General features: G+C 45.3%; 4 protein-coding genes across 12 annotated transcripts; 3 read left to right on the plus strand and 1 right to left on the minus strand.

Annotated features, from left to right (window-relative positions):
• The first annotated feature begins 449 nt into the window (after positions 1-449).
• On the plus strand, positions 450-59,008 carry wt1a (WT1 transcription factor a). 8 transcript variants are annotated; one of them, XM_056281542.1, is made up of 9 exons: positions 450-936; positions 8,003-8,125; positions 9,368-9,470; positions 42,236-42,319; positions 51,902-52,004; positions 56,872-57,016; positions 57,572-57,661; positions 58,159-58,251; positions 58,887-59,008. In XM_056281542.1, exons 1-9 carry the CDS (start codon positions 450-452, stop codon positions 59,006-59,008), a joined length of 1,350 nt encoding a protein of 449 aa, XP_056137517.1. The 8 variants fall into 8 exon arrangements, with proteins under 8 accessions (XP_056137517.1, XP_056137520.1, XP_056137519.1 ...); XM_056281545.1 differs by having other exon boundaries at positions 58,159-58,242; XM_056281544.1 differs by having other exon boundaries at positions 51,905-52,004.
• Positions 59,009-70,515: 11,507 nt separating this feature from the next.
• Positions 70,516-113,983, plus strand: herc56.1 (HECT and RLD domain containing E3 ubiquitin protein ligase 56.1). Of its 2 annotated transcripts, XM_056281464.1 has the most exons (23): positions 70,516-71,035; positions 71,246-71,357; positions 73,602-73,672; positions 73,757-73,978; positions 86,250-86,341; positions 86,612-86,742; positions 87,506-87,630; positions 87,728-87,804; positions 88,927-89,045; positions 89,210-89,269; positions 89,369-89,474; positions 103,141-103,339; positions 105,581-105,729; positions 106,973-107,095; positions 107,394-107,492; positions 108,777-108,881; positions 109,032-109,172; positions 109,381-109,547; positions 109,816-109,882; positions 109,989-110,059; positions 110,328-110,511; positions 110,624-110,726; positions 112,298-113,983. In XM_056281464.1, exons 1-23 carry the CDS (start codon positions 70,810-70,812, stop codon positions 112,504-112,506), a joined length of 2,958 nt encoding a protein of 985 aa, XP_056137439.1. In that variant the 5' UTR covers positions 70,516-70,809; the 3' UTR covers positions 112,507-113,983. The 2 variants fall into 2 exon arrangements, with proteins under 2 accessions (XP_056137439.1, XP_056137440.1); XM_056281465.1 differs by lacking the exon at positions 89,210-89,269.
• A 29,564-nt stretch (positions 113,984-143,547) lies between these two features.
• On the plus strand, positions 143,548-163,640 carry snrkb (SNF related kinase b). Its single transcript, XM_056281339.1, has 5 exons — positions 143,548-143,808; positions 145,357-145,770; positions 146,145-146,539; positions 157,927-158,068; positions 159,224-163,640. The coding sequence occupies exons 2-5, from the start codon at positions 145,529-145,531 to the stop codon at positions 160,386-160,388; spliced, it is 1,944 nt and encodes a 647-aa protein (XP_056137314.1). The 5' UTR covers positions 143,548-143,808; positions 145,357-145,528; the 3' UTR covers positions 160,389-163,640.
• Positions 163,641-171,819: 8,179 nt separating this feature from the next.
• Positions 171,820-239,447, minus strand: ano10b (anoctamin 10b). Its single transcript, XM_056282132.1, has 15 exons — positions 239,272-239,447; positions 219,077-219,338; positions 217,995-218,168; positions 215,788-215,925; positions 183,137-183,253; positions 182,686-182,802; positions 181,619-181,948; positions 181,081-181,263; positions 180,586-180,641; positions 180,357-180,431; positions 179,975-180,139; positions 178,539-178,730; positions 177,816-177,953; positions 172,302-172,418; positions 171,820-172,122 (listed from the first exon to the last, which is right to left on the minus strand). Exons 2-15 carry the CDS (start codon positions 219,327-219,329, stop codon positions 172,114-172,116), a joined length of 2,064 nt encoding a protein of 687 aa, XP_056138107.1. The 5' UTR covers positions 219,330-219,338; positions 239,272-239,447; the 3' UTR covers positions 171,820-172,113.
• Positions 239,448-246,005: the final 6,558 nt, after the last annotated feature.

A 246,005-nucleotide genomic window follows, 5' to 3' on the forward strand; every position in this document is an offset into this window, starting at 1 on the left:
CAGTGGGACAGCCAGTCACACAGGGGGACAGTCAGACAGGGAGACAGTCAGACAGAGACAGTGAGACAGGGAGAGAGTCAGTCAGTCAGTCAGTCAGACAGTTAGGCGGAGACAGTCAAACAGTGAGACAGTGATACAGTCGGACAGGGAGAGAGTCAGTCAGTCAGTCAGACAGTCAGACGGAGACAGTGAGACAGTCAAACAGTGAGACAGCCAGTCAGACAGGGAGACAGTCAGACAGTGGGACAGCCAGTCAGACAGTCAGACAGGGAGACAGGGAGACAGTGAGACAGTGAGACAGTCGGTCAGACAGTGAGACAGGGGGACAATCAGACAGTGAGACAGTGAGACAGTCAGTCAGACGGTGAGACAGTCAGACAGCCAGACAGACAGTGATTATTGTGGTCTAGGTGCACCTTCCTCCTTGTTGCAGCCAAACCTAGAGTACGATGGGTTCAGATGTGCGTGACTTGAACACGTTGATCCCTCCGGTCCCAGCTCTGTCCTCAGCCCCGGCGGGCCCCAGCCCCGGCTGCCCAGCACTGCCCGTCAGCACAGCCCCTCAGTGGGCTCCCGTCTTGGACTTTCATACCTCGGCCTCGCCTTACTCCTCCCTGGGGCCCCCTCACACTTCTCTGGGGCACCACTCTTTCATCAAGCAGGAGCCGAGCTGGGGGGCTCCTGGGGACCCCCACCACCATGAGACGGATCCCCACTGTGGCCTGAGTGCCTTCACTGTGCATTTCTCGGGGCAGTTCACAGGGACAGGGGCCTGTCGGTATGGGGCGGCATTCGGAGCTCCTCCACCTCCACCGCCCAGCCAGCCCCCCACAGTGACCAACCCGCATCATCATCAACCCCCGTCCAGGATGTTCAGCAACCCACCGTACCTGACCAACTGCATGGACACCCAGCCTGCCGCCAGGACTCAACCAGGTATAATAATAATAATAATAATAACATTTATATAGCGCTTTTCTAGACTCCCAAAGCGCTTCACATTCAAGTAAGGTAGGGATGGATAGGGCTAGCCTGTGTGTGTGTGTGTGTGTGTGTGTGTGTGTGTGTGCGCGTGCGCGTGCGCGTGCGCGCGTGCGTGCGTGTGTGTGTGAGTGAATGTGTTTATGTGTACAAACACAAGTGCATTTTGCATATGCGTGCGTGTGTGTGTGTGCGTGCGTGCGTGCATCGGTGTGTATGTGATCTGGTGTTTGCATGTGTGTGTGTGTGTGTGTGTGTGTGTGATGTGGGTTTGGGTGAATTAAAGAGTGGATCAGAAAACGCCTGATGGCAGCAGTAACCTCTCGTCTCGGTGCTGGAGGACTGTGCAACACCCTCACTGCACAAAAGAGATGTGGACATTGGTTATAATGACCCGAGCTGGCCTGTCCTGTGTGTCACGTGAGCTGTGTGTGTTATTTTGGTATTTAAAACCACACATCAGGGGACGGAAACACATCAACAAACCGTTTAGAAAACCAACTCATAGTTAACAAAGTATCTGCAATATGACGACAAGCATCCAAGTCCAACACACTCTTCTTCATACCGAAGGGAATCGAACACTTAATGAGTTAAACAGACTGTAAAATATTTATAAAAGGATGCAGTATATTTTTAATAATGCAGTAATATTTGTAGTGTTTCTGGATTTGAAAGGGAAAGTCAGACGGCTAAGTGCAGGTATATTACTCGTGTCGCTTTATGTGTGATAGCAGTTTAAATTAGTGACTAATTATAACTGCCGAGGAAGACGTCAGGTTCGAATCAGAGTCGCTCGTTACAGCAGCAGCAGCAGCAGAAGAAGAGCGTGATGTACTGCTGTCTTCATTCACATAAACGAGTATTTTGTAGTCACGTCTTTTATTGTGCCTGTGATGTCTCTCCTCTGCTGTACAGGCCCTGTTTTACTGTAAATAATGTAAAGTACTTTACATTTAGATAATGTAAAATACTCTACATTGTAAAACACGGTTTAACATCACACGCTTCGTAAGGAAACATGACTACTTTGATGAAAATGAGCAAATATACTCGTTTTATTTGTTACATGACAATGAGCGGGACTGAAGTGTTTTAACAACAATTAATAAAACAAGAAAGATTGGTTGAAAATAAAAAAAACGTTTACCTCATAGAATCAAGATTCATCTGTTTTAGTCACTTGTTGTATTCTGTTCATGTAATGCATTTCATTAACTGAATTTAGTTAAATACATTACATGCTTCCCCCTCAACCAATGATGATTTATATCATCTCCTAACATGAAGAAGTTACAAACAGCCGAGTTTCCTCTAAAATGATTATTCTGTGCCTGAAGCGGCTGGTGGTGAATACGTTGTGAGAGTGTTTTAGGCTGAACATGACAGTACATGAACATGATAGTACATGGACGCGACAGTATATGTACATGACAGTACATGGACATGACAGTACATGAGAGGAGTACAGTGAGACACAGGTCAGGAAGTGAATTCACACACCGACCAGGTCTGGACTCACTCCTCTAACTCCACCCCCATCCACCCCCACTAGTTCATCTCATCTCATCTCATCTCATCTCATCTCATCTCATCTCATCTCATCTCATCTCATCTCATCTCATCTCATCTCACCTCACCTCACCTCACCTCAACCTCACCTCAACCTCATCTCACCTCACCTCACTTCATCTCATCTCATCTCATCTCATCTCATCTCATCTCACTTCACTTCACCTCACCTCAATCTCATCTCATCCAGCTTTTCCATGTTGGAACCATGTGACCATGCTTATCACACTGATGAGTTACAGACGAGATGGTCATTAAAACACTTAACAACCTCTAACCTTCTACTATTAATTATCCCCCTACCACACACACACATACAAAAGGCAGTATCTGCTGTATTCATAGGGAGTGTGTGGTGTGGTGTTGATTAGAAGCAGTCATTCAGACTGTTCTGACTTTAAACTGTTTTTATCACACCACAGTTACAATGAAAGTGTGCTGAAGGTCATTTATATAAATGTGTTCCTTTATGAGACTAGAATGCCTTGCCAAGCATCTTGACGTTCAAAAGACTTTGTAGAGCGAGTTTCACTATGAATGTTCATGTTCTTAATAGCTTTCATTTTAGCTTCACTTTAATAGCCTCTGCATTTCCTTCACAACCCTAACCCAGTACACACCCACTTCCAGTACATTACCAATACGTTACCAGTACATTACCCATACATTACCAGTACATTACCAATACATTACCAGTACATTAACAATACACTACCAATACATTACCAATACACTACCAGTACATTACCAGTACATGACCAATACATTACCAGTACATTACCAATACATTACCAGTACATTACCAATACATTACCAATACACTACCAATACATTACCAACACATTACTAGTACATTACCAATACACTACCAATACATTACCAGTACATTACCAGTACATTACCAGTACACTACCAATACATCACCAGTACATTACCATCAACTGCCATGTGACCTGTTAACATCAACAATGTCCACATGTTAAGTAATAGCAAATAATTGTAATAGCACATAATAGTAATAGCACATAATAATAATAATAATAATAATAATAATAGGACACAAAAACATGCAGTGAACAGCAGGACACCATGCAGCATTGTTATGTGCACAACTCCCCTCTACCAAAAACACACACACACACACACACACACACACACACACACACACACACACACACACACACACACACACACACACAACTGAAAGGTTGAGAAAGTGGAAACTTGTCCAGTTGAACTGAAATAAAACCAAATCTGTTGTCACCTCACATCTCAACACATCACAAGAACAATATCCCACTAAACACACACACACACACACACACACACACACACACACACACACACACACACACACACACACACACACACACACACACACACACACACACACACACACACACACACACACACAAACACGACAGCAGTCAGACAAGGGTGAGTGGAAGATGAATGGAGAGCTTTAATGAGGTTTTTTCTCCACACCACCCACTAGTGAAGTCACAGAGTGGCACATTGAAATTAATGAAGCATGCACGTGTGAGTGCATGTTATGTGTGTGTGTGTGTGTGTGTGTGTGTGTGTGTGTGTGTGTGTGTGTGTTTGTGTGCGCGCACGCAAGCCTTTGGTTGCCCTCATACTTTGTGTTTGTGTGTCTGTGAGTGTGTCTGTCTGTATTTGTGTGTGTGTGTGATAAATGAGAGTGTGTTCTACCCTAGGTCAGTCACAGTCATGACTCAGGCCTGGTCTGGAGTGTTGGGCACAAATCCAGCCTGCCCCTAACAACACCACTTCATTTTCTTTTGCATCCCTGTGGGCATGTGTGGTTGCGTTTGTTTTTATGCGTGAGCTCATACCATGTGTGGATTTATCCACATGTGTGTGTCTCTGCATGTGTGTTTGAGAGTCTGTGTGTATTCGCACTGTGTACATGTGCACGTGTATTTGTGCACACTGTGTTTGCATGCATGTGTGTAACAGTGAAAAGCAGAACCATGTTATCCCTATGTCATGTCATGCAGCCCTCTGAAGCCCATACACAGACTTCTAGCTATGGGTGTAAAGTCGGTTCCTGCTGTCTGTGTCCGTGTCCGTGTCTGTGTCTGGGGCGTCTTCTCTGCACCTCACATTGCTAATTCTGTATATTCAAGTCTCTTTGTCTGAGGCTGTTACAAAATCCCTTCAGACCAATTGATGTTCATGTAGATTTATTTTAAGAGACGTGAAACCTACAGTAACTGAAAGATTGAAGCAAAATTATTAAAACAAATACTACTTTTATAATACTAAAAGTTACCTTGGATAATAAAGTGTTCACTTTTTTACAGACTTGATTGTTCAAATTTCTTTTTTTTTAGAAACTGCAATTTGTGATATTGATGTCTGTTGTAAATGTGGTAGTATATATGGCTTATTGATGGATGAAGTTGATGGATTACATGGTGAGAAGCAACGATACGTTGCTCAAAACCACATTTCAGAGATTTTCGGGGATTTTCTGGAATAACGTTTAGCAGACCTGCTTAAACGACAAAGAAAGGCCATTGTCGTGTGGCAGCCCTGAATTGACTGTCTCACTCCAAACAATTGGTGAATAATGAGGTTTTAATTATTGGCCGCAGTAATGTCCATATTTCTATCTAGTACCATGTTTAGAATATGCTCAGAAATTTGTTTTATACTTTTTATACTTTTGCAAAACAACTGCTTTCCTTCAGATATTTAACCATGGTTAAGCTTCATGAACCGTCGCCATCCGGTCTCTGCAGGCTGCTGAGGGTTGCTCTGCCTCTGCAGACTGCTGAGGGTTGCTCGGCAGGCTGCCACTCATGAGCAATCACATATTACACAGTTTATGACGGCATCACATAAATCCAAATAAAATAAACGAAGTAGAACAAGCTAGGACAAAAACACTATTTCAAAATTCAATCATTAGTGTTTGTAAACGTTAACATATGTTTTCGCGTTTGCAGAGGCCTCACCCAGTACTGGTGTGGGAAGACGGCGGCGCGAATTCACGTTTACGGCGGCCTCACCCAGCACCGTCCATGCAGTGTTTTTGTCCACGTCTGCGTTTAAGTGTGTCTTCGCAACGTATTCTCATGAAACGGTTCGTGTGATATCGTATGAAAAGTTATACACGATTTTTCGTGGATAATCCTACGAATGTCCCACGACACGAGCGATTCAGAGCGCCTGCGCAATCCTCTGCAGTGCAGAACAGCTTCCCTCCACTACAGGTGAGGCTACGTGTTGGGTTAGGGTTAGGGTTCTCGGACGGCAGCATAGTCATACACTTAACAGCTCCACCCAGTGACTTTTTGACGACTCAACATCTGGTCTACCTTTTCGAATTACTGGTGGTAGAAGAAAATGATTGTTCATTTGCAAAATCAGAGAAAATGACGAAAGGGATTTCCACAAACTTAGATTTGTAGTGTTTGCCAGCCTGACTCCCATTTACCCTGTTTAAAGAATAAAATATTTGATCTACCCCATTAAATCAACATGAATGAGTTGGACGGACACCCAAGAAAAATACTTCGCGATAACAGCGTCCACAGCAACCGCCATAGCAACGATGGAAACCGTAGGCTTCGCAATAACTTCGTAATAACTAATAAGCTAAAGATCGTACACATTCAATGAACCAATATCATGGCAACAAAATGCATATTTTTCGTTAGAAATGTTGTCAAACCAGGAGTCCGCGGCGGTGTAGCGGTCTAAGCATCGGCTTTGTGTTGATGCAGTTGCCCACTGGAGACCGGGGTTCGCGCCCCGGTCTCGTCAGATCCGACTATGGCCGGATTCGATGAAGCACCAATCATTGGCAACGCTGTCTTCGGGAGGGGGGCGGAGTTGGCTTATGTTCGTCACGTGAATGCGTCTCCGTGTGTGTCGGAAAAAACAGTGGTTCGGCCTGGAGTCGCCTTGTCACGAAAGTGGGGAGGCGCCTCCTTCAAAACTGCCGGCCGGAGAGATGCAGTTGGCGAACGCATGCAGTACGAGGGTGGGTGTTTGAATTAAAATAGGGATCGATTGGCCACTAAATTGGGAGAAAAAAGGGAAAAATCAGAAAAAAATCTATTTAGAAATGTTATCAAACCGCATTTTAATGGCCAAACTATCTTAAAATGTTGCATTGTCCACTGAGAATAAAAGAAACGTCCGCCATTTTTTGGTTTTCGCGACAGCCAGCGCCTAGATCACGTGATCACAGCCTGTCTCACGATTACGTGGGTTATACACGAATTTTACTGCATTAGTTTTCGTACGTTTTACTACGACCGGGGAATGAGAACAGCCCGGTCTTCGTTTGATGGCTGGGAGAGCTGGTGCTGGATCGGCTGGGAGAGCTTGGTCTGCCACGTCCTGTGGGCCCAGTGACCACGGTCATGCCTGGAGCTGCGCCCGAAGCAGAAAAACCGAGGGCGGTCTGTCAGGATGCTGAAGCGGGGCAGGCTAAGCTAACTGCTAGCCCATGGAGACTGGCAGTTCCGATAACACCGAGGGCGGTCTGGCGGAGGCCTCAACTCGCCTTGACTGTGTGTCGTCGTGTGGAGTGCGGGGAAGTGGTTCGAAAGTGTCTGGCTGGAGGAGCTAGCGTTGGCTCGGCTGAGGGAGCTTGGCTAGCTAACTGCTAGTCCATGCAGACCGGCAGTCATCCTGTGTGGCGTTCGTTCTCCTGGACAGGGTTTTTTCTTTTCTTTTCCTTTTTTTTGTGTGTGTGTAGATATGTGTTAGTTTGGTTATATGTGTTCTTGTAGTTTTCGGACGTGTTTTTGTCTTTGTGTTGCACTGCTGTGGGCTGGGGTAAAGGATGTTTCGTTTTAGTTTTTGCCTTTGAGTTGCACTGCTGTGGGCTGGGGGAAAAGACGTTTCGTTTTATTTCATGTGCGCAAGTGCATGAAATGAAAAGACAAATAAACTGATTCTGATGATGATTACAATAACATTATGAAATATACAAAAAACCAACTCAAAACCAGTTTGACTCCATTGTAGAGCCGAAGTAACGGAGAAGACCGTAGGTTCACACTTTAGCCGTGTAGGCAACTTTCTTTAATCCACGGTAAATCAGCGAGACAAACAAAACCCACAGCTCGACTGAGCGGAGGTGGCAAGAATAACCAGAAAACTGGCTGGACAACCATAACTTAACCCTGCGTTAACCTGCCAGGGCAACCATGACTTAACCCTTAGTTCCTGGGTTGAATTCTGTCCCCAATACGTGTCCACCACACCATAGGACTTAGAGGTGTGCTATTTCAAAAAGTAGAAAATTATTTGACAGAAGCTGAGGCAATCCATCGTCACACACGGATTTGCTTTGGACGGTTCCCAGTTCTCGCTCTGACCCTGTGTGTGTGTGTGTGTGTGTGTGTGTGTGTGTGTGTGTGTGTGTGTGTGTGTGTGTGTGTTGCTGTATTGTGTTGTGTTGCAGGTTACGGCACGGTTGCGTTCGACGGGGCTGGAAACTACAGTCACACGCCTACACACCACAGCTCCCAGTTCTCCAACCACTCTTTCAAACACGAAGACGCCTTATCTCAGCAGACCACTATGGGTAAATAACAGGTTTACTTTAATTTTGTTTTTTCGTATTAGTCTCCAACTATGGGTAAAGTGTGCACCTTGTGCATTCTGCATGTGTGAGTGTGAATGTGTCTGGGTTTATAAATGGAGGGGGGTTCCCATTTTTGTATATTTTAATGACACACATTGTTCCATCAAAAACTACAATTTTAAGTATAACGTTTTCAGAAAGAGTTTTATGCACAGGTTTTACATTGAAACACCTCTTCAGTCTCAGCGTTGTGAGTCCCTTACCTGGATTGTTAAGCATGCATCAAGACATTTTGACTCATAGATTCATTCAAACACGTACTCTTGAAAATGGTTTCAACTTATTTTAAAAGTCCTTCAGGGCCGTACTTTGCCATGCTTAATTTCAAAATTAATTTGACAAAAGGTCATGCAAACTTTCTCCCACTAACAACCCACGAGTGTTTCACATTGTTAAACTTATACTGCACACGCTTACTGAATTATTTGAATTTCCATTCTGACCTTGGAGACACCTCTTCTGAATCCTGTCCACACGTTAGAGAAATATGGGACTATGGTTCTACACGAGCTAGATGTGTGTTTTAAAGTATGAGTACGCGTACACGGTCCCATCTGTGTGTCAGCTCGGGGCCCTCACCTCAGGACGGCTGCTCCGTTCATCTGCAGTCAGCGCAGTGACCTTGCTCATTAGCGATATAAATCAACCACATCCTGGGTCACGACTCCTTCGCCTCTTCCTCTCATCCATCCTTTCATCCACCCATCTACCCCTTTAATCCCTCTTCTGCTCTTGCTATTAGGCAATATTTAGATGTGCATGTAGCAGATCTTGCTACAGCACCACTCTCAGTTTCTGGATGTTTTTACAGCAAAGATAACTGAAGGCCATAGAGCTGAAGGCGTTTAGGAATGTTGTTACACATCCAGGAAATGGTGGTGGGGGGAGTCTAGGTTTAGTTCTTTATTTGTGGTAGAATCTGTGGAGGGAGAAAATAAGAGAAAGAGGAGGAAAAAAGAATAAGACTTACAGGAAGATATTTCCTAACAACCTTGAACACATCCATCCTAATGATTAACGGCTTGTTTTTTAAACTTCTTTTTTTTTTAAATCTCAGAATCATTTGTGCATAAACTGACTCAATGTAAATGCATATACAAAAGCCTTTGTGTATTGGGGCATACTGTGCCTGTCTGTGTGAGTATGCATGTGAAGGAGTTGTGTTTGTGTGGCTTCATGTAGGTGAGCAGCAGTATCCTGTCCCTCCTCCTGTCTATGGATGCCACACACCGTCAGACAGCTGCACAGGCAGTCAAGCTCTGCTGCTAAGAAACCCTTACAACAGGTACTAGGTACACACACACACACACGCACACACACACACACACACGCACGCACGCATGCACGCACGCACACACACACACGCACCCACATACACACGCACGCGCACAAACCAAACACTCACAGGTGAAACAAAGGTAATTAAAGAGGGTCCCTCTCAAATATAACCCCTCACACAGACACCAAGTGTGGAAAATTACCCTTTTATCAAACATTTTGAATAAGATACAACCGATTTCTCCAATATTCCCATGTTGTACACATCAAAATACTTATGAGTGGTGTCCGGGTAGCGTAGCGGTCTATTTCGTTGCATACCAACATTGGGATCGCCGGTTTGAATCCCCGCGTTACCTCCGGCTTGTCTGTGGGTGGGGAGTCGGATGTGGGTATGTGTCCTGGTCGCTGCATTAGCGCCTCCTCTGGTCGGTTGGGGCGCCTGTTGGGGGGGGGGGATTGGGGGGAATAGCGTGATCCTCCCATATGCTACACCCCCCTGGCGAAACTCCTTATTATCAGGTGAAAAGAAGTGGCTGGCGACTCCACGTGTATCAGAGGAGACATGTGGTAGTCTGCAGCCCTCCCTGAAACGGCAAAGGGGGTAAAGCAGTGACCGAGATGGCTCAGAAGAGTGGGGTAATTGGACGAGTACAACTGGGGAGAAAACTCAAAAAATCAAAACTTATGAGTACACAGTCAGTCCATGCAAAGCCTACTGTTATGAAAATATCAAAAATTATTTCTGAAATCGGATTGAAATCCGATTCGAGTTACCTGTATATAGATAACACAAAGGAAAAACAAAAAAGGGACTATATGACAACATTCCGAGAGACTTGATGTAGTAGCTAGAAACAATAGCAGCAAATGGCAGTAATGGTAGTAACAAAACCTATCCAGGTAGGAAGGATACTGCTACTGAGTCGATTTAAACATTTTCAAGTCTTTGTTTCAGGAAGGATATGTTACACCAGAGATGGCATGGTGGCACAGCGGTTAGCGCTGTTGCCTCACAGCAAGAAGGTCCTGGGTTCGAACCCTGGGGTTGTCCAATCTTGGGGGTCATCCCGGATCGTCCTCTGCGTGGAGTTTACATGTACTCCCCGTGTCTGTGTGGGTTTCCTGCGGGTGCTCCGGTTTCCTCCCATAGTCCGAAGACATGTAGGTCAGGTGAATTGGCCGTACTAAAAAAAAAAAATTGTTGCAAGGTGTGACTGTGTCTGCCCTGAGATGGACTGGTGACCTGTCCAGGGTGTTTCCCTGCCGTCTGCCCAATGAATGCTGGGATAGGCTCCAGCGTCCCGCGACCTAAGCAGCTTGGAAAATGGATGGATGGGATGGATAGATTAAAAGCCATTGTTGATGGTTTCTTTTCAAATGCAGCTCCACATCATTCAAGAGTTTCTTTGTAAAATAGTTCTGTGAAAGGTAGCCAGGATATAATTATGAACAGGATGTTCACCTACAGGACAGGTCTGTCTGCCTTTTTGGCTTCCTTTCTGCTTCGTACCCCTTCCTCTCCATGATTGGACAATAGTGACTTTACAAAGGCACAATTATGGAGCATAATTGTTTTCCTGTTCACTAAATTCACATCACTGCCTTAAATAGATTAAAAAAATACGTACAATTTCTGTTTGTTCTGATGTTACAACATTTTAAAAAGTCAAGGTGCCACTGAGCACGCCCAGTGGCTCCAGGAAGTCAGAGTTAACGATAACATTAGCAGGAAGTTCTCTAGAAGGAACATTTGATGATTTACTGGGAGGACATTTGGGGAAAAAAAAGAAGCCAACCTGTACTGATTCCACTTCCAGCTTGGCCTCCTACATTACACTGCTGGCCAATCATGATTTCATTACTATTTCTCATATCAGTGCTATTCCCTTTGGTCTTTGGTATGATATAACTGATTATATATTATATAGTAAGCCTGTCTCGTGCGCCGTGCATGGCGCAGAAAACAGGCTTGTACTACTATGAATTAAAGTTTTTTTCCCTACATCTATCTTAATATTCAACCCCTCATTTGTTGAACACTCTTACCAACTTATGTTATGGACTAGTCGGGTCTAGGGGTTAAGGGTTAAACATGCAATACTAATACTAAGCTGGAGTGTGTAGAAAAGATGGAAACGAGGGCAAAAAAAGAAGAAGGACTGATTTCCAAGACGAGAGAAATAGCAGAGGTGGGCTAGCTTACCGAGGTAGCAGGCAAGCAGTTAGCAGGTCCCTCCGACAAGGTCTCGGCCGTGTGGGTCTTGGCTTCCGTAAGCGGTGGACACTGTCTTGGTAGTTTAGTTCAGTTTAGGTTGCTAGTGGATGGATCCTCAAAAATAAAAGAATCTTGGTTTTCTTCAAAGTCCTTCAAAGCTGGAATGGTGTGAACCTGTATCGCATTTTCAAAGGCATTTATGCAACCTCCCACCATTAACAAACTCTAGGAGATGCACATGCACCTCACAGTGTCGTCCTCTTATAAACCCTGCTTAACCACACCTCCAGTCATTTCTCAATGAAAACCAGTCCAAGTAAGTAAGAAAAGAGGAGGGAAAAAGCCAGCTATAACCCCTATCACTTCTAACATTCTTCCCCTCTTACAACCCCCCCCCCAAAGAAAACCCATCTGGTTTCAACCTATTTGTTTTTTTTCTTTTTGTTTTATCCTTTTTATATGAATTATTTTCTCGTTTCTCAAAACAACAAGACTAGGTACAGTTATAATATAATTCGTTTTTTTTTAAAAACTCCACTGATTCAAGTGCATTACTATCAGCAATGCACTCCCAAACTTTTCAAAAATACCCAAACCATATGTTCATCCCCTTGACAGGGTGTCCGCAATAACATTTTCTCTGTCTGGTAAATAAACTACCGTCAGGTTATATGGTTGAAAAATTAAACTCCAACGGAACACTCTGACTGGATGTTGTGAACTTTGACAGGAACGTAAGTGGGTTGTGATCAGTGAGGACTACCACATCAGCCCCAGCACTAGAGACGTACACCTCAAAGTGTTGGACTGCTAGGACAAGAGCCAGGGCCTCCTTCTCGATGGTGGAATATCGCCTCTGATGGCGATTGAGTTCCTTAGAGAAATATGCAACAGGCCTGTCTATTCCTGACCCATCAGTCTGTAGCGGCACCACCCGACTCCAACATCACAAGCATCAACTGCAAGCTTGAATGGGACAGAGAAGTCTGGGGCAACCAGCACTGGTTCACTATCTAGAATAGCTTTAACCATTTCCAGCGCTGTCTGACAATCCGCTGACCACCTAAAATTAACTCCCTTCTTCAACAGGTTTGTGAGTGATGTTGTCACAGCTGCAAAGTTGGGAACAAACCGCCTATAAAAACCACACATGCCCAAAAGGCGCATTAGCTGGCGTTTTTTTTTCCGGAACAGGCAGGACTAAAATTGCTTGCACCTTGGCAGTCCTTGGTCTCACTGAACCTTGACCCACCTGGTGCCCCAAATATGTGACTTGCCCCTTTCCAATCTCACATTTGGACAAGTTGATTACCAACCCCGCTTGTATAAGACGCTCAAACAGCTGTCTCATGTGGTCGATGTGATCAGACCATGAAGTGCTATAGCAAACCACATCATCCAGATATGTGACAGTGTTCTGCAGTCTGGAGGTTACCAAATTCATTAACCTCTGAAAGGTTGCCGGCGCGTTTTTCATGTCAAACGGGAGAACCTGACAGTGATACAAACTCTCCTGTGTCACAAATGCAGACACACCTTTTGCCCTTTCCATCAATGGGACTTGCCAGTAGCCCTTTAACAAGTCAAATTTCGACACATACTGTGCATTGCCGATCTTATCAATACAGTCCTCCAGCCTGGGTATAGGATATGCATCTGTTTTAGTTACATTATTTACCTTTTGGTAATCAATGCAAGGACACACAGTTACATCGGGCTTGAGAACAGGGACTAAGGGAGAACTCCATTCATTTGAGCCTTGCTCGATCACACCAATTTCTTCCATGTAGAGCAACTCTGGTTTCACCCGAGCCCATTTTTGTGGGTTAATCCGGTATGGATGTTGTTTAATGGGGGTTGCCTCACCAGTGTCTACATCATGAGTTATTAAATTTGTTAAGCCAGGGGTATCGCTAAACAGAGGACTATACTGATTCACTAGATGTAATACATCCTCTTTCTGCTCGGTGGTGAGAAGACTCAATGACTCTCTGAAATTGGCCAGGGCATTGGAATTCTGAAGCCTAGCTGTTACTGGTTCAACTGACCCAACCCCATCATCCTCACTCTCCTCCTCTTCCACAGTAAACTGAGATGTGATACACACAGTGGATGGAGTGTCACGAGTATAATAAGGTTTCAAGAGATTGATGTGACATAGTCGTGATTTCTGTCTCTGGTCGGGTGTCTCAACAACATAATTGCAATCACCCACCTTCTTGATAACCTTATATGGACCATAGACTTTCACCCCCAGCTTACCTCCACCCATGGGCAACAACACTAGAACATGGTCTCCTGCTTTGAAGGTACGCGTCACTGCCTTTTTGTCATAGTGAGCCTTCATCTTTCCCTTAGCTGCTTCCAAGTTACTCCTGGCCAAGTCACAAGCTGCATGCAGCCGGTCCTTGAAGGATGCTGCGTACTGCAAAACCCCACCAGGAGCACCTTTCTGCAAAGCTGACTGCAACAGCTGTTCTTTCACCATCTTCAGTGGCCCTCTCACTTGATGTCCATAAACCAGCTCAAAAGGGCTAAAACCTGTAGCGTCACTCAAAGAGTCTCTGACAGCAAACGATAAAAATGGTATGGCTACATCCCAAGTATTGAGCAACCAACACAATAGGGCTTAATCATAGACTTTAAAGTCTGATGGTACCTCTTGATTGCACCTTGGGACTGAAGATGATAGGCAGATGACGTAATTTGTCCCAGCTCGTGCATCACTTCCTGGAATACACCAGAAGTGAAGTTGGACCCACAATCATGTTGGACTTCTAGTGGTAAACCTCCCCGAGAAAATAAATGGAGCAGAGCCTCCACTATGACCTTGGTCTTAATTGATTTCAATGGCACCACCTCTGAAATCGGGTGGCCACATCCATAATAGTCAGGAGATACTCATTCACTTTTAGTTTTTGGCAAAGGGCCAACACAATCAATAAGTACTCTTGAGAAAGGTTCCTCCATAACAGGTAGAGGGCAAAGAGGAGCAACTGGAATTGTCTGGTTGGGCTTGCCCACAACCTGACAAGCATGACAGCTACGACAGTACGAAACCACGTCTTTATGCATTTTGGGCCAGTAGAAATGTCTACTGATTTTCTCTTGCGTTTTACAGATGCCTAAATGACCTGCCAAGGATATTTCATGGGCTAAATGCAGGACTTCCTTCCCGAAACTCTCAGGCAACACGGTTTGAGTCATAACGGTCCACGGTTCATCTGCAGGACAATCACGAGGCCGCCATTTCCTCAACAAGACCCCATCTTGGAGAAAGAAACCTTCAGCCACAGCCTTCATGTCCTCAGCATTATCAGCCGTCTGTCTTAATGGAACTACAGAAAGATCTTTTCCTTGCTCTCATATAACGGCTTCCCGAGAAAACTGGGAGGAGGGGGGTACCTCAGCTAGTCTAGCAAAAACGGTATCAGCCAAACCACCAGACAGTTCATTCTGCACACTGAAATTTCCCTTTTCAGCAGCCAGAGCCTGAGTACGTGTCACCACATATGCTGTAAACACCTCCTGATGTTCTTTCTCCAAAGCCATGGTCTCAGGGACCTCACAAGGTGTCTCACTCACAACAGGTGTCTCACAAACATGAGTACCAGCGAAATCATTGGCCAACACAAAGGCAACTCCTTCAATCGTCAAGGAAGGAACAATACCCACCACTACCGGTCCATTTACAATGTTAGATGCCAGAAATACTTTGTACAGAGGGGCACTAACAAAACCACCTCCTACCCCCTTCACTGGGGTAGAAGCTTTTAAATAGGTGGCGGGCGGTAGGTCTATGACACCTTGAACCATTAAGGACTGTGTGGCACCTGTGTCCCTCAAAATTGATATAGGGACCATTTCGTCATCAGGTGCACCGGTAAACTGCTCCTTTTGACACAAAACCTTCAAACCCCTTCACTATTGGGCAGGAAGGCAGGTTCAAACTGTCCACTTCATAGGAACTGATCTGAGTCTGGGCTCTAATTAGTCCCACAATTTTCCCATTTCCATTTTTCCTATTTAGACCGGGACAACGACTTTATATGGCCAGGTTTTCTGAAATAATGGCAGATGACATCTTTGTGGAAAAAATCAGGCTTCTCATATCTTTTCCCTGGCCCTGGAGACTGAACAGAGGTGGGAGTAGATTCTGTCGTGACAGCCTCACCAGGCCTGTCAGTTGCAGCCTGCCTCCTGTCCTGTCTGCCAAACTTTCCTTTCCATGACATTTCTCTGTGAGTTAACTCATAAGAATCTGCTGCCATAGCAGCTTTTCTTAACTCAGTAATGCCCATCTCATTTAGATGTATCTCTATATGCTGGGGTAAACTGGTTTTGAACTGCTCCACCAGCATAAATTGCCACAACTCTTGAAAGGTGTGAGTGTTAGTTCTTGCTAACCACCTGTCAAACACAACCTCCTGTTGCCTAGCCAAATCAAAGAAAGTTTCACTTGATTTACACTGCAGAGACCTGAACTTCTGTCGATAGGCTTCTGGTATCACCTCATAGGCTGCCAGAACCACCTTCCGCACAGTATCATAGTCTTTGCTGTCAGAAGCATCTAACGTAGCATACGCTTCCTGGGCTCTGCCCTCAAGCACACTCTGGACAAGCAACGTCCACCTATTCTCAGGCCATTCTATCTCTTTGGCAATTTTCTCAAAAGTGTCAAAGAAAGCCCACATCATCTCGGTTAAATTTTGGCATGAGTCTCAAACAGCTAGAAACATCAAAACAAGCTTCATGTTTACGTTGTAAGTCAATGTTATTCACTTTAACCTTCTCTTGCTCTAATGTCAGCTTTGCTAACTCAAGCTGAGACAGCCCCTTCCCCCCGCTCTGCTCGTTCATGAACATGATCTTTTAGGTGTAACACTGAAGTCAGGGCCTCCACAATCTCTGGCTTTTTAGTCTCTGGAGTGACATCTACCTCACAATATTGAGCTACTGCAAGCAAATGTTTTTAAGCTTATGCAACTCCTTGCGCCCAAAATCACTCCCACAAAACTCCTCTACATTGAACGTTGCTATGGTTATCATTATCAAATTCTCTCAAAAAGTTAGGCTAACCAAACGAGATAAGACTCTCACAAAATTACCTCTAAGGTAACTATTACCAAATAGCCTTACCGACAAAACATATAACCTGCAACAAGAGGTAGCTCATAAATCAAAATATTCCCAGAAATTGATATGAACAGACCGCACACAGAGCGCTCACGACGTTACTCGAAGACCCAAAGCCGATACACTGCAGTACACACCAGCAGAACACCTACCACCATTAGCCACGTAGCTATCAGCTAACAAGCCAAACCAACCCGTTATCAACCTGTAGACCTATATCCCCGTTTTTAACCTCAACACACACGATAAATGCATTCACTAACTTAGTTTTACATACATATGCAACCATCTGTTTCCGCTGTGTGTGTGTTTGTGTGTGTGTGTGTGTGTGTGTGTGTGACATTTAAAATTCGGCAATAGAATTAAACATGGAAAAAAAAGGGGGTCCACTGACAGAGAATTTTTCATGCCCATTACCCATACCCAGATTGCATTTGGAGTTACTTAATTCTTGATGGCAGGGTGACCATTCCCTTTACCAGAGGACCCAGATTTAAGCCCTTGTATTCTCAAACATCCATTTTGCTTAAAGGAATAGTTTGGATTTTTTTTTAAGTCCATCTCTATTTTATCCTCACTGCTCATGTAGCAGATAGGTAGATTTCATTTCCCGGTCATCTGGCCATCACCACTGACAACACCATGGTGACGCCAACTCGGACTACGAGGAATCCGACGACCAACTGTCATTTGCTACAAATGTTGCATTGGTTGCTAGCTCCTGCAGATTTCTCCTCTATGACATCAGGAGGATTCGCCCATTCCTCACCGACGAGACGGCACAGATGCTTATCCAGGCTCTGGTCATCTCCCGGCTGGACTACAGCAACTCCCTCCTTGCTGGCGCCCCAGCGTCGGCCATCAGACCTCTGGAGCTTGTTCAGAAAGCTGCAGCTTGTCTGGTGTTCAACCGCCCTAAGTTCTCCCACACAACTCCCCTTCTCATGTCCCTACACTGGCTCCCAGTAGCTGCTCGCCTCCAGTTTAAGACTGGTGCTAGCCTACAGGGCAGTGAAAGGAACAGCTCCTTCCTATCTCCAGGCCATGGTCAAGCCCTACACCCTCGCCCGACCACTTCGCTCTGCTGCCTCAGGACGCCTGGTTGCCCCGTCGCTCAGAGGCCCCTGCTGCCAATCGACCCGGTCACGGCTCTTTTCTGTCCTGGCCCCACAGTGAGGGAATGAGCTCCCCACTGATGTCAGGACAGCGGAGTTGCTGCCCATCTTTCGTTGCAGGTTGAAAACACACCTCTTCAAGAACAACTGCCCTGTTACTTGCTCTTGACACTTATTGTATTCACTCATTTAAAAAAAAAATCTCTTTCTTGTGTTTTTACATTAGCACTGGTTTTGCTCTTAGATGCAGGTTTAGAGAGAAGATGCCCTTAGTATGACCTCTGATGACTAGTAGTTCTCCTGATTTCCTACGTTAAATGCACTTATTGTAAGTCGCTTTGGATAAAAGTGTCGGCTAAATGACTGTAATGTAATGCAATGTAATATAATCTATCCTCTTCTTCATACTTGAAACACTGATCCCCTTGCCATCTACAGTTCAATGCAATTGATGGAAGACAAATCCAGTCCTGAGTCTTTGCAAAAAAGCACCAGCTAAGGCTAATATGATACTCCGGCATTCTGTCATAACGAATTCCAGTGGTTATTTTAAAAATGTACATTAATTTTATTGCTAAAGTCCAATTTAGTGGTGTAGGTTGTTGCTTTCTAGGAGGTAACATGGTAAGAAACGGCTGTGACCAATCATAAAGAATGACTGAATCACTGGATGTCACTATGACGGACTGCTGTAGCATCATGCTAGCTTTGGTTACACCGTGGAGTGTTTTTGTTGCAGTGAATGAGGACTGTGCATTGTAATTGCACTCCAGTATGACAAAACATGGATTAGTGTGAAAAGGAATCTTATCTATATACCACATGAACAGCGAGTGTAAAATACTGATCAAGTTCAAAAAGTCTAGTCTGACTCACCGGATGTACACTGTTGGTATAAACCTGCCATTGGCCGAGTATATCGGTCCAAGTTCTCCTCCCCTTACACTATCTGCCTGTCACCTTTTTCAAAGTCCCCGGCACTACGTGAAACAAAAACAACTTCTGAGCTAGCAACCTGCACGCTGAAAACTACAAGTTCCCCCTCGACACTATTTTGCAAGGGCACCATCGCTGCATCATGGGCTTAACGCCTCTCAAGACGACTGTGATTGGTTTAAGGAAATACAAAGAACCCAGAGCATTTTTCCCCCTATACATGAATGCATGCTAAAATGAAGGGTGGAGTTCGGTGTGACTGCGAGACTACAAAAAAGTCTTAACTATTCCTTTAAAGCATATTTGATGGAGACAAACTGTGTGTCCTCGAGCGGAGGGGTAGATAAGAACATCACAAAAAAACAAAAACAAAAATCAATGAGGCTATATTTCGTCCTTAAGTTGTTAGTTTGGCCAGTTGGAGTGACATTGAATAACATTCTGTGGTTTTATCGAGAGAGAGAGAGAGAGCGAGAGAGAGAGAGAGAGTTTTTGATTTTTAAAAATCTTTATTAAAAAAAACGTATAAAAATCCAAACATTTTCCATGAAAAAAATAGTACTGTACAGTAAAGTTAAGACCACAACAATTTCATCACATATTCAATTCAATATTCAATCATTATAACACCACTTTTGGATAAAATCACCCATGTTACTCATCCCTTTAAAGAATTTAAAATCAACAGGCGAAAGCCAGCCAATGAGATGAAAACAGGAAGTACTTACTGTCCTGTCCTGTTCTCTACTCTACTCTGTTCTTCCTGCTACTGTAGATTGAACGTTTGGTATGTCCTACTACCAGATTTAATAGTTGCCACTTAGAGGCATCAGATTTTTTGTAGCAAACTGCCAAGATGAAGACAGACCACCTCTCACTAAACTGTCTAAAACATTCTTCAGTTCATTGAAAATGTTAGTCTTTTCATCTGTAAAAACAATGAAAAACGGTCTCTACTTCTCTACAAGTTGGACATTCACTTCTCAGAGATAAAAGTATTTACTGCAATGGCACCACTGTAAATCACCTGTCCCTTTCTTTAGAGGTGGTTTATATAAAACCATCCATACTGGTTCATCCCACCGCCCACATCTAGTTGTTGTCTCCACACCGTGTAAACTCTCCCACCCAATTTACATTTGTTCAGTGCTTTCATACAACAATTATACACAGTTTTTCCTTTAACTGTGTACAAGTCAACTATAAGTACAACTTACAAGTAAAACTGTACAAGTACAAGTACAACTGTGTACACATATTTACAATATATCACATTTAAAAAGGGTCCTGAGATTCAATCCAGATTTGGAAAAAAGCCCAGCTCTGGAAATGGATCATTTTCATCAGCAGTATGCACTCCACCACTATACTCCTGCAGCATTATAACCTCCTCCTCCGTCAGTCAAATATCTCCAAAGAACATATTTTATACCTATAAGATGTCTCTGTACAAACTAATCTGAATGTAGCTATTCTGCATTCTATGTGTACTAGACCCCCCCCCTTCCCAATTGGTAAGAGCAACACACTCTGGGGGACCAAATGTAAGTTGTCCCAGAAACATTCCGCTTAGATGGCTTGTATTTTTTGTGTTGGTTTTGTGTTAGGCCTTTAGGTGGTTCTATGCAGGCCAACCTATGCCACGGAGCAGAAGCTATGAGGCTGTTAATGACTAGTGTCCTGCCTCTAAAGGACATTTGTGGCTTCAGCCATTTCCATTTATTTAACCTTCCTTCTACTGTCTCTACCACACCCTCCCAGTTCTTCTGGACTATGGTGTCATTGCCAAGGTACACTCCCAAGATATTTGAAACCATCCTTCTTCCAGGTCAAGCCCCTGGTAGACTGGGTAGACCCCCCCCCCCAACTCCCCACTACCAGTGCTTCACTGTCTTTCCAGTTGATATTTGCAGCTGATATGATTCAAAATCTTTAATAATTCCCTAGAGTTTTTTTTTAATCTCTTCTAGGTTTTTTTTTGGACAAAAACAATGATATCATCTGCATAGGCTAACAAATGTGTTTTGTTAAAGTACTTTAAGAACAGACCTTCAATGCTACCCCTTACTTTACATAACATGGGTTCAATAGACAATGAATACATCATCCCTGAGAGTGAACAGCCCTGTCTCACCCTGTACACACTTTGAAAGTGGCACTCAGATCTCCATTAATTTTCAGCACACTCTCGATGTCCTGATACAAAACATTGATCATAGCTATAAGACCTGGGCTGAGACCAAATTCTCCAAAGTCTTCCTTAGGTAAAGGTCCTCAACCCAGTCAAAAGGTTTTCCTGGGGGCGTCCGGGTAGCATAGCGGTCTATTCCGTTGCCTACCAACACAGCGATCTCCAGTTCAAATCCCCATGTTACATCCGGCTTGGTTGGGTGTCTCTACAGACACAATTGGCCGTGTCTGCGGGAAGGGAAGCCGGATGTGGGTACGTGTCCTGGTCGCTGCACATGGACCAGGACACACACTTTGGTCAGTTAGGGCGCCTGTTCAGGGGGGAGGGGGAACTGGGGGGAATAGCGTAATCCTCCCACATGCTACGTCTCCCTGGTAAAACTCCTCACTGTCAGGTGAAAAGAAGTGGCTGGCGACTCCACATGTATTGGAGGAGATATTTGGTAGTCTGCAGCCCTCCCCGGATCGGCAGTGGGGTCGAAGCAGCGACTGGAAAGGCTCGTAAGAGTGGGGTAATTGGCCGGATACAATTGGGGAGAAATAGGGGGAAATATCCACACAAAAAAACCCCAAAAAACAAAAAAAAAAACTTTTTCTGGTCTAGAGAAATGTGACCAATTTCAAAGCCCAAAGAACTAGAGATGTCCAAGATATCTCCAATTAAGGACTCAATGTCCAGAATGGCCATACTAGGCACACAGTATATCTGATCTTGGTGAATTACTGAGTCCGTCACCTCTCTCAATCTGTTGGACAGGATTTTATAGTTCATACAGAGAAGAGAAGAAAGAAGAAGAAAGCCACTTTATTTCATCATTGTATCGTTACGATGAATTTCTATTTTTACAGCGAATTTGGCTTTTGCATTTAACCCACCCTATTGTATAGGAGCAGTAGGCAGCTACAGTGCCCAGGGAGCAACTCCACATGATGCCAGTTTTTGATCTCTTGTAGATCTCCTTTCTTTGGTAAGAGAGTTATTACTGCTCTCCTGCAGCCTAGCAGTAGCAATATGTCTTTCAAACTCTCATTAAAAACTGTTAAAAGATCTTCACCCATCTCCCTCCAGAACTCTTCATAAATCTCTACTGGAATCCCATCAGTGCCAGGGGCCTTTCCCCCTTCCATGCCCTGCAGGGCTGTGAAACGTTCTTGTAGCATCAGTGGCTCTCCTAGCTTAGCATTAATTTCTTCAGGGACTTGGGGCAAATTTTCACAGAAGGATTCAAGCAGTTTTTGTCTTCTCTATATAGTCAATGCGTTACAGCATTGAGTATAGGAAACTTCTATACAAATTGTTCTTTGGCTTAGAGAAGCCAAAGAACAACTTGGACAGTGCATCCATCAGCGCTGCCCTCTGAAAACATGACCGCACCAACACCCCCTGAGCCTTAGTGCATAGTAGGTCTGTAAGAGCAGATCTTTTAGACTTGAGCTCTACAATATGTCCTTGATTTTGGGTGGATTCTGCTAAACTCTGCAGTTCCAGATTTTCAGTTTGTAGATCTCCCATAGATCTGATAATTCCACATGTGACATTGAGTGTACTGCTGATGGAGTTGTTTCTCTTTACTTTCCCACAATCCCATCACTGTCTCAACGATTTAAATTCTTAATTTCTGCTATTAAAACCTCTGCCAAAAAAAGAAAAGTTAAATACATCCTTAAAATTAGCATCACATCATAAAGCTGTGGTGAAATGCCGATAGCTTTAAATTAGTGATTAAAATGTCAAAAATGACCAGAAAGTGATCAGTAAAATCAACAGGTAACATTCTGCACCTTTCAAAAATTTAAAAATGATGTTTAAAACAATAAAACAGGTCTAACCTAGCCAGGGATATTACATTTTTTCTCGTGTGTGCCCCAGTATATTGTCTTATATCACCATTCACCCTTCTCCACACATCTACTAAATCATGTTTCCAGTAGTTGTGTCAGTGCATGCTGTGATGCACTATGAGGTTCTAAGTGATTTCTGTCTATAAAATCATTTTCAGAACAATTAAAATCTCCTAAAAATAATAATAATAAAAAAAAATCCTCAACATTAACTTTACTGTTGCTCAGTTTCCCCTCTTCCAGCAGGTGTGTTGTGAGAATCAGTCTGTCCTGATGTAAAGTTTTTTCTCTGGACATGCTCTGAGATGTCCCTCTCTACCACAATTAAAACATCTCATATTGTCGGATGTTACAAAAATAGCATAATCAGTCATCTACTCTCAGTTTGAAGATTAAGTTCAGCTCCTCACTCCTGTTGTTCAGGATCATGTGTAGCTGCCTGCTGTGTGACAGTACATGTTGTAACTGAGGAGACTTACAACCCGAGAAGACTTTCCTTATTTTGGAGACCATTTTTCCACATCAAGAAAATGCCTGTGTCAACATTTCATCTCTAATGAACGGAGGAACATGGCGAGAGGTAGAACAGATATGAACGTATAGTTCACTACAATCCCGTTCACCACCATGTTTGCCTTTTCAATGCTATAACCCACAACCTGCCCCACGTCCAGAGAGAAGTCCTCCACTGAACAAGGGAAAGCCGGCATGATCCTCATACCGTGCTTCCTGGTCAGTTTGGTCAGATCCATACTGGTGACTGACAAAAAAAAAACAAAAAAAAAAACAAACACAAAACGTAGCCCATACCTGTGGAGGGGGGTCTGGGGAAATCCTCCCCCGGACATTTTTAAGCAAGTTCTTCTCTCTGTCTCAATCATCTGCTGTTGTCTCTCCTCTCTCTCTCCATCATCTGCTGCTGTCTCTCTTTTCTCCCTCTCCATCATCTCCTGCTGTCTCTCTTTTTTACCCCTCTCCATCATCTGCTGCTATCTCTCTATTTTCTCTCTCCATCATTTGCTGCTGTCTCTCTTTTCTCCCTCTCCATCATCTGCTGCTGTCTATCTTTTCTCCCTCTCCATCATCTGCTGCTGTCTCCCTCTTCTCTCTCTCCAACATTTGCTGCTGTGTCTCTCTCTCCATCATCTGCTGCTCCCGCTCTCTCTTTTCTCTCTCCATCATCTGATGTTGTCTCTCTTCTATCACTCTCTCTCTCTATCATCTGTTGGTGTCTCTCTCTTCTCTCTTTCCATCATCTGCTGCTGTCTCTCTCCTCTCTCACCGTCATTTATCTGCTGCTGTCTCTCACCTCCCTCTCTCTCCATCATCTGCTGCCGTTTCTCTCTTTTCTCCCTCTCCATCATCTGCTACCATCTCATTTCTCCCTCTCCATCATCTATTGCTGTCTCCCTCTTCTCTGTCTTCATCTGCTGCTGTCTCTATTTTCTCTCTCAATCATCTGCTCTCCCTTGCTCTCTTCTCTCTCTCTCCATCATCTGATGTCATCTCTCTTCTATCTCTCTCCATCATCTGCTGCTGTGTCTCTCTTCTCTCCCTCTCCATCACCTGCTGCTGTCTCGCTCATTTCTCTCTCCATCATCTGCTGCTCCTTCTCTTTCTCTTCTCTCTCGCCATCATCTGATGTTGTTTCTCTTCTATCAATTCAATTCAGTTCAATTCAATTCAATTCAATAATGCTTTATTGGCATGACTGCATTCATTTCAATGTTGCCAAAGCAAGTGACAGTGAAACAGGTCAATAGAGTATTAATAAAAAAAAAAAACCAAAATAAATGGGAAAAGGAATACATAGATCTGGCAGAAATATAGAGCAGCACTTGAACAGCAACTGACCGTGTTTTGGTCACTCATGGAACCTTAGGCTATGGCATTCTGACACATATTGTTCCGCAAGGTGTGCCCTTGGGCCCTCTTCTAAAATAAGTGGTCATTGCTCTTTCTCATCCACGGGGAGAAAATTTGGACTATGGTTTTAGAATTTCCCTTGGTATTTTTCTCTTATGTTTTAGAATTTCTCACAATTTAGAAGGGAGTGCATCTCTGTCTCGACTTCACCTGTCAGTGGCGCCCCCAGAAATTTTTCATAGGGGTGGCCAAATGGGGCCACTGAAAATCTTGGGGTGGCGCACCAAAACCAAAAGCCATGACTGAATTTCCGGAATTCTATGATGCTGTTGTAGTATACTTTATAGCCTAGTGGAAAACTGTCAATATGAGAGTTAAGAAAAATATACATTATTGATTTAAATGAACAGCACCTAATGCAAAATATCAGATAGAAGCACATTATGCATAATCAGAAGCATATTCTGCATATGCGACTCGTGGCTGGGGGGGCCAGCGGGGGGGGGCAGGGATAGTATCAGGGTGGCCGTGGCCACCCCTAGCCACCCCTTGGGGGCGCCACTGCATACAGTGACCACATATTCTTTGCTCTTTTGGTAGCCAAGATTTTTGTGTCTGCCCTTTTCATTGGCTACTGTGGTCATTGAGCCTGTACTTGGTAAGGATCTGTCTCTGTTTACTATCACTGACAGTGGAGAGATAGTCAGCCAATTTGTATTCTCTTTTTAGGGCCAGATAATGTTCTAATTTGTGTTATAATTTGGTTTATATGTCCCAATGTGCCAAATATGAGTTGTTTGATGATTTGGCTTACTCTAATCTGTGGTTGGTTAGCAGTGCTAGTCTGAAACTCATCTATGTTAGTGGTTACGGGGTTAGTTTCAGAACCAGCTGACTGAGGGGACTCTTTTTAGGGCTTAGTTCTCGGATTTGGAATGCTTTAAATTGCAATGTGTCATGGGGACTTGATTTAAGGTGTGTCCAAAATTTAACTGATCTTTTGGATATTTGGAAATGGCCTAAATCTGCCTTGCACGCATTTGTTGGTGTTTTTCTTTGTACATTTAGCAATTTTCGGCAGAATTCTGCATGCAGGGCTTCTATTGGATGTTTGTCCCATCTAGCGTAGTCTTGCTGACTGAGTGGACCCCATACTTAACTTCCATATACTGCAGTGGGCAGGATAATACTGTCAAAGATTTTGGACCAAATTTAAATTTGGATGTCTATTTTATAGAATTGTATTTTTATTGCATAGAAAGCTCTTCGGGCTTTCTCTTTAAGTGCATTCACTGCCAGACCAAAGTTTCCTGAGGCACTGATTTTCAGTCCCAGGTAATCATAATTTTAACATGTGCTCTAGGGCGGTGTTACCTAGAGTAAATAGGTGTCTACTTTCCAGACACCTGGGCTTCTTCACGAAGATCAAAACTTTTGTCCTTTTTAAATTTACTGCCAGGGCCCAGTTCTGACAGCATTTCTCTAGCAGATCCAGATGCTGCTGTAGACCCTGTTCTGTGGGTGACAGCAGCACCAGGTCTTGTGCATAGAGCAATAATTTAACTTCTGTGTTGTTTAGGGTGAGGCCGTGAGTTTAGGGTGAGGCAAGATTGTTCCAGTAACATCGCTAACTCATTGATGTAGATATTCAACAGGGTTGGACTCAAACTGCAGCCCTGTCTTACCCCTCACCCTTGAGTGAAGTATTCTGTTCTTTTGGTTTGAGACTTTGGAGTTTGTCTGTTAGTTCTCCTAGTGGAATATGGTAGTCATTTGGGTTTTGATTGTTTTTTATAGTTGATTCCAGTATGTCTAGCTTTTCTTTTATACGTTTATATGAGATGTCTTCTGGCACTGTTACTTTGTATAGGTTTTCAAAATATTTTTTCCAAATGTCTCCATTTTGAATGGCTATCTCTCTCTCTCCCTCTCTCTTCTCTCTCTCCATCATCTGCTGTTGTCTCTCTTCTGTCTCCCTCCGACATCTGCTGCTTTGTCTCTCTTCTCTCCATTCTTTCTCGCCATCATCTGCTGCTGTTTCTCTTCTCTCCATCATCTGCTGCTGTCTCTCTTCTCTCCATCATCTGCTACTGTCTCTCTTTCCTTTCTACATCATCTGCTGCTTTCTCTCTTCTCTCTCTCTATTGTCTGCCGCTCCCTCTCTTTTCTTTCTCTCCATCATCTGATGTTGTCTCTCTTCTATCTCTCTCCATCATCTGCTGCTGTCTCTCTCATCCCTCTCTCTCTCATCTGCTGCTGTCTCTCTCTTCTCTCTCTCGCCATCATCTGCTGCTGTCTCTCTCTTCTCTCTCTCCATTGTCTGCTGCTGTATATCTCTTTTCTCTCTCCATCATTTGCTGCTCCTTCTCTCCATCATCTGATGCTATGTCTTTCCTCTCTCTCTCATCTGCTGCTGTCTCTCTCTCCTCTCTCTCCATCATCTGCTGCTGTCTCCCTCTCACTTCTCTCTCAACATCATCTGATGTTGTCTCTCTTCTCTCTCTTTCTCTCTCTCCATCATCTGCTGCTGTCTCTTCTCTCTCCCTCTATCTGCTGCTTTCCCTCTCCATCTTCCGCTGCTCTATCCTCTCTCTCCATCATCCGCTTCTATCTCTCTCTTCTCTCTATCATCTGCTGTTTAATTCTACTGGGGTTTTTTTTTAATGTGAAAGAAAAATTGGACCATTAACGACTTGGTTAAAGGTAAAAAAAAAGAAAGAAAGGTCTCTCTCCATCATCTGCTGCTGTTTCTCTCTCCCTCTTCTGCTGCTCATATGGTCAATATACTTTTAATTGTTATCAAGTTAAAACACCAAATTACATTACATGATCTAAATTATCTAAATGTAGTAGTATAAAAAGTTAGTTGTTAAGTTGTTAATTATATACTTCTAATTGAAGTTCATTTTGATTTAAATCAGTACGATAGTTGACTTTTGTTTGTGCCAATAGTAAAATGAATGAGTCATTACTGTTTTAGTTCATTTTATGGAAATTTGATTTATTTAGGAGAAAAATCCTGCTCAAGGACAATAAATGTATGCTGTGGGATCAGACGAGTATGGCCCGCTAGCTGAACTATGGCACCTACACTCAAAACGTTTGGGGTTTAAGCCCCGACAAAATGACCTGGTGAGGCCAATGCCAACAAGATATCTTTTTTTTTTAATAAATTTATTTCTAGTTTTTCCCCTTATCCCACCTGATTAACCCAATGACATATGGCAGGAACTCTTGTGGAATAACTCCCCTGGCTCATGCTTCCACATGAAGGAGATAGCCATAACACCAGCTTCCTTCAAACTCGTTTCGGCTGCTCGCTATTTTCCACGCTGAAGCCTCGCATGGATTGCATTACCTTCAGGCCGCGAAGGAGACGTAGGGAGAACGCGTTATTATGGAACCCACTGCTTTTCTGGGCAAGACACGCCCTGCGTAGCATCCAGGCGCTAGGATTCTAGGAAGACCCACCCCTACTCTGCCTCTGATTAGCTAACCTTAAACCTAACTCCGCCCTAACCCTAACCTTAACCAACCCAACCAACGGAGGCAACGAGTACTGGCCAATCAGAGGCAGAGTGCCAAGAAAAGCAGCGAGAACACTTTCGGTTGCTTGGCTGCAGGTGCCCGGATAGGCCAGAGCGGTCGCTGGAGAACGACGAGTCCCCGAACACTACACCAATCTACACCCATTATCCCTCAGGTAAGGGTGGCCTAATGAATGCCTTACCCCGTGGATGTTCTGGCTGTGACCGGTTACGGCGAGTCTGGGATACGAACCTCCCAGCCACATGACGAGCGGATTGCAAGAATGGCGGTTTATCCGCTCGGCCATCAGAGCGGCCTAATAAAATATCTTGATGTCGCCAATAAGCAAGTTTGCTTGACTGGTAGGCTAATAGAACTGAGATTGCCAACCTAAATAATCACACTGGAGAGCCCAACTGACTCTAGATCACCAAGAGATGGTGCATTGGCATTAGCATTAGCAACAGCCACTCAGTGTTTTCAAAGCAAATAAAAACTTACAAGAGAATTAATCTACTTCACTGACATTTTGCCAGACTAATTCCTTTTTATTTCAGCCTGGTATCATACAACTCAGGACATGCAGAAATAGCACAAATCAATTTTATCCTTAATTTCCATTTCTCTTCTCCAGTCTCGATTTGGGAGTGTTGCCCTTGTGATCTGAAACATCAATCATTGGTTGTCACTTGGTAGCTTCAGGTGACTTTGTGACGTGAGTTGAAAGTTGCCTGGCACAACAAGGTAGCCCAGAGTGATAAAGCCACAAGTCATTGCTTTCCACTAACTTTTAATTCATTCTCGTTTCCCAGTAGTTTTTGGTTTGAATGAGACAAAAGGAAACAGTGCTTGCACTGGAAGAGGAGGTTAGTACTTGGATTGCACTGAGCTAAAATAAAGTACTTAGTGCTTGGGGTGTTTGGTAGCTGTCCCTACGTAACAAAATTAATTTCAAAATGAACAAAATATTTGTTCACACTGCTTTTGCTTTGTTCATATTGTGATGATCTGTATATGTAATGTTAAATAAACAATGTTTTTTTGTTCTCAACACCATTAATGGCTCAGTTTTTGTCGGTTTGATTTCTCCTCTCTGCTCTTACGAACAAAGCATACCTTTCTCTTCCCTGTCATGTCCTGCCCCTCTGTCATCCTTATTGGACGATGGAACTAGTAGTAGTGAATCGCTTCAACTTGGAATGAAGTGGCATTGCTCATGATACTAAATGCTGAAGTGACGCCATGCACCTGCAGTGGGTTGTAAGTGCTCCTTTCTATATAAAACAATTCAAAAATATAGCTAGTGCTTTTATTCTCTGGTCGATACATGGCATTTAAGCATAAACAGGAACTTATTTTCTTCCGTTTTCAAAACTGCAGTCTAGAAGATGGTCATCATTTAACACCCATGGTAATACTGGTGTTTGACCACACCAACCAGAGATTCATTCAAAATTGAGTGAGATAGTATGTGTTTTTGTTTCTATCCCTTCCTCACAAAAAAACCCCCAAAAACAAACTTGGCTTAAGCTAAGTTTTAGCTATTGTTGAAAGCTTGTAATGTCTACAGGCTGGGTCTGCAGTATCTGCTTGTAGCCACAATAACGTTGATTCTTCTCTAAACTCAGTTACCTAACTTATTTCTCTGTATTTGACTGTTATGGTGAAGTCCTAAAACACTATTTGCTGTATTGCGCCCCCCCCCCCCCAAAAAAAAAGAAAAAGGAAAAAAATCCTGTGCAACAGCAGCTATTAACATGAGCAGTGAGAAGAGCTTTCATGGTTTGGATTTTCATGTATCAGCTATTGTCTCAAATTCACCATCAAAAGAACGTATCAAAAATGACATTTGTTTTTATGGAAATTGTCATAATTGGAGCTTTAAACACTGTTCTGTTATCTCATTCCACTGTGCATATTTTGGCAAGAAACAGGCCGTGTAACATAATTTGGGGTTAATTGATAGTGGGACTAATTCAGTTAAACATGTGTCATGAAGGTTCCCAAGCTGATGATACGAACACACACACACACACACACACACACACACACACACACACACACACACACACACACGCACACACAGTGGGCTTCTGGTCTGGGAAAAATGCTAGACGGGGACAAACTAGTGTTGCAGGACTCAAATACACTTTATTAATTAAACAGCGGGGCAGGGAGTGGGGCTGAATCAAACTGAGGTTTTTCCTGGTTGGGGTCCTTCTTTACAGTGCGCTGGGAGACTTAACAGGGGTCGCTCTGGAAGACAGAAAAGAGAGGGAGTGAGACACAAGAGGGAAACAAGGTACCAAGACATCTTTGCCATTCATCCGTTGTCTGTGTCCGTGGTCATCTCTCACTCCATCTTGTTGCCAGGGTCACACTTTCTCAAATGCCTCTGTCACAGAATGTGGTCAAAAACCCACCTCTCCTTTTTCAACAAGCTGTACCCACATTTCTCCCCTTCCTCTACTCCCCCTGTTGGTCTTTTTGGCTTGAGTAGAGTGATTGCAGACTAGCTGCAGCTGGTGGTTAATTAGATGTAGCCATCAACTGCTCTCTCTCCAAGTCTGCCAGAGGTAGGCGTGGTAGTATTGGGAGTTGACGACTACTCCCAATGGCTTCCTTCTAGGTGAGCCCTCACATATCCCCCCATAGCATCAAGTCAGTGCAGGGAGCGACAGCCCAGAGGCACTCATCCCTGCGGGAGAGGGCATCCGCATTGCCATGGTCCTTCCCAGCTCAGTGCTCTACCTTGAAGGCAAAATCCTGCAATTCTAGAAACCAGCAAGTGATAAGTGCATTTTTCCCTTTAAGTAGAGCCATTTCAATGGCACATGATCTGTCATAGGGTAAAATTGCGGTCTGTGCATTGTCAATTTCAGTGCCAAGGCTTCTTTTTCTATAGTAGTATAATTCTTCTCATGCTTATGCAGTCTATGACTGATTTATACAATGGGGTGCTCTTCCTCATTTATCACCTGTGACAGGACTCCTCCAAAGCCGGACTCCAAGGCATTTGCATGTAAGATGAAGGGGCACTCGAAGTTTGGGGTAGCCAGTGGTTCTCTGCAGAAGGCCTCTTGTAGTTGGATGAAGGCGATTTCGGCTTCCTCATTCCACTGGATCTGGTGTGGCTTGCGGAGTTTGATGAGATTATAGAGTGGGGTGGTGACCGCCACATAATTTGGCACAAACTGACTATAATAACCCACTAAGCCAAAGAAGGTCTTCACCTGCTTCTTCGTGTTGGGCCAGGGCCAGTGAGCGATGCTGTTCACTTTGTTTTGTTGCAGCTTCACCATGCCACTTCCAATTGTGTGTCCCAGATAATTGACCTCCTCTAATCCTAGGTAACATTTTCTGGGGTTCGTGACCAGCCCTGCCTCTCTCAGGGCATGAAGGCTTGCCCTCAAGTGTTGGCAGTGGGCGTCCCAGTCGGTGCTGTGGATGACAATGTCATCCAGGCACACCGCTGTATATTTCTGATGGGGCCGGAGCATCTATATCCATCATCAGTTGGAAGGTGGCTGGTGCTCCATGAACTCTGAAAGGAAGGACTGTGTATTGGTACAGCACATCTGGTGTCAAGAAGGCCATCTTCTCCTTGGCCCTGTCAGTGAGCGGTACCTGCCATTATCCTTTAGTTGTATCACGCTGGTCCTACCTGGCTGGTTGGAGAACACATCTCAGAATTGCCCCGTCAACTCCCTAAGGTCTTGCTGTTGATTTACCAAGAGTTGGTCTCCCATGGGAATAGGCTCCGGTGTCAGGTTTGGATCTTGGGCCATCAGGGCTGCTGCAGGGGCTGGGTCCAGGCTGTACCACTTCTTCATGAGATTCACATGATATATTTGGAGGGCCCTGCACTGCTCGGTTGTTTTACTTTTTAGTTCACCGGTCCTGTTTTTTCCATCACCTCATATGGCTCCTGCCATTTCGCTAGGAGTTTACAATCAGTGGAAGTGACCAACCAGTATAAGCACTTTCCCACCTCGATGGAATTCTCGGATCCAGGCCCCTTGATTATATAGCCATTCCTGCTCCTCCTGGGCCTTCTGCATGTGTTCTCTCAGCATTGACCAGACCTATGCTATGCTCTGTTGCATCTGGTCCATATGCTTGATCACAGAACGGTGGAGTGAGGGCTGTTGCTCCCAAATCTCCTTGGCTATGTCTAGTAGGCCGCTGGGCTGCTGGCCATACAGCAGTTTGAAGGGTGAGAAGCCTGTTGAGCTCTGGGGTACCTCCCGGATAGAGAAGAGTACATATGGTAACAACTGATCCCAATGTTTCCCATCTATGTCTTAGCTTCCTCAACATCACCTTTGTTGTTCTATTAAATCTTTCTACCAATCCATCTGTCTGAGAATGGCACACCAAGGTTCTCAGCCATTTAACCTTTAGCAGTTTGGACATTGCTTCCATCACCTTTGGCATAAAGCATGACCCCTGATCAGTCAATATTTCTGAGGCAATCCCCACCTGGGAGAATAAAAATACCTCCCTGGCAAAAGCTTCGGCAGTGGTAGTCTGCAATGGTATGGCCTCTGGGTACTGGGTGGCATAGTCTAGGATCACCAGGATGTAATGGTGCCAATATGCTGACTTTGGCAAAGAGCCCACGATGTCCATGGCTGAATGGGATTACCATAATAGGTAAAGGTACGGAGTGGTCCAGGTGCTGTGGTCCGGGTGCAGGTATCATAGAGGTGGTTAGCTGGCATTCGGCACAATGTCAATTAGGGCTGTGTGATATGATGATATATATCATGTGATGACAGAAAACATCTATTGTTTCATATTAAGCGCTATCGTTTATTTCATTGTGTTGCAAATCCCACTCTTTACAGCAATATTTTTCGTCATTTGGACAACCCTTCCTGCTCTTTGCACAGCATGGATAAAGGCAGGAAATTTGCATGAAGGCAATACGAACAAACATGGAGGACAGTGAACGTAATGCAGAATGGGGTAAAGGTGAACAGAAGGACTCTGACCAGCCAGGACAAAACGAGGAGCTTGTACCTAAAAGAGGGGCTACTTCTATCGTATGGACATGGTTTGGTATGAAAAGTCTGACACAGACCAGAAAACCATACTTTGCAAAATATGCCACACACCAGTCCCCACAACCGACTCAAACAGCACTAGCCTCTTTTACCACCTACGCAAGAATCATGTCAAACAGTACAGAAAAAGTTTACAGATGAGAGCCGCAAAAGCACAGTCGAGTGTTCAAAATTTGCGCAAAGGTTCTAAATAAAAGGAGAAAAATAATCAAATATGAGAAAGTACCTTTTATTTGTCGAGTATATAATTCAAAATGTAATAATAGGCCTTTCCATGTGGTCATTTTATGTAAACTATTTATTCCTTAAATTTACAGAAAATGTGCTATATCGTGATATGTATCATTATCATGATATGAATGACCTATATCGTGAGATGAGATTTTGACCATATCACACAGCCCTAGATTGTCGACCATAGTCCTTGACTGTTCGTTTGACTCCTGGTCAGTAGAACCTTTCCATGATCCCCTCGTAGGTTTTCTGGGGCCCCACATAGTATGTGAGCATGAGCGAGATACAGGACCTTAGAAATATAGGGACTGGGTACAATTAACTGGTTATCTACATTTGGACTTTTTTGTTCTATACAGCAAACCATTTTATTGTGTGAAGTGAGGATATCTGAGTTCACTCACCCCAAGTTGGCGGACCCCATCTATCATCTGGATGTCTCCCTGTGCTTGGGCCGGATTTGAATCCTGAAGTTGGGCTGTCGATCTGGCGTTTGTACATCTCCAGGTTCAGCAAGGGGAAATTCTGAGAAGACCTCCTCTGAGCTGATCTCCTCAGGGGCTGGTCTATGCTCAGCTCCCTCATCAGCTTACCTTGTGGTGTCTCCTGCTCTGAACCCCTTTCAGACTGGTTGAGCTTTCCTGGTGGTTGATAGATGGTACTACAGTGTATACTTGAGCCATGGGGTGTCTACATCTTCTCTTCCTCTTTCAGTGTGTGGTGTTTCCACAACCCCCGGATGCCTTTTTCCAGAGTTGGGAGAAAAAAGGGCAGTCTCTGCCAATTAATATAGGAACTGGGGGGCTGTCGACCACTGTTACAACCCTCTCCGCTCTGTCTGCCTATGGTTTAGTTTGTGTGCCATCTGGGCTGTCTGCAGGTACTGGAGGTGGGCGTGGCAGTGTAATCAGCAACACTGGCAACACCTGAGGCCCTGTGTACCAGTGCTCCTTCAAAAGCCTCTTGGAGCTCAGTTGCTGGGATGCTCTCCTCCCTGAGACACCCTGTGGTTTTTGGCTGATGTTTGGCTTGTGTTTCTGCACCATACAACCCTGCATGTACACACTCCTCCACACATGCACTCACTTACACTACTGATCGTACTGATTACACACGCACTGTTAGTTTAGGTATCTTAGGGTGTTCCTTCTTTTTTTTCAATAAATTGGTTGCTAATTGGCTTGGTCGTGTGCGTCTGCATATCTCATTTGTCATGACCGCGTGGCCCGGTTTGCCAAGCATATTTTTTACCGGCCAAAATAATTAGTAGCCTTTTTTGTGCCGTGCATCCGTTTTCAGTACATATCAATGAGAGAATAAGTTATTGTGTTGAATAAGAGCTTTTAAAAATGTGCAGATTTGAAGCAAACATAGTTTTATGTGAAATTAGTCAATGGTTAAATGATAAAATGTTTATGATTTCATGTTTTATTTGCAGTATTAATGTAACTACTCGAGTGCTCCACATGCCCATCCCAAGTCCCCGACTACTTCTCACTCTACAGCAGCCACTCTCTTTGCACCGTCCATGAAGTCTGGCCTCCTGCTCCTGACAGAGTCTTGGTGCCACAGATCAACAGCACTGGTTGGGTGATACTCCCTGATCTCGGGAGATGACAGCTGCACCATCAGTAGATCCAAGAGTCTGTCTGAGTTGAGGTTGGACCGCCAATCAGTTTTTTTTAAATAATTTGTATTTCTGATTTTTCCCTTGTTTTCCTCCCAATTTAGTGGCCAATCGATCCCTATTTTAGTTCAGACATCCACACTCGTACTGCATGCGTTCGCTAACTGCATCTCCCCGGCCGGCAGTCTCGAAGGAGACGCCTCGCCACTTTTGTGACAAGGCGAATCCAGGCCGAACCACTGCTTTTTCTGACACACCCAGAGACGCATTCATGTGACGAACACAAGCGACTCCGCCCCCTTCGGAAGACAGCGTTGCCAATTATTGCTGCTTCATCGAGTTTGGCCATAGTTGGATCTGACGAGACCGGGACGCGAACGTCGGTCCCCAGTGGGCAACTGCATCGACACAAAGCCGATGCTTAGACCGTTACACCACCGCCTTGGACCGCAAGTCAGTTTTAACCTGTTTCGTGGTGTTGAGGCTAGCACACAGCTAACGTTAGTGCAAGCTAGGTGTCACATACTAGCCAGTACGTTGTTTACGCTGTATAAGGATATTTTGAGATGACAACTAAATTCACTTACTCGCACATCCATTCGAAGTCGGAGAGTGGTATCGCCTTCTTGCCAATAGCATGCACAGTCCTAAACATGTTCTGCATTTTCCTGCTGGTCTCCTCGGACATGGCTACTGAGCCTGAGAGGCATTCATACAGGTAATGTGACATCTGGAGGTCTCATGTTCCTTGATGTTTTCTACCTTCATTATCTTGTTACCGATGACAAATTAATTGCTACGGTTTTTTGGCATACTGGCGACAGACGGAGCAACTCATTATCACGGTCTGTGCATTATACTCCAGCCAGCCTCTCGCAGCTCCTTTATCGTCACATCTCCACTTTTCACTAAACTTTTTTTTTCGGTTTGGTGGTGATGGTGGCTTCTTCCTGCTCTTTGGGGAATGGTTGTCTTTTTGGTGGTGGTTTTGCGCCTTCTAAATATCGCCACGTAACTGGTGTTGCTCGCTAATTTAGTTAAAAGAATAGAGTAGGCTAGTACCGAGTTTGACGGGTGCTGCTGTCGTTGTTCGTCTCGAGTGTGTGTGTAATATTACCCGCCAGTAGCATCTAGCAACATTCTAATGCACTTTGATTGGTCAGTTTCTGTTATTGCTGTTGCTATGTTATTGTTCTAATGCACTTTGGTTGGTTAATTTCTGTTATTGTTGTTGCTATGTTATTGCTGTTGCTAAGGCGAGAGAGGGAGAGAGAGAGATGGGGGGGATTAAGTGGTTGGATTTCACTTTTTTTGTTACTCGCCATTTGGCGGGTAGGCTTCTGAGATTTACTCACCAATCAGAAAATCTACTCGCATTTGGCGGGTGGCGAGTGTTAATTTTGGACCCTGATTGTGGCACCACTTACTGACTTGCTGAAGGCCAAAGCTAAATTTGTGTGGTCGACTGAGTGCCAGGAAGGTTTTTTGAATGTCAAGCCTCTTTTGTGTTCAGCACCATGGTTGGCTGCACCCTGTTTTGATCCTTTGGTTTTGCAGGTGGATGCAAGCCATGTGGGAGCGGGAGCCATGTTGATGCAGGCAGATGAGCAGGGAGTTGACAGGCCAGTTAGTTTCTTTTCTAAGAAGTTCAACCGGCATCAGTTAAACTACTGTGGTTGAGAAGGGGACCTTGCTTTGTTCTCGCCCCTGCAGTATTTTGCAGTTTGTGAATTTTGGGGTGGCACCGATGTTGGTCTACACAGACCACAATCCATTAAACTTTCTGCACACCCTGCGATGCCCTAACCAGAGACTGATTAGGTGGTCACTGTTGTAGTCTCATAATCTGGACATCCGACACATTAAATGCTGTGACAGTGTGGTTGTGGATGCACTGTCGCGGTCTCCAGTTTTGGAGTAAGGTTATCTGTTCATCTGCTGTTCTTCCTGCGCTGCTTATTCATTTACATTTGCCTCCTATAGGTTGAGAGGTTGCTGGGGGGGAATGGCTTGTGAACTGGCAAGTTGTAACATTCAGTTTGTCAGGTTTTTTTTGTTTTTCTGGTTCGTAATTTTTTGTTGTGGTGATGGAGATCCTGTGGGATCCCTGTCTTATGGGGGGGGGGGGGCGTTACGACCTGCTCTGCCCTGTGGCATAGTTTGTGTGCTGTCTGGGCTGTCTCTGCAGGTACTGGAGGTGGACATGGCAGTGTCAAGAGCCTCTTGGAGCTAAGTTGCAGGGGTGCTGTCCTCCCTGAGACACCCTTTGGTTTTTGGTTGTTTAGCTTGTTTCTGCACCATACAATCCCGCATCTACACACTTCTCCACACATGCACTCACATACACTACTGATCTTATTGATTACGCATGCTACTGTTAGTCTAGGGGTTTCCTCTATCGTATTCCTTCTTTTTTCGATGAATTGGTTGCTAATTGGCTTAGTTGTGTGTCTCTTTCTTTTGTCCGCGTGGCCCGGGTTGTGACTACCACACAGATACAAATAGGTTAGTGGGTATGTCCTTACATCACCATGTACACAGGATACATCAACCTTATCTGCCACAGGTTCTCCTGGGTACTTCGGTCTGACAAGGGTTACTCTACTGCCGGAGTCTAGAAGGTCCTCCCTGTCTCTTCCCTGTGCCCGTGTGGGGTCTTCATGTCTTCATGCTCCCTGCATGAGGTGACAAAGGCAGGTTGGTGTGGCTGAGTCAGCAGGATGGCAAGGTCACATCTCTGTCTGCTATGTGGCCATCTTTTGCACACTTATAACACCTCCTGTCATCACTCTTCACTGGCTGGTCTACTTTTGGTGGGGCTCCTCCCTACCAGCTTCCTCTGGAACCTCTTTCAGGTCTGTCTTTTTGGTACAGGGCTGTGCTGCTCTACCCTTTCATCCATTCTTCTCTGGCAGGCTGCATCATCTCAATGTTTACCTGATTTTGCAGAAGGCTCACCAGGTGATCTAACCCCTGGGGGGCTGGTCTAGACCGCATACTTGTTGGCATCACGTGGTAGGGTTCGGCTGCATCGGTCCAGCATCACTTGCTCCACCACTGAAGGCTCATCCCCCTCCGTCAGCCAACTTCTCATTAGGCGGCAGATTGATGCTATCTGAGCATGGGCGGCCAGGGTGTGAGTGTGTGTGCGGGGGGGGGGGGGGTCATACCTCCATGAATGAAACCTTTGTGCCCGAGCCCGCAGACTGTATCCATACCTGCAGAGGATGGCGATCTTCAAGGTGCAGTAAGAACTGTCCAGAGTGGGGGTCAGGTCCTGACAGGCTCGTTGAGCTTATCCGATCAAGAATGGGGCGGGGCTAGGATTATCCCCACTCTGCCTGTGGCCAACCTGCATGGTCTGCAGTCCTCTCAAATATATCCAGGTAGGCCTCTACATTGTCCTCAACTGTCAGTTTAGTCAGTACGTCTCTAAATGTGGGGGTTCCATCCTGGGAGTGTTGGTCCTGCTGGGATAGTTGTTGCACGGCCTTGATCAGGGTGGCTTGGCTCTTTAAAAGTTCTGCAATGGCTGCTTCCATTCCTCTTTTGGGCAGTTGTGACAATCAAAGTGCCCGCATTCCCTACCATATGTGGGCTCCCGGTCTGGGAAAAATGCTAGACGGAGACAAACTAGTGCTGCAGAACTCAAATACACTTAAACGATGTGGCTTAAACTGAGGTTCTTCCTGGTTGGGGTCCTTCTTTACGGTGTGCTGGGAGACTTAACAGGGGTTGCTCTTGAAGACAGAAAGGAGTGGGAGTGTCCATTGTACGTGTCCAACGCCTCTGTCACAGAATATGGTCAAAAACCCACAGCTCCTTTTTCAACAAGCTGTACTCCTGTTTCTCCCCTTCTCCCCAAAGACGAGGTCTTTTTGGCTTGAGTAGAGTGATTGCAGACTAGCTTCAGCTGGTGGTTATTTGGATATGGCCATCAGCTGCTCTCTCCCCAGGTCTGCCTGAGGTGGGTGTGGTAGTATTGGGCGTTCAGGACTCTAGGAACCCACACACACACAACTTTAGCGGCATTCTTCCTTTTCTGTGTTAGGAGACGCAGTACCAGGTTAGCATGAAGGAAAGGTACATTCGATCATCTGATTTGTTAAGTGTCTCTTGTTACACTGTGAGTGTGTACAGTAATCTGTGTTCAAATTAGTTTTTTTTTCATCTGTACAATGGGGCTGCATGGTGGTCCAGTGGTTAGCACTGTTGCCTCACAGCAACAATGGTGCCACTGGCCTGCACTTTGCTCTGACCCACCTTGAACTTAACAACACATATGTACATCCGGATGCTGTTCATAGATTATAGCTCTGCCTTCAGCACTATCACCCCTGCCAAACTAACCACCAAACTCCTCTCCCTTGGCCTCAAACCCTCCCACTGTAACTGGACCCTGGACTTCCTGACCAACAGACCTCAGTCTGTTAGGTTAGGTGACCACACCTCCTCCACCCTGGCCCTCAGCACAGGTGCCCCGCAAGGCTGTGTTCTTAGCCCCTTCCTTTTCTCCCTCTTTACCCACGACTGCCTGCCAACTCACCCTTCAAATGTAATAGTTAAGTTTGCGGGTGACACCACAGTAATTGGCCGCATCAACAATGACGAGATGGCCTACGGGGACTAGATTCAGAACCTCACATCATGGTGCACTACCAACAATCTTGTTCTCAACGTGCAGAAGATGAAGGAGCTGATTGTGGACTTCAGGAGGTCTAGAAGCTGCAGTCACCCCCCCCCCATATACATCAATGGGGTGGAAGTGGAGCGTGTCTCCAGCTTTAAATTCCTTGGAGTCCACATCAGCGAGGAACTTTCCTGGACATTAAACACCCAGGCCCTTGTGAAAAAGGCCCAACAATGCCTGCATTTCCTGAGGAGGCTTAGGAGTGCCTGTCTATCCCCCAAAAATCTCATCAACTTCTACCACTGTACCATAGAGAGCATCCTGGCCAGCTGCATCTCAGTGTGGTACGGCAACTGCACATCAGTAGACCAGAAAGCTCTGCAGTGGGTCGTCAAGGTGGCCCAGCATATCACCAGTACCCAGCTCCCAGCCATGAAGACATTTATCATAAACGCTGCCTTCGAAGGGGTCTCAGCATTAGCAGAGATCCCACCCACCCCAACCATGGGCTTTTCTCCCCCCTGCACTCTGAGAGGTGCTACAGGAGCCCCAGATCCCGCACTACCAGACTCAAAAACAGTTTCTTTCCCCAAGCTGTTGCCCACCTGAACCTGGCTACCCACTGAATGTCTGTGGATATTTGTAAATATTTTGTACTTGTGCTCTTTTTTAACTTATTTTTAGCTTTTGGTCTTCATCTGTGTATATCTTATACTGTGTTTGCTGTGTTTTTGTCTGTGTCTGTCTTGCACTGTTTGGGGAAGCCGCAGCCCTTATTTAATTTTTAACATGTGCCTGCATATTTTTTTTAATGACAATGAATTGAATTGAAATGACCCAGAGAAAGCATGTATAAAGAAAAGAGGATTGGCCCAAGGACGGACCCCTGAGGGACTCCACACAGCAGAGGAGCTGACGAGGATACAAGATTGCTAATACAAACATTAAAATATCAGTCAGATAAGAGTAAAACCAGTTTAACACTATCAGAAATGCCAACCCAGGTCTCCAACCTATCAAGTAAGATGGCATGATCGACGGTATCAAAAGCAACGGTTAAACTAGTAGAATAAGAATAGTGTATTCACCTCTATCAGCCTGCATAAGAATGTCATTGGACACTCTTAGTAATACAGTATACAATAGGATGGGTTACATGTAGAGAACACATTTCGTTGTAAGAATACAATTTATTGTAAGAATGCAATGACAATAAAGTGGCTTTCTTCTTTTGACCACTAGTAATCCAGAATCATATTATTCTATTGACCCTCGTACACATTTTTGTATAGGGACTCCCAAAGCCTTTGGCACATTAAGTATAATAATTTTAGTCTCCTATTAACGTGATTCACATCAATTTTAGACAGAGCTTGTCTACAGTAGCTCTCACTAAGTGAGGGCTGAGGGAGATGGGGGGGGGGGGGGGGGAATTAGATGGTGTCCAAACATCAGCAGCTGTGGACAATTTCTCAAGAAGGATTTTGGAGTTCATTTTAAATTCTCCTGCAACCACCTTTGGGTCCTTACACAGACTTCGGAAGATATTGTATAAGGTGTGTTTCCAGGGTCCTCCAGATCGTTGAAGTGAGGCTTTTGTTGTTTTAGTTGACAGCCAACACTGTCTCTAACATATAGACATTTTTCATAGTCCAGAAAGAAACAACTACAATGAAAAAAATAATAATTCTGAAAGCAAATTCTTAGTTTTTTTTTTTTACTTGTTTTGGCTTATTCAAGAAACTGGAAGAACCTGCTTGTAACAAAGTCCAGTATATCTTTTATTCTTAAACCCCATTTAAAGTATTTTTACTAGAAATACCATTTGTGCTGTGCTTGCCCTGTGCCTCTGCTACAGTCTGTTCTGTAAAATAACAGCCGGGCGATGAGCCGGGTACCAGGCACCACACGCACCCCGTCCATACTGGTGCAGTCCTGCAGGTGCTATGATAGAAATGCTGGGCTGTCAGAGGCTAGGAGCCATAAATACAGTGTGTGTGTGTGTGTGTGTGTGTGTGTGTGTGTGTGTGTGTGTGTGTGTGTGTGTGTGTGTGTGTGTGTGTGTCCATGGGGTTACTTTTGCAAGCCACATTATTTCATCAAACACCTGCTAATTTGAACATATGACACTTTGATTGTGTGTGTGTGTGTGTGTGTGTGTGTGTGTGTGTGTGTGTGTGTGTGTGTGTGTGTGTGTGTGTGTGTGTGTGTGTGTGTGTGCGTGTGCGTGTGTGCATGCGCACGTGTGCATTAATTTTTCTGTATACATGAGGGCTGGAAATGGTGCAACACATGCACGTACACAGCAGTGCCGTTGACCCAGGTGAGGTAACAATGCATTGCTCATGAGCTCAACTCTAAATCTTATCTTTCTTCCACAGTGGTGATAATTTATATCAAATGGCCTCTCAGCTGGAGTGTGTAACATGGAACCCAGTTAATACGCTCACATCAGCTATCAAGAGGTAGGACTTTACCTCTTTCACTTTGTGAGGGTGAGCGGTATGTCACCTCATTCCACATGTATGTTTCTGCGACAAACACACTGTGTAGGATGGAAACATGGAAACATGTTGTACGCTTCCAGTTGGGTTTCATTTGACACAAGTTTCCTCAGAGGACTTGTGAGTGAATATTATGGCTTAACAACTTCATTAAGTCTGTCCTGTTAGCCCAGTGCACAAAGGTAAGGTACATGCTGCACAATACAAACTGGGTTTTGACTTTAAAACTTATATATATATATATATATATATATATATATATATATATATATATGGATCCTTCCCCCCATTGGCTGTAATGTTTCTGATGTTATTTTTCAAATGTTTTTGCTGTGCACCGTAACTAGGGGCGTGGCACGGGGCAACGTAGTATTTAGTGGCTGTTTTTTTTTTGTTTTTTTTTCCGCCACCTTGCAACTGATGAGTGCATGACACATGAAACAGTACATCTATCTTAATATATATCTATCTTTATATATACACACACACACACACACATATATATATATAAAGATGTATATATACACTCACTGGCCACTTTATTAGGTACACCTTGCTAGTACCGGGTTGGACCCCCTTTTGCCTTCAGAACTGCCTTAATCCTTTGTGGCATAGATTCAACAAGGTACTGGAAACATTCCTCAGAGAGTTTGGACCATATTGACATGATAGCATCACGCAGTTGCTGCAGATTTGTCGGCTGCACATCCATGATGCGAATCTCCCGGTCCACCACATCCCAAAGGTGCTCTATTGGATTGAGATCTGGTGACTGTGGAGGCCATTTGAGTACAGTGAACTCATTGTCATGTTCAAGAAACCAGTCTGAGATGATTCGAGCTTTATGACATGGCGCGTTATCCTGCTGGAAGTAGCCATCAGAAGATGGGAACACTGTGGTCATAAAGGGATGGACCTGGTCAGCAACAATACTCAGGTAGGCTGTGGCGTTGACACGATGCTCAATTGGTACTAAGGGGCCCAAAGTGTGCCAAGAAAATATCCCCCACACCATTACACCACCACCACCAGCCTGAACCGTTGATACAAGGCAGGATGGATCCATGCTTTCATGTTGTTGACACCAAATTCTGACCCTACCATCCGAATGTCGCAGCAGAAATCGAGACTCATCAGACCAGGCAACGTTTTTCCAATCTTCTATTGTCCAATTTTGGTGAGCCTGTGTGAATTGTAGCCTCAGTTTCCTGTTCTTAGCTGACAGGAGTGGCACCCGGTGTGGTCTTCTGCTGCTGTAGCCCATCTGCCTCAAGGTTCGACGTGTTGTGCGTTCAGAGATGCTCTTCTGCATACCTCGGTTGTAATGAGTGGTTATTTGAGTTACTGTTGCCTTTCTATCAGCTCGAACCAGTCTGGCCATTCTCCTCTGACCTCTGGCATCAACAAGGCATTTTCGCCCACAGAACTGCCGCTCACTGGATATTTTCTCTTTTTCGGACCATTCTCTGTAAACCCTAGAGATGGTTGTGCGTGAAAATCCCAGCAGATCAGCAGTTTCTGAAATACTCGGACCAGCCCGTCTGGCACCAACAACCATGCCACGTTCAAAGTCACTTAAATCACCTTTCTTCCCCATTCTGATGCTCGGTTTGAACTGCAGCAGATCGTCTTGACCATGTCTACATGCCTAAATGCATTGAGTTGCTGCCATGTGATTGGCTGATTAGAAATTTGCGTTAACGAGCAGTTGGACAGGTGTGCCTAATAAAGTGGCCGGTGAGTGTATATATATACACACACACACACACACATTTATATATATCAACATGGATACAGGAAAAAAGATTTTAATACATTGCAGTATTTATATATATATATATATATATATATATAAACTTTTTTCCTTTTTTCCTTTATTCCTGTTTATATATATATATATATATATATATACATATATATATATATATATATATATATATATATATATATATACGTATATATATATATATATATATATATGTGAAAATACTGCAATGTATTAAAATCTTTTTCCTGTATTCCTATATATGTATATAACACCATTGATGGTTTTGGAAAAAAACAATATATATAGATATATAAAACTTTGTTTAAAGAAACACTTAACAGTAAGGAAAGTGCTCAACAATTAAGGAGCAATATATATATATATATATAAATATATATAAATATATATAAATATGGCTGTATGTATCGCCATTCTCTCCACCATCATTTTTCCCTGTCTTTACTGTCAGCTATGTAATTAAGCTGAAATGCCATAAGAAATAATGTTGAAACAACATGATTTGGACTTGCTGGGGTCCACTAATCAGCAGGCGTTCAGAAGAATGTGTGTCATAATGACCTGCATGGCTTCATGCTGGCCAGGCCTTTGTGAGTTCACAGATACCTCCCCAAACTGGCATGCATTCATCAGTTACCATGAACAGGAGCTGTGTATGTGTGTGTGTGTGTGTGTATATATGTGTTTGTGTGTGTGTGTGAGAGGGGGTACAACTGAGTGTAAGTGGGGGAGTGGTGGGTTTCATTAGATCTAACGTGAGCAGTGTGGGCTGGGTCTGGGTTTTTTTTTAGGGTCTATCTGCAGTCAGCATCATCGTTGAGCTGAGTGATCAGAAAGCCAAAATACTTTCAGTGATCAATATCAAACCAGTGATCAATATCAAAAACCCTTCAATTTTCTGCCTTCTCACACGTAGCGAACTGTGTGCAGGTAAGCAAGCAAGAGTACATCACAATCTTCCTCTGTGACTGATGTAGAGCTGTCCTCTGCCCTGACATCATGTGTTGTAATCTTGTTTATTGGTGGAGTAATGTTTACTTCATATTTCTCAATTTTATGTTCAACAACTGCCAAGGAAAATAATTGTGTTAAAGTGATTACCTGGCTAGCAGCATGAGCCAGCAAAATATCATGGGGTGGAAGAAACAAAATAAAAATGTGTATGTGTGTGTATGTATATGTACATATAATTATGCATATACTATATGCGTGTGTATATACGAATAAATAAATAAATAATTGTTTGTATAATTATACATACATATACATATAATTACATATACATATAATTATATATACATATATAATTATATGTATATGTACATATAAAATGTGAGAAGGTGGAGGAGCAGAGGATCAGGAACACGTTAAAAAGCAAGGAGATTAGGAGAAAAAATGAGGAGGAGGGGGAGAGAAGAAAGAAGGAGAGAATGAGCAGAGGAGTAAATACAGAAGAGGGTAAGGAGAGACGCTGAAACTGAACCGTTTGTCTCGTAGATGGCCCCATTCCTTGGCATTCACTTGGATTTTGTTATCACTTGTAATCGGCGTGTTATACTACTTTTTCCCCCAAATGTGTGTTCATGTGTCTCATTTCTTACTCGGGCCGTTACGGTGAAAAGCAGTATCATCAGTCAACATGGCCGAGGCGGTGAGGTTAAACAACTCCCTGGTGAATGACGGTGACTTAATGATGATTTTGTGGAGACAGATCCACAGTTTTTGGACTGAGGACTTGTCTCCATGGAGATGTGCTATTATGATATGCACCTGTGTGTGTGTGTGTGTGTGTGTGTGTGTGTGTGTGTGTGTGTGTGTGTGTGTGTGTTTGTGCGCGCATGCGCTCATACACGCGAAAGTGTATTATCAAGTTTGACATGACCTGTATATTTATGAGACTAGTTTATTTGCATTGCAGTTGGATGAATGCAAATACTCTACTGCTTTCCTGTAATTGTGTGATTATCAATGCCTTGTTATAACTGCACTGATGCCCATTAGCGTGAACAAATGCATATATACACTCACCGGCCACTTTATTAGGCACACCTGTCCAAGATTGGAAGATTGGAAAAACGTTGCCTGGTCTGATGAGTCCCGATTTCTGCTGCGACATTCGGATGGTAGGGTCAGAATTTGGCGTCAACAACATGAAAGCATGGATCCATCCTGCCTTGTATCAACGGTTCAGGCTGGTGGTGGTGGTGTAATGGTGTGGGGGATATTTTCTTGGCACACTTTGGGCCCCTTAGTACCAATTGAGCATCGTGTCAACGCCACAGCCTACCTGAGTATTGTTGCTGACCAGGTCCATCCCTTTATGACCACAGTGTTCCCATCTTCTGATGGTTACTTCCAGCAGGATAACGCGCCATGTCATAAAGCTCGAATCATCTCAGACTGGTTTCTTGAACATGACAATGAGTTCACTGTACTCAAATGGCCTCCACAGTCACCAGATCTCAATCCAATAGAGCACCTTTGGGATGTGGTGGACCGAGAGATTCGCATCATGGATGTGCAGCCGACAAATCTGCAGCAACTGCATGATGCTATCATGTCAATATGGACCAAACTCTCTGAGGAATGTTTCCAGTACCTTGTTGAATCTGTGCCACGAAGGATTAAGGCAGTTCTGAAGGCAAAAGGGGGTCCAACCCGGTACTAGCAAGGTGTACCTAATAAAGTGGCCAGTGAGTATATATATATATATATATATATATATATATATATATATATATATATATATATATATATATCGTTAGCCTCATAGGATAAATGCCTAAGTCATTTTTTACGATTTTCGGGTAATAAGAAAAAACGTATTTTCATATCCACTGAGTACATTTACACTAGGCCTACAGTAAATCAAAGAAATATTAATTATCTTACCAGATAAGGAAAGAGAGAAAGCCGAGCACCAGGAGCCTTTCTTGTATGTAACTTTTTTCTTTATTTTTTTCAACGTAAAAATGCTCAAGTCACACGAGTGACTTAGGCAGATTGTCATTTTTGAATGTAAAAAGTGTTCTGATTGGCTTAGGACATAGGCACTAATCCAGGGTGATGCAGCAGCTTGAGGAGAACACATGTAGGCAGAAATCTCAATTTGGCCAAAAAATAACTTAGGCGTTTATCCTATGAGGCTAACGAATACTACTTTCGGCTGCTCCCATTAGGGGTCTGTTTCCATCTCTTCCTGTCCTCTGCTGCTTCCTCTGTCACACCAGCCACCTGCATGTCCTACCTCACCACATCCATAAACCTCCTTTTTGGCCTTCCTCTTTTCCTCTTCCCTGGCAGCTCCATATTCAGCATCCTTCTCCCAATATACCCAGCATCTCTCCTCTACACATGTCCAAGCCATCTCAATCTTGCCTCTCTTGCTTTGTCTCCAAACCGTCCAACCTGAGCGGCCTCTCTAATATACTCGTTCCTAATCCTGTCCTTCTTCATCACTCCCAATGAACATCTTAGCATCTTCAACTCTGCCACCTCCAGCTCCACCTACTGTCTTTTCATTCTTCTAGCTGCCCTCACTTCCTCCTTTCTAATGCACTGCACTTCCTGATTCACTATCCCCACATCATCCAACCTTCTCATTTTCTTCATTCATCAGCCCCTCACAGTACTCCTTCCACCTTCTCAACACACTCTCCTCGCTTGTCATCACATTTTCATCTGTATCCTTGATTTTCCCTTACCTGCTGCACATGCTTACCAGCTCGCTCCCCCTGTCTAGCCAGTCAGTACAAGTCCTCCTTCCTTAGTGTCCAACCTTTCATACAACTCACCATATGCCTTTTCTTTTGCCTTTGCCACCTCTCTCTTCACTTAAACCACATCTCCTTGTACTCCTGTCTACTTTCTTCATCTCTCTGACTATCCCACTCTTCTTTGCCAACCTCTTCCTCTGTATACTTTGCTGTACTTCCTCATTCCACCACCAAGTCTCCTTGTCTTCCTTCCTCTGTCAAGATGACACACCAAGTACCTTCCTAGCTGTCTCCCTCACTATTTCTGCAGTGGTTGCCCAGCCATCTGGTAACTCTTCACTACCACCCAGTGCCTGTCTTAACTCCTACCTAAACTCCACACAACGGTCTTCCTTCTTCAACGTCCACCATTTGATCCTTGGCTGTGCCTTCACTCTCTTCCTCTTCTTGGTCTCCAAATTCATCCTACAGACCACCATTCGATGCTCCCTGGCTACGTTCTCCCCTGTCACCACCTTGCAGTCTCCAATCCCTTTCAGATCACGCCTTCTACATAAGATATAGTCCACCTGTGGGTACTTTCCTCCACTCTTGTACATCACCCTGTTCTCCTTCTTCTTCTTGAAATATGTATTCACCACAGCCATTTCCATCCTTTTCACAAAATCCACCACCATCTGTCCTTCCACATTTCTCTCCTTGACACCATACCTACCCATCACCTCCTCATCACCTCTGTTCCCTTCACCAGCATGTCCACTGAAGTCCGCCCCCATCACCACTCTCTCCGCCTTGGGTACACTCTCCAACACTTCATCCAACTCACTCCAGAATTCTTCTTTCTCTTCCATCTCACACCCAACTTGCGGGGCATATATGTGCTGATAACATTCAGCAATACACCTTCGATTTCCAGCTTCATACTCATCAATCTGTCTGATTATCTCTCCACTTCCGGCACACTCTTGACATACTCTTCCATCAGAATTACCCCTACCGCATTTCTCCTCACATCTGCACCATGGTAGAAGAGTTTGAACTCTCTTCTGATGCTCCTGGCCTTACTCCCCTTCCACCTGGTCTCTTGCACACACATTATACCTACCTTTCTTCTTTCCATCATATCAGCCAGCTCTCTCCCTTTACCAGTCATAGTGCCAACATTCAAATTTCCGACTCTCACCTCCACACTCCTACCCTTCCTCCTCTCCCACTGCCCCTGGACATGCCTTCCCCCTCTCCTTCTCCTTTGCCCAACAGTGGCATAGTTTCCACTGGCACCCTACTGGCCAATAGTACCGGTGGCAGTCGTTGGTAACCTGGGCCTCGACTGATCCGGTATGGAAATCTGATTTATGATCTGATTGATTTTATATATATATATATATATATATATATATATATATATATATATATATATATATATATATATATACACACACACACACATAAATGAGTAAAGACATAAATATATTATAGACTAGATAATTAAATTGACCATGGATAATTAGATGCTGGATAATTAAAGTGAATCGGGCTAACTTGAATAATACATTTATGGGTGAATGAATGAACAAATGAATAAATGAGTAAATGAATGAATGAATGAGAAATAAATGAAAGAGAGGAAAAAACCGAGATGATATATGCCTTGTCTAATGCTGACGCAGATTCCACCGCCCTCCTCCTGTCCTGCAGTCACTGGAAAGACTGGGGAAGACAAAGAGCACTTTATGATCCCTCAGCCCTTTACAGTAGATTCACATTCCAACTGCACAGGATGCAAACTCCCATCCTCCTCGTTTGGTTAGATAGCATGAAATATAAAACATTTCACAGACAAGAGCTTTCTGTTTCGCTATATGTTATCATAAGATGATAGGAGAGGCAACGGTGGCAGCTGTGCTAAACAGAGCGAGGTTTGTTCTTGTACCTCTTTGGAACCCTGAAGCAGTTAACCGAGACACTGGAAACTCCTTGTGTTGTGCGTTATTAATGTTCCTTTACTGTCTGTGATGGATTAAAAGGCTTCGAGTTATAGAAATACACACAGTGTTTGGTGAGTTGGGAGCGCAGAATTAGACGATATTATCATGTGGGACTGAGAGTCATAGTACAATAGGAAACGGTACCTCCTCTGGTGTCTCGGTAATGTGGGACAAGTGTTTATTGCTGTGGTTCCCAACCTGGGTTGATATCCTCCACAGGGGCATCAAACATCATGGTGGGGGTGGGGGTGGGTGTGAGGCCACATCTGTCCTGCAGTTGTCAAAAACAGATTGATAAAACATCCAGCCATCCATTATCCAAGCCGCTTATCCCAATTGGGGGGTTATTGATAAAACGTAAAACAACAAATACAACAACAAAAACATAGAACAACACAATCATAAAAACTAAATAAAAATACAATATCATGTTTAGAAAAAGTCATTCAACAAGAGGCCTTAAATATAATTTTCCTCAGCATTCTAGCTCCATTCCTCACTCTCCCTCCGGCATAATAGATAGCAATATCATCCATCTGTTTGATGCTGCTGCTAGAACAGCTAGCATCCTCACATAGCATCCTGTCCATCCTGCTTCATCACAGCATCACACCTTCATGGGTGACATATCAAAGCAAATGGTATTTTACCCAAGAAATACGAAATCTCATTTGAAAATTTGGTTTTCATTTCCCAATGTGTGAGAGATGAAAATGGTCTTGTACTTTGTTGGAGCAAAAAAGAAGTTTGGGATCTACATCAAGAGCTTCATTAACTTTGATTTTATGGGAGGACAGCACAGGTCCCCTTGTGGCCAAACAACACGAAGCAAAGCAAAACAGACAGTGCTGATAAAGACCTTTGGTTGGGAGGGGGTCAGCTTTTCTCAGATGTGTGAAAATGGCTCTAAAGAAGCAATGCTCTACTGGATCTACTGATCTAATGGATCAACTGGATCCTCTGCTCTGTTGGGTCCACTGATCTAATTGGGCTACTGGATTCACCGATCTACTGGATCCACCGATCTACTTGATCCACTGATCTACTGGAGTATATAGCATAGCCAGCTCCATGTGAAAGCACAGCTAAGTGCCATACACAACCCTTTACATATATACGTCACACACACACACACACACATACAGTTCCTTATGCATCTGCCCATCAGGTCCATCTTTACTGGGTTTAATCTGAAAACATGGTGCTCTGTTTGCCCGCTGTACCAAAATAAACCGTTCTATTTTACGCTATATGATTTCACGCAGTATGTTTGTATTTATGTCTTTTATAACTTTTCTTTCATTCTTTCTGGCGGACTGATTCCATGTAGATGAGCATGTGACCAGATGAAGTTTTTGTATTTCTGATAGGTAAACATGGACTTTTTAAGACTTAAAGCCCCCCCCCCCCTTAATGACCCTCCTTAATTTGTATTTTTGTCTATCTCCATGGGTGCAGGTGTGGTTGGGAAGTTGGTTTGGGACCTAATTTTTCTAATAAGTCACATCACATGATCACCTCACATGATCACATGATCACATCACATGATCACATCACATGATCATATATGTGCTCACATGGAAACTCATTTCCATCTTGTACGTAAATATGTATAACAGGTATCATATGTGTATTCAGTATGTACAGTGTCGTGGCCCTGTGTTTGACCATACAGAACACACCGGTCTGCTTTCATCATCTCTTTCCACCACTATGCAAAACTAACCTGACTCTCCACTCCACATCACTCGAGGCTGGACAACCTGTGTGTATGACAACAGTTGACAGCAACTCCAATCCATTAAACACGTTTTTGGATTGTTCATATCTTACTGGTTCTGTATAATTCTCATTTCTTTGCAATTAAAACATATCAAGTGAGGACCATATAGCACACCCTAAACATTGCCATTGACAAACTTGTCCCTACTGTTGTCCCCTGAATCAATGCCAGTGTATTTCTTTTCTGTCTCTCTCTGTCGCTCTCTGTCTCTGTCTGTCTGTCTGTCTCTCTCGCTCTCTCTCTCTCTCTGTATCTGTCCTTCTTTGCCAGCAGCCATGGTCCGGGCTATGAGAGTGACCCCAGCACCCCTATGTTGTACAGCTGTAGCACACAATACCGCATCCACACACATGGAGTCTTCAGAGGCCTACAGGTAGGACTAATGCAAACACACACACACACAAACACACACACACAGAAATACAAGAGAGCTTGTTTTCTGAATAAGGATGTGGGGACAGACTGCAGCTTACTGCAATGACCAGTGTGCAGAGGGAATTCTGACGTCTAGAAGAGCAGAGATTACCAAACACACACACACACACACACACACACACACACACACACACACACACACACACACACACACACACACACACACACACACACACACACACACACACATTTATAAGGCAACTCAAAAGGCCAAGAGGAATCACTTTCCACAGATCCATTAGCAGTAAAGAAACACACACACACACACACACACACACACACACACACACACACACACACACACAAGTCTCTGGTGCTCTAGGTAAAGCTACAATTTCCATGCAAGGTTCAGCATGTTAATAAATCATTAGCTTTTAATTATTGTCTGTCAGCGTCTGTAAAGGACGGACAGCAGAGATTCTCCAGACCTGCTTTTAGTGCAGAGCACGACTTTTCTGGGCTCTTTCTTTCTTTTGGGGTCTGTTTCATCCTCCAGCCGGGACCTCTTTCCTTTTTATGCTTGTTCATTGAGGTGGATTCCATGAATCATGCTGAGGCAGTTGCTGTAGCAAAAAACACTAAGAGAATACACAAAATAACTTGTGACTGAACTGCTGCAAAAGTGTGCGTTAAGTTGTTGAGGATGGAAGTGATATTTTTCTCTAAATGTGTCGTTACTGTAGAGATGTTGCCTTTTACAAAGTAATTTCTACCAGTTAGTTTATGAACTGCAGTTAAATATCAAAGATAGGCACATGAAACTGGTACAACCCCTGAGAGGACAGTGTCTGAGTGAAGCTGTGTAAAGAATGTTGCTACCAAGACTCAGTGATCACTATCAAGTTCTAGTCCAACCATCCACCTTTTCCTGGTGTAAAATCTTCAACGTTCGCTTTGATATCACTTGATATGACATGATACGACATGATGCCACATGATACGACATGATATGGAATGATGCCACATGATACGACATGATGCCACATGGTATGACATGATACCGCATGGTACGATATGATACAGAATGATGCCACATGATACGACATGATGCCACATGATACGACATGATGCCACATGGTACGACATGATACGGAATGATGCCACATGACACGACATGGTACGACATGATGCCACATGATACGACATGATGCCACATGATACGATATGATGCAACCTGATACGACATGATACAACATGATACGACATGATACGGAATGATGCCACACGGTACGGAATGATGCCACATGATACGACATGATGCCACATGATATGACATATCACATGGTATGACATGATGCCACTGATACGACATGATGCCACATGATACGACATGAAGCCACATGATATGACATGATATGACATGGTATGACATGATGCCACATGGTACGATGTCATATGACATGATATGACATGATATGACATGATGCCACATGATACGACAATGATGCGACATGATGCAACATGATACGACATACTATGACATGACACTGTGTGATATGACATGACGCCACGTGATATGACATGATGCCACATGATACGACATGATACAACATGATACGGAATGATGCCACATGAAACAACATGATGCCACGTGGTACGACATGATACGGAATGATGCCACGTGGTACAACATGATATGGAATGATGCCACATGATATGAGATGATGCCACATGGTACGACATGATACGGAATGATGTCACATGATACGAGATGATGCCACATGGTACGACATGATACGGAATGATGCCACATGGTACGACATGATACGGAATGATGTCACATGACACGACATGATGCCACATGGTACGACATGATATGGAATGATGCCACATGATACGACATGATGCCACATGATTCGACATGATGCCACATGGTACGACATGATACAGAATGATGCCACATGATACGACATGATGCAACCTGATACGACATGATACAACATGATAAGGAATGATACCACATGATACGACATGATACGGAATGATGCCACATGATACGACATGATGCCACATGATATGACATACGACATGATGCCACATGATACGACATGATGTAACTTGATAAAACATGATACAACATGATACAGAATGATGCCACATGATACGCCATGATGCCACATGATATGACATGATATGACATGGTATGATATGATGCCACATGATACGACGTGATGCCACATGATTCGACATGATGCCACATGATACGACAAATGAAATGATACATGATGCCACATGATACGACATGATATGACATGATACGACATGATATGACATGACATGACATGATACGACATGATGCAACATGATATGACATGATGCCACATGATACGACATGATGCCACATGATACAAAATGATGCCACATGGTACGACTTGATGCCACATGGTACGACATGATGCCACATGATATGACATGATGCAACATGATACATGATGCAACATGATGTGACGCTATGCGATGTGATGCGACGTGACACGGCACGAGACGATATGACACGACATGATATGACATGATACAACATGATAAAACATGATATGACATGACACAACATGACATGGCATGACATCATATGACATGATATGATAAGACATGATACCACATGATACAACTTGACATGACATGACATGACATGATCTGGTTTCATGTAGAACCAGTCACTGAGGGCTACAGCACACAACATTGTCATCACCGTCGCTGATGTATCAGCTGGCTTATGCAGCACTGTAAGCGCTCCAGTTTACTTATCAATAACAATAACAGTCCTAATTACGGCGAGGCTGACTCCTCAGCCTCTGGGGCCATTATGTTAAGAACCTGGAAATGAGAAACAGATGGTGGGGGGCATGCAAGAGGTTAGAAGGACAGAGGATGGAGAATGAGGAATAAGAGAAGAGAGAGGGAGGAACATGGAGGTGCAGAAGAATGACAGAGTGGAAAAACAGAATTGTTATAATGTAGAGGGGAGAGAGAGGGGGGGGGGAACAGGTGATATAGATGTGCATGAGGAACCAGTGAGACGTGGAGGGGGAGGAGGAGCGAAGGATGACGCTGGAGGTATGGAGCAGGGTGGGATGGAGAACACAGGAGAATGAAGACAAAAAGGAAACGTGAGGAACCGTGGGGTTTTGCTTGTGGGGTCCTGAATAAACCACATTGGTGAATGTTGGTGAGAGATGATAGGGTAGCAACACAAAACAACACAAAGTCATTAAGACACATTCAGGTCCATGCAGCACGCATTCAAGCAGCATACAGCGGAATCTCCAGCACCACCACCAATAATAGTTAATGCCAATTGTCTAACAGCTGTCATGGCTGACATTATGGCAACATGCTGGCAGTCATACCAACATGTACCCCATCTCTGCCCAATGACAGAAGCTAAGCAGATATGGGCTTGGCCAGTACTTGAATGGGAGACTGCCCGGGAAAACTAGGTTGCTGCCAGAAGTGGTGTCGATTGGCCAGTAGGGGGCAGTCTTCCCTCTGGTCCTAATAAAAACAACAAATATCAAATCCCAATGTCCCAGTGCAGTGATGGGGACACTGTACTGTAGGAGATGCTGTCCTTCGAATGAGACGTTAAACCGAGGTCCTGACTCACTGTGGTCATTAAAGATCCCATGGCACACTGGGGCAATCCGGGTAGCGTAGTGGTTTATTCTATTGCCTACCAACACGGGGATCTTGGTTCGAATCCCCATGTTACCTTCGGTTTGGCCGGGTCGCTGCACTAGTGCCTCCTCTGATCGGTCAGGGCACCTGTGGGGGGAATAGCGTGATCCTCCCATGTGCTCTGTCCCCCTGGCGAAACTCCTCACTGTCAGGTGAAAAGAAGCGGCTGGTGACTCCACATGTATCGAGGGAAGGATGTGGTAGTCTGCAGCCCTCCCCGGAGGGGGTGGAACAGCGATTGGGATGGCTCGGAAGAGTGGGGTAATTGGTCGGGTACAATTGGGGAGAAAAAGGGAGGGGGGAAAAAGATCCCATGGCACTTATCACAAAGAGTAGGGGGTTCCCCTGGTGTCCTGGCAAAATTCCCAACCTGGCTCTCTCCATCTGGCCACCTAATCAACCCCCCCCAATGTAATTGGCTCAGTGATTCCTCCCTCTCCACTTGAAGCTGGTGTGGTGAGCATTCTGGTGCAAAATGGCTGTCGTGCATCACCCAGGTGGTGCTACACATTGGTGGTGGTTGAAGTGAGTTACCCCCTTCAATGTGAAGCGCTTTGGGTGTCTAGAAAAGCGCTATAAAAATGTCATGATTATTATTATTATCATCATTATAATACGAGAAAGATGTTAATGTTACCCCTGCTAATGTGTCAGTTGGTGATTCTTCCCACTCGTTTGAGTCTATAGTGGCTAGTCTGGTTATAATGGGAGGTAATGGCTATCTGTCTAAAGAGCATGACTAACCTCTCCCTTTGCAATATCCATCTGGGGCTGCATTGAGTCTGGGGGTCATTTAACTGATAAAATTCCATCTAATAAATGATAATTTCAACATGAGTCCCACAAGGCACAAATACAATCACTGCTTGTTGTAATTATCTAAATTATGATATGGAGATTTTTTTTATTTTTTATTTAGCATCAAGAATTTCCATCCAACAAAATAAAAAAAGCAAACCATCTACTAGTGATGCCTGTGGGAAAAATTATGTTTTGATATTTTGTCTGTTTGGAGTAGTTTGTATTTAGTAATTTTAGAGTATATATTGGAAAGCTTGCTTGCAGTCGTGTGTGTCGCACATCCACACTTTGGCGTGTGCGTGTACATGTGTTCTATGTGCTTTGAACAGGACGTGCGGCGGGTGCCGGGCATCGCCCCAACCATCGTGCGGTCAGACAGCAGTGAGAAGCGTCCTTTCATGTGTGCCTACCCAGGATGCAACAAGCGCTACTTCAAACTGTCCCACCTGCAGATGCACAGCCGCAAACACACAGGTGACCAGTAGTCCCCTTTAACTTGTTTTCACTTAGCCGCAGTCAAGTTATTCCTCTTGTGGACTGGTTATTACTGAGTTATAGTCATCATTGTATGATCTTTGGTACAAATCTGTCTTATCTATTAACAGTAACGTGCAGTAAGGTCCATGGCTGGGTAGGCAGTAAGTACTTACCCACACGCCAGAGAGAGGCACAAGCAGGCTCTGCCTCAGCAGCCTGCATTCACGGATGCTAGCTTTGGGAGCAAGCCATCCTGAATAGGGCATGCCTTTTATTGATAAAACAAGTTTAAGGTGATTAATTTTTTTTTATTTTTTTACAACAATCTTAACAAATTAAAGTTAAAAATAAATAAATAAATAAATAAATAAATATTTTTTGTAACTATCATGATATTTCTTTTTTTTTCTTATTAGCCTGGTTGAGGCACTGCCTCCCCAGCCTCCCTTGACTGCACATCACTGTTATTACACCAGACAGCCTTCCTGGGTACTGCGTCTTCTGTACTTTAAACTGTAATCACCCAGAAGACGTCATTTATCATATTTCCAGGGGAGAAGCCATACCAGTGTGACTTCACAGACTGCGGCAGAAGGTTCTCGCGGTCCGACCAGCTCAAAAGACACCAGAGACGGCACACAGGTTCGATTTTCTTAACCTGTCTCGTTGTCCTTTTTGCTTTCTCTTTTAATGTTTTTTCTTCTGTTATGTGTGATCGCTCTTCTTGCTCCGCTCAGTTCTTTGCATGACGGCCACAGTGTGGAGGGCGCTGCCTTTTGAAGTTTACACTGAAGTGAATCAGCAGCATTGCTCTGTGTGTGTGTTCTTCTGACTGTTCTCAGTGCTTATAGTTGCTATGAGCCGGCATATGATGGAATGGCTTCCTGCAAGCCTTTGTTGCTCTACTATTTTTTTTTCTATCTCCTTTGTGTGTGTGTGTATGTACGTGTGTGTATGTGTGTGTGTATTTGATTGTATGTTTGATTATGTATGTATTTTTTTGCTGGTATGTATGCAAGCATATGCTTGTGTGTGCTATGTGTGTGTGTGTGATTGTGGTTTTGTGCATGTGTGTGTATGTGCGTGTGTGTACATGTGTGTGTGTGTGTGTGTGTGCTTGTGCGCATATATGTGTTTAGGAGTTAAACCCTTCCAATGCGAGACGTGTCAGAGAAAGTTCTCTCGGTCTGACCACCTTAAGACACACACCCGGACTCATACAGGTAAAACAAGTGCGTAAACTTTTATTTTTCCACATCTTCCTTCACCTGTATGACTTTTAGTTAAATCACATGCAATGCTACTGTCCCAGAAGGGAAACGGTAGGGTTATTTTCCACCAAGATTTTTTTTCGCAATGAGAGGATATTTGATCAATGCTTAATCCCAGCCTTTTACCATTATTGATTGTGTAAAATAAAAGTCAACAGCTCTTATCCCCAAGCCAGCTCCACATAAGCTTAAGATTCTAAATTTCTCTTTTTCTTTCTCTCCCTTCCCATATTCTCTCCCCCTCCTCCCCGTTTCCTGTTTCATCACCACTCCTGCTCATTTATCTTCTCACCTAATCCCACCTTTCGTTTCTCCTTCCATGCTCTCCGCCACTATTCGTCACCTACTCACTCTCGCTGTCTTTCATCCTCCGTTTCTCTATTCTTTCTCTCGCTCTGTCTCTCCCGTTTCTGACTCCTTCTCTTCTCCCTCTCATCTTTCTCCACCACACCGTCACTTGCTCTCACCCTCTATCCCTGTTTACTGCATCACCCCTCTCTCTCTCTCTCGCACATCCACCTTCTGTCTGGCTCTCCCTCCTCTCACGCCACCTCTCCCTTCCACTTTTCCTCCCTTACTCTTCTCTCAACCTCTAGGTGAGAAGCCGTTTAACTGCCGGTGGCCCAACTGTCAGAAGAAGTTTGCCAGGTCTGATGAGTTGGTGCGACACCACAACATGCACCAGAGGAACCTCACCAAGCTTCAACTGGCAATCTGAGACTATTCCCCTTTTCTCTTTTATTTATACTCAGTTTACATTTAAAAGATCAAATCTGGTTCATATTAGGTTGAAACTCTCCCTTTGGAATTAATCTAACTCTTGGAGTCACTTCTCAGCAGCCTGAAACCAGCCCCTTTATGGGACTGGTTTGAGGAAGTCTCAGTGGGTCCAAAGTAAATGCACTCCGCCTGGGAAGCCATCCACAATATGACTGAATGGATTTGAAAATGATCGAAGGCCTTCCTCTTGTTTTGAGTTATGCTGTGCACAAGGGCACAGATCAGCACTTGAGCAGGTCAGACTGTTCCTCATTATCTTGTACAAAGCCTCAAACAAATGCAGTCAAACAAACGGCACCACACAGGGGTTTCCCTTCAGCCCAACCTTCTTTTGCTCCTAGTTAGAACCGACATACCATGATACACTGTGTTATCCATAGTGATTTGGTTGCAGGCCTCAATTGTTTTGCCCATTACAGAAATTGTTGAAAAAAAGGGGTAGAAGTTACTTACAAGGAAATGTTTTGCAAGAGAAGGTGTGAAAAAATGTTGGCTGCTAGATTGACTCTGATCTATTCCAAGTCCATTTCACAATGCAAACAGAACCGGTATTCCTAACCTGGTGAAGAGTCGATGTTGGCATTAAATGTTTCACTCTGTGAGACAGTTACACAAAAACCTCAAACTGAAAGGTTTCCATTCGAGTACTACAATGAAACATCCCCAGTCGTCTTAATGAAAATGATCTTTATGCATTCCCGTGGTCTGACTGTGGGATCAGCGACAGATGAACGTCCGTGGTTAGCCAACTCAACACCTGGGCCACCGATGGACTTCTGCACAAAGTGGCTCCTGTGTTGGCCAGCGCACAAGCTGCCGCATTCTGGTAATTCACGTGTCTGTATTCATGAGGGAACATCCTTCTCCTTAGGGCTGGTGTAAATATGTTAACGGTATCTCTAGGTTCAGCGTCGCTTTTTTAACTAGTGTTTAAGACTTATTTATTGTAATAGTTTTGTGAATAACAAGAACGTGTCACTTGAATGATTTGCAAAAGGGGGCAAGGGGCCTACAAAAGTGTCAAGCAATGAGAGTCTCTTCTCACTGGTGTGTAGGGCTGACTGGTCAGACAGGCATGCACATCATTTTCTCTGACCCCTTCACTCACTCTTGTCTTATCCCGCCGTGAATGTTACTGCTGGCTTTTACTAAAATCGAAAAACAATTACATAGCATTTCCCACCAGACATAGTTTGCAGAATTTGCAACATTACTTTCGGTGTTTATTTCTGGTCAACAAAACACAAAGTCATATTTACGTTCCGCTGCGTTTTTTGTTTCGTTATAAAACAGCGGATGCAAATGATGTCCGTCTGGGGAGTTATTGGAGTATAGTTGGCGATGAGCATTTCCACGCAGCACTCGGCTCTCTGGAAGCTGAGTCCTCCCGCTCCCTCGTCTCTGTGGTGTGTACATATTGCTGGACTTTGGCAGTGGTCTTGACACTGCACGCTGTAAAAAAAAAAGTGTCTGCTGGGTCACACTGGCTCTGTGGCCGGACGCCATGGTCAAGATGTAAATTATTCACCATCGCAACTGAACTCATTTCATGGTGAAATTTATGTAACTTAAAATGATATACTATAGACGTAGAGTTCATTTGATGTATCCTGGAAGTGTTTGCAGTTTTCGTTCCTTTGAAGTGTAATTAACACTTAATGGCATAAAAGACCAAAGGTAAATAAACATTTGCTGTTTTAGTAAGAGATAACACAAGATAAAAGTGTGTGTGTGTCCTCTTATGTGTTGTGTCAGTGTATTGTGGCTGTTCCGATGTAGCACCATCATGCTACTTAGTTTCCTGATCGTGACCATTTGTTACCGGTCATGTGATACCGGTCATTTGTTACCGGTCATGTTACCGGTCATGTGTTCCGGGTCATGCGTTACCGGTCATGTGATACAGGTCATGTGTTACCGGTCATGTGTTCCGGGTCATGCGTTACCGGTCATGTGATACCGGTCGTTTGTTCCGGGTCATGTGATACCAGTCATGTGTTCCAGGTCATGCATTACCGGTCATGTGTTACCAGTCATGTGTTCCGGGTCATGTGTTACCGGTCATGTGTTACCGGTCATGTGTTATCAGTACAGCAGAGACTTCACCGGGTGAATGCGATGCTGAAGCTTCAAAGGGACACCAAACACACAGAGGAAGGACTCACACACTTCCCCTCTGCAAAACACGTTAAAAAAAACACGTTAAGAAACAAGGGATGCTGTAAGGAAATATGTACGGCTATTTGCTGTTGACATATTTATGGACACTACATGCAGTTTGTCAAAATGGACCTGAAACGTCGACAAATGAAAGCATTGAATGTGTCTTGTTGTATTACAAAATTATATTCAGCACAATCATAACAGGAGAGGACCATGTACAGCACCACCCACCCACACACACACACACACACACACACACACACAGTAAGTGTACAGTACAGTACCATCCTCGGGCCTCGTTATCTCTGCAGATTCCTGGTCACATTCCTCGGCTGGTGTGTGTGTGTGTGTGTGTGTGTGTGTGTGTGTGTGTGTGTGTGTGTGTGTGTGTGTGTGTGTGTGTGTGTGTGTGTAAAACACGGCAGCACAAGCAGATAAAAGTGAACGTGTTTTCTCTCAAGTGCTCTTGACTCTTTCACTTTTTTCAATCTCCCTCCTTCGTTTCTGTTTTATTCCACGGCGACCCATTCTCTCTCTCTCTCTCTCTCTCTCTCTCTCTCTCTCTCTCTCTCTCTCTCTCTCTCTCTCTCTCTCTCTCTCTCTCTCTCTCTCTCCCCGCCTTTCATTTCCTCCTTCTCAACATGGTGTAACCAGTGTTCAGGTATTTAAGTTACACTGATCCCACATAGTATCATTATTGTTACTCTGATCTGCAGTCAGGAGCAGTGCATGAACACCTCCCCCGGTACCTCCAGCACCACTACAACCCAGCCACCACTACCACGCAGGAGCAGCAGGGCTTCATCCGGAACGTTCCTGCAGCAAGAAGTCCGTGGCACTGCTGCGGGCTGCTGACACACACATGTACAGTCACACATGTTTAAGTTACACACATTTATATTTGTGTGTTTGTGTGTGAATTAAATTGTAAAGCGCTTTGAGTGGCTGTTGCAGCTAGAGAAGTGCTATCTAAAATGCAACTTGATTGATTGATTTAAGTATATTTATATCTAAGTATATTTATATTTAAGTGGGGAATATTTTTTGCGAGCTGTTGTTACTTTTTGACAGAGTAAGAGGAAGAGAAGAGCGCAGGGTAAAAGAGTGAGCGGGGGACAGACAGAGTCGGAGACAGATAAAGACAGATGCTGCAATGTTTCATTTGTGAACTTTTATCATAAGTTTAGCCAAAGTGTTGGTGTAAATCAGATAGTGTGTCTAATTCCCCTGGTGGAAATCCCCTAAAACTCCCCTCGGCTCCACAGCCTTACTCGCTCTCCTGTGTGTGTGTGCGTGTGTGTGCGTGTGTGTGTGTTTGTGTGTGTGTGTGTGTGTGTGTGTGTGTGTGTGTGTGTGTGTGTGTGTGTGTGTGTGTGTGTGTGTGTGTGTGTGTGTGTTAAATGGGATGGGGTCATGGTCTTTTTGAAGTGTGCTAGCGGGTGTGTGTAACTGTAGTACTGTCCACTAACAACACACACTGTGTCGAACACACACTGTGGGAAGAGTGTGAGTAGGACGGAGAGACAACAGCATCGCATCAGACTGACGTCGAGCCTCGCGGACCATCCAGAGTCCCCGGCTGCTCTGTGAGGATGAACAGAGAGGGACAGATGGACGTGGACGTCCAGCGTGATGCTGCAGCTGTGCTGCATGTGGCGTCTCATTCACTTCCTCTGGTCTCAATGGACAGAAAACTCCCATCAGCCCAGTGGACAGAAAAGACACACCAGGCCAGTGGACAGACAACATACACCAGGCCAGTGGACAGAAAACACACACTAGCCCAGTGGACAGAAAACACACACCGGCCCAGTGGACAAAAAACTCACATCGGCCCAGTGGACAAAAAGCTCACACTGGCCCAGTGGACAGAAAACACACATCAGCCCAGTGGACAGAAAACACACACCAGTCCAGTGGACAGAACACACACCGGCCCAGTGGACAGACAACACACACCAGGCCAGTGGACAGAAAACACACACCGGCCCAGTGGACAGACAACACACACCAGGCCAGTGGACAGACAACACACAGCAGCCCAGTGGACAGGGAAAAAAAACGTAAAAAGAAAGACAGACAAAGAAAAAAGAAAAACAAATAGAAACTAACAATTTTTTTACAAACATTGGGAGTGAAAGAAGCAGCGAGAAAAACAACAAAAGATTAAGACAGAAGGGTTAGAGAGAGAGAGAGAGAGAGAGAGAGAGGAGAAGAGGGATAGAGAGAGAGAGGAGAAGAGGGAGCAAGAGAGGGAGAGGGAGATAGGGAGGGAGGGAGGGAGAGAGAGATAGGGAGGGAGGGAGAGAGAGAGGAGAAGAGGGAGGGAGAGAGGGAGAGAGAGATAGGGAGGGAGGGAGGGAGGGAGGGAGAGGAAAACTCTCTGCGGTCATGTTGTTCTGTGCTCTGTGGAAACTGAAGAAAGGAGGGGATGATACCATGGCTGTCTGGGTCCTGGTACAGCTCAGCACGACCCATTCCCCTACAAGCTGGATGCACACACACACACACACACACACACACACACACACACACACACACACACACACACACACACACACACGTCCTGGAACTACTCAACTCAGTCCGTTCCCTAAGAGGCTGCATTCTTTCACTTTCTGTCAGAGATTCTGAGGTGCTTTCTGCAGAATGCACCAGCACACACACACACACACAACACACACACACACACACACACACACACACACACACACACACACACACACACACACACACACACACACACACACACACACACACCAAGGAGTTAGTGCAGGGTACGTGCTGAGTAAAGAAAAAGAAAACAAAACACAAGGCAGTTCAGTGAGGGGATGTGTGCTGTCTCAGAAGTACACGGGTGTGTTGGACACTACAGTACCTGCACAGTAGCATGAGTGATGATAAAACACAGAAACCAACCAAAAAACTTCTAAAATAATACATCATTACTTGCTAAGTTACTCAGAAATAAGTTGTACAGGAAAAGACAGTTTGGATGCAAGTTCAAGAGTCAGAGTCAATGTGGATATATATATATATATATATATATATATATATATATATATATATATATATATATATATATATATATATATATACACACACACATATATATATATCATAATGGTATTTGGTCATAAAAATACAGCTAATAAGAATGAAAATCTGATATTACATCAGAATTATCAAGTGAAAAATAAATAGGAATAACCGAATATGAATCATTTAAAATAAATAAATAAATTACTGTATTTATAACTGGGTAGATTTTAAAACGAACCCCCTTAACTGTTACCCTGGCCATATTAGAGTTAATAATAGCACGTGTTGGCAGTGCATACTACAGACAGTGGAGTACATGACGGAAGCAAATCGACTAGAATCTTCTTAGGCAACGTGTCTTCAGCACGAATCAGATGTATACACGCTTCACCAGTTACGTTTGCACAGCCAACGGACTTGACGTGGTCAGTTGCTCAAATAGAACTGACAAGATCCAGCACACAATGATGAACAAATGTACAAGCAGGATAGACAGATAGATAGATAGACAGACAGACAGACAGACAGACAGACAGACAGACAGATAGATAGATAGATGTCCTTTATAAACACGACATTGCTGATACCTGTTTTTCCGTAAATGTATATGTTAACTATTTAGAAGCACATTTTATTTATTCTTTCTTCAATTAGCTTTTCATTTGTCCATTGTGTACACTGTATGTCACTTTTGGATGTATTGCAAAAAAAGACATACACAAATATGTTTCTCTGTTGTTTTTTTTGCTTTATTGTGTTATGTTTTTATTTTATTTATTTTTATTTTCTACGGCTGCTTATAAACTGAATTGATGGGCTTTCCCTGACATTTGCCTGCGGCGCACCGAAGACACATGTGGTCTTTACCGCCCCCCTTTGGTTGGTTGTGTACAGAACATGAGCGGGGTGGTTGGTGTCTTTTATGATGTTTTGGGCTTTCCTTTAGCAGCGATTGGTGTAAATATTATGAAGTTGTGGTAGTTTCATGTCAGTGATTTTTGATGTTGTCTTTACAGCCCTTTGCATCAGTCTGCAGTCCTGAGCAGTCAGGTTGCCAAACCACACTGCAACCTGCCAAGTCGCTCTCCATGCTACTGACATAAACGTTTTGGTACTCATACCAAAACTCTCGAGATGCCTCAGAAAATACAGTCTCAGCTGTGCCTTCTTGAAGATGCAATTGGTGTTGAGAGATCATTAGAGGGTGTCTGTGAACTGTGATGTGTTAACCAAGAAATTAAAACTATCCACAATTTCAACAGATGAGCTATTGATGGAAATAGGAATGATTTTTCCTCTGATCTTTCTAAAGTCAACAACGATTTATTTTCTCTTATTCACATTTAGAGAGGGGTTGTTATCATGGCACCATATGGTTAAATCTTGCACATCCCTCCTATAGGCCCTCTCATCACTGTCACTTATTAGTCCAATCACTGTGGTGTCATCCACAAATTAAATGATGCTGTTGTTGCCATTTGGCAACACAGTCGTGTGTACACAGAATGTACAATAAAATAGAGACCCAAGACAGCCGCCCTGAGGTACGCCTGTTCTAAGAACTAATGTAGATTATATGTTTTACCTATTCTTACAGTCTGGGGCCTACCTGTCAGAAAATCAAATAGCCAGTTGCAGATAGACTTGCCCAGACTGAGACATCTGAGTTTCAACACTAGTTTGGATGATACAATTGTATTAGAAGCAGAGCTGTGATCAATAAACAACGTTCTGACATACAGGTATCTTTCTTTTCAATGTGTACTACAGCAGTATGCAAAACAAGTGAGATAGCGCCATCTACAGATCTGTTGGAACAGTAGGCGAAGTGTAATGGGTCAAAGGTAGCAGGAATGTTACACTTTATATACAATGCCAAACTTTCCAGACATTTCAAAATAAAAGAGGTCAAAGCAAGAGGTCAATAATCATTAAGGCAAGAGACAGGTGTTTTCTTAGGTACAGGCACAATGGTGGTTTTCTTAAAACACAGTGGAACAACACACAATGACAGGGACATGTTAAAATGTCAGTAAAAACCTGAGATAACTGAGTTTAACATGCCGTGAGGACACGGGAAGGGATGCTGTCAAGGCCAGCAGCTTTATGAGCCATAACTCTTTAAAAAGTTTTACTCACATCAGTCTCTGTCATCTGTAGATGGACTTCATCGGGTGGGCACTGTGCTGCTGTCACTGGGTCCAAGCTGTGAGGTTCAAAGTGGGCATAAAAGTTATTAAGCTCATCTGGAAGACAGGCGGAGGTGTAGATAGCCACACTGAGTTTGCAGCCCCCTCCACATGTGCCGCGAGTCACAGCCACTGTTGTAATTGTGCAGTTTGTCCCTATATTGTCTTTTAGCGGGTTTGATGGCTGTCCTTAAGTCATACCTGGAATTTTTTTTTTGGTAGCATTCCTCATCCCCCGATTTAATAACAGTGGTACCTTCTCTCAACTTTAGGCGAATGTCGCTGTTAATTCAGGGCTTCTGGTCCGTTAGGAGCGAATAAACCATACTGGGATACCGTTATCCACAAATAATCTAACATAGCCAATGACCGATTCTCATTATAACACTTGGGGTGAGCTGTCATGTTGAAATCCAGTGTTCGAATTACCCCGAGGCTTTCGGGGGTGCCCACCTATGTAATGTTTTGTGTGCGTGTGCGTGTGCTGGAGCGCAGTATAACGTCATCAACACAAACGGTTCCACAATGCTTTTTGGGAGGCCCCAGTTCTACATTATTTGTAAAAGGTGTGCATTAATTTATAGGGTGATGCTGGGTGACCATGGGGCACTTACAGTAAACAGCATATTACACAATAAGAAATACAAATACCACAATACCCCTTTTAAACATGTATTAGCCTTCTTTTTTATTTTTTTACATTCTACAAATCAAACCCATTTTAAGACATACAAATACCATTACCATATGCCTTTTTAAAATTATTCCATCTTTACAATTTTGCAAATCATCCCATTTCAAGCTGTCGGTCCCATTCATATCCAAGGTGTGTCAAAGCCACACCACCTTTTGGAGGTAGTCCCAAAGTGGCCTCTTTTCCTTTCTCTTGACACCTTTCCCCGGTTTCCATGAAGTTGAAAGACGATGGCCGGCCTTCAGCCATGACCTCACGAAAGGTTTTGGGTTGAAATATTCCAATGGGGGTCCATTAATGTCCAAAAACAGAAGTGCGCTTAAACTCTGTTCCCGTAGACAGTTCCGCGTCTTGCGATCAATGTCTTGAGCGCAGAGAAACCCCTTTCGCACTCTGCAGAGCTGGGTAGAAAAGTTTTGGCAGCAATAGCAAGAGTCTCCTCAGCGTGCCCCCTTCAGTCCCCTGCGATTTCCAGTATCTGTACTCGTCCACAGCCTCCCTCGATGGCTCCCCAAGCAGCTTGGCTAGTTTGTGGACCTCTCGTTCACCAATCAGAACCAGCTCACCACGATCAGCCGGCCAGCAGCTTTCTCCAGCGGTTTGAGTAGTTGTACAAGATCGGAGTCGGGTTGACGTTTCACTAGATTGTCTACTACAGACTGGTGAAACTGCAGTCTGTTGATGTTCTCTTTGCCATCGAACAGTTGCACTCCATAAAATGTGGCCGTTGCGATGCGCTCCTTGGCTACGTGGCATTTGCCGCCCGTTTCTTTCATTGCTGTTAACACTTCCGGACAGTTTGTGTGACGTCACGGCTTGACTGATTCAGAGTTGATTTATTTTCTGTAGTTTTAGAGAGAGGGTTTGGAGCTAGCGTAGAACGTCCTTCATACATGCAAGATCAGCAACAAAGCCTTTGCTTACAAGCTGATTATGAAGGCCGCTGAATTGCCGCCTCTCGGCATCCGTGCGCTTTGGATCCTCACTAGCTTCCTTCAGCTGTTTCGCTAGAGCAGGAAAGTCTTGCCACACAGCCTTGACAGTTTTAAAGCTACTGGCAACCCAGCGTATCGTGAAGAGTTTGCCTATCTGTAAGAGGCTCGTTTCCAGCGCCAGCGCAGCTTCTTTCAGAAGTCTGGTATTTTGGGGAGGATTGATGGTAGATTGCATATAACCTTGAAATAAAAGTGTCAAAATAGTTGGTTCCCGTAACTGCTTTAAGTGACTCGTGGACGGCTAGTTCGAGCCGGTGTGCCAAACAATGCATTGCCTGAGCATTGGGGAAATCTGTTTTATGTCGGGCAATAAGTCCAGACACCTTTCTGGTTAGGACGGAGGCCCCATCTGTTGCGATACTAATTAAATGCTTGCCCAACCACTCATTGTCCAACGTCTACGTGTTGAAAGTCACGTAGACTTTCTCTCAAGGAGTAGATTGATGCAGCATCCGTGCCCTGTTTTAGCCCAACCAAGTCCAAGAACATATTTTCTAAATCACCATTGCCACTGATGTCATACCTATGGTAGACGATGAGGTAAGTGATCCCATACACTGAGCTTTCATCTATTGAGATGCTAATCGGCGAGTTTGCTTTTTTCAGGTTGGATATTATTGTGCGTTTCCGATGATTGTCAGCTGAACAATAACAGTTCCCCCTAGTGTGGTGCACATGTACGTACATTACATTACTGTACTGTACTGTAGATTACATCCAATTATGAGTGGATGTAATGTAGCCTACAGGCACACCACTAGGGGGTGCCGGTGACACATATAAATGGGGCACTCCTGAACTTTGTACCTAGATGCCATGGCCAGAACTAGGTATGTCGGGCACTCCCGGGCACCAGCGTAATTCGACCCCAGAATCCAAATCTCCAAAACCTGTCACGTGGGGGGTTCCGGGATGTTCGTGGAATCTTTACAATCCTCGATAGACTTAGTTTCACAGTCACTGAATATATCACAAATATGTATTAAAACATTTTCTTTAAGGTATTTGAATAGTACAAGCAAGACTTGAATGCTCTTGCCATCACTCTTTTGTTGGCACTTAACCAAGTTTTTTTTCTATCAACATTATTGTAGAGAAAGTTTATGGTCACACTAAACTGTGATACCCATTGGACCCAAGCTATGGGCAAACTAACCAGCTCACCGTTTTTGCAGTCATATTGCTGGACAACATGTAGCTGCAGCAAGTAAATGCTTGTCTTGTTTATTTTCAGCATCTTGTTTATGTGCAGCCTGATACAAACAGGAGACATGCTGGTGACAGGCACAGGCAAAGTGGCCTCTCCTACAGTGACGTCATCCGTAATTTTCCGAATTACTTTATTTGTCGTTTCATTTTATGCACTTGCGTACAAAAAATGAAACGAAACATCGTTTATCCCAGCCCACAGCAGTGCAACACAAAGAGAAAAACATATCCAAAAACTACAAGAACACATATATCCAAACTAACACCTGAACTAAAATAAATAAATACATTTTTTTTAAAAATCACTGTCCAGGAGAATGAACGCCAGCCAGGATGACTGTCGGAACTGCCGGTCTGCATGGGCTAGCAGTTAGCTTAGTCTGCCCCGCTTCCGCGTCCTGTCAGAACGCTCTCGGAGTTACCTCTTCGGGCACAGCTCCAGGCAGGGCCGTGGTCCCTGGGCCCACAGACGCAGCAGACCAAGCTCTCCCAGCTGATCCAGCGCTGCTCTCCCAGCCATCAAACGAAGACAAACTTAGACGCAGACGCAGACAAAGACACTGCATGGACGGTACTGGGTGAGGCCGCTGCAAACGTGAAGTTGCACCGCCATCTTCCCACACCGCCCCGTGGGTGAGAAAGAGAAGTGAGAGACAAGATAGCCTACACTACAAAAACCTCTGGTTAGAGGGCGTTAATTTTTTTTAAAATGTCATTATGTAGCTACGCCCCAACCGGTCGACTCTACGTCAGCATCAGCCTTGCAAGTTCAGGGATGAGTTAAAACAGTGGATGGCGTGTTGAGCCATTTTCAACCCATGAATTGTCGATTTCTATAAAATTTGCTAATAAATGTCAACGTTAACACCAGTATTGATGTTTCATCATTCATTTTCCGGCTCAAAAAACACGTTTAAGTGTTTAGTACCTCTTAAAAATTAAGAATAGTACAATGAATGTTACCTCAACTATTCTGTGGACATTGGTTTACAACATTAACCGACACACTGCCGGTCCTATCGATACTGACGCTGTGGCAGAGATGCGTCAGCAGCTCTCACTTTCGTTTTGTTGTCAGAAACTACTGCTACTACTACTACTACTTTCGGCCGCTCCCGTTAGGGGTCGCCACAGCGGATCATCCGTTTCCCTTTCTTCCTGTCTTCTGCATCTTGCTCTGTCACACCAGAGAAACATAATAATAAATAATGATAACGAGCAGGAAGGGGGTCAGAGAGGGGAAATTAATTCCATTTCGTCTTATCCGCATCATTTATTGTTAATAGCTTCGAAAGTTCTGCTCCGTGTATGTTGGTTAGGTTACGTTTTCCGCCTCACGCTGAGTTTCTCTTCTGTGTAATCGGGACAGTCAGCTGTAAGTTTCGCTTGGCGCACAGCAACGCACCGATAACACCATCTGATCCACCTCCTGACTTTCATTCCAACAATGTTTTCCTGGGGGGAGGACACCGGTCATTGCTTTGGTGTAAAAACACGGAGCGGCTCAAACTCAGCTCGAACAGAACACGGGATAACGTTTTCCCATTTAAAGTCGCAAATCAAAGATGTTTCAGCGAGCGGCAGGTTGGTTGCTTTCCTCAAAGGCGATGGAAGCGTGCGCGTCATCCGCAGCCGTGAGGAGGCAGACGGCAGGACGGTCCGAGGAAGACCCAGTAAGCATCCGTCCAATGTCCTTTACCTTATGCATGTCTGTCCCTCTCTTTTGGTCCACGTCTTTGTCTTTCTTAACTTCTTACAACTACACAGGCGAATTTGACCAGTTTCATATCCAGTCTACATGTTGTTGTGTTTTGGTGCCATTGTTCACCACTGTGATCGGTGACAGACATTCCTCACAACTACGCTGTGAAATCACCCTGTAGAGAACGTGAACCATAAAGAGAAGATCCGCGCTGTGGGTTGTGGAGATGATACTGCAATTCTGTTGTCTGAAAATGGCAATATCCTCAGCCTGGACTCATCTCATGTGCTCAGGTAAGTACGTAATGGCAAAGGGACTTATAATTGCGTAAGTTATGTATGTATGTATGTATGTATGTATGTATGTATGTATGTATGTATGTATGTATGTATGTGTGTGTGTGTGTGTGTGTGTGTGTGTGTGTGTGTGTGTGTGTATGTATGTATGTATGTATGTATGTATGTATGTATGTATGTATGTATGTATGTATGTATGTATGTATGTATTCGTTTTTTGTATTGGACCAACTATTTCCAAATAATGTTCCTTGTGAGCTCAGTATGTGAGAGTGTGGTACTTCTGAGACACGTTGGTTCTATTTTGCCAAAATAAACTACCAGTTAATGTCAGACGGTCAATCCCTTTGAACAGCCGTGCAACCCACCTAATTTTACAGATTCAACACCATCAGTGACCATTATGAAATCCAGGTGTCAAGACTAGAAGCCCTTTGCATAAAGCATGATTTGTGTGTGTGTGTGTGTGTGTGTGTGTGTGTGTGTGTGTGTGTGTGTGTGTGTGTGTGTGTGTGTGTGTGTGTGTGTGTGTGTGTGTGTGTGTGTGAGTGAAATGATTGGAAATGCATGTTAGCCTACTGAATGAAACCATACACAAACAACCCAGAGTTCTAAATGGCGGGGCGCCCTCTAGTGGATTTTCCCAATATAAATAGATTTTTACAAGTCGGAAATCTCAGGACCTGCTGTTCTTGCCACAGCATGAAGATATGGGAAAGAGTAATAGAAGCTAGGTTAAGAGGAGAGGTAATGATTAGCGAGCAGCAGTATGGTTTCATTCAATGAAAGAGCACTACAGATGTGATGTTTTCTTTGAAAATGTTGATTGAGAAGTATAGAGAAGGCCAGGAGTTACATTGTGTCTTTGTAGATTTAGAGAAAGCATATGACAGGGTGCCGAGAGAGGAGGTGTGGTATTGTATGAGGAAGTTGGGAGTTGCAGAGAAGTATGTAGGAGTGGTGCAGGATATGTATGAGGGAAGTGTGACAATGGTGAGGTGTGTGGTTGGAATGACAGATGGGATCAAGGTGGAGGTGGGATTACATCAAGGATCGGCTCTGAGCCCTTTCTTGTTTGCAATGGTGATGGACAGGTTGACGGATGAGATCAGGTAGGAGTCTCCATGGACTATGGTGTTTGTGGATGACATTGTGATCTGTAGCAAGTGTAGGGTGCAGGTTGAGGAGAGCCTGGAGAGGTGGAGGTATGCACTGGAGAGAAGAGGAATGAAAGTCAGTAGGATCAAGTCGGAATACATATGCGTGAATATGAGGGAGGACAGTGGAATGGTGAGGATGCAAGGAATAGAGGTGACGAAGGTGTATGAGTTTAAATACTTGGGGTCAACTGTCCAAAGTAACGGGGAGTGCAGAAGAGAGGTGAAGAAGAGAATGCAGGTAGGGTGGAGTGGGTGGAGAAGAGTGTCAGGAGTGATTTGTGACAGAAGGGTACCAGCAGGAGTTAAAGGGAAGGTTTACAAGATGGTTGTGAGACCAGCTATGTTATATGGTTTGGAGACAGTGGCACTTATGAAAAGAAAGGAGGCGGGGCTGGAGGTGGCAGAGTTGAAGATGCTAAGATTTTCACTGGGAGTGACAAAGAAGGACAGGATTAGGAATGAGTATATTAGAGGGACAGCTCAGGTTGGACGGTTTGGAGACAAAGCAAGAGAGACAAGATTGAGATGGTTTGGACATGTGTGGAGGACAGATGCTGGGTATATGAATATGAAGCTGCCAGGGAAGAGGAAAACAGGAAAGCCAAAGAGGAGGTTTATGAATGTGGTGAGGGAGGACATTGCAGGTGACTGGTGTGACAGAGGAAGACGCAGAAGACAGGAAGAAATGGAAACGGATGATCCGCTGTGGTGACCCCTAACAGGAGCAGCGGAAAGTAGTCATAGTGGAGATCTCAGGACCTGACAAAGCTATCATTTTGCAGTTGGCATAGATAGACAACCCTTTCCAATCCCTCCTTCACCTCCAATACATGATGGTCATATTTTGCATTTGGCAATGGCATAGTCAACATTTTACTAATTGCACCTTTTACCCTCAAGTTCCACTCACTCATTAGCAATGTATGTACTGTTCACCAGTCTATGCCATATTTGGATTTTATAGTAATAAAATTGTAAATATTATTTGAAAGTACCCAGTGTATCTTATCTTTGTCTCGATAATTCAAAACGGGTCGTGTCGAACTGAAATGTGTCAGCTCTGTCTCCTCTGCTCACCCAGGCCCATGTTACCTCACATCCAAGTAAACCAGGTTGCTTGTGGAAACCATCATTCACTTACCCTTACAAAAGGTATAAACATTATAATGAACAGATTTTTTTTAATTATTTGCGTAAATACATTCGAGTGTGCACATCACTGTAATTTCCCTGCAGATGGCCAGGTTTATGTGTGGGGCCGGGACACTTGTGGCCAGCTTGGTCTGGGAAAAGGAAACCCCAACACTGTGCCACCCACTCACCTCAAGTGTCTGTCAGCAGTCCCTGTAGTTCAGATCTGTGCTGGGGGAGAGCACAGCTTCTCCCTGACCCTCTCTGGAGCTGTGCTGGGCTGGGGCAAAAACTCCTGTGGACAGCTCGGGCTAGGGGACACAACAGGTACAGTGACCCTACAGTAACAACAGCTGTGCATGCTCTGTGTTATTTTGTAACTAAACTTAACCCGAGTGTATAATTAAATATGAATTACAGTAAGCCAGACATATATTGAAATAATAACTTGTGGTAACATACAGAAACGGCAGCGCACCACCAGCAGCTACAGTACTATTTAAACAGTGTTACTCACTGTAAGATATTTTTAGCCACCGTTTGTTCATTGTTTATGTTCTGAGGTGGATCTCAGCAGCAGTTAGCAGTGGCGCCCCCAGCAATTTTTCATAGGGGTGGCCAAATGGGGCCACTGCAAATCTTGGGGTGGCCCACCAAAACCAAAAGCCATGACTGACTTTCAGGAAGTCTATCATGCTTTTGCAGTATTCTGTATAGGCTAGCTGAAAACTGTCAAGTTAAGGAATCGCACACTGAAAAACTTTGGCTTCTTATTTTTCACAGTTAATGTTACTGAATAGACTAATACGGTACAGTTAACATTTTGAGTTTCAATGTGTCATGTATCTATCTATTGTAACAGGTTAGACGATTCCTAGTTACATTGTGTATGTTCAGAAATGAAAAATGAAAATATCAGATAGAAACATATTATACATAATCAGAAGCATATTCTGCATATGCAACTCGTGGCTGGGGGGGGCAGCGGGGGGGCCAGGGATAGTATCAGGGTGGCCATGGCCACCCCTTGGGGGCCCCACTGGCAGTTAGTGATGAACAAATCATGAACAAAGCATTTATATAGTGTAACGTGCACGGACCCTTTAGTCGACTGGTTTACGTTGTCGCCCGCGGTGCGGAAGATACCAGGGACAGCCAGGGAACCGTCGCCACAGCCGGGACGCGAACCCGTGTCTCCCGCATCGCGGGCGACAACGTTAACCAGTCGACTATAGGGTTCGACCCGTTAGCCAAGGGTTAAAGTGTCTGCTTGTTCATGTACGTTACACTACCCCCCTCCCTCCTTCGGGAAGCGCGTCCCCACTTCAGCATATCAGCGCCCGCACGCCTCCGGGCGCACGCGCTTCAGAAGGGGGATGGTGAGACCGTGAGGTCATCCCTCACGATCTCACCATCCCCCTTCTGACACCAATGCAGCGAATTAAGGGGATAGCCCGGGAACCGTCGCCACAGCCGGGACGCGAACCCATATCTCCCGCACCGCGGGCGACAACGTTAACCAGTCGACTAAATGGTCCGACCCAACGGGTCTACTTGTTCCTGTACGTTACAATACCTTTGAAAATCATAATCTAATACTACGTTGGTACAGTTAAAACGATAGATGTTTATCTGGTCGCAACAACTTTTGTTTGTTCAAAGACACTAAAGTGCAAACAAGTGGGCAACCTGCCACAAAAACACAATGAATCACGTGGTTTGTTGACCAGTTGAAGGTGATTGTAAATAGAGGAAACGGAAATACATTAGTCTACTCCCAATGTCCACACTCACGGTCATGGACTTTGAGGCCTGTTAAATCCGTGATTGTTTTGGGCTGTCCCCCTAACAAATGGTCCAGTGCATGAGAGCTCTCTCGCAGAAACGTTGAGCCCTTTATGCACACTTTCCCCTAGTCCGCATTCCTGCAGACTTTGCCCAAGGGAATTATGCACAGTTCGTGGCACTGTGGCGTTAAACATGGGGTTACCAGGGGAACCCTGTTTCAGAAAGCAGTGTTGGTGAAAACTCAGTCGACTCAAAGTTGAAGGAAACTGGGTTTTCGGTTTCACAAAGCCAGTTCAGCTTAACTCTGAGTCAGTTATTATGGCAACATACTCTGTGACGCTAACCTGCTTGTTGGCAGGTTTTCTTCAACTGACCCTGCAGCCTGCAGACTGCAGTAAGAGTCAGACATGGCGTGGCGTGTCCTTTCCTTGAAGAGCCAGTTGATATTGAAGCACAAATAAGAATAAAAAGCCGGCGCAGTGGTTAGCGCTGTCGCCTCACAGCAAGAAGGTCCTAGGTTTGAACCCTGGGGTTGTACAACCTTGGGAGGTCATCCCAGGTCCTTTCTGTGTGGAGTTTGCATGTTGTCTGCGTGAGTTTTCTCCGGGTGCTCCGGTTTCCCCTACCATCAAAATGACATGCATGTTAGGGTTAATACGCCTGTCTGTGCCCCTGAGCAAGGCACGGCAAGATGAACTGGAGTTGGTTCCTGGGCGCTGCACGGCGGCTGCCTACTGCTCCTAGCTACACAGCTAGGATGGGTTAAATGCAGAGGAAGAATTTCACCATGGGGATCAATAAGTAGTAAGATAAATAAATAAAATAAACAATACTCTGCAGAAATCTCCATCTGGATAGGGAGAGCAAACCCCGCTTGGATGTTTTATCGTCCCCTGATGATTATCTGTTTGAGCGGTACCGTTCTTCTGCATAATGAATCAATTATCTGAGAGACATTCTCAGACTTCATGTCATTCTGATAATTTCCAGCATTGCTCTGTTAGAGAAAAACACGTTGTAAGTTTTGTTATGGTACAATGCTATCATCAGCTGTTAGATGTTATTTTTAAGGTGGAAACCTCAAGAGGCCTCTCTCTAGCTCACAATTTACAATTTCATTTAGCCGACACTTCCCTTTCTTTCTTTTTTTTAAAAAAATCTTCCCTCTCTGTGGCAGCTGAGAAGGTGTCTTCATCATCATCCTGTAATGAAAATTAACAATTTTCGTGTTCTATTCGAAGCCATTATGAAAAACCTGTGGCATATAAAAAGTACTTACAACTGGTCTGTCTGTTATGGCAGAAGGCTCCACCAGACAGATTACACCATCAGTAACTGATAGAAGATGAAGAAGATTAGACAGTTAAATTATATCTTTACCCAGAAACGTGCCCAACTAATTTGAATTTTGTTTTTAACAGTGTGCAGGCCATATCACAGTTTTTCTAATAACTCTGGGTTACATTAAAATAGATTATGATGTCTGAAGGACAACTAAGGGTCTGAAAAAGTAAAAGTAGCGGTACAAATCTTTGTACCGCTACAAGCCCATCAGTGTGACAAGTAGTGTGTAAGATGGATGGGTGGGCGTCACTGAACTAACACTGGCAGAAGCATGAATGTACATCGATCACTGATTTGAATAACTAAGCTCTTATGTTGACCCTTGTGTCCTGGGGGTGGTTGGGTCACATGAGCTTCTTCCAGAGATGCCCTCAGCAGCAGGTCACCTCTGTTCTGACTGAGGACCATCTCTCCAGCCTCTGTGAGGGCTGGTGCTGGTGGACCCCCACCTGTTTTTTGGGGTCTCAGTCTTTTTTCTATTGGCTATAATGGAGGTCAAATTTGAACATATTCAGTAAGCACCGATTTGGAGACTTGTATGTATAAAGACATTTAGGTGTTGCTGTCAAGTAGACAATATTAAATACTGGCAGTGTCAGGATGGCAGAAAATTTTTACTTTTTTTTTGCTTATGTAACGGGGGCAGTCCTATGCTATTCTATGCTGGTCAGCCTGCTGCACGCCCGTCACTCTCATCAGTAGCTCTGCGTTGTGTTCTATTTTCGGTGGGGTCCCAGGTGTTGTGGGGGCCCTCAGTTTCTCATCATCATCATCATCATCATGATCAAAGAAGGAGGGGGGACACACAGGACTCTATTTGGCCCACCTTGCCATTTATTTTGGTTTCAAACTCTTCGACAAACGTCCAGTCCTCCAGCGGGAGCGGTGTTTCTTACGGACGTGGGGGTCGAAGTTCAACCACTACCCGGACTTCACTCGTGTGCGTTAGAAGGAGAAACCGTCCACGGGACTCCGATGTAAGAAAGGATAAACAAGTATTTTATCCCACAGCTTGCAGTATCTTCTTACAGGGATACTCAAAGTTACGTTCTCCTCAACCAGCAAAAAAAACTGTCCTACGGTAAGAAACACGTGTGGCTCGGCTCGATTGCTGCTTGAGACTCCTCCCACAAAACAAAATGGCCTCTCCCGCGTTCCCTCTTCCGTGTACCCACAAGACCTCTCTCTTAAAGCGACAGTACACGTATATGACGGTCGTTGTAAAACATACATAAAAGTAAATAATGACATAAAATAAAATGTAGTAAACACAAATAACAGCACACAGACAGGATTTGGTGATATTTCGTACTCAAACAAAACAAAATAAAAACATTAATTTTAACCTGGTTACATTCACCCCTCCTGAAATTCACCAACATCCTGACAGCAGGATAAAAAGAGAAAGAGGAAAGGAAAAGCCCATCACTGAGTACTGGCACAAGTGAAAAGAAGGACCTAGTCCTCCAGTCAACTTAGGAGCTACCTCGGTTACGAGGTTCAGAAAATAATGAGGTTGATCAAGTCTCAGTATTCCCCTAGATCAATGTGACGCCTGATACGCCACACCATGCACTTGGCCCAAAACAACCCTGTCTGATAGACACCTAATAACTCACATTAAACTAGTTTGAATGACTCCAACCTCAATCAAAGTTCAAACCCTCACACTCCGTAGAAATGGCATCTGAGCCATAGATTCTATTAACCTGTTCACTGACCTCACCACCCTCCCTGTTCGTGTCCTAACCCGACCATCGCTCTCTACTTGTGTGCGTGAGACAGTGCGAGCTGCAACATCTGTATCGAGTGAGTGTGGTGCTTCTGTGTGCGAATCAGTGTGAGATATAACACCTACATCGAGTGAGTGTGATGCCTCTATGTGTGGTGCATGTGTGTTGTGTGGTGCGTGTGTGTTGGGTGGAGACTGAGCAGTGGCCCCTACAGGACTGACTACCAGACTAGACGGAATGAACTCTTCCGCTTCTGCCCAATCAGATCTAGGCGAGTCTCCAAGTGATGAGACTGCTAGCCCCACTGCATCCCCTGAGACCGTCAGGACATCTGCACTGTCCTCCTCATCGGACTCTGCGCAGTCAAACAACTGACTGGTTGTACTGGACTCCTCACCCTGATCTAACTCAGGAAGGGGCAAGAAGTTGACCTCCAACAAACGGTTCCTGTGCACCACCCTGGTGTGCCCCTCTGCATCCTGAATCTTGTAGACGTGGATATTGGGGTTGACACCGACAACCGTGTACACTCCGTTCTCCCATTTGTCAGCCAACTTTCTCTTCCCTCGCTCACTCTGGTTCGCAACCAAAACACGATCCCCGACAGACAGGACAGTGCCCTTGGCATGTCTGTTGTACTGTCGCGCCTGATGCTGCTGCTCAGCCGTGGAGTGCTTCTGAGCGATCTCCATTGCACTCCTTAGACAGGAAAGCAGAGACTGAGCATAAGAGTCATAATCAACAACGTGAGGGTCATGCAAAACCTGCCTGAACATAACATCCACCGGCAGTCTTGGGACACGCCCATACATCAGGAAGAAAGGCGCGTAACCCGTGGTCTCGTGAACAGTGGCATTGTACGCGAGCGTGAGAGAATGGATCTGCTGAGGCCACTGTTGCTTCTGCTGAAGCGGAAGGGAACGGAGCATATTCCTCATCGTGCGATTAAACCGCTCTGTCCCGCCATTACCCATAGGATGGTAGGCCGTCGTGTGGGACTTCGCTACACCCGCCAACCTGAGAAGCTCTGCAATCAGGTTGCTCTCAAAGTTTGTGCCCTGGTCAGAATGTATTCTCTCCGGAAACCCGTAAACACAGAATACATGATCCCAGAGTTTCTTGGCGACCTGCTTCGCTGTCTGATTGGCGCAGGGGAACGCGTGAGCAAGCTTAGTGAAGTGGTCAGTAACCACTAGGACATCGACCGACCGCTGCTTACTGTCCTCAGCGGACCAGAAATCCATACACACAAGCTGCATCGGTGCGGAGGTTTTAATGCTCTCCAGGGGCGCGCAAGCAGCTGGCTCTGGGGTCTTCCCAAACACACATCTCCGACAGCATCTGACATATGCTCTGATATCCCTCTCCATGTCAGGCCAATAAAAACGCTGCCTTGCAAGAGAGAGAGTACGGTCCTGGCCCTGATGACCAGCGTGATCGTGGATGCCAGACAGTGCCTTGTCTTTCAGACTCAGAGGTAAAACATACTGAGACCTCCTCTGCTTGGACACTGCGTCCTTTGTCACCCTGTACAAGACACCATCATTGACTTCCAACTTCTCCCACTGTTTCAGCAGCCTGAGGACCTTCTGGTCAGCACCATGCCTCTCACGTCTCGATGGCCGCTTCCGAAAAGCGACAAAGGGCAACACCTTGGAGATGCAGGGGTCCTGCTCCTGACTCAACCTGAGCTCCTCGGTGGATAACATTGGCAGTGTATCCTGACCACCCGACAGATGCTGAACGTGCTGGACCAAACTGAGTGCTGTGAATACTGATGCATCAGGCCAGTCACATTTGGCTTGACAAAAAGCCCTGACCTCAGCTGCATCACAAGCAAACCCAGATCGCGCACTACTCACTGTTTGGGACTGGCAACTGAGTCTGAAAACATCCTGCACAGAGTCCCCCTCAACCCCGTCGGCTTCCTGAACAAGGGCCGGGTAGGGCTCCCTAAGTAGCCTCTGACTGACGGGCTTGGAAAAAGGGTCGCGACTCAAGGCATCCGCCACCACGTTTTTCTTCCCTGGCAGGTGTTTGAGATCGAAAGTGTAAGACGCCAATTTAGACACCCAGCGGATCTCACACGCGTCAAGCTTCGGCTTCGTTAGGAGATAAGTCAGCGGATTATTATCTGTCCAAACGGTGAAGCTTTGACCCTTCAGCCAGTGGCTGAACTTTTCACAAACACTCCACTTCAGCGCCATGAACTCCAGTCTATGAGCTGGATACTTCCGCTGTGAGGCACTGAGGGACTTGCTTGCAAAACCAACAGGTCTGGCCTTGGACTCTCCTCGGGGCACTTGAGACAGCACCGCGCCGAGACCGTCCAAAGACGCATCGACCGACAAAATGAAAGGCACCTCAAAGTCTGGATGGGCAAGCACCACACACTCCAGTAACATCGTCTTCAACAGATCAAATGCTTCCCCACATTCCGCCGTCCAGTCTGCGGAGGTAAGCTTACGGAAGCTGCCATGGGGCTTCTTATCCTTAGCTGACCTCCCCCTCCTCTTTTGTCCAGCTGTAAGGGCGAACAGGGGCTTAGCCACGGAGGAGCAGTTCGGGAGGAAATGCTGGTAGTAAAATACCATACCAAGGAAAGATTTGATCCTACGAACAGAAGGCGTGCACCCATCACCTTCCATGAGATCCTGCACTGTCATGTTGGAGATGACCTCTACTTTGGAGGGATCGACAGACACACCTCCGCCATCAACCACGTGGCCCAAAAACCGCACCCACTTCTGCAGCAGATGACACTTCTTCGGAGCCAGTTTCAAGTTGTTCTCCCTCAACCTCTGAAACACAGTGCGGAGCCTCGACAGAGCCTCAACCTCTGACGGCGCGAAGACAAGAAGATCATCAAGATAGCACAAAAGCTTCGTGAAGTTCAGATCCCCAAAGATCCCAATCATCATTCTCATGAAGGCTGCAGGGCTATTACAAAGGCCCTGTGGCATGCGATTGTATTCATGCAACCCAAGGGGAGTCGTGAAAGCAGTGTACTTCTTGTCATCTTCATGCATTGGGATGTTGAAGAAGCCAGAGGTGAGGTCCATCGTACTAAAGAGGCAGTTACCACCCAGCGCGGCAAGACAGTCCGACTGGTGTGGCAAGGGATGAGCGTCTTTCAAGGTCCGAGCATTCAGCCATCTGAAATCAGTGCAGATCCGAAGCCCGCCATCCTTCTTCCATACCATAACCAGCGGTGAAGCGTATGCACTCGAGGACTTCCGGATAATCCCTTTCTCCTCCATATCAGTGAGAACCTGTCTCAACTTCTGATAGTGGGCTGGGGGAACCCTCCTGTAGGGCAAGCGAAAGGGGCGCTCATCCACCAGATGGATGCGATGTGTGTATCCTGTGACCTCGCCACAGTCCAGAGAGTCCCTGGAGAAGATGTCATGGTACTCGGTGAGCAGCTGAGTGAGCTGGGACTTGCATGCCTCACTAACCTGACAGGAGCTGAGGTCAATGTCACTGAGTCCGAGCTCTGACAAACTCCTAGCCGGCTGGACAGGGGGACAGGCACTATCTGTGGCGTTGGACTCATGCCTCCCTGCAACTGATTGCAGTCCCTGGAAAACATTAAAGTCCTCAATCGCCAAGCATGGAAACACATCAGCCAACTTGCAGTTCCTTTTCAGCGTGATGGCTTTGTCAGATGGATTGACAACAGTCATGGGTACCCACCTATCACCCCAGAGCGGTGTGACAAGTCGACCTACGAGGACACTGCGTGGCATGGCCTTGGAGTCTGTCGGCTCCACAACAACAGTGCTTCCAGCTGACATAGGCACCTTAGCAGCAAGTCTGCCCCAGACTAAGTGCTCGTGCCTCGGTAAGAGTGTCACGGCCTGGGTGAGCTTAACAGTACCTATCTTCTCAGGAACTGCACCACCCCTCCAGCGCTCTACATTCGTGAACATGGACAAGAACTGTTCAACGTCAGGACTAGATGGATGTTCCTGTCTGGACGCGATGTCCCAGTACTCAGTACCACTCTTGAGTACATGGGCCACATGTTTAATGACGTTTGTGCCGACTATCAGATCATCATGCTGACCGGGCATGACCAGAGTGGGTATGACAAAGGAAACACCATAAAGCTGCATGTTGAGGTCATAAAAACCATCAGGCCTAGTCTCCAGACCACCGCAGCCAATCAAGACAATGTTCTCTTCAGGCTGCTGCTTCTCAGGTAAAACACCCCCAGAGCGGAGCTTCTCTACTGCATTTTCACTGATACTGCATGACATAGAGCCAGTATCCAACATGCCATTAAGCTGCACACTCTGGTTGACAAGAACAGGAGCATAGAACAAGTCACTGAAAGCCTGAATCCTCTGTGTCGCCTGAATGACCATACGCGAACCCTGAGGTGCTTTGGCACACTTGTCTTCATACAAGTGAGCCAGGTCGGAGACATCAGTGAGGGATACATCTACATTACCCACACCATCCCTCTGTAGGTGTGGGTTTAGTAGTTTAATGGACGAGACTGATGACCAGCTCTTCCACCAGGCTGAGAACGGAGCTGGTTGGGCGGCTGAGGGTGAGGACAGTCCCTCTTCCAATGACCAGGAGACAAACAGTTTATACATCGGTTCTCCCGGCTGCAGTGGGAAAATGTGGAGTGATCCGGAGACTTACAAACCCTGCACAACCTCTGTGGTGCGTCTGGCACCCGCCCTGCGGCGTTAGCTGGCGGTTGAGTCAGCGTCGGTGTCCGGACTGCAGCGCTAACTGGAACCTGAGTCTGCATTGTGACCAAACGGTCTAGCAAGCTCACCAAACTCCTCATATAGTCATCACCGCCAGAGACAGGTGCGGGAGACGGTGCGGGAGACGGTGTAGGAGACCCTGCACAAAATGGTATAGGAGATGACGCATGAGCCGGGACAGGAGATGGCACCACCGGCACGGTCTCGTTCAAGTCGGGAGCCATGTCGACTACAGGGACATGAACCTGTGAATGGAACCTACGCTCTACCGCGCCTGCTTCACGTTGTCCACCTGCAGCAACACGGGACTTCCTCTCCAGCATGTGCTCATCAAGCCTCTCCTGGATCTCGCTAGCAGACCATTTCCCTGCGGACTTGAACTTAAAAACATTGGCAAGAGACTGATCTGGACAGTGTTTGATAAACATCATGCTTACCTCGTGGCTTGGCTCTTCAATACTACGGCCCTGCCACTTCAAGCATTCGTCAGCCACCTCCACTGTTTTATTAAGCCTAATCCAATACTCCATAGCGTCCTCACCTGGCTTGGGCAGCGTACTGTAAAAGTCCGCCAGGGGCATGCTCGAGTATGTGAGGTCACTAAAGTGTTGCTTCAGTACATCAAAAATAATGTGGGGGTTCGCTATGTGGTCGACAGATGTGTTGCGCAGCTTTATCCTCACCACGTCCCCTGCTTTCCCCATAAGCTTAGCTAGAATCTCATGTGACTGCTCACTAACTGGAATGGCTCGCTTCCTCAAATACAAAGTCATAAGGCTCTCCCACTCATGAACTGTAAACTTATCAGAGCTATCGCCCCTGAAAATAGGAGGCTCCCTAGCGTCTGTCTGCATTACTACTCTAACACTAGGAGCTGTCTCCAAACGCTGTTCAGCAGACCTAGCACTGTCTGTGTGTGTGTTTCTAAGCATTTGTTTTTCCTGCAGCTTAGCAGTGATTGACTCTCCTATCTTCTCTGCTAACTGAGTAATGAGCGTGGCTAACTCACCCACTGGCTGATCGCTGTTACCTAGCACAGACCCTTCGCTGATACCTGGCCTGGCCCGTTCTATGTAGCGTGTGGAGGTGAACTGAGGAGTGCCAAATGTGGTCGGGTCTCTAGGTCCTGGTGCTCTGGTGTCTGGTTCCCCGCCCTCTAAGAGCTGCCCGAAACTCCTACCTACACCTAGCCGTAAACCCCCACCCACATCTAACTGGTACCCCCTCTCCATAGCACACTGGCGATCCAAAAGATCCTGATCAGCAATGTTACCCCCACCTACGTACGAACCACCCTCTGCCATGTTCCTACCTCTAACACTCAGATAAAATAAAAAATAAAATAAAAAAGTGAAAAGCTGAATTCATTTAAATAATTGAATCTAGAAATCACTAAGAGATTGAAACAATCACACACAATCAACAAATTCACCAATAGATTAATCACATATGCACATATCCAGTAGTTTAGATCAATAGATTATTCACACGAGTCCTTCAATCACATCAACATTAACCTTTTTTTCCTTTTTTTTCTCGTGTGTTTTTCTTCCTTCAATATATACAAATGTCCTGTTCACAAGCCCAGTCCATGGTAACCACAGCTATGACTGTCCAGTGTCCACACAGCTCAACTCCAGTCCACTGTAACATGAGCGTACAGTCTATAGAAATACCTGAGGACGTCTGGGGCTTGATGACGACAGCAGCCTCCCGCGGCGAGCAACTGATGTCGCTCTCAGGATCCAGGAGGGTCACGGCACCAATGTAACGGGGGCAGTCCTATGCTATTCTATGCTGGTCAGCCTGCTGCACGCCCGTCACTCTCATCAGTAGCTCTGCGTTGTGTTCTATTTTCGGTGGGGTCCCAGGTGTTGTGGGGGCCCTCAATTTCTCATCATCATCATCATCATCATGATCAAAGAAGGAGGGGGGACACACAGGACTCTATTTGGCCCACCTTGCCATTTATTTTGGTTTCAAACTCTTCGACAAACGTCCAGTCCTCCAGCGGGAGCGGTGTTTCTTACGGACGTGGGGGTCGAAGTTCAACCACTACCCGGACTTCACTCGTGTGCGTTAGAAGGAGAAACCGTCCACGGGACTCCGATGTAAGAAAGGATAAACAAGTATTTTATCCCACAGCTTGCAGTATCTTCTTACAGGGATACTCAAAGTTACGTTCTCCTCAACCAGCAAAAAAAACTGTCCTACGGTAAGAAACACGTGTGGCTCGGCTCGATTGCTGCTTGAGACTCCTCCCACAAAACAAAATGGCCTCTCCCGCGTTCCCTCTTCCGTGTACCCACAAGACCTCTCTCTTAAAGCGACAGTACACGTATATGACGGTCGTTGTAAAACATACATAAAAGTAAATAATGACATAAAATAAAATGTAGTAAACACAAATAACAGCACACAGACAGGATTTGGTGATATTTCATACTCAAACAAAATAAAATAAAAACATTAATTTTAACCTGGTTACACTTAGAAAATTTCACTAACTCCTTAAAGATAGGACTCAGGGTTCAGAGTCCAGGGTTGAGGGTTCAGTGTTCAGAGTTCAGGGTTGAGGGTTCAGAATTCAGGGTTGAGGGTTGAGGGTTCAGACTTCAGGGTTCAGACTTCAGGGTTCAGGGTTCAGGCCTTAGGGGGACGTGGGGATCAGGCCTTCCTGAAAGAGACACAGTGAACGCAGTTGATTATGATTAACGATCGATCTCCCAGATCTTTGCCTTCAGGTTGACCAGACCAAACCAACATGTGACCATGTCAAACCTTATCCCTACACTGTACCACCCATAATGCAATGCTGCCCCACTGTACTGTCAAAATACTATCAACTCTTCATTTACATGGGTATATTCATGATTTGGTCATGATTAAGTAATGACTTATAAATGACTTACTAATGGTTGTTATCACTTTATTCACTAAACTACATGAAACTGAAAATCAAATGAATGGCAACAGCAGCTAGCACTTTTTTTTACATGTTTATAGACAGAAATATCCCGACCCCTGCTCATTATCTCACCACGAAGAAAACGGTTTACATCACCTGTGGCGAGGACCACACTGCAACTCTAACGAAGGTGAATGTTTAATTATATCATCACTTTAAATATGTAAACCAATCATTACTGTTTGTCTGTTATGTTAGTCACATTTTATTATTAACACGAATAAAAATGTACTTATTTGTTTCATGTAGCAAGAGCAAAGAAAATATGATTCTCCATCTGTGATCTGTGTTGTGGTCAAATGAGTCAAGTGGTCAAATTCTTAACAACTTTCAGGAGCTTTTCAGAGTTTGTGAGTTGGTTCTATGTGATGACGGTATGGACATGTGCTTGGGTCTCCAGGATGGCACCGTTTTTACATTTGGCTCTGGGCAACATGGACAGCTTGGGCACAACTCACTTCAAAATGAACTACGCCCTCGTCTGGTTGTGGAGCTCTTGGGGGCAAAGGGCAGGAAGATTGCTTGTGGAAGGTATGGTGAGCTCCTCAGATGTTTCTGCAACACAACGCCTCTGAGCAACTCATGCTCCGCCCACGGCATCCTGTGTTGACGCCCCTGACACAACTGACAAAACATTGTTACTTAGACATAAAAAGCCCCCTCTAGTGTATGTACAGAGACACTGAAGGTGTTCCATAGACTCCAATGTCAAATTTCTACTCTGATTTCTGAATATTTATTACAAAGAGGTTTGGTAGTGGTTAGAGTTAGGTTGTGGTTTAAGGTCAGGGTTTAAATTAGGTAGTGTCTGATACAGACGTAGAGGTTGTTGTTATCAAGCCAAGATCACGCATCTCATACAGGCATCGAAGGGCTCCTCCGGCCTAAAATATAGATGCTATAGATGCTTTGTCAAAAGCATCCAATACATGGCACCCTCGGATGAGAATGGGCTCTTCTGAGCCTTTCTTGTTCATGATCTGTAAAACATAGGGATACACACACACACACACACACACACACACACACACACACACACACACACACACACACACACACACACACACAAACATATGGTGAGCTAATGCATGACTGAAAATAATTTGCACAGTAACAACACACATAGTAACATAATAACATAGTAACAAATAGTAACATATAGTAGTAACAGTATGTGTTACTATGCGTTACTATGTTACAATATGTTACTATATGTTACATAGTAACATCCCATTGTGTTTGTTGCCAAACACTAAAACACTGTTTGTTCATGTCATCTGGCCTTGTGGGTCAGACATCACACGTTAGTTTTAACAGATTCAAAGAAGGTCTACTCCTTTGGCCTGGGGGAGCAGGGGCAGCTGGGACGTGGAGCAGCAGGGAATCAATCAGTGCCTCTGCCCGTTCACCTCACACACGGTAAATAAATTCATGGATGAAAAAAAAAGATACATAACGAGAATTAGATGAACTGGATTAGATGAAATTGTTTGTTTTTTTTTTATCACTCCTCCAGATATATTTGCTGGTCATGAAGTTGAACACATATACGCAGGAGGAAACTGTTCTTTTGCCATGTGCACTTGGCAGCAGGTATCCAAATAAATGCATCAACAATATGATAATTTTACATATGAAGTTTGGCATTTGTATTTAATTATTTAATTATTTTTATTGTCTACTACTACTACTACTACAGCTACTACTTTCGGCTGCTCCTGTTAGGGGTCGCCACAGCGGATCATCTGTTTCCATTTCTTCCTGTTTTCTGCATCTTCCTCTGTCACACCAGCCACCTGCATGTCCCCCCTCACCACATCCATAAACATCCACTTTGGCCTTCCTCTTTTCCTTTCCCCTGGCAGCTCCATATTCAGCATCCTTCTTCCAATATACCCAGCATCTCTCCTCAACACATGTCCAAACCATCTCAATCTTGCCTCTCTTGCCTTCAAACCGTCCAACCTGAGTGTCCCTCCAATATACTCGTTCCTAATCCTGTCCTTCTTCATCACTCCCAATGAAAATCTTAGCATCTTCAACTCTGCCACCTCTAGCACCACCTCCTGTCTTTTCAACAGTGCCACTGTCTCCTAACCATAAACATGCGTGATTTTTTTTCGTAACCGTTTTCCGGGAACTCTGCCTCTGATTGGCTAGTGCTCGTTGAGAGAGCGTTCACCTGGATTCCGGGAAGACCCGCCCCTACTCTATCTCTGATTGGCTAACCCTACCCCTAACCCCACCCTAACCCTAACCTTAACCACCCTAACCCTAACCTTAACCAACCTAATCAACGGAGGCAACGAGTACTAGCCAATCAGAGGCAGAGTTCCTGGAAAACGGGTAGAACATAGCTGGTCTCACAACCATCTTGTAATCCTTCCCTTTAACTCTTGGTTTATTTATTTTTCTTGTGTTATTATTACTTTTCATTGTTTGATACATGTACCATGCAGATTATTTGCCTCTTTTTTCCTATGACGCATTAAATGAGCTGGTTGTCTGAGAAGGAACCTCAACATCAATCAATCAATCAATCAATCAATCAATCAATCAATCAATCAATCAATCAATCAATCAATCAATCAATCAACAGTTGATATTCATTAAATGAGCTGGTATCCTGAGCAATAACCTTCCGATTAATCAATCAATCAATTAATTAATTAATTAACAATTAATATTCATTAAATGAGCTGGTTCTCTGGGCAGGAACCTGCTGCGGGGGCACATGGTGTGAGTGACGGGGATGTAGTCCAGCTGTCCCTGGATACTATGGTGGACACCTGTCTCTCTGACAGCGACAACAAACCATGGAAAACCACTCGAAAGTAAGTAAAACAGTTCTGTGGAGATATAAGGAAGGGATACAATCTCTGACGAAGATTAACTCGATTATCTGCATTGCCGTTTTGTTCCATAATGCGATCAATGACTTAGTTCCAATAGATTTTCACATTTGACGTTATGGAAATGATGTGTTACAACTTCACAGGGAAATCCAGAAAACGTTTTCCTCAGCATGCTGCATGAACAGAAGTTTCCTTGACAGAAGGTAGAAGCAATGGCTCTGATATGACTACCAGCTCTGAAAGCGAAGAGGGTTGGCATTATTGCCATGAATTCATTGCCTTTATACGACTTTCATTTTCAGGAACGACAGCCATTTCCAAACGTCTCTAACGTATTCGGGTCTGAATATGTCGCTTGCACGGGCAGCTTTCCAGAAGCTGGTGAGAGAAAAACGAGTGCTGGCAGAGGTACTGAGCACACACCTACACTCATCCTTCACACTCATCCTTCATTGGTGTCTCGGTTGCTAGTAGTTACAGAAGGTTGAAGGTTGGTACAGCTGAGAGATAATTGACTACTTAGTAAAATTTTGAATTTTATTTTATACAGCTGGAATTTTCAGATTTATATGAGTACTTTTACCAGTGTTTTGATTATTTTGCTGCAGAATTAGTACAATATACAATTTTGCATGATGTATTTATTTAATTCACGTTCAGATAACTTTTTAAAGTGTGTTTTCAATTTCATCTCTAAACCTTATCAACATGTAATAAGACATGTTAGTGTTTCTGATCTTTCAAAATCAAAATGTTCTTTCCCTTTGACTTATCTTTCCTAATTAACCTACCTGTCTTACTTATCTTTTTATAATATAGTTAAGATGATGTTTGTGATTGAAATGTATAAAAACGTACACATTTGTGGCTATAATCCATAATGTAATTTAGTGAATTGTCTCCATGCCATTAGCCCACATTTTGCAAACATACTTGTGAAATTTAGACTCTCTAATAGGGCTCCACAGCGATTCTAAAAATAGAACAGGCTTGAGCGCGCATTGAATCATGGGATTGATTTGCGGACAAACTGCTCTTCGTTTCGTAGTGTGCGAAAGTGGTCTTGCAGAAGATTTGTGTTTACGATGGCTGGTAACCTTGTCATAGAGGGAGCCAAACAATCTAGAAAAGGTGCCACAAAGCATTGCTGCTGGGGAACTTGTAGATCGGATTCACGATATAAAGAAAGGCTGCCTCCTTGCAATACATGTGCATGTCGCTGTTCTTATATATCCACTGTTCATTCATTCATTCATTCATTCGGTTCGCTGTGGCAGCAAGCTAAGTAGGGCACTCAAGACATCCCTCTCCCCAGCAACGCCCTCCAGCTCCTCCTGGGGGATCCAAAGGCATTCCCAGGCCAGATTGGACATGTAGTCCCTCCAGCGAGTTCTGGGTCTACCCCGGGGTCTCCTCCCAGTTGGCTGTGCCCGGTAAACCTCCAAAGGAAGGCCCGCAGGAGGCATCCTAATCAGATGCCCTAACCACCTCAACTGGCTCCTTTCAACGCGAAGGAGCAGCAGCTCCACTCCAAGCTCCCTCCGGATGTCCGAGCTCCTCACCCTATCTCTAAGGCTGAGCTCAGACACCCTATGAAGGAAACTCATTTCAGCCGCTATCTGCGATCTCCCCCTTTCGGTCACTACCCAAAGCTCATGACAGTGGCTGAGGGTTGGAACGAAGATCGACTGGCAAATTGAGAGCTTTGCCTTCCGGATCAGCTCGCTCTTCACCACAACGGTCCGGTACAACGTCCGCATTACTGCTGATGCTGCCCCAATCCACCGGTCCAATCTCCCCCTCCATCCTACCCTCGCTCGTGAACAAGACTCAGAGATACTTGAACTGCTTCACTTGAGGCAAAAACTCATCTCCACCCCGGAGGGAGCAATCCACCATTTTCCGTTAGAGAACCATGGCCTCAGACTTGGAGGTGCTGACTCTTATCCCAGCCTTTTCACATTCAGCTGCAAACCGTCCCAGTGCGCACTGGAGGTAATCCTTCTTCATCAAGTGCTGCACATGGGCTCGTAAAAAGAAATGTTTGTTATTTTCTTGAACATCCTCAACAAAGACTCTTTTGAGCAAGTTCCTTCCTTTTTTTAAAAGGTTTTGCTGTTATGGTGTCACCTAAATCGCTTTCACTTTCGGAGCTTTCGTCTGTCTCTTCTGTCACACCCTGGGTACGAGACTGTCTCGACAAGGTAATGGTAAATATGACCATAATTGAACATACTACCCTTACAAAAAAAAAAGTATACTTAAAGTTAATTTTATTAAGTAAACTTTAGTGCAGTTGAAGTATAATTCCCAAGTTTACTTTATGTAGTAAGTATACTAATATCAATGTATTAGTGGTGTACTTGTAAGTATACTATTTTAATACTTCTTCGGACTAAATTGGCCCACTTTTCAATTTATAATAGTAAACTTTTAAGTATACTGTAAATGTAGGAGTAGTAAACTTAAGTACAAAAATAGTTCACATCTAAGTTTTATTTTGTACTGCAACTATACTGAGAACTATACTGTAAGTCCAAAGGAGTTGAATCAAGTGCAACTGGACGTGGTATATATCCGTGAAGACGTTTCGCCTCTCATCCAAGAGGCTTCCTCAGTTCGTGCCTTTCTGACTAGACCAAGCTAGTCTGACTGGCTGGTGATGAGACTCAGTCTGACTGGATTCTCTACATTTTCTGCCCTGTTAAATGGCCATCCTGAGGTAGTGGAACCACAAAATCGAAGGAAAAAAAAAGCTCAACAAAAACATTAAAAAAACGTCCCTTTCAAATGGTCTTCTTCGTGGCCTGCTTGGCATAGCTTTCGTTGTTGCATTTTTTTCTTATGACACATCTCACATCTTGCATGCTGATGTCAGGGAACTTTGACAGAGCATAGCCTGTGAGTTAAACAGACACAAAAACAAAACAAAACATTACTTCAATATTTTTTTTTCTATCACAAATTTACCACACAGCAGTAACACAATAATATAGTTAAAACAGCCTGTAGGGACGTGAAATTCAACTTAAGCCTGATTGTTATCTGAATACTAATGCAATCAGCAAAATTGCCAACATGGAACACTGCTGTCATTTTGTAAGAAAAGCTGTAAATGAATAATGTGTTTTATTTTAATTTTATGTAAGTTTATTTTAGAATGAAATTCCCCTAAGCACTCACCAATTATAGCATCAAGTTTTGTGCTATCGAGTTGTGGCTCTGAGTCCATGTGTTTGTGTGCCCCTGATTGTCTCCCCGTCAAACTTGAATGTGACAGGGTTTCCCTGCCATAGACAAGCACTGCAAGGTCACTGATGCAGACTGATGGACTTGAAGTCTGCAGAGAGTTAAGCTGTCGTCTAGGGACTTTGACATCAGAGCCTGGCACAAGACACACCTACAAAACAATTGAATGATCATTTAGTTTGCAAATGGTCATACATTGTTTTTACATATCAAAGTAATGATAAAATAATGATACACATTTCCTGGTAAATCTACCTATTCATCAACTGTGCAATATGGCATTCCCATATCTCCCAATGAATTGAGTAATGGGATGCAAAATGCTACTGTGCCACACAAATGAGAGCCTGAACACACTGCTCTGTAGCGTTTTCATCCACATTAACCGTTACATTGGGAACTGTGGGAATGCCACCCAGATTTCCTGTCTGGTGAAAGTTAACCAGTTAACATGCACATTCACCATAGATGCAGATTTCCAATTAATGTGTAAAGTCACCGCGGAGTTGGTTAATTTACAGATTTACCTGGAAATAGTATTATATGCATTTTCCCATATGGACCATAACATATCTATACATGTGAGGTACTTACCATATCATCAGATGCTTGAGGAGAAACACATGCAGAAACTGGTGAGCCTACAGATGTTGTGGGCATTGACCAGGTGGATGCAGGAGTTGAGGTTAGAACTTTTTCAATTACTTCATTCAACTCTTTCACTACCACTGGAAGCTCTGTTAAGAGAATAAAGATATAAATGATTATAAGCCTTCATATTAGCATATTATGAGCCTTCATATTAGCCTTGCCACTTTCCTCCATCCACTTTTGGTTCTACTGTGGAGGATGAAAGAAAGGAGACGAGACCACTTCTCCTTTTGACCACACAGCCGTGGGGTTGTTTATTTCCTCCAACCAACTCCAACAAAGTCAACAGTTCATTCTGCTACAAACCTCAGCCTCGTGCCTACCCACAATACCCCTTGCTAACTCCCGCCCACTGTCTTAAAGGGACCATCTCTGGCCCACATGGTGAATATCTAACCTGCAAGTAGGTCACTACACACAACCCCCCAGAATTCACCATGACAAAAAAGAAAATAAAATCAACGTGGTGGGGGATGAATAATGCGGCCAAAACTGCTCATCTTGATGGGTGTAGCAGCAGGGGGGCGTCCACGCTGAGGGGGCTGGGCCAGTTGAACCGGCCTATCCAAGTCCAGCTGAGCTGGCTTGAGGCGGTCCTCCGAAACCCACTCCTGCTTACCACCGACATCCACAACAAAGTTCTTATACCCCGCCACCAGGACACGGAAGGGGCCATCGTAGGGGGGTACGGTGGGCATTATGCTGGATGAAGATGTACCCGGCCGACTGCAGGTCGTGGGGATGTAAGACTGAGGGAGGCCGTGCTGTGAAGTTGGGACTGGAGTGAAAATGCCAGCAACGTCCTGGAACACAGCCCATTGGCGGGCAGCAGACCAGGGTGCCGCGCCGTCTGGGAGAAATTCCCCTGGGACCCGCAGTGGCTGGCCGTAAACCAGCTCGATCGACGAGGACTGGAGGTCTTCCTTAGGGGCGGTCTGCAGGCCAAGCATGACCCATGGGAGCCGGTCGACCCAGCTACCATCTGTGAGGCTGGCCCGAAGAGCAGCCTTCATAGAACAATGAAACTGCTCACATGAGGGTTGTACGCCGTGGTGCGGTGCACCCCTGGTCTTTCAGAGACTGCAGTCCAGAGCTCGGATGTGAACTGCGGGCCCCGGTCAGAAGTGAGGTCAGATGGCGTGCCAAACCGGGCTACCCAGGACACGATGAACGCCTAGGCCACCTCAGCAGACGTGGTGGTTGACAACGGAATAGCCTCTGGCCACCTAGTGGTCCTGTCCACCATGGTAAGGAGATGAGTGAAACCACAGGAGGAGGGAAGGGGTCCTACTAGGTCCACATTGACATGGTCGAAACGCCTCCCAGGCACTGGGAACAGTGCCAGGGGTGCTTTGTTCTGGCGGTGAACCTTGGAGCGCTGACACACCACACAGGTGCCTGCCCAGTCCTTAACGTCCTTCCTGAGGCCATGCCACACGAACTTGGCCCCCACCAACTCTGCTGACACCTTCACGCCTGGCTGTGAAAGGCCATGGATGACGTCGAAAACCCGTTGCTGCCAGCCTGTGGGCACCATGGGGCTGACCCGTGGAGATGTCACACAGAGAAGCGTGGCCCCGGCGTCGTCGAACACCACATCCTTCAACTGCAGCCCGGTGTCAGCAGTCCGGTAGGCCTGCATTTATGTGTCAGCAGCCTGGTCTGCACCAATAGCTGCGTAGTCGAGTCCCAAGTGGATGGCTCCAAACATCGCCTGGGAGAGGCATTCGGCGATGAAGTTGTCCTTGCCGGCGACGTGCCGGATGTCAGTGGTGAACTCTGAGAAGTAAGAGAGCTGCCACTGCTGGCACCCAGACCACGGCTCGGTGGCTGTAGCCATGGTGAATGTCAGCGGCTTGTGGTCCACATACACAGAGAACCGGTGGCCTTCCAGCAGGAACCAGAAGCGGTGGATGGTGAGAAACAGGCCAAGAAGCTCCCGGTCGAAGGTGCTGTATTTCCTCTCACTGCTGCGCAGCTGGTGGCTGAAAAAAGCAAGCGGCTGCCAGGCTCCACCCACCCACTGCTCATACACTGCCCCCACGGCGTAATCTGAGGCATCCGTGGTGAGTGCTACTGGGGCAGTTGGTGATGGGTTCGCCAACAAGGCGGTGTCAGACCAGGTGCTCCGCTGCGGACGTAATGGCCACGAGAATGTCGTCCAGGTAAACAAACAGGAACGGCATATCTCGCAGCACAGAGTCCATGAGCCGCTGAAAGGTCTGTGCAGCCCCCTTGAGTCCAAACGGCATCCTCAGGAACTCGAACAGGCCGAACGGCGTGATTACTGTTGTCTTCGGCACAGCTTGCGGGTGGACCGGCACCTGGTGGTATCCGCGCACGAGGTCCACCTTGGAGAAGATGACCGCCCCCGCCAAGTGCACGGAGAAGTCCTGGATGTGCGGGACGGGGTAGCGGTCTGGCGTCGTGGCGTTGTTGAGGCGGCGGTAATCGCCACATGGGCGCCAGCCACCGTTAGCCTTCTGTGACGTCTTGAGTTTATGCAGTTGGAGGACAGTAGGGAAAGCTAGAGGACAAGATAGGATGTAAGTGACTGTAAGAGGGGAGAAGGAGTGTGACGTGGGTTGTTGAAGTAAAGAAGCGTATGCCAACAGACGTGTGTCTTCGAGTGGTCCCTTAGCAACACAACATATTGGCGACGATGGCTGTGAATGTGAACCAAATGCCACCTTTTCTCATGTCTCCGGGTGAGCCTTCGATAAGCTTTCAAGCTGGCTACGTGCTTTTGAAAATTATCTGCTAGCTTCGGCGGAGAAAATGTCAGAAGCTAGAATGCGCGCGCTTCTCATCCATAGCCTGGGTGCTGAGGGGCAGAGACTATTTTACACACTGACTTGCGAAGATGAATCTTGTGATGCAACGGTAGCTGCACTGACGAAGTTTTTCGTTCCTGCTGTTAGCGTGGTGGCTGAAAGATACAAGTTTAGACTAAGGAGTCAGTATCACGGAGAATCAGTGGCACAGTACGTGTCCGCGCTGAGAGAACTCACTGCTACGTGCGACTTTAAAACGTTTGAGGATGACATGCTACGGGACCAGTTGGTGGAAAAGACTAACTCCAATCGGATAAGAGAGCGTTTGCTGCTGGAGGTGCTCCTAACTCTGGAAAAGGTTGTGACTATTGCTGGACTAATTGAATCCGTCACATCTAATGCTAAAATGATGGACCGGGGAACTGCGGCTGCAGCGCCGCCCGCGGCAGCTGTGGGTGTGCAGACGGTGGACACAACCAGGGAACCGCCAGCGCCCACGAGAGACAACGCCAAGAGACAAGGGCTAACATGCTTCAGATGTGGAACACGTGACCATAAAGCTTCCTACCCATCTTGCCCCGCCAGGATGGCCCGCTGTAATAACTGCAGGAAACAGGGGCAATTTGCAAAGGTGTGTAGGGGGCCAAAGAGAGTAAGTGAAATCACAGATGATGTGGAACAAGTAGAGCGCACTGTGCCTGAAGTGACTATATTAAATGTAGACACTGTAGCTCGCACTGGGAATAAAATAATGTGCCCAGTACATATGGCTGTTGAGGGGCAGACAACACAAAATGTGGCACTTATACTGGACACGGGCTCTGCTGTTTCAGTCCTTCCCAATGCAATGTTAATGCAACTTTTCCCAAATGCCCCACTGAGTACACTGACACTGAAACTTGTGAGTTACAGAGGCAATCCTATTCTAGTGAGTGGAACTCTACATGCCACTGGGTCATATGCCAGTAAAAGTATGAGGAGTGAGATATATGTTACACACTTGGGCACGGCCATTCTAGGCAGAGACTTGTTTGCTGGACTTGATATCCAGTTAGTGAATGGTCAGGTTGCAAGTCCGACATGCTCCCCAGTCACACGTCACCCAGATGCTGTTTCATCCATTTCAGAACGAGGCAACGGGAAGACACTGAGCTATGCAAAAGGATTTGTTCACAAATTCGAAGTGCGCACAGATGTGACCCCAATTCAGCAAAGCCTGCGCCGCGTACCTTTTGCAGTGAGAGGTGCAGTTATGCAGGAGCTTGAGAAGCGTCAAAGACTGGACATTATAGAGCCTATCGAGTCATCAGAGTGGGTTTCCCCTATTGTAGTGACCACAAAGAAAGAGGGAGCTATTAGGTTATGTGTGGACTTAAGGGAGCCTAATAACGCTATAGTGGTGGACAGCTACCCTCTCCCACACATGGAGGAAATGTTTTCAGAGCTCAGAGGGGGAACTGTTTTCTCCAAACTGGACCTGCAGAGTGCATATCATCAGGTACTGGAGCAGTACCTGCAGTACCTGCTTTCATCACATACGAGGGTCTCTTCAGGTTTAAACGTGTCCCATATGGACTGGCTTCAGGGCCTAGCTGCTTCCAGTGGATGATAATGACCATACTGAAAGACTTACCCGGGTGCCGATGCTACTTGGATGATGTGATCATCCATAGGAAAACCAGGGAACAACATGATGCCATCTCCGAGCAGTACTCCAGGCCATCATTGCATCAGGGCTGAAACTGAACATGGCAAAGTGCAAATTCAGGCAGGAAAAGCTTGGCTTCCTGGGCCACAGGGTGTCAGCCCAGGGGATACAGCCAGACCCCTGTCATGTGGAGGCAGCGTTGCAGGCACCTGCCCCCAAGGATGCCTCTGGCCTCCGCTCCTTTCTGGGGCTCACTTCATGGTATGCAAAGTTCATTCCCAACTACTCCTCAGTGGTGGAGCCTATGCACAGCCTGTTGCGAGGAGATGCTGCGTATGTCTGGACCGCAAGTGCACAGCAGAGCTTTGAAACAGTGCAGCACTTGATTGTACACAGTCATGCGCTGACCCTGTTTGACCCTGATCTGCCCACCATCGTAACCACTGGCGCTTCAGATGATGGGGTTGGGGCTGTGCTGACTCAAATACACCCAGACAACTCCGAGAGAACAGTGGCGTTTGCGTCATGCACACTTGCATGCATCAGCAGAGCGGAAGTACTCCACGGTGGAGAAAGAAGCTTTGGGGTGTGTCTGGGCTACAGAGAAATGGAGGACCTACCTGTGGGGCAGACGCTTCACATTACGTACAGACCACAGCCCCCTCACTACACTACTCTCCTCTAAGGGGCTGGACAGAGCTGGTATGCGTATAGCTAGGTGGGCTGCTAGGTTGCTGTCGTTTGATTATGACATGCAGTACAGACCTGGCACAGAAAATGTCACAGCTGACTGTCTGTCCAGGCTCCCGTTGCTAACTGCTGATCAGGGACAGGAGGACGAGCTGGAGGTGGTGGCACTCATCGGCAGTTTCTCAGCTGTGTCTGCAGATGAATTCAAGGAGGCCTGTCAAGCATGCCCTGTTCAGTCACAGCAGCGCAAGTTCATCGCCACAAGATGGCCACACTCAGGTCTGGATCCAACACTGACACCCTACTACAGACTGAGAGCAGAACTGTCCGTAGTGGATGGACGTGTCCTGTGAGGAGACCACCGTCTACTGGTGCCACAGCAACTGTAGCCACAACTGATACGACTGGCTCACGAGACACATCAGGGCATCGTCAGAACAAAACAACGTCTCAGGGACCTCTACTGGTGGCCTGGGATGGATGCACAAGTCGAAGCCACAATCAAATCTTGCCTCACATGCCAGCAGCATGACAAGACAGCTGTTACACATACTATGCCTATGCAACCTGTTCCATTCCCAGATGCTGCATGGGAAAAAGTAGCAATAGACATTGTAGGCCCTTTTGAGTCCACAGCCCCTGGTTGCCGTTTTGCTATTACCCTCACAGATTACTTTAAGTAAGTGGCCTGAGGTTGCATTCATGTCCCAAGTTACTTCTGCATCAGTGATCCACTTCCTGTCTACAGTGTTCAGCAGGGAAGGAAAATCAAAAGAGTTATTCTCAGACAATGGTAGTCAACTGATTTCATAGAAAATTGAATCTTTTCTCAAGGACAGGGGAATTGCACACAAACGCTCCTCACTCTACTACCCCCAGGCCAATGGGGAAATCGAGAGATTTAATCGATGTCTGAAGGATAGTCTACTGACATAGAATTTAGCCGAGTCCAGCCTGACCCACTACATGCTCAGCCCCCTCTGCGAGAGGCCAGGATCAGGAGGCCGCCGGCTTGGGCACAGGACTATGTTATGTGAGGATGGTAAACTAAAACAAGAGTAGCCTATCGTTGGTATGAAACTGTTATTTCGAGACTGTTATTTCTTATAGACCTAGTATTGTCTGTATGAAACTGTTATTTCAAAACTGTTATTTTTAATGACCTAGTAGTGTCTGCATGACTGTTATTTCGAAACTGTTATTTGTTTTATGGTCAAGGTATTCTGTTGTTATTGTAAGACTGTTCATAGCTTATACAGTTCAGCATAAGCACCGCAGTGATTGAATAGTTGGTGATGGAAATGTTATCTTTTGCAAAGGGGATATGTGATATCTTGAGTTGATGCAGTTGGAGGACAGTAGGGAGAGCTAGAGGACAAGCTAGGATGTAAGTGACTGTAAGAGGGGAGAAGGAGTGTGACGTGGGTTGTTGAAGTAAAGAAGCGTATGCTAACAGACGTGTGTCTTGGAGTGGTCCCTTAGCAACACAACACCTTCATGACCATATGCAGGGGGGAGGCCGATGGACTGTCGGAGCGCGCACGATGCCGAGGCGCTCCATGTTGGCAAACTTGGCGAGCTTGGCTGGGTCGAGGCGCCGTGCACGGGTGTAGACTGGGGGGCCCGTGGTGGTGATGTAGTGTTCCACTCTATGCTTGGCGACTGCTGAAAGTCAGCGAGCAGACGCTGAAATTCATCCCCGTTGGCAATCATGTTGGAGAAGCCGATGGGACCCGTCTCCCCCAGCATACATGGGTAGGAGCAGACGGCGACGGCGTCAATCAAGCGGCGGTTTTTAACATCTACCAACCAGGCACGGCTCCAGGATTTCAGTTTTGGGTGGGCCAGGCCAACTATGGATGGGCCTGGAATTCCCTAGCGGGGTCCGGGGGCATACTCCCCCGGAAGACAATTTTTCAATATTGATAATTTAAATGCATCAATTTGGTGCATTTTGAGACCAAAATCGAGCTAGATAGAATAACAAATGTAATCACAAAAAACCCCTCATAATTCATGCAACATTGACAAAATGAACCAAAATGTTAAAAATTACTCAGTGCAAAATATATATTGCTTGAACAGCAGCAGTACCATCACTTGCCAACGTTGAAAGCCAGTAGTGAGTGACCATTTTGAACTATAATTCTATCACTGACCGACCAATAGAGGGCGCAACAGGTCTGTGACCAAGCAACCACAGCCCAATCAAAGGCCCTGTCCCAATACCCACCCTACGCGCTACCTAGAGTGGTGCAGTTTGGTATTACAGCGTTGCGTAGGGCATGCAAAGTCCCCTTTGGGAAGGAGGTTTAAATGAATTGAATTGGGACGCGATAGTAACGCGAGCAGAGCAGCGAGCCAGTATTCAGAACTCGCTCATAACATTATCTGTCATGTAAAGACATGCTACTAGAGTTCATTATCAATCACAGTCTACAAATCTCTATGATCACAAGACAATGGGCTATGCTAGACGATTTCATTAACACCGGGTTTTTTTCGATTTCATAAAGGCACATAGAGAAGATGCATTAAACAATGTATTGTCGTCACAGAGTAGGCATCCTGTAGTAATGAACATCGGCCTTTCTTTTTTACATGGCTCAGCCTCAGACCATCTAGCAACAAAGTCGGCTGCATTGCAAAGGCATTTCATGGTATGGCAGTTGGAACTAGCCTAGCCTATCCCGCCGGCGTCGAACATCACATCACGTGTCTCATGAACTTGCTTACGCATGAACGTCAACATATAAAATTATGTTCATAAAAACTATTTTTAGCACAAAATCATGCGATTATTGGCTGATTTCGAACCATTTATGACTAAATGAAAATTTGTAAAAAATAATATATTGTAGCGAATTCGGGGGTCAACGCAACCACAGGAACTGCCGCGGCCGGAAAGCGAACCCGTGTAGCCCGCACCGCAGGAGACATCGCTAACCGCTCGACTAAAGGGTCAGACCCGCCAGCCAGCGGCCGGCGTGTCTTCTTATTCATGCACGTTACAATATATAATAAACATTTTGGGGTAGGAAAATTGTAGGGTGGGCCTGGTGAAAAGTGGGCGGGCCTAGGACCGTCAGGCCCACCCATAACGCCGCGCCTGCTACCAACAGTCCATAAGCGCGCAGGAAATCCGCACCAAGGAGGGCAATGGATACCTTCGCCATTACAAAGTCCCAGCCGAACCGCAGACCTCCAAAAACCACCTCCATATACCTCGTGCCATACGTGCATACGGGGATGCCGTTAGCAGCATCCATAGGGGGGCCGAATCCGCAGGCCATCGCGTCCACTGGTGTCGCAGGCAGGATGCTCCGCTGCGCGCCCGAATCAACTAGCAACCGCCGGCCGGAGACGGTGTCCTGAATAAACAGCAGCCTGCCTTCCTGGCCAACGCTCAGGGCTACTACTGAGCGCCGGCCCTGGCTTTTCCCGCCCTGCTGAAAGTGCATGGTGCACGGCATTGCTTGGCTTTGGTTCCAAACCTAGCATGGTAGAAGCACAGTCCCCCTGAGTCCTGCTGCCGACGAGAAACTGCTGCCGCGGCGGCGCGTGGGCAGGCAGCAGAGCGGCCGCACACTGCTGGCGAGAAAAATCATGTCAGCGTCCGCGGTCAACTCCCGAAAGTTGCTGGTGGTGGATAAGTTGGAGCTGGCCAAAGCAGCACGGACGTGGGAGGGGAGCTGACGGAGGAAAAGCTGGCCGAAAAGGAAGGCGGGGTCGCACGAACCCAGCGTACTCAGCATCTTGTCCATTAGCTCCGATGGCTTGCCGTCTCCCAAGCCTTGCAGCGAAAATAACCAGTCCGCCCGCTCCACCTCTGCTAGCTCCAAAGCCTGCAGCAAGTGTCTCTTAATCGTACAGTACTTAACCACAGGTGGCGGGGCTTGCAGCAGGCCCAATATCAGTGAAGCCTCAGATGTTCCGAGTGCCGCCACGACATAGTGGTACTTGGTCTCATCCACGGTGATGTTCCTAATCGCGAACTGGGCTTCGATGTGAGCGAACCACGCTGCCGCAGCCGTTTCCCAGAAGTCGGGCAGTTTGAGCGAGACGGCGTTAGTCACTGCCGCTGCACTGGTAGCTTCATTTTCCATGGCTCACGTCGGGGTCATCAATGTGGAGGATGAAAGAAAGGAAACGAGGCCACTTCTCCTTTTGACCACACAGCCGTGGGGTCGTTTATTTCCTCCAACAAACTCTTAAGTCAACAATTCATTCTGCTACAAACCTCTGCCTCGTGTCTATCTACAATACCCCTTGCTAACCCCGCCCACTGTCTTAAAGGGACCGTCTCTGGCCCGCATGGTGAATATCTAACCTGCAAGTAGATCACTACACTACCTTCTTTCCGACTGCTTGATAGCCCTTCACCCTTGCAATTAGCTAAGCCCTTTTGCCAGTCTTCTTGCCTCCGTGGCATTCTAGCCAGCGCCTCAGCTCAATCAGGTTACAGTTCTTTGGTGGCTTCGTAAGCTTAGCACCGGGAACATCCCCTTCTTCCAATGTTATTGTTCCTTCGAGAACACCGGTTGCATTCATCATCACAATTGGAAAATCTTAGGCCTTACCCTCCGCACCTCTCGTCTGCAGGAGTGCCAGCTTTGTAAATTCTCGTTTTATCTCAGCTCTGATTACTCTAGCAAGTGAAATACGCTTGTCAGAAAACGTCCAAATTGCTGAAATAAACCACTCACGGGATTAAAACGACTAGATTCTTCTATTTAGCTCAATTCTTGTGTTGAAATGTATGAAACCAAGGCCTGTTACGCGTGGTTGTTTGGCTTGTTTGTCCGCTTTTCGACCCGAAGCTGCATTGCGCGAAAACATTGTGATGTAGCCACCGCGGAGCCCTGTTGTTCAGGGTTCTACAAGAATTGAGGAGTATGTGAAAAGCTAAGAAACCCTATGTTGATTTAGGGTTTCTTAGCTTTTCACATACTCCTCAAAATCCCTCTTTGCCTAAATGTTTGTTCCACACAACAAACATGTGCACTATATGCAAAAGTATTTGTCAGTGAAAAGTTTCTGCTGTCCCTTTTGAAAATACCAGGTTAAAAATGCTATTATGCAAAAGCTGCTTCCTTCTCTTGGTGAGAAGCCAGCCGGAGTGGAGGGATTGAGAGTCTACCTGCTTCTAATGGAGCTGCTGTGGGTTCTGCAGAAACATGAGCATCATCAGAGTACAGAACTATCCGCCGCAGTGGCTGCAGCCATCGTAAGACTGCCTAAAGACAGCCTGCAGGTCTTAGGTACTGACACCACCATGACACCACTAAAGACAGCCTGTAGGTCCTAGGTACTGATACCACCATGACACCACTAAAGACAGCCTGCGGGTCCTAGATACTGACCACCTTGCCACAGCACACTATAGGTTTGGCCAACAACTATTTTACATCCAGCAACCAGTCCTCAACCCAACATCTCAGCCATGCATGTTACTGGAGCTATTTATATTCAACCATATATTTATTATAAGCTCAGTAATATTCATCCCAACTTGTGGAACTCACGTATGAAAGAAGAACATTAAAGAACGTATGAAATACTAGCTGCAGCGTGGTGAAGAGGTATACTTGACCATACTTTGATAGTGACCCTTTAACGGTTCCTCCTCAGAACTTTTATCATGATATATTATTCCCAGATTATGATAAATTTTCTTTGACATGAATCTGTAGAGCCTTTTATTAATGAAATCTGGAAATCTGAGGTTACCCTGTTTTAAGCAAAAGCAATGAAGCAAGCTGCTGTTGGTCACGTGTGTAGTGATTGGTTGGCCATTTATTCTGTTACTTCCTCAAGCTAATTTTGTTATCAATTAGTTTAAAACAAAGTTACAATAGTTCATTTTATTAAAAAATGTCCAATCAGGCAAACTGACATTACAAATCTTTTTTAAAAAATCAGTCAAACCCAATTTATTTGTATGTTGTCAATATTTATTTGCACGTTTATCACATTAAAATGTAGTACATGTGATTTCAAGTGCACAGGTGAAAAGTAAACAAAAAAAAGGAAAGTGTAGGGGACCGAGCCGGCAAGGATGAGGAACACAGGTGTTTTCCAAAAAAAGGGGGTTTTATTTACCCAAAAATGCAACAAAAAAAAAAGCACTTTACAAAAGATAGAACAAAAGTCTGGGCCCGTAAAAGAGGTCAAACTAACAGAACTTAAATCAAGCAATAAACTCAATATAAAGTGAGTTACCTGAAACAAACTAACTGAATGACTGCCCGACAAAAGACAAAACAGACCTACCTAACTAGACACAAAGGGACACATATATAGTGGCTGATCAGACCAACTACACACAAGGAGGGGCGACATACAAACAATAAACACTACTAACTAAATTACAAACAAAAGAAAACAGGGCAATCAAACAAAACAAAATAAATCAATAAACTAATACAACCCAAAACATTACTAAACTCTAAACTAAATCCCCAAATCCCCCCATGATGTGGCCGCCACTTGGTTTGGCCCAATTGGCCACTTCCTCCATAAAAGGGCTGTGCTTCCACGGGCGAATCCTTTTGCCCAAGCCTCACAGGAAGCCCCTCGGCAGCAACAGCACCCTCTGCACTGGTAACTCAAAAAAGATAAATTAGAAAAAGCAGTTAAACAAAATAATGATTGTACAAAAGTTAACTAAATGTGCGCACTACAAATAGAACTAATGTACTGTGGAAATGCTAAATAAAATGTGTGTATGTTGTATAAAACAAAACCCATCTGTGTTGTTCTTTGTGATGTACTTCAAACAATGTAAACTAAATTAACTGAAAGAAACTTAAAGTGTGAGTGCCAGAGGGTTACCGACATTTAGATCAGTTGTGAGGCCACAGGTGTGGCCATCACAGAGAGAAAAAAAGCACAAAAACAGATAAACAAAAGGATAAAAAGAGATTGAAATTTAAACAAAAAAGAAAACTAAAGGGGCCCAGTATAAGCAAGCAAATGAATGACTGGATAAAGACTAAAGATAGCAGTGTACATCCCTAGCTAAAAGCAAGAGAAAAAGTGTGTCTTTAGAAAGGGCTGGAAAACTTCAGTTGCTGCATCTTCCCTCAGATCCAACAGGAAGCTTTTCCAGTTTGGCTTCATCACTTCCTCAGCAAACATCTTAGTCTATGTGTTTGTAATAGAGACTCAGAGACCTGAGGGATGAAACCCTCAGCCTTCTCTATGACTTGTAATTGTCATGGTCTTCTCGGGCAGTCCTGAGAGCAATTCACTGCAATAGTCCAAAGTACTTGTAACAAATGCATGCACAAGTTGAACTTTGTAATGTTCTTGAAGTGGAAAAACGCCATTTTAGATCAATTCTTAATATGCAGGATCAACTCAAATGCCATGCCTGAAATGTAACATGATGGGCTGGTTGTGAGATCAATTTCTCTCTGCCCCTTGCACTGATTATTCGTCTTTAGTTTGCATCAATAAATTGTGTGCCAATTAGCAAATGTCCTTGTTCTGTCCCATAGGAGTTTGGTGGTTGTCACTGAAGTGCTCCTCCAGGATCAAACATGTTGAGATGTGGAAGCAGGCCCTGTCATGTACTCTTACGTACAGTAATTTTCCTCGCACCAAAACACTTAAAGACCTTCTACGAGTCCTTCAGCATCTACATGAAGTTAGTGTCATTTGTACTAATCTCAGTTTACACCTTGCATTAACCTGCGATCTGATCCGGGTATCTCGTCTGGAAAATGAGCAGTTGTACTCCTGGTATTTATATGTGTTCTCCTGGGCCACAATGTGTCCACTTTGGGATCAGGTCTTCATTTCTCCTGTCCACAGGTGGCTGGCATGGCAGGAAGTCATCAAATTTTTAGAAAATAAACAAAAGAGGAATAGAGTCAGGGTTAGCATCCAAAGAGTCTTCTAATAAATGGAGAAACGTTATGCTAATGTGTAATGTTGGCAGGGGCGTAAGACACACCGTTACATAACCCTCATGCCAACAGGGAAATGGCGAAACTCTAGCTTTACAAACAACAATATCCTACACTGAGCAATATCATCCATTACATTCATTAAAAATGTGTCCTGTTCACTTGATAGTTTTTACATGGAATGCAATGTTATGCTACATGTCCCGCTATGTGATGCCATGACACCACACAACACAGCATGTGCAGTGTTTCTAAAAACACAATTTAATCATTAAAGTCTAGTCCCATTTGTCAAAAGCCAAGTACTAGTTCCTGAAATATTAATGTTTTGAGTTTTATAAAATTAAATATTGACATAAAATATTGTTAGTGGCACGAACAGGGAGACAAAAAGTGATGTATCCATGCTGGCTGACAGGAAGTGCTGCCTATGCTGCTTATTCTAAATCCTCGGTTGGACGATGTCTGTTCTACCATAGCCTATACTGTTTCTCTTCTCTGATTAAGAAAGAGTACAAATAAAACTCAAATGGTGTAGTTGGCGCCATCTATCCCAAATGCAACACGCTGTAGTGATTACATTTACAGCTGGGTGTCTATGCCAGAGATCTGCTCACAAAGCAAGCCAGACAACCTCCGACTGTGGTCTGATTGTGGTCTGATTTTTGTCCGACTGTGGTCCAATTGTAGTCCGACTGTTGTCCGACTGTGGACCAACTGTGGTCCGACTGTGGTCTGATTGTTGTCCGACTGTGGTCCAACACATCCAGTGGCTTTCTGATCTCACTGCATGCATTTATACCTGGCATTAACATGTGTCTTTCCTTATCCACATAAGCTCCAGATACAGATCACATGTTAATGCCAGGTGTAAACGGGGCTATGTTTCAAAGAGTACTGAATGTGATTACATTATTTTTTTTTAAATCGTTTCTTTTTATTGTTACAAATTAATAATTTCACTAAATCAACTCTTTAAAGGCAAATAAGAAGATTGCAAGGCCTAAGAGAGTGGAGGAAAAGGTGTTTTGTTTGAATTTTCCATTCAACCCGCTGTTTCTTGGAGAAGACCTAGAACTTTGGCGTATGATGTCGAGTAAACAGGTAAATACAACCACATGTCTGCCTCAAAAGTTAACGTTGTGCCATCGTTGGGTCCTCTGTAGATAAGCGAGCGAAGGCCTATACAGTGCATTGATAACATCATGGGTGGATTTGTGCTTCATGGCGTTGATCCAGAGCTGCTCTCTCGCTCCCTTTAGTTTCTGTCACAGTCCAACTGTACACTGACCATTAGGGGGTAAACACTTGGAAAATTATTTCATGAAAACACAGTTGTTAGGGCCATGTGTTAGTGAATGTAAGGTATACTCTTTGCACTACCTCAATGCCATTTTTCTAGGATGGAAGTGAGATGCTACCTGCCCTTTGCCACTTCCCATTTCTGATGGATCTGGAATGCAAGAAAACTGTTTTTGAAATCAACGCATATGCCACAAAGGTATTAGTCTTGAAATGTGCCTGGATAGACAAAAATGTGTATACAGTGTTTGTTGATTTCTGCAGAAACCTGCAACAAATAACTTGACGCATGCTCAATAATCCAGGTACAGAAATCTCAGAAAGTTGAATCAGTTCATCTGGACACAACATTTACTGAGAAAGAAACGTTTCATCATTCATCTAAGTGACCTCTTCAGTCTCAACTGACTGCAGGTATCCCCACCCTTATAAACAATACAGTGACATAACGACCCAAACCAACGATGTTTCATATGCAAAGTGTCGTGACCATTATTTAGAGTTACAATGTCCATGTGTAATATTCACAGAGGATTGGGGAATAGTTGCAATCACAGCATTGTAAGATGATGACCGATGTACTCTTAAGCCCCCCCCCCCCCGGTTTAGGGATGGTCGCCCCTTCTTCACATTAGATGGTCTCTTTGACTCCCCATTCAAACCAGCATTCCTCCCTATCAAGGATGTGCATGTCCTCATCCTTGAAAGAGTGGCCACTGGCCTGTAGATGGTGTAGACCGTGGAGTCCTGGCCTGATGTGTTAGCTCTGCTGTGTTGTGTCATCCTCTTGGCCAGCGTCTGTTTGGTTTCCCTGACATACAAGTCACAGCAATCTTCCTGGCACAACATACACCACGTTTATTGCTCTGTTTGTACCGGGGGACCTGATCCTGGACCAATTTCTGGCGCAGTGTGTTTTGGGGTTTGAAAGCAACTGAGGCACGATGTTTGGAAAATACGCATCTCAGCTGTTCTGACACTCTCACCACGTACAGATTCACCACTGGTTTATGCTTAGGCAGCTGTTGTCCTTCTCTCTTCAATAGGCTGGTGCACACTTAACCAGGACCTGTTTAATGTGGGATTTCTCCCTTTCCCCAGCCGCTGTGTACTTAATGTTTGACTCTCATGAAACTGGTCGTTGGTTTGGGTCGTTATACCACTGTATTGTTTATAAGGGTGGGGATACCTGCAGTCAGGTGAAACTTGAAGCGGTCACTTAGATGATGATGAAATGTATCTGTCAATAAACGTTTTGTCCAGATGAACTGATTCAATGTTTTGACTGGTCCATGTTATTTTACATTTCTTACATGAAAGAAAACGTTTTAGCTAGCTCTTAGCTGCAGAGCACAATAGCAGAAATGGAGACACAGCATTTCTACATGACATAACATTATTGCACCAATGCCTTTTGTCAAAATAATGAAAAGTAATGAAAAATAAATCAAACGTATTGAAATTTCCATGTTTACTTTATTAGATGTTTGGCCGATTTGAATTGTGGCTGTGTCGGGCATCACTTGTGGAAGACACCTTCCAACAACTTCTTTACATTGATCACACCACCTTCAAGAAGGCACTTGTGGTAAAATACACAAACTGATGTCATCTAAGCAACTTTTACCACGATTGACCTAATATTGTAAAGAACTGGTGCTTTGAATTTTGAGTTACTCTTTAAGTAGCTATTACTTGGACACAAAGACTCAGTGTGTCTCTTTACTGTTTTTCTCAGGTCCATTTAGATGGAGATCCAAAAACCACAAATGTCTACAAAACAGATTTCTTTCTTCATTTGTTTGATAAGTTGATGTTACCCGAATCTGGGATGTTTATGTACAATGACTCCGAAACACTGGTGTGGTTCCCTTCAAAGGTAAGACATTTACATACATACAAAAAAACAAAACAAAACAAAAAACACACATTTTAACCACACACCAACTCCTGTAGCACCACCAGAATTAGAATGTCCAGTTTACACAAATTGGCTCTCAAGAGGACCAAGACAAAATGGACAAAGATCCAGGCTGGCATTTTACTTTCTGTGGGAAACTTAACACACCTTTTATTATCACTAACAGCCATCAAGAGGGGATGAGCGATTCTTTCTTTTTGGAGTCCTCTGTGGCTTGGCTTTGCACAACAGCTCCATCATACACCTCCCCTTCCCTACGGCTTTGTTCAAAAAGCTGCTTAACGTGGAGCCTTCTCTAGAGGATCTGATCGAGTTCAGCCCAAGTGTGGGAAGGTAAGCATGAAGTCATCGTAATCTAACCATCACACTTTCTGACTCATGAGTTTGATGCCTTAAAGGTACAATCTGTAATGTCATGTGCCGCCATGGCACTGCAAAAAAACAAAAGTGCTCATATCTAGACCACATTCTATTCATTCTTTACATTGATAATAATCATTCTAATTGGTTTCATCTAAAGCAAATCAACATTAAAACTTTGAAAACTTTAAAATAAATGACTTATTTTTACTTTCAATGATTGCCTGTTTTCCATGTCAAGGAGTCTGCAGTGTATCTTGGAAGACTACGAAGATGACGATATAGAAAACCTAGACATGAGTTTTTCAGTGGGTATTTTACTTTTAACACACACCATGAAATTTATCCTGTTCACTTCCACTTTCGATAGCTAATCCCTTATGATGTCACTTCTCACCATATTCATAATGACAGATTGTCTGGGATGGCGTTACTGTTGAACTTGATCCCGAAATTCCTGAAAAGCCTCTGACAAGTCAGAATAAGTAAGAGGACAAAGATATTTATAATTCTTACGTTACAAAAAATGCTCAGATGCAATGGTCAGAATTTGATTCCTGACTCAACATTTTGTCTTGGCTTTGCTTATGTTGAATATGAAATCATATTTATCAGTGTGCAATGTAGTAAACCTGCACGAGCTCTTTACACCATCCATATGAAAACATGACAGCTTCTTTACCAGCAGGCTCAATGTGTACAATGACTACCCCTGATAAAGTTGTGACCAAATAAATGTTTACCTATAAACAGGAAGGAGTTTGCGGATGCCTATGTGAACCATTGTTTCAATGCGTCAGTGGAAGAGGTGTTTGAGAAGTTCAGAGATGGTTTCCTCATGGTATGTGACCAGGACGTGGTGGAGCTGTTCCGGCCAGAGGAGCTGAGGCAGCTGATGGTGGGCACAGAAAGCTATGATTGGGGAAAGCTGAAAAAGGTCCATAGCGAATTTCCACACTACCTAATGTAGTGGATTTACTTATTTCATACTTAGTGTATGCTTTTACTTTGATAACGTTTGATCACACTGTGTCTTTGATTTTGATTAGAACACAGTTTATGACAACGTGTACCATGCCCACCATCCCACCATTGAGATGTTTTGGGAGGTTTTTGAGGAACTGAGTGAAGATCAGAAGAAAGCCTTCCTGTGTAAGTACGGGATGTAAACAGGTAACAGGTTTGAAAGTTGCAATCTTAATGATTCCCATTTAAATAAATGTCCATTAACTTACTATCTTTTACCAAATGGGGTGAATCAGTGACAATTGCAGAAGCAGCAGTAATACAGAGACAGAAACATGTGTCATTGGTGACATTCCCACCAAAAACCACAAGTGTCACAAAGATGGAGATGCGTTTGACATCACCCGGAGAGGATAGGTGGAACAAACGCTCCGTGTTCTGCCGTTGTGGTGACAAACTCATTAGCAGTTTCAAAATAATTCCTGGAAAGTATATGCCAAACAAGATCACAACTGGAGTCTTCCAGATTTTCACTTTAAGAAATCATAGTTGGTTATATTTAGTTACTAGTCTGCACAAGGATCTGTCTTTGGTGTCTTTTTCGAAGGACCTAGAACTTTAAAAAGTGCAGTGCTAATACTGATCACCTGAGGCACTAATACTATAAGTACCGGGGGGTGTATATAGACAATAAACTGGACTGGGCTAAGGACACTGATGCTCTCTACAAGAAGGGACAGAGCCGTCTCTACTTTTTGAGGAGGCTGAGGTCCTTCTACATCTGCCAGACAATGCTTAGGCTGTGGTATGAGTCTGTGGTGGCAGTGCTCTCCTGTTTGCTGTTGTGTATTGGGGCAGCAGGTTGAGGGTAGCAGATGCAAACAGACTCAATAAACTGATCTGCAAGGCTGGTGATGTTGTGGGGGTGGAGCTGGACTCTCTGGCGGCGGTTTCTGGGAGGAGGACACTGTTGAAATTACATGCCATCATGGACAATGTCTCCCACCCACTCCATGACTTGCTGGTTGAGCACAGGAGTACTTTTAGTAATAGACTCATTCTGCCGAAAAGCATCACAGAGCGCCACAGGAGGTCATTCCTGCCTGTGGCCATCAAACTTTACAACTCCTCCTTCAGACTCAGACTGTCAGACACTCAGAGTTAATGGTCATTGGACTGGCCCTGTCGAGTTTTGTTAGTGCTGCTTGTTGTGTGCTGCGGTGGTGCAGTATAGATAGGTGTCATGTGCACCATGCTCATGGTGCCCTATCTATACTGCAGTACTGCAGTATGCAGTATAGATAGGGTGTGCGGTATAGATTTTCTATTTCTGATTTATCTTTTATTTCTGGTTGTTTCTGTTTCTATTTTCTTATCTTGTATCTTGTTAGTTTTTAGTTATTAGAGCATGAGTGCCTGTATAGAACACAATTTCCCCTCGGGGATGAATAAAGTATTCTGATTCTATGAACTGAATGAGTCATGTCACCAATCTGAAGGGTATGTATGCTGCACCCTATGGAGAGGTGCTCCTTACAAAAACAAAATTATAGAAGATCGGATCTTTGAAAAAATTCTCAAAGAATTGCAATCTACATCAGCAAATGAATGTGATTTGATATGTTTAGACTGTATGTACTGAACAAGACCTATAACTTCACAGGAAAGTAGACAATTAAGTTTTAATTTAGAAGAGTCATTCAAACTCAATTGAAAATGTGACAGTGTTCTTTTTCCTTCAATGGTTCTCTCTACAGTGTTCCTGACCGGCAGTGACCGGGTGCCTGTTCTTGGCATGGACCGGATTCAGATGAGGGTTCAAGTTCAGCCAAACTCAACCCAGCAGCATTTCCCCGAGGCACTGACATGCCACTCTATTCTGAACCTGCCCTTATACCAAACCAAGGAGAGGCTGAGGGCCAGGTTTCTAGAGGCCCTCAGCCACAATAGAGGCTTCTTTGACTGATGATCTACTGAAAATCTGTATTATGAGGGTAGAGAGGATGAGAAACACTTTTTAAAACTGTTTAAGAAGGAATAATCTGTTTTCATGTCTTTGTGTGTGTAACACAGTTGTCCAGCGGTTAGCATTGTTTGCTCACAGCAAGAAGGTCCTGGGTTTGAACCCCAGGCCATCCCAGGTCCTTTCTGTGTGGAATTTGCATGTTGTCCCATGTCTGTGTGGGTTTCCTCCAGGTGCTCCGGCTTCTTCCCACCATCAAAAAGACATGCATAGTGGGTCTGCGGTGGTGTAGCGGTCTGAGCATTGGTTTTGTGTCGATGCAGTTGCCCACTGGGGACCGGGGTTCGCGCCCTGGTCTCGTCAGATCCGACTATGGCCGGACTTGATCAAGCAGCAATAATTGGCAATGCTGTCTTCAGGAGGGGGGCGGAGTCGGCTTGTGTTTGTCACATGAATGCATCTCTGGGTGTGTCGGAAAAAGCAGTGGTTCGGCCTGGATTCGCCTTGTCATGAAAGTGGCGAGGCATCTCCTTCGAGACTGCCGGCCGGAGAGATGCAGTTGGTGAATGCATGCAGTACAGGGGTGGGTGTTTGAACTAAAAGAGGGATCGATTGGCCACTAAATTGGGAGAAAAAGGGAAAAATCAGAAATAAATTTATAAAAAAAAGACATGCATGTCAGGGTTCATACTCCTCCTGTCTGTGCCCCTGAGCAAGACAATGGAAAGAAGAACTGGAGTTGGCCCCCGGCTGCTGCAGCTGCCCACTGCTCCTATACAATAGGATGGGTTAAATGCAGAAGACGAATTTTATTGTAACCTGTACAATGACAAAATAAAGTGTCTTTCTCTCTTCTCTTCCTCTTTTTGATGGTAACTAAACATGATTTATGTAATTTGTGGCATAATTCAGCAAGTTTGGTAAATTTTAATTTGAATCCTCTATGAATTTTTACTTGCATCCCTGTTGGTGTGTAGCTCTTGTGAACTTAAACTATTTGCACTTGAATGACATGAACTCTTCACTAAACGTCTGCGATGCTGATTTGTGGCATCGTCCAGACGTTCTGTAATTTGAATCTTCTTTTACACGTGTCATTATTGATCTACAAACTGCATTTACACCAGCTGCGCTTGACATCACATGTACACTTGGCTTTGATTTAACAGCTGTGTGGTATTTAGTGCCCCACAGTGCCTGCAGGTTCACGATTCCTGCAGTGCACATAGTGTTTGAAAAAACAAGGTCAAATATTGTCATTAACATGAAAAACTATTTTTGTGTGACTTTGTTGTGAACAGAAGGATATGGGATCATTGTTATTCTGTCCTACGTGTTTGTGTCCATGTATAAACAGGCCGACAGATAGCCAACATGAAGAATCCCAAAGAAATACAGAGTCCCGGTCCAAGTTGAGGAACTTTACTGAAGAACTTTGAGAATTCAGCCCTTTTTTGTAAAACTGTAAAGGGGGGCAATACAGAGAAAGAATGTTTAAATAAACATTGCATAAATTATAAAATGTTATCACATGTCTATGACATAACTACATAACACATATAAATAACTGCACATGACTGCATGTAAATAGCTGTACGTAACCTAGGAATTACGAAATCACACATGACTTATGAATGACTTATGAACTAATTGTAAATAATGTACATATAACATAGATCAGTATGCTATAATATAGGCGGAATACGGGCAGACAGAATAACGTAACATTTCTACCACGGAGCTGACACAGCTAACTAGCAACCGAAAGCCTGGCTGGCTAACTAGCAAACAGAAAATGGGAGAAGCTAACGTTACACATAGCTATTTTCATATTAACATGAATACAACGAAGTTGTTATAACGGACATCATCGATCACTTAAATAAAGTCACAACTGAACTTACAGACGATGCTCTCCAAGGCACAAACGTAGATAGAAGCAATAAACACAGGAGCTGGGCAAACATATGAAACTCCGCATGGAAAGCTGGACTGTACTGTTACCATGACTATCAGGCAGCAAACTATTTCCTGAATTTAAGTCACGTGAGGAAGGCTAGAGGGAGCAAATAAACTTCAAAATAAAAGTACTCTTCTCACATTCTAATAAAGTAACGTCACACTCCCCGCCTGGTATAATTACTATACCACTATCTTAAAGTAACATGAGGAGCATGTATGGAGAACACAAACTAACTCAGTCCATATCCTCAGCAGGCATGAGTAGGACTGTCTCGGAGACAGGCCTCAGGAAGGTCTTTGTAGATCCATATTTTGTGACCTTGAGCTCAATCTTCCTGACCTTTCCATCCTGGCCAGGGAATGTCTTTGTAACAAGCGCCAGGGGCCACTCGTTCCTCGTCACTTGATTGTCCTTCAGCAACACTAGGTCGCCCTCCTTGGCGTTAGGACGCATGTCCTGCCACTTGCTGTGACTTTGGAGCGTGGGGAGGTACTCACGCCTCCATTGGTGCCAAAAGGTGTTGGCGAGATGTTGCACCTGCCTCCACTGCTGGCGGTGGAGATCCTTGCTGTCGAAGGTGCCCGGAAGGGGAGGGAGAGTACACATCTTTTGCGTCAGTAGCGGAGCGGGGGTCAGGAGGAAGGGAGATTCTGGGTCCGAGGAGATTGGTGCGAGGGTCCTGGCGTTGATGATTGCCGTAAGTTCTGCCATTAAGGTAGACAGCACCTCATGAGTAAGGCGTGATTGGCTGGTTTCCCTGAGCATGGAGTCAATAATACGTCTGGAGACTCCAATCATACGCTCCCAGGCTCCTCCCATATGGGAGGAATGAGGAGGGTTAAAGATCCATGAACACCCTTCCTCACCCAAGTACTTCCTGACGTTGGGCTCTTCGGGATCTGTGAGGAACATATGCAACTCCTTGCAGGCTCCTGTAAAGTTCGTACCACAGTCAGAACGAATCTGCTTCGCAGGGCCTCTCAGTGCAAAGAATCGTCGTGAGGCATTGATGGAGCTTGATGTATCCATCGATTCGATGAGTTCGATGTGCACGGCACGTGTGCTCATGCACGTGAAGAAGACTGCCCACCTCTTGCTGTTTGCTTCACCGCCACAGGTTCGTCTTGTGGTGACAGCCCAAGGACCGAACATGTCGAGTCCTACGTAGGTGAAGGGTGGCTCTGTGCTCAGGCGGTCGGAGGGTAGGTCCGCAATTTTCTGTTCGGCCGTCCTCCCTCGAAGTTTGTTGCAAGCCACGCATTTGCGGAGGATGCTGTTGATGCACCGCTTGGCTCCGACGATCCAGAATCCTGCTGTGCGGATGTACCCTTCCGTGAAGAGACGACCCTGATGTTTGACTCTCTCATGGTAATGCCTCACAAGGAGCGTCGCGATGTGGCTGCGAGCTGGGATGACGACTGGGAACTGTTCTCTTGGGTCGATTGGTGCATGCTTGAGCCTTCCCCCTATCCTCAGAAGACCATCTTCATCCACGTAGGGGTCCAGCTTCCTTAGAGGACTGTGTTTGGGAATACTTTTCCCAGCAGCCAAGCAGGTGAACTGGCTGAGACCTCTGTAGGTCTCTCTTTGCACACAGCTGATGATGAGAGTCTCTGACATCGATAGCTGTTCCGCCATGCAAGGCTTTGTGGGACCGGTACGGGTTTTGAGGTTGTCTTCCACAGCAGCTTTTTTGAACTCCAAGATGCGGGTTAGGGATGCGATAGCTCGCACAAGAGACTTCCATGAGGAGAACCGCTCAAAGCGATGATATCCCAGGTTAGCTGGAGGGACGGAGAGAATCGTGGCATGAGAACGCACCTCACTGTCAGAATCCGGGTCGACGAGTTCGTGAGGCTCCTCTTCAGGAGTGTGAACTCCGTCAGGCGGGGAAAGGAAAGGGGGACCTGTGAGCCATGTAGTGTTTGTTAGCTCGGCGGCAGGTACCGATCGGGTAGCATGATCCGCTGGGTTTTGAGCTGTGTGGACGTAGCTCCACTGCTCTGGTTTGGTGAACTTCCTGATTCGCTGCACTCTGTTGCAGACGTACACATAGAACCGCCTGGTCTGGTTGTATATGTACCCTAAGACAACTTTGCTGTCTGTGTAGAACTGCATCGTGTCTACACTGATGTCCAACTCCCTCTCCCCCAGCTCTGCCAATTTCCACTGCCAGCACAGCGGCGCCGAGCTCCAGTCTTGGGATAGTATGAGCGGACGGAGGCGCCAGTTTCGCCTTTCCCAGGACAAAACCGACATGACACTCTCCATCATTGTCGATCACCTTGAGGTAAGCTACCGCGGCGATAGCCTTCACTGAAGCGTCAGAGAAGACTTGGAGCTCATTCCTTTGCGCGGTAGATAGGGTGGTGGGAGTGTAGGCTCTTGGTATCCTGATGTCTTTCAGGTCTTGTAATGAATCTTTCCACATCCTCCATTCTGCTTCCTTTTCATCTGGTAGAGGGGTGTCCCAGTCGAGAGCTTCATTGCAGGTGAGTTCTCGCAGCAGAAACTTTCCCTGAATGACGACTGGAGCGACGAGACCGAGGGGGCCAAACAAGCTGTTCACCGTGGCTAGAGCACTTCTGCGGGTGAAGGGCCTCTCTGTGGCCGTTGCTCTGAAGGTGAAGATGTCGTGCTTGAGTTCCCAGCTGAGTCCCAGGCTGCTTTGGATGAGGGTGGAGTTGTCGTCGAAGTCCAAGTTTTGCAGTACCTTTGCATGGTCTTCTGGAGGGAAGACCTCCAGGACATCAGAATTGTTTGATGCTATCTTATGGAGTCTCAGGTTTGAGGCTGCAAGCATCTCCTGTGTCCTTTTCAACAGGTCGATGGCTTCTGTGGCTGACGGGAGTGACTAGAGGCCGTCGTCGACGTAGAAGTCGCGTTCCATGAAGTGCTTGGCATCCATTCCGTGTTCCCTGGAGCCGTGTTCTGCTGCTCGGTGAAGTCCATAGATGGCGACAGCTGGGGATGGTGAGTTGCCGAATACGTGGACTTTCATGCGATACTCGACAATCTCTTGGTTGGGGTCGTTGTTGTTGAACCACAGGAAACGCAGGAAATCTCTGTTGTCTTCTCGAACGACGAAGCTGTGAAACATCTGCTCGATGTCTGCTATGACAGCCACTGTTTCTCTTCGGAAGCGCAGCAAGACTCCCAGCAAGCTGTTGTTCAGATCCGGGCCGGTAAGTAGCACATCGTTCAGGGAGATGCCGTGATGTTGAGCACTGGAGTCGAAGACAACCCTGATCTTGTCTGGCTTTTGAGGGTGGTAGACGCCGAAGATAGGTAAGTACCAGCACTCACTTCCCTCCGGTAGTGGTGGGGCCAACTCAGCCTGGTCGTAATCAAAGATGTTTTGCATGAAGGTGACGAAGTCGGCTTTCATCTTAGGCTTTCTTTCCATGGTGCGGCGGAGAGAGGTAAGTCTGCTGAGAGCTTGGTCTCGATTGTTCGGGAGCCGTCGACGAGGGGATCGGAATGGGAGAGGCGCCACCCAGCTGTTGGTGTCGTCCATCACCATCTCTCTGTCCACGAACTCCAGGAACAGACGATCTTCGATGGAAAGCCCCACTTTGTCGTCATCTTTAGTACTCTGGAAGATAGTGCTGCCTAGGCTGCAGTCATCAGGGACTGGGGTGTCATTTTTGACGCTGTAAGGAGGAGAGGTGCTGTTCTGTGCTTTGGAGCTGAACCTTTCCTTGACCTGGAGACGGTTGGGGCACGGAGTGAGCAGAGATGGCCTTCCGTTTTCGAGCACGCTGGTGCGATAGGAAGTCACAGCTGCTGGCTTGTGGGCTGAACCCAGGCACACGTCCCCTATAACCATCCAACCCAGGTCTAGACGTTGGGCATAGGGGGCGCTGGGAGGACCATTGCATTGCTCCCTGACTTTATGGACCTGAAGGATGTCGCGTCCCAGAAATATCAGGATCTGGGCTTCAGGGTCCAGGCGAGGGATTCTGCGAGCGATGGACTTCAGGTGGCTGTGGTGCTGTGCCGCTTCTGGGGTCGGGATTTATGACCGATCGTCAGGCATATGGTTGCACTCGATGAGTGTTGGAAGCACCACACTTATTTTTCCATCCAACGACTCCGCCAAGAACCCTGTGGCTCTTCTTCCAGATGTCTCGGTGACTCCTGCACATGTACGCAGGGTGTACGGTGAGTCTGAACCTCTGATTTGGAAGAGGTCGAAGAATTCAGACCTTGCCAGAGATGTATTGCTCTGGTCGTCCAGGACGATGTAGACGTTAGTAGCTCTGTCTGGGTGTGCTTTGGGGTATACCTTCACCAGGCAGATTTTGGCATAGGATCTGAGGCTTTGGCCTCTGCCACAGACTTCTGTGCATTTAGAGGTGACTGCTGGTGGAGGCGCCTCCTCTTCACTCTCCCCGCCATGCTCTGAGGTGGGGTCCTTGTCTTTATTGTCCCATGGAGGAGGTCCAGGGTATGTGGTCATCGCTTTCGCATTCGCTGCACTTCAAAGTTGCCTTACAGTTCTTCACCAGGTGAGTTGTGGAGGAGCAACACCTGTAGCAGGCACCATTCTCTTTCAGAAAAGCTTTGCGCTCCTCAAGAGGCTTGCTTCGAAAACCCCGACATTTCTTTAAAGGATAGGGCTTCTGATGGATGGGACATTGTTTCCCAATGTCGTCAGGCTTGCTGCTCTAACTGCGTGACTGAGAAGCTGAGCGGTTTGTTGAGACCTCTGTCTTGTGGGTGGAGACATGCCTTTTGGCGTGCCTTGATTCCTTTTCTGATCGCTCATGTTTTGAGGACCCTGTGGAGGACTTGTTGAACGTTTTCAAGGGAGCTGAAGGGAGAGTAAAGCTGGGGTCGTTTCTTCTGCGTGCCTCGCTGCAGATAAAGTCTGCGAAGAAGGCGAATGGGGGGAAAGAGACATGGTGCTGCTCTTTGTACTGGGAACCCATAATTATCCACCTCTCTTGTAGACTGTGTGGCAGCTTCTCAACGATCGGGTTGACGCCCCTGGCGGTGTCCAGGTACGAGAGCCCCGTCAGGTAGCCCTCATACTTAGCAGAGTCTAACTCCATCAGCAGGTCTCCCAGTTCCCTCAACTTTACGGGGTCTTTCTGAGAGATTTTTGGAAAGTTCTCTATCCTCTCGAAGAGCACTCTCTCGATCACTTCAGGGCAGGCACGTAGCCAGGTAGGTGGTTTTCGTGTCTGAACCCCCCCCCCCCGAAACCCCACGGCCCGTCTGACATGGCACCAATAATTATTTAGTTATCGTGTTGATTATTTGTCCCCGCCCCTCTAGCCTACTCATACACTGCATCTATCGTGACTGACAGGCGTTAAACCTGTCAGTTAATTTGTTTCCAAACATGATGTATCTTATTGGTCTGTTTCGTAAAACAAATAAAATCACACACTTTTGATTGACTCAGGGGTCTGACGAATCAGCTAAGCAACCTGCCACTGGTTATGCTAGCTAAATGGTCGATCTATACTTTGCTTTTCAAAAGCAATGGAGCCGCCGAAAGCTACCTGTAAATCAGGCAAGAGCAGTAAAGTTAATATTCGTAAAATCAGTGATTTTTTTGTTTCAACGTGTCCCGACTCAAAAAAGAAAAACAAGAACATTACAGATGATCTGGTCACTAACGTTACCGATTTTCCGGAGCAAGTGTTAGCAGACCCACTGCCCTCCTCCTCGGAAACGGAGCCAGAGTTAGCAGACCCGCTGTGCTCTACCTTGGAAACGTTTTCACACGACTTTGTGGATTATATTGGTGGGAAAATATCAGACGAACAGAGAAGAGAAATATACTCACTGGACTGGACGGCCAATATCGGACAAACATTCCCTACAAAACTAGGAGGTAAACTACGTTTCCAACGTCATTGGATTGACCAGTGTAGCTGGCTAGTATACTCAACAAGGTCCGACGGTTGTTTTTGTAAGCACTGTGTTGCGTTTGCAGTCGAGCATGTGGGCAAGGGAGGGCACAGAAAAGCTGGCAAGCTAATTAATGTCCACTTCTCAGACTGGAAACATGCTTTAGAGACGTTCAAAGACCATGCACAAAAGGCATATAACAATCGCATGTTTGAAAGCGGACAATTTCCAAATGGTTCTCAACAATAAAATGGATGCAATTTCACTGAGGCTAGATTCTGAGAGAAAAAAAGCGAGTCCAAGAAAACAGAGAAAAACTCAAAAGCATCATTGCAACGTTGATTTTTTGCGGTCGCCAAGAACTCGCCCTGAGAGGTGATATTGATTCAGGACCAGTGACATTGAATGAGCCAACTCACAATGACGGAAATTTCAGGGCTTTACCCAGGTTTAGGGCTACATCTGGCGACACAGTACTGTTACAACACTTGAGTAAATGTGCAGCAAACGCTAGCTACTGCAGTCCTGATGTACAAAATGAAATAATCAGCATAATTGGAGATGTGATAACAAACAAACTGGTGCAGAAAGTAAACTCCGCGCAGTGTTTCGCTGTGTTGGCGGATGAAATGAAAGATGTTTCAGGGCGGGAGCAGCTTTCTGTCTGTGTCAGATACGTGAACCAGCATGACAGCCAATATAGCATCAGAGAGGATTTTTTGTCCTTTGTTGATATCGAGAAGTTAACCGGGGAGGCAATCGCCAATTCAATCGAAAGTCAGTTGACAAATGCAGGCGCTGATTTACAGTTTTTACGTGGCCAGGGATACGACGGCGCATCTGCCATGAGTGTCCGTTTAAATGGTGCCCAAGCTAAAATCAAAGAGAAGCACAAGCAAGCAGTTTATGTGCACTGTGCCAGCCACAGTTTGAATTTGGTCCTAAACAAGTGCTGCACTGTACAAATGGTGCGAAATTGCTTTGAAATTGTCCCGGAAATCTGCACTTTTTTCCATGATTCGGCTTTGCGGTCTGCCAGTCTGCGACACGAGACGGAGCGTCTTTTACCCGACTGCAAGAAAACGCAACTGACGAAGTTGTGTGAAATGAGATGGGTCGAACGCCACGACGCAATATTTACATTCAACGAGCTTTTAGACCCTGTGCGATCCAGCCTGCAGAAAATCAGTGAAACCTTCACAGGAGACGCATCTGTCAAAGCCACTCAGCTCTTTAATTCAATTGACAATGCAGAATTCATGCTGTCCATGAATGTGAGTGAGAAGATGCTTGCAAAAACCTACCACCTGTCCACCTTCCTTCAGAAGGAAAATTGTGACTTGGTGAGTTGCGTTTCAGCTGCTGATGCTGTTATTAAGCAGGTAGATGAGATGAGGGCTAACTCTGAGATGGAGTTCAGGCAGATTTTCCAAAAGACCTCTTCCCAAGCAGCCAAGTATGGGGTTGAATTTCGACCACGAAGAGGCATGGACTGCAATGAGGATCCATTGAAGGCCTGTGAAAATCACTACCGGCAAAAGCTTTTCATAGTCATGCTTGACTTTTATTCATCACAGATGAAGGAACGCTTCAGCAAACACAGAAATGTGATCTCCAACCTCTGCTCCTTACTGCCATCTAAGGTCAGCATGCTGAACGACAGCTCAGCTCAAGCACTCTCCAACCTGTATCCTGATGAAGTGTCACCGCATCTGGAAGTTGTAAAGTCAGAAATTGACGCCTGGCGGGATAAATGGAAAGATGCAACTTATGTTCCACAAAATGCCATTGAGGCATTAAATGCCTGTAACAGTGAGTTGTTTCCAAGCATCTTCAAGCTTCTCCGCGTTTTGACCACGCTTCCTGTCACCAGTGCCCATGTCAAGAGAAGTTTTTCCCGTCTGGGGAGGATCAAGGACAAAATGCGCAGTACAATGACGGAAAGACAGCCTAATGGACTGACATTGCTCTCGGGGCACAGAGACATTGTGGTGACGCCGGAAGAGGTACTGGACATCTTTTGCAGACAAAAAAGACGATTGGACCTGCTTTTATAAGGTAAGACCCACTTTTGCATTGATGATCATCTATGGGCCATTAATACGTTGACATTTACCGTACGGTTAGGTATTAGGCTATAGTATACAGTGTGGGAATTTTATTTACCGGTAGCTTTCGGCAGTGTTGCCCGACCCCCCCCCCCCAAATATGTTTCTGGCTACGGGCCTGCTTCAGGGGAGCCATAGCACTCTTCTAGGCGTTCCCAGACAAGTTGTAGGCCCACTACAGGGTTGGCGACGTGCACAGAGCGAATCCTTGTAACGTGCTCTGAGGACTCTTTTCCTAACCACTTTGTCAAGAGGTCGAGCTCCTCGCTGGCAGTTAAGTTCAGTCCTTCAATGGCGTTGAAGAAAGAGGACTTCCACGCCCAATAATTTTCTGGGCGCTCGTTGAACTGGATGAAAAGGGGACAGGGGACAGGCATTACACACACATTTTTGTCTGATCTTAAAGGTGTGTCAAAACATAGCGGTTAGTCATTTGAGTAAGTTTTGCGAGATGAGTTAGCCAGAATCACTGAGTTTGTGGGAGAACAGAGTGAAGAGAAAGATGTCACAGTAAACCAGAAATCAGCTCCAGTTGTGCAACAGAGTGACGTGGCTGTGAATTCCCCCTCGATTGTTGAAACCATGAGATAACATCCATTAGTTCTGTTCGACCTTCTCTCAGATGAGCCAAGCTCTGCTGCTAAAGCAGCTGCAGCACCAGTTTCAAAGGAATCAATACACGGATTCAAGCTGTCACCAGATCACCTTAGCCCACCTGAGGTACAGCGTGTCGTAGTGGAGCACATTGTCAAGAGCACAGATCTCCCCTCACAGTTACATTCATCAGCAAAGCTGAGACCCTTTTCAGGTCGAATACATTGTCCCAACTTTGAGGTTGATTATGACACTTGGAGAAGCAGGGTAGAGTTTTACCTAGCTGATACCACTATATCTAGTACTCAGCTAGTGAGGAAAATAGTTGACAGTCTTCTGCCTCCAGCTGTCAATATGGTTAAGTCATTAGGTCCACATTCTAATCCAAGAGCTTACTTAGACTTACTTGACTCAGCTTATGCCACAGTTGAGGGTGGAGATGAGTTATTTGCAAAGTTCCTCAGTATTAACCAGAATACAGGTGAGAAGCCATCTGGCTATCTCCAGAGGCCACAGTTAGTCTTGAGGAAAGCTGTAAAGATGAAAGCTATCTCAGTAGGTGATGCAGATAAACAGCTCCTCAAGCAGTTTTGTAGGGGATGCTGGAACAACAACTTGATCACTACACTACAGCTAGAGCAAAAGAAAGAACACCCACCTACCTTCTCAGAGCTTTTGCTGCGTTTGCACACTGAAGAAGATAAACAGACTGCTAAAGCTAACAGGATGAAACAACATTTGGGTTTTACTAAACCCAAAGCTCAGTCCCAGACACACATTGCTGGCTTTCTTGATGATGATGGATATGACTTACCTGCCCCAGTCAGCACTGAACCTTCAGCAATAAAGCAGCTCCAAAAGCAAATAGTTGATTTTCAAGCCCAGATTGTAGCTCTCTCATACAGTAAAGAAGGAAAACCCGACAAAAGCAAAGCAGTAAAGAAAAAAACTAAACCAAAAGAAGAATTTGTTAGTGCAACACAAACTCCAAGCAAACCTGTCTCTACAGCTAAAAGACCCAAAGCCTGGCATTGCTTTAGATGCGGCGAAGATGGTCATATTGCTAGCACTTGCAGCAATCCTCCAAATCCCACATTAGCTGAGGCCAAAAGGAAAGAGCTAAAAGAAAAACAGCAATCTTGGGAAAAAGACAACACAAACAAAAATAGTTTCACTTTAAACTAGGAACTGTTTTTATTGAGGGACAAATGGAAACGGATGAAAATAAAAGTCCCAACCCTGAGCATGAAACAAAATTGAGAGCATCGCTAAAAGAGCACAGAAATGTACGAACCAGAAAACTACCTAAAGGTCTTGTTGGACGCAAGAGCACCGCAAATATTAAAGTTAATGGAGTTGACTGCAACTCATTGCTTGACACAGGATCAGAGGTTACTACAGTCTCTCAATCCTTCTACGACCTGCACCTGTCTGATCAGACCATCCATCCAGTGAGTGATATACTGGAAATTGAAGGAGCAAATGGTGAGTCAGTTCCATACAGTGGCTATGTACATTTAAATGTGCGTTTTCCAAAAGAGTTCATCGCTTCTGAGCCTGAGGTCGAAACTCTCGCTCTAGTGGTGTCAGATATTCGTTCCAACAGAAACGTACCAGTGTTGATTGGAACCAACACTGGTACCACTCTATGAGCAGTTCTGTGATCATAGCTCCCTTCATGCTTATTCATACTGTGGTTATCACCAGGTCCTGAGAACTCTGCAGCTCAGACACAAACAAAACAGTGAAGGTGGACTTGGCTATGTCAAACTGCGAGGCCGTGAGCCAGATGTAATTCCTTCTGGTCAGAAAGTTGTGTTAGAAGGCTTTGTCAGAATCAGTGGTGTGAACAATGAGAAGTGGGCATTGCTTGAACAACCCACCATCACATCCTTACCAGGTGGAATCTTCACAGACAGCTGCCTCGTCACTCTCCCAGCAGATGCACCCTATAAGATCCCTGTTGTATTGACAAATGAGACCAGTCAGGATATTATCCTGCCAACCAATTGTGTTATTGCAGAGCTCAGGGTTCCTCAAGAAATTATTCAAATCCAGAACACTGCTCACAGTCAGCAACAAGAAGCTAGTCAGTCATGTCAACCAAAAACAGCTAGCTGCTCAAGTCAACAAGAAAATGCTAACCATACAAGCCAACAGCAGTGTGAGATGAATGCTAATCTCAAGTTTGACTTCAGTGATTCCCCACTTTCTGAAGAGTGGAAAGCTCGAATAACCAAAAAGCTGAATTCCTAGTCTGACGTATTGTCACATCATGACCTTGACTTTGGTAATGCAACTAAAGTCAAACATTGTATTAAACTCAAGGACCCAACACCTTTCAAACATCGACCACGTCCAATTCACCCACAGGATTATGATGCTGTGAGGCGTCACCTGCAAACACTTCTGGAAGCTGGACTCATCCGTGAATCGGAGTCCCCATTCTCATCACCTATCGTGATTGTCAAAAAGAAGAATGGTGATGTTCGGTTGTGTGTGGATTACAGAAAACTGAACATACAAACAATCAAAGATGCTTATGCACTTCCAAACCTCGAGGAGTCATTCTCTGCACTTACTGGATCGCAATGGTTTTCAGTGATGGATCTTAAGTCAGGGTTTTACCAGATTGAGAGTGACAAGGCAAAGACAGCTTTTGTGTGTCCACTAAGTTTTTGGGAATGGAATCGTATGCTGCAAGGGATAACAAACGCACCAAGCACTTTCCAACGCTTGATGGAAAAATGCATAGGCGACATACACCTACGAGAGGTGCTTGTTTTCCTTGATGACCTTATCGTTTTCTCTAAAACATTAGAGGAACACGAAGTTAGACTGACAAATGTCCTGAACTGCTTGCGAGAGAATGGTTTGAAACTATCACTAGAAAAGTGTCGCTTCTTTCAGACATCAGTGCATTACCTCGGACACATTGTGTCTCGGAGTGGGGTGGAGACAGATCCTCAAAAGATTGAAGCACTCAAGACCTCAGACCTTAAAGGAGTTAAAATCCTTTCTTGGGTTCTCTGGTTATTACAGGAGATTTGTGCAAGAGTACTCAAAAATTGTGAAACCCTTAACAAATCTCACTGCAGGCTATCCACCAACCCGGAAAATGACCAAAGTGAACAAAACAGACGCCAAATACTTCAACCCTAAGGAGCCATTTGGAGAAAGATGGACACCAGCTTGTCAGAAAGCTTTTGAGGAGATCATTGGGAAACTAACATCATCCCCAATCCTAGGGTTTACAGTTACCCTATACTCTCCATACGGATGCTAGCACGACAGGCCTTGGTGCGGTATGGTACCAGGAGCAGGATGGGCAGAGTCGTGTTAGTGCTTATGCAAGTAGAGGTCTGTCAAGATGTGAGGCTCAGTATCCAGCCCACAAGGTGGAATTTCTAGCCTTGAAATGGGCTATAACGGAAAAGTTTCATGACTACTTGTACGGCAATACTTTCACAGTGGTTACCGACAATAATCCACTCAGGTACATACTTACCACTGCCAAGTTTGATGCTACCAGCTATCGCTGGTTGGCTACCCTGTTCACCTTCTCATTCGACATCAAATATCGGGCTGGAAAGCAGAACCAGGATGCTGATGGTCTGTCAAGAAAACCACATGGAGCATTGACCAGCCACATGGAGCGTTGACCAGCAGGATATCTTGGTCATTACTGACCATTTTATAAAGTATGCCGTGACCATACCGACCAGAGATCAAAAGGCCACTACAGTAGCTTGATGCCTTTGGGAACAGTTTCTTGTACACTTATGGATTTCCTGAACGTCTCCATAGCAATCAAGGCCGTGACTTTGAGTCTGCAATAGTCAAGGAACTGTGTGCCTTAGTTCATATAAAGAAAACCAGAACAAGTTCTTATCACCCCAGGGGTAACCCAGTAGAACGGTTTAACCGTACACTACTGAGCATGTTGGGTACTCTAAAGGGGAAAGAAAAGACAGAATGGTGTGAGTTTGTGAAGCCTCTCACTCATGCATATAACTGCACGAGGAATGAAGTAACCGGATTTTCACCATACGAGCTTATGTTTGGGCGCCAGCCAAGACTGCCTATTGACATTGCTTTTGGATTACCCATAAAAGGCAGCTCACCCATATCACACTCGCAATATGTGAAAAACCTCAAGTCTCACCTGCTATCAATTAGCTATAACAAACGCAAAAAAATTGCTGACAAGAACAAACGAAGGTTCGACATGCGGGTGAGAGAGTATAGTCTAGAGACAGGAGACAGAGTCCTGGTGCATAACCTCCGTCTCCTCCGCAAGCATAAACTCGCTAATCGGTGAGAATCCACTGTTTATGTTGTGCAAAAGAGAGCTGGAGACCTGCCAGTCTATGTACAGTGTGCCCTGTAGGTCATGATGGGCCTCCGCGCACCCTGTATCAACACTTATTACTCCCTTGTGGGTTCCTTCATGAGGTAGAGGAAGAACCTGCAAGACCAGCACCAGCTACCAAACCTAGAACGAGACGAAATCCCATCCAAACAGAGGAGAGACCTCTGTACTCAGATGAGCAAGAGGATGGCAGTCCCTCATTCTATCCTAGGGAAATCATTGAGACAGAGGCACGAGTCCTTGTTCCTTCTGGTATCATGCAACCTGAGAAAGTTACAGTAACTGGAAGTGGAAAATCTACTCAAACAAAATCTTAACAAACTTAAGAGTGAACTTACCTGATCCTTCTGAAATTGACGTATCAAGCTTACCTATGGAGGAAGATAACACAGACCTGATCGAGAACTTACCTTATTTTGTCCTGGATAACTCTGAACCTGTGGAAAAACATCGGATGGAACAAGAAACCGAAAAAAACCTTTGTGTTGAAAAGCAAAGAGACACTGATCAGCTAGAAACACAAAATCAAACAGCTGAACGTCAACAAACAACAAAAGCTAAAACAAACTCACCTGAATTGTCCTCATCAGAAAGAGAGGAAAAACTGCCTGGAAGAGAACAAGAACAGTTAATATCTGTTGACAATAACTCTTCTCACGAGCAGACCAATGTTGCAGAAGATGAGCAAAAATTGCAAAGTGCTCAAACTGAAGAAGGAGAAATCCATAATCCTTTGCCAAATTCATATGATTTGACAGATGTTTCTCAGAAAGACAACCAGTCGGCTACAAGCACAGGCCCCGATGCTGAGGAAGGGACAGATGGTGGTGTTAACGAGCAAATTAAAGACACTCTACGCAGGTCTGAACGTTAGCGAAGACCCCCAGGAAAGTTCACCTACCCTCAGCTAGGGAACTCTCACATTTCTTTTGCACAGACTATCCTAGAGGGATTTAATAAAGTTTTAGTTGATACATTTGAGAGTAAACAGTCTTTTGAAGAAAGAGCATGAAGGGACTCACGCAGTTAAGAGGGGGAGGGTGTAACCCAGCCAGAAATAATGGGTTAAAGAAAAAGAAACTTATTTAAAAACTATACAAGTTATAAGAATTAATTTGTTTTAAGTTCATGTTTTATTTTATTTCATATTATACTTATGATTTATTACTTCGTTAAAATCGGTTATCTCTATCGGCTCCATTCTTACCTGCCTCGATTGATCGAGTCTAGGATAGAGGGAGTGTCTGTGTGAATAGAGAAGGGAGGGGCAGTGACACATGAGACGAGAGCGTGGACGCTGCGAGCACCTTATCAAGCGATAATTGCTTCGCAACGTGTGTGAGCTTGCACGAGCCACGGGCTGTGAAGAGTGCCGTTTTAACGAGGTTATCCAATCCCACGTGTCTTGGTCAGGTTTTTTTTGCTATCATCGGAATCCTGAGAAGTCATTTGAGAGGTGATAGATGGCGAGCCACCAGAGTAGCAGTAAGAAGCGGATCTGAACCTCGGCAGGACAACTCTACTTACCATCCAGTGTGGCAAGTTGTGCCAGTCACCCAGACTGGTATCCTTTGAACAAAACCCCAGAGTGCACTCTGACAATTAACTCTGACAATTAACTCTGACTATTCATTGACTCATTGAAGTGTAAAAAAAACACACTTCAGGATTATTTCTTTATTTTAAGGGCCCAGTTTATTATTTTCATTGAATTGTAAATTGTATTTGTATTTTCCAGCACACTAAATGTGCAGTTCAGATTAATTTGTGTGTGTGTGGTTATTACACTCTGCCCTTAGCTCCTCCCGAACCTAAAGCATTGCTCATCCCAAGAGTGGTTTACAGTTCCATTAAATGATGTGCAGCTGCTTCCTGCACGGATTTCTTGCAGGAGTGCCTATCCAGTCCAATGTGTTCCCAGTTGCTCGATGTCATATTGATTTTCTTCAGATTGGTCTTGATATCTCATCTCTCATCATCAGCCCCTTCTCCGGTGTCGGGTTGCAGTGGCAGCAAGCTAAGTAGGGCACTCCAGACGTCCCTCTCCCCAGCAACGCCCTCCATCTCCTCCTGGGGTATCCCAAGGCATTCCCAGGCCAGATTGGACATGCAGTTCCTCCAGCGAGTTCCGGGTCTGCCCAGGGGTCTCCCCCCAGTTGGACGTGCCCGGAAAACCTCCAAAGGAAGGCCCACACGATGCATCCTAATCAGATGCCCGAACCACCTCAACTGGGTCCTTTCGACGCAAAGGAGCAGCGGCTCTACTCCGAGCTCCCTCCGGATGCCCAAGCTCCACACCATATCGCTAAGACTGAGCCCAGACACCCTACCGAGGAAACTGATTTCAGCCGCTTGTATCCGCGATCTCACCCTTTCGGTCACTACCCAAATCTCATGACCATAGATGAAGGTTGGAACGAAGATTGACTTGTAAATTGAGAGCTTTGCCTTCTGGCTCAGCTCCCTCTTCACCACAACGGTCCGGTACAACGTCCACATTACTGCTGATGCTGTACCAATCTGACCGTCAATACCCTGCTCCATCCTACCCTCGCTCGTGAACAAGACTCAGGGATACTTGAACTCCTTCACTTGAGGCAACAACTCATCCCCAACCCAGAGGGAGCAATCCACCATTTTCCGGTAGAGAACCATGGCCTCAGACTTGGAGGTACTGACTTTCATCCCGGCCATTTCACAATTAGCTGCAAACCACCCCAAGTACGTGCTGGAGGTCGCGTTCTGATGAAGCCAGCAAACCACATCATCTGTGAGGAGCAGAGACGCAATTCTGAGGATCCCAAAACGGACACACTCCTCACCTTGGCTGCACCTTTAGATCCTGTCCATGAATATAACAAAAAGAATCGGAGACAAGGGACAACCTTGGCGGAGTCAAACACCTGCCGGAAACGTGTTTGACTTTGCGCCGAGAATGCGGACACAACTCTCACTTTGGTTGTACAAGGATTGGATGGCTTGTAGCAACTGCCCTGGTACCCCATACTCCCGCAGTACCCCCCACAGAGTGCCTCAGGATACACGGTCATAAGCCTTCTCCAAGTCCACAAATCACATGTAGACTGGCTGGCCAAATTCCCATGCCTTTCTCAGTACTTCTGCAAGGATAAAGAGTTGGTCCATTGTTACACAGCCAGTGCGGAATCCACATTTTCCTCCTGGATCCGAGGTTCGACAATCGGCCTCCTTTCCAGCATCCTAGCGTAGACTTCCCAGGGAGGCTGAGCAGTGTGCTGCCCCGATAATTGGATCGCACCCTCTGGTCCCCTTTTTTAAATATGCGAACCACCACTCCAGTCTGCCACTCCACAGGGACTGACACTGACCACAATGCAACACTGAAGAGGCGTGTCAGCCAAGACAGCCCAACAATGTCCAGAGCCTTCAACATCTCAGAGCAAATCTCATCCGCACCTGACGCCTTGCCACCAAGGAGCTTCTTAACTACGTCAGAGACCTCTGCCAGTGATATGGGTGGGGCTTCCCCCGAGTCTTCAGACTCTACCTCCTCCACTAAGGGCGTGTTATCCCAGTTCAGGAGCTCCTCAAAGTGTTCTTTCCACCATCCAACAACATCCCCAGTCCGGGTCAGCAGTTCCCTTCCCCAGCTGAATGCAGCCTGAGTCAAGCCATGCTTCCCCTTCCTAAGTCACCAGATGGTTTGCCAGAGCTTCCTTAAGGCCAACTGAAAGTCCTCCTCCATAGTCCTCCCCACACCCGATTTTTTGCTTCTGCTACCGCCAAAGCCGCAGCCTTTTTGGCCTCCCGGTACCTGTCTGCTACTTCAGGAGACCCCTGGGCCAACCAAGCCCGAAACGCCCCCTTCTTCAGCCTGACAGCTTCCCTCACCGCCGATGTCCACCCGCGGGTTCTTAGGTTGCCACCTCGACAAGCACCGATGACCTTATGACCAGAGCTCCTACCTGCCGCATCAGCAATAGAAGCTTTGAACATGGTCCACTCAGACCCCATGTCCCTAGCAACCCTGGGATACACGATAAGTTTTTCCGGAGGTGGGAGTTGAAGACATCACAGACAGGGGCCTCCGCCAAACATGCCAGGTTCACCCTCACTACACCTTTGGGTTTGCCAGGTCTGTCCAGCAGCCTTCTCCGCCATCTGATCCAACTCACCACCAGGTGGTGATCAGTTGACAGCTCTGCTCTTCTCTTCACCTGAGTGTCAAAACATATGGCCACAGATCTGATGATACAACCACAAATCTATCAATGATCTTTGGCCTAAGGTGTTCTGGTACCAAGTACACTTATGAACTACCTTATGTTCGAACATGGTGTTTGTTATGGCCAATCCATGACTTGCACAGAAGTTCAATAACATGGTACCGCTTGGGTTCCAATCGAGAATCCGTTCGTCCCAATCAAGCCCCTCCAGGTTTCTCCATCATTGCTCATGTGAGCGTTGAAGCTCCCCAGCAGAACTATAGAGTCCCCAGACAGAACCCTATCCAGGACACCACCCACAGACTCCAAGAAGGCTGGATACTCCAACCTGCTATTCGGTGCATAAGCACACACAACAGTGTCAGAGCCTTCCCCCCAGTGACTCGCAGTCGTATCGAGGTGACCCTGTCATTCCCCAGGGAGAACTCCAACATGGCAGCTCTCAAACGGGGATTTGTGAGTATCCCCACACCCGCCTGGCGCCTGTCACCTTGGCCAACTCCAGAAAAGTAAAGAGTCCAACCCCTCTCCTGGAAGTTGGTACCAGAGCCCATGCTATGTGTGGAGGAGAGCCCAACTACATCTAGTTGGTACCACTCCATTTCCAGCACCAGAGAGGTGGCATTCCACGTCCTGAGGATCGATTTGCAACACCGGAAGTTGGCATACTACCCCAATGCTCATCCCTGCAGGTGGTGGCTCCAGGACGGGGCTCCAGTTTCCCTTTTCTGGGCAAGGGGCCTTAGCTCTGCTGTTGAAATTTAATTGGGTTTCCTCGGACTCGCTCTTAGTCTGGCCCCTACCCTGGGACCAATTTGTCTTGGGAGACCTACCAGGAGCTATTGCCCCCAACAGCACAGCTCCCAGGATCACCGGGACACCCAAACCCCTCCAACACGTTAATGTGGTGATTCTCTGAGGGGGGTCTTGATATTGTCCTTAAAATGTTTCTTTTGCCCGCCAGGAGCTCACTGACCTTCCTTCAGCTGGGAGTACAGAATCTGTTTGGGGAGACGTGTGCTGGACATGCAGATGACATGGCCTGTCCATCAGAGTTGATGCTGCATTATTGTAATCATGATTTCTCTCACTGATCCCCACTGAGTCATGTTAGCTTCTTCCAGAATGCTGATGTTGGTGCGTCTGTCCTCCCAGCTCATCCTCAGGATTTTAAGTGAGTATTTTTAGTGGTATTATTGTTCCAGGGCTCTCAGGTGCCTACTGTAGGTTGTCCATGACTTTGCTCCATACAGCAGGTTGGGGAGAACAACAGTTCTGTAGACCAGTAGTTTTTTTGGGGGGGGGGGCCTTTAGGTCTCTGTCTTCAAACACTCTTTCCCTGAGTCTGGTGTAAGTGCCACTGACACAACTCGGGTGATGATTGACCTCAGAGTTGATGTCGGCTTTTGAGAGGAGAAGGCTGTCGAGATGGGGAAAATGATCAATGTTTTCAAGAATTTTGTTGTCCACTTTTATGGTAGGCTGGGTAGATGGCTGGTTGGGTGGAGGTTGATAGAGGACCTGTGTCTTCTTGATGTTTAAATTTAGACCCAGGGCTCTGTATGCCTTGGCAAAGGCATTCAGAAGGACATGGAGGTCTTCTGCAGAGTGTGCTGCGATGGGGCTGTCATCTGCATACTGAAGCTCCATGATGGTGGTGTTGCAGACTTTGTTCTTGGTCTTGAACCTATTAAGGTTGAGGAGCCTGCTAACAATTCAGTATAGAATTGGGATCCCCTGTGGCAGCTCTTTGCCAATGAGGTGGGGTATGGCAGCAATAAAGACAGCAAACAGGGTGGGTGCGATGATGCGTTTGATCCCACTTTCGACAGCAAAGGGCTCTGACTCAGAGCTGCTGTTGCTGAGTACTGTGACTGACATGCCATCATGTAGAAGCCTCAATATTCTGATGTATTTGTCAGGGCAGCTATATATTGATGGTACGCGCCACAGAGCCTGGTGGTTTACTTAGTCAAAGGCCTTTGTTAGGTCTATGAAAGCCATGTAAAAAGGCTGCCTTTTCTCACGGCATTTTTCCTGGAGTTGGCATGCTGTAAATATAATTTCTGCTATACATTTAAATGGGCGGAAGCCACACTGAGATTCTAGGAATACTTCCTCAGCCAGTGGTAGCAGTCGGTTTGTGAGGACGCAAGGACTTGGTCTGTTGTTGACAGGAGTGAGATGCCCCTGTAGTTTCTACGTCCTGCCTTCTCCTCTTTCTTGAATATGGCCACTATTAGAGCATCCTGAACTCTGAGGATAGTTCTTCTTTTTCCCAGACCTTGAGGATGAGGACGTACACGTGGTACAGGAGCTCTGGTCCACCTTGTTTTAAGATCTCAGCTAGGATCCCATTTGGACCAGTGGCCTTTTAATTCTTAAGGCTCCTGATAGCATCTTGGACCTCTGTCATGGTGGGGGGGTACCCCAATGTTTTCTCTGATGGGACTCTGGGGAATGTGGCTGACAATATCTGGTTTAGCTGTGCTGTTAGGGTTGAGGAGTTCCTAGAAGTGCTCCTTACATTGGGTGTTAATGAACTCATTGTCCTTCAGCAGCTCATGCCCATCCTTTGAGCGCAGTGGGTTTAAGCCGCGATTGCTTGAATCATAGATGGCCTTAGTAGTGCTGAAAAAGCAGAGTCTGCCAGCCGCTGGTTTTCCAGAGCCCTTTCTTTCCACCAAGAGTTCTTAAGCTCCCTCACCTGTCTCTGGGTGTTCGCCTTGCCTCTGGATTAAGCCAGTCTTTTTAGCCTTGCAGGTCACATAATTTTGCCAGGTATGAAAGGCTTTCCTTTTCTTGGAGATGAGCTGTTCTATCTCTGTGTCATTCTCATGAAACCAGTCCTGGTGTTTTCTGGACTTGTACCCAAGGGTGTTTTTGCAGGTGTCGAGGATGGTGGATTTGAGCAGGCTCTAGTGCTTCTTAATGTCTTCAGGATATTCCTGTTGGAGGGTTTCCCCAAGAGAGGCCTGAAGTCGCTGCTGGGTGGTAGTTTCATTCAGGCTTTCAAGGTTCAGTTTGACCAGATCTGCTTCTTTTGAACCCTCCTCTTCCTCTTGAGTTTGATGGAAATCATGGAGCAGATGAGGGAATAATCTGTCCAGCAGTCATCTGCATCGATCATGGCCGTCATAATGTTCACTTCATGGCAGTCCCTGATCCGTAAAATGACATAGTCAAGGAGACGCCACTGTCTCCAAGATACCTTAAATTTGTTTTTCTGGCAATAGAGGGTGTTAGTGGTGGTGAGGTCATTCTGAGCACATCTGCTAATAAGTAGAACTCCATTGCAGTTGATGTTGCTGATGCCTTCCTTTGCTATAGTGCCCTTCCAGAGCTGTTGATCCTGGCTGGCCGTGGCATTGAAGTCTCCTAGGAGAATACTTGTATCCTCCTTGGGGAATGTTGACGGTGTCTTTTCTAAGCAGGTGTAGAAGGTCTCTTTTACTTCCTCTTCAGAGTCTAAAGTAGGGGCATAGGCACTCACTGCTGTTGCCATCTGGTTGTTGGCAAGACCAGATGGATTTTCATGAGATGCTCACTGATTCCCACTGAAAGTTCAGAAAGGTGGCTGATATCTGGTTTCTGATTGCAAATCCAACGCCATGGATCCTGGGCTCATCAACAGCTTTTCCTTTCCATAAAAAAATGTAGCAACCCTTCTCCTTCAGTTGTCTGCCTGTCAGGTTGCAGAAAGGGCAGCTATGTCAATCCGGCATCTCTTCAGTTCTCTAGTGATGATCGTGGTTCTCCTCTCTGGTCTGTCACTGGTTGCACTATCCATCAGTGTGCGGACATTCCACACTCCAAAGTTCACGTTTTTATGTTTCTGACCACATGTGGTGATTCCTCTGGACATGGTAATCCAGTCAGGAGGTTTGAGGCAGGCTGTTTTTAGGGCACCTTTTCTCGCCCCTTCCCCAGGTGCGCTGCTCAGTCATGGGTCCAGCTACCGAAAGGGTCTTTCTACCTTGTTCCAAGAGCCAAGCGACTGAATCGAGCACCCACCACCAGATGTGCTGGCTCATGACTACGGGCTTCCAGATCTCACATTCCTGCCTCTGTCACCACTTGCCGTTCCCCAAAGGACTTAATCCAGGATGTTAGGGTGGATTCCCTTTATGGAGGACGCATGTGCATGACTTTGTTTAACATGGGGAGACTGGTGCACAGACAGCCACCACACAGTCCTTGACAGATCTGGGTCAGGATCCAGTGGCATGGAGTCCAAGACGACTGGGGAACCATTTCTGCTGCAGCCTTTATCCGCCTTCCCAGCTGTTGTGATGCTCCCCTAAAGTAAGCAATCATCCTCCGCCTGTTCCTCCATTGAGGTCTTGGTTGGATTGCTCTTTGTCAGGGACCTCCGCGGGACTTTTACCGCCATGGGTAACCCCAGGAGCATAGCCAGGCCCGTAGGCAGAAACATATTTTGGGGGGGGGGTCGGGCAACACTGCCGAAAGCTACCGGTAAATAAAATTCCCACACTGTATACTATAGCCTAATACCCAACCGTACGGTAAATGTCAACGTATTAATGGCCCATAGATAATCATCAATGCATTAATAAATAAAAGTGGGTCTTACCTTATAAAAGCAGGTCCAATCGTCTTTTTTGTCTGCAAAAGATTTCCAGTACCTCTTCCGGCGTCACCACAATGTCTCTGTGCTCCGAGAGCAATGTCAGTCCATTAAGCCGTCTTTCCGTCATTGTACTGCGCATTTTGTTCTTGATCCTTCCCAGACGGGGAAAACTTCTCTCGACATGGGCACTGGTGACAGGAAGCGTGGTCAAAACGCGGAGAAGCTTGAAGATGCTTGGAAACAACTCACTGTTACGGGCATTTAATGCCTCAGTGGCATTTTGTGGAACATAAGTTGCATCTTTCCATTTATCCCGCCAGGTGTCAATTTCTGACTTTACAACTTCCAGATGCGGTGACACTTCATCAGGATACAGGTTGGAGAGCGCTTGAGCTGAGCTGTCGTTCAACATGCTGACCTTAGATGGCAGTAAGGAGCAGAGGTTGGAGATCACATTTCTGTGTTTGCTGAAGCGTTCCTTCATCTGTGATGAATAAAAGTCAAGCATGACTATAAAAAGCTTTTGCCGGTAGTGATTTTCACAGGCCTTCAATGGATCCTCATTGCAGTCCATGCCTCTTCGTGGTCGAAATTCAACCCCATACTTGGCTGCTTGGGAAGAGGTCTTTTGGAAAATCTGCCTGAACTCCATCTCAGAGTTAGCCCTCATCTCATCTACCTGCTTAATAACAGCATCAGCAGCTGAAACGCAACTCACCAAGTCACAATTTTCCTTCTGAAGGAAGGTGGACAGGTGGTAGGTTTTTGCAAGCATCTTCTCACTCACATTCATGGATAGCATGAATTCTGCATTGTCAGTTGAATTAAAGAGCTGAGTGGCTTTGACAGATGTGTCTCCTGTGAAGGTTTCACTGATTTTCTGCAGGCTGGATCGCACAGGGTCTAAAAGCTCGTTGAATGTAAATATTGCGTCGTGGCGTTCGACCCATCTCGTTTCACACAACTTCGTCAGTCACGTTTTCTTGCAGTCGGGTAAAAGACGCTCCGTCTCGTGTGGCAGACTGGCAGACCGCAAAGCCGAATCATGGAAAAAAGTGCAGATTTCCGAGACAATTTCAAAGCAATTTCGCACCATTTGTACAGCGCAGCACTTGTTTAGGACCAAATTCAAACTGTGGCTGGCACATGTAACAATAGGAACTATTGTTAGGAACCATTGTTTAGTTCCTTGTTTACACAGGGGTCGTTTAGGTTGTTGCACCTGGAATAACGGACCGAGCATGATGCATAACCTTACGTGCCGAAGTTATTATTAAAGTTTATAGCCCCGTGGGGTTGAAACGAGTTGTAACGTCTCATTAGTAGAAGGTAACAACACACTTTAACATGGTGGCAGCGGCGGACGACTCGGTTTGAAGTTTGGTGCGGAAAAGTTTCTAGGAGCGGGAGAGCGGTTAGTGTTCCTAAGCAACGTTCAGTATATGTTAGCATTAGCTGCTAGCGTGAGACTGCCGTGTGACATGGATGGGCTTAAACCACCGCAAACGTTATGTCTGGACTCAAGCAACCTTTCGAGGACATGGAAGGCCTGGAGGGACGAGTTTGCTCTGTATGTGGATTTAGCCATGGCTGACGCCGATGACAAACAGAAGGTGAAACTGTTCAGCTATCTTGTCGGGGAGAGCGGCAGGGAACTTATGGACACGTTACTGGGCGACACACCGAAGGATGCATGGACGTTAGATGACGTTATCGAGAAGTTTGATGATCACTGCGACCCCAGCGTTAACGAGACTGTGGAACGTTATCGGTTTTTTACAAAAAACCAGGGCACCAGTGAAAATATAGACCATTATGTCATGGAACTGAGAGTGTTGGCAAGAACGTGCAACTTTGGGACAGTGAGGGACTCGCTCATTCGGGATCGGATTGTGTGTGGAGGTAACAACACAATCGTAAGAGAAAGACTGCTCCGAGAGAAAAACTTGACACTGAACACATGTTTGCAGCTGTGCAGAGCCGCTGAGCTCTCAAAGGACAATGTGAAAACCATCTCGGGATCGATGGTGGAAGAGGTACATGCAGTGCAAGGAGCACAGTATCGGAAACAGACGAGCAACACTGTGGAGTGCAGATATTGTGGAAAAACGCATGAGAAAAGTAAACAAAAGTGCCCAGCGTTTGGGAAGAAGTGCACAAAGTGTGGAAGAGAGAACCACTTTGCAGCAAAATGCAGAGTAAAACCGGAACTAAGGAAAAAGAAATATGTGAGTAAAATAACAACTGAATCTGAGAGTGATGAATATGAAGATATTATCACCTGTGTAAAAGAAACTGAGAAAATGAAGAAAACTCAGCTTCTCTATGCTGTCATGCTTCTAGGCAAGGACATGATCAAATTCCAAATAGACTGTGGTGCCAGTTGCAGTATCATCCCAATTAACCTGCTGAATCCAGATGCCAAATTAGAACACACGAAGAGTGTACTAGTAATGTACAATAAAACCAAATTAAAACCACTGGGAAAATGTAAAGTGAAAATAAGAAACCCGAGAAACAACAAGCTATATCGCTTAGAGTTCCAGGTGGTGAATGCAGCTGGTACAGTGCCTCTGCTGGGTAGGAGAGCCAGTGAGGCCATGAAATTGATAAAAGTGCAATATGGAAACATCATGACAATAGACAGTATTGTCACAACAGAAACAACAACAGGACAGTGGATAATGGGACAAATTAAAGATGAGTATGCTGATGTGTTCATTGGCGATGGCTGCCTCGAGGGAAAATACAAAATAGAGGTGGACAGCACAGTGAAACCAGTACAGCTGCCAAAGAGGCGGGTCCCAGTCGCCATGATGAAACCACTGAAGGACGAGCTACAGGACCTACAGCAAAGAGGGATCATAACACCTGTGGAATGCAGTACAGATTGGATCAGTGCAATGGTGGTGGTACAGAAACCAAGTGGGAAACCAAGAGTGTGTATCGATCCCAAGCCTTTGAACAAAGCTCTAAAGTGCAGTCACTTCCCACTGCCAACCATTGAGGAAAGACATCACTTGCCGCCTACACGCATCACATCTGGGTGTGGAAGGATGCCTACGGAGGGCTAGGGAGTGTGTCTATTGGCAGGGCATGAACGACCAAATAAAATCATATATAGCAAAGTGTGACATCTGCAGATCAATGGACATTAAACAACAAAAAGAAACACTAATGTCACATGATGTGCCAAGCAGGCCGTGGGCAAAGGTGGGCACGGATCTGTTCATGTTTGAAAACAAAGACTACCTCATAATTGTTGATTTTTTCTCAAATTTTTGGGAAATAGATTACCTGGCAGATACCAAGTCAACCACAGTGATACGGAAGCTGAAAGCTCATTTTGCCCGCCAAGGTATCCCAGATATTGTAATCTCAGACAATGGCCCACAGTATTCGTCACAAGAATTCCAGAAGTTCAGTCGACTGTGGGGATTTCAACATAAAACCTCATCACCAGGTTACCCGCAAAGCAACGGCAAAGCTGAGTCAGCCGTTAAGACAGCAAAAAGACTCTTGCTCAAAGCCAAGGCTGCTGGACGGGATCCTTATCTCGCCCTTCTGGACCACCGCAACACACCATCACAGGGTACTGATACCACACCAGCACAGCGGCTGCTCAGTCGCCGTACCAAAACACTACTGCCAACCAAGGCAAGCCTGTTACAGCCAAAAGTTGTGCAGGTGAAACAGGATTTACAAAATAACCAACAACGGCAGAGGGCATACTACGACAGGTCGGCTAAAGACTTGGACACGCTTGCCCCAGGTGAATGTGTGAGAGTTCAGCCTCTCGCACCCCACACTGGCTGGAGAGTGGGCAAGGTGCTGAGGCCGGTCGATAGGAGATCCTATGAGGTCCAGCTGCACACGGGTGGTGTCATCAGGAGAAATCGCAGACACCTCAGGCATGCACCAGGGGCAATCTTCACTGACACTATGGACATGGAGATCAGCAGCCCCAGTCAGCCAGAGAGTGTTGAACCCGGACATTCAGAGAGTGTTCCTTCTCGCAGTGTCTTAGCAGGAAACAAAACCAAGGACACTGGTGACAGGGCCAACCCTGTTACCACCAGATCAGGCCGCTCTGTTGTGCAGCCGCAGCGATACAAAGACTTTGTGACCTCACATAGATGAATGGATCTGTAGCACTAATGGACTTTGGGGGGGGGGCATGAATGAAAAAGAAAAAAAAAGTGAATCACAAATGTTGTGCAAATGTATTAAAGGTTCTAAAAAAAAAGAAGAAGAAACTGAAAAGAGAAAGGATGTAACAATAGGAACTATTGTTAGGAACCATTGTTTAGTTCCTTGTTTACATAGGGGTCGTTTAGGTTGTTGCACCTGGAATAACGGACCGAGCATGATGCATAACCTTACGTGCCGAAGTTATTATTAAAGTTTATAGCCCCGTGGGGTTGAAACGAGTTGTAACGTCTCATTAGTAGAAGGTAACAACACACTTTAACAGCACAGTGCACATAAACTGCTTGCTTGTGCTTCTCTTTGATTTTAGCTTGGGCGCCATGTAAACGGACACTCATGGCAGATGCGCCGTCGTATCCCTGGCCACGTAAAAACTGTAAATCAACGCCTGCATTTGTCAACTGACTTTCGATTGAATTGGCGATTGCCTCCCCGGTTAACTTCTCGATATCAACAAAGGACAAAAAATCCTCTCTGATGCTATATTGGCTGTCATGCTGGTTCACGTATCTGACACAGACAGAAAGCTGCTCCCGCCCTGAAACATCTTTTATTTCATCTGCCAACACAGCGAAACACTGCGCGGAGTTTCTTTCTGCACCAGTTTGTTTGTTATCACATCTCCAATTATGCTGATTATTTCACTTTGTACATCAGGACTGCAGTAGCTAGCGTTTGCTGCACATTTACTCAAGTGTTGTAACAGTACTGTGTCGCCAGATGTAGCCCTAAACCTGAGTAAAGCCCTGAAATTTCCGTCATAGTGAGTTGGCTCATTCAATGTCACTGGTCCTGAATCAATATCACCTCTCAGGGCGAGTTCTTGGCAACCGCAAAAAATCAACGTTGCAATGATGCTTTTGAGTTTTTCTCTGTTTTCTCTTTTTTCTCTCAGAATCGAGCCTCAGTGAAATTGCATCCATTTTATTGTTGAGAACCATTTGGAAATTGTCCGCTTTCAAACATGCGATTGTGATATGCCTTTTGTGCATGGCCTTTGAACGTCTCTAAAGCATGTTTCCAGTCTGAGAAGTGGACATTAATTAGCTTGCCAGCTTTTCTGTGCCCTCCCTTGCCCACATGCTCGACTGCAAACGCAACACAGTGCTTACAAAAACAACCGTCGGACCTTGTTGAGTATACTAGCCAGCTAAACTGGTCAATCCAATGACGTTGGAATCGTAGTTTACCTCCTAGTTTCGTAGGGAATGTTTGTCCGATATTGGCCGTCCAGTCCAGTGAGTATATTTCTCTTCTCTGTTCGTCTGATATTTTCCCACCAATATAATCCACAAAGTCGTGTGAAAACGTTTCCGCGGTAGAGGACGGCGGGTCTGCTAACTCTGGCTCCGTTTCCGAGGAGAAGAGCAGTGGGTCTGCTAACACTTGCTCCGGAAAATCGGTAACGTTAGTGACCAGATCATCTGTAATGTTCTTTTTTTTCTTTTTTGAGTCGGGACACGTTGAAACAAAAAAATCACTGATTTTACGAATATCAACTTTACTGCTCTTGCCTGATTTACAGGTAGCTTTCGGCGGCTCCATTGCTTTTGAAAAGCAAAGTATAGATCGACCATTTAGCTAGCATAACCAGTGGCAGGTTGCTTAGCTGACTCGTCAGACCCCTGAGCCAATCAAAAGCGTGTGATTTTATTTGTTTTACGAAACAGACCAATAAGATACATCATGTTTGGAAACAAATTAACTGACAGGTTTAACGCCTGTCAGTCACGATAGATGCAGTGTATGAGTGGGTTAGAGGGGCGGTGACAAATAATCAACACGATAACTAAATAATTATTGGTGCCATTTCAGACGGGCCGTGGGGTTTCGGGGGGGGGGTTCAGACACGAAAACCACCTACCTGGCTACGTGCCTGAGCATAGCTCCAGATGGCATTGCTATCGGATCTCAGGACCACCTAAGCTTCTCCACCGCGACAAGGTGATAATCCACAGACAAGACGCACGCACCTGCGCGCGCTCGCGCACACACACACAGACACAGACACAGACAGACAGACAGACAGACAGACAGACACACACACACACACACACACACACACACACACACACACACACACACACACACACACACACACACACACACATACACACACACACACACGACTATCATAATGTATTTTAAATATGATTGTGCCTGTGTGTCTCACATATGGCTAAGAGCAGATCTAGAGCGTAGCCAGAAGCGGCCAAAAAAATAAATAAATCTGTTAATGACCATCTCACGTGACAATAAACACCTCATGATAACCTTACTGGTCTCAGATCACATTTCTGCAACTCTTACAAGAGACTTTACAATTACAGACCCTGTTACCAGATATTCCACCATACAGGTGAATGCAAAGATGGGTGAAGCACAATATTTTCAATTCCCTATGACTTTAAACAGGATCATTATTCCATTTTGTATAACTAGTCAAATTAATATTAATCTTTGGTCACCCCATTCAACATGTCCCGCAGGCACCATTGCACATGGCATTCAGTGAAACACGCTTGGTGTGCCTGTATGCACGTATGGCGTGTGTTCGTGTGTGCCTGCGTGCACGTGTGTCGTATGACTATGAGGATGTGGATACACGTACGTACGTGCGGAAAGACAAATTGTGTAGTTTATGTAATTCTAAACCGTACTTTCTCGGCTGGACCACTAGATAGCGCTAATACATTAGAGGGATTTGTGAAACAATGGGGAGCCAGAATGAGATCATTCTTATGACATTTAGTGTGGAGCCTTAAACAATGGTTATCCACTACAACAACGCGAGAATAAGTTGATCCTCATGTAAACAATAATTTGATTCAAATGGAAGTGCCTAGGCTATGAGTAGTTTTGCAACAGTCTATAAATAAATCAACCCTTTTTTCGTTAACCTCAAGTTATTCTAATTTCCAACAGGCAGTTACGCGTCAGCTGAGTCTCAATACGAGACAATTAAATAATAAGGAATGTGTACTGTTGCTGCATCTCTTACACCCCCTAACACACGAGAAAACCGAAGCCCCCCCCCCCCCCCCAGAATTAATTCAGTGATTTTCCTCTCGGACCTGACTGTCCCTCCTCATCCCTCCTCATTCCCATTGCGTACCAGAGGGCCATGCGGCGGGAGCGAGCGGGAATGCATTGACGTCAGAAGGAAGCCAGGCGCGCTTAACCCGTGCGTCTCTGCGGACACGTCTGAGCGCCGCGCAGCGAGTCCGAGGACAGTTATGACTAGTCTGCACGCGTGGAATGGAGCTGTAAAACCGTGCTGTTTTTCTTTTTGTTTTTCCTTTTTTTTTGAGTGTGTGTCATCGGACAAGTGTGAGGCATTACAGTGGTTGGACAACTGAGTGAAACGCTCGCAGCTAAACCACATCTGTACGACAATGGTAAGTTAAAACCGAATGTGTAGATTGTCGCCTGCTTGTCAACAGCCGTGTTACTACCCGGCTGGGTTTTTAGGGTGATAGCTGCTTTGAGACGGTCACAGTGGCCCACAGTTTAACTGTCCAGAAAGCAGCATCACTACGTGCGTATGTAGGAACTCGGGACTGCAGCTGAGGCGAACCGAAGAACAGCTGGCGTGTAGACTGGTGAGCCAGACTGGAGGCAGCGTTACGCAGTCTTTCTGTTGCATGAACCTGCAGTGACAGGGGTGTGGGATGGCAAGTATGCAACTGTAACTCTAAGTAAATAAAAGGTCATTATTATTGGCGATGGTTCTCTGAAATGGCCAAATACGAGTCGGGTCCCACTTATATCTGTGCAGCTGATACTGTTGTTTGTAAAAGTGAACACAGAGCATTTAGAAACGTTGGAAGAGGTTGATATCCACTTGCAACTTGACTGATTGATTGATTGATTGTGACAATGAAGATGCTGTGAACAGAGACAGTGAGGGTGATGGTCATATTAAAGACATTATTGCCATTGATGACAATGACATTATTGATGCTGTCAATTACAACAGTGAACTTATGAATTTAGTATATTGCGAGATAATCATGTTGATGATGATGATGATGACTGTAACAATGTCAGTGACGATAACTACAGTGCAAATGGTAACAATTAAGGTGACATCTACCCATGGGAAGTAGCAATGATGTCATCATCTAATGCTCCCTCTTACCCACTTAGCCATATAGGCTGAACTGATGACACACATAAACACACACTCACACATCATGTACATGTTGGTTTCCTGTTACACTATTGATTTGGGGCACTGTTTGTGCTGGGTGGCTGTTATCTGAGATGCAGGCGAACACGGCCCCTCCGCCGCATCACAGACAATAAAACATCTTTCTCTCTATCGCACTGTACTGTACTCTGATGTAATGTGATCTGTTGTGAACAAACATAATCTGATCTCACTGAATCTAGTCTGAGCAACTCTGATTCACTCCAATCTAACGTTTTCTCTACTCTATTGTACGCCAATCTAATTCTCATTTAAAGAATATTAACTAAAATATTCTAGTCCAATCAAATCTAATGTAACTAAATATAACCTAATTCAATATGATTTACGATTATCTGGTCTAATCTACTTTTATCTTCTCTAGATTACTCTATTCCAATCTACTCTGCTCTACTTTGACATCTTCTGCTACATGTTAGTCTACATTTCCCTCTGAAATGTGTACTCCCCCACAAAGAAGTGCAAGTCTCCATTCTGTTAATAGATAAAAGCTTCATTCCTACTCTTTACCTCTTTTTTATGTTTGTCTTTCTGTTTCAATAAAAGACAGAAATTTGGTTCCATTTCTGGAAACTGTTTGATGGGTAAGAGGATGAAGCCACGGCAGCGGCAGCAGCTGTCTGCATCCACATCGTTGGATTACAGGCCCTGGTACCACCATAAAAGCCGTCATTTCATGTCTACTCGTTACACTTTATTCCTGACCTGTGTTCTATTTTCTTTCCTCTTCTAGGCTACTCAGCAGCCATAAAGAACTCTGCTAGTTCCTCTTCCCTTGATACCTGCACAACCCACCCTTTCCCCTTCCTCCTTCGCTCCGTCCTCTTAGGAGTGGGCTCCTGATCCTGTCCAAGCTACACTTTATCCTCTGACTACTTCTTAAACCACCACTATCCATCCTAACCATGGACTCCTCCGGGGGCTTCAAATCAACCCGGGACAGTCTACATCTTCTGGACCACAGCAGTGGCTCCAGTCATGCTGATCTCAGCGGATTGTACCACCTTGGTCGTACGTTGGGAAGGGGCCACTTTGCGGTAGTCAAACTGGCCCGTCACATCATCACTGGGCAACTGGTTGCTATCAAGATTATTGACAAGACAAAACTGGATGTCCTGGCAACAAGCCACCTCCTACAGGAAGTAAGGTACAGAACCATAATTACTACAGAGAGCTTCCTTCTCAGCATACTTCAGAGAGGGCTGTCCATTAAAAGAGAGATGCTGTAGCACAATATATTCTATCTGTAGGTCAGATTTAATGAACTGATCATGTTTAATATTCTATATGTGTGTCTCAAATGCGCTGACAAAGTTGCGTCAAGGGCTCATGGCCAAATCTTCAGCTTTTATGTTGTCCAAGTAAATTTATGCTATGCAAGGTCATTTATGAATTAGTTTGAAGAATGTATCTGTTATGATTTGGTTAAATGTTTTTACCCCAACCAAGCATCAGTTGTCGCTTTCAGTTGACAGGTAATTCTCAGTTACTCATGCCAGATTTGTTTCCATCTACTTTCAGGTGCATGAAGCTGGTGCAGCACCCCAACGTGGTCCATCTTTATGAGGTCATCAACACACCGACCACTCTCTACTTGGTCATGGAGCTGGCTGAGGGGGGTGACCTCTATGACTACATCCTCCGCCATGAGGGGGGAGTGGCTGAGCACACCGCCAAGCGACATTTTGCTCAGATCGTGCGTGCCGTGGCATACTGCCACCGGCTCCATGTGGTGCACCGCGACCTGAAGCCTGAGAATGTGGTGTTCTTCCCTCAGCAGGGCGCGGTAAAGCTGACAGACTTTGGGTTCAGCAACCTTTTCCAGCCGGGGTCAATGTTGGCTACCAGTTGTGGGTCACTGGCATACTCTGCTCCAGAGATCTTGCTGGGAGAAGAGTATGATGCGCCTGCTGTAGGTAAGGTGCAGAAAAATGCTACTGCTAAATCCTACACACACAAACACACACAAACACACATGGACGTACTCACTATGTGGGTAATGCAAACAACCTCTGCACTTTAGAGAAGCATGTGTGGACTGCTAGTCGTGCAACATAGATTAACTGCTTAAATGTATGCGGCCATTGATTTTGCCCAGCTGCTCATGAGTGCAACAAACCAGGCATTTGAATCATAGCCAAAGGCTTTTACATGAAATCACAGCCATTCTTTCCCGGGAATGTGACGCATATGCATTTTTGAGGTGTTCACTAGAATCTCGTGATGAATTTTAATATAACAGCCTATTATGCAGAATTAAGTCAGTCTTTACAACAGGGTAATTTATGTTTTATCACTGGCCAGAGACAGTCGAGTCCATTTGTAAAGGAAAGCAGTAAAAGAATTTGCGAGGAAACTTCAAATGTCAAATGCTCTGTATTTCCCTGTATGAATGTTAGCTGAGGAGCTATTGTGTTCTTTATTGCAAGCGTGCATGTATGTGTGTGTGTGTGTGTGTGGTGTTTGTATTTGTAGGGGATTAAAGTGTGTGTATCTGGGTCAGTGTAAGCAAGTCAGACAGTTCTGAGCCAACCGGGCACACTCTGCAGTCTCAGCCGGGCACACTCAGTCTCAGCCGGGCACAATCTGTATCAGTCGGGCACACTGCAGTGGAGCTGGGCACACTCTGTCTCAACCGGGCACAATCTGTCTCAGCCGGGCACACTCTGTCTCAACCTGGCACACTCTGTTTCAGCAGTGTCAGCTGGTCACACTCTGTCTCAGCAGTGTCAGCCGGGTACACTTTGTCTCAACCGGTCACACCCTGTCTCAGTCGGGCACACTCTGTCTCAGCCGGGCACACTCTGTCTCAACCGGGCACACTCTGTCTCAACCGGGCACACTCTGTCTCAGCCGGGCACACTCTGTCTCAACCGGGCACAATCTGTCTCAGCCGGGCACACTCTGTCTCAACCTGGCACACTCTGTTTCAGCAGTGTCAGCTAGTCACACTCTGTCTCAGCAGTGTCAGCCGGGTACACTTTGTCTCAACCGGGCACACCCTGTCTCAGCCGGGCATACTCTGCAGTCTCAGTCGGGCACACTCTGTCTCAGCTGGGCACACTGTGTCTCAACAGTGTCATCCGGGTACACTCTGTCTCAACTGAGCACACTGTCTCAATCGGGCACACTCTGTCTCGGCCGGGCACACTCTGTCTCAACCGGGCACACTCTGTCTCAGCCGGGCACACTCTGTCTCAACCGGGCACACTCTGCCGTCTCAGTCGGGCACACTCTGTCTCAACCGGGCACACTCTGTCTCAACCGGGCACACTCTGTCTCAGCTGGGCACACTCTGTCTCAGCCAGGGACACTCTACAGTGGAGTGGACATGGCAACCCAGCACATCTGGCTGTGTCTATGAGAGAGAAGGAGAAAGCAAAAGAGAGCGAGAGAGGAACAGAAAAGTAGCCAGGCAAAGAGAAGGAGACCTTACTCACCATATATTTGTCCATATGAGACTTGCTGCTGCATCTTTTTGACAGTGGATTTGACAGTGACAGGGGAGGCAGCTAGAGAGGGAGTTGAAAATAAAAGGAGATGGTGGACTGATGGATTTGACCCCATGTCCCCTGGGGGAGGAAACACTGCACGTTGTATTCACAGAGGCTACTGGGCTTAACTGCTAAGCTAGCGCGACTGACAAGGATTTTGATAAGGATGGGACACTGATCTGTATGCGTCCACTGCATTTACACTGCACGTTGTCTTTCTGCAGCACATCAGCTGTGACATCATGGCAGGTAGGCCACTCTGACTAATGCTCTCAGTTGATGTTGTGCTTACAAAAACATCAGCTTCTGGCTCAACACAAGACCTCTATTCTATTCTATTCTATTCTATTCTATCATCACCGTTAGGAAAGTCAGGCAACATTTCCATACTACCCAGAAATGTGTGTGTGTGTGTGTGTGTGTGTGTGTGTGTGTGTGTGTGTGTGTGTGTGTGTGTGTGTGTGTGTGTGATAAAGTTGAGCAGCACAGAGATGTCCCTTGTAGAGCTTATCTTAGTAAGGTGACTCATAAACACATCTACAGACACAGATTACTCTCTCTCTCTCTCTCTCTCTCTCTCTCTCTCTCTCTCTCTCTCTCTCTCTCTCTCTCTCTCTCTCTCTCTCTCTCTCTCTCTCTCTCTCTCTCTCTCTCTCACACACACACACACACACACACACACACACACACACACACTCACTCACCCCCTCTGTCCAGTCAACTCAGTTTTATTTGTATAGCCCCATATCACAAATTACAAATGTGCCTCAGTGGGCTTTACAGCAACACAACATGCTGTCCTCAGACCCTCACATCACATCCTGTCCTCAGACCCTCACATCGCATCCTGTCCTCAGACCCTCACATCACATCCTGTCCTCAGACCCTCACATCACATCCTGTCCTCAGACCCTCACATCACATCCTGATCTCGGACCCTCACCTGGGGTGAAGAACAACTCCCTCCAAACCTGTAACAGGGAGAACAAATAGGAAGAAACGTCAGGGAGAGCAACAGAGGAGAGAGCTCTCTCCGGAGACAGACAACGTGCAATGGCGGTTCTGTGTCGTGTGTGTGTGTGTGTGTGTGTGTGTGTGTGTGTGTGTGTGTGTTGCGCTGTCTGTCTGTACCTACCTGTCTTCTGTCAGTGTTACACGGTATCAAAGAGAAAGACTCTCTCTGGTCTCATGGTGCACTGCAGCTCAGTGTGGAGTTGTGTTTATATATAGCAGTGTGTGCTTGAAGAGCTAGTGTGTGTGTGTGTTTGTGTGTGTGTGTGTGAGATGATAGTCATATGATGTACTGTAGAGGAGACAGAGGAAGGTCCACAGGCCCTCTTGCCTTTGTCAAAAATAAACACAGCATGCTTACATAATATATTCCTGTGTGTGTGTGTGTGTGTGTGTGTGTGTGTGTGTGTGTGTGTGTGTGTGTGTGTGTGTGTGTGTGTGTGTGTGTGTGTGTGTGTTCCTGTCCTTATGGGACCAGATAAGTTCATGTTAATGAGATGTGATCGCCAGTAAAGCGCAGCATTTGTCTTGCTGGTGTGTGTAGCATGTTTGATTAGTCCAGTCACTGAACGTAATCCTCCTTTTAGCGTTAGATTGAATAAAAACGGGCTAATCTGGCTCTTACCCACTCACTTAAATAGAAGTGTTTGGTGAAAGCTGGTGTTGTGCAGCATGGCACATGGTGGTGGGATGGGGTGGTGGATGGTCCTGCCTGAGGGATGTGCAGGCTTGTGACTGAGAAGTTGGAGTTAGCAAACAAAAATAAAATGTTATACCAACAAAAGGTAAAGGTCTAATGTTTAAAATTAAACGTCGATTTCAATAGATGCTGATATAACCGGGGGTCGGGCCACGTCATTGCTTTACAAGCCACAAGTACGTCTCAAGTCTTGGCACTCAAGTCCCAAGTCCTAAACTTTGAATTTCAACTCCGAAGAAGTCATTGTGTGCTTTTTATCAAATTTAATGTCATTTCAAAATTTTAGCAATGGAGTCAGAATTGTTCTACTAAATTTGCAAAAATCATGAATGCTTTTAAAAATCTGTATTTATTACTTCCATTCCATCCATTATCCGAACCGCTTATCCTGCTCTCAGGGTCATGGGAATGCTGGAGCCTATCCAAGCAGTCATTACGCGACAGGCGAGGAGACACCCTGGACAGGCCGCCAGGCCACCACAGGGCTGTATCTATTATAATGGTGAATTCCGCTTCCGGTGTGGGAAGATGGCGGCATGAATTCACGTTTGCGGCGGCCTCACCCAGTACCGTCCATGCAGTGTCTTTGTCCATGTCTGCGTCGAAGTTTGTCTTCATTTGATGGCTGGTAGAGCTGGTGCTGGATTGGCTGGGAGAGCTTGGTCTTCTGCATCCTGTGGGCCCAGGGCTGTGCCCAAAGAGGTAACGCCAAGGGCGGTCTGACAGGATGCGGAAGCGAGGCAGGCTAAGCTAACTGATAGCCCATGCAGACCAGCGGTTAAGATAACACCGAGGGCGGTCTGGCGGCGGCCTCGCCTAGCTTTGACTGTGTTTAAGAGTCATTGTGTGGAGTGCAGGGAGGTGTTTCAAAGGTGTCTGGCTGGGAAAGCTGGCATTGGGTCGGCTTGGAGAGCTTGGTCTGCTGCATCCTGTGGGCCCAAGGACCACGGCCCTGACCGAAGCTGCGCCCATGGAGGAAAGACTGAGGGCGGTCTGACAGGACGTGGAAGCAGGGGCAGGCTAAGCTAACTGCTAGCCCATGCAGACTGGCGGTTCCCACAGTCATCCTGGCTGGCGTTCGCTCTCCTGGACAGTGGAATTTTTGGACTGTTGCACTGACTGGACTGTGTTGTTAACTGTTTCTGGGTTTTTGTTGAGCTGGGTTCCACAATCTTCGTCTTGCATATGGAGGATAAGCAAAGCTTGACTTGGTTTTCTCTTTAGCCTTTAACATTAGGCATATTTATTTAGGCAAATACAGCAGGTCTCTCGGCTCTCTACTACCGACTCTTACACCCAGCTTACAACACACTGTCACACACAGAGAACGTGGCGACGTCACATGTGAATGTACCGTAAAGTCTTAGACAAAACAATAATACGGCTGCTACCGTAATACAATGAGTAAGGGCGCCATCAAATAACAACACTTAACAGTTTTGTTTTTTTTTGCTCTGTTCTCTCTGTTTTTGTATGTTTTCGTGGTGTCGTTTTTGGGAAATTTAGGATGTGTGTTTTTGTCTTTTGTGTCGCACTGATGTGGGCTGGGGGAAACGGAATGTCGTTTCTTTTGTGTACACAAGTACACGAAAGAAATAACAATAAATAATGATCATAAATTGTCCCTGACTCCTGATGACAGACTGATTCAAAGTGGATCTGCCAGTATGGACATGGAGACTTGATTGGCTGCACGTTTTTAAAAGCACTTTACCTTTGGAAGGGCAAAAGGCATCAAGTCCCGCGCTTCAACATCAAGTGACGTCACGAGTCGTTGGTGTTAAAGTCAAAGTCGAGTCACAAGTCTTTTTCAGTTTTGTCAACTCAAGTCTAAATTCATCAAAATTGTGTGTTGAGTCTAAGTTGATTCCAAGTTGTGTGACTCCTCAGGATATGATCTAGTGTATTCAAGGTCTGCCGTGGCCCGTGTACCCGTGTGTGTGCGTGCGTGTGTGTGTGTGTGTGTGTGTGTGTGTGTGTGTGTGTGTGTGTGTGTGAGCATGCCTGCACAGAGTGCATGTTGGTGGTGTCAGCAGGCCACAGGGTGGCTGTTCCTGCTGCAGCGGGGCAGAACACAGCCCCTCTGTGGCTCCTCACTGCTGTTGCATAACTGTTTTTACACAAACGGATGTGTGTGTGTGCGTGTGTGTGTGTGTGTGTGTGTGTGTGTGTGTGTGTGTGTGTGTGTGTGTGCGTGCGTGCGTGCGGACAGGGAGAAGACTGAGTACTGTTGTTTGGACGTACAGGCGTTGTGGCTGCTAGTCAGTACACTGGTGTGAGTGTGGGATGTCTGGGAATGCGGGGGAGGGGGAGGGGGAAGGGGGGAAATGAGTCCACACATACAGCGTATTGATTTATAATAGATAAGAGAGGAAGGAGATTCCTCGTTGGTGACCTGTAGGAAGGTTGACTGGTTCAATCAGAGTGCAGCAGGTATGTGTGATGGATGGTGCACCTGTCAGCAGACAGAAGTACACGAGTTAAATGCTGCTCCTCTGATAGACCAGCTGATAGGAGGTGAACATGCTGTTAGATGCTCCCCATTCACAACGTGTAGTCTTTTCAAAGATGGGAGAGGAAAAGGGGAAGGAACGAGAGAAGGGGAGGAAGAGAAGAGAGGAGAGGACATTCAGAGAAAAGAAAAAAAAACCCACAACAGGCCCTCTGTTCTTCATGGCCTTCAGTCCCCATCTGTGTGTGTGTGTGTGTGTGTGTGTGTGTGTGTGTGTGTGTGTGTGTGTGTGTGTGTGTGTGTGTGTGTGTTGGCCTGTTACTGCATGGGTTCATGAACTGGTCACTGTGTTCTTGGTTCAGTGTGTTCTGGTCGTGCAGGGACTTCTACTGGCTGAGTCTGCCCTGAGGAAGAGTGAAAGGAAGAGAGACAGGAGGAGAGACAGGAAGAGAGAGCGAGAGGAAGAGAGAGACAGGAAGAAAGACAGGAAGAAAGACAGGAAGAGAGACAGGAAGAGAGAGACAGGAAGGAGGAGGGGAAGGAAGGGAGGGAATGTGTGTGTTGGAGGAGGAACACATTATCAGTACCAGGAAGCCTGTGTGTGTGTGTGTGTGTGTGTGTGTCTGTACGTCACAGTCTGACAAAGTATAAGATCAGTTGCTTGTCCAGGTGTCCCGAATACATATCTTGCTCTTTATACACATGAACAGATGGAGAAGTGATTCATGATGCAGTTTTATACTACATAATTACCTGCTAATAAATTGGTAATGACAAATATATATATATATATATATATATATATATATTCATCAGTGGTCTTTTGTTTCCATGACGAAAACAATCAGTGAACTTAATGAAGTTTCGTCTTTGGTGCGAGCCATATTTGGGAAAAATGTCAGTTGGGTAGGCTTGATCAAACTCCACGGTTTGTTAGTGACATGAACAAAACCATACAATAACTAACAACAAAACTGAATTTCACCCCTGTCAACAAAAAGTAGGACAAAATAAAGATGTCATTCCATTTCATTATATTTTTTGATTAAGTTATAGTCTCACTTTAATAATTGAAAACAAGGTTTATTTTCTCATGTTATTTTGAACAATGAAATTAACCCCCAACAAATCAGACAACCCACATTCAGGATGTGCAATCAGCAAGGACCCGTCCAACAAATGTGTATCTGTGAAACATAGTGAGCCCTCCCCAGCTCTGGGGGCGCTGCAGGACTTAACTGTGAGCTCTGTTCTTCTAGCGTAGGGCTCAAATGAAAATAATTATCCAGAGGTGGGAAGTAGAAATACTTCGTTACTTTACTTAAGTAGATTTTTCAGGTATCTGTACTTTACTTGAATATATATTTTTTCTGACAACTTTTTGCTTTTACTTCCTATATTCTAACACAAATTTCTGTACTTTCTGCTCCTTACATTTTCAAAACGGGCTCGTTACTTTAGTTTTAATGCATTCGGGGGGAATTATCGATTATTAACATTATAACTCTGTAGACTCATAAGTCAGTCTCTAAACGCTTAGCGGAGATGATCTCGGATAGTCTCACGATACCAGATGGACGTCATTTTATTTGACGTTGGAACGGTTAAGATAATAGTAAAACTGAACGACTTGAGGAAAAAAGGAGTATACTGGTGTTGTCGCATGTTTTTGTTTTTTTTAGGTTTTTTATAATTCATATTTTCAGGGGATAGACCTATCATAACATGATCTACTTCTCTGGCTAATAGTCACGGTGCCTTGATGGAAGTCATGGGCGTTTGAATTCATAAAACGATCTTTTCACCAAGGACTATTTTCGGGCTAGACTTTTCAAATTAATCTGTGCCTTCAACTTAATTAAAACACCGTGATAATGTAACTTTGACGAAAAATAAAGGTGACATGGTGAAATGGCCGAGCCTGTACTTTTTACTTTTATACTTTGAGTACATTTCAGAGCCTGTACTTTTTGCTTTCAACTTGAGTAAAGAAGTTGAGTCAGTACTTCTACTTTTACCAGAGTCTATTTTTACACAAGTATCTGTACTTCTACTTGAGTAAAGAATGTGTTGTGGAGTTAGAAAACGAGACAGGAGATGTGAGAGTACACGTAGTCGAGGTAGTTTACTAGCTCCAACTTAGCATGTCATACATTCAACAACGACACTGAACTGAACTGAACTGTGAACCGGAAGCGGAAGTGCATTATCTGACCCCTCGCCTCTTCCCTTAAAGGTACACCGTCCTCTTAGGTGAATGTCTCTCGTTATATAGATGTGGGTCACCACACAGGCCCCCCCAGAATTCACCTACACAAAACAATGCAAAACAGCAAAAGTGCAAGTCATGAACGTAAAAATAGACTCTACAACAGAACGTCAGCGGTTTGTGGTCCACGAAAGCGGTGAACTGTCGGCCCTCCAATAGGAACCTAAAGTGTCTGGTTGCGAGGAAGAGACCCAGTAGTTCCCTATCAAAGGTGCTGTATTTGCGCTCGCTCTCACGGAGTTGTTTACTGAAGAACGCCAACGGCTGCCAGCCCCCCCCCCACCCACCGCTCACACACGGCCCCCACGGCGTGGTCGGAGGCATCCGTTGTAAGGGCTATGGGGGCGGCAGGCGACGGGTGAGCTAGCAGCGCAGCGTTGGCCAGCACGGTCTTGGCGGCCACAAAAGCCTCGTCCATCCCCGAAGACCAGTCCAGCACATCCTTAGACTTCTTACCCCGCAGGGCCTCATACAGGGGACGCATGATGTGGGCGGCACGGGGCAGGAAACGGTTATAAAAGTTCAACATGCCCAGGAATTCCTGCAGCGACTGTACAGTGCGGGGGCGGGGAAACATGGTGACAGCCTCAACCCTGGCAGGGAGGGGAACGGCCCCCTGTGGAGTGATGTGGTACCCGAGGAAGGTGATGGACGACTCCTCGAACTGACACTTAGCTGGGTTGATGATGAGGCCATGTTCGCTGAGCCTGTCGAACAGCTGTCTGAGGTGCGTCATGTGTTCCTCCGCCGACGCGCTGGCCACGAGGATGTCGTCTAAGTACACAAACAAAAATGGCATGTCGCGGAGCACAGAATCCATAAGGCGCTGAAACGTCTGCGCCGCCCCTTTAAGGCCGAAAGGCATAGGTAAGAACTCAAAGAGCCCAAAGGGTGTGATGACAGCCGTTTTTGGGACATCCAGTGGGTGGACCGGCACTTGGTGATACCCCCGCACTAAGTCGATTTTGGAATAGATGGCAGCGCCCGCCAGGTGGGTAGAGAAACCTTGTATGTGCGGTATGGGGTACCGGTCGGGGGTCATGGCATTGTTTAGGCGACGGTAGTCCCCGCACGGGCGCCAACCCCCGTCGGCCTTAGTAACCATGTGAAGAGGGGAAGCCCACGGGCTGTCAGAACGGCGGACAATGCCGAGGCGCTCCATAGTCGAAAACTCCTCCCTGGCTATTGCGAGCTTGGCCGAGTCGAGGCGTCGGGCCCGGGCGTAAACTGGGGGGCCCACTGTGGTGATATGATGTTCCACGCCGTGCTTGGCCACCGCCGAGGAGAAGGTGGGTGTGGTGAGCTCGGGGAAATTTGCGAGCAGGCGTTGGTATGGATCCCCGGTGGAGAGTGTGTTTAGTGAGGCACAGCGCTCCAGCCCCCCCAAGCGTGCAGGGGTATGACGCAAAAGAGACGGCATCAATCACGCGACAGTTTTTAACATCCACCAGCAGGTTGAAAGCACAGAGGAAATCCGCACCAGGAGCGGGGTGGATACAGCAGCCATCACAAAGTCCCAGCCGAGACGTCGGCCGCCAAAACACACGTCCACATGTCTGATACCGTACGTCCGAATGGACGTGCCGTTGGCGGCGTCCATCTGGGGGCCGTGACTGTCGGTCATCGTGTCCACAGCTTGTGCTGGTAGTATGCTGCGTTGAGCGCCAGAGTCAACCAGCAGCCGCCGGCCCGACAAGGAGTCTCTGATGAACAACAGCGTGCAGTCACGGCCGGCGCCCATAGCCGTTAACGAGCGCCGGCCTTGGCGTTTCCCTGAACCCTGTAACTGCAGGGTTTGCGACACTGTTTTGCTTTTGCCCCAAACCTGGCATGGTAATAACAGAGCCCGTCGTCAGGTTGGCGGCGGGCTGTCACCGCAGCCGCGGTGTCCATATAGTCGTACACAGGTGGTGGTGGGGCGGTCTTGTGGGGTAGCAGGGCATGCACAAACTGTTGCCGGTTGGCCAGGAAAACCCTGTCTGCTTCAGCAGCCAGAGAACAGTAGTCCTTGGAGGCGGCGAGAGGAGAACTGGCCAGTGCTGTGCGTACAGGTGCGGGGAGCTGCCTCAGAAAAATGTGTGTGAAAAGAAAGGCCGGATCAGCCGATCCCAGCACAGACAGCATTTTTTCCCATTAACTCAGACGGTTTGCCGTCGCCGAGGCCATTCCGGGACAGTAAACGGTCTGCCTTCTCCAGCTCCGACAGTTCAAATAGTTTCAGGAGGAATGTCTTTATAGCATCGTACTTGCCAGCAGCTGGCGGAGCTTCCAACAGTGTCATTGTTCGCGCCGCTGTCGATGCGTCTAACGCCGCCACTACGTGGAATTACTGCGTTGCATCCTGCGTTATCCCTCTCAGCTGGAACTGGGCTTCCACATGTTGAAACCACGGCCGTGGATTATGCTGCCAAAAGTCGGGTAGCTTCACAGTAGCGGCGTAAATGCTAGCGTTAGCAATAGCCATGTTGTTAGCACCGGCGTCGGGAGGGGGTACCGCGGCAGCATTATTCCCGGCGTCTTCGTTGTCAGACATACTCGTATTAGTAGTTCGATCACGTCGGAGTTAGAAAACAACGAGACAGGAGACGTGAGAGTAGACGTAGTCGAGGTAGTTTACTAGCTCCAACTTAGCATGTCATACATTCGACAACGACACTGAACTGAACCGTGAACCGGAAGCGGAAGTGCATTATCTGACCCCTCGCCTCTTCCCTTAAAGGTACACCGTCCTCTTAGGTGAATGTCTCTCGTTATATAGATGTGGGTCACCACAGTGTGTACTTTTGCCACCTCTGGAATTATCCCAGTACCACAGCTCGGTGTTGCTACGTAAGATGGAAAATCTAATGTTCATGATGAGGCCTCATCAAGTTACGTCCACAATTATGAGAATGAGTATCCTCATCCTCATATTTGTGGACACAACTTGATAAGTACAACTTGAAACTTTTCACCCGTTTGTTTGCTGGTGCAGGTGAAATTTTGTCGACCATTCTGTGCGTGTTTGTTGACATTTATCCGTGGTAAATCTTGCAGGCGTCGCGAAAAATATGCCATTGTCAATAGCACACTCCAACAAACAGGAAACTAGTATGACCGCTGCAGTAGAAACTGGAAGTCAGCGGACCACAGTTATGCACCCAAAAAAAAAGACAAAAAAAAGACAACAGTTACGGAAGCCATTAGGCTCAAAGACTGAGTGGTTGCATAATAACCAGGAAGGTTAGTGGGGCATTGTACACGACCCTTAGGCTTCAGGGAAGTTTCTATATGATGCCTGATGGTTTGTGGTTGTGCGCAAATGCGGATTTATTATGGACTGTTTTGTGTGCTGCTTTTGTTACTTCTCATTTGTTTTGTGTGTGTTTGCTTTCCAGATATCTGGTCTCTGGGTGTGATCCTGTACATGTTGGTGTGTGGAGTTCCTCCCTTTCAGGAAACCAACGACAGTGAAACGCTCGTCATGATCCTGGACTGCCGCTACTCGGTTCCTGAGCACGTGTCGGACGGCTGCAGAGAGTGAGTGCTGCGCCCGGTCTTTACATCTTTACGTTTACGTTTGTTTAGCTTGCTGTGGATTCTTCTGATTCTTTCAATATCTAATTATGGGCTCAGTCTCGTCCAGCAGCGACATCTACTGGTTAGACAATGAAAAGCAGTGACATGTTGACAAATGGCTCACGAATAGCCACAGTTTAATAAGAATATAATTATTTCTGTGCAAAAAGCAATGTTGTAAAATAAGGTCTTAAGCCTTGATTCATAGCCAGCGGTCATCGACCCAACTCCCATCATATGACTTAAATGTGGGTCACATGACAAACCATTGCATTTAAAAAAAGTAACAGAACACTTTATCCCTCTAGACACCAGAGACCACAGTACACTTTGTAAAATACCAGTGTTCAAAAGCCCATCTTGGAATGTGTTTGTCTGGTGTAACTGATCAGGGCAGCATCATATAGTTGTCTAGCTCTTAGAGATATAAGGGTGGTTATGCATGCTTCTTCCAGTGTCCTATGTCCCACTAGAAGGTTTTCTTCTCGGCTCGGCCCTCCAGCTTCACTTTCTATTTTCTTTTTTTTGTGGTCAACATTTTTATAATCTTTCACACACAAAAAAGTCTGCAGTATAAATATAAAGTGGTACTATAACATAAGGGTTGGGGCATGGAGGGGTAACAACAGACATGATAACTGTGGATTTCAAATGGTCAGTTACAGATTACATATAATAACAGATATTCTACCTTCCCATTGCTTAAGAGAAAAAATAAAATCATTCGACTGCATCCCCAGTTGAAAGGTTTTGTTTTGTTTTCAGCTAGCAGTCATAGATTTAAGATCTGCAATATTTTGGAAAGTGTATATCCACATCATTGCCATGCAGGTATCAATGGTAAACCAGTTACCAGGGATAGTCTTCGTTTTTAGTGGCTGTAAAGTCAGAAAGCAACATTTTTGTCTTGTGACTTTTAACTTCGAGTCTGCGGTGTCATCAAGGTAGCATAAACAAGGATGAGGTATGTTACAAAAGTCAGAAAAAACATGGATCCAAAAAACTAGCCACCACGGATCATTCCAGAACATATGTCACTTTTTTTCTGTCACTTTTTTTTAAAATTGAAATCACAGAATTTTTAAATTTAACATTCTTTCCCTCATTCTCCATCAGCCTGATCTCCAGGATGCTTCAGAAGGATCCCTCCCATCGTGCGTCACTTGAAGAGATTGATGCTCACAATTGGCTACAGGGGTTGGACAACCCCTTACTCAGCCCCGAGGCTCCGCCCAACTGGCTTTCAGGGGCCCTGTCTCCTTGCTCCACCCGCCCGGGAAGACCGGAGTGTGGGGACCTGCTTGCCGCCAAGCCCCTGCCTCATCAAGTCTTCCCCGGACCCAGACAGCCCTGTTTCAGTCTCCATCCCCCTCCCGCAGATGAACCCCCCACCACCAAGACCCTCGTAGCACTTCAGCATATCTGTGAGGAAGAGGAGGATGATGATGATGAAGAGGAGGAAGAGGAGGGGGAGGGGGTGGATGAACAAAGCAGTCCAACAAAAGGAAGTGAGGAAGACTTAACGTCGAGGCCTTTATTATTAAAAGAGTGGTGTCGTCACTTGTCGGGCCCAGGGGGAAGAGACATCTTTGTGGCGTTGCAGGGTGAACCAGAGGGTCAAGACGGAGAAGAGGGAAATGCAGGGAAAGAAGGGCTACAGATGGAAAGCTGTGGAGATGAGGTGGAGATGGAGGAGGAGGAAATGATTGGCACAGCAGAAACAGAGATGGAGTTGGAGAGAGAAGAGAATGGGCGCCTGCTTTCGGACCAACTAGTCAGGGGTGGGGATGAGCGTGTTTGTGAAATGTCTGAAATCCCTCCACCATCTCAGCCTGCTTTTATGAACGTCCAGTGTTGTCAGGGCCAAGCAAACGCACTGAGCTCAAACGTGGCAAAGGATGGCGAGGCAGAACCCAACAACAATGTCAATAAACCATCCTCTGACTCCCCCCTCCCCCCTGTTTCCTCCAGTCCTCCACTGACCGCCAGACACAACCTGACTGGGTTGGAGGCACAAAGAACAGAAAGAGAGGGACGAGCAGGGGAAAGAAGGGGTGAAGGAGAGACAGACAGATCCCAGTCCAGAAATGCATCTGGGTCTCGGGAGGCGGGGCCTGATGCTGCTGCTAAGGTTGAGCCAGGGAAGGGTCGCAGTGTAAAGCTGAGAGAGAGACTATTTCAATTCCCCCTGTGTGAGAAAGCCCTCTCCTTCAACCTACCGACTCACAATAAGACCAAGATCCTGCCCTTGACTCAGTACAACTGCTGCCATGTGTTATAGACCATCCTGACCATCCGGGCCAGGAGACCATCTGCAATGTGCTGCTGCACTCCACCGTTGTCTATGGACTCAGTTGTGACACACTGGCTACACAGTGACCTGGAGAACAAAGGTTATTTCCCAACGAGGCTGAGGGAAACCTTGTGAAGTGAGCGATCCACAGAGCAAAGCGCCCTGTGCTGCCTTCCTGCCCCCTTCTGCCCCTTCCGGCCCCTTCCTGTCCCGGGCTGCAAACAAACACAGCACATACCCTATATGTACAGTGGTACTTGAGGTATCACAGAAACAGGAAGACAGAAACATACTTAAGCACATCTACACAAACACACACACACACACACACACACACACACACACACTTGTATTTATTTACTGAGTGTTGAGTTTAACTAGAACCCAGTAGCCAAAAGTACTATAGAAGAACCTCATCCATTTGCTGCTTTGTACAGGGGCAACTACAGTTATGCTAGCTTGTGCAGCTACTACCTGATGTATCCATACTGACTACATGTGGACAACAGTAGACCTTCTGGAGAAGCGGGAAAAGATAAAGATATGAGATGTTTTTAAACATATGTGCTATCAAAAGGACAACATGTTGACTACATAGGGGCATCATGCCTCAGGAGGTAGAGTGGGTGGTCTAGTAATCAGGAGGTTGCTGGTTCGATCCCCGGCTCCTCCAGAGAGCAGGTGGAAGTGTCCATGAGCAAGACACTGAACATCAACCTGCTCCTCATGATGAGCAGGTTGGCATCTTGCATGGCAGCCTCCACTGTCAGTGTATAACTGTGTGCATGAATGTGTGTGTGAATGGGTGTGGAAGTGTGTGTGAATGTGGGGCATCCACTGTAAAACACTCTGAGTTGTCGGTAGACTAGAAAAGCGCTTTATAAATACATTTATCATTTACATCTGTTTTACTAATAGAATCTCAAGTGTTTTTCATTTGAGAAAAGGGTGCCTACTCCAATAGCATGGGTGTATGTGATAGTCATGTCACAGCAGAACTTTTGTCTCACTCATAAGCTCAAAATAACTTCACAAGTCAAACATTCTAGAAGCAGAGCTCTGTACAAGCCACACTTTTGTATTCTACAAGTTAGAGTCAAGCATCAAACATCTAAACTCTGTGAATAACTGAACCAGCTTTTGCTACAAGGTAGCTGTCCTCTCCTTTTCCATTTTGCACAACCTGCCTCTCATATTGATGAACATTAACTATTGATTCTGCTTCCGGTGTGGGAAGATGGTGGCGCAAATTCACGTTTGCAGCGGCCTCACGCAGTACCATCCATGCAGTGTCTTTGTCCACGTCTGCGTCTAAGTTTGTCTTCGTTTGATGGCTGGGAGAGCTGGTGCTGGATCGGCGAGGAGAGCTTGGGCTACAGTGTCCTGTGGGCCCAGGGACCACGGCCCTGCCTGGAGCTGTGCCCGAAGAGGTAACACCAAGGGCGGTCTGACAGGACGTGGAAGTGGGGCAGGCTAAACTAACCGCTAGCCCACGCAGACCGGCAGTTCCGATAACACCGAGGGTGGTCTGGCAACGGCCTCACCTCGCCTTGACTGTATTTTTAGTGGAGTGCGGGGAGGTGTGTCAAAGGTGTCTGTCTGGGAGAGCTGGCGTTGGATTGGCTGAGGGAGCCTGGTCTGCTGCGTCCTGTGGGCCCAAGGACCACGGCCCTGACCGGAGCTGCGCCCGAAGACGAAACACAGAGGGCGGTCTGACAGGACGTGTAAACGGAGCAGGCTAAGCTAACTGCTAGCCCATGCAGACTGGCAGTTCTGACAGTCATCCTGGCTGGCGTTCATTCTCCTGGACAGTGATTTTTGTTTTTTTGTTTTTGTTTTTTTTTAGTTTAGATATGGTATGTGTTAGTTTGCATATGTGTTCTTGTAGTTCTAGTAGTTTTTGGATGTGTTTTGTCTTTGTGTTGCACTGCTGAGGGAAACAATGTTTTTCATTTCATTTCATGTGTGCAAGTGCATGAAATGAAACGATAAATAACGTGTTTCTGATTTCTGATCGTTAGTGGTTAGAAACTCTTATTTCAAATAAAGTAGACTGCTTTGATACATATGATGACATATGATATGATAAGATATATCATTTATGCCCTAAGACTGAGGAGCAATAAATAGAGGATTATCATATGATTATTTTTGTCTTAGTTCTTCAATCTTATTATTCTTTAAGTCTTATTCTTAAGTCCTTGATTGTTCTTGTATTGCATAATACTGACCATTGACAGGGATGCAGGTCTTCCATGCTATCTATTCAAATGTATTCTTATAAATACTATTAAACCTTTCAATGACATTAGACTATTTTATTTTGCACATGTAGAGATAGAAAAATAAGATTATGTCTGATTTTTGTTTAGACATGGTGACAAAAATATTTGTTTTTCAAGTGTTTCTTTACTCCCTAACGTGTTCAGCACTGTGCATGGTATTACTGTTTTTTATCACAATACACCTCCATGTGTCTTGGCGTTCACCACACGTTGTTTTTGTATCACTGTATAACTTGTATCACTGTACTATGGTGCTTGATACAGTCATGTATAATCCACTAAGGGCAAAATGAACATAAAACCACTAGATGTTATCCTTTATACCAGCGCTGATCCAGGATTGGTGGAAGGTCATAAGCTACTGTTGTCTTATTGGGTGGACGTGTGAGGCATAGCTCTCATTATTGTGATTATATTTTACCATGTAATGCCTCCATGTGTTTCTATATTTTACAGTTTTGTTTTCTTGCAAACTCCATATTTCCATCTTTTTAAATACGTATGAGAAGTGTACCATAAACAGAACAGTAAATGAAGGCCAAAGCATGTAAAACAGCTATGTTGACTGCTGGTAGTCCAGTAATAGTCCAGTAATAGTAGTAGTCCAGTGAACAGCTGGCTCCTGCAGCAGTGCAGTCTGGGAGTGATCCAAACAGGTACCAAATGTTTTTAATCCTTTTGGACTCATGACCTGCACTTCCTCTGGCTGCACCAGCAGGGAAAATCATGTGAAATCAGATCATTGCCCTTGTTCAGCCAGCCGCAGAAGCAGAAAATCTCTAAAATGGAGCTTGTTACGGGGATAAAATCACATTACTTGTCCCAGTGAATGTGTCTTCCTATACAGCGTGTCTGTCATGTATCTACTGACCTGCATCAAACCAGGACCATGTCTCTATGGGGAGATCTACTTATTTTTCTGTCTTTATTTATTAAAATGGATTAAATCAACAAGCTTATGTGCAGCGTGGTGATGTAAGTAGGAATGTATAGGCTTTATGGTGTGTTACAACAGGCTTTATGGTGTATTACAACAGGCTTTATGGTTTGTTACAACAGGCTTGATGGTGTGTTACAACAGGCTTCATGGGGTGTTACAACAGGCTTGATGGTTTGTTACAACAGGCTTTATGGTGTGTTACAACAGGCTTGATGGTGTGTTACAACAGGCTTTATGGTGTGTTAGAGCAGATAGATTGTACTACACACAGAAGCAAACCTATCAAATAGCTTCGGCAAGGGCAGATCTTTGGGCCAACAGAGGCTCAGACAGCCCAGATAGCAAAATTGCTGTGGCCCGGACCCATCCCACACCCGACACTTCATCCGGGCCACATACCGCCTGGAATGATGGCACTTGGGCGGTCCGCTCCTGTTTGCCAGATCTGGGCCAGAACCAAGCCATAGCATGTGCCACATATTTGCCAAAGGTGACCCATATTTGTTTTGTGATATTTGGGCCATATTCACCATTTACCACACAGGCCACTTCAGGGTCACATCCAGACTACATGTTGCTGAGAGCACCGCGTCTTTGCCAGAAAAGGCCCACATTTGATTTGGCATATTTGGGCCATATTTGCTAGTATACATGTGGGCCACTTCAGGCTCACATCCATTTTGTCAGGGCCAGAAGAAGGCCATCAGTGCCGCATCATTGCCTGAAGTGGCCCATCCGGATGCTATCTGGGAGTGCTCTGCATAAACAGGAGTTAAACTGCAGCCAAATACTTACTCACTTGCATGTTGTTAGTCTTAGATGATACAAATGAGTTTCACAAAAGGCAACAAGAGATCTGTCAACAAAAAGATGTGGCAAATGAAAACCGGAGCTAAGTCAGGATGCATCGTAGTAGGACAGTCAATGTTTGTTTGTGAAATAGTGTCTTCACAAACAAGCACGCACATCTGATGCAGTGTACTGGACATGCAGCTATATCATGTGTTTTCTCCTCAAATAGAAACAACGACCCTCCAGCATTTTTCAGTGTTTTATTTTAGGATATCCAGCAACCGATATGAGCTCTGCTTTCACACTTGAAATGTTGATCCTGGTTTACTGGGCTGACAGTTCATCCTTCAGTAACACTTATCCAGCCCCTCACAGGAGATCTTACACAACTTCAAGAGTCAAACAGATTGGTGATTTGCAAACACGAGTGGTGGGCCTTGTAGAGGAATCCCATCAGTCTTTTCATCCTTCCTGAATCAGTAATGCAGTTATAGTCAGAGCCTGTTCGTTTAGAAAAGCAGCAGTGGAGTGAAAAGGTTTATTGTGGCCCCTAGTGGTTGAAAGAAGTACAAATCTTTTCAGTGATGAAGCGACAAAGCATCTTGCAGCAAGTGGGATGTACATGCGAAAAATTCTACAACGACCAACTGAGTATTTTTATCTCAAATACATAAGTCAAATGTGTACGGAAGAGGATTAGGGCCACATGTGAAAAATTTGAGTTCAGAGTTTGAAGTAAAAAATTCTGAGAATAAAATCAGAATTCTGTCTTCAATCTCAAAATTCCAACTTTATTCCCAGAATTACAAATTTTAAGTCCAAATTCTGAGATTAAACTCAGGATTCTGACTTTAATCTCAGAACTCAAATACAGTTTTAATATGTGGCCCTAAGTGAACAGTACAGGGGGGGGTATGAATTCATATCTTGATGCATGCTCAGTGATCCAGGTAAAGAAACCACAGAAAGGTGAATCAGTTCATCCGGACACAACGTTTAGTGGGAGAAACGTTTCATCACTCATCTGAGTGACTTCATCACTCTGAAGAGGTCTACAATATGGCTGTGAATATTCTCATTCATCCAGGTCATGGTTATCCAAAGGAATTGAATCAAGTGCAACTGGACTTGGTATATATCTGTGAAGACGTTTCGCCTCTCATCCAAGAGGCTTCCTCAGTTCGTGCCTTCCTGACTAGATGAAGCTAGTCTGACTGGCTGGTGATGAGACTCAGATATTTATCCTCTTTGGAGTTGTTATCAGAGCTATAGATGTCCATGGCTCTTTGTGTCCCGATGTTTACCAACACCCGTCGCTAACAGAGCCATAGATATGAGTGGCTCTTTTGTGTACCGATGTTTGGCCGTGCCCGTCGTTATCGGAGCTATTGATATGCATTTGTTTAGCAGTGACGGTCGTTGGGGGTGTTAGTTTCGACTTCATTATTCAGTGGTCATGAGTCGTTGGAGCCGTTAGTGACCGACTGTTGTTCTTGGAGGCTAGGCTTCTTGAGTCTCCTGGGTAGAGATGAAAGGATGGCATTGTAAGTGGGAGATAGGTGGTGTCGCAGACCTCCTTCTCTGTTGAGGGATGGTTTTTCCAGTTTCACATAGATGGCTTCCTTCCCCCCTCTTTCAAACCATCTATCTTCCCTGTCCAAAATGTGTACGTTGCTGTCCTCGAAGGAGTGCGTCTTCTCCTTTAGGTATAGATAGACTGCTGAGTCTTGTCCTGAGGAGTTTGGCCTTCTGTGTTGGGCCATCCGTTTGTGTAGTGGTTGTTTGGTTTCTCCTATGTATAGGCTAGTTCAATCCTCATTGCATTGTATAGCATACACCAGATTGCTTTTTTGGGTGTGTGGTACACGGTCTTTGGGATGAACCAGTCTTTGTCGGAGTGTGTTGCTGGGTTTGAAGTATACCGGGATTCGGTGTTTGTTGAAAATTCTCCTGAGTTTCTCGGAGACCCCAGAAACATACGGGATGACTGTGCTATTCCTTCTGTTCCTTTTCTCCTTGTCGCTCACCTGGTTGGTCTTTTTGGAACGTGTTGCAGTTTTCACAAAGGTCCAACTGGGGTAGCCGCAGGTTTTTAAAGCTCCCCTCAGATGTTTGTGTTCTTCTCGTTGGGCCTGAGTGCTGCTGGGCACATTGTCAGCTCTGTGTTGCAAAGTTCTGATGACGCTCAGTTTGTGTTCCAGTGGGTGGTGTGAGTCGAAAAGTAGATATTGGTTTGTGTGTGTAGGTTTCCTGTAAACCCCAATGTGGAGGCTCCTGTCTTCCCCAATGTGGACGTCACAGTCCAAGAAGGGCAAACTGTTGTTCTTTACGTCTTCCCTTGTGAACTTAATGTTCTTGTCTACTGAGTTGATGTGTTTGGTAAATGCTTGCACCTCTTGTGTTTGGATTTTGACCCATGTGTCATCCACATATCTGAACCAGTGGCTCGGAGGTGCTCCTCTGAAGGAGTTCAGGGCCCTGTGTTCTACCTCTTCCATATATAAGTTGGCCACAATGGGCGATACTGGTGAGCCCATTGCACAGCCTTGTTTCTGTCTGTAAAACTGGCCCCTGAATTGGAAATATGTAGTGTTCAGGCAAAGGTCCAGTAGTTGGCAAATCTGGTCTGGGCTGAGGTTGGTCCTATCGTGGAGAGTGTTGTCCCGTAGCAAACGTTGCCTCACAGTTTCCAAAGCCTCCATGGTTGGGATGCAGGTGAATAACGAGGTCACACCATGGGATACCGTGGTTTCATCTGGTTCCAGTTTTACTCCTTGGACCTTGTCCACGAAGTCAATGGAGTTTTGGATATGGTGAGGTGTTTCGCCCACTAAAGGGGTCAAGATGTTGGCTATATGTTTGGCAATGTTGTACGTGACTGAGTTTATGCTGCTGACGATGGGCCTTGGTAAACATCAGGACACAAAGAGCCATGGACATCTATAGCTCTGATAACGACTTCAAAGAGGATAAATTCTGAGTCTCATCACCAGCCAGTCAGACTAGTTTCGTCAAAGTCAGGAAGGCACGAACTGAGGAAGCCTCTTGGATGAGAGGCGAACGTTTTCATGGATATATACCAAGTCCAGTTGCACTTGATTTAACTCCTTTGGATAGGTCTATAATATGAATTTTTTTTTGTAGGTTGTTTTTTTGTAGGTAGAGTGGGTGGTCTAGTAATCAAAAGGTTGATGGTTTGATCCCCGGCTCCTCCAGAGAGCAGGTGGAAGTGTTCTTGAGCAAGACACTGAACCCCTACCTGCTCCTGATAAGCAGGTTGGCGTCTTGCATGGCAGCCTCCACCATTAGTGTGTGAATGTGTGTATGAATGTGTGTAAATATGTGTGTGAATGTGTGTGAATATGTGTGTAATTGTGTGTGATTGTGAGGCATCCACTGTAAACCAGTTTGAGTGGTTGGTAGACTAGAAAAGTTCTTTATAAATACAGTCCATTTATAATTTACATCTGTTCTACTAATAGAATCTCCTTGATTGTTCTTGTATTGCATAATACATCGACAGGGATGCAGGTCATCCCTATTATCTATTTACATGTATTCTTATAAATACTATTAAACCTTTTAATGGCATTAGACTATTTTATTTTGCACATGCAGAGATAGAAAAAAACATTGTCTGATTTTTGTCTTTAGACATAGTGACAAAAATATTTGTTTTTCAAGTGTTTCTTTACACCCATAAGGTGTTCAGCTCTGTGTATGGTATTACTGTTATTTATCACCATACACCTCCATGTGTCTTAACGTTCACAACATTGTTTTTGTATCACTGTATAACTTGTATCACTGCACCACGGAGCTTGATTCAGTCATGTATAATCCACTGAGGGCAAAATGAGCATTTATTTTGCACATAAAACCACTAGATGGTATCCTTTATACACGCACTGATCCAGGGCCATCTCTCATCTAACCCAGATAGCAAAATTGCTGTGGCCCGGACCGGTCCCACACCAACACGTTCATCCAGCCCACATACCACGGGGAATGATGGCATTTGGGCGGCCCGCTCCTGTTTGCCAGATCTGGGCCAAAACCAAGCCATAGCAATGCCGCATGTGCCACATATTTGCCAAATGTGGCCCATATTTGTTTTGTGATATTTGGGCCATATTCACCATTTACCACACGGGCCACTTCAGGGTCACATCCAGATTACATGTTGCCGAGAGCACCGCATCTTTGCCAAAAAAGGCCCACATTTGATTTTGCATATTTGGGCCATATTTGCTATTATACGTGTGGCCACTTCAGGCTCACATCCATTTTGTCAGGGCCAAAAGAAGGCCATCAGTGCCGCATCATTGCCTGAAGTGGCCCACATCCGGATGCTATCCGGGAAGTGACCTCTTCAGATTGAAGAGGTCAGTTAGATGACTGATGACACATTTCTCCCATCCAACGTTGTGTCCAGATGAGCTGATTCAACTTCCTGTGATGTATAAAGTCATAGTATACAGGGTGGATTGTGTTACTTATTGTGGAACAATGTTTCTAAGCTCAACAATGTATATAAGAACAATGATTCAATCAACACAAATAAAATAGTACATATTTGATATAAAATCTGAACTACAAGTAATAAAGCATTTGGCAGGTCCCTCTTCCATTTTTGTTTGAGGAGTCTTGTATTGAAAATGAAAGAGGGACTCGCCAAATGCTTTAATGCTTTTTTCTGTCGGGAAATGAATACAGTTGATGCAACAGATGTATGTGGACAAAGTGGCCACGTCTACATTGCTACAGTCCCACTATCAGAGCCTGGAGAAGGAAGCGCAAGGGGAGGAAAGTGCCATCAAGGCAGCAAGTTAAGGTTACAAGTTTTCAATACTCTGCTTAGCCAACATGCACTCCCTTCATAACAAGCACCCTGGACCCCATTAAATATGTTTTTTTTTTGTGTGCTCTCAAGTGTTATCCTTTGTGGTCAGATACAGATGTGAATGTACACCGATCATGCAAAAAATTAAAACCACCTCCCTAATATTGTGTAGGTCCTCCTTGTGCTGCCAAAACAGTTCTGACCCGTCGAGGCATGGACTCCACAAGACCTCTGAAGGTGTCCTCTGGTATCTGGCACCAACACGTTCGCAGCAGATCCTCTAACTCCTGTTAAGTTGTGAGGTGGGACCTCCATGGATCAGACTTGTTTTTCCAAAACATCCCACAGATGCTCAATGAGATTGAGTTCTAGGGAATTTGAAGGCCAAGGCAACTCCTTGAACTCTTTGTCATGTTCCTCAAACCATTCCTGAACAAAGTGTGCAGTGTGGCAGGGTGCATTATCCTGCTGAAAGAGGCCACTGCCATCAGGGAATACTGCTGCCATGAAGGATCCTGGTCTGCAATGATGTTTAGGTAGGTGGTACGTGTCAAAGTAACATCTACATGAATACCAGGACCCAAGGTTTCCCAGCAGAACATTGCCCAGAGCATCACACTGCCTCTGCCGGCTTGCCTTCTTCCCATAGTGCATCCTGGTACCATCTCTCCCCCATGTATAAATGACACACACACATCCAGCCATCCACATGATGTAAAAGAAAACGTGATTCATCAGACCAGGCCACCTTCTTCCATTGCTCAATGGTCCAGTTCTGATGTTCACATACCCATTATAGGTACTTGTGGTGGTGGAGAGGGGTCATCATGGACACTCTGACTGGTCTGCAGCCATGCCGCCCCATACACAGCAAGCTGTGATGCGCTGTGTGTCCTGACACCTGTCTATCATAGCCAGCATTAATTTTTTCAGCAATTTGATCTACAGTAGCTCTTCTGTGGGGTTGGACCAGATGGGCTAGCCTTCACTCTCCACACCCATCAATGAGCCTTTGGCAGCCATGACCCTGTCACCAGTTCACCGGTTGTCCTTTCTTGGAACACTTTTGGTAGGTATTGACCACTGTATACCAGAAACACCCCATAAGACCTGTGTTTTGGAGATGCTCTGACCCAGTCGTCTAGCCACCACAATTTGACCCTTGTCAAAGTCTCTCAGATCATTATGCTTGCCCATTTTTTCCTGCTTCCAACACATCAACTTCAACAACTGACTGTTCACTTGCTGCCTGATATATCCCACCCCTTGACAGGTGCCATTGTAATGAGATAATCAATCTTATTCACTTACCTGTCAGTGGTTTTAATGTTCTGGCTGATCGGCGTATATTTTAACACAGATGTATAGTCACAAAACGACAAACCCATTAAATAAATAAATCAATAATAAAAAAGGATAAAACACCACACTGGTAAGTGCTTTCTACTCGTACTACCTCTGACATCCTGTGCCAGCCCCCGGCACAGACGCAAAATCCTAATTTTTCACTATCCACACTGACTTCAGGTGTTAACCGTCTTCATATCTGCTGGTACATCCTAACTGCACCTTCCATTCTTCACACTAAACAATGTGGACTAAGACGATTTGTTTTGTGTTAGGAAATCAAAAGGATTGTAATGCAACCATTATTTTCTCCATGACAGAAATGCTTCCTGGTAGGTTCACAAGCTCACTGTGTGGGATTAAACGTTTTATATTACAGCCATGGGGGAAAGTTTAAATATGGATACTGTGGCTGGGAAATAATTCAGTGTTATCATTTATTATCTTTCAATGGTATCAGGATGAAATGTGGATATCGCCATGTTGAGAAACATAATTTTGTGGTCTATAATAATAATAACAAGAACCTACTACCCAAAACTTCTCACAAAGTTAAGTCTGATTTATCTGAGAGGGTATGATTCAAAAAGTAGTTGTGGCTTGATATTATACTTTACATTACCGAGCAGTTCACTTAAATATGGTATTTATATGTATTGTGATAACGATACTGATATTGTGAATAATTTCCTGTGATCATCATCATATTTCCCATACTGCCCTGTGGTAGTGGATGCTCTTAAGCATGGAGGTGACATCACATGAAGTGACAGTAAAAGTGATGGTGTGTTTATATTCCATGACAATAATGTGCTCAGCCTGTGGCATGTGATTGACAACTGAGCGCTTATTGGTGGCGGGAGGATTAACTGTACCCCAAAATATTATTTTTTACAGGTCGATTATTAAATGTGGGTTTTTTATGGGGAAACTAAAGAGCACTTCACCCTCTCACCTTACCCTTCTTACCCGTGTTAAGCCTAAATGCAAGGCACCCTTTTCAAGACCTTAAGAAAGGGCATGTGTAAACACATTTACATTCAATATGACGTCTTGGAAATACTGTACAGCTGCTGTAACATGTCAGTTGCACTGGCAGTGTACACATGAGACAAAGGTGCATAATATGTTTTGCTGAAGCATGCTACCACTAGCTGCACGTGTGTGTGTGTGTGTGTGTGTGTGTGTGTGTGTGTGTGTGTGTGTGTGTGTGTGTGTGTGTGTGTGTGTGTGTGTGTGTGCCTTATCAGCAGAATGTGTAAAGCATATAGTTGTGGTGTATTGGCACTCAGCAGTCTGGTGGATACAGTATACAGTATGCAGTATACAGTATACAGTATGCATTATGCAGTATGCAGTATGCAGTATACTGTATACAGTATGCAGTATACAGTATACAGTAATATAGTGGAGCTCATCATACATCCTCTCCCTGGGAGCAGAACAGAAGATCCTCCTGTACCATCGTTCCTGTTTCAGGACCATTCAGCCCCAAGTAGCACTGATTTACAGCTTCTGTGAGGGAAAGACAACAGGGGGTAAGAAAGAAGGAGCGACTGAAAAACCCTCTTCACAGGGTTTTATCTTCTTGCCACTAAAACAATTATAAAAAAATAAATAAATTAGGATTGTATTTCAACATGAAGTAGAAGTGTGCCCATCCCTTGTGTGTGTGTGTGTGAGTGAGTGTTAACCTGTTGTCCAAGGGCCAGCATGGATCTGAACTCAAACTGTTCCCTTTTGCTTTTGACCCATTGTGGCTCATCCGGGATTAGGAATGCCAGGATCATCTTGATCACAATCAGCACATGCTGTGGACACACACACACACACACACACACACACACACACACACACACACACACACACACACACACACACACACACGCACGCAAAAAGTATCAAAAGCAGCCCAACAGTACAGCAGTATTGCTGCTGAATATTCAGTATACTGGGCTGGGATGTAACTATAAGTTGACATTTAATACGTTTTCCCACAACTGTGCTGAATTAATTTTCACAACAAATCTTGACTGTGCAAAACACTTAAAATTAAAGTAAATAAAATTGAGTTGCTTGATGGCTTCATTCCGGCCATCATGCAATGGTCGGGATAAGAGTCAGCACCTCCAAGTCTGAGGCCATGGTTCTCTACTGGGAAACGGTGGATTGCTCCCTCTGGGTTGGGGATGAGTTGTTGCCTCAAGTGAAGGAGTTCAAGTATCTCGGGGTCTTGTTCACGAGTGAGGGTAGGATGGAGCGGGAGATTGACAGGTGGATTGGTGCAGCATCAGTAGTAATGCGGACGTTGTACCGGACCATTTTGGTGAAGAAGGAGCTGAGCCGGAAGGCAAAACTCTCCTTTACTAGTCAATCTTCGTTCCAACCCTCACCCATGGTCATGAGCTTTGGGTAGTGACTGAAAGGGTGACATCGCGGATACCAGCGGCTGAAATGAGTTTCCTCGGTAGGGTGTCTGGTCTCAGCCTTATGCTACGTTCAGACCAAAGGCGGCGAGAGAGTTCGCGCCGCTTTGATCGCCCGTGTTTGGCCGCCAGCTCCGCCAGTTGTGTTCGAACAGAACGCGAATTCGCTGTGTTGACGTCACAACAAGCAGCCTAGTTACACCAACGCTGCTAGCAAGTTTGCTAGACCGCACACAACAAATACCACATGTAATGTCCGTAGAAGCCTTGTCTTACTGACATAAGAATAATTCAAGAACGAGCCGACTTCGTAGGTTCTTAACTGCGTAGCTTTTACTAGCGTTCATCCGACATACAACCTTCATAACATGCCTTTCTAACTTCCTGTATACGTCACACGCACTGCACGTACACCCGTGAGTAGGTCAAGTTAAACACGTGACCTTTCATTCATTACACCACACGCGAGCAGTTTGTGTTTACTTGTGATCATCATGGACGAGCGACAGAGATCAGTTGGGGTGGCTCTGCTTTATATCAACTTGCGCCACCGAAACCGGCGTCAGCGTTCGGTTTGGGTTCATAGCATAAACCGGAGACGTGCCCAGCTTGGCGAATTTCACCGGCTCGTTCAGGAGTTGGGTTTGGACGCCGTCCGAAAAGAATTCTGGGTAGGGGGCGTGTATTCTTTCCCAACACGAAGGCGGGTTCTAACCCTACCTGAAGGTGATTGGCTATCGCCTGGCGAAATATTCGCCCGAGTTGGACATTTTTGAACTCCCGCGAAGGCGCGTTCGTCGCTCGATTCGCCCAATTCGCGCCGCCCGTAATTTCGCCGCGAATTATTCCGCCCATTCGCCTCCTCCCATTGACTTTGCATGCATTTGCACCGCCCAAAAAATTCGCGCTGCCTTTGGTCTGAACGTAGCATTAGAGATAGGGTGAGGAGCTCGGACATCCGGAGGGAGCTCGGAGTGGAGTCAGTAGAGGTGTTTCAGGCATCTGATTAGGATGCCCCCTGGGCACCTTCCTTTGGAAGTTTTCCGGGCATGTCCAACTGGGAGGAGACCCCGGGGTAGACCCAGAACTCGCTGGAGGGACTACATATGAAATCTGGCCTGGGAACATCTTGGGATCCCCCAGGAGGAGCTGGAGGGCTTTGCTTGGGAGAGGGACATCTGGAGTGCCCTACTTAGCTTGCTACTACTGTGACCCGACCCCGGAGAAGCGGCTGATGATGAGATGAGGTGAGTTGTGTGATGCTGTGCGCATACAAATTGCAACTCACAAGTGGAAGATCTGAATATACCCTCTCAGCCCAGTATGGTGTTAACTTAATGCCTCTTACTGGTTAATAATGCCTCTTCCTATACATGCAGCTCACTAAATCAATTCATCGTTTGTTTTTCCTCCTAGATCGATGAAGCCAGTGCTCACGCTCGGGTGTGTGGCACTGCAAAACAGCAGCTAATGACTTGAACCCTGCATAAAAGGCTGCTAGAATGCTATGTAGCTTTCTCTGACCTTATGTGGCAGGCCAATGCAGGTTAGACTGAAGGTACAACTCAAAGAGCAGGTCATGGTCATGTAGGCAGTCCTACCGTTTAGTGGTGTAATGTCTTGCACTTCTGTATGATGCATACAGTGCAGGATTGCGCCACTGTTGAAGCTGTTCCTGATTTAATGGATGTATACTGTCCCAAAATGCTGTATTATATCTGTGTCACTCTGTTACCTCTGCAATCTTACACCACCTCAATATCAATGATATTATTATTAACGTCAGGTGGGTGTAGAGGCTGGTCCTGGAGCCGCATAACGGGAGGATGCCTGCATATGATAGCTTTTTACGTGGAGTGGCTGATGCGCCTGCAGCGACCACACGGTCCTTAGCAGGGGGTGGCCAGAGTCCAATGACCAGGAGAACCAAGATGACTGGGGACCACCCTCTGTTGCAGCCTTCATCCGCCTTCACTGCCATTGTGACCTGGAGACATCTTCCACCAGTTCCACCGCTGAGGCCTTTGTTTAATCACACGTCGTGTGAAACCTCCCCCTTGACCTGTCCACCTTGGGTGACCCTACCAGGAGCCAAGCTCCAGACGGCATAGCTCTTGGGATCATTGGTACACGGAAGCTTCTCCACCACGACAAGGTGGAGATCCAGGAGAAGATTATTAATGAAGAAGCATGGCATGTGAAGCATTTCTCTGTCAAACACATGATGTTATTTGCCCTGTTTTGCTCTTTCTCTCTTTTGTCCTATGTTCTGCACGCTCATGTGCTAGCTCACTGGTTGTTTATGGTCATTTTGCAAACTTGATGCTGTATATCACAGCAGACTATCTGATTCATATTGAGAGAAGCTTGTGTCTTAAAGCATCTCTGTATTTGTTCATCTGCAATCATCACAGTACATTTCAGTAAGGTGATCTATTTTCACTCATTTGGGGTTTGATGCCTTGTGTTAAAATCTTTTGAGTATGAGAGATACAGAGAGAATGCAGAACAACGTGAAGCTTGTGTGGACTGGTTTTTGTATGTACGCTGAGCTTGAGTTTGTTTTGTGCGCCCCCTGTTGTCAGTGCAGTTTGTTGTTTCCCTGCTTGTTCTCTGACGTCACTGGTGTTTCAGAGAGATGACCAATGAGCAGCGAGAGTTAGAACACGCGCACGCGTGCATGCGTGTATTTTCGTGTTTATTTTGAACCCTTATTTGGGGACTGTGGTCCTGTTTTCTCAGCTTTATTTCTGTTAGGTCAGATTTCGTTTTGCTAACTCTGGTTCGGCAGTTAACGATTTAGCCACTTGGTCAAAGTGTAAATGCAGAGTTGCCCAAATGCTGTCACATCATTTTATTCTGTTTTAGTTTCTTTTCCCTTTAAGGTATTCTTTATTTGGGCAAGTTAATTTTCTGTTGACTTTCTCTGCTAGGAACACAAAACTTAACATTTTTAGCTTTAAACTTGGGTTTGTCTGTTAAGCGGATTTTCATTAAATGTGTCTAATGTGATTCTTAATTAAGAGTTTTCTTGACAAATGTTCCTGCTTTTTGTTGACAGATTTCTATACACTTATCTGTCCGTGGGTACTTGTATATATCAATAAACAAATGCAGAATATCACAGAGTATACTTACTGTATATATTGCCATTCATGTAACTACAAACGATGGTGATTTTTTTTAATTTGTTGTTGACTGGATGATGTGATTGGATGATGTGATTGGATAATGTGATTGGATAATGTGATTAGATAATGTGATTGTATAACGTGATTGGATAATGTGATTGGATGATGTGATTGTATAACATGATTGTATAATGTGATTGGATAACGTGATTGGATAATGTGATTGGATATTGTGATTGAATGATGTGACTGGATAATGTGATTGAATGATGTGACTGGATAATGTGATTGGATAATGTGACTGGATAATGTGATGAATGATGTGACTGGATAATGTGATTGGATGATGTGATTGAATGATGTGACTGGATAATGTGATTGGATAATGTGATTGGATGATGTGATTGGATAATGTGATTAGATAATGTGATTGGATAACGTGATTGGATAATGTGATTGGATGATATGATTGGATAATGTGATTGGATAATGTGATTGGATAACGTGATTGGATAATGTGATTGAATGATGTGACTGGATAATGTGATTGGATGATGTGATTGAATGATGTGATTGGATAATGTGATTGAATGATGTGATTGGATAACGTGATTGGATAATGTGATTGGATGATATGATTGGATAATGTGATTGGATAACGTGATTGGATAATGTGATTGAATGATGTGACTGGATAATGTGATTGGATGATGTGATTGAATGATGTGACTGGATAATTTGATTGGCTAATGTGATTGGATAATGTGATTGAATGATGTGACTGGATAATGTGATTGGATGATGTGATTGAATGATGTGACTGGATAATGTGATTGGATAATGTGATTGGATGATATGATTGAATGATGTGACTGGATAATGTGATTGGATAATGTGAATTTTAGGAAATGGCTGTTAGATAATCTCTTTCGATAAGGCTTTTTTTGGTTTGTTTTGTTTTACGTCATGATTTATGTGACCCATTTTGTGTTGCACTTTATGAAATAAATTCAATGCAAGTGTAAACATGCTGCTGCAGTTCAGCAACATGAAAGTGTTGCAGGGGTGTTTATGCGGACTTTATGTGTTGGTAGATGCATGAATGGCTTTTGACTAATACCCTGTTTTGCCCCGTCTAATATTTTTCCCCGTTTTTCACCCCAATTGTACTTTGGTCAATTTCCCACTCTTCCGAGCTGTGCCGGTCACTGCTCCACCTCCTCTGCTGATCCGGGGAGGGCTGCAGACTACCACATGCCTCCTCCGATACATGTGGAGTCACCAGCCGCTTCTTTTCACCTGACAGTGAGGAGTTTCACCAGGGGGATGTAGTACATGGGAGGATCATGCTATTCACCCCAGTTCCCCCTCTCCTCCGAACAGGCGCCCCGACTTACCAGAGGAGGCGCTGGTGCAAAGACCAGGACACATACCCACATCCGGCTTCCCACCCGCAGACACGGCCAATTGTCTCCGGCTCGACCAAGCCAGAGGTAACACGGGGATTCGAACCGACGATCACTGTGTTGGTAGGCAACAGAATAGACCGCTATGCTACGGGCTTTGCCCCTTCTAACATTCTGTTTCCACTATGGAAACTTGCGTGTGGCTGTTCATCAGTGACCTCACCATGACCTCAGAGGGAACATACCTCCACCGCGACAGCCAATAGGAGGATGTTTGTGGTGCTGATCCCGCCCTCCTGACACATCTCTCGTAACCGTGGTGACAGCAGCAGTAGCCAGCAGTTGGAAATGACCGAGACGAAACTCAGGACCTCAAATGCTGTCTGAGACACACACACGAACAGTCTCAGAATACCAACTGACGATCAACAATTATTGAACATGTTCTGCTAAATCTGTAGTAGATTAGGCTCTGGTGATATAATAAACATGGATTTATTCATTTCCATATTGCCTCTGATTCTAATGTTTGTTTCTAATGAATTATCTATTCTATTGTGCATTTGATTATGCTTTTCACATGGCTCTTCATATGTGTAAACTAAAAGACTCTAATACACAATGTGTATTTACAATCACCCGAGGCCAAACCTTTAGTGTGTAAGGGGCTTTCTGGCTACAGGTTTCATTATTTGAAATGTTGATATGTTACACTAGTACTGACATTTTTCTTTAAATAAGTGCCACAACCATCAAATGACTAGTAAATTAAAAATAAATGCATCATAGCACTGTGAGGGATGGTGACAACAATGTCCCTGAGAGCTCACAACTGTTTACAGTCATTTACTGCTTAAGCCAAACCAGGTCCAATACATCTCATTTCTACTTGGTTGCTTCAATTATATTCATCTAAATTGTACAGCAATTCTGTGTGTCTTTTGTCTATGGGGGTCTCGGGTGCTGACCTGCCAGACTCCCAGGCCAGCCACAGGTGCGGAGAAGGGCTTGCGGAACAGCTTGCAGAGCTTGTACGCGTCTGACCGTATCTCTGTGAGGTTGTTGATGAGCAGCAGCACAGCCGTCAGAGGGTAAACACAAGAGAAAAGGCTGAAATACCCAAACTGCACCAGGAGTTCGATGTACTCTGCAAACAGTCCCTGCAAGGGCAAAAAAAAAGCTCACTGCGTTGTACAGACTATAGAGTAAGGTGTAATGTTATGATTCTAGTCATAGCCATCCATTCCTGTTCATATTAAGACATGCGTAAGACCTGCTTAGCTGCCATCATTCAGCAGAGCCAGGGTACATACTGGCAGACACACCAACATGTACCACATCAACAAGTGCTTTGAGCGGCTGCTATGTTGGCAACCGATGAAATATGATGAAATTAGATTAAATACATACAAATTTGTGTGCAAATTCTGAGAATTACCTTTGTAGAGTGCATAGTAAAAAATCTGGGATCATTTACTTCAACTCATGAAAAATAGGGGCAAGAACAACAGTGTTGCATTTAAATTTTTTGCTCAGCGTATTTTTGTTGTTGTTGTTTTTAAATGTCAAAGGAGCTGACGTTTCTTTCTGTAGGCTGTAGGGACCACCTTGTCTTTTCATCAACACCTGTCGTTGTCGTTGGCACATAATTAATGGGGTGGCAGGGGTTCAGGAGGTAGATCAGGTGGTCTGATAAACTCGAGGTTTACTGGTTCGATCCTCGACTCCCCCTGGCAAAAATGCCGAGGTGTCCCTGTGCAGGACACCTAAAACCTAACTGATCCCAGTGAGCTGGGGCCTCATGTATCAATCATTACTATGTGCAAAATTGTGCGTACACACCCATGGAATTTTTCAGCCCTCAAGATTGTCTGACAATAAGAAGCAAAGCATGATGGTTATTTGCAATTCCTTCCTCCTAACATCTTGTCTACCTCTTGCAACGAGCAATCACCCAGGCCTGCAAAGACATCAGTGTTAGCCAATCGGTGTCTAAATTCAGGGGTTACCCAGGTCCTACACTGATCTCTGAGGCAAACTTCAGGGCTAAAAAATCCCATGGGTGTGAACTCACAAATTTGCCCATAGTAATGATTGATACATGAGGCTCCTGGCTATTAACTTGCATGGTCGACACTGCCATGAGTGTGTGTGAGTGTGTGTGTGTGTGTGTGTGTGGCATTAATTAACTGTAAAGCACTTTGGGGAGCTGTTGCAGCTAGAAAAGCACTATATAAAATGCAGTTAGTTTAATTCTAATTTAATAATATATGCGAGAATCCTTTTGAAAATGGTGTATGTTTAAGCATATGGCTGGGGTAAGTGACCATATGACAGGCAGAGAGGCTGTTTCCAAATACTCATATACACAAGTACACATGAGTGCAAGACCTTGAAAACCCACAGGGAATGCTGGTAGTTTTTGTTGCTTTCTGAGTTTGTCCTCCTCAGGGTCATCTTCCTTCTCAGTCCTGTGAGGTTTGCTGATGAGCCGGTCCACCAAGACGGGAATCACCAGCTCTGTCACCTGGTTTAGCAACTGAGTTACTATCAGCAAAGACGCCAGACGCTTCAACAAGACAGACAGAATGAGAGAGAACGACATGGAGGAGGAGGAAGTTGTAATAAGTGACAAAGTGGACTAGAGAGATGAGCTCTTGCATTGTATGACACGAGACATTGCACACAAAATTGGCATCAATGTTGTCACACTACATTTGTTGGAGCTGATGCATCAGGATTAAGCACCAAAAGGCAAATGGATGGTTTGGGAGCTCAGCTTCTACCTTACGAAGCAGCGGCAGGTCCTGCTTGTAGAAGGCAATATGGAAGAGCACCGCAAAGTAGTTGAAGAAGGTGAACTGGGTCAGAAAGAGGGAAGAGGACGCATTTTAAATATGCAAATATACCAGATTATCGTTTGTTGAAATTAAGTGGAAATATGAAAAACCATCGCTGATTGAAGCACATTTCTTATGATATCTGGAAAGGAGGAGATGGGAAGAATGGACTAACCACTAAGACCTTCGCTGTGTGGTAGTTGTGGTAGGCCGACTCTTCTCTGTGGTTCTCTGGTGAAACATGAGAGGGCTTTTAATTGGCTTTCCATCAGTATAATCAGCCACAATTTGCCACACTGTCTGGTCTGGTCATATTTATCTCTATTGCTAGTTTCTCTTTTCTTTTTCTCTACTCCTCCTTTACACCTACTCTCTGTTAATTTAACCTTCTCCTCCACTTCTCACCTTATCTCAGCCACTAGCACTTGTCCACATCCTTCCTTCCTCTCTTATCTGCTCTTTGAGAGGCACCTCTAAGCTCTGATGCACTACTTCTTTAGATGTCATTATTTACATTATGTCCTTCCTCCTCAACTACATTAGAGGCACTAGGAATTTTAGTTGGTGTTGTTGGTACAATTATTTTCACCAGTATAACCCTTAAACTCACTGGCCAAAGTTGTTTGACTTGTTTCACTTGTCTCTCCCACGTTTTCATTCAGCCACTCACCAAACTCAGTCAGGAACAGTGCTACGGCACTGTAGAGCGTCCCCAGGATGTTTGTATAGATGATGTGAGCTACAGAGGGCAAATAGAGCAACGCCTGAGACAGCAGTGAATCCCACTCCTGATGCAGCTGTTTCACGTGGGCCTCCCCCCAGTAGAAACCCAGCATGCCTAGCATCACCAAACCTAGAGGAGAAGACGGGACAGGACAGGACAGGATATGAGATAAGGTAAGATAAGATAAAATAAGATCAGATAAGATAAGATGGGATGAGATAGGGGTGCACAGGTAAGCAAAATCTGAGAATACTTCAAAAAAGTAGCCGCACAATTTTGAAAAACGGAACACTTTTTTGCTAACGTCTGAGTACTTTAATTTCTCAGAAGCATTTTGTCCTTAGCTGATATCGTGGAAGGACATTCCTGAGTAGGGACAGCTTACTGTAGTAAAACATGTGACTGTTTAGTGTTCCTACAGGCACATATATGTTGTTCCATTTCATTTGGTTGTTGGCTATATATTATCAGTGCTTTCACCAACCTAGAAACAGCCCCACTACTGGCAGGGAAACCAGCGCCATACGGATGCGCCTCTTCCAGTCAGGGAAGAGCAGCTCCACCCGGCTGGTAACAGGGTTGACTCCCAGTTCACCGTGGAAGCCAGGACGCGGCTCGGCAAAGGACTCTGCTAGCTGCATGGACCCCCAATGGTAGGAAAGCGAGGCGCTCCGACGCTTCCACATCTCCATGAAAACTGTGGACCACAGCATGCTGAAGACAGCCTGGATCATGTGACCATTGACCGAGTCGTCTTCATCGGCCAGGACCTTTGACCTTGAGACTGAGTCAAGCACCTCTTTCTCGGCCTCGCCTGTGGTAAGTAAGAACCTGTTGTTGGTGTGTTCATTTCTGTCTACAGAGAACTGAGGTGGTGAGCATGCTGTTTATTGATTAATATAGAGTCAGCACAGCACTGTGCTGCAACACCTTGAATTGGCTTTTATCCGTCCATCCATACATCCATCCATCCATCCATCCATCCATCCATCCATCCATCCATTATCCGAACCGCTTATCCTGCTCTCAGGGTCGTGAGGATGCTGGAGCCTATCCCAGCAGTCATTGGGCAGCAGGCGGGGAGACACCCTGGACAGGCTGCATGGCAATCACACAGGGCCCACACACACACACACACACACACACACACACACACACACACACACACACACACACACACACACACACACACACACACACACACACACACACACACACATTCACACCTAGGGACAATTTAGTACGGCCGATTCACCTGACCTACATGTCTTTGGACTGTGGGAGGAAACTGGAGCACCCGGAGGAAACCCACACAGAGGACGACCCAGGACGACCCCCCAAGGTTGGACTACCACAGGCTTGAACCCAGAACCTTCTTGCTGTGAGTGACTGCGCTAACCACTGCACCATCATGCCGCTGAGTTGGCTTTTATGTTCAACAAATATTTGTCATCATCTGGTAAGTGTGTTTTTGAAGGTCAGCAGTTTAATGATCACCGTCAGACACAAAGAAATGACAGCAAAAACCAAATAGCAAAAAACAGCAGCTACCTGAGAAGTATATGAGGGCTAGGCTCAGTATTGCGGGTGGGAGCAGAGACCAGGTGTAGAAATCTAGGAAGCTGAAGTAAAATGCTATCGTGCTCCCAAAGTACGCCTGGATACCATCTGAAAAACATGAAGAGCAGCAGACAGCGGGAGAGGTAGTTTTGTAAATGTGCTACGAGTCTACACATGTTCCCTGTTTTATTCATGCCACAAAAAAAAGAAGAAGAAAAGAAATGAATCCAGCATCCCTCATTCTCACGGCTGAGCCGGCAGTCCTGTACGGATCTACTCTGAAGTAATTTCTCTTGGTGGTGCAGCAATCCCATTATCAGTAAGATTTACAAGGTGCTTACATTGGTACCTCAGTGTTGTGTGTGTGTGTGTGTTTTCATACTTTGAGTGTGCATGTGCACAAGTAGTTTTGTGACGTGTCTGAGGTGTGTGTTGTACCGACCCAGCGGCTGTATCAGCTGGTTCCCTGAGAACCAGGCTTTGCGGAGGGCTTTCAGCTTGTCCTGGTCATGGAGGGGAAACTGGTCCACAATCACACCGGCCTCCTGAAGCTTCCGCCCTGCAGTACAATTTTCAATTAGACATTCGACATTTGACTGGTGTTTTTAGCCCGGTACCATATCTTAAACGCAGATTTTAAAATAATCTGTATCGTAAATCCCATATTTGCAACGCTACGCTACGCTAACACCAAAACAAGTATAAATGGGGAGAACATGCCAAAGCCTATACCTTTTTAGAAATTAAGGGGAAAAAAGCAATGCCCATGTTGGATGATGCATGTTCATTTGCTCACACAACAGTGTGTGTCGACTTACACACTAAAAGCGATGCACACAAATGAGTACACACATGCAGACCACACAATGGGGCTGGATGCTGAGTATGGGAATATCTAAACAAGGCAAGAGAGGCATGTTTGATGAGCAAGAAATGGCTACATATCCGAAAGGGTTAGGGTTAGAGTAGGTAAACAGGGCAGCAAAATCCCAGTTTTATTCTATTTTTATAAGGTGTCCTCTTTTGATTTGGTTTTGGTTTTTGTTTTCTCGCCCTTGTTTTTACATGAGTTGGAGAAAAAAGTGGGAACAGAGTGTGGAGATCCATGTGTCAACCCTAAAGCCTCTGAAAGCCAAAGCAGTACAAACACACTGACCAAATAATCATATTACTGTACTGACGACAAGGGAAGTTAACTTTTCCAGAGCCAAGTGTCATGTATGAAACACTAATAATGTTCTAAGCTGTTTAAGCAGATAATTGGAAAGTGCACACGGCAGACTTATGACAGTAACGTAGTATATTTATTATTACACTGTAACAACCTAGCTATCCAGAGTAGAGCGGAGTACCAAGAGAACGCCCTGGTGGCGATTCTGCCTTATATACTATTCAGGAACAACCAATAGATGACCTCCACCTTATTCAGTACCAATCACATTGATCTGTGTATATTCAAAACTAATAAAAACACACTGGGTAAAATTCTGTGTTGGGAACACCACAGCTCCTCCCCTGTAAATTCAAACTTCATTTTTTTCTAGGATTCTAACATATCCTTTTTGCTCTTAAGCTCCTAACCATGTACAGTATTTCTTCAACAGTAACCATACATTACATTACAGATCTTTTCTTTTTTTTTTAATAACCAATCTGCATGTCAGTCACAAGTTCAGTCTATCAGGAGGACGTCTGTCTCTCACAGGACGAGTGTTCCTTTCCACAACTGGCGGTGGTGGTTCTACAGGTCGTTCTTCCACAACCTGTGGTTCAGGATGTTCTGACACATCAGTGTCTGCATTGAAATCATCAATCTCCCAAGAAGCTCTATCACAAGAGTCCATTTGAGTCTGATTTGGATTTCCCTTGACACCCAACATCTGGTTCACATGTCTTTTCACACAATTTCCATTTACTTCAACACTGTATGTGATAGCACCCAACACTTCACTTATAACTCCATTCAACCATTTCTCCCCTCCCTTGTAATTTTTTACCAACACGTGTTGACCAACCTTAAAAGACCTAACACGGGGAAGATTTGGTTCAGACTCGGTCTGCATTCGCTGAGAGGACTGTGATAAGACACAACCTGGTTCGCACATGTCTTCTCAGAAATAGCTCAGCTGGGGTCTTTCCTGTCTTAGTATGGGGTGTGTTTCTGTACCCAATCAGAAAATTTGCTACACAGTGCTCAAGCGTCATACCACCAATGGCTCTATTCTTTGCAAGGGATTTCTTAAGATTTTGGACCAATCTTTCAGCAAAACCATTACTTGCAGGATGGTATGCAGGTGACTTGATGTGTTTTACTCCATTTTTAGTCAAAAATGACTCAAACTCTTGCGATACGAACTGAGGTCCGTTATCAGTTACAACCTCTTTAGGCAACTCATAAGCTGCAAATAAATTTCTCATTGCTTCAATTGTCTTAGATGAAGTAGTAGTGGTCATGGGAACTATCTCTGGCCATCTAGCATAGGCATCCATCACTACTAAAAACATCTGCTTGTGGTCCTCAGCAAAATCAAGATGTACTCTTTCTCATGGACTTGAAGACCATTTCCATGTATGTATCGGTGCGGTAGCAGGCATACTACGCTGCTGCTGACAAATAGTACACTGATTCACTTCACGTTCAATACTGTCATCTAATGTAGGCCACCAGAATAAACTTCTTGCGAGGGACTTCATTTTAACTATTGCCCCGTGGTGCTCATGTAATTCAGACAATAGCCTGTCTCTTAGTTTATCAGGCACTACCACACGGTAACCCCATAATAAACAATCATCCTCAATGCTAAGCTCTAATTCTCTCTGAAAATAAGGCTTCAGTGACTCATCCTGTACATGTTTAGGCCATCCAGTTAACACCAACTGTTTAACCACTCTTAACACAGGATCTCTGTCTGTTTCTTTGGCTATTTCTCTAGCAGTAATAGGTAAGTCTTCCAGGTAAGACACTCTGTAAATTGGGTTTGACACCACATCTACATCAGGCTTCACAGGTAATCTTGATAAAGCATCAGCATTGCTATGCTTGCTCTGACTTCTTGTACTGGATTTCGTATGTATACGCTGCCAAAATTAGAGCCCACCTTTGTAATCTAGCAGCGGCCAGTGTTGGCACACCTGTTTTAGGCCCCAGAATTTTCAACAGTGGCTTGTGGTCTGTCAATAACAAGAATTTCCTTCCATAAAGATACTCATGGAATTTCATAACTCCAAAAACAAGACCCAGTGCCTCTTTTTCCAGTTGCGAGTAATTCTGTTCTGTTTTAGTTAACATTCTGGATGCAAATGCGATAGGTCTCTCACTTCCATCTTTCATTTTGTGGCTGATTACAGCACCAACTCCATAAGGAGAAGCATCACATGCTAGGATGATATGTAACTCTGTATCAACATGTACTAACAATTTATCTGACTGAAGAGACTTCTTTGCACTATCAAATGCACTTTGACATTTCTCTGACCATTCCCACGTTGCATCTTTATGCAGCAATGCTGTCATTGGCTGAATCAGAGTAGATAGATTAGGGATAAACTTCCCATAGTAGTTTAACAGAGCTAAGAATGACCTGAGTTCAGTTACATTTTTCAGAACTGGAGCCCTCTGAATAGCATCTGTCTTTTCCTTCATTGGATGTATGCCCATGGCATCAATGACATGCCCTAAGTATGAAACGCTGTTCTGCATGAATGCACAATTCTCTCTTTTAACCCTGAGATTGTAAGTTTCAAGTCTGCTAAGCACCTCTTCCAAGTTAGTCAGGTGCCTTTCTGTATCTTTTCCAGTAATTATGATGTCATCTAAATAACAGATGACCCCTTCCATGCCCTGAAGAACCTGATCCATAATCTTTTGAAAAATAGCAGGGGCGCTAGCAACACCGTAGGGTAACCTATTGTAGTGATACAACCCTGTGTGTGTGTTGATAGTTAGGTAATGTCTTGAATTGTCCTCTAACAGAACTTGCTGATAAGCCTGCGACAAGTCTAATTTGGTAAACTGCTGACCTCCTGCTAGTTTAGCAAATAAGTCTTGGGTTTTGGGTAGTGGATATTGTTCCACATTCAACCATGGATTGATGGTGACCTTGTAGTCTCCACATATTCTCACACTATCATCCTTTTTAGGCACACAAACTATTGGAGCTGCCCACTCACTGTAATTAATGGGTGAGATGACACCTTCAGCTTCCAATTTTGCCAGTTCTCTCTCTACGGCTTCTCTTAATGCATAAGGCACATTTCTAGGCTTACAGAACTTGGGCACAGCATCTGGAACTACATGTAGTCTGGCTTCAATACCTTTTAACTTGCCTAGCTCAGGTTTGAACACTGATGCATGTCTGGCACACACATCATCCACTGTATCAGGAGTCACTCTGTTGACTCTTGACCAGTCTAGCTTTAATTGACTTATCCAGTCTCTGCCCATTAATGCAGGACCTCTTCTTTTCACGACTAGTAGTTCTAGCTTTTCTGAGCGTTCCTTGCATTTCACCTTTGCTGTGAATTTTCCTATCAATGGCAATGATTCCTCACTGTAGGTTTTCAGCACACAATTTGCAGGACTAAGTTTCACATCTTTAAACCTGCGTTAAAGTAGAGTTTCAGATATCACTGACACGGCTGCGCCAGTGTCTACCTCCATTTTCACCCTTGTACCATTTACACTGACATACACATAGTAGGGTTTCACAATGTCACCTTTACCCGTGTCCATTGCAAAAAGTTCGGCCCCTCCACTGTCCAATGTCTGACCAGTGTCAATGTTCTGTACAGCATCCACCATGCACCTTGTCAGCACACAGCAGTCGTCTCTGGCACTGCAGAGCTGAGGCTGGATAGGATCTCCATCTGCCCGAAGACTGTGAGCATTGCTCTGGTCCACGTGCTGGGGAGCGTTGCAAACAAGTCTTCCCTGCTGCTTGATACTGCTGGAATTTGTACATGTCTCGTGCTTGAGAGCGTGGCAACATTCCAAATGCCTGGTCCCTTTCGATGCCTTGCCATAGCTTCCTTCTTTAGGTAAACGGCATGCTTTTGCGATGTGTCTCTTTTTCTTGCACTGGTGACACTCTGTGTCCTTGAACCTGCATTCATCCGGTCTGTGGCCTTTTCCATTGCAGCGATAGCAGGGCTTTCCGTTAGCTGTAGACTTTACCGTAGCCTCTCTATGCTTTATGTTAGCCTTCTTTTCCACCACAGTAGCTTTATAGCCTTTCTGTGCAAACTGTTGCCTTTTGTTACCTCAAAAGAAAGCGCCATTTCAACGGCGAGCTGTAACGTTAAGTCTTTTGTGTGAGCAGCATTGAGTAACAGATCTCTTAGCTCACTGCTCTTAACTCCACAGGCAAACTTATCACGCAGTGCTTCATCTAAAAATGTTACAAATTTGCATGTGGCTGCTAACTTTCTCAAACTTGCAATGTACTCACTTATTGTTTCTGTGGTGTATTGATAAATGTTCTATCATTCACTGTTGATACGGAACTACTTATTGTTTACATGTTGTGGACCGGATGTAACCCCGCCCAGAAAGGATATAAATATTAGGTGCAAAAGTGCCAAAACCCACAACAGCGTGCTCCAATGCCTTTTACGATCAGGTGGACATGTACAGCCGAGAGATATAAATAAAAGCTCATTTTACATAAAGTCATCTCCGGGTACTTTGTCAATAAGAACGCAACACTGGCGACGAGGATGGGATTCGTTTTTCCACGAAAACTTTTTCTTCTGAGACGGAGAAAAAGGTGTGAGAGAAGAGAGAGCTAACCGGAGCAACTAGCAACGTCAGTCACGAAATGGCTGTGTTTAGCAGTGAGTCGGGTTTGTGCTTCAACGAGGCTAACGAAAGCTTCAGCACGTACGAGGATCGTTTTGCACAGTTTATCGAAGCCAACGGGATTGAGGAGGGGAAGCAACGGGCTGTGTTCCTATCCGTGGTGGGTGCAAAGACTTTCGCTTTACTGACTGACTTGGTAGTACCAAAGAAGCCATCGGAAACGCCATTAGCTGATATTTTTAAAGCATTGAGGGATTTTTATATGCCAAAGAAGAACGTTCTTAGCGACCGTTATAGCTTCCGTGCCCGCAAGCAACAAAGTGGTGAGTCTCTAGCCGAGTATGTTGCCGCGCTAAAAGGGTTAGCAGCCTCTTGCGCATTTGGCGCGACGCTAGAAGAACAACTGAGAGATCAGCTAGTATATGGTATCAGTAGTAAAGCGCCGAGAACTAAGCTGTTGAGTGCTGCTTATGGACAAGAGCTAAACTGGGCTAAAGTGATGGACACGGTGAACAATTTTGAGTGCACATCCACGAGTCTTAGAGCGTTCCAGCAAGCTCCGCTGAGAACAGACATTGTGAGAGCCAGCAGCTACAAAGGGAGCGCCAGTGCGCGCGGAAACGCGTCACACGACAGGAAAAAGGGCGCCAGGGACACGGCGTGCTACCGGTGCCTCGGAGAGGGACATCAAGCAGCGACATGCAGGTACAAAGAGTTCCAGTGCAGAGCCTGCAACCGGAAGGGCCATCTGGAGAGGGCGTGCAGGTCCACTGCATCATCGGAGTCGGAGACGGCCAACCAAGGCGGCAGCTCCAGACGGGGACCTAGGACGAGCAGGAGGGCCAATCCTGCAGAGAGGCAGACTCGCTACATCACCAGGGAGGAGTCTCCTCACGAGCAGCAAAGTGCATCGGAGGAAGAGACTGATTATGAGGACTACAGGGCCTCCAACAAAACCCACAAGCTGACCATCATCGAGGTAACGGGGACTGAAAAAGACTTGGGGTTGTTTTCCATTACTAGTAGGCCTAAAAATGATGATGAATATGTCAGACCATTTATGGTCATGGTGAGATGTAATGATGTAAAGATCAAAATGGAGGTAGATACAGGCGCACCCATGAGTATCATAAATGAGAAACTGTACAGACAGAGGTTTAGCAAGTGTAAACTAATGCCATGTGATGTAAGTTTAAAAACTTATTCTTCAGAGCCGATTCCATTGTTGGGTAAATTCCAAGTGAAAGTACAGTGTGGGGAGCAAACAGAACAGCTATCTTTGTTAGTGTGTAAGGGACATGGGCCAACACTGATGGGTAGAAACTGGATCCAGTTCTTAAAGTTAGACTGGTCTAGAGTGAACCATGTACCGGTGGTAGTAGATCCACTGACTGAGATGTATCAGAAATACTTCCAGGTGTTTGAGAGAGACAGGGGGGTCATTTCAGGAGTAAAAGCAAGGTTACATGTGGTTAGCGACGCCACGCCCAAGTTTTGCAAAGCAAGATCAGTGCCTTATGCACTGACTACAGCAGTAGAACAGCAGCTAGACAGACTGCAAGAAAAAGGAGTATGGAACCCGGTAGAATATAGTGAATGGACTACTCCCATAGTATGTATCCCCAAAACAAATGGAGAAGTCAGAATATGTGGGGATTATAAAGTGACAATAACCCCATGGCTAGAGGTAGACAAATATCCTCTGCCAAAGACATAAGACCTGTTTGCTAAACTAGCAGGTGGCAGGTATTTCACCAAGTTAGACCTCACACAAGCATATCAGCAAGTAGAGCTGGATGATGAATCCAAGCAGTACCTAACTATAAACACGCCTAAGGGGCTGTATCGTCTAAACAGGTTGCCATATGGAGTAGCAAGCTCCCCAGCAATATTCCAACGCATCATGGATCAGGTATTACAGGGGCTGCAAAGGGTGGTGTGCTATTTAGATGATATACTCATCACAGGGACAACAAAAGCCGAACACTGGGAAAATGTAGAACGAGTGCTGGAGCGGTTACAAGACAGAGGTGTAAGGGTGAACAAAGACAAGTGTGCCTTCTGCCAGCCAAGTGTTACATATTTAGGGCACAAAATAGACAAGGAAGGGTTACACCCCATAGAAGAGAAGGTAACAGCGATAGCAAATACTCCCACCCCAAAGAATGTCACAGAACTGAGAGCATTCTTAGCCCTACTGACATATTATGGGAAGTTTATGGACAACTTATCCAATATCATAAAGCCTATGACTGAGTTGTTACAGAAAGACAAGCCATGGGTATGGTCTAGTAAGTGCCAGGAAGCCTTTGAGAAGGCCAAGAACCAGTTAACATCAGACACAGTGCTGACTCACTTTGACCCCCAGCTACCACTATTACTAGCGTGTGATGCAAGTGCCTATGGGTTAGGAGCAGTGATAGCACATAGAATGGCAGATGGTAGTGAACGTCCAATCACATATGCCTCACGCACGCTTAGCAAGACTGAGATCAACTACTCTCAAATTGAGAAAGAAGCACTAGGCATCATTTTTGGGATACAAAAATTTAGGGACTACTTATATGGAAGGAAATTCATATTAGTGACGGATCATAAGCCTTTAGTGAAGATTCTAGGGCCAACAACAGGGGTGCCAGCATTAGCCGCTGCCTGCCTGCAGAGATGGGCATTACTCCTCTCTGCCTATCAGTATGACATAGTCTACAAACCCTCCTTACAGCATGCAAATGCAGATGGTCTGTCCAGGCTCCCAGTACAGGGAGAAGCACCAACGAGTAACCCAGAGTACAGAGTGTCTTGGTTAGAAGCAATGCCAGTCTCAGCCAAAGATATTAAAATCCAAACAGATAAAGACAGGGTGCTCACAAAAGTTAGGCATTTTAAACAGACAGGATGGCCTAAACATGTAGCAGATGAAGAATTAAAGCCATACTGGAACAGACGTGACGAGCTCACAGTGGAAGCCGACTGTGTGTTATTGGGGTTTACGGGTAATCACACCCATGACACTGAGACCTACACTCTTGAAAGAGTTGCATGCAGAGCATTTGGGCATTGTGAAGACCAAAGCAGTAGCCAGAAGCCATTTTTGGTGGCCACGCTTAGATCAGGAAATAGAAAATATGGTAAACAATTGTATTTTATGCCAAGTGTAACCTGCACGACAGGGGAATGGGCCTATGCTTGCGCAGGGACAGTTTACAGTCTAATGTCTAAGTTCAGTGGAGATTGGTGTAGGTTTTTTTCTAGACCAGATTCTAGTACTCACCCCAAAGACAACACACACACTTGTGGGTATAGTTTACAATAAAAAAAAACAATTTATTTCAACAGTTCAAAGTAAAGTTATTTCAATATCAATACTAAATTAGATGTGTTATATATATATATATATATATATATATATATATATATATATATATATATATATACATATTTTACTCTATTATACTTTTTAAAAGTTCTTCCTAATATTCTATTTATTGTCTATATCTATCTATATTCTATTTTATACCCTTCTAATATATTACTTATGCAGCCATATTCTACACTAACAAATTAAAGAAAATAATCCAAAATAAAGTATGAGTGCACTCAAAGAAATAATAAAGAAAAGAAAAGGGGGAATGATTCAGTCTTCCAATCTGTGCAAGGTGCAATGTCCAGATCCTACCACAATCACAGGGGCAAGTTAATGTAGAGGCGATGATGATGAATCCAAATCCAGGGCGATGATGGGGGCAATCCAAAGGGGGTATCCAAGGGTTCCAAACGGTGTAGCAAGGGGGGTTGTTCAGGGTACAAAAAAAACCAGTCTGCACAAAATTGTACAGATTCCTTATTAATTGCAATCTCTATCAAACAATTACAAACAAAATAAAAATACCCAAATCTAGAGTCAATTCTCAGAATTAAATCCTTTCCTACATATAACTAATATGCGGCTGAATGACAACAGCCTATTGCTGTAAGAACAGTTAAAAACAATGTCATCGCAGCCAGGCTGCGGCACTGTCAACGTGAATTCACGTCTAGCTGGCTGCTATGGGTTCCATGGATGCCATGTAGCCCGAGTTGGCTCGGTGGCTAGTGGCAACTGGAGCTTACAGTTTTTTTTAACAACAAGCATATTATTATATTAAAATGTCTAACATTCCTACATCAAATAAACCCTATGGACCGGGTGTCCTGACTGGTTTTAAAGCTCTGAATCATATGGGAACTGCTAAGGATCATAGATATACGTTTTAGCTGGGTTAGCTTAGCTTAGCAACCAATGGAAAATTGTCAGTCTTTAGATTTCAAGATTTTAAACTCTTATCTCACCAGGATTCCAGCAGCGTACAAAACACAAGAGAAAAGAGTCTTCCTTCTTCCTTCAATAGGAGATCATCTGTCTTTGGATAAAATCAAGATATCCTACGTAAATGACTATGATTACATGGAACACAGAAAGCTGTTTACTTTTTAGCTTTGGCTAGCGGCTCACCAAGGAAGCTTCGTGGGAGGGATCTTTTTTTGTCGTAGTTCAAATGTCCTGTAGCTCAAATATCCGTAGTTCAAATATCAATAATTCAAGTATCCATAGTCAAAGTTGTCCGTATTTCTAAATATCCGTATTTCTCTTCTCTATTGTCGACGGTTGTTTCTATGGTTTAAACTCTGTAGCTAGTGTGCCTCCTAGAGGCTACTCGTGGAACTTACATACGTCACAGGGTACATGTAATCATGTGGGTTACATTCTCCCCCTCTAAACCGCATCAGTCTCTGCATGCGTCTAAACACTGTATGGTCTTGCAGAGGACACTCTAGAAGAATCAGGGACATTTCTGCCCAAACTTTCGAAAAATGAGGCCATGGCTAGGACTAAAGACCTTCCTAGTTCACCATAACAGAGTCTCTCAGGGGGATGTCTTTCTCTGATAGATCTTCTGATCGGTTTGCTCTCAGACGGGTTTCCGTCAGACAGGTCAGCCTGGCCTGTCACACCAGTGGGCGGTGCACTCTCAGGTTCAAGTGGGTTGTTTTCAGGTGAACGTCCTTCAATAGGTCCAAATTGAGGTACAACAGTAGTAGATGATGCGGGGTCTCCCTCAGGTAAGTGTCTTCGAACAGGTTGAGAGAATTCCTCTGTGACTACTTCTGTCTCACGCCCAATTGGTTTCTTTTCAAGTACTGATTGTGAACAGACTCAGGGGTATGGGGTACTTCACTAAGGAGTGGACTATCAGATTGGGAGAACTCCGACGGACTTGGATTCAACCCCACTGGGTTCAACAGTTCCGTGGCACGTGCTAGAGGGGTCGCCTGTGTGGTTGTCCTAATGCTTTGGGGAAACCTTGTGGAGATCTGTGGATAGCAATCCTCATCCTCGTCACTGCTGGGCATATCTGGGTCAACAATATTGTCGTGCCTGGTCTGCTGCGAGACTGCTTCCCTGCGTCTCAGCCTCCTTGTTGGTAAGTTTGTTTCAGGTTCTGAGACTTTATCTGTAACAGGTAGAAAGCCGCAGGGCAGAAGAAGGTCTCTGTGAAGGGTACGGTGTGGACCTTCACCCTGTTCTTGCTTGACGACATACACCGGGCCATCTCCCATCCTCTTCACCACAGTATGGACTTCCTTTTCCCATCTGTCCGCAAGTTTATGTTTTCCTCTTAAATTGACATTCTTCACCAGGACTCTATCTCCGGGAACAAGTTCTGCGGCTCTGATCTTTTTATCAAACCTGGCTTTATTCTTCTCTCCCATCTTCTTAGAGCTTTCAGAAGCAAGTGCACTGCTGTCTTGGAGGCGCTGTCGAAGACGTTTAACATACTCCGAATGCGACTTGAATCCAATTTGGTCTGGTGTAAGGCCTAGAACCAGATCAATGGGTAGTCTTGGCTGCCTACCAAACAACAATTCATATGGAGAGTAGCCTGTGGTGTCATTTTTCGTGCAATTGTATGCATGCACTAGCGGTTTGACAAAGTCCCTCCAATGATATTTATCCTTGTCTTCTAGTGTCCCAAGCATGCTGAGAAGGGTCCTGTTAAATCTCTCGACAGGGTTTCCACGTGGATGGTATGGCGTGGTTCTGATCTTTTCGGTTCCAATCAGACAGCACAACTCCTTGATGGTGTGGGATTCAAAATCTCTCCCCTGGTCACTGAGAAGGCGACTTGGAAAACCATACTGTACAATGAAGTTTTCCCACAGTGTTTTGGCAACCGTATTCGCCTTTTGGTCTTTCGTGGGGATGGCAACGGCAAACTTGGTGAAGTGATCCGTGATGACGAGGATGTTTCTAGTGTCCTTACTATCAGGCTCAATAGAGAGGTAATCCATACACACCAGTTCAAGGGGATAACTGGTCTGTATATTCTCCATATGAGCAGCATGCTGGGAATTGGCTTTCCGCCTCACGCATCTTTCACAAGTCCTACACTTCTGTTCAACAGACTGAAACATCTTTGGCCAGAAAAATCTGGAACGAACAAGATGAAGGACACGCTGAGCGCCAAGATGACCAACTTCATCATGAAGGCCTTGCAATGCTCTTTCTCTGTGGCTACTAGGCAGCACCAGCTGATAGATCTGATTCCCACGATCAAGACATTTCCTGAACAGTACTCCATCTATAAGCTCTAGTCTATTCCATTCTCTAAGGAGCAGCTTGACTTCTGACAGTTCAGAGGACATCTCTTGAAAAGTGGGTTTTCGGTTTCCTTGAATGAAACTGATCACACGTCTGATAGATGGATCCTGTCTTTGAGACTGATACCAGTCATTGTGAGTCATTCCAGGGAGGTTGCCTTGTCCAGAGAACACAAAGTCATCAGGGATGGCAGAAGCATCTAAAGCTAAGGATTCAGCAAGAATGGGGAGTTCTGGCTGCAAATAGTCAGCCAAAGTGGTCACAGAGTGGCGTTGACATAAAGCAGACAGCATGTCACCAGAAACAGTTTTGCTTTCTCCATCCAAAACCCTTTGCTTCAGCTCTTCTATCCTCGCTTTCTCCTGCTTGAACTCCTCATCTTCTTCTGACGGACTCTGAGGTCTTCTGGACAACCCATCGGCGTCTTGATTGCTGATCCCAGCCCTATACTTTATGGTGAGTCTGTAGGTTGATAGAGCGGCTAGCCAGCGATGTCCTGCTGCATCAAGCTTTGCTGTGGTCAACACATAAGTTAGGGGGTTATTGTCTGTTAAAACCTGAAATTCTGTTCCATAGAGGTAATCATGGAATTTCTCACAGATGGCCCATTTCAAGGCGAGGTACTCTTGCTTGTGGGCAGGATAGTTTTGTTCACTTCTGGATAGTCCTCTGCTGGCATAAGCTACAACCCTCAGCTTCCCATTGTGTTCCTGATAGAGCGCAGCACCGAGACCATCGCGGCTGGCATCAGTATGCAGGACGTAAGGAAGATTGGGATTGGCGAAGGCAAGAACAGGGGCTGAAGTCAGTTTATCTATGAGAGTTCTAAAAGCAACGTCACACTCTTCAGTCCACTCATTTCCAAAAGGTAAGGTGGGATTGATGGAAGTCTTGACCCTGTCCTTCTTGTAAATCTTCCCTCTTTTCCTTGGAGCAACATAGCCAGCAGTTAGAGCATTCAATGGCTTTGCTATTTTAGAGTACCCTTCCACAAAACGTCGGTAATATCCAGCAAATCCTAGGAAGCATTTGAGCTCTTTTCTGTTGGTGGGTTGAGGCCATTCTCTCAAAGCAGAGACTTTGCTTGGATCTGTGTGGACTCCATTGGCATCTACAACATGGCCAAGGTATTTAACAGAAGTCTGGAAAAAATTGCATTTTTCAGGGGACAACTTTAGGCCATAGTCTTTGAGCCGGTTCAACACTTTCATCAATCTGGCCTCGTGCTCTTCTAGTGTGTCAGAGAAGACAATCAGGTCATCCAGAAGTACTAGTACTTCATTGAGATGCAGGTCTCCAACACATTTCTCCATCAGTCTCTGAAAGGTGCTTGGTGCATTTGTCACACCTTGGGGCATACGATTAAACTCATAGAAGCCTAGAGGGCAGACAAAAGCAGTCTTGTGCTTATCTTCCTCTGCAACTTCTACTTGATAGTACCCTGACTTCAGATCCATGACAGAAAACCATTTGGCTCCACTAAGAGCAGAGAAGGTGTCTTCGATGTTGGGGAGAGCATAGGCATCTTTGATCGTTCTCGTGTTCAGCTTCCTGAAATCTATGCAGAGTCTTATTGCACCATTCTTCTTCTTGACAACGACTATGGGGGAAGCAAATGGAGACTCTGACTCGCGAATAATTCCAGCGTCTAGCAGCTCTCTTAGATGTTGTTTGACAGCTTCTCTGTCAGAGGGATGAATGGGTCTGGGTCGCTCTCTAAAAGGGGCCTCATCCTGGAGTTGGATGCGATGTTTTACTGCAGTCGTATGACCATGAGACAAGTCATCAACAGCAAACACCTCTGGCATGCTGTTCAGCTGGTGTGTGATCCGTTTTTTCCACTCTTCTGGAATGGGGGAATCTTCCAAATCAAAGTTGGTGGTGTTAATCTGAGACTGAGGGATGTCAGGCACAGTCATATTTTGGGATTCAGACGGCATCACATACTGTGCTACCATCATTTCAGCTATCACCTGCCTTGGATGCAGTGTGACACTATGATCAGTCACATTTCTGAGAATGACAGGAATCTTGTTTAAAGATCGAAGTGGAGTTTCTATCAAGGAATTTTCAACGAACACTCCACCAGGTAAGGAAACGGTTTCAGGGGATTCGACCACAAAAAGGGAACGTGGGAAATGTTTCTTCACTCTGACATCTCCAAAGACAGACACTTTTCTTCCTGGTGGAATGGTGACAGGATGGCGGCCATGCAACTTAACATGATTGGCGGAAATCTCTTCATGATGACTTAGGGCAACATGCTGGAACAGCAAGATACAGTCACTATTGATATTGGGCCTTTGTAAGAATTCTCTTCCATGCTTTTCTATGCCACCTTCATATAATCTGTCAAGGACATTGGTTCCAATCAATAGAGGAATCTGAGTGTTAAAATGGCAATTTGGCACAATGAGAACTAATGAAGAGACCTGTTCAGCTACGCCAGTGATGCTGCTGGGGAAGGAGATGAGGGCTTGGATATAACCCTGGTAAGGAACATGTTGACCACCTGCACCTTCTATCTGGAAAAGAGTCTGAATGGGCTGGATGGGGAGGAACGATAAGTGGTTCAAGTAGAATGTCTCTGAAATGGTTGTTACTTGGGAACCGGTGTCAAGGATTGATTCACATTCTATTCCTTCAATGGAGACAGATGCAGTGCAGCGTGGCCCTACAAGTTCACAGGGAAGGGATTGGCTATTTCGGTATCTTTGTCTGTATCTATTTTTTCTTGTCTGGGTTCCATTCATAATATCATTAATGGGTTTGGGACTCTTATGCTGGTACTTAGCTCCTGAACGTCCCGAAACAGGAGCTGCTACTAGTTTAAAGGCATGGAGGTGAAGGTATGCGTATTCCTGTGAGCTTCACGTTTTTGTCTCAGCTCGGTGTTCTTTTGATGGACAAGAACGGGGTTGGGGGCACTCACACAGTGGGCAGCAATGTGACCATCTCCACCACATTTAAAGCAGAACCATGGCTTGGGAAAACGAGGCGTGTAAATTCGAGGTGTGGAGGCATTCGCGACCATACAGCTGGTTTCAATCTGAGTTCTGTTTGGCTGTGGTTCTTCCTTGATGGACAGGGTTGCAATTTGTTTCTTTAACTCAGCTACCTCATCGTGGAGTTTCTGTGTGTCTTCATTTTTGTTTTCGGCTGGGGCTTCGATTCCATAAACAGTGTGGGCATGCACTGAAGCTTTTGAGCTCCCTAGATGTTTCTTCATCCTATCTAGTTTAGCTGAACGACGGCCTTCTTCTGTCCTAAGCTGATGAAGCAATTCAGGAAATGAGGGTGGGCTATTTTTTTTCTGTTCAAGCTGAAGACCTAAAATCAATGAGTGGTCCCAGCATCCTCTGCAGAACTGTCTTATTAAGTGTTTTTCTGAATCTACAAGTGAAGCTCCCCCTCTAGAGATGACTTTAGTGAGGAGGGTCTGAAGTCTGAATAAATAATCGGATGGCTTCTCTCCAGAATTCTGGTTTGCACTCAAGAATGCAGCAAAAAGCTCTTCTCCATCTTCTACGACTCCAAAGGCTGATTCGATGTGGTTTACGTACGCAACAGGGTTTGCATTGACACCAAGTGGTTTCACCATGTCAGAAGCTGGACCAACCAAACTCTCTAGAACCTTTCTGATTTTTTGTGAATCGGTGACATAGGTGTCACTTAGAAGCAGCTCAACTTGAGTTCTCCAAGCTTCATAATCTACTTCCCCATTTGGCTTTGGAAGCCTACCTGAGAAGGTTCGAATTTTACTTGGGCTACTGTATGGTTGTGTTGACTCATTCTTAATAACATGTTCTACTACTATGTTCTGGATACTCGGGGGACTAATGATGTCTCCTTCAAGGCTCATTGAATTACGCACGGATGAGTGTGTGGTTGGAGCACGGTGAATGTCAGATATAGATGGCCGTCTGTTACATTCCTGGGGCATGCTAGGCATGTGCTCAACATCAATGTTAGGCTGAGTGTCCTGCATAGGGCTGTGATCCGGTAAAGACATGTTGTCAGTTTTCTGTGATGCTGTAGACCGAATGCGTCTCAGTTCATTTTCTAAGATGGAGGCATAGCCTGACATGGCACTACCACCAATAGCGCTGAGTTCTTCGAGATATTGCTGGGCTAAGTCTTTGCCTATTTCCTCTTGACATATTTGTCTAATTGTTCTGACATTCCATAGAGTAGTTGGATCAACAGGGCTAGGTATAAGGCCAAGGGTATCTGGGGTTATCCTGGTGATTGACTTTTCACACTCAAATTCTATTAATACCCTACCATTAGGTTGGTTGGGCTCATCCGCAACTCTGATGCAGGATGAGATCTTCCCATGTTGTTCGAAGAAGCTTATTATCGTTTCGGCAGAGCTCATTTCATTGACACCTTCAACTAATAAGCAGTTTTGTCCATGGACTTTATACTGATTGCAAAGATCCATATTGACTGTGTTATTTTCAAAAATAAAAAAATATATAATCAAGTATTTTATAGAGAGGTGTGGTCAGTGGGGTAGTATATGGCCTGAAACGCTAATTAACCAATCTCCTGGCTGGCTCGCCAACTTTCTGTAACCTGCACGACAGGGGAATGGGCCTATGCTTGCGCAGGGACAGTTTACAGTCTAATGTCTAAGTTCAGTGGAGATTGGTGTAGGTTTTTTTCTAGACCAGATTCTAGTACTCACCCCAAAGACAACACACACACTCGTGGGTATAGTTTACAATAAAAAAAAACAATTTATTTCAACAGTTCAAAGTAAAGTTATTTCAATATCAATACTAAATTAGATGTGTTATATATATATATACATATTTTACTCTATTATACTTTTTAAAAGTTCTTCCTAATATTCTATTTATTGTCTATATCTATCTATATTCTATTTTATACCCTTCTAATATATTACTTATGCAGCCATATTCTACACTAACAAATTAAAGAAAATAATCCAAAATAAAGTATGAGTGCACTCAAAGAAATAATAAAGAAAAGAAAAGGGGGAATGATTCAGTCTTCCAATCTGTGCAAGGTGCAATGTCCAGATCCTACCACAATCACAGGGGCAAGTTAATGTAGAGGCGATGATGATGAATCCAAATCCAGGGCGATGATGGGGGCAATCCAAAGGGGGTATCCAAGGGTTCCAAACGGTGTAGCAAGGGGGGTTGTTCAGGGTACAAAAAAAAACAGTCTGCACAAAATTGTACAGATTCCTTATTAATTGCAATCTCTATCAAACAATTACAAACAAAATAAAAATACCCAAATCTAGAGTCAATTCTCAGAATTAAATCCTTTCCTACATATAACTAATATGCGGCTGAATGACAACAGCCTATTGCTGTAAGAACAGTTAAAAACAATGTCATCGCAGCCAGGCTGCGGCACTGTCAACGTGAATTCACGTCTAGCTGGCTGCTATGGGTTCCATGGATGCCATGTAGCCCGAGTTGGCTCGGTGGCTAGTGGCAACTGGAGCTTACAGTTTTTTTTAACAACAAGCATATTATTATATTAAAATGTCTAACATTCCTACATCAAATAAACCCTATGGACCGGGTGTCCTGACTGGTTTTAAAGCTCTGAATCATATGGGAACTGCTAAGGATCATAGATATACGTTTTAGCTGGGTTAGCTTAGCTTAGCAACCAATGGAAAATTGTCAGTCTTTAGATTTCAAGATTTTAAACTCTTATCTCACCAGGATTCCAGCAGCGTACAAAACACAAGAGAAAAGAGTCTTCCTTCTTCCTTCAACAGGAGATCATCTGTCTTTGGATAAAATCAAGATATCCTACGTAAATGACTATGATTACATGGAACACAGAAAGCTGTTTACTTTTTAGCTTTGGCTAGCGGCTCACCAATGAAGCTTCGTGGGAGGGATCTTTTTTTGTCGTAGTTCAAATGTCCTGTAGCTCAAATATCCGTAGTTCAAATATCAATAATTCAAGTATCCATAGTCAAAGTTGTCCGTATTTCTAAATATCCGTATTTCTCTTCTCTATTGTCGACGGTTGTTTCTATGGTTTAAACTCTGTAGCTAGTGTGCCTCCTAGAGGCTACTCGTGGAACTTACATACATCACAGGGTACATGTAATCATGTGGGTTACACAAGCAAACAGACACCTGCCCACCAAAGCGCCCGTACACCCATGGAAATGGCCAGAGCAGCCATGGGAACGAATCCACATCGATTTTGCAGAAAAAGGGAGACAGCAGTTTCTTTTGGTCAGTGATGCATACTCGCGCTGGCCAGAGGTCAAGCTGATGACCAGGACTACAGCTACAGCCCTAGTAGATGCAATGAGGGGCCTCTTTGCAGCGTGGGGACTCCCCCAAGTGGTCGTTTCAGATAATGGCCCACAGCTAGTGTCAAGGGAGTTTGAAACCTTCTTAGAACAAAATGGTGTCAAACACATCAAGTCCGCTCCTTACAATCCAGCTTCCAATGGACAGGCAGAAAGGTTGGTCCAGACTTTTAAACAGTCTTTAGAGAAGCAGAAGGAATATGGGTATCCAGTGCAACAGTGCATTGATAGTTTTTTGTTTAGTTATAGGAACACTCCATCAACAACCACAGGGAAAACCCCAGCGGAGCTCTTTCTGAAAAGACAGGTTCGAACCAGGTTGTCGCTGATAAAGCCAAAATTCTCAGCACAGATGCAAGAGAAACACATAAAGGTTACAGGAGTCCTAGAACCCTCCAGCCCAATCAGAAGGTGAAGGTTAGGAATTTTTGGGGAGAGGATGGGACGAAATGGAAACCAGGGGTGATAGAGCGAGCTCTAGGGCCAGTGACTTACTTAGTCAAGGTAGAGGGGCAAACCCTCAAGAAACACATTGACCAGTTGATCACAGATAAGACCACAGACAACACAAGAGACCCAGAATTTGACATTGCAGAACATGTGTTTGTCAGGGCTCCAGAAACAGAGGCGGTACCCAGTGGTGAACTGGAAAGAGATGAAGCATCTGCCGCTACTGAAGCACCACGCACCAGACCACAGCGAAACAAGCGAGCACCTGATAGGTTAACTTTATAATCTGCTTAGGAGAAACATTGATTGTAAACAACTGTTCATTGAGTGTTGACTGTAATAGGAAAAAGAATGTCACTGCTGTGGGTGGAAAACGGGTTTTATTTTTTGGTTGTTGTGTCAGATGAAAATATGAGAGGTTTAAAGTTTCTGGGGAGGAATGTGGTGTATTGATAAATGTTCTATCATTCACTGTTGATACGGAACTACTTATTGTTTACATGTTGTGGACCGGATGTAACCCCACCCAGAAAGGATATAAATATTAGGTGCAAAAGCGCAAAAACCCACAACTGCGCGCTCCAATGCCTTTTACAGTCAGGTGGACATGTACAGCCGAGAGATATAAATAAAAGCTCATTTTACATAAAGTCATCTCCGGGTACTTTGTCAATAAGAACGCAACAGTTTCATTTTATTTTGGTTTCTTCCGTGAAACTTGCATCTCTCGGCAATAAAATTGGTTTTCGGGATGTAGTGCTTTTCTAGCATTCCCACCAGTACTTCATATGTTTTACCCGATGGCTTATCTGGCACGCACAAATCCATCAGCAAGCTATGCGCCCTTTTTCCTACCACCGTAAGAAATACCGCTTTGGTTTTCTCATCTCGAGTGTCCAATCCAGTTGCTGCGAAGTACTGCTCTAACCGCTGGCGATAACTATCAAAACTTTCCTCACTTCCCTCGAAGTGGAAATCTTCTGGCTTACCGAATGCCATCTTCTGTTCGACGGTCTTTTCACTCACCGAACGGCTCTCTCTGGTTGTTCGTCGTTGACTTCTGCCTCGCTGGAGCTGCTTGACATGCTAACTCTGTGACTTCCAACTTATACATCCCATCCTCGTCGCCAAACTGTCGTGTATGAAACACTAATAATGTTCTAAGCTGTTTAAGCAGATAACTGGAATGTGCACACGGCAGACTTATGACAGTAACGTAGCATATTTATTATTACACTGTAACAACCTAGCTATCCAGAGTAGAGCGGAGTACCAAGAGAACGCCCTGGTGGCGATTCTGCCTTATATACTATTCAGGAACAACCAATAGATGACCTCCACCTTATTCAGTACCAATCACATTGATCTGTGTATATTCAAAACTAATAAAAACACACTGGTTAATATTCTGTGTTGGGAACACCACACCAAGACAGAACAAAAACACTGACAACCAGATTTCACGACATGTTGGAGATCATTAACGGACAGGATCGCACAAGCAATGTTAAGATATTCATTGGGAGTGATGAAGTGAAGAAGGACAGGATTAGGAACGAGTATATTAGAGGGACAGTTCAGGTTGGACGGTTTAGAGACAAAGTAAGGGAGACAAGATTGAGATGGTTTTAAAATTGGTACTCTCAATCTAAATGGGGCAAGAGATGTCAGTAAAGGAGCCATTTTGTATGAGCTGATAAAGTTAAAAGGTGTTGATGTCATGTTTGTACAAGAAACACACACTGACAGTGTAAATGAATGTGAATGGAGGGCAAAATGGGATGGAGAAGTTGTTATGATTCATAAGAGCTCAACAAGTGGCCATTCTCTTCTCTAAGTGGTTCTTACCTGCATCCTGTGAAATAGAACAAGTGGTAGAGGGCATGTTCATGGTGGTTAGCCAAGTTTGCGTGTTATACTGTGATTTTTGTTAACATTATGCTCCTAATATAGGGCATGACAGAGTTCAGTTTTTAAAAACGTTAAATAACAGTCTAAATAATTGTAACTCTGCTGATTATTTATACTTGGGAGGAGATTTTAATTGCACCCAAAATGACAGTTTAGACAGGAATCATATTGAGCCTCATTGTTCCTCGCATCGTGTACTGAGTGAGTTAATTCAAACACATGACTTAGGAGATATATGGAGAAGATTTCATGGCAATAACAGACAATATACATGGACTTATACTAGGGATAATATCATTTCTTTGGCTAGGTTATATAGATTTTACTGTTTTTAAACATCAGTTCAATGTTTTGAAAATGTGTAAGATTGAACCTGTAGGTTTCACTGATCATTCCCTGGTTATTTCTGATGGTTTAATTGTAAACATAAAACCAAAGAGTGTGTACTGGCATTTTAACACTGCTTTAACTTGTGATCTTACTTTCAAGGATGTTTTTAGAGTCTTTTGGAATCATTTTAGAACATGAAAACAAGACTTCACATCACTGGGACAGTGGTGGGAGTAGGGATGCCCCCCGAAACCCGGTTCTAAACGGGAACCGGTTCTAAATTAGTAAAAAACCGGAGCATTTTTAAGATCCGACGTTTTCGGTTCTACTATCGGTAGTCGGTAGGTACTCGAGAAATCATGGAGTGAGATTTATATTGTGGCAATTGTGTTTTTCGAGGAATTTAAACGTCGCGAACATAATCTTGTTTGCCGTTTTCTCCATCTCTCTGTCTCTCTCTCTTACTGCGCGAGGGGTGGGGCTGTGCTGTGCTCCACACACTCGCTGACACACGCGCTGACAGCTCTGCTCAAGTGCTCATCATGGCGGAGAGAACTAAACGTTCAAAAGTTTGGGTATATTTTTCAAAAGTCGATGACAACAACGCTCATTGCCACAAGTGCAACAAATCATTTGCCAGTAAGGGTGGCAATACAAGCAATCTGTCGAAACATCTTTTGTCGAAACATGGTATTAATCTGCGGAAATGCGGAGTTTTCCACTGCTTTGCTCGTAGTGTTCCATCCACGTCCACTGCAGGTAAGCCGTATGAGCCGTAGATACGGAGTTAGCTAGGCTAATAACGAATTATTACGAATAGGCCAATAAATAAAATATAATTGCTTAGCTAATTGTTTAGCTACAAATATATAAGCCATAGATACGGAGTTAGCTAGGCTAATAACGAATTATTACGAATAGGCCAATAAATAAAATATAATTGCTTAGCTAATTGTTCAGCTACAAATATATAAGCCATAGATACGGAGTTAGCTAGGCTAATAGCCGGGGACACTATAAGTCAGGAGATCACGACTCCTGCCGGAGAAGGCAGATATGTTGATTTTTCTGCAGAAGAACTGTTAGGATAATGTTCTAGGTTCTTGTTTGTTTGAAATTCCGTTAGCCTTTTGCTGTAAAAATTTATTTTTAATATATATTTTTTTTCTTTATCTTTATCTACTTTTATTTTTTATCTTATTTGTTGTTGTTGAATGTTGATTATAAAGTCTATAATTCAGACGCATTTAAAACATTGCTGCTGCTGTTGCTGCTGAATAAATAATATTTGTTTATATTTATATAAAGTTATATAATAGAATAATAAAGCAATGTCGATTCTGTTCTTAATTGTCTTTTTTTCTTGCATAATAATCAAAAAGAACCTATAAGAGTATCGATAAAGTACCGAACCAATAAGCAGTACCGATAAGAGTAGTAGTATCGATAAAATCCTAACGATACCCATCCCTAGGTGGGAGTATGATAAAGTAGAGATAAAGCAGCTCTGTCAACAGTACACTCTCAATGTTACTAGGGACATTACAAAGTCTATTAGAGATCTGGAGATAGAAATAGTGGAACTTCAAAGATCAGTAGAATCCACAGGAAATCAAGGACATATTGAGGTCCTAAAACAGAAAAAAACCAAACCTATTCTTGCAGATCTACTGGGCACGAAGTCTCAAGGCACTTTAGATCAAGATTTCTGAGTATGAATCAGATGGACGCACCATGTAAATTCGTCTTTGGTCTTGACAAGAAGAATGGTCAGAGCAGGTTTATTCATGCACTTCACTCTGACACTGGGAGGGAGTTAACAGAGCCGAAAGAAATACGACGACAAGCAGTGGAGTGTTATTCAAAGCTGTGAATGTGAGGAGAATGAGGAGATGTTTGCCTCTTTTGCTGAGGGCTTGCCAAAGATCTCCAAAGAAGACTGTGCTCATCTGAAAGAACCGCTGGTCTTGTCAGAACTGCATGCAGCTTTGCAGGGCATGGACGGAGGCAAAGTGCCTGGCATTGATGGTCTTCCAGTGGAATTTCATAAAATTTTCTGGAATTAAATTGGAAAAGATTTGTTGTCTGTGTTGAATTAAGGTTTTAATAAATGTTGTTGTCTTTAAGCTGCAGAAGAGCAGTAATAACTTTACTGTCAAAGAAAGGAGACCTTCATGACATTAACAACTGGTGCCCAGTTTCACTCCTGTGCTCTGATTACAAGCTCCTGTCCAAAGCTCTGGCCCATAGACTGAAAGAAGTGATGGGCCAAGTCATTTATCAGGATCAAATGTACTGTGTGCAGGGTAGGTCTATCTCAGATAATGTGTTTTTAATCAATATGTTTTGGGGGTCTCCATTTCATTGGGTTTTGATATTGGTCTCATTTCATTGGACCAAGAGAAGGCATTTGACAGGGGTGAACACCTCTACCTCTGGAAGACTATGGAGTGTTTTCGCTTCAGCCCATGTTTTATTGCCATGATCAAGGTTTTTTACCAGAATATTGAGAGTGTACTGAAGATAAATGGAGGTTTGCGTGCCTCTTTTAAAGTAAACAGAGGCATTCATCAGGGCTGCTCTCTCTCTCTCTCAACAATGTTATATTTTTTTTCTATTGAACCATTGTTGTACAAAATCAGGAATTGTATTGAAGGATTGTCTTTACCAAACTGTGATACAAAACTGGTTTTGTCAGCTTATGCAGATGATGTAGTAGTCCTCGTCAGAAATCAAGCAGATGTTGACAATCTATATAAGGTTGTTAATGATTTTGGTATGATTTCAGCTGCAAAGATTAATTGGGAAAAATGTGAAGCCATAGCAGCTGGAAATTGGAATGGTTGTTTTCTGCGCCTGTCAGGGAATTTCCCATGGAAAAGAGATGGGTTTAAATATCTGCAAGTCTTCCTTGGAAATGAGTTAATGGTAAAAAAAAAAATGGGAGGGTGTGCTAGAAAAAATTGAAGGAGACTGAAAATATGGAGATGGACATTGCCTCAGATGTCCTTTAGAGGCAGGGTGCTGATAGCTAAAAATTTAGTAGCCTCTGCAGTGTGGCATAGGTTGGTTTGCATAGAAACACCTGCTGGGTTTATCAAAAAACTTCAAGTGTTCTTAATGGATTTTTTTTGGGGGGGGTGGGGGACAGAATACATTGAGCACCCCAAACTGTGCTTTTCTTGCCCAAAGAAGAGGGAGGTCAGGGTCTGGTGCAATTGACAAGTAGAGTGGTGGCTTTCAGGTTACAATTTGTGCAAAAATATCCTACAAGGTCTGTTGATATTGTGTGGATAGGAGTAGCAAGTGCTATTCTGAGGAGAACTAATGGTTTGGTGTCTTAATACAGGTTTGTTTCTGATGGATTCTAATTCTGATGGATAAATTAATCTAAACTACCTGTTTTCTATCAAGGAGTTTTCAAAACATGGAAAAGAAAGGAACCTACTCTTTCTCTGTACTGCTTATTGGAGGAACTTCTCATTCATAGAGCCAGGTTGGACATACAGGAATGTTCAACACTAGACCTCACTCTAACACTGGGCAACACTGGGACTGTAACATTAAAAGACGTAGTGGTTGTAGCTGGACCTGGTCTGATGGACACAAAGGTTGTGGCTTCTCATCTGAGGCAGAAGTGTATTCACAACACTAGGAAGATACTAACTCATTGGGGTGACAGACTGACTGACGCTGAGTGGGAACTGTTGCAGAACTACTGTGCAAAGGTAAAAACTCCTGATCAGGAGGATCCTTTTCCAGATTTGGAACTTTCTCCTAGAATGAGTGATTGTGCTGGACATTTTTTAACTGTTAAGAATACTGATAATCTGGATTTATATTCAGTAAAAGGCAAAGAAGTTTACAAATATTGCGTCGAAGTGTTAAACAAATGCACACTAAATGGGAAGACTGACACAATGTGGAGGAAGAAAATAACTGTTAATGATAAATATTAATGATAAATGTTCATGTTAAACCTGTATGGAGAGTATTGTACAATACACCCTTGAAAAAAGAACAGGTGACATTCAGTGGAGAATCCAACATGGGGCTATTGCTGTGAGTGCTTTTCTGTCTGTGATTAATCCTACAGTGTCCAATACATGTCTGTTTTGTGGAATGACGCAAAATAAAAATTTTCACTGTTTTTATGGAATGCAGTGGACTTAAAGATTTGTTTGATGTATTGGGGATTTTGTTCCAGTGTTTTGATGAAAGGTGGTGGAAAACAGCATTTATTTTCAGGGCAGTTTACAGAAGAGTGAATATGACAAAGTGGACACATCTAAACTTCATAATAGGAGAAGCAAAAATGTCCGTATACATCAGCAGAAGGAATAAAACAGAAGGAAGGGTAGGACAGGATGTGATCCCTTTGTTTGTTTCCTTGGTAAGATCCAGAGCATGGATTGAGTTCAGGTTTTATAAAGCGATGATGAATTTGGATGTTTTCATTCAACAGTGGTACTACAGTGATGTGATTTGTTCTGTGGTGGATGATGAGTTGTTTTAATAATGTTTTTGGATGAAATTTGTGAAATCAAGTGACGGATGGGTAGTAAGTGATGTCTATACATTCTTTTTGGAAATTATCTCTGAATAATCATGGAAGTCATTTAATTTTTTATGATCACTATGTGACCTATTTTTTAAATGAAATGGAATTTTAAAATTCAAAATCTCTCTCTGAGTGGATGGGGGGGTGACTGAGTGAGCAGTGTGTGAGCGTGTGATGTGATCTCTACAGAATGAGTGACTTTCAGGTTTTTTTTTATCTTTGTCTTTCTTTGTAAATGTTGAAACTAGTGTGTATTGTAGAGTTTGCTTATTTGGTGTGTATATTAAAGGGAGATTTTAGGGAGGTTGTGTGTGTTTGTAGTCGGCCAGAGTTTGCTGGTCGGTGAGCTAGTCACCAGTATGGATCTGACCTAACTGACCAGGAAGCACAGCATAAAGATCATGTCATCTTTCCCTTGTTCAGGGGACGATTGCTCTCTGACCGTGGGGCAGGTTGCAGGTTACAGCAGTATTAATTCTGCTGCTCGGATGAACAATGCAGAGGTCATATTTGTAGACAGCGTTGAAAAGGTGAACTTGGTGGTGGAGAACAGGATCATGGTGAACAATACGTTCATATCTGTTCTACCTCTCGCCACACCAGCTAAAAAAGTGACTTTATCAAATGTTCCTCCCTTCATTAGAGATGAAGTATTGAAATGGGAGTTATCTCGATGTGGAAGAATGGTCTCCAAAATTAGGAAAGTCTTCTCAGGTTGTAAGTCTCCTCAGTTACAACATGTCGGGTCACACAGAAGGCAGCTACACATGATCCTGAACAACAGGCGTGAGGAGCTGAACTTAACCTTCAAACTGAGAGTAGATGACTTTGATTATATAATTTTTGTAACATCCAACAATATGAGATGTTTCAATTATGGTAGAGAGGGACATCCCAGAGCATGTCCAGAGAAAAAACTACATCAGGACAGACTGATTCTTACAACACACCTGCTGGAAGAGGGGAAACTGAGCAACAGAACCAGAATGAGTCAGGGACAATAACACAAGACGATCAGGAAAGTGTGGAGGGACAGGTGGGGAAAGGCAAAGTACAGCAAGACAGTCAGGTTAGTGAGGGAGGGCAGGAGGAGACAGGTGAAGTACAAAAAGACAGTCAGGTGGGTGAGGAAGGACAGGAGGAGGAAGGTGAGGGACAGGAGGCTGCAAAAGAAAAGGTAGACTGTGTAAGTGAATGTGCTGCAGAGAATGTTGTGTTGAGAGGAAGTGAAGGTGAGATGAAAGATGAGGTGTTAAGAGTGACACATCTGAAAAGGAAGCGAAGAAAGGGATAGCGAGTAAGACTAGAGAAAAGAGAGCAGCAAAACAGAGAGACACAGAGTCTGGCTCCAGTATGGAGGAGGACTCTGCTGTTGATAGGGAGAGTGAATCTTCTGACTGTGAAGTGGCTGGTAGCCATAAAACCAAAAGAGCTTACAGTGTTGGTAAAATCAAACTGTTCTTACAGAAAACTAAGAAATTGAAGGGAGTAAAAATTGAGACTTACTTCTCTGACCAGGGCCGGTTCTGGAGCAACGGGAGCAACCGCACCGGGCCCAGGTCTGGAGGGGTGCCCAGAAAAAACAAAAAACCTTTCTGCGCTGATTCTGCTGTAAGTGCAGTGATTGTTAATTGTGTGTCTCAGTAGTGCAAAGATGCCCTGTATGTTGCTCCTCCTGGCAGTTTCCCTATTGGCTGATAACGATTTATTTTCAAAAATGTATCAAAAGTTGTGTCGTCATCCCCCTCCCCCATGAGTTAGTATAGCCTATGGTGAAGACGTGAAATTCGGTTCTACTAACCAAAAAAATGTCTGGAAACAAATCTGGCTGTAAGAACAGAAAATTACAGAAATGTAAGGTAGAAAATACAAAAAAGAGGCAGAAAATGCAAATAAGGTATACGGTGCTTGGCTTAACTTTCGGGCAGCAGAACACTTGGAGGATACTGTGGATAGCAATGAAGCTAGCACATCCACCACATGTGATAACTCAGCAGCAGAGGATACCGGAGTGGACAGCGACCCTGGCGCTTGTGCTAGCACCTCCACCGCTATCGAGAATTCAAACAACCACCGAGAATCTGTCGAGGAAGAGGGAAGTCACGAAAGTGATGGGGAGCGTGAGTTTGACTTATTTGATCCTGCACAGTGGCCAGACAGAATGCATGATGATGACATCAGAACGGACATAGTCAGAAATAAACCACTGCAGGTGACCGATTTTGATTTCCCTAAAATGGATGGCCGTCGTTTCACACCAGCTAATTACACCAGGACAGTCGGTGCCCTAAAAGTACCTCGGCCATGTTTAGTCTACTCAAAGTCTGCCAATGCTGTCTTCTGTTTCTGTTGTAAGTTGTTTGGAACTGACAAAGGGATCTTCACTACTGGTTTTTCAAACTGGGTCAAGTTATCAACGAGACTGATTAAACACGAGAATTATCGTTCTCATCCTGAGAATTTTTCAAAGTGGAAAACTCTGGAATTCGATTTGGCTACTGGTACAACGATTGACAGCTGAATGGAATTGTAAGAAACACCTCAGGTGTTTCTTACAATTCTTACAAGTGCAGAGCGCTCTTTCAGCAAATTGAAACTGATCAAGACATATTTGAGATCAACGATGTCCCAAGAAAGACTGTCTGCATTGGCTGTGTTGTCCATCGAGAACCGTGTGGCAAGACAGGTGGATTACAATGATACAACTGCAACATTTGCAGCGGTCAAGACACGACGCGTAAAGTTTTAAGGTAAGATAATGAGGAGGACTTTACAATAGCCCGCTGTGGCATGGATGCTTGTAATTGTGTCCTGTGGTTGATATTACACTGCTCAAAAAAATAAAGGGAACCTCTAGTGGTGAGGGCACTAGCACAATGAAAAACTAACCAAACATCGGCCAGAAAAGATGAGGACAGGCAAATGGTCTGTGGCCACCACCTGCAAATCCATTCCTTCTATAGGGGTTGTCTTGCAAATTGTCTAATTTCCACCTGGTGGAAATTAGACAATTTACCAACAGGTGAAATTGATTCACAAATCAGTGTTGCTTCCTACCTGGACAGGTTGATATCTCAAAAGTGTGATTGACTTGGAGCTACATTGCATTGCTTATGTGTTCCCTTTATTTTTTTGAGCAGTGTATTTTGAATTGGTTGTTTCTTCTGGTAGCCTGTGCTCACCCCACACACAGCTGTGTGGTGTATGCGTGCGTGCGTGCGTAGGCCTAGGCTTTATTGGTGATGGTGGTTGTCAGGGTCGTGCATGTCTGTGTTTTTTTGGGGGGGGGGGGTCGCGGTGAGCGACGGTTTCTCCCCGGCCCAGAATAGCATAGGACCGGCCCTGTCTCTGACAAAGAGCCGTTCACTAACTCTACAAGGCTAAAGATGAGCAGTAAAGGGAGAGGAGGTTTCACTGACCAGGAGGTGTATAGACTAAAGAGAATTGTTCAGAGACTTAGACAAGAGTTAAATAATGGGGATGATGAATAAGACCTTACACCCTGAATGTAAGTCAGCATTGTTGTTATGTTTGCTTTTAATATTTCTTGCAATGAGTCACTTTAACATCAGTAAGCTGAACATAAACAGGAAAAGAGATGCAGCAAAAAGGTCTCTGCTGTACAAGCTGATGAAACTCAAATGAACTGATGTGATCTTTGTGGAGACTCAGTGACAGTTTTAATGAGTCTGACTGGAAGAGGGAATGGGGTAGAGAGGTGGTGCTGAGTCACAAGAGCACAACCAGTGGGGGAGTGGGCATTCTCCTCTCAAAGAACTTTGCACCAGTGTCTTTCGAGGTAGAGCAGGTGGTGAAGGGCAGACGGATGGTAGTGAGGGTAACATCTGAATATTTTAATACAGGTTTTTATGAACATGTATGCGCCTACTATAGGACCTGACAGAGTACACGTTTTACAAGTTCTAAGCACCGTTTTAAGTGAAGTTAATTTTGAGGATTTTTTAAAAATTATTTTTAGGAGGAGATTTTAACTGTACTGAAAATGGTTTTATTGACAGAAATCAATTAGAACCTCATAGTGCATCACAGCATGCACTGACACAACTACTGGAAACATGGGATTTAGTAGATGTGTGGCGAAGGATAAATGGTGATAAGAAACTATATACGTGGGCTCACACAAGGGAGAATTTAATATCTCTGGTCAGGTTAGACCGGTTTTATTGTTTTAAACATAATTTTAACATGTTTAAAAGGTGCAGAATATTACCTGTTGGTTTTACTGATCAGTATATGGTCACCTGTAACTTTTTAATCACTAATTTAAAGCCTAAAGGTGCATATTGGCATTTTAACATAGCTTTATTATGTGGTGCTAATTCTAAGGTATTTAAAAAGAATTTGGAGAGGTTTAAAGAGCAGAAAAGAAGATTTTATATCTTTGAGACAGTGGTGGGATTGTGGGAAAGTAGATATAAAACAGCTCTGTCAGCAGTACACTCTCAATGTCACATGGGACATTGTCAGATCTATGGGAGATCTAGAGACTGAAATTGTGGAACTGCTGAATTTAGCAGAATCCACCGGAAATAGAGATCATATTGAAGATCTCAAGTCTAAAAGATCTGCTCTTTCAAAACTACTAGGCACTAAGGCTCAGGGGGTGCTGGTCTGGTCATGTTTTCAGAGTGCAGCACTGATGGATGCACTATCCAAGTTTTTCTTTGGCTTGGAGAAGAAGAACGGGCAAAGCAAGTTTATTCATGCGCTGCACTCTGCTACAGGACAGGAACTCAGTGTCTTTCTACTCTGAGCTTTACAGCAGTGAGTATACAGAAGATAAAGAACTGTTTGGATACTTCTGTGAAAACTGCCAAAGTCCTTGAAGAAACTAATGCTGAGCTGGGAGAACCACTGGTTCTGCAAGAGCTTTTCACAGCCCTGTAGGGCATGGAAGGGGGAAAGGCCCCTGGCATGGATGGGATCCAAGTGGTGTTTTATAAATAGTTCTGGAGGGAGGTGGGTAAATATTTTTTAATGGTTTTTTAAAGCCATGTTGCTACCACTTAAGCTGCAGGAAAGCGGTAATAACTCTCTTACCGAAGAAAGGGGATCTACAGAAGATTAAAAACTGGTGTCCTGGTCTTTTCTCTGTACAGATTATAAACTCATGTCCAAAGCACTGGCAAACAGACTGAGAGGTGTGATGGACTCAGTAATTCACCAAGTTCAGACATACTGTGTGCCTGGTAGGTCCATTCTGGACAATGTGTCCTTAATTCGAAATCTCTAGTTCTTTGGGCTTTGATACTGTTTTCGTTTCTCTAGACCAGGAAAAAGCTTTTGACCAGGTTGAACACCTTTACCTCGAAGACTTTAGAGAATTTTGGTCTCAACCCAGGCCTTATAGCTATGATCAAGGTTTTGTACTAAGACATTGAGAGTGTACTGAAAATGAATGGTGGTCTAAATGCCCCTTTTAAAGTGCGTATGGGGGATGAGATAGGGCTGTTCACTCTCAGGGATCTTGTATTCATTGTCTATTGAACCCATGTTATGTAAAGTAAGGAGTAGTATTGAAGGTCTGTTTTTAAAGGATTTTAACAAAAGACATATTTAATCAGCTTATGCAGATGATATCATTATTTTTGTCAAGAACCTGGAAGAGATCAAAAAACCCGAGGGGAATTGTTAAAGATTTTGGAACCATATCAGCTACAAAGGCCAATTGGGAAAAGAGTGAAGCACTGGCAGTGGGGAGTTGGAGGAGGGGTCTACCCACCCTACAAGGGGTGTTGACATGGAAGAAGGATGGTTTCAAATATCTTGGAGTGTACCTTGGCAATGAGACCACAGTCCAGAAGAACTGGGTGAATATGGCAGAGACAGTAGAAGGAAGGTTAAATAAATGGAAATAGCTGAAGCCACAAATGTCCTTTAGAGGCAGGGCACTAGTAATTAACAACTTGATAGCTTCTGCTCTGCAGTATAGGTTGGCCTGCATCAAGCCACCTAAAGGCCTAACACAAAAAAATACAAGCCATCTTAGTGGATTTTTTCTGGGGCAAGTTACATTGGGTGCCCCAGAGTGTGTTGTTCTTACCAAAAGAGGAGGGGAGACAAGGTCTAATACACACAGAAAGCAGAATAGCTACTTTCAGATTACAGTTTGTCCAGAGATATCTTACAGGTCTAGACAATGTTGTTTGGAGAGATTTGACAAGCAGCATCTTGAGGAGGACAGTTGGTCTGGGTTTAGATACTGCATTGTTTTTAATGTATTTAAGTTTTTTTAAAAAAAACTATGAATTACTCCCTTTTTGTCAAGCACTTTTTAAGACATGGAATTTATTTAAATGGAAGACAGGAGCCTACAAGCTCTTTGCACTGGCTGGAAGAGCCTCTCATTAATGGGGCCAGAATGGATGTTCAAGACAGCACAACACCAGGTCTCACCAGCATGCTATGCACTACTGGAGTGGTCACTCTGAGGAGAATAGTGGATGTAGCTGGTCCTGGACTGACCGACACCCAGGCTGTGGCTTCTCTTCTCGGGCAGAGATCTATTCGACAGCTCAAGAACATTTTAAATATGTGGATTGAGAGACTGACGAAGGAGGAGTTAATGATGCTGCAGGAGTACAGGGGAATGTTTTTAGATGGTTTGGTGAGAGGCGGTTTAAGACTGTCTTCATTTTGGGAGTTGGCTACAAAAAATCTGACGCCTCTAAATGGCAACTATCTGGTAGTAGTGGAGGCCAAACTTTCAATCTACAGTAGTAGGAAGAATTGAGTGGAGAACAGGACAGGGCGGGAAGTACTTCCTGTTTTCATGTCATTGGTGAAAGCCAGAGTCTGGGTTGATTTTAGATTCTTTAAAGGAATGAGTAACATGGGTGATTTTATGATGCAGTATGTTCTGTGGCAGGTGATGACTTAATATGTAACACTTCTTTTAAGTGATGAAATTGTGTTTTTAACCATACTGTACAGAACTATTTTTGACATGGAAAAAAAATGTTTGGATTTTTATAAGATTTCTTAATAAAGGTTTAAAAACTTTCTCTTTCTCTCTCTTTCTCTTCTCCCTCTTTCCCTCTCTCGTTCTCTCTCTCCATACTCACAGATATTGTCACGGCGCTGTAGCGTGAGCTGGTCAGTCAGGCCTGGTATTCTCAGGTCCTTTCGTGCTCTCAGACCATCCAACTCATACTTCACGATGGACTGCTGCTCCGCCAGCGTCAGGAATACCTGCATGTTGTCTGACACACACACACACACACACACACACACACACACACACACACAGTAAAATTACTAATTACATAATATGTGTGTTGCCTGATGGTCTACTTAGCATGGGATAATTTGCATTTAAGTCTTCTGGTTTGTCATAGAAAAAACATGCAAAATTGGAAAATGTTTTATTTAACATTTATTACATGGATTTTGAGACAATGGGCCTCTGGGCACAGATCCCCCCCCACACACACACACACACCCTAGCACAGCTATCCATCCATCAACCCATCCATTATCTGAACCGCTTATCCTGCTCTCAGGGTTGCGGGGATGCTGGACCCTATCCAAGCAGTCATTGGGCGGCAGGTGGGGAGACGCCCTGGACTGGCCGCCAGTCCATCACAGGGCCAACATACCTAGGGACAATTTATTATGGCTGATTTACCTGACCTACATGTCTTTGGACTGTGGGAGGAAACCGCAGCCCCCGGAGGAAACCCACGCAGACACGGGGAGAACATGCAAACTCCACACAGAGGACGACCTGGGACGACCCACCAAGGTTGAACTACCCCGGGGCTGAAACACAGGGCCTTCTTGCTGCACCACCACTGCACCACCGTGCCATGCTAGCACTATACTCAGTTAAAACCAACAGCTTATTAACTAAATTAACCTCATGCAACCACAAACATGAGCTCAGTTAGAGCCACCTTAAACAAATGACTGAGTCCTTCAACTCTGCTGTGATAAATGAAAAATGTATAGTAGTGTCTTCATGCAGAGGGCACATGCCCCCTGACCCCATGGACCACGGGCACATGCCCCCTGACCCCATGTGGCCACGGGGCATGTGCCCGGTAGGCCTGTTGGTCATGTCTGCATGATGTGTAAGATCAGAATGACACAGAGAGAATGTACAGTGTGGTAAAAGACCAAAACCAAGGTTTCATCAATAAACAGATCAGATTTGTATGCATACATAGAAACACACATCAATCCTCACACACCTGATGTTTTGAATGATGTGCTACTTGAGCGCACAAAAAAGTGGAAGTTGACAAAGATAACTGATTTAGATTTGTTGTAAGAGTGTTTTGAGTGTTCCTGTTTGTGCACGTGTGTACGTCAGAGCCTGCATGAGGTGGCCTCTGCTTTATCTTGTGTGTGTGTGTGTGTGTGTGTGTGTGTGTGTGTGTGTGTGTGTGTGTGTGTGTATTCAGGGCTCCATGAAATTTTAAATATGTGGACTGAGAGATTGACGGAGGAGGAGGAGGAGGAGGTTATGATGCTGCAGGAGTACCATGGTGGAGTGGACACTCCTGATGGAAATGACCCATTTCTGGAGCTGAGCTTTTTTTCCAAATCTGGGTGGATTCTCAGGACCCTGATTAAATGTGATGGATTGTAAATATGTGGACTTGTATACAGTTAAAGGAAAAACTGTGTATAATTGTTGTGTAAATGCACTGAACAAATGTAAACAGGGTGGGGGAGTTCACACAATGTGGAGACAAAAATTGGATGTGGGCGGTGGGATGAACCAGTATGGAGGGTTTTGTATAAACCACCTCTGAAGAAAAGCACGGGTGATTTACAGTGGAGGAGTCTACATGGTGTCATTGCAGTGAGTAGTTTTATCTTAGTGATCAACCCCAGTTTCAAGTAAATGTCCATTTTGTGGAGAAGTAGAGGCTGTTTCATTGTTTTTACAGATGCAGAAGACTCTGCAGCCTTTTTAATGCACTGAAGAATGGTTTTAGATGTGCATGTGTGTGTGTGTGTGTGTGTGTGTGTGTGTGTGTGTGTGTGTGTGTGTGTGTGTGCGTGTGTGCATGTATGGGTGTGTGCATGTGTGTGCATATGTGTGTGCATGTGTGTGCATGTGTGTGTGCACGTGTGTATGTGTGTTCATGTGTGTGCATGAGTGTGTGTGCGCACGTGTGTGGGCTGGTGTGCATATGTGTGTGTGCATGTGTGCATGTGTGTACGTGTGTGTGCATGGGTGTGCGTGTCCATATGTGTGTGTGTGTGTGTGTGTGTGTGTGTGTGTGTGTGTGTGTGTGTGTTCATGGCTCCATGACCTCACCAGAATCTTTGAAGTTGTCCCGATCATGGTAGGAGAAGGCAGCCATGTCTCCGTTGCAGTAAGCCTTACACAGCCCCAGCTCCTCTGTGGCACGGAGCAACGTGCAGCGAGGTGCGGAGATCACTATGATGTCCCCATCAGCATCCTCACCAGGGTGGGCCAGTAATGCAGCTCCTGGGCAGGGAACGTGGAGTAGAGAGAAGACTGAAACATCTGTTTCTGGTCACCACAGGACTGATGATGAGGAAGGTAAGTAAAGGACAATCAGCTGAACAGGGGATGAAGGAACAGGAGAGCAAGGGAGAGGAAAATCGGAGTGAGAGGGAGCTGCATATTTTAATCTTTGATACTCACATTTTAAGCTTTTTGTTAAATAAGTGATTTCAACAGGTTGATCATGTTCCACCAGTGGCATTAATTTGCCTTGGAATCATTTTACTGAGTTTGAATGACATGCAAAGGGATGACATGCAAAAAGTGATGCAGTGTTCACAGAGATCTACCACAATTTCATTTATTTATTAAATTCATTGCATTTATGTGATTTGTGATTATTTGTGAGATTATTGTGATTTTAACAGCTATATTGTGGTTCTTTTTTGTACGGTTGTTTGTTTTGATTGTCGAGTCTGGTGCAGAGGATTTGTATCCTGTGCCAGAACATTTTTCATTAAATTTCATTAAATATGTTTCTCCTGCTGACCACATTTAACAGAATCAGGACAAGGAGTAAGGGCACCAATGGGGGGGGGGGGGTTGATACAATAGGGTCTACGTATGTACTGAAAGAGTATGACTTCACATGATCCTTTTTGAATACAACCAACATTTTCAACAGAAAAAAAAGACTCCCAAAGTGCTGTGACTACTACTATGACTACACCCAATCTAACATTCACATATCATAATTCAGTGCTCAGATAATGCTGTCAACCACATTGGGGAATTCCCCCCCACCCCCCCAGTAGGGGCACAGAGAGGGATACAACAAGTAAAAAGGCTGAAATGAAGATACATTGCTTGAGACCAAGTGACAGTGACACTTGTCTACTTGTCAGTGAAGGTCGAATCTGGCTGCTTACCTCCATCTTTCTCAGTGGACTCAATAAGCTTGATGATCCACTTTTTAGTCTCTGGTGTGACCTGTTCTCCCAGCTGAACCATCACCAGTGGCTCCACCTGCTCCAACATGCAGCACGGGCAGCTGACCGTGGTCCAGCCCGACTTGATAGCAGTACTACTCTGTCCCACCTGGAGCTCTTCGGCAGAAGTCGTCGTCCTTTGGTCCAAGCCATCACTGCTGTCATACTCACCACCGCCAACCACTGAAGTCATGCTGAGACCCTGAAACCAGAAGTCACAACTCATAGGGAGAGTTTTAAACCGTGTTGTGACTGCAGTCCATCCAAAACTCCCTGACGCCTTTATCTTCACCACCACCATCATCATCTTCATCCTCATCATCATCCTCCGGGTCATGGCAGCTTAACAGCTAGAGATAGAACTCAACTCATTAAAATGTTAAGTAAAGGTTTACTCTCTCAGCACCCTAGATGACAATATGAATGAGCCAACACCCCAACATGTGTGGTGGTTGTGCCTTACTAAATAAAGCAGCATCATGTTCAGACAACAAGGCTTTTACTGTCTGATGTTACATGATCCTCGACCCCTTTTTCTAAACTAAACCTGGTGCACCTCTTTACAAGCCCAGTCAAAGTCATGACTTTATAAAAAGTAAAACAATATCGTTCTATCATATATTGCCTTTGTAAATGTTTCAATAAAATCATGTGTAACATCAATATAACGTTTGGGCTCAGACGGATGACATGATCATACATTAAGGAGAAGGTCATTTTTTTTCCAGTTTCAATCATGAAGATGTTTAATTTGATGATTATAAATCTCTGTCTGTATGATTGTGTTTGCTAATGATGGTGAGATTCACAACAACGACGCAAACTGAAGTAATGACAGCATAAGCAGCAGCAAAGAACACAAACAGAATACATGTCATTCGTCATTCTACCATGACTCCCCCTACACACACACACACACGCACGCACGCACACACAGATAGATATACTGTGGTGACCCACATCTATATAACTAGAGACATTCACCTAACAGGACGGCGTACCTTTAAGGGAAGAGGCGAGGGGTCAGATAATGCACTTCCGCTTCCAGTTCACACTAGAGTGTCGTTGTCGAATGTATGACATGCTAAGTTGGAGCTAGTAAACTACCTCGACTACGTCTACTCTCACGTCTCCTGTCTCGTTGTTTTCTAACTCCACATTGGTGACCCCGACGTGATCGAACTACTAATACGAGTATGTCTGACAACGAAGACGCCGGTGCTAACAACATGGCTATTGCTAACGCTAGCATTTATGCCGCTACTGTGAAGCTACCCGACTTTTGGCAGCATAATCCACGGCCGTGGTTTCAACATGTGGAAGCCCAGTTCCAGCTGAGAGGGATAACGCAGGATGCAACGCAGTACTTCCACGTAGTGGCGGCATTAGACGCATCGACAACGGCGCGAGCAATGACACTGTTGGAAGCTCCGCCAGCTGCTGGCAAGTACGATGCTATAAAGACATTCCTCCTGAAACTATTTGAACTGTCGGAGCTGGAGAAGGCAGACCGTTTACTGTCCCTGAATGGCCTCGGCGACGGCAAACCGACTGAGTTAATGGGAAAAATGCTGTCTGTGCTGGGATCGGCTGATCCGGCCTTTCTTTTCACACACATTTTTCTGAGGCAGCTCCCCGCACCTGTACGCACAGCACTGGCCAGTTCTCCTCTCGCCGCCTCCAAGGACTACCGTTCTCTGGCTGCTGAAGCAGACAGGGTTTTCCTGGCCAACCGGCAACAGTTTGTGCATGCCCTGCTACCCCACAAGACCGCCCCACCACCACCTGTGTACGACTATATGGACACCGCGGCTGCGGTGACAGCCCGCCGCCAACCTGACGACGGGCTCTGTTATTACCATGCCAGGTTTGGGGCAAAAGCAAAACAGTGTCGCAAACCCTGCAGTTACAGGGTTCAGGGAAACGCCAAGGCCGGCGCTCGTTAACGGCTATGGGCGCCGGCCGTGACTGCACGCTGTTGTTCATCAGAGACTCCTTGTCGGGCCGGCGGCTGCTGGTTCCCTCTGGCGCTCAACGCAGCATACTACCAGCACAAGCTGTGGACACGATGACCGACAGTCACGGCCCCCAGATGGACGCCGCCAACGGCACGTCCATTCGGACGTACGGTATCAGACATGTGGACGTGTGTTTTGGCGGCCGACGTTTCGGCTGGGACTTTGTGATGGCTGCTGTATCCACCCCGCTCCTAGGTGCGGATTTCCTCTGTGCTTTCAACCTGCTGGTGGATGTTAAAAACTGTCGCGTGATTGATGCCGTCTCTTTTGCGTCATACCCCTGCACGCTTGGGGGGGGGGGGGGCTGGAGCGCTGTGCCTCGCTAAACACACTCTCCACCGGGGATCCATACCAACGCCTGCTCGCAAATTTCTCCGAGCTCACCACACCCACCTTCTCCTCGGTGGTGGCCAAGCACGGCGTGGAACATCATATCACCACAGTGAGCCCCCCAGTTTACGCCCGGGCCCGACGCCTCGACTCGGCCAAGCTCGCAATAGCCAGGGAGGAGTTTTCGACTATGGAGCGCCTCGGCATTGTCCGCCGTTCTGACAGCCCGTGGACTTCCCCTCTTCACATGGTTACTAAGGCCGACGGGGGTTGGCGCCCGTGCGGGGACTACCGTCACCTAAACAATGCCACGACCCCCGACCGGTACCCCATACCGCACATACAAGATTTCTCTACCCACCTGGCGGGCGCTGCCATCTATTCCAAAATCGACTTATTGCGGGGGTATCACCAAGTGCCGGTCCACTCACTGGATGTCCCAAAAACGGCTGTCATCACACCCTTTGGGCTCTTTGAGTTCTTACGTATGCCTTTCGGCCTTAAAGGGGCGGCGCAGACGTTTCAGCGCCTTATGGATTCTGTGCTCCGCGACATGCCATTTTTGTTTGTGTACTTAGACGACATCCTCGTGGCCAGCGCGTCGGCGGAGGAACACATGACGCACCTCAGACAGCTGTTCGACAAGCTCAGCGAATGTAACGGGGGCAGTCCTATGGTGTTCTATGCTGGTCAGCCTGCTGCACGCCCGTCACTCTCATCGTTAGCTCTGCGTTGTGTTCTAGTTGGGTGGGGCCCCAGGTGTTGTTGGGGGGGGCCCTCAGTCTCTCATCATCATCATCATCATCATCATGATCAAGGAAGGAGGGGGGACACACAGGACTCTATTTGGCCCACCTTGCCATTTATTTTGGTTTCAAACCCTTCGACAAACGTCCAGTCCTCCAGCTGGAGTGGTGTTTCTTACGGACGCGGGGGTCGAAGCTCAACCACTGCCCGGACTTCACTCATGTGCGTTAGAAGGAGAAACCGTCCACGGGACTCCGATATAAGAAAGGATAAACAAGTATTTTATCCCACAGCTTGCAGTATCTTCTTACAGGGATACTCAAGGTTACGTTCTCCTCAACCAGCAAAACTGTGCTACGGTAAGAAACACGCGTGGCTCGGCTCGATCGCTGCTTGAGACTCCTCCCACAAAACAAAAATGGCCTCTCCCGCGTTCCCTCTTCCGTGTACCCACAAGACCTCTCTCTTAAAGCGACAGTACAAGTATATAACGGTCGTTATAAAACATACATAAAAGTAAATAATGACATAAAATAAAATGTAGTAAACACAAATAAAAGCACACAGACAGGATTTGGTGATATTTCATACTCAAACAAAATAAAATAAAAACATTCATTTTAACCTGGTTACATTCACCCCTCCTGAAATTCACCAACATCCTGACAGCAGGATAAAAAGAGAAAGAGGAAAGGAAAAGCCCATCACTGACTACTGGCACAAGTGAAAAGAAGGACCTAGTCCTCCAGTCAACTTAGGAGCTACCTCGGTTACGAGGTCCAGAAAATAATGAGGTTGATCAAGTCTCAGAATTCCCTTAGATCAATGTGATGCCTGATACGCCACACCATGCACTTGGCCCAAATCAACCCTGTCTGATAGACACCTAATAACTCACATTAAACTAGTTTGAATGACTCCAACCTCCATCAAAGTTCAAACCCTCACACTCCGTAGAAATGGCATCTGAGCCATAGATTCTATTAACCTGTTCACTGACCTCACCACCCTCCCTGTGCGTGTCCTAACCCGACCATCGCTCTCTACTTGTGTGCGTGAGACAGTGCGAGCTGCAACATCTGTATCGAGTGAGTGTGGTGCTTCTGTGTGCGAATCAGTGTGAGACATAACACCAACATCGAGTGAGTGTGATGCCTCTATGTGTGGTGCATGTGTGTTGTGTGGTGCGTGTGTGTTGGGTGGAGACTGAGCAGTGGCCCCCACAGGACTGACTACCAGACTAGATGGAATGAACTCTTCCGCTTCTGCCCACTCAGCTCTAGGCGAGTCTCCAAGTAATGAGACTGCTAGCCCCACTGCATCCCCTGAGACCGTCAGGCCATCTGCACTGTCCTCCTCATTGGACTCTGCGCAGTCAAGCAACTGACTGGTTGTACTGGACTCCTCACCCTGATCTAACTCAGGAAGGGGCAAGAAGTTGACCTCCAACAAACGGTTCCTGTGCACCACCCTGGTGTGCCCCTCTGCATCCTGAATCTTGTAGACGTGTATATTGGGGTTGACACCGACAACCGTGTACACTCCGTTCTCCCATTTGTCAGCCAACTTTCTCTTCCCTCGCTCACTCTGGTTCACAACCAAAACACGATCCCCGACAGACAGGACAGTGCCCTTGGCGTGTCTGTTGTACTGTCGCGCCTGAAGCTGCTGCTCAGCCGTGGAGTGCTTCTGAGCGATCTCCATTGCACTCCTTAGACAGGAAAGCAGAGACTGAGCATAAGAGTCATAGTCAACAACGTGAGGGTCATGCAAAACCTGCCTGAACATAACATCCACCGGCAGTCTTGGGACACGCCCATACATCAGGAAGAAAGGTGCATAACCCGTGGTCTCGTGAACAGTGGCATTGTACGCGAGCGTGAGAGAATGGATCTGCTGAGGCCACTGTTGCTTCTGCTGAAGCGGAAGGGAACGGAGCATATTCCCCATCATGCGATTAAACCGCTCTGTCCCGCCATTACCCATAGGATGGTAGGCCGTCGTGTGGGACTTCGCTACACCCGCCAACCTGAGAAGCTCTGCAATCAGGTTGCTCTCAAAGTTTGTGCCCTGGTCAGAATGTATTCTCTCCGGAAACACAGAATACATGATCCCAGAGTTTCTTGGCGACCTGCTTCGCTGTCTGATTGGCGCAGGGGAACGCGTGAGCAAGCTTAGTGAAGTGGTCAGTAACCACTAGGACATCGACCGACCGCTGCTTACTGTCCTCAGCGGACCAGAAATCCATACACACAAGCTGCATCGGTGCGGAGGTTTTAATGCTCTCCAGGGGCGCGCAAGCAGCTGGCTCTGGGGTCTTCCCAACCACACATCTCCGACAGCATCTGACATATGCTCTGATATCCCTCTCCATGTCAGGCCAATAAAAACGCTGCCTTGCAAGAGAGAGAGTACGGTCCTGGGCCTGATGACCAGCGTGATCGTGGATGCCAGACAGTGCCTTGTCTTTCAGACTCAGAGGTAAAACATACTGAGACCTCCTCTGCTTGGACACTGGGTCCTTTGTCACCCTGTACAAGACACCATCATTGACTTCCAACTTCTCCCACTGTTTCAACAGCCTGAGGACCTTCTGGTCAGCACCATGCCTCTCACGTCTCGATGGCCGCTTCCGAACAGCGACAAAGGGCAACACCTTGGAGATGCAGGGGTCCTACTCCTGACTCAACCTGAGCTCCTCGGTGGATAACATTGGCAGTGTATCCTGACCACCCGACAGATGCTGAACGTGCTGGACCAAACTGAGTGCTGTGAATACTGATGCATCAGGCCAGTCACATTTGGCTTGACAAAAAGCCTTGACCTCAGCTGCATCACAAGCAAACCCAGATCGCGCACTACTCACTGTCTGGGACTGGCAACTGAGTCTGAAAACATCCTGCACAGAGTCCCCCTCAACCCCGTTGGCTTCCTGAACAAGGGCCGGGTAGGGCTCCCTAAGTAGCCTCTGACTGACGGGCTTGGAAAAAGGGTCACGACTCAACGCATCCGCCACCACGTTTTTCTTCCCTGGCAGGTGTTTGAGATCGAAGGTGTAAGACGCCAACTTAGACACCCAGCGGATCTCACACGCGTCAAGCTTCGGCTTCGTTAGGAGATAAGTCAGCGGATTATTATCTGTCCAAACGGTGAAGCTTTGACCCTTCAGCCAGTGGCTGAACTTTTCACAAACACTCCCTTCAGCGCCATGAACTCCAGTCTATGAGCTGGATACTTCCGCTGTGAGGCACTGAGGGACTTGCTCGCAAAACCAACAGGTCTGGCCTTGGACTCTCCTCGGGGCACTTGAGACAGCACCGCGCCGAGTCCGTCCAAAGACGCATCGACCGACAAAATGAAAGGCACCTCAAAGTCTGGATGGGCAAGCACCACACACTCCAGTAACATCGTCTTCAACAGTTCAAATGCTTCCCCACATTCCGCCGTCCAGTCTGCGGAGGTAAGCTTACGGAAGCTGCCATGGGGCTTCTTATCCTTAGCTGACCTCCCCCTCCTCTTTTGTCCAGCCGTAAGGGCGAACAGGGGCTTAGCCACGGAGGAGCAGTTCGGGAGGAAATGCTGGTAGTAAAATACCATACCAAGGAAAGATTTGATCCTACGAACAGAAGGCGTGCACCCATCACCTTCCATGAGATCCTGCACTGTCATGTTGGAGATGACCTCTACTTTGGAGGGATCGACAGACACACCTCCGCCATCAACCACGTGGCCCAAAAACCGCACCCGCTTCTGCAGCAGATGACACTTTTTCGGAGCCAGTTTCAAGTTGTTCTCCCTCAACCTCTGAAACACAGTGCGGAGCCTCGACAGAGCCTCAACCTCTGACGGCGCGAAGACAAGAAGATCATCAAGATAGCACAAAAGCTTCGTGAAGTTCAGATCCCCAAAGATCCCAATCATCATTCTCATGAAGGCTGCAGGGCTATTACAAAGGCCCTGTGGCATGCGATTGTATTCATGCAACCCAAGGGGAGTCGTGAAAGCTGTGTACTTCTTGTCATCTTCATGCATTGGGATGTTGAAGAAGCCAGAGGTGAGGTCCATCGTACTAAAGAGGCAGTTACCACCCAGCGCGGCAAGACAGTCCGACTGGTGTGGCAAGGGATGAGCATCTTTCAAGGTCCGAGCATTCAGCCATCTGAAATCAGTGCAGATCCGAAGCCCGCCATCCTTCTTCCACACAATAACCAGTGGTGAAGCGTATGCGCTCGAGGACTTCCGGATAATCCCTTTCTCCTCCATATCAGTGAGAACCTGTCTCAACTTCTGATAGTAGGCTGGGGGAACCCTCCTGTAGGGCAAGCGAAAGGGGCACTCATCCACCAGATAGATGCGATGTGTGTATCCTGTGACCTCGCCACAGTCCAGAGAGTCCCTGGAGAAGATGTCATGGTACTCTGTGAGCAGCTGAGTGAGCTGGGACTTGCATGCCTCACTAACCTGACAGGAGCTGAGATCAACGTCACTGAGTCCGAGCTCTGACAAACTCCTAGCCGGCTGGACAGGGGGACAGGCACTACCTGTGGCGTTGGACTCATGCCTCCCTGCAACTGATTGCAGTCCCTGGAAAACATTAAAGTCCTCAATCGGCAAGCATGGAAACACATCAGCCAACTTGCAGTTCCTTTTCAGCGTGATGGCTTTGTCAGATGGATTGACAACAGTCATGGGTACCCACCTATCACCCCAGAGCGGTGTGACAAGTCGACCTACGAGGACACCGCGTGGCATGGCCTTGGAGTCTGTCGGCTCCACAACAACAGTGCTTCCAGCTGACATAGGCACCTTAGCAGGAAGTCTGCCCCAGACTAAGTGCTCGTGCCTCGGTAAGAGTGTCACGGCCTGGGTGAGCTTAACAGTACCTATCTTCTCAGGAACTGCACCACCCCTCCAGCGCTCTACATTCGTGAACATGGACAAGAACTGTTCAACGTCAGGACTAGATGGATGTTCCTGTCTGGACGCGATGTCCCAGTACTCAGTACCACTCTTGAGTGCATGGGCCACATGTTTAATGACGTTTGTGCCGACTATCAGATCATCATGCTGACCGGGCACGACCTGAGTGGGTATGACAAAGGAAACACCATAAAGCTGCATGTTGAGGTCATAAAAACCATCAGGCCTAGTCTCCAGACCACCGCAGCCAATCAAGACAATGTTCTCTTCAGGCTGCTGCTTCTCAGGTAAAACACCCCCAGAGCGGAGCTTCTCTACTGCATTTTCACTGATACTGCATGACATAGAGCCAGTATCCAACATGCCATTAAGCTGCACACTCTGGTTGACAAGAACAGGAGCATAGAACAAGTCACTGAAAGCCTGAATCCTCTGTGTCGCCTGAATGACCATACGCGAACCCTGAGGTGCTTTGGCACACTTGTCTTCATACAAGTGAGCCAGGTCGGAGACATCAGTGAGGTATACATCTACATTACCCACACCATCCCTCTCTAGGTGTGGGTTTAGTAGTTTAACGGACGAGACTGACGACCAGCTCTTCCACCAGGCTGAGAACGGAGCTGGTTGGGCGGCTAAGGGGGAGGACAGTCCCTCTTCCAATGACCAGGAGACAAACAGTTTATACATCGGTTCTCCCGGCTGCAGTGGGAAAATGTGGAGTGATCCGGAGATTTACAAACCCTGCACAACCGCTGCGGTGCGTCTGGCACCTGCCTTGCGGCGCTAGCTGGCGGTTGAGTCTGCGTCGGTGTCCGGACTGCAGCGCTAACTGGAACCTGAGTCTGCATTGTGACCAAACGGTCTAGCAAGCTCACCAAACTCCTCATATAGTCATCACCGCCAGAGACAGGTGCAGGAGACGGTGTAAGAGACCTTGCACAAAATGGTGTAGGAGATGACGCATGAGCCGGGATGGGAGATGGCACCACCGGCACGGTCGTGTTCAAGTCGGGAGCCACGTCGACTACAGGGACATGAACCTGTGAATGGAACCTACGCTCTACCGCGCCTGCTTCACGTTGTCCACCTGCAGCAACACGGGACTTCCTCTCCAGCATGTGCTCATCAAGTCTCTCTTGGATCTCGCTAGCAGACCATTTCCCTGCGGACTTGAACTTAAAGACATTGGCAAGAGACTGATCTGGACAGTGTTTGATAAACATCATGCTTACCTCGTGGCTTGGCTCTTCAATACTACGGCTTTGCCACTTCAAGCATTTGTCAGCCACCTCCACTGTTTTATTAAGCCTAATCCAATACTCCATAGCGTCCTCACCTGGCTTGGGCAGCGTACTGTAAAAGTCCGCCAGGGGCATGCTCGAGTATGTGAGGTCACTAAAGTGTTCAGTACATCAAAAATAATGTGGGGGTTCGCTATGTGGTCGACAGATGTGTTGCGCAGCTTTATCCTCACCACGTCCCCTGCTTTCCCCATAAGCTTAGCTAGAATCTCATGTGACTGCTCACTAACTGGAATGGCTCGCTTCCTCAAATACAAAGTCATAAGGCTCTCCCACTCATGAACTGTAAACTCATCAGAGCTATCGCCCCTGAAAATAGGAGGCTCCCTAGCGTCTGTCTGCATTTCTAGTCTAACACTAGGCACTGTCTCTGAACACTGTTCAGCAGACCTAGCACTGTCTGTGTGTGTGTTTCTAAGCATTTGTTTTTCCTGTAGCTTAGCAGTGATTGACTCTCCTATCTTCTCTGCTAACTGAGTAATGAGCGTGGCTAACTCACCAACTGGCTGCTCGCTGTTACCTAGCACAGCCCCATCGCTGATACCTGGCCTGGCCCGTTCTACGTAGCGTGTGGAGGTGAACTGAGGAGTGCCAAATGTGGTCGGGTCTCTAGGTCCTGGTGCTCTGGTGTCTGGTTCCCCGCCCTCTAAGAGCTGCTCGAAACTCCTACCTACACCTAGCCGTAAAACCCCACCCACATCTAACTGGTACCCCCTCTCCATAGCACACTGGCGATCCAAAAGATCCTGATCAGCAATGTTACCCCCACCTACGTACGAACCACCCTCTGCCATGTTCCTACCTCTAACACTCAGATAAAATAAAAAATAAAATAAAAAAGAGAAAAGCTCAATTAATTTAAATAATTGAATCTAGAAATCACTAAGAGATTGAAACAATCACACACAATCAACAAATTCACCAATAGATTAATCACATATGCACATATCTAGTAGTTTACATCAATAGATTATTCACATGAGTCCTTCAATCACATCAACATTAACTTTTTTTCCTTTTTTTTCGTGCGTTTTTCTTCCTTCAATATAAACAAATGTCCTGTTCACAAGCCCAGTCCATGGTAACCACAGCTATGACTGTCCAGTGTCCACACAGCTCAACTCCAGTCCACTGTAACATGAGTGTACAGTCTATAGAAATACCTGAGGACGTCTGGGGCTTGATGACGACAGCAGCCTCCCGCGGCGAGCAACTGATGTCGCTCTCAGGATCTAGGAGGGTCACGGCACCAATGTAACGGGGGCAGTCCTATGGTGTTCTATGCTGGTCAGCCTGCTGCACGCCCGTCACTCTCATCGTTAGCTCTGCGTTGTGTTCTAGTTGGGTGGGGCCCAATGTGTTGTTGGGGGGGCCCTCAGTCTCTCATCATCATCATCATCATCATGATCAAGGAAGGAGGGGGGACACACAGGACTCTATTTGGCCCACCTTGCCATTTATTTTGGTTTCAAACCCTTCGACAAACGTCCAGTCCTCCAGCTGGAGTGGTGTTTCTTACGGACGCGGGGGTCGAAGCTCAACCACTACCCGGACTTCACTCGTGTGCGTTAGAAGGAGAAACCGTCCACGGGACTCCGATGTAAGAAAGGATAAACAAGTATTTTATCCCACAGCTTGCAGTATCTTCTTACAGGGATACTCAAGGTTACGTTCTCCTCAACCAGCAAAACTGTGCTACGGTAAGAAACACGCGTGGCTCGGCTCGATCGCTGCTTGAGACTCCTCCCACAAAACAAAAATGGCCTCTCCCGCGTTCCCTCTTCCGTGTACCCACAAGACCTCTCTCTTAAAGCGACAAGTATATGACGGTCGTTATAAAACATACATAAAAGTAAATAATGACATAAAATAAAATGTAGTAAACACAAATAACAGCACACAGACAGGATTTGGTGATATTTCATACTCAAACAAAATAAAATAAAAACATTAGTTTTAACCTGGTTACACGAACACGGCCTCATCATCAACCCAGCTAAGTGTCAGTTCGGGGAGTCGTCCATCACCTTCCTCGGGCACCACATCACTCCACAGGGGGCCGTTCCCCTCCCTGCCAGGGTTGAGGCTGTCACCATGTTCCCCCGCCCCCGCACTGCACAGTCGCTGCAGGAATTCCTGGGCATGGTGAACTTTTATAACCGTTTCCTGCCCCGTGCCGCCCACATCATGCGTCCCCTGTATGAGGCCCTGCGGGGTAAGAAGTCTAAGGACGTGCTGGACTGGTCTTCGGGGATGGACGAGGCTTTTGTGGCCGCCAAGACCGCGCTGGCCAACGCTGCGCTGCTAGCTCACCCGTCGCCTGCCGCCCCCATAGCCCTTACAACGGATGCCTCCGACTACGCCGTGGGGGCCGTGTGTGAGCAGTGGGTGGGGGGGGGGGGGGTTGGCAGCCGTTGGCGTTCTTCAGTAAACAACTCCGTGAGAGCAAGCGCAAATACAGCACCTTTGATAAGGAACTACTGGGTCTCTTCCTCGCAACCAGACACTTTAGGTTCCTATTGGAGGGCCGACAGTTCACCGCTTTCGTGGACCACAAACCGCTGACGTTCTGTATGGCCAAAACCTCAGAACCGTGGTCTGGGCGTCAGCAGCGCCATCTCGCGGCGGTTTCCGAGTTTACCACGGACATACAACACGTGTCGGGCAAGGATAACTTCGTCGCTGTAATGTCCGTAGACGCCTTGTCTTACTGACATAAGAACAATTCAAGAACGAGCCGACTTCGTAGGTTCTTAACTGTGTAGCTTTTACTAGCGTTCATCCGACATACAACCTTCATAACATGCGCTTCTCACTTCCTGTATACGTCACACGCACTGCACGTACACCCGTGAGTAGGTCAAGTTAAACACGTGACCTTTCATTCATTACATCTCCCCCTCTAAGATGATTTTCTAACCTGTATATCACCCCCCTTTTCACAAAAAAAAATAAAATATCCCCCACAGTACACAAGTCCATACGCCTCACAAATCCAGCCGGATTGCAGGCTTGCTCACCCTGCCAGAGCGAGTAACATATGGTGTGGAAGTTGGCATTTCTGCTACTCGGGACTCATCCATGTTTCCACTCTCCCCTGGAGTGACATGGTCAGGATCCCTGCTGTCAGAGGTGAGTGTTTTGGGTGTAGCCAACAGGTGGCGCCTGTTCCTTCTGTAATGTTCACCTTGAGCTGTCTCCACTATGTAGGATCTGGGAGTGGAGCTCTGACTGTGAACAACTGCTGGCATTGTCCATGTTTTCTGTCCATCAGGTTTGGTGAGTACTGCGTCACCCGAGTTCAGTGGGCGCAGTGTCCGCACGCCGTTCCTGCGGTCGTAGTAGAAAGCATGCCTCGATTTGGCTGCGGCGTCAGCGGTTTTGATCAGTTCCTCTTTAGGCCAGGCCGGTTTCAGGTTATGCTGCAATGTGGGTAAGGTGGTTCTGAGTCTCCTACCCATGAGCAATTCCGCTGGACTGGCTCCAGTGGAAGAAGAGGGTGTAGCTCTGTATGTCAACAGGGCGAGGAGAGGGTCTTCCTGCCTTAATATGCTTTTGGCTATCTGAACAGCCCTCTCTGCCTGTCCATTACTCTGGGGGTAGTGTGGGCTTGAAGTCACATGGATGAAATCATAATCCTCACTGAACCTCCTCATCTCTTCTGAAAGTAGCTGTGGCCCATTATTGCTAACTACAATTTCAGGGATACCAAAACGTGCAAATGTAGCCTTCAGCCTAGCTACAACCTGACTGCTAGTAGTTGTTGGTAGATTTAGGATCTCCAAAAACCTGGAATAATAGTCAGACACTATCAAGTAGTTTTGCTTTTTGTACTCACACAGGTCTATGCCAACTTTCTGCCATGGTCTGGATGGGAGCTCACTTGACATTAAAGGCTCTTTTCTCTGTGTGTTCTTGTGTTCTCTGCAGAATTGACATTGCTGTATCTTTGTTGTAATGTGCTCTGTCATTTTGGGCCACCACACTGACTGGCTAGCTTTCTCTCTGCACTTAACTATCCCCTGGTGCCCGTCGTGTATTCTGTCTAAGATCACCTCCCTCATCTCTGTGGGAATGACGATACGACTGCCTCTGATGACTAAACCATCTACCGCAGATAACTCCCCTCTCACCTGATAAAAGTCTCTGACTGTCTCCGGCACTTTATCGACATACTCAGGCCAGCCGTGTCTGATGAAGCCCAACACTGTCTGGAGCTGCAGATCCCCATCCGTGCTCTGTTTTATCTCCTGCATCCTTTGAGGTGTGGCAGGCACCTGGCACACGATGGCATCAATGTGCGCTGCAACATCATCATGAGAAGCACCATCTCCGTAGCGCTGCTCTGGGCCTCTGGAGAGTGCATCAGCTACAGCTAAAGTTTTGCCTGGTGCGTATTCAGCCACTGCATTGAAACGCATCAGCCTCATTAACAGTCTCTGGCACCTAATGGGCACATTATCCAAGTCTTTGCTGTTCATGAGAGGCACTAGTGGTTTATGATCGGTGACAAGTCTGAAATTGTCAAGCCCAAACAAGTACTTCTCGAACCTTTCACATGCCCAGACGCTGGCTAAGCACTCTTTCTCGATCTGTGCGTACCTTGTCTCTGCGTCACTCAGCCGTCGGGAGCAGTAGGCCACGGGCTTCCAGTGTTCCCCGTGCTGCTGGAGCAGAACGCCTCCCAGCCCGTAGCTGCTGGCATCTGCTGACACCACCGTAGCCTTAGTGACGTCATAAAAGGTGAGTACCGGGGCGGTGGCGAGTGCTGCTTTAAGGTCTTGGAATGCTGTGTTCTGTGCAGGTCCCCACAGCCACTCTGTCGTTGCTTTAAGCAGTCCATAAAGCGGCTGACCTACAGTGGACAGCTCTGGGACGTATTTTGCCAAATAGTTCACCATCCCGAGGAACCTCTTGAGTTCCGTCACGTTCTGGGGCTGAGGAAAGTTCTCTATTCCGGCCACTTTGTCCGGGTCAGGTCTGATGCCTGCCTCGTTGATGATATGACCAAGGAAGCGGACTTGTTTCTGTTTGAACTTGCATTTCGCTTGGTTCAGTTTGAGACCTGCTGTTTCAATGACCCCCAGCGCCTCTGCTAGGCGCCGGTCATGGATTTCCTCAGTCTCTCCATGTATAAGGATGTCATCCATGTACACCTCTGTGCCCTCTAGCCCGGTCAGAGTTTCCGCCATCTTTCTCTGGAAAATCTCTGGAGCACTCGTTATACCAAATGGAAGGCGGCAGAAAGCATACCTCCCAAATGGGGTGATGAAAGTGGTGAGCCCCCTGCTGTCTTCATGCAAGGGGATCTGGTAAAACCCACTTGCTGCATCCAACGTTGTGAAGAACTTTGACCCTGCGAGCCTTGACATTATTTCCTCCATAGTGGGCAGCACGTATTTCTCACGTTTCACCGCTCGATTCAGCCTCCTGAGGTCAGCGCAGCAGCGAACCTCTTTCTTGTTCGGTTTCAGCACCGGCACCATAGCGGCGCACCATTCTGTGGGCTGAGTCACTTTTTCAATAATGCCCTCATTTTCCATGCGCTGCAGTTCTTTCTTAACCAGTGGTACAAGTGGCAGCGGTATCCGTCTGGCTGTATGCACCGCGTATGGCTGGGCACCCTCCACCAGAGCTATTTTCACTGGGTCTGTTTTCAGCAGTCCACTTGAACCGAAAACTCCACTGACCTCATTCATCCGCTTCACTAGACCCATCTCCACTGCCTCTGGACGACTCAGCAGACAGCTGCCTCTCCCCTTGATCACATACACTGGAAAGGAGTATTGTTTCTCCTTGTAGTTGGTTGTGGCTTGAAACTGTCCTATGCAGCTTATGTTTCCACCTGGGCTTATGAAGCATGTGTCAGGAGGTCCCAGTTTTATGTTTGGCTTCAGCTTTTTAAATGTCCCTTGGTTGATAACAGTAGCGTCAGCCCCCGTGTCAATTTTAAAGGTTATTGGTACATCACTTATTGTTAAACTAACAGTCCAATCTTCCTGACTGCTCTCTTTGCCAACTTCTCCCAGAAAGTACAGCTGTTTAACCTCTTCAGTGACTTCTCTCACCGCTTTAGAGTGACATACACGCTCCCAATGTCCCTTTTTATGACACTTGTTGCACTTACTGTTCGTTGCAGGACACTTCCGCTCATCGGTGTGCTGCGTCTTGCCGCACCTCCCGCATTCATCTACTTTGTTGGTTGCAGGTCTGCTGCAACCATGACGCTGTCCGCCCTTTTTGTTTTGGCGTTCGTCCCGCCATCGGACAACATTGACGTTAGCCAGCTGGGCCTCTGGTTGGTTAGCTTGGAGGCTGAGCTGCTTTGTTATTGCCTCCGCCTGGCGCACTTGTTCAATGACGTTCACCAGAGTAAGGTCCGCTGTGAGCTGGAACTGACGGGAGAGCACCTTATCTTTTGTGCCCACTACCAGACGATCTCTGATATGTTCATCCCTCTTGTCCCCAAAATCACAGTGTTCAGACAGCTCATACAATGTCCGGATGTACATCTCCGCTGTCTCTCCTGGCTGCTGGCTACGTTGATAGAAGCACGCCCTCTCATGTATGATGTTACGGCGGGGAATAAAGTAGTCGTCGAACTTTTTCAGTACGATATCATAGTCCACTTTATCACCCTCCGCCGCGAAGTCAAACGAGCTGAATATCTTTTCAGCCTCGCTGCCCATTGCATAAATCAGCGAACTCACTTGAATCTCCCCGTCGTCTTTATCCAGCTTTGTCGCGAGCCTGAAGCGCGAAAACCGTTGTCTCCACTCCGGCCATTCAACGGGGCAGTCAAACTTGAATTCACTCGGCGGATTAAACTTCGGCATGACCGCTCGTGTTCAGATACACAGACTATTCTGACACCATGTAATGTCCGTAGACGCCTTGTCTTACTGACATAAGAACAATTCAAGAACGAGCCGACTTCGTAGGTTCTTAACTGTGTAGCTTTTACTAGCGTTCATCCGACATACAACCTTCATAACATGCGCTTCTCACTTCCTGTATACGTCACACGCACTGCACGTACACCCGTGAGTAGGTCAAGTTAAACACGTGACCTTTCATTCATTACAGTCGCCGACTGCCTTTCACGGGCGGTTGTTAACGCCGTTCACTTGGGACTCGACTACGCCGCTATGGCAGCGGACCAAGCCAAGGACGACTACCGGTCGACCCCTACGGCGCTACGGCTGGAGGACGTGACGTTCGACGCGGCCAACACCACCCTCCTCTGTGACATCTCCACCGGTCAACCGCGCCCCCTGGTGCCTACTTCCTGGCGGCGCCGAGTTTTCGACACCGTCCACGGCCTTTCCCACCCGGGAGTGAAGGCCTCGACCAAGCTGGTGAGCGTCAAGTTCGTTTGGCCTGGGCTCTGTAAGGATGTTAGAGCCTGGGCCGGCTCGTGTGTGGCGTGCCAACGCGCCAAGGTGCACCGCCATACCAAGGCCCCTTTGGCGCCGTTTGTGGTTCCAGAGAGGCGGTTTGACCACGTCAATGTTGACCTGGTGGGTCCCCTGCCCCCCTCCCGTGGTTATACGTTCCTCCTCACTATTGTGGACAGGGCCACCAGGTGGCCAGAGGCTGTCCTCCACGACGGCAGCAGAGGTAGCACGGGTGTTCATCGGCTGCTGGGTGGCCCGTTTCGGCACGTCTGGTGACATCACGAGCGACCGGGGCTCCCAGTTTACCTCGGAGCTCTGGACGGCGGTCGCTGAGCACCTGGGGGTGAAGATCCACCGCACTACGGCGTACAACCCGCAGAGCAACGGACTTTGTGAGCGGTTCCATCGGGACATGAAAGCCGCTCTGCGGGCAAGCCTCACTGGCTGCGACTGGATGGACCGGCTCCCGTGGGTCATGCTCGGCCTGCGTTCGGCCCCGAAGGAAGACCTCCAGACCTCCTCCGCTGAGCTGGTGTATGGCCAGCCCCTGCGGGTTCCGGGGGAGTTTCTTTCGGATGCTACGGCTCCCTGGTCGGCCGCCTCTCACATCAGTGCGTCCCGGAGCGCTGCCGATGTCTCAACACTGCCTCCCCCGGTCCTACGTCCCCAAGGATCTGCCATCGGCGAGGTACGTCTTCATTAGGCACGACAGCCATCGGTCCCCGCTGCAGCCCCCATACGATGGGCCCTTCCGCGTCCTGGAGGCGGGGGATAAGAACTTTGTGGTGGACATGGGGGGCAGGCTGGAGCGGGTCGCTATAGACCGTCTCAAGCCCGCTCACTTGGACATTGGGGAGCCAATGCAATTGGCCCTACCCCCGCGGCGGGGGCGCCCTCCTAGGTCGGCCCCGGAACCTGCCTCTGTTCCTGCTTCGGCCCCGCCTATGGCCCGGGTTTCGGCCCCATCTGTTTCCCCTCCTGTGAAGCGCAGCCCTTATGGCCGCAGGGTCCGCCCCCCGACTCGTCACCTGTTTTCCCCGTGACTTTGCACTATGTCATTGACTGTTCTGTTGTACAGTCTATTTTTATGTTCATGACTTGCACTTTTGCTGTTTTGCATTGTTTTGTGTAGGTGAATTCTGGGGGGGCCTGTGTGGTGACCCACATCTATATAACGAAAGACATTCACCTAAGAGGACGGATGTACCTTTAAGGGAAGAGGCGAGGGGTCAGATAATGCACTTCCGCTTCCGGTTCACAGTAGAGCGTCGTTGTCGAATGTATGACATGCTAAGTTGGAGCTAGTAAACTACCTCGACTACGTCTACTCTCACGTCTCCTGTCTCGTTGTTTTCTAACTCCACAATACACACAATAACACAAACAAATGGTGCAAATTTCAGAAGTGGAAGACAAAAACTATTTGTGGTTATTAAAGAGAGATGGAGGCAATAAAATCTTTAAGGTGTATGAAACAGGAGAGTTTATTTTGCTCAATGATAACCAGTGATTAAAGTGGGCCGGAGCTACCCGGATCCCGACACCGGCACTTCCCCTCCTCCCCCAAGTCAACCGGAGCTGAGATCCGGCACTCTGTAGACAGGAGTAATTTCAACCTTTTTGTCACAGTAAAATTTAAAACAAAAAACATGATGCAGCCAATTCACAAGCATTACAAAATAAATCGCAAATAAAGTCTTCTTCTATTTTTATACTGCTTTACATTTTCTAAAAGTTTGAACGATATCGTGTCCTCACGTGACCCGCACCTGCCTGCTGTCTGGCTTCACCAGACTTGACATCAAAAGAGACTGGCTTCACGCTCACGGGTCAGGGTCAGTCCACCGCACCAGGCAGACAAGACTCGAGAGAGCGTCAACCTGCTACCTGCACTATTATCTTGGATTGGGGGGCATAAAGAGTGAGTATCTTCAGTGTATTTCCAATAGTATTTCCAATAGTTTTGTCTAGCTCTGCTGTGGTTTTCATTCAAGTAACTAACGTTAGCGAACGTAACGTTAGATAGCTAGCTAACTAGCTATCTTCCACCCGGTAACGTTGCTAGCTAGTTGCTGACGTTACTGGCTAGTTGTTTGAATGCTGCTAGGCAAGCTAACTATCGGCAGCGTCCGGTAACGTTACCGGTAGCTAGCTAGTTATGTTTGTCCAACCTTAGCTCTGGCCATGCAATATTTTAATTCAAATAACTAACTAGCTAGCAAACGTTAGCTACCGGTAGCTATTATTAGCTAACAATGCTAACGTCGGGACTACTGGACCAGTGGTTAGCTAGCCTAACGTTAGCTAGCTACCTATCACTCCCGCACTTTTGCCCCCCTCTCTAATACAGAGATCCCCCACTTACCAAATCCCACTTTAACCCCTGATGATAACCAGTCTATAATCATGTTAGGAGTGGACTCAGCCTTTACATATATACTGTTTAACTAAGAGAAACACCAGTAGGACAGTTTCCTCAGTGAGAAAGAAGTATCTGTTATCGGTAAGAAAGTATCTATGCATCTGTTATCAGCAATAAAGTGTCTATGTATCTGTTATCAGCAATAAAGTATCTATGTATCTGTTATCAGTAAGAAAGAAGTATCTATCTATGTATGTGTTATTGGTGAGAAAGTATCTATGTATGTGTTATCAGTAAGAAAGTATCTATGTATGTGTTATCAGTAAGAAAGTATATATGTATCTGTTATCAGTAAGAAAGTATCTATGTATCTGTGATCAGTAAGAAAGGAGTAGCTATGTATGTGTTATCTGGGATTCGTTTGCACACTGTCAACTATCAACAACTCTTGTAAAGCCATCACGCTATTTATGGAGATGTTGGACTTGCTTGAGAAACTAATTGCCGATCAGTGACACGAGACTAAACATTTTACACTATATCATTTACATATTTATTTGCAGACTGTGGAAAACCATTTTACTATTTTATATCTATATACAAATTATATTGCACTTGGGCTGGTTTGCATGGAAAGTTTGCACAGCCATAACAGCCTGCAGGGCTGTACTTTACCACCCACACACTCACTGGGAAATCATTTACTTACTAAAATGTCAAAATACATCGCTGATTGCAGCCCTCTGACATATCGAGAGGAAACGGTGGTTATTTCAACGAAACAGTGACAAAAACTGGCACAACAGCAATAGAGTCAAACACTTGCACTTCTCTGACTCCACAACAACCATCACCGATAGCCTTGAAGAGAAACAGCGAATAGTTTGAAGAGACGACAGCAAAACTGACGAAGAACCTGAGTGCCTCTTGAGAACGTGAAAGTGTGTGTTTGAGAGAGAGAGAGAGAGAGAGAGAGAGAGAGAGAGAGAGAGAGAGAGAGAGAGAGAGAGAGAGAGAGAGAGAGAGAGAGAGAGAGAGGTGACTGGAAATACAATACCTGGTGGGGCGCTGACGATGATGAGGCTGTTCTGCAGTTGTTTGGCAGGCTCACACCCCCTCCGATGTTGTTTGAAAGCACAGAGAGGGGGGGTGAGAGAGAGTGAGGGGGGGAAGAGGAAGAGAAATACAAAGGGAGAAAAAGATCCTTGTAGTTTTCCTTAAGTGAAAACGAAAGCTAAGCATACAATCCTACTCCATGGTCCAGCCCAAACGTGTCTCCTGCCTGCTGTATGTGTGTGTGTGTGTGTGTGTGTGTGTGTGTGTGTGTGTGTGTATCATGTATGCATGGCAGGAATGCGGAGAGGAACTTGTCTCGGCTGCAGGGTGTGGAGGGTTGTTTGCATGCTCCTCCCTCTCTAAGAGCAGTTACTGCAGCCCAAGGTCCTACTGCCACATGCAGCGCTGCTCCAGCCACGTTTTCTTCTGCTCTGCACTTGGATCCCAGTGTCACCGCTTTCACTCAACCACATACAATTAAGTGTAAAAATTAATGAATTATTTTGGAAATATTCATAATGAAACCAAGTTTGTCGATCTAATAATTTGAAAAACATACATGGAAAGTACGAATAATAAATAATTTAGCCATTTCTTATATCCATATGGACTGACAGCAGTTGTAAACCATCCATCATAAGTATGTGATTGCTTGGTGGCTTTCTGTAGTATCAAAGATATTATCAAATAAAACATGCGTTTTTGTAAGTTGACGTTGATTGTGATTTTCCAGTTTTGTCTGTCAAGGTAAATGTTTCAAATCAACGATAAAAAAATAGATGTGGAACAAACAGAGCCAAAACACCAGAAATCAGAAATATAGTAATTCATTTACAAATACATCTGCATTTGCATAGACTTTTAAAATTCCAAAATAAACATTAACATGTATTGTGGTAAACAGATTTAGGAATCATGATTATTGCTGCACAACGATCTGGATCTAAGTACATATATATATGTAAGATCTGAACATACTACTTCAATCCAACAAATGGAATCCTTTTTTTGCGACCATAACAATAATAATTCATTATCTTTCCATTATCATCATCATTATTGACATCAATACTGACAACACTTTTTTAATGAACCATGTTCTTATTTAAAACAGTTATCATACAAAAATGGTCATTTGTTGCTCTGGACAAAAACAGTGGCAAGAATAAACTGCATTGTGTGGCTTAAGACTGAAAAGTCATGTCTTAAAATCAATCTATATCCGGATATGAAATGACTCATTTTGTGTTTATCAATATATCTTACTCCAACCCCCCAAGCCCTTATGAAACTCTTATTTGCTTTATAGTTTTTGGTAAAGCTGGCTCATACATTAGTAAGTTATTGCTGTGTACAATATACAGGGAATCAAATGTAAAATCGAAGATCAAACTAGTTACTGAGTGGCGCTCTCTTAAAAAAACTGAAAACAGATTTTGCACAGTTATTACATATGTACTACTATATTCACATAAGAAAAGGAAGAGTACAGTCAAAAGATGAGGATATTTTATAGAGACGGAGGGATTATTTCAGTCACCAAATGAATGACGAGAACAACAGAGAAAGAAGCACAGATGAACCACCGAGGAACGAAAAGGACGTGGGAGACATTATAAAGGATGGGGTGATAAAAGCGTTGCAACGAATAAAAATTGGAAAAGCTGTGGGACCGGACAATATACCAGCAGAAGTCTGGAAATACTTCTGATACTGGCATAGAGTTCCTGACTAGACTCTTCAACAAAATGATACAGACTGGGAAAATGCCAGACGAATAGAAAAATAGCATAGTGGTACAATTTACAAGAAAAAAAGGTGATGTTCAAAGTTGCAACAACTACAGAGGGATAAAATTGATGGGACATACAATGAAGTTATGGGAAAGAGTGATTGAAGTGAAACTTAGGAAGGAATTGACTATAGGGAACGAACAATTTTGATTTATGCCTGGAAGAAGTACCACAAATTTGTATTCAGGATCTTAGCTGAAAAATACATGGAAGGACAGAAAGAACTGCACTGTGTATGTAAGTGACCACAGCCCTCATGTCGTTTTTTACCTACTTTTAATTTGAGATAGCTATACCTATGTATGGGGACTTTTATTTTGAATAATGTTTTCCTTGCCGTCCGACTAGCGGAAGTTTACGTTGGCTCAACGATAAAGCAGGCAAAGACATATGCATGTGAGATCACAATATGAAAAGGATCGTAGTGTTCACTGCAGAACTCGAGAATAAGCCTAAATGTTTATGATTACTGAACAACAACTGATTCAAAACATCGATAATCAGTTTAAAACGTTTGCGGCCAGAAGACTGTTAGAGATGAAGAGCAAGTTGCAGAGTTTCTGGCAAGTTGTTAGCTGTTCCAAGACGTGTCTCAAGATGGCGATCTAAGATTCCCCTAGCCCCTTGATAAGCGGAGCGAGGTACGTCATGTTTTACGTTAAGTGTAGCCTACTATTGCTCATGTGTTTTCTTTTATGGTACATTCCTCTAAGTGTATATTATTTGGTGAAGCTACGGGGTAGTTAGCCTAATTGTGTTGTGACTGTCATTCTATTCTTTATAGTTTTCACGGTGCTCGACAAGAATGTACATGTGTGGTGTTTGAAGCAATAAATGCACCCGTTGAGACTCTCCACGTTTCGTCTTTATTAAAAATATCGAGGGCAGCTACAGTATATTTATTGATTTGGAGAAGGCATATGACAGAGTACCGAGAGAGGAGTTGTGGTACTGACTGAGAGCGAAGGGAGTGGCAGAAAATCACACCAGCGTAATTCAGGACATGTACGGGGACTGTAAAACTGTAAGTAGTCCAGTGTGCTGTGGGAACAACAAGCGAGTTTGAGGTTAAGGTAGGACTGCATCAAGGATTGGCATTGAGCCCTTTCCTGTTTGTGATACTGATGGACAGCCTCACAGAACACCTTAAGAAAGAGCCATCATGGAGTATTTTTTGATGATGACATTGTGCTAGCAAACGAGGGCAAGGAAAGGTTGGAGAGAGATCTTGAAGAACTGGAGAGAAGAGCTAGAGATTAGAGGACTAAAGATCAGCAGAACAAAGACTGAGTACCTGTGCATAAATAAGCAAGTAGGAAGTCCAGGATTGACCTTAGGAGGAGACGATGTCCCAGAAGTTAATGAATTCAAGTACTTAGGATTGGCAATACAGAAAAAAGGTGGCGGTAAGAGGGAAGTCAAGAAAAGGACAGAATATGGGTGGAATTCATAGAGAAAGGTAGCTTGAGTACTTGTGACACAAGAATGCTGTTGAGAGTAAAGGGCAAGGTATACAAATCAATGGTTAGGCCTGCCATGCTCTATGGTATGGAAGCAGCGACAACAACAGAGAGACTAGAATCTATGCTACAGGTACCAGAGATGAACATGCTGCCTTGGTCCTTGGAAGTGACTAGAAAAGACTGGAAGAGAAATGAAGAAGTGAGAGCTACGTTCAAGATCAGAGGAATGGATGAGAAGTTGAGAGAGACAAAATTGAGATGGTTTGGACATGCACAGAGAGGAGGCATAGACTATATTGGAAAGAAGGTACTGGACCTGGAAATACCTGGCAAAAGAAAAAGAGGAAGACCAAGGAAATGATGGAGAGACCAGATAGCGGAGGACATGAGGAGGGCTGAACTACAGGAGAGGGATGCGTCAGACAAAAAGCTATGGAGGGTAAAGGGAACAAGCCGGAGGAGGAAGAAGAAGAAGAAGAAAAGAAAGTACTACTACTTCTATCCATCCATTATCTTAACTGCTTAACCTGCTCTCAGGGATGCTGGAGCCTATTCCAGCAGTCATTGGGTAGCACACACACACACATTTATTCCTAGGGACAGTTTAGTATGGGCAATTCACCTGACTTACATGTCTTTGGACAGTGGGAGGAAACTGGAGCAAACCCACGCAGACGCGGGGAGAACATCCAAACTCCACACAGAGGATAACCTGGTATGATCCACCAAGGTTGGACTACCCCGGGGCTCGAACCCAGGACCTTCTTGCTGTGAGGCGACAGCACTAACCACTGCGCCACCGTGCCGCCACTATTACTACTATATGTACATTTATTACTTCACTGAGAATTTTCAAAACAGCAAACTGGAAAAACTTCTTTGCAAAATAATAGAATTTTAATCTGCATCTGTATGTACATAGGCTTTAATCAAGTTTGAGTCACTCTTATTCTTAAATGTCATCCATGGGTGTCTGAGAATCAACCAATCACCATCAGAAACTCCTGTCAGGTGCAAGTTTGATTGTCATCCTTTGGAGGTCTGAAGGGCCACTGTTCACATCAGTTTGAGTAGAAACCCCGCAGGTGGGTCAAAGGAAGATTTTAAAACCCACCATAATGGAGGCTTCCCCTTGCTAACCAAGTGACCTTTGACCCAGACATTTCCACGGCATAAAGTCTGATAGGTCAGTCTCATTCCCTCAGCTTTGTCACCCTAACGCCATGCTCTATTCATACATGCATGCTGATGGACTATCCACTCATCCACACCACTTATGAATCCCAACATCCATTCATTCATTCTTACCGCCATCAATCATTCTTCTCTCTAACCATTAAGAAAACACCCGCTCACGTTAACATTGTATAATTGGGGGAGAAATGCTACAAAAAATCATTATCAATATTTAAGTGATATCACTAATGTAAAAAAAAGAAAGAAAACATAAAATACACTGCTCAAAAAAATAAAGGGAACACATAAGCAATGCAATGTAGCTCCAAGTCAATCACACTTTTGAGATATCAACCTGCCCAGTTAGGAAGCAACACTGATTTGTGAATCAATTTCACCTGTTGGTAAATTGTCTAATTTCCACCAGGTGGAAATTAGACAATTTGCAAGACATTCCTATAAAAGGAATGGATTTGCAGGTGGTGGCCACAGACCATTTGCCTGTCCTCATCTTTTCTGGCCGATCTTTGGTTAGTTTTTCATTTTGCTAGTGCCCTCACCACTAGAGGTGGCATGAGGCGGTATCTGCAACCTACAGAAGTTGCTCAGGTAGTGCAGCTCATCCAGGATGGCACATCAATGCGTGCTGTGGCAAGAAGATTTGATGTGTCTCCCAGCACAGTGTCCAGAGCATGGAGGAGGTACCAGGAGACAGGCCAGTACACCAGGAGACGTGGAGGGGGCCGCAGGAGGACAACAACCCCGCAGCAGGACCGCTATCTGGTCCTTTGTGCAAGGAGGAACAGGAGGAGCACTGCCGGAGCCCTACAAAACGACCTTCAACAGGCCACTAATGTGCAGGTTTCTGCTCAAACAGTGAGAAACAGAATGCATGAGGATGGTATGAGGGCCCGACGTCCACAATTGGGGCCTGTGCTCACAGCCCAACACCGTGCAGCCCGATTGACCTTTGCCAGAGAACATCTTGGTTGGCAGATTCGCCATTGGCGCCCTGTGCTCTTCACAGATGAGAGCAGGTTCACACTGAACACATGTGACAGACGTGAGAGAGTCTGGAGACGCTGTAGAGAACGTTCTGCTGCCTGCAACATCCTCCAGCATGACCGGTTTGGCGGTGGGTCAGTGATGGTCTGGGGAGGCATATCCTTGGAGGGCCGCACAGACCTCTACGTGCTAGCCAGAGGTACCATGACTACCATTAGGTACCGGGATGAGATCCTCAGACCCATTGTCAGACCATATGCTGGTGCAGTGGGCCCTGGGTTCCTGCTCATGCATGACAATGCTCGTCCTCATGTGGCCAGAGTGTGTCAGCAGTTCCTGTATGTCGAGGGCATTGATGCTATGGACTGGCCTGCACGTTCCCCAGACCTGAATCCAATCGAGCAGCTCTGGGACATCATGTCTCGTACCATCCGCCAACGCGATGTCGCACCACAGACTGTCCAGGAGTTGACCGATGCCCTGATCCAGGTCTGGGAGGAGATCCCTCAGGAGACCATCCGTCGTCTCATCAGGAGCATGCCCAGACGTTGTAGGGAGTGCATACAGGCACGTGGAGGCCACACACACTACTGAGCCTCATTTTCAATCGTCTTGAAGAATTTCCACAGAAGTTGGATCAGCCTATGTTCTCATTTTCCACTTTGATTTTGAGTATGATTCTGAATCCAGACCTTAATGGGCTAATGATTTTGATTTCCATTGATCATTCTTAGGTTATTTTGCTCTAAACACATTCCTCTGTCTAATAAATAAAGATTTTCAGCTGAAATATTTCATTCATCGAGGTCTATATTGTGTTTTTAGGTGTTCCCTTTATTTTTTTGAGCAGTATATATTAATAGAACTAAAAACAATACATTTCCAAAGTGGCTTCAAACATTTAGAATACAGCCTTACGTTGAGTTCAGCGAACATCACATTAGCATTTCCTGTTTTGTGGCTATTCTCATGAGTCATTTAACACATTTCAGCTTGTCAAAATATTAAACTCATACTCTTTGCATACCAAGAGTTCTCTACTTTCCTTTAAGGGCTGTTGTAGAAACACAGTTACTTTGTACTATAGACCCCAGGAGCTGAAGCCCATCTGTGGCAGAGTAGCTAGGAGGCTGAGTGGTGTGTAGCGGGAGCTGAGACAGGACGTTAAGGACATTACCAAGCCACGCTTATGAAGGGAGGATTAAGATGCTTACCTGAGTCGGTTTGTTAATCCATCAGCATACGCTGGAGTCCATTTCTCTCTCTCTCTCTCTCTCTCTCTCTCTCTCTCTCTCTCG

This window comes from Lampris incognitus, chromosome 6, assembly GCF_029633865.1.
Source record: "Lampris incognitus isolate fLamInc1 chromosome 6, fLamInc1.hap2, whole genome shotgun sequence".
In the NCBI taxonomy this organism is placed as follows: domain Eukaryota; kingdom Metazoa; phylum Chordata; class Actinopteri; order Lampriformes; family Lampridae; genus Lampris; species Lampris incognitus.

What these genes read in the sequence shown, in the direction of transcription:
- ano10b (XM_056282132.1), bottom strand. Translation starts at nt 219,329, where the DNA reads ATGACTTCAGTGGTTGGCGGTGGTGAGTATGACAGCAGTGATGGCTTG. An exon ending in GTCCACTGAGAAAGATGGAG is followed by an intron (nt 218,169 to 219,076) that starts GTAAGCAGCCAG and finishes TTCCCTGCCCAG; the next exon opens with GAGCTGCATTACTGGCCCAC. An exon ending in TATTGGCTGTCGCGGTGGAG is followed by an intron (nt 172,419 to 177,815) that starts GTATGTTCCCTC and finishes GTGTGTCCACAG; the next exon opens with CATGTGCTGATTGTGATCAA.
- herc56.1 (XM_056281464.1), top strand. Translation starts at nt 70,810, where the DNA reads ATGTTTTCCTGGGGGGAGGACACCGGTCATTGCTTTGGTGTAAAAACA. An exon ending in ACACTGCAACTCTAACGAAG is followed by an intron (nt 86,342 to 86,611) that starts GTGAATGTTTAA and finishes TTGGGTCTCCAG; the next exon opens with GATGGCACCGTTTTTACATT. An exon ending in CCTCTGACAAGTCAGAATAA is followed by an intron (nt 110,060 to 110,327) that starts GTAAGAGGACAA and finishes ACCTATAAACAG; the next exon opens with GAAGGAGTTTGCGGATGCCT.
- wt1a (XM_056281542.1), top strand. Translation starts at nt 450, where the DNA reads ATGGGTTCAGATGTGCGTGACTTGAACACGTTGATCCCTCCGGTCCCA. An exon ending in CTCACATCAGCTATCAAGAG is followed by an intron (nt 42,320 to 51,901) that starts GTAGGACTTTAC and finishes CTTCTTTGCCAG; the next exon opens with CAGCCATGGTCCGGGCTATG. An exon ending in GACTCATACAGGTAAAACAA is followed by an intron (nt 58,252 to 58,886) that starts GTGCGTAAACTT and finishes CTCAACCTCTAG; the next exon opens with GTGAGAAGCCGTTTAACTGC.
- snrkb (XM_056281339.1), top strand. Translation starts at nt 145,529, where the DNA reads ATGGACTCCTCCGGGGGCTTCAAATCAACCCGGGACAGTCTACATCTT. An exon ending in CACCTCCTACAGGAAGTAAG is followed by an intron (nt 145,771 to 146,144) that starts GTACAGAACCAT and finishes ATCTACTTTCAG; the next exon opens with GTGCATGAAGCTGGTGCAGC. An exon ending in GTATGATGCGCCTGCTGTAG is followed by an intron (nt 146,540 to 157,926) that starts GTAAGGTGCAGA and finishes TTTGCTTTCCAG; the next exon opens with ATATCTGGTCTCTGGGTGTG.